This window comes from Acipenser ruthenus, chromosome 21, assembly GCF_902713425.1.
Source record: "Acipenser ruthenus chromosome 21, fAciRut3.2 maternal haplotype, whole genome shotgun sequence".
In the NCBI taxonomy this organism is placed as follows: Eukaryota; Metazoa; Chordata; class Actinopteri; order Acipenseriformes; family Acipenseridae; genus Acipenser; species Acipenser ruthenus.
The window spans coordinates 25,859,466-26,088,773 of record NC_081209.1 but is presented as its reverse complement, the minus strand read 5'-3'; the positions used below and the strand labels follow the sequence as shown (position 1 = coordinate 26,088,773).

General features: G+C 41.6%; 14 protein-coding genes and 2 long non-coding RNA genes across 34 annotated transcripts in view; 7 read left to right on the top strand and 9 right to left on the bottom strand.

Moving 5' to 3' along the window:
• Positions 1-1,639: 1,639 nt before the first annotated feature.
• On the top strand, positions 1,640-5,413 carry LOC117427847 (methionyl-tRNA formyltransferase, mitochondrial-like). 3 transcript variants are annotated; one of them, XM_034046196.3, is made up of 9 exons: positions 1,642-2,379; positions 2,729-2,941; positions 3,254-3,376; positions 3,544-3,646; positions 3,996-4,071; positions 4,227-4,318; positions 4,520-4,601; positions 4,683-4,762; positions 5,126-5,413. In XM_034046196.3, the coding sequence occupies exons 1-9, from the start codon at positions 2,081-2,083 to the stop codon at positions 5,309-5,311; spliced, it is 1,254 nt and encodes a 417-aa protein (XP_033902087.3). In that variant the 5' UTR covers positions 1,642-2,080; the 3' UTR covers positions 5,312-5,413. The 3 variants fall into 3 exon arrangements, with proteins under 3 accessions (XP_033902085.3, XP_033902087.3, XP_033902088.3); XM_034046197.3 differs by having other exon boundaries at positions 4,683-4,757; positions 5,126-5,206; XM_034046194.3 differs by lacking the exon at positions 4,683-4,762 and having other exon boundaries at positions 1,640-2,379.
• Positions 5,414-5,649: 236 nt separating this feature from the next.
• On the bottom strand, positions 5,650-10,540 carry LOC117427846 (uncharacterized protein HI_0077-like). The gene is made up of 12 exons (XM_034046193.3): positions 10,361-10,540; positions 9,961-10,049; positions 9,455-9,573; positions 9,078-9,180; positions 8,846-8,943; positions 8,261-8,410; positions 7,778-7,945; positions 7,528-7,597; positions 7,192-7,270; positions 6,767-6,920; positions 6,349-6,453; positions 5,650-6,263 (listed from the first exon to the last, which is right to left on the bottom strand). The coding sequence occupies exons 1-12, from the start codon at positions 10,465-10,467 to the stop codon at positions 6,234-6,236; spliced, it is 1,272 nt and encodes a 423-aa protein (XP_033902084.3). The 5' UTR covers positions 10,468-10,540; the 3' UTR covers positions 5,650-6,233.
• A 752-nt stretch (positions 10,541-11,292) lies between these two features.
• LOC117427940 (protein regulator of cytokinesis 1-like) lies at positions 11,293-20,670 on the bottom strand. 4 transcript variants are annotated; one of them, XM_034046340.3, is made up of 15 exons: positions 20,467-20,670; positions 18,712-18,844; positions 18,466-18,588; positions 17,880-18,113; positions 17,517-17,687; positions 17,215-17,364; positions 16,612-16,759; positions 16,317-16,453; positions 16,134-16,229; positions 15,838-15,984; positions 15,332-15,442; positions 14,743-14,853; positions 14,245-14,427; positions 13,894-13,934; positions 11,293-12,525 (listed from the first exon to the last, which is right to left on the bottom strand). In XM_034046340.3, exons 1-15 carry the CDS (start codon positions 20,475-20,477, stop codon positions 12,477-12,479), a joined length of 1,845 nt encoding a protein of 614 aa, XP_033902231.3. In that variant the 5' UTR covers positions 20,478-20,670; the 3' UTR covers positions 11,293-12,476. The 4 variants fall into 4 exon arrangements, with proteins under 4 accessions (XP_033902231.3, XP_058851295.1, XP_033902233.3 ...); XM_058995312.1 differs by having other exon boundaries at positions 14,322-14,427; XM_034046342.3 differs by lacking the exon at positions 13,894-13,934.
• Positions 20,671-21,203: 533 nt separating this feature from the next.
• LOC117428109 (vacuolar protein sorting-associated protein 33B-like) lies at positions 21,204-29,909 on the bottom strand. The gene is made up of 24 exons (XM_058995311.1): positions 29,733-29,909; positions 29,251-29,414; positions 28,972-29,052; positions 28,463-28,524; positions 28,106-28,155; positions 27,932-27,999; positions 27,701-27,746; positions 27,474-27,568; positions 27,157-27,261; positions 26,946-27,036; positions 26,499-26,580; positions 26,320-26,389; positions 26,156-26,242; positions 25,975-26,065; positions 25,642-25,716; positions 25,296-25,360; positions 25,009-25,063; positions 24,864-24,910; positions 24,508-24,640; positions 24,241-24,314; positions 24,063-24,164; positions 23,836-23,908; positions 23,464-23,586; positions 21,204-22,825 (listed from the first exon to the last, which is right to left on the bottom strand). The coding sequence occupies exons 2-24, from the start codon at positions 29,335-29,337 to the stop codon at positions 22,746-22,748; spliced, it is 1,842 nt and encodes a 613-aa protein (XP_058851294.1). The 5' UTR covers positions 29,338-29,414; positions 29,733-29,909; the 3' UTR covers positions 21,204-22,745.
• A 49-nt stretch (positions 29,910-29,958) lies between these two features.
• LOC117428111 (guanosine-3',5'-bis(diphosphate) 3'-pyrophosphohydrolase MESH1-like) lies at positions 29,959-32,947 on the top strand. 2 transcript variants are annotated; one of them, XM_034917251.2, is made up of 4 exons: positions 29,959-30,192; positions 31,092-31,147; positions 31,650-31,890; positions 32,613-32,947. In XM_034917251.2, exons 1-4 carry the CDS (start codon positions 30,081-30,083, stop codon positions 32,741-32,743), a joined length of 540 nt encoding a protein of 179 aa, XP_034773142.1. In that variant the 5' UTR covers positions 29,959-30,080; the 3' UTR covers positions 32,744-32,947. The 2 variants fall into 2 exon arrangements, with proteins under 2 accessions (XP_034773142.1, XP_058851293.1); XM_058995310.1 differs by having other exon boundaries at positions 31,650-31,920.
• Positions 32,948-35,346: 2,399 nt separating this feature from the next.
• LOC117428110 (microfibrillar-associated protein 1-like) lies at positions 35,347-40,080 on the top strand. The gene is made up of 8 exons (XM_034046727.3): positions 35,347-35,603; positions 36,521-36,734; positions 37,056-37,185; positions 37,342-37,529; positions 37,808-38,077; positions 38,258-38,417; positions 38,681-38,770; positions 39,102-40,080. Exons 1-8 carry the CDS (start codon positions 35,522-35,524, stop codon positions 39,276-39,278), a joined length of 1,311 nt encoding a protein of 436 aa, XP_033902618.1. The 5' UTR covers positions 35,347-35,521; the 3' UTR covers positions 39,279-40,080.
• A 444-nt stretch (positions 40,081-40,524) lies between these two features.
• Positions 40,525-42,200, bottom strand: LOC117428112 (huntingtin-interacting protein K-like). The gene is made up of 4 exons (XM_034046729.3): positions 41,988-42,200; positions 41,307-41,362; positions 41,034-41,085; positions 40,525-40,882 (listed from the first exon to the last, which is right to left on the bottom strand). Exons 1-4 carry the CDS (start codon positions 42,147-42,149, stop codon positions 40,787-40,789), a joined length of 366 nt encoding a protein of 121 aa, XP_033902620.1. The 5' UTR covers positions 42,150-42,200; the 3' UTR covers positions 40,525-40,786.
• A 2,793-nt stretch (positions 42,201-44,993) lies between these two features.
• On the top strand, positions 44,994-55,226 carry LOC117428003 (serine incorporator 4-like). Its single transcript, XM_058995308.1, has 12 exons — positions 44,994-45,940; positions 46,141-46,308; positions 46,889-47,067; positions 47,496-47,575; positions 48,292-48,385; positions 50,052-50,263; positions 50,812-50,907; positions 52,701-52,827; positions 53,014-53,086; positions 53,272-53,311; positions 53,554-53,704; positions 54,684-55,226. The coding sequence occupies exons 1-12, from the start codon at positions 45,872-45,874 to the stop codon at positions 54,919-54,921; spliced, it is 1,527 nt and encodes a 508-aa protein (XP_058851291.1). The 5' UTR covers positions 44,994-45,871; the 3' UTR covers positions 54,922-55,226.
• Positions 55,227-55,563: 337 nt separating this feature from the next.
• On the bottom strand, positions 55,564-71,174 carry LOC117427747 (ADAMTS-like protein 5). 2 transcript variants are annotated; one of them, XM_034917211.2, is made up of 13 exons: positions 69,617-71,174; positions 65,928-66,000; positions 63,559-63,716; positions 62,672-62,732; positions 61,966-62,071; positions 61,648-61,775; positions 61,240-61,363; positions 60,475-60,558; positions 59,410-59,573; positions 58,850-59,075; positions 58,507-58,611; positions 57,444-57,515; positions 55,564-57,031 (listed from the first exon to the last, which is right to left on the bottom strand). In XM_034917211.2, the coding sequence occupies exons 1-13, from the start codon at positions 69,664-69,666 to the stop codon at positions 56,709-56,711; spliced, it is 1,674 nt and encodes a 557-aa protein (XP_034773102.2). In that variant the 5' UTR covers positions 69,667-71,174; the 3' UTR covers positions 55,564-56,708. The 2 variants fall into 2 exon arrangements, with proteins under 2 accessions (XP_034773102.2, XP_058851290.1); XM_058995307.1 differs by lacking the exon at positions 69,617-71,174 and adding an exon at positions 67,518-68,264.
• A 12,737-nt stretch (positions 71,175-83,911) lies between these two features.
• Positions 83,912-109,706, bottom strand: LOC117428136 (CREB-regulated transcription coactivator 3-like). 8 transcript variants are annotated; one of them, XM_058995299.1, is made up of 15 exons: positions 108,323-109,706; positions 101,015-101,125; positions 100,233-100,361; positions 97,222-97,283; positions 93,731-93,793; positions 92,792-92,898; positions 91,558-91,596; positions 90,297-90,382; positions 89,821-89,870; positions 89,355-89,572; positions 88,873-89,138; positions 87,983-88,273; positions 87,764-87,847; positions 87,392-87,596; positions 83,912-87,216 (listed from the first exon to the last, which is right to left on the bottom strand). In XM_058995299.1, the coding sequence occupies exons 1-15, from the start codon at positions 108,452-108,454 to the stop codon at positions 87,014-87,016; spliced, it is 2,046 nt and encodes a 681-aa protein (XP_058851282.1). In that variant the 5' UTR covers positions 108,455-109,706; the 3' UTR covers positions 83,912-87,013. The 8 variants fall into 8 exon arrangements, with proteins under 8 accessions (XP_058851282.1, XP_058851281.1, XP_058851284.1 ...); XM_058995298.1 differs by having other exon boundaries at positions 87,392-87,599; positions 108,323-109,705; XM_058995301.1 differs by having other exon boundaries at positions 87,983-88,258; positions 108,323-109,705.
• Positions 109,707-113,000: 3,294 nt separating this feature from the next.
• Positions 113,001-155,630, bottom strand: LOC117427590 (ras GTPase-activating-like protein IQGAP1). 2 transcript variants are annotated; one of them, XM_058995296.1, is made up of 39 exons: positions 155,612-155,630; positions 152,741-152,820; positions 147,939-148,041; positions 139,674-139,830; positions 139,302-139,379; positions 138,939-139,015; positions 137,056-137,123; positions 136,184-136,297; positions 135,615-135,793; positions 135,339-135,429; positions 134,805-134,968; positions 134,598-134,682; positions 134,120-134,283; positions 133,499-133,659; positions 133,042-133,166; positions 132,491-132,654; positions 126,679-126,769; positions 126,384-126,551; positions 125,606-125,748; positions 125,331-125,501; positions 124,757-124,840; positions 124,384-124,455; positions 124,048-124,117; positions 123,650-123,858; positions 123,296-123,448; positions 122,884-123,047; positions 122,345-122,569; positions 121,424-121,564; positions 121,240-121,324; positions 119,936-120,168; positions 119,210-119,342; positions 118,661-118,763; positions 118,390-118,525; positions 118,174-118,261; positions 117,735-117,944; positions 117,130-117,296; positions 116,399-116,515; positions 116,057-116,165; positions 113,001-115,920 (listed from the first exon to the last, which is right to left on the bottom strand). In XM_058995296.1, exons 2-39 carry the CDS (start codon positions 152,784-152,786, stop codon positions 115,807-115,809), a joined length of 4,962 nt encoding a protein of 1,653 aa, XP_058851279.1. In that variant the 5' UTR covers positions 152,787-152,820; positions 155,612-155,630; the 3' UTR covers positions 113,001-115,806. The 2 variants fall into 2 exon arrangements, with proteins under 2 accessions (XP_058851279.1, XP_058851278.1); XM_058995295.1 differs by lacking the exon at positions 155,612-155,630 and adding an exon at positions 152,990-153,048.
• On the top strand, positions 136,708-143,599 carry LOC131699151 (uncharacterized). Its single transcript, XR_009308059.1, has 3 exons — positions 136,708-137,222; positions 140,837-140,983; positions 141,787-143,599. It is a non-coding gene; the product is annotated as an uncharacterized LOC131699151 (long non-coding RNA).
• Positions 155,631-156,191: 561 nt separating the features above from the next.
• Positions 156,192-162,562, top strand: LOC131699150 (F-box only protein 22-like). The gene is made up of 7 exons (XM_058995297.1): positions 156,192-156,436; positions 156,860-156,992; positions 157,463-157,550; positions 158,557-158,652; positions 158,835-158,987; positions 160,029-160,194; positions 160,559-162,562. Exons 1-7 carry the CDS (start codon positions 156,327-156,329, stop codon positions 160,944-160,946), a joined length of 1,134 nt encoding a protein of 377 aa, XP_058851280.1. The 5' UTR covers positions 156,192-156,326; the 3' UTR covers positions 160,947-162,562.
• Positions 162,563-166,206: 3,644 nt separating this feature from the next.
• On the bottom strand, positions 166,207-172,193 carry LOC131699149 (uncharacterized). 2 transcript variants are annotated; one of them, XR_009308058.1, is made up of 6 exons: positions 171,904-172,193; positions 168,991-169,071; positions 168,289-168,382; positions 167,968-168,044; positions 167,148-167,300; positions 166,207-166,983 (listed from the first exon to the last, which is right to left on the bottom strand). It is a non-coding gene; the product is annotated as an uncharacterized LOC131699149 (long non-coding RNA). The 2 variants fall into 2 exon arrangements; XR_009308057.1 differs by lacking the exon at positions 167,968-168,044 and having other exon boundaries at positions 171,904-172,182.
• Positions 172,194-174,732: 2,539 nt separating this feature from the next.
• LOC117429468 (transmembrane protein 266-like) lies at positions 174,733-222,365 on the top strand. Of its 3 annotated transcripts, XM_058995292.1 has the most exons (12): positions 174,733-174,849; positions 175,108-175,206; positions 178,443-178,545; positions 188,989-189,177; positions 204,740-204,894; positions 205,741-205,814; positions 208,400-208,456; positions 209,171-209,309; positions 213,779-213,894; positions 217,201-217,393; positions 220,568-220,630; positions 221,070-222,365. In XM_058995292.1, exons 3-12 carry the CDS (start codon positions 178,532-178,534, stop codon positions 221,699-221,701), a joined length of 1,632 nt encoding a protein of 543 aa, XP_058851275.1. In that variant the 5' UTR covers positions 174,733-174,849; positions 175,108-175,206; positions 178,443-178,531; the 3' UTR covers positions 221,702-222,365. The 3 variants fall into 3 exon arrangements, with proteins under 3 accessions (XP_058851275.1, XP_058851276.1, XP_034773112.1); XM_034917221.2 differs by lacking the exons at positions 174,733-174,849; positions 175,108-175,206 and adding an exon at positions 175,240-175,515; XM_058995293.1 differs by lacking the exons at positions 174,733-174,849; positions 208,400-208,456 and having other exon boundaries at positions 174,918-175,206.
• Positions 222,366-223,905: 1,540 nt separating this feature from the next.
• Positions 223,906-229,308, bottom strand: part of LOC117429471 (electron transfer flavoprotein subunit alpha, mitochondrial-like) — a 17,424-nt gene continuing 12,021 nt past the window's right edge. The window contains exons 10-12 of the mRNA XM_034901475.2: positions 229,125-229,190; positions 226,908-226,988; positions 223,906-224,134 (exon numbers count right to left, since the gene is read on the bottom strand). Coding sequence (XP_034757366.1) covers positions 224,096-224,134; positions 226,908-226,988; positions 229,125-229,190 — 186 coding nt within the window. The 3' untranslated portion in view covers positions 223,906-224,095. The remainder of the gene's footprint in view (positions 224,135-226,907; positions 226,989-229,124; positions 229,191-229,308) is intronic.

Here is a 229,308-nt window from a genome sequence, read left to right as displayed (position 1 = left end):
GCTCTCAATTTAACAGATTTCAATTTGAATTACTAATCATTTTTTGGAGGGGGGTGGGGTTACATTAAGAAATTGGGATGCTTTAAGAGTTTTACCTCTTGTTTTGCAATTACATGAATGAATTTGTTAATTAAATATTATTTTGCACTGTCAGCACTTGGTAAATATGAAATGTTAAAAACATTTAGGATAGACCATCTAGTTAGCTTGTCCTTGGCACAAACGCCAACACTAAAGCCATTTAATAATGCTGTAATTGTACACGTGATTCCACACATTGTAAATGTGCTTCTACAGGACTAGGTATGTACAAACGTGTTTGAAACATGTTACTACTGTGTTATAGCACATGCAACAACTGTCTGTGTAAATACAGTGGCATTAGAGCATGAAGCAGCTCAGTCCATTCACTAGTGTGGGTTAATGCAGGGTAACAGAATACCCAGTCAAAAGAAAGAATGGCCTCCATGTTAAAGTCTTGTACATCTCCTGTGGAACTGCATAGACTGGACCTGTGTTCATTCCAACAGCTGCCTGTCAATTCAGCTCACTTTCAACTGATAAGGAATGCGCCGTATCCCTTGAAAATCCTTTCCTTCTTGCTTTCATATATTAACTCTACCCTCCTTGCATGACAGCTCTCCTCCATCTCTGGACAACCTCCTTAATGTATTTTCTATTGTCATTGCTTTAAAATGATTTCTGCTGTTTCAGGCTAAACAACCCAGTTACTGTTTAACCAAGACACGATGAAAGACACATTTGAAGAGTTTAATGACAAAATGTAAATCTCTGAAAAAGAAACCCTTTTTTGTATTTTGTACACTCAAGCTGCTGTGGACATTAGCGTGGCCATGGTTATCATGTAATGATTCCATATAGGGGCAGTTCTACTGAAAAAAGGTTGTTCTGTTAAAAAAAAAAAAAACTGTCTGACATTGACAATACTAAAGCCAATTCTGATTACAGTAAATGAGGTGACACTTCGGTCAATTGCCTTACACACCTTGTGTGTGTGTTGAAATATTTGCACAGTGAATGGGAAAGTGGAGGGGCTTTATAATGAATGTTTTATATGTCATTATACAGTATCTTGGGGGAATGCCAGAACCTGTAAAGGTTAACGACCTAAATGTTAATCGTCCTCGAACAATAAGGGCAGAGAGCAGTGATCGCTAGGCTGTGACACCTCTGCTGTGCTGGGTGCATCATCGTCAGCCTCAGTAATGGCACTGTGGATCGCTCTATAAAGACAGCCCTTGTTCTTGATGCATTAACAAGGCTATTGAGTTTACTGGGACTGAGGGCAGGTGTGTTATCAGTTATTGCTTGCCTTATATGTATTGACAATTAACTCAATAGGTAACCATATGTTACTACATACATAATATTCCATTTGAGTAAAACTTTACAAATATTGGCTGGATTTTAAATAGAATTGTATAAGGTATTGATTGCAGTGCTTGACTTGTTTTCTTTTTAGTTCTTTTTACAAACACAGTGGCAATACTTTGATGTCACAAAACTACAAAAGTAAGCAATTATTAAATGTTCCTATTTGTAGCAACCTTCGCTTGTTTTGTTATTGTTGAAGTTTAGCCTCACTGTCTAGATTAACCAGCTCCACTGGAAATACAGGTATGCAAGAGTAACTGAGGAACGCAGAGCAGGGGGGCTCCTTTCTTCTGGGGACTCTGTTTCGCAGAGAACAGGAAATCGGGGATGCGCAGTGACAAAGATGGCTGCGCCCTGCAGAAGCAGCAGGGTAAACTTGTGATCGCGCAAAAGTGCATTTTGGAGCAACAATTTATTGCGTATATGAAATCCGACAAGTGGTGCTTGTTCCTGCAAGTCTGTACTAGTTAAATGATTTGAAATACGAGTTAAAACCAAACAAATGAGCATTCGGAATGTGGGTTAATACTAGAATGACCTGTGTGTGTTATTGCTCGCACTGTACTTTGGAGTGACTGATTTCAGTACTAAGTCAAGTATAAATGGACAATTGGGTAACAACAAACGTTTGCTTAGGTACAGTTTTATATCGGACGTGTCATTATTTCAGGAGGGATGACTGTCAATGTATGTGACAATGTGGATTCAATTAAAACACATAGGGTCACACTGTGTTATTACCCGTGTTTGGCACCAACGCAAACTCTTTAGAAACTATGCGTGTCTGTGGCGTGTTTCCAGTCGTTTACGGGAGTTACGGGTGTTTTCAAATGACTCCAAACGCACGCATGACAGTCCGTGCTCCTTCGCTAGCAACAGTGCTGTTAATGGAAACGGTTTGAGGGAAAGACCTCCATGGAGAATACTATTCTTTGGGACAGACGAATTTGCCGTGGAGTCTTTGAAAGCTCTTACCTTGTCAAGGTAAAGAAGCCCGTGTAAATATATATATATATAAAAAAGTATATTCCTTAATCCCATTTGTGTTTAAAATCCTTTTGGAGGCAAGCCTGATTATGAGTGTTAGGTCTAACAGTTTAACTTTTCCAGTGGTAAAAAATAGGTAACTAATCTTTTTAATAAACGCTACTTGTACTGTACAAAAAAGCACCTCTGTAGAAAGAGAAACGTTGAAAATATTCATGTTTTTAACCTCTGTGTTAATATTATGTCAATGCAGTTTCTTACAGTGGGCAATACCTGAAAAGTGTAGTGCTTGTTTTTAGTCCTTGCATATGCCTGAGCTGATCGACAGTGTTCCCCGTTTCAACAGAGATAGCAGCCCCAAAACAGCTGTGGATACTCTTGAAGTTGTAACTTTGCCAGCTTTCCTCTCTAAAGAACTGCCTGTGAGAAGATTCGCAAGCCAGAATGAGCTTCCCATCCATGACTGGCCACACATTGGCCCATGTGAACAGTTCGATGTGGGAGTGGTGGTGTCATTTGGATGTCTTCTACCAGAGGATCTCATCCTCAAATTTCCATAGTAAGAATTAAACTTGCAACTCTGAACTATAACCTAGAGGTATTAAATGATACAGTAACGTTATATGTAAAGTACACTGAGATGTGTGGCTGCTTTACATATCCCAAAGAATTTAGGTTTAGTAAAGCGAGGCTGGATGATGACCTTGAGAAGTTTGAGAAAGTTCTATCTGCTTAGATGAGTTAGTAAGAAGTCTTGAGTCGTAACTATTTAACTGCTGGTTCCACAAAATTACCTTTTGTAAGTTGCATTACAAAATGACCTTTTGTAAGTTGCATTTCTTGGGTGAGTAAATGTGTGAATTTCTTTCAGTGGCATATTGAACGTCCATCCCAGTCTTCTTCCGAGGTGGCGTGGACCTGCTCCAGTGTTCCACACTGTTCTAAATGGGGACACTGAGACTGGGGTCACCATCATGCAGATTAGACCGAAAAGGTGCCCATTTTTACTAATGCTTTATTATTAGCTTGTTCAACATTACTGTCAGTAACTGTTTGGAAGATACTAGGATAGTTAATTAAATAACTTCAGTATCTGCAATTATAACTATAATATTATATACTTTATTTTACTCATGTTTTCATTGTTCATATTCACTTTAGGTTTGATGTGGGTCCAATTCTGATTCAGGACAAGTGCCTGGTTCAGCCACATTGCACAGCCCAGGAGCTTGGGGCAACTCTTGCCAAAATGGGTGCAAAAATGGTAAGTTGGGGGAACTTCAAATATGGCTTTGTTATTCATTGTCATAAACTACCTTTACATCTCAGAATCAACTTCTGCAAATTTGAATCATTCAGCTCTAAAACATACTAATGTAAAGAGCTGTATGCCCCATATGAAAACCCATAGTAGCACTTTCTCGTTTTTGGGTTTATGCTGCCATCTGATGGCACTAAACTCTAACCAACTTTAAAGCTTTAAAATCAGCAGACAATATATAAGCAGACATATCACAGAAAAGTTTCTGTACAGTTTCATATTTAATTTTAACAATAATATTGTTAAACGGTTAGGCACACTGTTTTTAATCATTCATCTATTGCTTTTACAGCTAATTTCAACTCTGGAAAATTTACCAGAAAGAATACAGAATAAAAAGGAACAGTCAAAGCAAGGGGCGACTTTTGGTAAGTTCCCCATTAGTTTGGTTGAGTATTGTTTGCACGTTGATAATGCAGTGTTGTTGACTTTTCCTTTTGTCCAGACCTGCCTGTGCAATTTGTGTATCTGCTAGTTTACAATTAGGATTGTGATGTCCTCTCCCCTCTCGCCCTGTTTGTAGCTCCTAAGATCAGTGTGGATATGAGCTGGGTAAACTGGGAGGACCAATCCTGTGATCAGATTGGACGACTGTTCCAGGCAATCGGATCCAGGGTAAGAACAAGAAATACAGATGAACATGTGATCAACTGAAGATGCTATTGAAGTTAACAAGTTCTGTATCCAGATGTTTTACATTAACCCTAAATTGGTTAAAAGACTCATTTGAAACGTACCTATACTAGAGTATAAATGTCTTGTTAATCCGTTTCTTCATATTATAACTGGGCACTGATGTTTGTGTTTCTACAATAGATCTCATTGAGAACGCTGTGGATGGGAGACACAATAAAACTGCTGGATTTTGTAGGACAGAATGAAATTCCAGTTGTTTCAGGTACAGTTCCATTGTTGATGTTTTTGGGCACCAGAGTTGTGTTCCTTAAATAACCTAATACCACATTTTCTTCTTTGTCAGAATCTGAACAGCAAAGAAAACCAACCCCTGGGTCCTTATTGTATCACAAGGAGTCAAACACACTGCTGGTTTGCTGTAAGGTATAAAATCATAAACTGATATTACAATCAGCACCATTTACTTAATACGAATACATATGGTTGTATAGCAGATACGGCGTGGTTCAGCGTTTGGTGTAGAATAACAAAATATAAAGTGAGATCTTGGGTATATTGATTTGATCTAAATGGCTCCAGGAAAATCAAAAAATATCCAGCAGTGCCTGTTAAGCTATTTCTGTCTATAAAATGTGAAAAAAGTGACTATTTTAATGATTTAAATGACAGCAGTATTTAGATCTGCCGCAGATCAATTGACTAGACCCGTTTCTTTGTCTAGGGTTGTTCAGTACTGTGTTTCACTGGTGAATCTGGTACTACAGGAATGTTTCATTTATTTTTCAGGATGGCTGGGTGGGGTTCAGAGCAGTGAAATTGAAGAAGAGGCTTTCAGCAGCAGATTTCTACAATGGCTATCTCCATCGGTATTTTCTAAGAAAATCAGAAAGGCAGCAAAGAGAGTGTCTTTTCCAAACGTACAAACCAGAACCCAAAAGCGTGAAAAAAAGAAAGCTGCACCAGCAGGTCTAAAACATGCCACACACCAAGAGGAGGAGCCCTTTAGGAGTGTAGCGCGGGTAAATATGCGTAGTGTTAACTGCGCTGAAAATTAAATATTTTTTCTTACAAAAACACCATGTCTACTTGTTTGTAATATAGATATACAAATCTAAAACACTCGCATGTATTAATTATATAAAATTTATTTTTTTAATTAAATATTTAGTAGCAACAGACAAAACAAAGAACTTTAAAATGTTCTTGTGATGTAGTTACATTGTGTCAGCCTGTTTTTCTTGGTAACTGTGACAGGACAGCATCACGGGCAATGCTGTTTCGACCAGGAAGGGAGACTCAGACACAGAAGATGCAGTTTCAAGCGCTAATGCACACGTTTAATAATAAAACACAAACACTAAACAAAACACATTAACAAATAAAAAGGCACAAGGGTCAAAACAAAAGGTCTACACAAAAACTCACGGACCAGAACACAGAACACAGACCTTAGACCTTCACTACCAACGTTAATCCTGTCCTTTTTCTAACTAACACCTGTGGCTGGAACCTTAATCATTTAATCACTTATTCAATTCACAGCTCCAGCCACAGTCCCACGTGTTTTGACACAGAGAAATTTAATCCCCTCCCTGCCAACCCAGTATTCCCCACATGAACACATGCACCGGCAGGGAGTACAGTATTAAGAGGCTAATTCTCTTTTAAAACTTAAAACTGACGATTCCTTCTAAAATCCAGAATATACATAATGTCATCTACTTCCCTCTGAAATCCATTTTTCAGTCCTGGATTAACCCGCTGTAGCTAACAAACCACGGCTGCCTGCGGTGAAGAGGTGTCAGGGAAAGGAAGGGTCCTCTTGGCTTGTCTTTGGAAATTGCATATTGATGCTTTCATCCCTTCATGCGTTTCACCCAGAAATCCATTCATACTAAGAAGGCCTCACTAAAGGAAGGTACCACTGAAACGAGAACATCACTTATGAAGAAGCTTGTGTACAATGATTCAGTAACTGCTCTGTACAAAGACAGTATGGAAATGGTTACCTCTTCAGTCATCCCTGCGGTTTTTCTTCCCTCACTGTTAAACGGAGGCTTGAGGTAGCCTTTAAAGTGCTGTTTCACCAGATCATGAAATGTAGACACATGGTCCTGGAGACAGAAAACCGATACAGAAATGATAAGCCTTTTGATTTTTACTGATATTATTATCATAGACCATAGATGAGGTTAATATTGAACTTTGACTCATACTGTACAGTCATAAAGGACCAGTATTTCTTTGGGGTTTGTAAGACCGTATAGCAGTGTTGGCAACTCTGGTCCTGGAGGGACGACACTAGCTTGAACAGGTATAATGAGATAATGAATAGCTTTAGGACCTAGCTGGAGGTTCACTTGGTTCATCAAAGACCTGGTCTGGAAGACATCTGGTTTGTGTGCAGTTTTACTTCTGAAGACCTACCCGCTTCTCCTTAGCACAGATGTAGGTGAACCATCGCAGCCCTGCAGCCACGTGAGTGATTTCATCTCTGTAGATCACCTCCAGAATCTTCACAGAGCTCTCATCACTCTGAGCTGCAAAGCGGGCCAGCGTCTGAGGGTGGACATCAAGACCTCTGCAGGGAGAACATGTGGATCAAACATTCACGTACTGGCTTTGGAGCGTTATTAAAAACAGCACAGCATTCGAGACATAGGACATTGTGTTAGGGGTACTGAGCAAGATGCAGTAAGTACGACACACACAAATGGATGGTCATACTGACATTTGCAGTACAGGATGCTGAAAAACCTCTTGTAAAAACTACCTGCAAAGTAACAGTGTGTCTCCACAGCCTGTGAAAGTAACTGCAAACTGAACACTAGCTGATGGTTAGAGAGGCATACCTGGCTTCATGTACCATGTGCACTACTGCCAGCCGGGCCATGAGGTCGTGGGAGGTGTCTGCTGCTGACTGCCACAGCCCTGCAAGCACAGAAGAGGAGTATACAGTGAAACCTCTCTACATTCCTCAGAGATCCCTATATTTCACATGTTCTGGTAAAACTTTCATTTATATAGACACTTTGCTGACATACACAGACGGTCTTGAGACGTGTGGATGCTTTGTGGGATTTGGACGACTAGCGCGTCTGTTGCTTGTCTCAATACGAGGCTTGATCTGTTATGACTCGCATGTGAGATGGTATTTGCACACGTTGCAGACTACTGAAGCTACATACCATTGTGCACAGGTAGAGATCCGAAGAAGCTGCCTAGCTCTGTGATCCTCTTCTCCAATAACTGGTAATGCTGAACAATAAAACACAGAATCCAAATGAGACCCTGATATTATAAAGAAGGTATACATATATAATACTGTATGTATCCAAGGCTTTCCCTCCAAAGTAGACAGGCTAGTTTTATATTTGAAAAGTGGATGTACTAAGTTCCTTCTGAAAATCCCATATAAACTCAACCAGGAACACCAACCTTGGCCTCATCTCCAGCTACCTTTACAAAGTCATTGAAAAACTCCCGAGGCAGCTGTTCTCCGTTCTGTAACCTCACTGTGGCAAACCTCACAATGATGTCCCATGACAGGTCTATCGCCCACTGCTCGATGTTAGCTAGGGGATGCAGCAAGGCGATTCTACTGGCCTTTAGAAACAAAAACAGGAAAACCCCTTCAGAAAATACAGAAAAAACTTTCATTGCAATCTAACTAAGCAACAATCACCTGCTTGTACCAGCAAATAAACCCACGACATGCGTATTTAATTCTTCTCTGTAAGTGAATGACAGCCTTAAATAGACAGCCACCAATGTTCAGTGCCAGTGGTGACTGGGTAATCCAGGTCTCACTGTAAACATACGGTTCTCCTAAGTAGAACAAGTTCTGTTCTGTCAGAGAGCATTACGAAACACAAAGAGTTTCTAACTGTTCCGATGCTACTGTTTTCATGGCTCTCTTACCAGCGTGCCCCCTTTCCCTCGTTTGATCCTCCCTGGCTCCCGCACTGTCAGGCTCTCCTCTCTGCTCGGCTGCTCCGGTGCTTCTGCGTGCCCAATTTTGGAAATCTGCCCAGAATTCCACTGCTCCTGAACCTGGTGTGTCAGCGCCACCTTGAGGACAGAAAAGAAATGGCACCTGACACACCTGAAGACTACCAGCTATTACAGACCTGTTCGGAATCCTTGTAATTCAATCCTTGCTGCTCAAAGGTGTTTAATAACTTGAAATACAATTCCTTAAATCTACCCAATTGTGCACTTCCATTCCAGGTGTCACTATTGCAATTTGAGTGAAATGCTTTCCCTCATGACATGCTTTGCAGCCAGTCACATGTTCAGACCCTGCTAAAGTGAAATGAATAGAAATGAGCAGTAACAAACTACCAGAAAGTATGTCAAAAGAGATGTTTGCTTTAAATGTTCTTGAAAAGCTGGCTTTGTGTCAACAGGAATACCGTTTTTTTTGTTTGTTTGAAAGTGTATTTTACCTGTGTAGTATTGTAGGGTTTGTATCCACTGCCTGGAATGCAGTGATGATTGCGTTACCTTCTCTTTGGGCTCAGGTGTGCACAGGATTTTAGCTGCCCAGAAACAGAGTGTATCTTCAGAGCAAACAGGTACTGGAAGCCTAGGTGTCAAGCTGTCTAAACAAGATTTGGAAAAGTTAAATAAGGTATAAGAAAAACAAGGTGTGCTGGTGTGTAGGGTTTAGTGTTACACACTTTTTAAACCATGCAACTTGCCTTATTGAACACACAGAACACAAGATAGTTCTTACCAAAGGGCACAGCTGCCGTCTCGGTTTCAGGACTCAGCGACAACCTGCTTTGTGTTTCAATGTAAATCTTGCCATTGAACTCTCGGACCTCGTACACTTGGTTCTGTTAACAGGAACATGGTGTTAAATTGAAAAGTAATAAAATGGTTCAAGCCTTTTAGTCTTACATTTTATTTGGTTAAAGTCAATATGTTTTATTTTCTACTTCTGTGAATATCATTAAACAGGAAAGAGAGGCAGATTATTAGCAGGGAAGGAGTTCTAAAAAGATCTGCATTTAGAAGTTACTACAAAATGATTTCCAATGTGTAGCACAGTAACATGTTGCTATTTTCTTGGTCCATGACTAAGCCAGCTTCCATTGCTCCAAGTCTCACCTGAAGTCCGGTGGATGAGCTCCCAGTGTCCAAACAGAAATCAAAGTGATGCCAGGGGCAGATTAATGCCAGCTTTCCATTGCCTACATCTTCAATGTCCCCAAGCTCAAGTGGACCCCCTGCACACACAAACACACACTCATTCATTCAGTTCGTTTATAAGGTTAAAATCAGGGCTTTAATTAACTCCAATTCTTTTTAAAAAGGTAAAAGACCTGTTAATTTTTACATACTAGAACTACACAACTAAGTAACATAATCCCAAACTTCCTTAAGCATCCAGAAGTTGTTTGGTTGTCACAGGAGTTAATTAAAGACTGGAGGAAACGCTTTGAAAATATGTCCCAATCAAGTCAATACGTGATCTGTGGGAATAGCAATATGTTCTTTGGCTCAAAGAACATGTTATATAACATACAGGAAAGTTTTATTCACCCAGTGCAATAGAATACATTTGTTCGACGTTAACATTTTGGAAGTGTTATAAACAGATTTATATACAGCACCTTCGTGCGGACATGCAGAATCCATTGCCCAGAATCGGCCATCCTCTGTGTGCACAAGAACTACATGTTCACCATCTTCAGAATACAGTCTGTATGAACATAGGAAAACGAACAATGTATCTGTCTGTCCTTCTCCTCGCATAAACTATCTATATCATGCAAGGCTACCTTTCTCGCAAAATACCTGTATCCCATGGACACTAAAGGAAGTGCAGTAATGCAACAATAAATTAGGCACTGCTAAGAAAAACACAGATCTGGTTAATTCTCTCAAAAGGAGAACATTTGACTCTTGTTTTTTCCATTCTAATCGCAAGTTGCTGATCTGAATAGCCAGCACTAGTATGATTTCATCAGTGCCTGTCCGTGGCTGTGCTTACAATAAATATTACGAACTCACTTGGTGCAGGGTGAATTAAACATCTCTTTTACTCCCACGTATTGCCAGTTACTATCATTCACAACTTCTTTTAGAGCACAAACTAAATCCCTTTCAAAACCATCCATCGTTATTTGAAGGGATATTTCTCAGCACTGAGAACTACATGTGTCTAACCCGGAAGGTGTTCCATTAAATCGTTCTTGCTCTGAAACCTGGGCTCGGACCAAATCAAAACTTTGACAACCCGCTAATCGCACTTAACAAAACTGTATTTAATAGCGTTTACTTTATTTTTTTGTAAGTATCTTATTTCTTCTACTCATAAAAAAAAAACCGCTATTAAATACAGTTTTGTTAAGTGCGATAAGCGGGTTGTAATAGCGTTTTTTTTTTTTGTTGTAAGTGTCTTATTTCTTCTACTCACAAAAAGAAAACGTTAGAAATATAACTTTTATGTGGATGGTTATATTGAAAAATAGTCACAGTACTCAAAAACACTCAACTCAGTATGTTTGCCGTCAGATCCCATATGAAAAAGGATTGTGCGTATTAGTACAATTATATTTATGAAACACAACCAATATATTTGGCCCAAATAGAGCATGTGGATGTGTGTAAAATATGACAAGTATACTGTATATTTAAGATAATTGGCAATGGTCAAATCTATAACTGGCCTGCCAAAATGTAATCATACTTACTTTAACCCAATAATAATGGCCACATTATGTTTGTCGATTTCAAAAGGTATCGTTGCGTTCTTTTTGCGGCTATATGGAAAAATAAGCCTTTATCATATACAGACCAAGCACTCAATTAAAATATATTTTGTAATAAAAAACGTTATTATCAAAAAGGCTTTGGCAATGTCTTTTATGAAACTTACACATTGACAAAGACTTAAAACCATTAGTAACACCTGAAGACAGAAAAAAACCAAGCAAGTATAAACAAGTGATTATATTGATTTTATAGATAACAATTGTACAGTTTAAATCATACCTATATTCCACACCGCTCTAAAAACAGAAACTAATTTACAGTGTTTTCTTACAAGACATTGGAGTTTATTTTAGCATAAGGTTTTTTCTAACATTTACATTTAATAAACTTTTTCCTTTAACAAACACAAATAGCAACCACTTCAATTCAAACAAGACCTTCTTTAGTCAGTCGATCACAACAGTTTTGCTTTTCTAACATAATGTTTGCTATTTACTTTGTTCAGTTTATTTCTTGAAGAGCCCATTCATTTTCAGTGTAATCCTAGAGCTACAGAACCAGAAATGTATTTACAGAGATTCTCAGAAAGCAGAGCCTCTTACATAAATATGAATAGCACTCTACCAGGCAGAAATAGAAAGCTTTGTTCGTGATGGACAGTCCTCACTACACAGAGAACCCTAAACTATATGTAGCGTATCAAGACCCTCCTGAAATACAAGTTGAAAAGTACAGTATAACATTAGGAATAACTATGACAAGCAAAGCACTATTGTACAGATGTAGTGCCAAGAAATGTGCAAAACTTACATGATTATTAACTTTTAACAGTATATACATAATAAAACTAACAGGTTAAAATTAGTTTAGCAAAGTACATAAATGTAGCTACTATTCATTAGCTAAAACATATGAAGAAAAATAAAACTAAAAGCTAGACATAACCAGTACTGGACATTGAAAATAATAAATACATTAAAAAAACAATTATAATAATAAACAAGGTCAAACTTAACCTTGCATGTCACTTTCTTTAAAACAGTGTTAATTAGTATTAAGAAAAATAGTGTTGATTATAACAAAGCTTGCTGATTTTAAAACTAGCAGTTAAATATATTCTGGCTGGTTATGCTGCTGTTTGTATATTTTTCTTATAGGTTTACCTTCATTAAAATAAATGCACCCAAAAGCCCACATTTACAAAGTACTCCAAAGGTTTGAAGCCTGCCCTGCTACTTTCCATTTCCAAACGCTGCTGGCTGTCAGGTGCGATGGCTGGTAATAGTAGAGTTTAGGATTCCAGAATCAAACGCTGCTGGCAGTCAGGTGTGATGGCTGGTAATAGTAGAGTTTAGGATTCCAGAATCAAACGCTGCTGGCAGTCAGGTGCGATGGCTGGTAATAGTAGAGTTTAGGATTCCAGAATTGCAGTTAGATTTGGATGCTTTTGAAAGTTCTCGCTGTTGAAACAAAATAAATCATTTGTTAGTTTTAAATACATCTCGACACATTCAGTTATTTCTATGCTTTTAGATACTGTACCATTAGCTGCAGTTCTATAATTCTGAGGAAATAACCAAAACCTTTTAAAGCAGTGCCGATTTGATTTGTCCAACTAACTTTCTGCAAATAGTTTGACAAGCCAAAAAGATAAGAGGCGTAGTATGGTATTATGTGAAACAGAGCCGGTGCCTTTTTTTGTTAACTTGCAATGGCCAATATTTTTCACATCAATTTCAAATCAGATATTGTTTAATTGCACCAATTGTAATCATAGACATGCTGCTTTAAGAATCACAGAATCAATAGATACACGTTTATTTTAGCAGGAAGAAAAATAAATACATGATAATTATTTTCTTGAATTCAAAGTTAAAGGAAGACTAGCTGTTTGGTTACAAATGTTTGCTTGCCATTACCATTAAATAAGAGCATTACTTTAGAGATTGTATTACATCCGAGGAACAGTTATTCTCTGTTCTACTTATTGATGCATGTACATTGTGATGCAGCTTATGGAACCATCCCACCAGGATATTATGCATCTCAAGGGTTCTCATCCTGAAACTAAAAACATTACTCTAAAGGTGTTCTACTGGGATTCACTAAAGTACTAATAGTTGAAGATTTAATTTTAAATCAGTGGTTGAACTGGGACTTAAACCCAAGATCACCTCTGCAATAGACAGTAGAGAATACTCATCATGCATCACTTCTATATTAAAACTGCAGCTTCATTTAACAATGACGGTACAGTCAGCCACCATTCCGAATGCAAATTCATTTATTCTTTGATAGTCTAACCTTTGGTTTAAGTTCATATTACTTCTGTATTTCATCATTTGTTTTCCACAGGCAAACCATCTACCAATCCCTGGATAAAATGACTCTAGTTTGCTGATATATGTGGTGTTGTTCTACTTGGACATGCGAGAGGATACAGAGGGAAAGGGAATGAAATTAACTGAAGTTAGTAAATCAACCTAGTTGAAATCAAGCAATACAGAGAAGCAGCCAGAGCACTGAATGTATAACCCAAGATATATAGCAAACACAAACAGAAACATACAGTCAAGTTTTCCTATTTCCTATTCTTCAGGCAGAATGTTTTATACGGTTGACTTTGATCCAGTCGAATGACACTATCATCAGTTTTGGGAAGGGACAGTGGGGAGTGCAATAAAGTGGAGATTAATAAATGCAGGAATTCAAAAAAGTTTCACTAAAGACCTGTACCAATAGCTAAACATGCCAGTAGTAGAGGATGAAGGCTGCAGGGTACAGTAGGATTATGCAGACAAGGACATGGATTTACAGTTCATACAGACCTTGAACTGAGGGCGGTAGAGTCTGTATGGGCAAAATCCTTCTACAAATGCAGAATAGAAATTATACAAATTTACCATGAAACCTAGTCATAAAAGGGAATTGCAGGGGACAATGTTGCTTTCTGGGTCAAATCAAAATATGCATGGCACCTTCTCTATGCAATTACGTTCATAAACCCTTCACATTAATTCAAAGTGTTTAGAACGTGCAAAGTAACAGAATTAAAAGCTACATAGATGAAGGCAAAATCAATTTCCCTTTCTCCCTCCAGGTTAGCCTGCAATCCCTCAGCTATACCCGACTGTGTGTTACTGAAGAGATTGGTAGATGTTTTCAGAAAAGTGAATTACCGCAAACTCAGAATAGGTGCTGGCAACAGTGTTACTGCTGAAGTTACACTGTGGACTAGCTGTGCCCTTGAACGCACCACTCATGGCAGTTCCATTCAACTGGGACACATTCTCCTTGTTCCGCTCCAGCACCCCCATGCGGGGAGGCTTGCTGCGTCCTGGAGTTCGAACCGGCTGGACAGGCTACAAAAAAAAAAATATATAGAACTATTTAAAATTATACACATTTAGGTTACAGACAAAAAATCTATTAGATATATAATATAAATGAAATTCTAAATTATCGAGTAGGATGCCCTCTTTCGCTCCTTGCCCCTTTTCTTGCAAAGAAGTTTGAGTCAGGTATTGTTAGAAAGGGCACTACAGTTCAAAGACAGGGGTACACAGCAGGGTTTATACTTTGCAAGTCATGTTAGTCACAGAATATGCCGAGCGGCTCAGTAATATTAACAACAGAGATACCATTCTACTATATGTGTAAGCTATGCTGAAACTGACCTTGCTTCCCAAGAGTGGGGGACGGGACACAGGGGAGTGACAGAGAGTCCCACCGAAGGCAGAACGTACCGTGCTGTTGGGATTGGCACTAGAGACTGAGGTAGCATTGAGCTGGGGAGAAAAAAAGCAGGGAAAGTTAGTTGCAGGACTGCCTGAAGCCAACAGGTTAATATTTGCAGCACAAGCCAAGCCAATAGAAGGGTAGAATAACCTGACAGAACTTCGTGGTTTTTTTTTTTGTTGTTGTTTTAATTTAGTAGTTGCCAATTATTTTCTATTATTTTCTCCCAATTTAGAATATCCAATTATTATTTAAGCTCAGCTCACCGCTACCACTCCTGCGCTGACTCGGGAGCGGTGAAGACGAACACACGCTGTCCTCCGAACCGTGTGCCGTCAGCCGACCGCTTTCGGGAGATCCCGTCCACGGTCGGCAATGGAATAGCCTGGACTCAAACCGGCGACGTCCAGGCTATAAGGCGCATACTGCACTCCACACAGACAGAATTTCATTTTTATTGATTCACCTGCTTCTTTTCTTCTCTCAAAAGACAGGATAAGTCAGGACCTGTCACAAGCACACTCTTACCCTACGCACTTTTCCAGGAGTGTTTGCTCCCAGAAACCTTCGTTTGGATGGAGTTCTTGGAGCAGTGCCATACAGCATCTCCTCTTCTATCTGCTTGGTCTTTTTCATTTGCTGTAAAACGGAACAAAGGAGTTAATTGCAAATTAAAGTTATCTAAGCCCAATTTTATAAAGCTCTGTTCAGACAGTGTACAGATTTAGTTTATACCACTGCTAATAGGGTTTATGCCATTTAGATAATACAGAAAGTGGATACACGAGCCAATTAAAATACAGTGTCAAATAGAAATGAAAAGCAAAGACTGTGAGGTTACATGTGTCAAACTTATTTGGTGACAAGCTCATTTCTGTTGTGACCGATTAATACAGCATGTACAATTCAATAACATATTAGTTCACAGTGTGCCACAGCCAAGTGCCATCCTATTATTTAGGCAGAATTAGTTCAATATACTGTTAAATATCCAATATGCAGGTTGTACACTCTCCCCTTCTAAGATTCCTCACCCGTTCCTGCTTTTCCCTCTCCTTCTCCAGACGGTGAAGCTCCCACTGCTCTTCCACAAACTGCAGGAACTTCTGTCCGCTCACCAGGAACTCCCGGCCCTGCTCCTGCTCCCAGTCATCGATCTGCGCCTTCAACTTCTTTTCCAGCTGCCGGCACAGCAGGAAAGGGAAATGAATTACAATGTTAACTCCTCACCATGCCAATGTACCTGCTGCATTCCTTTCATCCGTATTCTGAGATTTCAGTCAGATTTCAAGCAGTTTTGAATAACTGTACCGTTCAGTAATTCTCTTACTTTAGGCAAGTTTTTGTGAAGATCTGCTCTCTGCTTCTCTTCCTTCAGAAGGTTCCCTCCTCTGTTTGTAAACCTTGACGGATCTGTTGCTTTTCTCTGTAATGAGAAGTCAGACAGAGAGGAGTGTTAGGGTCGGTGAGCCCAGTGCTGGTAATATACTTTCTCATCATGCCACACTCTTACGTCAAGCTCCAGGTATAGCGTCCAGCTCTCCTGCCATCTGTGTACCCCTTCAAAGAGCTCTCTGTGATCCTCATAGTGCTGCTTCAGATGCAGGATCTCAGCATCGTGCAGACTCAGCAGGTCCTCTGTGTAATCCTCTGTTAAAGGGAACAGACAGCACAATAAAATACACGGGCTCCAGCACAGCTCAATCTACTTATGCACACTACAATGTATTCACAGTAGGTAATAGGTAATCCAGATAAAACTAAGATCAATTATATATCTGTGGTCATGGTAAAGCTTGTAAACAAACCATCATAGTAGGGTGCGAAGGCCTGCCTCTGCTCAGGGCTGTAGAAGCATTTTTCCCAGTAGGCCACCACCTCTGCTCGGATGGCTTGGATTACATTCCGAATGTTCTGTAGCTTCAGCTCATGCAGACGCTCCGCCTCCTCTTGTAACTAGGCCAATCCAGAAAGGCACCAATAAGAAGAAAGAGTAACAGTAACTCATGAGAAATAAGCATGTGTTTGTGTTGAGGAGTTCATATTTTAAACGAACCACAGATAGTGCAGTGACTGAGAAGCTGAACAATACGTGTAGACTGGAGGCATACAAGAAATGTATTAATTAAATTAGCAATGTGCTCCCCCAGTGCTTTCTTCAACAGCAATATGTAAGAATCTAAACCATGCTATATTAAAAAACAATAAATCAATAGCTGTGTGAACAGCAACCACATTGATACATTGTCTCAAACGAAACGAACCAGACCGAGTCAGTTTGAAACAAACCCAGTGTGAATGCAGCCTAAAGTAACCCAGTTATCTTCTCTATGTATTGACAAACTCCATATACTGCACTTATACATTTTAGGACAAAATGAATGTCCAAAGTGTTTTTAAATGTCACTTACAGCCTGAATATTACTTGGTCTGGACCCAGCCATGTGAACAGAGAAGGCGTCCCTCTCCTCCTGTGGAACCTGCAGTCTCTCCCATAGCTCCACGATCCTGTCGCGGTAAGAACCGCAAAGGACCTCATTCTGGGACTTGCGCACCTCCAGCTAAAAGTAAGAAACAAAGTCTGAGCCAGCTTTTGAGAACAGCTTCATAGCCTAATTAAAGTAAATTACACCAGGTCCAATTTAAATAGTAAAAATATGTGACAACTTCCCAGTATAAAGATATGCATCATTTGAAATATTTCACCACCTACCTGATTCAGGAGCTGATTCAGCATAGCGATGTTCTCTGTGGACAGACAGAAAGCCTCCTCTTCCTCACACACCACATCTCTCTCAAAACTTGTATCTGGTGTGTGGTCTAGCTCCTCCATGCACAAAATAATCTGCCTTTTGATGCCCACAAACTCTCTTCTTCTTCGCTCCTAATCAACAAGCAGCAGAGTTAGAAACAACCTGCACTGTAAAGAACTCCCTATATTGACAGAGAAGCAGTGCTCCAGGAACAAGCTTATGAAAGAAAAATACATTCATTTGTGCCTTAGCCACCATTTATAACAGCCTGTTCATAACACAAAACTGCACTCCCATAGTCTCAGATAGGGATATAGTCTTACCTTTTCTGCGCAGAGACTTGCAATGTGGTGACGGAACTGGTTCAGTTCCTCCAGGCTGGGGACAGCGTCACTGTCAATGCAGTAAGGTTCGGTGCAGAGAATGTCACAGAGGTCCTGGTCTTGCTCTTTCAAGGTCTTCAAATCATGCATTCTCTCCTTCTTCTGTTTCATCATCACCTCCAGTCGTGTGCGGATGTCCTTCTCAAGCTGCAGGACTGTGTTTCCCTCCTCTTCCTGCCAATGCAACAAGACTCTTTAGAAATGATCAGGCAGATCATGCAGCCAGGGACTCAACCAGCTCAACATAAGGGATTCTGCTGCAGACTTACATTCACAGCACAGACATTCTTTTATATTTAGTACAACACAATGTAACAGTGTTGCCTCCTTTCCACCACTAGGGAGAGCTTTAAAAAGCCAGACTTTGGATCCCAATGTTTATCTTGGGGAGAAAACTTTTCCTGTTGCTTACATCACCAAAACCACAGGAAAGGACATTAATAGTCTGGGTTCTAGCCACTCTTAGAAACCTTGTCAGTTTCTAAACAGTTTTAATTTTGACATATTGTTTGTCAATCCCCCTCACCTCAAATGGAGGCAGGCGAAGCTCCATGCACAGAGTGTCCAGCTCCTTGCGACACAAAGCGATACTATTCAGCAGCCTCTCCCTGAGGCTCTCCTCCTCAGATATCATCATGTCCAGCAGGCCCTAAGGGGATACATCATCATTGCATCAACATAAGCACTTTTTACAGTCTTGAGGACATTTCTTTTTTCTTAAAGAATTGTATTTATTTTAGCATTGCCTGATTAAAATATTTTCAGTACTCACTTTAATGTGTTTCTTTACCACATCCGTTCTCTGCAGTCGTTGGTCCTCTGGGATCCCAATCTCCTCCCAGATATCCTTTAGGCGGGACAGGGCTTTGTTTAAACATGCCACAGACTCTGCAGCCAACACCTCACTGGCAAGGAAAAGGGATACACAGTTCACTCTCTGAAGAACAGATTCAACTTACATCTGAAGAGCTAAAAGTGTGATACAGTGCTGTTGTAGCAAGGACAAGTTATAGTGATTTACAATATGTGGACACAGAGGAATCTACAGTTGGATTGGATAAAAATGCAATTTTAGGATAAAGCGAGTTACATAAGTTCGGGAAATGGGCAGTCTGCCCTTTCAAACTTTGACAGCGGCTGCGAGACCTTTTTATCAGGTTAAACTACTGCACTGACTGGTTTCAAGCTACTTCAATGTATTGGAATGTTAATCATTTGCAACGGTTTTGTACTCAAGGCTCCTCTCTACTGAATGTGTTTCAGACACACCCAGACATTACTCAGCCCTTTGATTTAAACAGACACGTTTTAAATTGAAGACAGAAAAAAAAAAAACATTGCTTACAAGACTTAAGAAATGAGCAAATCAGAACCCTGTGTAATTTAGTATTTAGGTAAATACAGTAAGACTCAATTATCAAAAACTTTTTTTTTTTTTGATAAATCGGCATTCCAATATTGTATTGAATATATTGTACTGAGCAGAATTGTTTGGATAATCCAGTTTCACAAATCCAAGGTGAGCTGTACAGCAGACACAATTGTGAAAATGACAGTTCTATTCAAAGTCACTGGAACCTTTTCGGTTTCTAAACTAGTTTAAGCTTAACTCAGAGTTTAAGAGGAGTCTTTGAAGTTCTGAAAGAGAATGTATTGTACAAAATGTTTGGGCACTGGCAGTACTGTGCAAGCTCTTGGTAAATGGACACTTTGGATCTCTACAGAGTACTGCTGGACTTGCACTGATTCTTGCACCAGGGCTCAAACTAGCAAACAAACCAATAAGACATGACTCCGTTTTGCTCGCTGTACTGTCCATGTATGGACGAAACAGGTGTTTACTTTTAACTTTTCAATGACCTTGATTAATCTTTCCATAGAATTATATCGTATGTATTTTAAAAACAAACTGTTGGAAAACACTGCTGCTGCAAGGTTCACTTTATGCCTTGACTCGGGTGCTAGAAACTCAGGTTCAAGAGGTTCAGGGTTGACTGTGTAAATAGTTTATTCTGAAACAACTGTACTACCTTGCTGCAGTGCTGAAGTGGGCGAATAAACACGATGTATTGACTATTGTCTCTCTTTCGAAACTCACGGTTTCCAATCCCCAGCCCCCAATCAGTTGTATCACAAATAAATAAACGAAACCACAATCTATTAACGACAATACAATAGCAAAACGTCGCAAGTCTTCCACGCTTGTTAGATCGGTTTAGTTGCTCAGGGTTAAGACAAATATAATAAACACAACAGGAAAGCATGGCATTCTATAGATTTGACTATGCGAACTCTTCTGTACGATTAATGAATAAATTACTTAATAACAATCGATACTGTTTTTTTTTAATCAATTAATACAATATACTAAAATTAATATACTATGGTATACTTTGTGGTCATACACCAATATAAAATACAATCGCTTAAACGGTTTACGTGGAATCATGTGATGTACTGGGGCTGTTTCCAATCCACTCTTCAGCGACATATAAACGTTTAAATTATTTAAAGTTCTTATCCTCACCTTTTTCTCATGTTAACCGTACCCGGACTCTGATATGCTGGTAAAATCCCGTCGAATAATAGACTTTATTATTAGCGGTGTTATTTTTTTTTAATTTCTCTTCCACTCCCAGCTCGCACTGGCAGTTCTATCTCATTTAATTCAAATTTCCCGACTAACTGTACCTTACTCCTATTGGTTTCGAGAACGGGACGTCATGGAAACCATAGCAACTAAACAATTTTTGTTTCTCCATTCTTCATGCGCCTGCGCCTTGAGTCCAGACGAGGTCGTGCTGGAAACGATGAAGTCACCACGCCAAAGTAAAGACTGCTTCTGCGGGTTTTAAAGCGCATGTTGCTAATTTAACATTATAATAATAACCCCGTACTCACCATGACCTTGTAACACACATCCCTGATGCATTTCATATTTAGTGAAAGCTGTTCTGAAGAAAATAACCTAGCCGATCGGAAGCTAGAATCCTTGCAAAAGTAGTTGCGAAATGTTTTCACTGGAGCACAAACTTACGTGGCGACTCAAGTCTGTACAGTTTGGTTTTACATTGGAAGATACTACGAGCGCGGTTCCATTTTCTCAGTAACTCGGTCTCCATGTTCCAATGCAGGTGACAGTAAGGGGTTTTCCCAAGAACAATAAAACACAACATTTTACATAACATTAGTAACATTTAACCATAGACCTTTATAATAGAGTATTACATTTTATATATATATTTAAACAGCCCAGACAATGTATGAGGTTTCCTTTTGTTTTTATTGAAATAAAAAAAAATCAATACAATCTGGAAAATCGGAATGTCAACAATAATGCATGCTGAAAAATTATTTTTTATTACACTGGTATAAGTAATGGAACTGTCAAGAAACAAGTCTTTTCAGTAGACAATACCATTTTGACTGGAATGAAAAAATTCTGTAATCATTAACCACGTTTTCCTGCTGTGGTTGTTAAGAAAACAAATGTGCAGATAATGCCATAGCAAATGATTACTACATGTGTGATTACTACATGTGGCCCAATAATTCATAATGTAGAATCACTCCCTTTGTTGAGAATCACATTTCTCTCTTGCGTTCAATCCAGTATTTTACAGGGTTGAGGGTACGGTATTACTGTGAAGGACACTGATCCTAACACATTCAAAGGACTTGAGGCAGGTGACAAGGCCAGTGGCATCTGAATCTTATCCCCCCCCCCCCCACAAACTTAAAGGGGGCTGGTTAGGCAGGGTTAAAAAAAAAAAAAAAATCATTATCCCTGCATGAAAATTGGCTCGCCACACAAATAAGTGAATCTTTTGGGGTAACTAATGCTTCTAGACAGGTGAATATAAAAGAGCCTCAAGAGCAAAAAGTATTTTTGTGAATGTACAGTGCTGCTTGCTTGACCTTCAATTCTTATTTGCCGGTTGATTGCTCCTGCAGGAGTCACGACCACATGCAAAACAGTGTTAAACTCATAACGTTTTACAGGAACCACCTCCAGAGGTATTTCCAACATAGACTTACAAGATAACAACTAGAATAGCAGAATCTTTACATGTGTAAAAACCGGTTTTAAAACAGGATTTTAAAATGTAAGCACTTCTTTTTAAGGTTGCACTGGAGAGAACGGGTTCTCAATCTGTCTTCTGTACAATTCACTTACCCTCTGTGAAGATCCCAGTTAAGCGTAAGAGAATATTGGATCACCTCTTTAAGCAGAACTTTTCCTTCAGCTCAAGTGGGTTGATTCTTGTTTTTGATGGGAACAGTCCCAGGTGGATTCAGCACTAGCAAACCCGTCTGTTAACAGTATGTGGAAATCCAGTCGATTGGAGTTTTACAGTTTCCATTTATTTGCTGTAGTTTCAGTAATCCATTCCATAACATATATTGGACTACCCTACCTGATCTAATGAAAGGTAGACCAATATTAGTGTGGGTCTGTGAAACAAGCAGTTAGTTTAAATTACTGGGTTTTGTATAGTATGAAGGTCACGCACTGGCAAGTTCTGCACAAAAACAAGATTCTCTAACCCAGGTGAGCGGATAGTCTTTTACCACTGGCTGAGATATTTACAGTCACACATTTGGCTAACAATGAGCGAAGTCCGATTTTGGCAGAAAGGTCACAAAGCAGAGGAACACACATTGGCTATTTTCCTCCTTCTGTACAGTTCGGCACAATACAGACTGGTTTGCACGCCTGCAGCCAGCTTCACGGTGCCCCCTTTTCACATTCTGTAGGAAGGGTCCACACTCCATCAACCCTGTTCCAGGAAACGACTCCCAGGGTCACACCCGACTGCCCAGCACGGACTCCAGCAGCCTGGCACTGTTGGTGATGGCTGTCGTCACGATGATGAACTTGTAACCTTTATAGATGGAAAAAACAAAACAAAGTAAGGTCTTTATTTTTTTTTTTCCTGCAATTTGTCTCCAATCAAATACACACTGTACTGTATAACTGGTAATCCACAGTTCATTCTGGCCTTTAACACTGCAGGCTTTTGTTAACCTAATCCCAAATATTCATTTTATATCTGCAGTCCTTTAGATTGACTACAATCTAGTAAAACGAAGCCTGAAGAATAAGACTAGCACCTGTCATACTGACACAATGACTATGCTGTACTGTAGCTGCCCTATCAGTAACATTAACACCTGTACCTATTGCATCACTATGACATCTACATCACACGTTTTAAATATTATACTGTGTTGTATGTTCACTACAGTAAGCCTTTTGTGCACTCTTTGACCAGAATGCAGGCCTTGTTTCCATCCTAGTTTAGTTATATACCACAAAAGAAGTTTGAGCTGCAAGCGCACTGAAATCCGTTTGAAGCCAAAAAGCTGCACAGAGACAAACTAAAGAAATGTCTCAGCCTGGCTGACAAATGTGATTGAGTGTTTAAGGTAGGGGCAAACAGCCACAGTCCTGCAGCAGTAGAAGGCAGCTTTTCTAAAAACTTTTAACACCTGTCCGTCTCTCCGATTCAGCACTGCATACCTCTCTTTCTCCCCAGGAATCTCAGGGCTGAAATTTCAGAGAAGGTGCAGCCTCCCAGGAACATGACAAAGACGAGCCGCGGGGAATCGTCCTTGGTTTTCACTTCGCCACCACTGCCACCTGCTGGAGGGAGGAAGCACATGTTTAGCAAGGCAACTGGGACTAAAAGGGACAGACTACACACATTAACAGTATAGCAGTTCCATCGTTAAGGCAGGAACTTAATTCTGCATTTCTACATTAACGGCATTGTAAATATATGTATATGTATATTTGTTATATAAATTGGTTAACTTATGTTACCTACAGTATAAACGCAGTCAAAGTATATAGATGACCTCACTCACTCAAACCTCTGACTCACTCTCTTACCTGTGACTGCAAACTCATTCCCATTGAGCAGACGAGTCACCTCTTCAAGTCCAGTCCATCCGTGATCAAGAACCTGCAGAGACAAGCAGAGTCACACCAGGGCAGCACTCATCCCAAGTGCTTTCCTCTTGAATTGCTGAGGGGCCCCTTCACTCTCGGTCTCTTAATAAAGGGGTTTCCTCGGATTGTTATTTGATAACTCCAATCCCCTGTTTGGTGCCACCTACCTGCTCCACCAGCTTACAGCTCAGAGGCATGTAGGCACCACTGAAGATGTAGGCCATGTCTGGCGGGGTGCGCAGGTCGTACTCTCCATCCACCTTGGGGATCTGAGGACGAGGACACAGTTACACTGGGCAGCACGGCACTTGTTTAATGGAAATGAACCATCGCTGTGCTACTCACCAGAGCCAGCTTCTTGCTCAGTGCTCGGAAATTGCTTTTCTTTGCCAAAGAGTTAAAGGCATCTGTCAGCTTCCCTGAAAAATAGTTTGATTACAAACCAAGGTGAGTAGACAGTGTAGGCACTAGCTGAAACAAAGGATAAAAATTATGGGATGTCTGCTTACTGCTTTCGGTTGGTCAGAAAGATACTACGGTCTGGCTCAGCCACCGTTTCATATGAGTGGCTGTCTATCTGTCTGTATGACCTCTTCTGTCGGATTGTCTCACCTACAGCCTTGTCGGTGACGAGTTTGCCCACTTTGTTCTCCATGGCGATGATGGTGTCTCCAGGCTGCTGCTCCACCAACAGGCCCAATTTTCGCAGGTTTGCAAAGGTGAGGAGGTGCTCTGTGCCATAGCTCTGAGAGAGAGACACACACACCTCAGACAACCGCACTGCTCTGTGGCATAGCTCTGAGAGAGACACACACATCTTAGACAACCGCCCTTTGACAGGGAGATAAAACACATTCAACCCACACCACTGGATAGACACCCAGCAGCCTTCGCCGCGCCTTCTGTGCAGGAGTAAAGCGATACAGCCTGCTCTCTTAATCCCACAGACGCTCTCTCCAAAAACTCACCTGCAGGTACTGAGCTTTGAGGCTTCGATAATCTTTAGGAATTAAACCTAAAAAAAAAAAAACACACAAAAGGAAATGATGAAAAATAACTATCAAAAGGCTCAGCATACAGAGTGTAAACTGGCAAATCGCTGCACAGCCTCACCATTCTCAGTGAGGGACAGAAGGCACAGCAGCCGCAGGCTCTCGGTCAAAGAAACCTGTGAATGGAAGCAGGAACACGGTTCATTTACTGAACCGAAAAGGAACTCAAGGTGAGACAGTATCGTTGAAAATAGTCAAGCGTGCCCTACATAAAATAAGTCTCACATCCCAGTATTACAATCACATCTGCACTCTCAAGAAAATCTTTAATCCATGTTTCTAACTGCCTGGTACAGTCAGTTCCTTTCTTACGCTGCCCATTTTGGCCAGCGCGTTGCCCTCACTCACCTGTCGGTTGATGTGCTCCTCTATGTAGCTGATGCTCTCTCGTATATTGAACCCTTCCAGCAGACCTGTACGAGTGAACAGAATTAAAGGAGTCACTATTGGTCACCCCTTGCAAAAACCCCTTTTGATGAAGAAATATCCCAACGGTCTGTCATTCCGCATTGGATAAATTGATAGTGTTTGGCGTTGCTTACTAAAATCCTTCGCCTATTTCTTTTAAGAGGGGATGAATACGTATTCAATGATAAGGACTCTTAATATGGTTAATGGGCATTCAATGTCCCACCCATACAGAAGCACAGATTCACATGTAAACTCAGACACAGATAGACACACACACACTCACAATGTTCGGTTTTCAACAGCTCCTGAAAGTCCTGCTTGGTTTTTTTCTTCATGATGGACTCGCAGGCACTGATATCTGAAAAAGAGAACCTGCTAATATCAGAAGGGATACGGAAAAAAATAGCAAATTTTTCATTGCAAAAGAATGCATTTATAAACACAAAAAGGAAAGATTAGTACATTCTGACTTCAATTGAAAATAAGAGAAGAATACAGATCTCGATAAATGAATGCTTACAGAATAATCCACGACTCAGAAACACTGCAAAGAAAATGTATTGTGAATGCAAATACATGTGTTCAGATGCCTAGTGAAGAAAGGAAGGTCACGTACGCAGACTCAGCAGACGGTGCTCCTGTTTTAACCCTTTCAACTCCTGAGAGACAAACGTCTTCATCTGTTGGATATCCATTCCACGGCGCTTCTGTAGAGACAGGAGACAGTGTTAGAGAGATGCTAGACTGAATAAGGCGACCCAGTCAAAATGTTTCTTAAGGGATGGAGGTGCGCTCACATCGTAGGCGGTCTGCAGGCTTTTGGCTTTCTGGCTCAGGAACCCAAAGACGTTGGAGAAATGTTCATTCCGGATCTCATTGAAGACCTGAAATACAGACGCCCTCTCTATTTAGAACACAGGACCCACGCTGGAAACAGCAGCCACTCGATGCGTTCGCTCACCTTATCACTGGAGTTCAACATGACTTTCAAACTCTTGTCAGAGGAAGTGACCTCAGGACCAAACTCAACGCTTCCTGCAGAGATGAAAGCCAAAGCAGAGTTAGTTTTGTAGTAAAGAATACCAGCCTCGCTAGCCCAAGGGTTTGGATATTCTGTGGTGAAGGGGAATGTTAAAGTACTCGCCACATTTAATCCTGAAAATATCATCGACGAGTCCTTCATATACAACCTGGGAGCACAGCGAAGTCACAAAATCCACATCTGCAAGAGAGAGAAAACGAAATCTTTTATTCCACAGGCTCACCTCCCTTTCAAAAGCTAACAAAGTAATGTTTCAGTATTTAATTACAATAGCAATGCTGAGCCACAGTGCTTATATTGCACTTTTATAAGAAGTCCTTATAAACAATGAACTTTGATCTGTGAAAAGATTCTGCATTATAAACAGCTGGTGTAAATACTGAGAGCATATTCTTTATTTCATGCTAATGAATCACTGCACCAGAAAACATATTCAAAGTTTAATTTAAAGTTTGTAAGTCTTTACTAGAACTACAAAAGTCAACCATATTAAGGTTAAACTGACAAGGAACTCCCTGAACCCCTCCCTGGAAGGCACTCCTTACCTCTGTCAATGAGGAAGACATTCCCAACCTCTGGCTGCTGGGGTTTCTGTTCCCCATCCTCCACAAGCTCCCGCCACATCTCATAGGTCATCTAAACCAATCAGGAGAGACAGACAGACAGAGTCCTTGACACCTCTGAGCTGGCTTTGAGGCTGTGAGACTAATCACATGACCATAATCAAAGCGAAGTCCTAACATGCCGACAGCTTACCTTGGCACACCTGCCGATCCCATACACCTTTGAGAAGGACCCGTAAACTGAGTGCAGGAGGTGCAAGGCTTTGCCTGCTGTGGACACCCAGCGCTGGTCCCCCTCCTGCAGAGAGCAGAGTGGTTATAGAACCAGCAAACTGCTCCAGTGAATGTGAAACATCATCGCTTACCAATATTTAAAGACAGAGTTAAACAAAAATGAACACATTAACTCCTCAATGAGCAAAGCTAACAAAGTAAGATCATTGCTTTAGCACGTTAAATACAGCAAGCTGACAAGCAATGGGTTAGCTGTGGATGCCTGTGTTTCCTTACCAGAAAGTAATCACTGAAAAACTCGGGCAACTCTAGACTGATGATGTCATCATCCAGTGGCAAGAGATAGAACTCCCACTTGTCACAGCTCACATCTGAAAGAAGAACGATATCTGTAATTAGGTCCAAAACATCCTAATCCAGTAGACGAAATTCGGTTACAACGACTACTAGACTGATGAGTTGGACCAAGCGTTTAAAAGATATTTGAATTGCTGTGCATCTACCTCCATAGATCCCCTGCTCCTCCAGAATCGTCTCGCAGGCGTAGAACTGAAACAGATCAGACAGACTGGGTCAGTCAGAACCAGGCCACTGATTGTCGAGCATGTAACTAGTACACTGACAGATACTTGTCTACAGGAATACTGTAGGTTTACAAGTGCAGTGAGAGATGGGGACCGACACTGTGACAGCGAAGTAGAGTGAAGACAGACTGACAGCTCCTCAGAACTCACCTTCTGTGGGCTAAAGATGATCTTGTACCTTCTAAATCTCCCAGCTGCTTTGTCTGTATTTACAATATCTGGTAAACAAGAAATGGAACAGAATTACACCCCAGCCCTATTTACTAAGGCTACCACACGCACACGCACACACACACGCACACGCACACGTTGCCTCCCACTCACCGGCGATCAACTTCACACTGTGTATCCGGGGCCGGATCAGGAAGCACAGCCTGTGGAGACAACAGAGAGAATGTCAGGAATCTTATCTGTGATCAAACGTGGACTGAATTGTGAAGTGCGATGCTTGCAGGTCATTATGAGCTTTCCCAAATAAATGTACCACCGAACAAAATGTAGACTAATTCAGTACAATGTTAAATGAATATCCTGAATCTCCAGGGGCCCTAGCTATGAGAAGCCGATAATCCATTTTCTACAAACTGCAGGGGACACACAGAATGACAAATAATGTGTTACTGATGATGACTGCATGGCTGTCAAATAATCAGAAAGCAGTGCAGTGTGTTAGATACTCACTGGTCACAGGTGCTTACAATAGGCTTGTTCTCTAGTTTGTATAGTTTATCCACTTCATGTTGCTGGAAAGAAAAAAGACATGATTCTGCAGTATAACAGGGGTGAATGACAAGGTTATTGCATATTCCAATGCCAATAAGATGAACGACTCTGAAATACACCCTTCACTGTCATCCAACATCTAAATTGAGGAAGGCAGTTATTTTTGTGCGTTGTTGCTGCTTTTTTGTTATGCAACTCACATAATACAGTCACTGATACAGTACAATTGTACATTACTATTTATATTGCATACATAGTACACTCATGGCCGTAACTAGCTATGAGGACCCAGAGGTGGTGTCCTCGGTTGTTTTTTTGCATCATCAATGTAAAAATTCTGGTAAAGTACAAAAGACTCCTTCATTTTATCTGTTGGTTTGCTGTGTAACATAGATTTGGAGGTTGAATAGTAAATACCAAGCAGTCATCTAAATACTGCCAGCTATAGCTTGAAGAGGTCAATGTACCTTCAGTGTGGAGACATTGGCGATCCGATCCAGGGGGCTCATTAAATCTGCTTCAATAAACAGGTCCTTCTTCCCAGGTAACTGAGAAAAAAAGGGCATATTTACAGTTCTGTGTTTGACACCATCACTGTGAGAATGGGAAAGTATCTGCTTCTCTTGTGTGGGGAGCCCTGACATTAACCAAGGCACTAGATACCATCTCAAAGAGAAATAACACTCACTCTGCAGTACCAGTATACTATTCAATAAACCACTTTACTATCCCAGCCCTGTTCACACCTGTTCCAGCAGGTAAATTAGCTGATCCCGGGCCAGCCTCTTGAGGAGTGAGAAGTCAGGGGCGTCCCGTCTGCTGTTCAGAGCCATCGGGACCAGGCAGCTCCACCCCGCGAGGCACAAAACGAGGTCTCAAAGCAGAGGGAAGGGTTCGGAGGTAACTATCCCTGCAGAAACATGCACAACGTGCAGTTTGAATCACAGGTGACGCCCAGCATAGTTTTGCTTTATTTAGTCCATTCAAAATACCGACCTGCGGCTCGTGACAGTTTCAATGCGAAGTCGAGTTGTTTCTTGTCATTTCCATAATATTTTAACGTCAAAAAGGACGGGAAGCCTTTTAAAAAAAATCTTGGCGTGTAATTATTTTAACTATATGCAATAATTAATACAATCAATATTTTCTTTTGTAAAAAAAAAAAAAAACCACTAACAATTTCGGGACATAAACATCTGTGTCAGACCCAAATGTGAGAAAACCTTACCTTAAAACAAAACCCTCACATCAATCCATGACTCGGCGATACACAGTAGTATTTAACTCAAGTGGGTTTTCTGCCTTGAAAGGATGGGTGTACGTGACATATCATTTGAAGAATTCAGGAACATCGAGTTCATATCAGGTACAGTAATCTTACCTGCTACCGTTCCCTTCTTGCGGAAGCAACGTTCCTGTGCACTTTGGAGCACGGACACAAAACCAAGGGGTACAACCGCAACAAAGCCAAACGCATGCGCAGATGCTGGAGTACATTTCCATTGCACTTATTATTGAGACATTGTAAATTGTGGGTTTCTGTGATACTGGTCTGATCTTTTTACCGAAACAAGGGATGAACTTGGAAACTGTCCTGCTGCTCGAGACGGTCAACTTCGCCGCCGAGAAACACAAAACCCAGCGGCGCAAGGACCCCGAGGCCACCCCTTACATCAACCACCCCATCGGTATGGTGCCCAGGGAAATGGTGGTGGCAGCTGCACCCCATCGGTATGGTGTCCAGCGGAATGGTGGTGGCAGCTGCACCCCATCGGTATGGTGTCCCGCAGAATGGTGGTGGCAGCTGCACCCCATCGGTATGGTGTCCAGCGGAATGGTGGTGGCAGCTGCACCCCATCGGTATGGTGTCCCGCAGAATGGTGGTGGCAGCTGCACCCCATCGGTATGGTGTCCAGCGGAATGGTGGTGGCAGCTGCACCCCATCGGTATGGTGCCCAGGGAAATGAGGGTGGCAAGACTGAACTTAATTTGAATGCAACCGAAATAAGTTTGTGAAGGTGACGGGTTTTGTTCTCAGTGTGTGGGGAAATAAAAAAGGCAGTTGTCGCGGCAGAGGAAAGTTGGGGAAAGTTTTAAATTTACGATCTTTACAATTAATAAAGGTGTCACCTGAGATAATTTAACAACTATATCACTGATATTATCAGCCTAAACCTGTGACACATTGCCACTGAGTAGACATAAGATAATCGGTAATTACAATCGCCAAATACACACCTGCGTCACATGTCAGTGAGACCTTTCTGCAGAAATATGCAGTGCAAAAGGTCTGACGTTTCTAGTTAAGAAAACTTCCGGCTTTTTCTTTTTTTGTGGTCGTTTCTTGTCGTTCACCATTGTTAAGAGCGCGTGAAAAGCATGCTCAATTATCACAGTAGGGTAATTATTGTAAAAGTATTGGCTAAGAAAAATAACATGTTGTAAACATTTTGTATGGCAAAGGGAGTGGGGGAACAGTACATCATAATAAAGCCGGTGAGCTTGGCATTTTGTTAAAAAGCTGAGCTTGGTGGGTACATTATTAGAAAAACTTGAAAATGAACATAGCCTGCCTTGTTTATTTCAGGAGTCGCCAGAATTTTAAGTTATGAAGGTGGAATCACAGACATTACAGTCTTGCAGGTACTGTGAATTTACTTGATAAGATTCTTTCTGCAGTATCAGATCTAGTACTGATGTGAATAAGACTCCCATTGCATACAGTTTGAGACGTTCCGAGTTTGAATATGAGCTCAGTTAGGCTATCTGAGCTTGTTGCTAATTTAAGCCAAACTGGAGTGGATCAAACTGCAGCCTTGCCTAAATCCTCAAGAGCAGCATGTAATTGTTTGTAGCAAGTTGCTTGTTTAGCAGCTGTAGTCACTGTGCTCTGAAATCGATTTGCTCTGTTAAGTGCTTTGAAATACAGTACTGCAGTGTATGATAAAATGCAAACGAAACTTGATTACCTCCTCTGTGTTACTTAATGCTTAGTAAATGACAGTTATGTCTGCTTGAGATGTAACAATGTAAGGCAATTAACTGTGGGTGTATTTCCAAAAATTTGTGTTGATGACCTTTGTCAGCATAACTCGGCGGACATGAATAATAGTGAAGCGGTGTATGTGTTTTGCTCCCCTCGCAGGCGGCACTGCTCCACGACACAGTGGAGGACACAGACACCAGCCTCCCCGAGCTGGATGCTGTGTTCGGGGCCACAGTGGCACGGATCGTTCAGGAAGTGACGGATGACAAGGCGCTGTCCAAACAGGAGAGGAAGCAGCTGCAGGTCGAGCATGCTCCTCACTGCAGCCACCAGGCCAAGCTGGTCAAGCTGGCTGACAAGCTGTACAATCTCAGGGACCTGAACCGCTGCACCCCCTCCGGTGAGACTGCCCGCACGGGCACCCCCTCCGGTGAGACTGCCCGCACGGGCACTCCCTCCGGTGAGACTGCCCGCACGGGCACTCCCTCCGGTGAGACTGCCCGCACGGGCACCCCAGCCGTGCACACCACAGACTCTGCAAAAACCACTTTGTGATTTGTATTGTGTAACTTTCACAAAGTGAGTTAACAACTCCAATGCTGATATTTTATTGTTTTTTGAGAATGTATTCATATTAACCCTTTCATGCATGGTAACCTCATGTTGGGAACAGAAAAAAAGTCTTGATATTGGGAAATATGGAAGATGAAAATGCATGAAAGCCTCATATGAGGATGCACATTTTCCCACATATAAAGCAATGGGAAAAAATATTAACAAAAAATATATTTATTGTGTGTCCAAAACATTTTTTTTCTGCTATTTTCAGTATTTCGTGCAGGAAAGGGTCAAGAGGAGCCATTACCATTTAGTTGTTAATATTATTAGCATTCCGTTATCATGTGCTGAGCCAGTATTGCAAATATAATGCAGTTTTCCCCTAGACTGCCTCATGAGAAGGTAGAACAAAGTGAAGTTACTGTTTTTGGTAAGGAGACATACTACAGTAGACTTGTATTCCTATGGCAGGCATGTGTAAAATAGAGAGGCTTTGTTGCTCTGTATCACTGTGTGTGTGCTCCCAGCTCTGCCTGATGGAGGTGTTCCTGTGTTTGCTTGCAGGCTGGACTCCGCAGCGTGTTCAGGAGTATTTCACCTGGGCAGTGCAGGTAGTGAAGGGGCTCCGGGGGACAAACGCTGCCTTGGAAGAGAAGCTGTACCAGCTCTTTAAAGAGCGAGGCATTGAGACTTGACCAGCAGAGGGAGCCAGAGAAAATCTGTCAATCAGAACCATGAACAGAACACAACAGAACACACAGCTTTTCTTTCAGGTTGATCGGGGGGATAAAGACTTGGGTTTCGCTTTGGTTTATACATTTATGTGAATAAAAAAAAAAAAATGATGTGATTTTTGTCCTGATGCCTGGTTTAATTAAAGACTTGATCATCTAATTTCATTAAGTAGCTTCCTTGTAGTTTCTGTAAGGTAGAGCTATAAGACTAACAGCTGCTTTCACAGAGCCTGTTTACCATTAATGTTTCACACACCCTGATTAAATTCTTCATGTTTCCTTAGGTAAGGTAGTCTAAGATTAGTGCTAATTGGGGTTGTGAACCAGTCATAAGTCACGTTAATATTTAGATTTAATTTGTGGGGAGTGCTTCAAGGTTCTATAATAACAGACACAAAAGTCACAAGCTAGTGGCCTGAGGTATTAGAGTGAAGTGAAACTAGTACAAATTATCTATTTGTCTGTGCAATAAAATGACAATTCAAAGGCCATACAAAACAGAAATGCATGATCACTGGGGAAGCAGTTCACACATCTGAGGAACTGAAACCCACACCCTATAAGTTTGTATGTTGCTGGGTGGAGTTTAGTCTTGTGCAAAATTCAGTTGTGTTTCATTTATGCCAGCTGAACACAGGCTAGTACAGAGAGTACTGTAGTGTCAGTAATGAATGCCTTCTACATCTGTGTGATCCTCAGTTGCTGTGCTGGAGTGAAAGGTAAGGCTGCTAATTCAAATTATTGACTAAAAGAGGAAACTGGTTCTTGGATCAAAAAATAAATAATAGTGATCAGGAGCGGAGATATTCTGTATGGAATAGGCATTGCAGATTTAAAATGTTAGCCATGTTTAAAACAGGAATATTGACTGTAGAAGATCATCATGTGTCTTGAACAATAAAAGACTACACACGTTCTAGAGGGGATTACTGTGTTTTGTGATTTAATTGAACACTGGGTCTTGTTATGAAGCTCAGGAAGAATGAGATAATTGAAACAGTATAAAACCCCAAAAAACTAACCACAGCAATAATGTATTACTTGGTTTTGTTTGTTACAATCTTTAATCTGCTCTTGTCTTTAATCTACAATCTACACTGCTCTTGTTCACAAACAAGTAAAATAATGAATTATAAAATATATAGTAAAATTTCAGCAATTTCAATCCTAGCTTAATTTTGCACAAATCAATATATACTGTATATATATATATATATATATATATATATATATATATATATATATATATATATATATAAACAATTATGAAAATTATAATTTATTTTTCTATTCTGGAAGATATCGTTAACCCCAGAATGAATTTTCAAGAAGCGATTACATTCTTCTGCAATTTAACTGAAATGTTTGTTTGTTTTAGGTAAAGAGGACTATGGAGGTACTTTGTCGGTAGAAATCTATGGATTTAGTAAGTTTTTCTGCCTATTTAGAAACCTTTTTCTTATAGATGTGTAAATGATATCAATGAACATGTGTGTATAAAAGTACTATTTGGTAAGGGACAATGTAATGCTGTAGGGAGCAGGACACTTCTTATTCAATCCATGGTATACCTGCATAGATACAACGTGTCAAAGCTGAAATGATAAAAACTACTTGTTGAAAACAATGCCAGCCCTGCTTCTCTTTCTCTTGTGACAGGGATTCCTAGCCCTGTGTACTGGCTCGTGCTGCAGTATGTCTCACTCTTCAATGGGGTCTGTATAGTTCTGATAGTCATAATGTTATTGGAAATCAGGAGGGCCATGAAGAGACTGGAGATGGCCTGTCTGCCTCGGGCTGGACATCTTATTCCCACCCTGTGAATGGGTGCGCTGGAGAGAGGGAGAAGAGGGACCGACAGAGAGAGATTTGGTTCCAAGCTGCAGAACAGTTCTCCTTTGTGTGTCTTCACTGGAACCAAGCCCATCTATGTGCCCTTCTCCTGGTTCAGGACACTTACTAAATATACTGTACAGTAAATGCAATAGCTGCAACAGGAACAAAAAATACTCTACATGTTCTAGTTCCCCTATTTATTAAAAAATCAGTTTTTTGTAACCAGTACACCAAAGCAATATACTTTAAAGGATGCATGCGTTGTTCTTCTCTTGTGATAAGAATTGAAATGTATGATCTGCATTATAAAGAAATATACATACTATATATATACCGTATATGTACACATACACTGTACAATAGCTAGTTTTTGTTGTTTTTTTTTAATACTGTAGTAAAGATTACATGTAAATCAATTAATATTGATTGACTATTTCTTGTTTGTGTAGTTTCATTGGTTTTATTTAACTGCTAATATATATATATATATATATATATATATATATATATATATATATATATATATATATATGAAAAGAGGACTTTGTCAGTAGAAATCTATGGATTTAGTAAGTTTTTCTGCCTATTTAGAAAACCGTTTCTTATAGATGTGTAAATGATATTCAATAAACATTTCATGTGTATACAGATAAAACAATTAGCATTTGCAATAATAGGAAGATCTAAAATGCATGCTTGCATGTTAGCGTCCGACCGCAGAAAAATGTGTGAATTCACCCTCTGAGAGACCGCCCCTTTCTGACATCATCACCACTCTGTGTGTCCGGGGCAACAACATCCGCTGTTAGGCACTGCGGAGGAGTTGTGTGTATCGCAGCATTTTAAAAAAAGATAGTGATATTTGTTTTCATTTATATTTTTGGTTTTTCAATTCGGAGAGCCATGTCGGCCCAGAACTCTCTTAACATGAAGCAGCCGCCGATCCAGTCAACGGCCGGAGCCGTGCCGATCCGAAATGAGAAAGGTAAGCGAATCCAGCTCGGGTTAGGTTTAAATCGAGGGCCGGGGATCAGCCTTTGCTATACGGCGTGCACTTGCAGGTTGACAGGGTGGTAAAAAAAAGTAGCACCGTAGTTTTACACGCTTTTCCACATCAATGGCTGTTTCTGAGAGAGCTCGTGTGATGGAGAACCAAGCATATCAATATTCGGTGAGATATCGAGACCGGCGCTGCTTGACCAGGCCTCTTAGGTCGATAAGTATTACTCGCGGATGTAATGAACAGCTTAAAGATTGAAAAACAATGGCGTGCTACCTAGTATTATATCAAGTAATTAAATTTCAAATTAAAATGATGAAATACCCATTCACAAACCATAAAAGCTCAGTTTGTTACTTCCGTGTTTATTAGAACAACCCAGCGCATGCTTCGTAGTAACTCTATATACTTTGCTATATAACTAAACACTAAGTTAACGGTTTTCTTATTTACACTACTGTGTCAACACCTTTCAGGGTCATTATGTGAAAACAATTTTACATGTCAGACTAATACTAATAACAAACCAAGATTATTTTGTAGTGATGGGTCTATCCAAAGTAAACCATTTTGATCATGTCTTGGGTTTGCCAGTAGTCTGAAATGGGTCGAATGTAAACAAACGTTATATTTTCATGCAGTGGCCTGGCTGCTGTATGTGGTATTTGAAGTTTAGTGGACATACTTTGGTACTGTAATAAAATGAGGCAAATGTTATATCTTAAAAGCAGTTGTATAACTAAGCTTCTTTCGTGCTGTATCGTATGCTTTATTGTGTCAGTGTGAGTTGAAGCTATGTTAAGGTGTGTGTGTTGACTCTTAAATCCAAGTTGTAGGTTTTTGTGTGTCAGTAGGTTTATACCCCACAGTGTTTAATCTGTCTGTCGATGTTTCTCTTCCAGGTGAGATTTCTATGGAGAAAGTGAAGGTGAAGCGCTATGTGTCAGGAAAGCGTCCCGATTATGCCCCCATGGAGTCCTCGGATGAAGAAGAGGAGGATTTCCAGTTCATTAAGAAGGGGAAGGATGCTGAGCCAGAGGAGCTGGAAGAGGAGGTGGTCTCGGACCCTCGTCTTAAGCGTCTGCAGAATCGTGTCAGTGAGGATGTGGAGGAGAGGTACAGTACTAGAAAACATTAGTATGTTGCCTCACCATTAGAGATGCAGATTCGCTGCTTCCTTAAATCTCTGACGGGCCTCAAGCTGTATATGTACAGTTTGCATATAACCTGTAACTGGTAACTACAATAATAAAAAAAAATCTTTAGTAGAACATTAACTGAAAAAAAAGATCTATATTTATGCACACACATTTCCCAAAGCGTCACACTAGAGCTGCTCAATTCCAGATTTGTGAGTAATAACCACCTAATATGAAACATATCGGAGCAATTGATTTTTAAGTGACAGACTCTTATCCGTCCCCCCAACTTCCACAGACTGGCAAGGCACAGGCAGATTGCAGAGCCAGAGGTGGTAATGGAGAGTAGCTCAGAGTCAGAAGAGGAAGGCTGGCTCCCAGACCGAGAGGAAAGCAGTGAGGAGGAAGAGGAAGAAGTGGATGATGAGGTGAGTACTGGCTGGGATAGGCTGTGTTTTGCTGGGTGGTTGGGCAGTAACTGTGGAGGAGGAGATGCTGTAGGTTATGGTTTGCATATTGCCTCTAGTGGTGGTTCGGGGGTTTTGTGATACAGACTGCTCATTCTAATTGTCTACCCCCCCAAGGAAATCGAACGCCGGCGAGCAATGATGCGCCAGCGTGCTCAAGAACGAAAGAATGAGGACATGGAGATAATGGAGGTGGAGGAGGAAGGTAAATCCGGAGAGGAGTCTGAATCAGAATCAGAGTACGAGGAATACACAGACAGCGAGGATGAGGCTGAGCCCCGTCTCAAACCAGTCTTCATCAGAAAGTAAGAATAAAGTATTATAGTACAATAAGAGGTATAGAGTTAAACCTTCCTGATTGTCATTCCCGTCTTGCAGAGTTCAAATTAAATTTCCTATTATCATGAATATGTGTGGCAAAAGCTTCATTTATTGTGTTGTCTGAAGGGAAGAGATCAAGTTTGGTCAAACTTAGCCTTAGGTACAACCTGGTCCATGTTCTGTAGTAATGCCATCAGTGCTGGTTCTTTAGTTAGCGAGGGTTGTAATGATTAACTTGTATTAATGATGCTTCCCCCTGCAGGAAGGACCGTGCTACAGTAGCTGAGCGTGAGGCAGAGGAGCTGCGTCAGAAGGAGTTGGAGGCAGAGGCAAAGAAGCAGGTGGAAGAGCGAAGGCACTATACACTGAAGATAGTGGAGGAGGAGGCAAAGAAGGAGTTTGAGGAGAACCGACGCACAATCGCTGCACTTGAGGCGCTTGACACAGATGGAGAGAATGAGGAAGAGGAGTACGAGGCCTGGAAGGTCCGAGAGCTCAAACGCATCAAGCGGGACCGGGAAGCTCGTGAAGCGTGAGTATTAGGAGGGTTCTCACTTTTTGGTTTTAACTAAGGCTTGATGGTACCCGCCTGTTTCTACATGCTATCTCTGTCCTCCTAGTTTGTAACCTGTGTCCACTCAGTATAGAATTGGCTTTGCATAATGTTGCTGTATAGGTCTGACTGTTTGTTTTTTGTTCTTTGTGTCCACAGTATGGAGCGTGAGAAGGCAGAGATTGAAAGATTCCACAATCTCACCGAGGAGGAGCGCAGAGCTGAGCTTCGCTCCAACGGCAAGCTCATCACCAACAAAGCGTCAAAGGGCAAATACAAGTTCCTACAGAAGTACTACCACAGAGGAGCCTTCTTCATGGTGAGTACTGTGCACAGAGTAGGAAGAGCAGAACTGGGTGCAAACTGCAATCCAGAAAACTTCAAAACATGATTCAGAAATGTGCTTGACACATTTAACTTATTAGTTGCTCAAAAAGGGAGACTTGTATGTTTGAACTTGCTTATTGCACATTCGTTTTAGCTTTGTTTTTTTGTTTTTATTTCAAATGGTGCTTTACAAAATAGTACTGTGTTGTCCATCTTTTAAAATTGTTTTTTTTTTTATCTCTTGTGTGATTCCAGAATGAGGAACAGGATGTTTTCAAAAGGGATTTCAGTGCACCCACACTGGAGGACCACTTCAACAAAACCATCCTGCCCAAAGTCATGCAGGTGAGCTGGGTGCAACTGATCTCAGGCTTGACACACAGATAAGATCAGACTGAAGTTCTTCACAGAAAGCAAACCCTTTGAGTTTGCTTTTGTGAAGTATAAAGGGACGTTGTCTAATTTACTTGGAGAAGTAACGATAGGTTGGAAAGTGGAGCATGTTGACTGAACTCCATTTGAAAGATGCCATGGAAAGTTTGTCTAGACTTGGTACTCGGTGGGGAAACTGCAGATCGTTGTATGGACAGCTCTGTTTCTGACTTTCTTTTAATATTTCTAAAGAAAATACGAAGGCTTTATTACAAATTGTTAATATTTTTCTATTTATTTTTAGGTCAAGAATTTTGGCCGTTCCGGGCGCACTAAGTACACCCATCTGGTGGATCAGGACACAACTTCCTTTGACTCTGCCTGGGCTCAGGAGACCGCACAGAACAGCAAGTTCTTCAAGCAGAAGGCTGGGGGCGTGAGGGACGTGTTTGATAGACCTGCTGTCAAGAGGAAGACTTAAGCATCGGAGGAGTGTGTCGGGTTTAAGTTGAAGACTGTTGTGCTGTCAATAGAATCAGATTTCTTGCTGCAGGGCAGTGTGCGTCTCGGACACTCCAACTCAAAGATCTGTCCCTCTCCCTCACAAAAGACTCTGTAGACCAGGCAAGATATCGACTTGGAATACATTTCATTCATGGAAAATGACCTTAATGAAAAATAGGTTACTTTAAGGAACCCAGGAAAGTCCTTGCTCTGCTGTTTCTGTTTGCTTTGACACTGAGCTACAATGAAGCAGAGAGACTCTGACAAGATCATACTGCTTTTCCAATGGGACTGAAGTAGCTTTCTTTATCCCCTTATATGATACGTTGAATATTTTCATTGTACTTATGTAGTTTAATTAAAAAAATGACATCAAAATACATGTCTGTTTGCAGTGTGTACTGTAATCTATAGTGGCTGTAGCACAATATATACCCATTATCTGTTGTAAATTTCATGGCCAAGTTCATGTTCTTTGGTTTGGTTTCACAGACCTGAATAAGCATTAATCTTTGACTATCTAATATTGCCTTAGGTTAGGTAGTCCAAGGTCAGTGTAAATTGGAGGCTGTAAAATCACCCTTAAATGTTTTCCACTGGGTACCATCAATAAACCTTAGCTAACGTTAATATTTTTATTTTACACACTTTGTAAAGACCCTTTATTTCCTTACTTAATGATATTTCTTTTGTAAACTAATAATTGCAATGTTTTAAACACGAAGGTCTAAATCCTAAATAAATCAGACTTGCTAATTTTGTGGCAAGTGGAATATTCATTTAGTTTTATTGTGTATCCATTGAAAAGTGTTTAAAGCTCTGGGATACACATTCACGCAGAGGATGACTAGGGTGTATTATAAATATTGCTGGTAGACTAGTGAGTAATCTAGTTATTCAGGAAACTGGCATCCAGGTCGTATCTTAAATATGCACCGAGCCCCATACTTGCATGTAAAGATTGTGCAACATCCACTGCTTTAGATTACTTTACTTTACTGATTATTTGTAAACACCTTTGTCTTATGCATTTCTAGGTAAGGCATTTTTAAAACTAAATGCAGCCTTTTTTTTTAGGTTTAATTTAGGGCACCAAAAAAGTCTACTGAAAATGTGGTTCAACTTTGCTTAGGTGATTTAGACATGGTTGCCTAACAGAAGCAATTTTATTAATTGTATATTGGACCAGGTGCATCATTCTTAAAATCAAAGTCACAGCTAAATATGTATCAGATACATTTATTTTGTTTCTTGAAATACAAACATACTCCATTTTTGTCGATGAGCCAGTAAGATCTAATGGACTCATTAAAGTCAGTAAACGCCACGCTGGTAGGGGAAAAGCAGTCCAACAAACAGTTTCCTGTCTCCATCCTGCAGAAAAGCGAAACCACCTCAAGACATTTCCTGGTTCTGAATGCTGGGTCCATCTTTGAAAGCAGTTCTCCGGAACCTCAATTGTGTGTCTTGGTACGTGCAGGGGAATCAGTTTGTGAGCGCAATCAGTGCCTCCACCACATTGCCCATGTGTTCCCTCAGGCTGCGCTCTGCTACTCCTCGAGGAATCTCCATCTCTGTCATCTGAGAACAGAAGCAGGGTTATGCTTGTTTTCCAAACACTAGATACATAAGAAATACCATCAGTGAACAGGAATGAAGGCTTCCACAAACAATCATGATTATCCCTCCCAAGCACTATGCTTTTTGCTTTGCCTCCTAAACTCATACTTACAATGAGCTCCACATCATCTTTCTTGATGGTGACCTTGGCCAGCTCTCTCTCTCTGTCAACACAAGTGCAGTTCATTAAAACCTCTTACAGCTGTTAGCATTCACAAACAAAGAAACCCCCATACAGTGCCTGTTACAGTTAGCCTCCAAGTATAGGAGAGATATAACGAGGGCAGCACAGATCAAGATTAAGAAAGACTCCAGCTGTTACTGTAAGGTATTGTTTAGAGATTTAGGTAGAGCTGGGTATAGAGATGCAAACATTTGTACTCGCCTCTCTTGTTTAGCTTTCTGTTCCCTGGACCTTCTGTCTCCGATCACAGACATTGCCTGGAGAAAAGAAATCCAGGAATCTTCAGATAAAGAGCAACTGCTGAGCATATCATAAATGCAGAGAACAACAATACTTCTGTGCATATTTGTTAGTTGTATTTCTCATAAAAGGAGCCCAGCATTATTATTTTTGTTAATGTAGTATTACTGGAAACTCTTTATTTACACAGCTTCCCTTAAAGTACTATACAAAACACACAATACAACAACCAGTAGTCCCATGGTTTTTTGGGGGGAGGGGAGGGGGTTTACCGGTGAAATAAAGAGATTTGTGGTAAATTTGGGGGGTAGTTATAACTGTTACATGCTGGAAATGTTAAGAACTACAGTTGAAATGTACTATATATTTTTTTGTATTCTCGGCTCAACTCTGTCTCAGCTGTTTCTCTGTAGTGTCGCTGTAGCAGATTTTTGTTTCCATTCTGGCGTTATATCTATAACTCCCACCTTTTTTTCTCTCTAAATATTTATCTGACCGTTTAAAACTTTTTTTTTTCCTCCACTAGAAATGAGCGACACTTCCAGACTTTTGTTCTGGTGTCTATACGTGTTTTATACAGGCAGTAGGCCTCTTCCTCACTCGCCCCGCGTGTCTCCCTGTCTGGCTCATCGCCAGCCTTACCGTTTCCAGGTCAGAACTGGAGATCTCTTTCTCCTCTGCATAATCGGTGACACGCTCCAGATCGGCCGCGCCGCTGTCATGTTTGCGGGGTTTCTCAACCGGTTTTCCCGTGCAGTTCTCGTCGGCTTCCAGTTCTAAATCTACGTCTCCCTCTGCGGCCATGTTTGCAACTATGACTCCGGAACGGAAAAGTGGCGGAACTCAGTCTTATTGCATCTTCGGATGGTATTCCAGCGAACACTAGACGTCACGTGATACGAGCGCTGCCCCGGGAACAAACATTACATTGTGTAACATTTCAATTAATGCTTTTCATTGGATGCTCACTTTCTTGATCAACACACAATATTAATACTAATAAAAATGCATTTGAAAAACATCTCTAAGAATCTGGAATATTGTCCAGTGTGTACAAGAAACATCTGGACGAGTAATGGTTCCTGTGGTAGAATAGCACGTCTAGATATACAGGAGAACATTGCTTCTAGCAACAGGAAAAGCTGATATGTAAGACAAGAAATGTCAGGTTAATGATGTTGTATAGAGCTCAGCACATTATCGGTACTGTTTTTTTTCTGCAGTGGATGATTTAAGAGCAGTTTCTGCACTGCCTATTCCTGTCTCCTAATAGGCTTAAGTGGCTGGATTTTTTAAATCATGTTCAATTCCTAGAGTTTAGAGGCACACAGGGTACATCGTGCCCACCATCCTGATAATTGGCTTTGCAATTTGCAGAGACACTTAAATTATGTCAGCCTGCACCCCCGCCCCTACCCCAGATAATTGCTCCTTGGGAACACAGCTCCCACTGTGGCAGCTCCCAGAGGAATGGTGCTAGAGCTGGGGAGACACTTCTGTCCGAAAACCAAGCAGTTCATTTTGGTGTATGATTAACCCCCCTGCCTCTGCTGACCTCTGAACTTCACACCGAATCGTGTCTCAGTCTGGGCTGTGATGCTGTCTCGCTGCATCTGGGGCCAGGTAAGAAGCAGCGCCTCTGTAGACAGACAGGCAGGCAGGCAGCATGGGATTGTGTGAACTTTGTGTATTAGTGACATGTGCACACTGGTGAGGGTTATTTCATTGTAACTCTCTCGGGTCCTATTGGTAAGCTTACTATTGTAGCTAGATGTAGGTTTGTGGATTCTATTGGTGCTTTTTGTATGGTTTGCAATTTGGGTAAGTTTACAGTTTATGTTGTATAGTTTGACAGAAGCAGGTGATCTCTGCTTTGGACGAGAATGAAGTTGGCTTGAAGTCTTTTTTTATTTTATACATTTCATCTGTAAACCACAAGATAAATGGGGAGCGAAAAGTAAAGATGTTTAGTTGTAAAACAGTTTTAAACTTCTTTTTGTCCTGAGTTATGATTCCTGTTATAGTGAGCAGTGATTGTTTAATATGCACACCTGGTTGTTCATAGTTAGTCCCTACTCCTGCTAAACACTCCCCCCCAGCACTGTGTCCTTACTTAACGAGGGACTCGTGTTATAACGAAGGTGATGGTAATAGGATTTCATTTGTTTGGGAACCGGTTTGCCCAGTAAACTTCTAATTGACTATAACAGGTAAAGCTTAGATTGTGTGGCTCAGAGGAGATTAGGGATCTAAATCAAACAGGCCCACCCTGGATTGACTGGGATTGAACTGGCATCAATTGGATAGTGTGTTTGTGCGTACGCTGAGTGTGACGAGTAATGTGTGTAAGCGGTTACTTGCAAATCCCCTTTTCCATTGAGTCTTAGTATGCGCCCATCCCAGCTATTTTAGGGTTATTGTAGGGTTGGGTATTTTAAAGGTTAAATAAGTTCAAAGTTTCATTTTCTAACTTCTCCCTTATGATGATAAGAATTGTCGCCAGAGTTAATTCAATGTTGATTTTGTTCTGTATTATCGAAGCCTGTAGAATCCTATTTGCTGCCTCCTTTTTGATCACTTCCTGATTCCAAACAAATCACATGATCCTGTGAATAGTAACACAGTAACAGTAAAAGTAAGAAAAACATGAGGGCAGCAGAGTTCAAAAGTGGCATCATGTGATTTCAATAGAATCAGGAAGTACACAAAAGGGGCCGGCAACTAAGATTGTACAGGCTCAGATAACTGTTAGTGTTGTTAAAGTGAATGAGGAAACTTTCAAGCTGTATTCTGCTTTCATGCAAACTCATCTTCCCGAGTACCTGTCCTGCATATCTGTATTCTGAACACTGCTTGCACTTGTACTGGGAGCACTAAACTGTGTGGCCCCACTTTAACTACAATAACAGTGCTATTATAATGACCTGACTAAAACATTCCTACACCCATGATGTTAATGAGTTCTTATAATTATCACGCAATTCTATCTGAGGACTGTGCTGCCTGTTTACTTGACAACAGCAAGATGAGAGCCATTTGCCAGACAAGGGATTAATCATACCCCCAGTGGCGTAATCTATCCATGTTCTATTAAAGCTTCTTTGTTTGGTAACAGGTCGTGATGCTGTTGTTTTCTAACTGCTTGGCTTCACTGAATTCCACACAGTATTGTGTATATTATCTGTAATGTGGCTTATGGGCGGTAACCCAAGGAGACTGACCAGGGTTATGTGATTAAGACTGGGAGGCGGTGTAGTCTAGTGTTTAGAGCTGGGGACAAGGTGACAATGTGGTCTAGTGTTCAAGCTGAGGGACTAGGAAGCAGTGTGGTGTAATAGTTATAGGTGAGGCATGCAGTGTGCCCGAGTGCAACGGTAGGCATCCTTGGCCCATTCCATTCCAATGTTCTTCATTATTTAATTGATCTTCAGCAGGGTCTAAAGAAATACATGTGAGGAACTTGTTGAAAAGTTCTGCAATGGAATGGACCAGAAGATTCATGGTTGTCTTAGCTGAGGACTGACAGATCACTTCACCTCGAGTTATAGAAACAAGCAGACATCATCCACGGCTACATAAGAAGGGTTGGCTGCTGTCAAAGCTCATTGGCTGGAGGCATCTGCTGTGATAATTCTAGGTTGCAAATTCTTTCATAACATGCAACCCCCATTTACCACCTTTTCTTTTGATTCAATTTCATGTGTGTGGTTTTCATGTGTGATCTCTTGCACTGGTAGCTAAAGGTTGTTAAAAATGATGGAGCATTGCGAGTCGTAATATGCAAAATCACTACTTAGATTAATTCCTTTATTTTGCCCTAATCCGATTAAGTCTAAAAAGAAATCCTGCTGTGCGTCCTGGCCCCTGCGTTGCTGAACCCCTCTCTGATGTGGCTGCAGTGACAGATGGTCTGACACATGGTGCTGTAGTCTGACTAGCTAATCTCCCTGGTTTGAGCACAGGGGCTGGGGGAAGGGGATGGGCTGGTTAGCTGTCCTGTAGACTCGAATGGGTGCTTCACGAGGATCTGCAGCAGGTTCGATTCATGGACCGGTCTACATTCTCAAGGTCTGTTTTGCACACGGTTCTTCCAAGCGTCTCGCTCTCTTGGGTTACTCTCAGAAACTGCGTTTTTTCTTTGGATTTGAGAGCCAGCTGCAAAGGAGGCCCGCCAATCGAGCTGTGTCCTGTGGGAGGGGAAGTATCGCTGCATGAACTGGAGACTCCTGGGTGCTGGCAGTGTGTGGCACTCCTGCAGTCAGCTGTGGAATTGGAGGATGTTTTGCCTGCACCTGGGCTGGATTTCAGCAGAGTTTTTCAGTTTTCCCTTGTGAGCAAGGCGTTTGAAGAGTTGGAGGACTTTTTTTTCTGGAAACCTTTAATGATAATCTGAGGGATTCCGCAGTTGCGTGATCCTTGCAGCTTAACTCCGGGGATTCTCTTCTCTTCATTCACCTGACAAGCTGACAAGCGCTCTCCGACAGGATGTAGGGTTTTGGAGAGCTTTCTGAAAGTGAGGATCCAGGATGTCCACTGCCCAGGCGCTCCGACGCAGCGGGCTCTGCCGCTACTTCATTAACGCAGTGGCCTATCAGGTGAGAGAGGAAAACCCTGTTCCGTATTTAAATTGGTGCTGACATGCTGGGGAGTGTTAGGGTACGGTCAGGAGTGTGGGTTCAGTGTAGTAAGTAGAGTGGAAAAACGATCATACCTTGTCCTTATATGTTGCCATATATATATAACCATATATTCTAGTGTTTACATACAATGACACTGTGTTTCCATCCTTGTCCAGGTATGTTGCTGCTGTGGCCCTGCCCCATTCTCCCTGTGCTGTTCCTGCTGTCCGTCCATTAAAGCGTCCTCCGGAACACGGGTCATGTACACTCTGTTCCACATCTTGGCCTGTGCTGTCAGCTGCCTCATGCTGTCCAGGACTGTCTCAGAGGCAGTGCGAGAAAATGTGAGTAAAATCACCTCCTCCATTCCCTGTGTGTGGTTATGTATCTGTGGGAGTGCTTGTGTTTGAGATTGATGCGTTTGTAAGGAACAATGGAGAGTGCTCCGAGACAGCAGGTGACAAGAATGAGGAGCTCTGTTTGTAAGTGCACTGTGCATTATTATTAACGGTTGCATGATGAAAAGTATGAACATATTAAAATGAATGGCATCTCAGCAGTCTCTTACTCAGGTAAATCAGTAAGGAGAGATATCCAGACAGTGTTAGTGTGCTGGAGCCTGTGTCCTAGTGTTCTTGAAGTGTTAGTGTGCTGGAGCTTGTGTCATAGTGGTCTTGCAGTGTTAGTGTGCTGGAGCCTGTGTCATAGTGTTCTTGCAGTGTTAGTGTGCTGGAGCCTGTGTCATAGTGTTCTTGCAGTGTTAGTGTGCTGGAGCCTGTGTCATAGTGTTCTTGCAGTGTTAGTGTGCTGGAGCCTGTGTCATAGTGTTCTTGCAGTGTTAGTGTGCTGGAGCCTGTGTCATAGTGTTCTTGCAGTGTTAGTGTGCTGGAGCCTGTGTCATAGTGTTAGTCCTCTGTGTTCCAGGTGCCTTTCTACTCCCTGATCTGTGAGCACATGCAGGGCACTCAGGACTGTGACATTCTGGTTGGCTACTCGGCTGTGTACCGGGTCTGCTTCGGAACCGCCTGCTTCTATCTGCTGCTGGCCGTCTTCCTCATCAACGTCAAGTCCAGTCAGGACTACCGGGCCCTCATACAAAACGGGTCAGTGCCGGAACACGTCCTGCCGCTCATTAAACTGTGCTTAGACGCTGAAGTTACAGGGTAACTGCACAAGCACACATGTACTGATTTCTTCAGCAGTTACTACCCGATTACAAGAATAAGTCCTAATTCATTTGTGATTGGGTGTAATTAATTACGCAACAGCAGAAGTGCAATGCACTGCAGGTAAGACTCTTTCACGTTTCAGGATCTGCAGCACGTTACCTGATAACTGTAACCCACGCAAAAAACCTATTCTCTGTTTAAGAGCATTGAAAGAAATTCTGCCATGTAGAGGTTCTAGGGCGCGTCCCGTCTCTCCAGGAGGAGAGCTTCATGAGTCAGGGTCTCGCTGTGCTCTCAGAGCAGCATGTGTTGCGATGGTCAGTCTCCGCTCAGCATTCTCTCTGCCTGTCTCTGTGCTGCAGGTTCTGGTTTCTGAAGCTGCTCATGCTGATTGGGATGTGCGGTGCTGCCTTCTTCATCCCCACCGAATCCTTCCTCCACGGTGAGAATGCATTATCTAACAAACTACCCTTTTAAAAGATGAGCACTCAATTCAGTATAAAGTCATGTATTCACTCATAAAAATTGCTTCCGATTTTGGGACAGTTATTCTTACTAGCTTGAATTTTTACCACGTTTACCTGTGCCGGTGCTAAGCATTAGCATGCTTTTTCCCATGCTTGGCAAACACGGAAGGAAGAGAACTATAGTTTGAGTTGTTTGACTATTAAACAAAATCATTTTGTTTTTTAAATGTTCTTGTAATTAAGGAATTTTACGTGGTGCACAAGGTCCCCATGTGGCTACATACTGTAACTGCTCATTTATTAAGGAATTTTTAAAGTGAATGTAAAATTACTTTTTCACTGCAACAGTCAGATGCCAAATAACAGATTTATTGTGGTCAAGTGATTTTACACAGAAACCTACAATGAAATGAGATGGCTGCTTAAACTAGCACACTTCTTATACTCGAGCACCAGGGGGCAGCAGAGCTGTAACCTACACCTACAGTATGAGAGCTATAGTATTTATTTCTCTGCCTGATCCTCATACTCACCGTATCTGTCTGTTTCAATGTGTTTCTGCTCCCACATTTGAATACAGTGATACAAGCAAGGGGCAAACTCTGCCCTGAGTTTGTATAGTGCTCATACTGTTGGGACAGATTTGTAAACTCCATCCAAGTCATCAGTTTTTTTTTTTTCTATCCCCTAGCCTGGCACTATGTTGGAGTTGCTGGTGGATTTTCCTTCATCCTCATCCAGCTGGTCCTGATCACAGCGTTCGCTCACACCTGGAACAAGAACTGGTGAGGGGGCTTCTCTGAATTACGAGCGTGGACCCATCCTTTGGGTTTGCTTCATTTCACAGCATATTGGGGAGTGATCAGGGGTTCCTCTGTCACAGGAGTGCCGCTCAGTGAGATTGTACTTCGATTATATATGCATTATAACAGCAGACAACGAGAAAGCAGGGCCGGCGCCAAGTGGGGGCTTGAGGGGGTCCCCCAGTTTAGATCTAGTGCCCCCCCTCTCCCAGATTGAGATACAAATATATGACAAGTCATTCATAAAAGTGAAGTTAAACACAAAAATCTAACTGTAATGTGTGCTATTTTGTGGACAGTTTCTAAGGCTGTGTAGTTTTTGTAATTTTAGTACCATATACTTCCCATTAGCAACCCCCTCTGCAGCCGGGCCTGCGAGAAAGTGAACTGAAGTTTCATAGCTACTGATAGACATCCTCAGGCTATCTCACCCTGCCCTTTACAATGCAGTGTTTGCAGTTGGTTTTGATGAAGTGAGGAATGGCTGCTGTTGATTTACAAGGGAAGGGGAAAAAGAAAAATCACAGCATCGTAACCGAATCATTCATACCATTGTTTGTCAAGGCTGTCTGACGTCATCCATAAAATAAAATCTGCAAAGCCTTTGTTTGATTTAAATACTCTGTCAACGGCTCACAAACAACCAGCAATACATTACAGGTGTATAGCTGTTCTAAAAAGCCTTTGGAAGCGCTATGTGGTTGAATCTCCTTTCAACTGAGAGCCAAGAAGATGATTCTTTAATCTTGAAAGACAGCACAGTCAACAATCACAGGTGCAACAGAGGCCCTGTATCCACATAGGAGTGGAGATTCCATAGAAATAATAACTGTTGTTTCATTGTAAATACTATAGTATATTTTGGGATATTGTAGCACCAGGTTTAATAGATACAATCAATTGATTAGGTAGTATGTGATCATGGCTTTAATAGGCTGGTTCAATTTAGTAACAAAAACAAAGGGAATGGTGAACTGCAGCGTGCTAAACCGGTACTATAGCAAAATGGAGCCAGTCCATGTGATCCTTGAGCCTCATTGTGCATTAAGAACTCAGTGATCTTGGATGTTGCCCTGACGAATAACTCAGGCGTTCCACGTGTGAAAGAACACGCTAGACCTCACTTGGTAATGTGCTGTACAGAACCAGTACAGATCTTCTTTAAGTTCCATAAAGACGGCCATCTCATCCCACTCTCTGATCGCTACCCCTCCCGGCCAGGCACCTTGCAGCCAGATATTCCCCATAAACATCAGCACACTGCAGACCCTTTCCCACTGCACCTCAACGCTCAACAATCTCAGTTCATATTTTACAGCTCCTGGCAGCTTAAAATGTTCCAAGCGCAGCAGGCTTTCAATTTGATTTGGAGTGCTTCCAACTAAAACAAACTCTGTAAGGGATCCCTGTGCTGTACTGCTACCAGCCAGACACCAGCCTGAGAGAGACTGGCCTTTACTGCTACTGCGTGTCAGTTGCTTGGTGGTTAGGTGCTGGGCTGCAGTGTTGGAGATCGTGGGTTTGAGTAGCTCAGTGGTTAGAGAACTGGGCTGCAGCGTGGAAGGTAGTGGGTTTGAGTAGCTCATTAACTAGTGAAATGGGCTGCAGGTTGGAAGGTAGTCTAAACTGTTTTTCTCTTTCCCTGTAGGCTGACTGGCGCAGCAGAAGACAAGCGGTGGTACTTGGCGGTTCTTTGCGCCACCCTGATGTTTTACATCATCGCCTCGTCAGCCTTCTCCTTCATGTACAAATACTACACCCACCCTGCCGGCTGCCAGCTCAACAAAGCCCTGCTGATTACCAACCTGGGCCTGTGCGTGTTCATGTCCTTCATTGCGGTCACCCCCTGCGTGCAGCTCAGTGAGTCTCCCATACTGCAGCGAGGGATGGGGGCATGAGGGTGGGATCTGAACCTCAATAAAGGTTTTCTTTCAACCAGTTTCCACTTTTCAAAACACTACAATAAGTGTTGGAATTCAAATGTCATTTTGTTATATTTGAGCTCAGATATAAGTGGGGTCTAGAAATCAAGGGGCTGCCTGGAACAACAAGGTGCTGTAGCTTGGGCTGCTCCTCAGGCTAGTGGTCAGGAGTCACAGTGCTTTAATGGGAATGGAATAGTCAGGCTAGTAGTACCTTGGGGTAGTGTTTTCTTCCTGGGTAATGCTCCACCTTCCCACCATGAAATCTTAACTACAAGGGCGGTTATTGCTTGTGCAGAGACCTGTCACAGCTGACACTAAACTGATTTATTGCGGTAATTTCAAAAGAGAGTTTGCAAGACATTTCTTGTCTGAAACAGCAGGCTGGGAGGCGATGCCGTGCCTTTCAGGCCTCGACAGCAGAGCGATTGTTAATTGTCTTTGTATCAAAGCGCAGACACGGCGAAACCTGTTTTGTGATTTCAGAACAGCCACGGTCTGGACTACTGCAGGCGTCCATCATCAGCTGTTACGTCATGTACCTGACGTTCTCCGCACTGTCCAGCCGGCCTCCAGAGAGAGGTATGTAACTGAAACCTGTCAATGTCACCCCCCCCCCACCCCCACACCTTCAACACACCGGTACCTGTCAGTGTCTCACCTGGAATTTCAAACACAGCAATTGCTTTGAAATGTATTTCACGTAATGATGTTAATAATGGCAACCGTAACAGTTTGATGAGATCAGTTTGATAATGTGAAAAATGTGCCCCTCCCAAGCCCATGGGCAATAGAACTCATTTCCCAGCATTCTCGATTTATGATCCGTTGAAGAAATTCCTCCTGTTTTTTTTCTGTCAACATGTACTGCACTCATAAAAAGAGTTTGCAGGGTGATGAGCCCAGGTCCATTTTTATGAGACCTGTTATTCCTGCCACAGCACTGAGATGATAAAGCAATGCATTACCAGTGTGTAGTGTTAGTTAATACCATCGATACCAGTACATCAAAATATGAAACTATTCTTCCAATGGCAAATCTCATTTGTACAGGACCATCGGGTCAGGGGGCATTGGTGCAGAAAAACAGGCCATGCTTTTCAGTGACGGGCCAGTTTAGAGAAGTCTAATATTGAGCATAACACTTAAATACCCCCTAACCGTAATCTTAATTAAGGTCAGGGTTAGGGTTAGGGTTAGAGATAGGGCAATGGCTCAAAGAGAATGTTTCACATGTAGTACAGTTTTACACTGGCCTGTGTTTGTGCACCAGGTACAGAGTGTGGCTCGTCTTTCTGCACTTATTCCAGGATAGGAATTACTGCAGAGCAGGCAGAGTGCAGTGACCCTGTATCATGACCTGATTTACCCACCTCCGTGGGGACAGGGTCTCTTTTTCAGGGGAGTCTTTTCATCAGTAGGAGTCTCTTGCAGTCGGGAGATAGGGCTGTTCCTGACAGAGAAGACTGTAATTGTGTCTGCTGTCCTCGGGGAGTTTGGGTAGATGCACTGACTTGTTACAGAAACAAAATGTAAAGTTATTACTGCGGCTTACCAAGGTTCAGTCTTACCTGATTGCCATCTCTCCAGGTTATCTCTAAGGTGGCAGCCTTACCTCTTTTGCACTCCTTGCTATTGAGTGGAATGACTATTGTGGGGTGAAGGTGACAGGTTTATCCCGCTGTGCCATTGCAGTCCCTCGCTGTGCCATTGCAGTCCCTCGCTTTGCCATCGCAGTCCCTTGCTGTGCCATTGCAGTCCCTCGCTGTGCCATCGTAGTCCCTCGCTGTGCCATTGCAGTCCCTCGCTTTGCCATCGCAGTCCCTCGCTGTGCCATCGCAGTCCCGTGCTGTGCCATTGCAGTCCCTCGCTTTGCCATCGCAGTCCCTCGCTGTGCCATCGCAGTCCCTCGCTGTGCCATCGCAGTCCCTCGCTGTGCCATCGCAGTCCCTCGCTGTGCCATTGCAGTCCCTCGCTGTGCCATTGCAGTCCCTCGCTTTGCCATCGCAGTCCCTCGCTGTGCCATTGCAGTCCCTCGCTGTGCCATTGCAGTCCCTCGCTGTGCCATCGTAGTCCCTCGCTGTGCCATTGCAGTCCCTCGCTTTACCATCGCAGTCCCTCGCTGTGCCATCGCAGTCCCGTGCTGTGCCATTGCAGTCCCGTGCTGTGCCATCGCAGTCCCTCGCTGTGCCATTGCAGTCCCTCGCTGTGCCATTGCAGTCCCTCGCTGTGCCATCGCAGTCCCTCGCTGAGGATGTAGTAGCTCTGATGTTGTTTGGTACCCTAGCAGTAGTCTAAAAATGAAATAAGCTATGCATTGGCACATCCTAGAGCATTATTTGAAGCAGTAATATTGTTGGTGATTTGAATTGCAGTGGAGCACCAGGGCCGGAACATGAGTGTGTGTTTCCCGATCGTCAGTAAAGACGGGCAGCAGACTGAGGACAATGTAGTGGCCATCATAGGAGCCACCATCATGTACTGCTGCGTGCTCTTCGCATGGTAGGTAATGTAGTGGCCATCATAGGAGCCACCATCATGTACTACTGCGTGCTCTTCGCATGGTAGGTAATGCGGCCGATGGCTGGCTGATTTCTAGCATCATTTTGAATGGGGGCTGGTTGAAAGCAACAGACTTTTAGTTCTCTGCATTTATGCCCTTTTTTAATTCCTCGCCTCTCCCGGCAGCAATGAAGCCTCTTACTTGGCCGAGATGTTCGGACCCTTCTGGATGATTAAAGTTTATAGATACGAGTTCCAGGTAAGAGAGGGTCACGCTGCACTGTTTTTGTCCTAGCTGAGATTTGGCACAGTGCTTAGAGATGCTGAATGGCTACGTATTGCAGTTGCTGTATGTTGCTGGGAAAGTTAAAATTGAATGTGTTTGCACACCACTAATTCTGTTTAGATTTTGTAATCAATCTCTCTCTCTCTCTCTCTCTCCAGAAAGCCAGCTGCTGTTTCTGCTGCCCCGAGGAACATGAAGGTGAGTAGTTAGAGAGGAGAGTGTCAGTTTGAACGCTGTCTTTTCCCTGCTATAGAGCCCGGTGTAGGGCCCTAATCTAAGCCCATGCTGAAAATATCAGCTCAGTGGATGTTATTTGTAAAGTGTTTTTGAAAAATAAATATCTTTCATTTCTGCTTCCTATACATTTTTGGGGGTGCCACTTATACACACTGCTGTTAGACAGGGGGTCTGTGTGTGACGCTGTTTTTCTCTTGCCCCAGAGCAAGTGTTTGAGGTGGACGAAGACAACAAGGGCGGTCAGAAGGTGATCCACAACGAGACGGACCGCGTGGCCTACAGCTACTCCTTCTTCCACTTCGTCTTCTTCCTCGCCTCGCTCTACGTCATGATGACCCTCACCAACTGGTTCAGGTAAAAGGCACCCTGTAGGGATGCAGTCACTACAGGGATGGAAATAAGACTCCTACTGCAAAGCTGCATCACCCATTCCAGGTTTTACTGTAAGCAGGTAAGCTTGTGTGGTCTATTAAACTCACAGGGATCAGGAAGGGGTCAAACTGCAATGCAATGGGATTTTTACTTCCATCCCTGCACTCACTCTAATGATAGGGTAGGTCCTAAATGTTTAAACTGGTGTGTCAAAATACTGATTGAGCGAGAAGCATTCTTCTCAGAAGTGTTTGAAATGCGCACCGCCCCTTGTCTAAAGCACATGAAGTCATTTTTTATTCTGAGTGGAGGCAGGTTCGTTTGTTGCTGCTCTAGCCAGGGGTCATAACTACACAGAATACAAGTCCCGAGTCGGGTCAAAGGTTGAAAGCTGTTTGTCATCAAGGTGTCTGACCAGGGAAATGGTGTGACCTCCAGGGAGCAGTGGCCCTTTGATTCCAGTCCGCTCCTGTCCGAATCCCTTGCAAATGAAAAATTCCATATGAGTGATTACCAGTGAAACAGGGGTATTACATCCACTGTTTAGACCACCAGCTACCCCTCCCCATGTCTCTCTTATAGAACCAGGTTGAGATATTATACACATCTTTCATGTTTCTGTACATCTTTCTTAATATCTGTCTTGGTTTTCCTAATCCAGTCTTCCCGTCTTGTTTGGAATTACATCTGGGGTGTGTTTTCTCCCTTTCTCAGCTGCATGGCTAGGATTTAAGGAAGACACATTATTGGAAGACAGGAAAGTGTAACTAGAATCACGTTTAAAATGTGCAGATGTGTTTTAAATCTCCTCTGCATGTGTAGTTAGGCCATTTGAATTGTGGTTAATCAGAACCTCACTTCACCAGCAGTGAAGCAGGAGTTTGTCTCCCTCTCAGTAATCCCAATTTACAGTACAGTCCAATAAGCCAGCTGTGTCTTTGTCACTCCCCTCCGATTCCAGCTACGAGACGGCCGTGCTGGAGACCACGTTCACCCACGGCAGCTGGTCCACGTTCTGGGTGAAGATGTCATCGTGCTGGGCCTGCGTGGTGCTCTACCTGTGGATCCTGCTGGCCCCGCTGTGCCGCTCGGAGCCCGAGACTCGGCCCAAACGCACCCGGATCAAGGTCAGGCGCTCCACCAGCCCATCTCAAGGAACCAGGGAGGACTGCTCTGTCTTTACCAGCCACAGCCTGTGAAGCCAAAGAGAAGCAAATACACCACCAGGGACTGAAGCAAATTCCCATTTGAATTCCCATTTAAGATCCTTTACGAAAAGAAACCGCAGTTCCAGTCGGTCGTGCACACTTTAAAACAACAGTGCAATTACAAGACTCGGTTATCGTAAGCAGGATAATGAGGGGGGGATAATGAGAAGGGAATCGCTTTCATCAGCTCTTTCTTCAGGCTGTCCTCTCTTACGGTTGGATCTGGTTTTGTTTTGTTTTGGTTTTTTTAATGAATAAATTCATTTTTTAAATCACTCAACACACAATGTGTTTTGTTTTTTTTATTTAATTTGAACCAAAAACAAATGTGCATTTCAGAGTAGCCCCTGGTTTATCTATTAAAAGGAATGCAGGTACAGCAAAGGGTTTACATGAATGTTTGTTTGTACAGTTTTTAAAGTAAAGATACACCTGCCCAAGGGGGACTGGCTATTGAATGCATGACTATTGAGGGTTAGTGAACTATGTCAAATCTGTACAGTTATAGATTAGACCTTACTGTGTGTAAAATGCATTGTTATAGTGCAATACTTCTACAGAATGCACTTTTTTAAACATTTCAGATCTTTAGAAAATGTATTGTAATAGTTGTGACAGAATCTAAAGTTGTTGTTTTTTTTTTGTAAAATTTTAAATTCATTTTTATTTTAAATTACAAATAATGGCTTGTGTGGTGGAACCGATAATCCGATCCTGCCAGAATTTCATATCCTGTTTCAGCCACAGGTCTTTAGCCTGTTTTAATCCATGTTGCTTCAGCATAAACCTTTATTAAAAATAATATTCTGTCAAGAAGTAGAGTTTTACATCTTATATATATATATATATATATATATATATATATATATTTTAATAATAATAATAATAATAATAATAATAATAATAATAATAATAATACACTTTTGTTGATTAAGTGACAGTAATAAAGACACATAATAATACAGGTACATGATTATAAATGTATATAATGCAAAACAAAATGTTATACACAAGTGATCTTTGGTGTCGTGCTGAGGTCTTTATAAATTATAAAACATTACACAGGATCACACTCCAGTTCAGAAGGTCTGAATTGGGTGTGGGTGGGGGGGATAGAATATAGGGGTTAGACACACGCTCTCCCAAGGGTATTCTTTCACAAACCCCACCAGGGTAGGTTTGTACTCCAGACAACAGTTCACCGCTGAAGGGGTGTATTCAAACCCTGAATTACTGCTTCAGGAGCGGGTTGGCAGAGATTACAATGTGATGAGATTACATTGTCATTAAGGTCCCCGATGGGCTACATGTTGTGGGTGGGTTCTGTTTCTAGTGAACAAAAGTAATATTCACCTTTGGTCCTTTCTCTCCTGGTCAGTTAATTTTCAAGTGACTTTCCCAAACTCTGGGAACTGAGGAAAGAGAATTGAGACTGACTAAATGAAATGACCCCAAATGTGAACTAATATTGCAATTTTTCGGTCAAAAAAAAAAAAAAGACCTAGGCAGATTTTTACATTTCAGGTGTTCATCTGTAAATGAGATCTCTCTTTGTTCCATTTGCTGGCTCTCGGATCCCTAGTTCTGAGCTGTATAGAATTGTCTGGACCCTGGTGATCTCCAGTTCCCTGCTTCTGAACCATCCCCACCGTTCCTTACTCTTCTCATTTTCAATACAAGCGCACAAGCTTCCTTGGGCTGCAGGCAGAGCGATGTGAGCAGCGGTGTGAGATTGTGTCGGTGTTCTCTCCAGGGTGGGGTGTCTCCAGCTCCTCTGATCAGGCCGTGGGAGGATAGCTCTGCTTCAGGCACTCCGGCTCCAGGGAGCGCAGCAGCTCATCCTCCCGGGGGCGGTAATCCCGCACGTAGCTGTCGGTCTCCAGCAGGATGCGGTTCAGCGTGCGCTCGTAGTTGACGTGCCGCCGCGCCATCATCACGTACTGGCGGCCCTCCTCCAGCTGGGGGCAGTCACACACGTTGGGCACCCACATGAACTCGCGGCGCACCAGCGGGAAGCGGTTGCGGTAGGTGTGGATCACCTGCATGTCATAGCGCGTCTCCTGACCCCTGTACTGCTTCCCCAGCACCTTGCCACGGAACACTGCGGGATAGAGACGCATGCGGCCATCACTGGAGCTCTGAGGAACACTTTACCTTTCAATCTCCTGCTCTCTCTCTCGCTTCAGACAGCTTCTACCCCCAGACTGCACACATACAGACTCGTCCGCTCATTTATAAAAGCCTGAGACATGTTTTATTGGGTATTTTTGTCTCTCACTGCGAAATGTTTGTTAGCCCAATTTTTGTTTCATTGGTAACCAGGGTAAACAATTAAAAACATATGCTAGGTACCTCTCCAAATCTGAATGATGCATTAGAATAACTAATATGTTGCAGTTTTATTTATTCTTATCTGGAGTGGCAGACCATTGCATGCAAACTCGCACACACACACTCTCTCACTCTCACTCTCACACACACACTCACTCACACTCTCACTGTCACACACTCACCGAAGTCCTTCTGGCAGTACTGTCTGACGCGGTTTCCTTTCCCTCTAACCCTCCTGCACTTCCCACAGTGACCTGAAAAAGTGACAGACATTGAGGCAGGGAGCAGGCTTTCCAAATACCGATCAAGTCTTCGAAATACAGGCAGAATAGTTCACAGTGTGAAACCTGTTTGTGAAACCAGCTAATGAACCTATTTCAACATCCTCACAGCTTACTAAAACTTCAAACAATGCTTCCAATGATCCTGTAGCTAAAATGTGTTTTCTGAAGACATGCAGCTTGAATTTTAAAACAAAACCTCCATTTTACAGCTTATTTTGGTCAACCTTTGCCCCAGTGTGTGTGTGTGTGACGCAAATACATATTTGAAATATCTGATTGACCTTGATAGAATCAAGAACTCTCACTGAGATCCCCCCCCCCCCGAGATATGCTGTTTAGCAGCAACATGAGTTGCATTACCCTGATTTCATAGTAATGCATGGTCATTATCAGTCTTTACAATCTAATAATTCATAAAAGCTGGGCTCAGAAATGATTTTTTTATGCTGCATGACCATCTTGTTGCGTCGGAGGGAGAGCGAGAGAGAAGATTGTTTTCCACGGGATTCTAAAAGAACAAGATTTCCCAGAGCTCAAGCCTCTCTGAGAACAGCCAGTCAGTCAGTCAGTCAGTCAGTCAGCCAGTCAGCAGGTGAAGCTGCTTTGCTAAGGCTAAACAAGCCTTACTGTCCCTCTCCCTCCACACACACCCCCTGGATTAGAGGCTGGCACAGAGCCAGACTGGGACCCCCACATTCCAGAGCTAATCATAGATCAGGAGGGCACGCACTGCCACACACAGTGACCCACACTCTGTTCATAAAACAATTCAGGTAAATATTTTTTTAAGCATTTCAGTAAACAAAACAATATATAAACCACTCCAAGAAAGCTTTGAGAATGGGAAGATTTACAATGATTGGAAAAGCTTTATGAATTCATACACAGTGTGATACGCTTGCCTGTGTAAAAGACCCCACTGTACTGTCCTGTACAGCACTGGGAGCAGGGCAGTACTGACCGGGTCTGTGGTGCTGAGGGATCTGGTTGCTCCAGTTCTCGTCTCGCTCCAGGCGTGCCTGCGGCTGGTTGTTTTGATGCCGAGACGGATTGTGTCCTGCAGGAGCTAAGGGAGACAAGAAACCGTTCCACTCTACTGAGCTACATAGCAACCCGGCACTGAGATAACCCTACAAAAATATAAAACTCCACCATGACTATTATCATTTAAAAATGACCGTGACTCAGAGCTACTAAACTCATAAAACTCTTTGTGGCCATGAACTACAGATACTCATGGAGGGACATCTCAGGTAATAATTAATTGTATTTATATATAACTAAAACAAATGAGCTGCTCTCACCCCAGGCTGGGGTAGTGGTGGTGGTAGTAGTTGAGGGAGGCCTGGCTGTTGTTGTGCTAGTAGTTGCCAGTGTTGTTGTGGTGCTGGTTGGACGTTGCCATGGCGAGAAGGTTGCTGATTGATGTGGCTGGTGCAGCTGGCTCCTCCCCCCATGGTAGAGCGCGTAACGGTCGCGTGGCAGCCAGTACTCATACTCGATCCCAGAGTTCCTGTCAGTGGACAGCACCTGCATGAGGGTACGAGAGAGTGAGATCAGGGGACTGGGGAAGCTGGGTGAGCCAGCGAGACTCAGAGAGACAGCACCTGCACGAGGGTATGAGAGAGTTAGATCAGGGGACTGGGGAAGCTGTGTGAGCCAGCGAGACTCAGAGAGACAGCACTTGCATGAGGGTACGAGAGAGTGAGATCAGGGGACTGGGGAAGCTGTGTGAGCCAGTGAGACTCAGAGAGACAGAAAGATAAAGAATAGGGCAGAGAGAGAGAGAGAGATGTACTATGAAGGGAAGAAGGAGGTAAGTTTGGGGTCAGGGTGAGTGGGATGGGGGTGTGTGGGGCCTCACCATGATGTGCAGGTCCTCTTGGGTGGGTCCTGAAGCCTCAAAGCTCTCTCGGTTGTCTGCTGAGCGCTTGTACACCAGCTTGGTCCCAGCGACGCTGTACTCCCCCGGCCAGTCGATCTCCCAGTTACCATTGATGACATACTGGGAGCGCCCGTTCTGCAGTGCTGGGGACACAGGCAACGAAGGGTTAATAACAGACGTATCTTTCAACATTCCTGAAACGGAATGAGTTACAGTTTGCTCCCTCGTGAATTTCCATCATCACTTTCGGTCAATCCTGTGTCATTTCTGGGAACAATAAGTCTATCACAGTTAAAAAAAGAAACGGTCAAAATAACTTGGGCGCAGTGAAGATTGAATGCTTAATCTCTGTCCATACTCAGGAAGCCTCTGGTATTTTTGTTGTATTGTCAAAACATAGAATTGAATTGTTCTGCCAGCATTTTCCAAATGACTGCTGAATAGGATATTAAGAAGTGAGGTACAGAAGAGGCACTTTCACTAGTAACAGCAGGTAAACGGTCCAACTGTGTGGCCACGTGCCTTCCTTGGGTGTGCTAGCAGACTCTCTCCACTAGAGGGTGTCTAAAAGCAGCCCTGCAGTGAGAGGGGAGGAGAGAGGGAGTTGTTGTGGTGTGTGTTCATATCTCAAGATATTTCTGTCTCTAGCTGACAGCGGAACAATAGTTATAATTAATCTATTTTTAATGACGGATCCCACCCAACACAGCTGGGCCAGGCAAGTGAGCAAGGGGCACAACAGCTAAGAAGTGGTGATAATTATAATTTCACCAGCCGGGTCGGTATAACAGAGATTCCTCGCAGTGGTGTCACAGATTATATTTATCTATGATAGCTGCAGCAGGCTTGCTCTCAGTGAGTCTGGTCTTTGTCAGAACCTATAAAACCGCCAGCAGGTAAAGCTGAGTGACCGGGAGGGATTGTCTCCTATTGGATATGGCAGAGCAGGGGGACATGAGACATTGTGGCTTGTTAAGAGAGCGACCCCCTTCTGACTCGAGTCCTAGAAAGACCAGAGCAGAGCAGAGGGAATGGAGCCCTTACCCAGGTAGTTCTTGCTGTTGTCAGTCACCCGGATGTGCGTGGCTCCAGCAGGAATCATTGTGACTTCATTATATCCAAAGGGACCTGAGACAGAGTGAGAAGGCAGTGAATCGAGAGGGATTTGATTGTGCAACCTTGGCAGCGCTGTTGATCAAATTCTCTTGTTAATGTATAAAGTAAAAAAAAAAAAAAACTTTTATAAACAAGTGCTCCAGGATTGTCCATCTTTTTTGTGGCTCTGCCTTACCTGCTCTGGTCTAGTCACTGGAAACATGATCCTTTGCTACCGCTGCCTTTTTATTTATCAAGAAGTTTGGCTCCCTCCCTCCCTCCCTCCCTCCCTGCCTCCCTGCCTACCTCCCTGCCTGCCTGCCTGCCTGCCTCCCTGCTTGCCTCCCTGCCTGCCTCCCTGCCTGCCTGCCCTTCTCAGTTTTTGGACACTTGCAGCACGTTGCCTTTATTTAAAAAAAATAAATAAATAATGTCCCAGTAATAAAGACAACACATTTTCTGAAGCCAAAACAAAGCAAGTATTATGACTGCTTTTGTTTTTCCCACACATGCACTGAATTATGCAAAATATTCTCACTCTGCCTGCATCCCCATAATGGGGTTTCTGTTTAAACAGTGCTGATCCCATTCACTCATTTGTGTCCTGAGTGTTTTTGTTTTATATCCATAATCAGATCAATAGGCTTTCCTAGTTTCACAGCACAGAGTTTCAGGGACTGCCCCTCCGCTCTGTGTGCAATGCTGGGAGCTCACCGACAGCCTGGCTGGGGCTCCGGTATACACTGCGATGGAGCAGGCAGGTGGTGTTGCGCCCCCCACACACCATGCAGGCATCCTGCTGCTGCTCCGAGCCCAGGATCAGGTCACAGCCAGGCCGCTGCGGGGAGACACAAGAACACAGGCATCACCCTCACGCTCTCAAGCAACAAAACAAACACACATTACTGTGTTTAAAAAAAGGGGTGTCTAAGAGAGAGACAGAAAGAGTATCCCATGTCTGCTTTGTCTCCACTGCCACTGCTTTCTTGTAAAGGTAATGACCTTTGACCCAGGTTGAAAATTATATCATCATTACACTTAGTAAGGAGTATTTCTCCAACCCCTGGTCAGGACCTTCAAAGTGAAGCCCTAGTTTTCTGCACAGTCCAGGCACTCACTCACCAAACAGCGCCCGTTGATGCAGACCCCACCCAGTTCAGTCTGGCAGGGCGTCCCGTCCAGCACTCGTCCGAAGTTATAGTAGAAATTGTGCCCCAGTGCCAAGCAGCTGAGATCACAGGGGGTTGAACCTGCAGCCGACAGAAACAGGGAGTGGGTGTGGAGGGTATGCCAACAATTAGAAAAGAGACTGACTGTAAATATTGACACAAGCACAGACAGACAAGCACACACACACACAGACACACACAGAGACACTCGTTCTCACCTCCCTGGAAGCACAGACACACACACACACACACACACCACACTCACTCTCACCTCCCTGGAAGGTTGTCCACTTGTAACTCCCGCTGCCCACCAAAGGTTTATCATTATAGGCGGCACACTGCAGCTCCCGGAACCCGAGCGCCCCTGTTGGACAGTCCTGCACACAAAGGGTTAAGTGTGGTTACACCCCGTCAGTCCCAGCATGCACCGTGCCCCACTTACACAACAGCACAGCACTGAGGACTCTCTGCACACTCCCTGGCTCCATGACTGCTCACTTCTCAAACATGCCATGATCAAATACCAGCCCTTATTAACGCCTTCTGAGTCAGCAGCAGTTTGCAGATATTTACACACACACACATACGTGCCCTACGTTCTTTATGCAATCCACAACAATCATGTTCAATTTATGAGCTCCCCGTCACAGGGATGAATAACTAATTTGTCTTTTTTTGTGAGGTTGCTACTGTGGATTAAGCATGCATTGTAGCACGATAAGATAGGAAAGCCATCATGGGTTATAAAGGGAGGTCCTTTAGTAGACGCCTCTAGGTGCATTAACTGTTCAGCATGAACTCCTGCTTAATAGTCTTAGCTTTAGCATCGACAGCACATTATAGCTCCCTGGTACTGAAGCGGCTTAGCTGAACAGATCAGCTCTTCCAGGAGAACACTACTGAAGTTATCAGTTTGTTCCAGGGCTTTCTTTCGAGTAGAAATGTTTGAAGGAAGCTGGGCACCTGTGTGTTCTTACCTGGATGTTACAGATCTTATACTGCCTGGGCTCTCCGGTGCACGGCCCCCCCTGCAGGTTCCTAGCGGGAGAGCGCAATAAGTGAGGAGTGTAGAAAATTACAATTGGACTTTCCTTTAAACTTGTAACATAATAGATCAGTTATAAAATTCTGCATCAGAAAAAAAAAAAAAAAACAGTGAAATAAAATACTGGAGCGAGTTTCACTTGCAACCACAAAACAAACCCTGAGCATTTCCAGATTAGAACGCTTATCTTTTGTGTGAAAAGCTCTATAGATAAGCCAAGTTTCTTGGAAAATAAGGGGAAAACCTATGATAAAAACACACTCTTTATTTGGGTGTTAGAGCTCTGTAAATGAGACAGAGGTAAGCCAGAAATAGAGGATATGCGATGGTAGATAAAGACAAACCCAAACAAAAAAGCCAGGTTGACAAACACCTTGGTTTATGCCTTCATCGATGTAATGTTGGTGACTAAAGCATTAGCCAAAATATCTGTAAATATCTGAATAGCACAGCTGACTGCTTGGCCAAGGCCTACCCACTGGATGTACGTTTCATAATGTTTTCTTTTCTTATTGTTTACTTGTCGTTTGTTTGTTGATGTATTCATGTTTAACCAAGCGCGTAGAAGCACTACAGCTGGAAGTTTGGCAACAGACGGAAATAAAACATGGAACAGATAATCGGTTGCTTAGCACAGATTTGTCAAGGTCTATGCCAAAGTTCAATTTGCAACATCTTTTGGAAGGGAAATAAAACAGCTTCAGCTGTAAACTCTTGTATAGTTTATTGTTGATTGATACTAGTTTTGTTAAATGAACAGTTTTCTTTTCCTTGCACAAACACGATGCAAATTGATAACCAGAGCGGGACGGTACCTACCTGGTGATGCAGGTGCGACTTCGAACGGAGGCCCCTCCTCCGCAGGTGCGTGAACAGGCAGACCAGCCAATCCAGGAGCTCCACTCGTTACCGAATCGCAGCTGCCGGCGGGCGCGACTCAGGGGCGGGGCTTCACCCCACAGGGAGCCCCAAGGGGTCTGAGGGAGACAGACAATCCTCAGCTCTACAGGACCACAGAGGCTCCCTGATCACACTGCCACAACTGGGCCAAAAGCTAAAAAAATATTCAAAACCTCACTAATATCCACTTTTCTGCTCTATTCCAAATGTGGACAGTAACAATTGCCCTGGCTTATGAAAGCAGTCAGTTTACAAAAATCATATTTTTATAGTTCATCAACAAAATCTATAGGCCTAGCAGTATAAACGTTACTCACGTCAATGGAAAACAATGAAATAAAAGACCACAGTAACAAATACCACTTGCGCTCATACTTTTGGGCCCTTAAATGAAGCTTCCGACTTGTTTGTCAATTGTTAACAGTTTTAGAAACCAAAATATTTCAAATCCCATTAAATACCTTGATATCTGTCACCACGTGAAGAGATAACTTGAAAGCACTGTTATACATTAGAAACTGACCCAACAATGTAAGCACTGAGTTTTAAATGTATTCCTTCCACTTGCTCTAAAGGTGGATTTAACTGACAGAGCACCCACCCACCTTCCATAGAACAGAGCTGTCAGATTAAGGTAATGTTCAGAGGTATAAAAAGGACTGCAATGCATGTAAAAGCTCACTAATGCATCACTGTGCAGTGATGTCCGACATGAGATTGCCCTCATTAACGCAAAGAAGGAACTCTAATTCTCTCAAATGAGTGTTCATATCATCTGACGAGGGCAAGACATCTGATGCAGTGGTACACTAGCCTTTCACTTCTGGAGGCCTAGGCTATTATTAGCAAATTCTGGTCACAGCATGAACTTGAAATGGTAGCTTCTGGAAATGAAAATGTCAGCTGTGGACTTATAATGGGTAGTTTTGTTGAAACAGATGACGGGCGCACAGCTACAGTATAGAGGATAGTCAGGAATGGTGAGTCTGTAGTGTGAAAAGAAATGGTCGGCTGAAGGCACGCGCTCGGAGGACAACCTAAAAATAATTGGATATTTTAAATTGGGAGAAAATACAAAATATAATTGGCGACTGCTAAATTAAAAAAAAAACAAAAAAAAAACAGGCTTTTTGGCAAGCAGATTTCGACCCAATTGAGAATGACTTCGCTCTCCAGGAAAAATAAATCAAAGACAAAGAAGCCAAGCAAAGAGAAGGAACACATCGGGTCAACAGTCCTGGCCTTGGAACTGCGTTGCTAAGCTGGAAACGATTCAAACAATGAGTGATAGTGTACTGATGGATGCAGAAGGACACTGTTAAGAACAAAGGCAATCCTTCAGTCATCCATTTAGCTTTGAATCATCTTTGTTTTTAGTACTGCCATTCTTAACTCTTTGGCCACAGCTGTATAGGTAACCTGAGAGAGTGCCCCTGATGTTTCTGATTTGCTGTGGGAAACTATTTCAGCTGAATGGAATCTAAAGTGAAAGTGCGGCTAACATTAATGTCGCCTCTTTGTCTCGGGGCAGCTGACTATCTCTCTGGGGGGGTTGGTGCTGATGTCTGATGTTCCCCCTCTCCTCACCCCTGATGCTAACTTTATCCCCCTCCACACTAAGAGGAGCAAGCAGCGGACCCTCTCTGCTGACAGCCATGGGAGCAGTGATGAGAGACTGCACTCACTCATGATCACTGAGCCTCCAGTTTAAGGTGGGCTTGGTTGATGAGGGGAGTTATAGGGTGCCCACAGTCCCAAAATCTCTGACGCTCACCTGTTAACTACAGAAAGTCTGGTACATTTGCATGCATTGCGACCTATTTTTATTAAGACAAATGAAAAAAAAGAAAAGTATATGAATCTTGTACTTAATGGTATGCCATGATTCAGGACTGCAGTAATGATACTAAAACCATTCACACAGCAAGTTATAAACCCAAGCACTTCACCAAGTCAGTTCTAGTTAAAATGCCAGTAATGCTGTGCTACTGTAATGTGATTTGTTCTGATGTTTTACGACTATCAATGCACATTCCTGTATGTGTCATGTTACAGATAACAATGTCAGCTCATGACTGAGTGTTTATGACAGGAGTGTTTTAAGTTGTGACATTGCTGTTCTTCCATGACAGAATAAGCTAAGCCTGTGTAATTGTCATCTGTCCATGACCTCCACTTAGGAGATTTCTGAATTAAGCCGAAGAACAAACATTTCTGCCTTAAATGAACATGGCGAACTTGAATTCCATGGCAGGCGTCCATGAGGTCTAAAGGTTGTGTAAACTCACATGGGGGGAAGACAGACAGACTGGAGAGAGCAGCAGAGTGAGGAAGATCACAGCCACGCATTGAGACAGCCTCCTAGAAACAGCAAGGGGACAAAATAAACACTGTCATTCAATTATACATCAACCCCTGGGGGGCAGAGAGAGGCAGGCACTGACAGCTCACACAGCACAAGCAACCCTGGCCCTGGGGTCACAGGGCAGTCATTAATAACAACAAATAGCCCAGCCAGACTTGTCATGAACAGCGAGGCTCCCCGCAGACAGAATCCGTGGTCAGGTCTGAATTCCCCTGCATGTCTGTCTGTTCTGCAGGGGTTCAGAGAGCTAGGCTTTAGAGAAAACATGGGCCCAATCCATCTACCACAAAGCTAGGAGGCATTGATTGACCCAAGACTGACTGACCACCATCATCCTTCCAGCCATTTAGTGTTGACGTCTCCAGCACTAAAGGCCCCTCTTTAGTCAAATCAAATACATGTATTTATTTAACCAGGTTTAACATGCTCAGAACTGATTCTCCTCCATACTGGTAACCTGGACAGGAGGGAGGGTTAAAATAAATAAAGATATACAATAGTTAGGTTAGGGTGATATAGCAAGGGCAGAATTGTATTGACTTGTATTGGCATTTAGCCAGGACTGTTACTGTCAACAGAGTACTAGGCAGGACCTAGCTCTAAGGTCTCACCTGAAAGACTGCCCAGTACCACCCAACACTGTGCTGGAGCACTGGCTTAGAGGGAAGCCTGCCACCAGCACCCCTACCCCCAACCCCAATCCTAACTCCCACCCTTATTCGCAACCCCTAACCCCAAACCCCCACCCCCACCCCCACCCCCATCTCCAACCCCTAACCCCTAACCCTCACTCCCATCTCCAAACCCTAACCCCTAACCCCAATCCCTAACCCCAACCCTAACTCCCACCCCCATCCACATCCCCATCCCCATCCCCAACCCCAACCCCAACCCCTAACCCCAATGCAAAACCCCAAACAGCGAACTGACTGGATGAAATGAGGTTTGTTAGGGTGTGCACTTTCCTTTCTTAATACCCTATATATTTTTCAATCTGTGATTTGTCTCTATTTAAAGACGCTTCTGACGCTGTGTGTATTATAAATACTACAAGGCTACAGAGCTCTCCATTGGTCTGCCAGAATAGAAACAGGAGCTGGGCTGCAACTGCTTTGGTTTCCCCCAGAAAATCTTGAAGGAGAACTTACAAACAACTTTGTTTTTCTAATTCAGTTAAACTAATAAAAAAAGAAATGTCCCTGAAGTGCAGGCGCTTATTCAAATGCTGTAACCATTAATCACACAAGCAAAACATGTCAGGATCCCCCCAGGCACTCACTCCGAGGGAATCAGCGACTTCCTGGGAAAAAACACAACTTCAGGACAGGAGCAGCGAACACACTCCACTTAGGGGCCCGGGCGACTGACAGCAGGATAGATCCACGAACACGAAATGATTTCTGCAGGTCAGGTCTGCTGAGTAACAGTGCATTTCCAGGGAAGAGCTGACTGATTAGAAGGAAGGGGTGTTAAGCTATGGCCAGGCTGTTGTTAGCGAGGATGAAGTGATTACCTCTTAACAAAATCCACCAACATAATGTCCTTCAGCACAGTTTTTAGTGAGAACCTGAGCTTGGTTGTGGAATGGCTGCAGGTGATGGCTCTTTATATAACCTGCAGGTGAGAATGTGACCTTTCAACTCTGTTGCCTTCCATGCAGGTACATGAAATCACTTTCAACATCTGTCCAGAACCAAGTAAAAACAATAAAACGCTATCCTTCATCAAACTTTAAATAAGGGGTTTCGTTATTTACTGGTATCAGAATCCTGTATTTGTGTAGGAGTGTGGCAGTGGAAAGGAAAAAAAAGCACACAGGGAATAAAGATAATACGGGGGGGGGGGGGTGACAGATAAAAACAGCAACAAATAAAGAATGTGGCGTGGGAGAGAAAGAGCGAGGGAGCAAACAAGAGACTGATATCAGAGTGTCTCGTTTTTCACATACATTCTTTTGGCTTGAAAACTAGCACTGGCCACAGAGCTTTGATCTTTCAAGCTTTACACACATGGCCAGCCTTGCCTAGCTTTCAATACCTGCATGAGGTCCAAATACTATTAAGCGACCATTCCATTCAGAATACGTTCTTACTTTCTTCAAGCACAGATGATCTGTCTATTTAGGGGCATGCTTGGGCCTCCTCCCTAGAAAAGTATTTAACAAGCGATAATTGTGCATGCAGGGATAATTGAAGCAGGTGTTGTGATCACGATGTGTGCACTGTCTTGGCTGCCAGTTATCTTTTTTGGCCCTCATACAGTGCCCCCCCCCCCCCCCAAAAAAAAAAAAAAAAAACATTTGTGAAAACATTTCATTTTTGCCAATTTAAGCCCCCATCTCGTTGCTGAAAAATAACTTTTTGGGGGAGGTTAGACACCCTCCCGTTTCAACCACATAACCAAGATCAGTTTTCAGTACAAATCTGTTACAGCAAAGCAATACTATTGTACAAGCCCAGTGATAACCAGCAGCTGCTTTACAGTTCTCAGACTGAATAGTGAAGAGGCACTTCCCGAGATTCCTGCTGAAACATGTGCAAAAAGAACAGATCCACCTGGCACTTTAATTATGTATCTGTTCATTATCCCACAAAGTTTTCTTAATCATCATTGACTACAGCATTGGCTGAGGGAAAAGATCTTAGTTTGGTGCACACCTCTAGTGAAAGGAAAAATGAAATGCTCTGTAAATTCAAAGGGCTCCTGAGGGCAGAGGGTTGAGCTAATGAAGGTTATATGTTCAGAACAGCTCGCCCTGCTCAATCTTCATTCTGACAGGCAGGTGACATAGGATAAAGGAAGGATACAGAATGGGACGGCTTTCTGCTAGCTGTCACACCTTTTCAGTCTTGATCGTCTCATGAGGTCTGATTGCATGATTTATTTATAATACTCACAGTTGCCACTAGGTACAATATGGGTTATATTTACAAATCTTCTATTCTTCTCCAGTGTAAGGAACAAGGTTCCTGAGAGATAGACAGATGGATAGATAGACAGATGGATAGATAGATAGATAGATAGAGTCAGTGGTGCACACATTGAGGAAAAGGCTATGTACACCAGAACACTAACGTAACGGGTTAATCTAGATACTTGTGTACACTGTGAAAAGTACACCCTGTACAGCAGGGCTACTCAACCCTGGTCCTGGAGGGCCGCTGTCCTCCTGGTTTTTGTTCTAAATGTTGGACCAATTAAGCTTCTAATAAGCACTTAATTGGTCCAATAAGTAATTTAGAGTACAGTTAGAAGAAAAACCAGGCGGGACAGCGGCCCTCCAGGACCAGGGTTGAGTAGCCCTGCTGTACAGTGTACACCTGGGGTCTTCAACCCTGGTCCTGGAGAGCTACTGTGGCTGCTGGTTTTCATTTCAACCAGTCTCTCAGTTACTTAATTGAACCAATTACTGGCTTAATTAGTCCAGATTAACAGGTGTTCCAGATCTTTAGCCACTGATGATGTAAAGACACCTGTAAAACCTGCAGGAATGGGGCTAACCAGGACCAGGGTTGGAGACGCCTGGTGTACACCATACCAAAAAAAAAATGCTTTTAGAAAACATGACCGCATACTATGAAAAGCATGCGTTAATATGCTCCATTACCTTACCTGATTTCTGAAAGCGACATATTCTTTGGCGACGAAAGGGTTAAGAACATTTCCAAGTTTCAATATACATATTTAAGCTATCCCGTGAGGATGTGGCGGTTTAAAAAAAAAATCACAACAAAGTCAGACAGAGTTTCTGCTGCAACTTGACTGCAGTTCGCACCCATTGCTTCGGGATCCGTGGGGAGATGATCACCCCATTGGAACTACAAAGTCGAGGAAATTGTCCGTTTGAAAGTGATTGTTATTTTGTATATTAGATTTTCTACATACACTTACAAAAATCGCCCATTTAACGTATTAGCGCTGATCCAAGTGAATCCGCCTGGCGCCCGACAGACACCCCCTCGGGCTGGCTGGCACACAGGGATGGGACCCGAACCTAGCGCCTTCTCAGAGGTGCTTGTCTAAGATATAATTATACTTTAATCACTGTACTTTTTTGTTTTTGCTGTGAGTGTGCCACATCACTGTATCAGGAAACGAGCCCGGACAGATCTCTCATTAAACCTCTACCTGGTGGGAGATTATAAATACGGTGTGTGCAAACCTCAGAAACGATTTCACAGAAGACAACAATCTGGTCATATGTATATACAAATGATGTTAATTCCCTTTGTAGATTATCAGAATATACAAATGATGTTAATTCCCTTTTGTAGATAATCAGAAAGCAATCGGCAATCACGTTAGCCTCCGCTACAATAATCGAGTGCGTCCTTTCAGGTTCTAGCCAGTTACAATAAAACGCAGCTGTGCGCGGTCGGCTCGGTAGCTCTCAGGTGTTCATGTCATACAGCGCTTGCTTTGATTTCTTTCTCGGGAGCTGTGTAACGCGTGGTTCTCAGGAATGCGGTGTGACAGAATACGGGGGGGTTGACTTAAGAGGTGTTTAATGGAATTCTTCTTTTTGCCCACTGGTATTTAAATGAGTTCAGGCGTTCTTTTTTATGTCTATTTCTGATTTAATGAATGCACCCTCGGCCCCCACCATTTGAGTTTCGGTTAAGTCTCTTGAACCACTGACAGGGGATGCCAACAGGTGACTGTCAACCACTACAGCAGTTTGGCTAAAGGCGTTTTGAAATATACATAAGAGGAGATAGTTCTGAAATCGGAGCTTCCTCTTCCCAGACAGGCACACACAGCAATCTGGCTGCGCCCCCTGCTTTATACAGATCAACTCAGAGAACCGGGAGTTAATGTCACTGTCTCTCTGTCCTCCGGGTGGTAGTAGTAGTAGCGACGGGTAGGTATTTCTGCCACTCTCTGCTTTCAATAGTGGCAAACAGATATGCCCATTCCCTTCACTCCAAACACATTATCTCCACACCGCTGTTCCAGATAGCCCCATATTCCCTGGTTCCAGGTGCGTGCTCTCCCCTTTTTCCACACGTCTTTAAATGTTCTGGAGCGGTTAGCAGCGGACCCTGGTCAGTATATCCTAGCTGGTACGGCGAGGTGCTTGTTATTCCCGGTATAACACAACCACTTCAGTATAATCACCGAGTATAACCAGACACCGTTCTGCGCTTATCACTCCCTCGCATGTTTCAGACTTCGGGTCTCGCCGCAAGAAATGGGCACACCTGAACCCCGCCCCTACATCTCGACTGACCAACCAGCGATCAAAAACAACCTCCCTTTAGCGAATCAGCGAAGGGCTCCTCCCACACCGCTCACAGACCGATAACATTGAAATTGATGCGAGGAACGCATTGAGTTGAGTGCTTTCTCTGAATGTTTTAAATAATTTAGGGGTGCATGTGAAAGTTGAGTAAAGCTGCAGACCGCGCGGGAGACTGAAGCCGCCTGTCCTTGATGTCTGTCTTCCTGTTCTGTTACATTTCAAAGAACTTGATCAAATTTGATGTTAAAACTCCTTATTTAGTTTTTTTTTTCACCTTCCATCTGGACCAGTTCACTACAATTACTTTAGAGCAATGCCTTTTTTGAATGTGTGATTGGTTATTGTTATCACCAGTCTGCCCGTATTGCTGGGTGACAATGTGTGTCTCAGAATGAATGGCTGTGATCGCGGGGTCCACATTCTCCGCAATGGGATTCTTTGAGCCCGACCTTCCCTGGTTATGTTTTTATTTTTAAGTAGTTTAGAGTGTACGTTATATTTTGCTTTGTTTAAATATCCTAAACGTAGGTTTAGCTATCGTGTCGTAAACTTCGCCCTCTTTATTTGCTTGCCACAATATTACTTTGAGCATCAAATAAATTGTTCGGCAGCTACTTGCAGCAACAGGAGGTTATAGATGACACCTGGAAACTCTGCTATGGTTCAGAAAGCAAAGTGAACATGATAATATATTTTTTTTGTATAGGAAACACATACGTTAATATTTTGAACTTGTTTATGCACCTTTAAGTCTCAGTTGCTGTTTTCAGGAAAATATAATTCAACTATATTGAATAACAAAGTTTCCACTCAGCTGCAGACGCCTTTTTATTTAGACCTGGCCGTGCTGATAGCGGGAGCACAGTAAATAAAAACTCCGGATCTAGCATGAAAGGGAATTGTACAGTAACTGTACAGGACTCGCAGAGCATACCTGATGAAGTAATTAGATCTATTAAAGAAAACAGCAGTAATAGATCTTAATTAGTTTAATTTTCAAGGCATTATTTTACCTTTGGCGCGTGTGAACGTCCTGCAACAACATCGTTTTCATGTCCAAGTATTAAGACCCATCTGAGCTCCACACTCACTTGCAGCAAATTGATTCGACTATAATGCGTGATGCACATGACGTGAATCCAGAAAATTATGGTGTTGCGGTAGGTTAAATAGATTTCAACGAAAATAAAGACTTGTAAATGAAAGATGATCAACAGAAGTTGTCATGCTAAGAACGTGTTTTTCAAATATTTGGTTGTTAAACGATTAATACAGAATTACGTTATTATTTTGTAGAGTTAATTTGATAGCTAAACCTGGGCCTCCAGGGAAATCCCACTGCATTGAGCATCACACATGACAGAGCCTTTGTCTGCAGCCTCCACCCCGGTCAGCCCAAACTCATTATCTGGTAATCTGCGCTTTTAAACACAGTGTAGCACAAACAGCATGTTCAAACAGTAACACCGCTATTCCGCTAAATGCTGTGATTCATTCCATGTTGATATGACTCACACGAGGATGTCTAGATCAGGAGAAAGATTCGTAGAGCACACATAAAAAGGTGCTACTTGGTATTGAAAAAAACACTATCACAATAGTGCTGCTGTTTTACTAGAATGTAGTCATGGTCACAAAGGCGTATTAATGCCAAGTTTATTAAGTGGTAAGGCACTTCTAAATTCTACCGCATTTGCTATAGCAGAACACAAAAGAATTAGGGGGGAGACGATTGAAGCCTTTAACATAGTTAAGCGTAACCATTATTAAGTGCTGTACAGAAACCAGGACCAGAGAACACAGCTGGGAATTAGACAGAACTTAGGACAGAGGAAAGTAGAGACATCTTCACACATAGAGTGGTGAGGGGATGGAATGGGCTAGCTGGTCATGTTGATGAGGCAGAAACACTGGGATCCTTTAAGACCCGACCTGACAAAGTTTTGAGACCAATCAGCTACTAGAAACTAAACAAGCTCAGATGGGCCGAACAGCCTCCTTTCGTTTGTAAATGTTCTTATGTTCTAATAATCTGAAGCCAATAGTAAAGTATTTACTGCTGGTAGTTGTGTGGTATATCAGTGGCCATCCCAAGAGTGTTCTTTTAAATATATTTGGGTGGTTTTGAAGTTTTGCTTGAATACTAAAATTAAAGTAATCTTGAATTGATGCTTTTTGAAGAAGGGATTTTGACTTACGTAGAAATGACAGGTAAAAGTTCCTTATAGAACTAATACCCTGTTGTAGCACTTTGAGATACAATATACAGTGCCACACACTCTGTTGCTCTATACTGGTTCTGTAGTTTCCACTGTGCTGTAATGATGAGGCATGACTTGTTCAATTTAGCAAGAGTAAAAAAGTATGCTATAATCACTCTTTCTGTAATAATACTTGCCTATATCTTTCCAATGAGTGAGGGGTAGAAACACAGCATGCCGTTATTGTACACGCACTGCCTATACCTTTCCAGTGAGTGACGGGTAGAAAAACAGCATGCTTATTAGGTCATGCCTAGTAGGTATTTATTTATTTATATAAACATTATCTATATTCAAATGTCCTCCTCTCTCTATCACAATTATATATACAGAATATAATATATTTATTAAGCAGATTAACTTTAAATCGAGGTACTATTTGATAATATATTTACCAGCTAAGCATTGGAATCCTAAATCCTAAATCCAAGGACAGGCACTTGTAACTTATTTTACTCATTAACCCTTTAACCTCTAACCATTTATTAACTATCAATCAACTAAGCAGCAGAAACATTCGTTTTAGATTTTAAAATAACATTATACCTATACAGGTGAGTCAAGCAGCAGTTCTGCTAAGATAAGCTCTTTTCTGGACACTTTATCACACACTATAGAGCAGTAAGCCTGTCCTGCATTTGTAGCCTTTTTGTTTGAGAGTTATTCTTGAAAGAGGCAAAGTAACTTTTTCAACAAGCACAAAGCTGGTGATTCTCACCCCATGACCTGTCCAGTCCACACAGCCAAACATTGTGAACCTTGTTTGTTTGTGTGGAGCGAGCAAAGCTGTCTGTCTGGTTAATGTGATGAATGCTGAGGCTGCCTCTGGCTTGTGTCACTCTGATACAGAACAGTGCTTCAGGCACCACTACAGCTTCACAGAGGAACTGGGGAGGAAGAGTTTATTGCCTTTGAAAAGCGAGGGGGTCATTGCACTAGAGACTGTCGAAACCATATAGCTAACAATTCCAACAAGCAGAAACGAAAGACCTAAAAACACTTTGGATCCTTTTTTATTTCAGTCATCACTTCCTGGTGACTTTTTAAAACCCAGCAGTTTTAAGTTCCCCCTGTGGCCTCAATGGAGTTCTCCGAATGAAATCCCTCCAAGTACATCAGGAACACCAGAGGGTATCCATTTACCTTCCGTAAACAATACTTCTGTAAGAAATAGTACTTAAAATAAATGTGGTTATTGCATACATCCACTAGGGGTAGTTTGTTGCAGGGGGACAGGTTAATGGTTACACTCTAGTGTACCACATGCACTTGGAGAGGGCAGACATGATTCAGAGATTTATATGAAGCAGCAGCATGACTGTACTATCTCTGCAGCTACAGGGCGCTATAACAGAGATCTAAGATGTTCAGCGTTGCTCTAGTAAAGTGTAACTGCACTTTAAACTTCCGAGGAGCTCTTCTGAGCACAGTGTTATCAGCACAGAGCTCTCAAGAGTGTTATTCCTGAAGGAATGCCCTCCAAGAGTTGAAAGGTTAAGGCGGAGTAATTGCTCGACACTTGAACAGGTAGGACTGATAAGGAACTTATATAACCGATCCTGGAGCAAGAGGAAGGAAACAGGGAGAAGAAGAGGAGGGAAATAAAAAACACTTTGCATATGCAAGCTGTACAATTTCATCTCGAGGATACAGAACTACCTTCACCAGCTATTTTAAAACAGGCACAAAAAATGTGAATGATCTGCTACGTTATCACAGTTTACATTCACAGTGTTTTTCTGCCACTAATAACATTACTACTACAAACTAAATGATACAGCTACTACCACAGGGTTACAAGAAATATCAGCAAAAGGATTTTTTTTCCACCCATAGAGACAGTGTATTTTGTTGACCTTTCAGTTCCCAGCTTAACTCTCCCCAAACCTGCCTCCCTCAGACAGCTTCCTTCACTCTGACACTGGAAAGGGTGTGCGTGTGCGTGCGTGTGTGCACTTGTTTTTACCAATCAGACTGGGGCCTTGGAAACACCTCCAAAGGGAAAGCCTGTTTCAGCGTTTCACTTTGTTTTCACAGTAACACAGAATTGTCATTATTGAAAGAACACCGGGACACTAAAGTGTGCTAATGAATATGCAATAACAGCTTTCCATATTGATAGGAATACCTGAGGTAGGGGACTCCTACAGTATGGTATTTAGCAAGTACATGTGTGCTTACACATAATTCCACCCTAAACCCAACCCTAACCCTTTCTGATACAATTGTCTACTTACATGTATTGTGCAAAAAGATTTACACATGAAGCACTTTGTAACTATATGTAATAACATTGGAATTATGAGTAAGTAACTTCTATGTAAATACACAGTAATTAGAGACACTTAATGTAAAGTGTTACCATGATTTGAAAAGGTTTAATAAAAACTTAAATAATGTCTTTGCCTATGCTCTTGTTTCAGGACCCAATATCATTATACTCACCCTGTAAACTCCTCTTAAGGTTATCACAGGATCCACAGTTCTACACCCACCTTCTATAACACAGTCCTATAAAGGAGCATACAGGACTATAGAATGTAAAAGCATTGGCTTTGGTGTGTGTCTGGGCTTGTCTGACTCTCATACCGAGATCCTGTAGATCTGGAGCATGAAAACACATTTAGAGTTTCAGGAATCAAGGTGCATCTCTGGCAGAATCAGCACTGTAGAAACTCATTAGCAGCATTAGTTACCACTCCACCCATGGCTGCTGCAGAACAAAGAACACTGATTAATCCCAAGCAGTATCTGTGCTGCTGGACCCCCCAGCCTTATAACCTGTTACAAAACCCATATCTGTCTCTCCTAGATCGTGAACATCGCTGGATTGGCCAACTTGGAGCCAAAGTGTGTGCCTCTCCCATAAACATGCATGTTTTTATCTCTCTCTCTTATTCTTCGCTCAGCACTCCGAGATGCAAGCTGACCGCCTCCTGGTTTAAATCATGCAATCTGTCTTGATCTTTATCTCAGCGTGCAGTAACCTGCCACCCACTGGACTGCTCCTCTGGGCAGGTTCATCTCATTCCTGGAAACATTCAGGGCTTATCCCCCCTGCGCCAGTGAGGCGTGACACTGAAGGCAGGAAAGCGCAGCTCTTACCTCACACCAGTGTGGTGATTGAAGTCAGTAGAGCCATTGGGACCTGTTCACAAAGACTTACAAGGGTTTCAAACCTCCTCTTAGCACTGGCAATACTATCATCGGTCCCCTGTTACTTCTGGTGAAGATCCAATAATTATAATACCATGTAAGCTTAAGGCTGTAATTCCATTGAGGGCTTCTGCCGACATGATAAATTGTGAGTGTGAAGCTCAGAGTTGTACAGTAAATTTTTTCAGAGACCTGTGGGTTTGCTGTGTTATTACCTGCATGTTTCACATTGTTCAGGGCATGATGAGATGATGATAATAATAACTAATAAAACCACTGATCCATGCCACCCCTCCATGGAAACAGAACTTTTCTCTGTTCCAGCTGTGCAACATCTGGCTGGATAAACAGAGGCCAGGCAGCTCCTGTGCAGGATGATGACATGTGAAGAGATACATGTAAGTAAGCATCCAGGTATTATAACACCCATTAATTATTTGGGCATATCCAGGATGCAAGGCAGGTTGAAACCCAGCACTCCCTTAGGATAGTAGAAAGAAACGCTGTACTGAAATAGTACAATTAAATGAATGGCAGTCAGAAAGGAGATTTCCAGGAGCGGAATCCAATTCCAGGATATAGTTGGACATGAGATCTCAATGGGTTCCCATCCTGGTTACACAATAAAGAATTGAAAAGAACTGGAAGCACAGTTCTCTCTCCCAGAACCTCCCACAACATTACAGATAAGGACAAGTCATAATTCAGAGAGAAAGAAGAGTAACCATTCATACTGTAGGCTGTGGCTACCTGATTTGATCTAACACTTCTCTTTCCTCATATTGGCATGCATACCTATCAACCCGTTGTTAACCCTTTCATCATGCATTTCCATGAACCACTGGTTATTACTATTTACACTGTGAGTTTCTTGTGTTGTTACATGCAAACAAAATTGACATCCTCAATATAAGGCCATCACAGTGAATTACATCAGAAAGATTCAGGGGCAAAGTCAGTCTATACTGGCCGAAACATTTACTATCTGCTGTCCTCATATGAGGTTACCTTGCCTTTGAATGAAATAAATATTTAACCCTGAAGCAGGGTTAAAGAGCTGTGCCACTAGCATCACTATTAATTGCTAGTGTCAGGACCGCAACTGGCATACTGACCACTGCAGTGTGACATCCAGAGTGATCATATTGGACTCTGGGATCAGGTGAGGATTGCAGGGTACTGACAGGATAGACCATACACTGGGCTGGAACTGAACACTGGAGAGCTATGAATGGAGTTTATTAATGCTACAAGGTGACAGCACTGGAGAGCCCAGGAAAGAATGCCTTTCATACAGCTTTCAAAACATCCAGTGTTCATTAATAAGGTCCGGGGTAATCACAGTGCTGGAGGGTTGAGAATGGAGAATTGTACTTGTTAGTATTGGAATGCAGGGTAACAGCATGCTGCATTAGAAGTGATGAATAGATTGTTTTAGTTCAGCTTGACCCTCAGTAACAAACATCACTAACTCAGGACTCCCAGGTATCACTAACAAAGAGACAAGTAAAACAGCACTATTGGATTGATTTGACCTTTGGAGGTGGCATTTGCAGCAGTGAAGTTTGAAACCCTCAAGGTTCATGGATTAGTCGGAGTGCTGCATTCGAAGTGATTACTATTTCAGGTTCCTAAATTTAGGAAGGGAGTATGGGGAGGGCGGCAGCTTCTATAATCCCAGTCCCTCTGGGATACACAGGATTTAAATAGAGATGGGAGGTGGAAAGTTTTTGTTTTGTTTTAATTTTCCAGGAAGGTTTGCCAAAGGCCTTGTGTTTTCCGAAGTTAATTCAGGAGACGACAGGCAGGAGATAATGCAGGATTAGAGTGAAGGGGAGAGGCAGGCTGGCAGACTGAGCTCAGGTTTACTGGGAGAGCCGCTTCGTAACACACACACACACTGCTCTCTGTAAACAACAACACGCTCGTAAAACCAGCAAGTGGGCTTTCTGTTTTCATGTTCCAGCAGGACAAGTCGCTTTTTTTTTTTTTTTAAATCTATCAGATAACCGTGTCTGCTTTTTTTTAAAAAAACAGCCTGCGTTTAAAACAGAAACAAGCTCTGTATTTTGAGGACGGTTTTATTGTCTGCTTGTAAATGTAATTCTAGAACGTGTGGCTCAGATTGAATGTTAGTAGTGGGACTCGGGTTGGGGTTGTTATTGGTACCTTCTCAAATTCTAAGTTGGAACCTGTCTCTAAATATACGAGTGGACGATACTGCTTGTTTTTATTGGATTGAAGCACTTGTATAATGTTTAGATGATGTGATATTCCAGTTTATCCCAGACTGTTTGGATAATGGGACGTGAGTCCGGGAGCAGTATCTCAGATGATTAACGACCCAGGAATGTGGATTCAAATATGTCGAGAAAGAAATAGCAGCCATAATTTATGGAGCAGGAGACAGTCACAGTGTGTAGTGTGAGCATGTTGAAGTAATTCCACTATGGTTTACACTACAATGTCCTACCCAAGTACCTTCAGCTTCCTTTTCACTGCTCCCCTTATGTACAGAAGAACATAAAAAAGTTTACAAACGAGAGGAGGCCATTCGGCCCATCTTGCTAGTTTGGTTGGTAGTAGCTTATTGATCCCAGAATCTCATCAAGCAGCTGCTTGAAGGATCCCATGGTGTCAGCGTCAACAACATTACTGGGGAGTTGGTTCAAGACCCTCCCAATTCTCTGTGTAAAAAAGTGCCTCCTATTTACTGTTCTGAATGCCCCTTTATCTAATCTCCATTTGTGACCCCTAGTCCTTGTTTCTTTTTTCAGGTCGAAAAAGTCCCCCGGGTCGACATTGTCAATACCTTTTGGAATTTTGAATGCTTGAATCAGATTGCCACGTATTCTTCTTTGTTCAAGACTGAATAGATTCAATTCTTTTAGCCTGTCTGCATATGACATGCCTTTTAAACCCGGAATAATTCTGGTCGCTCTTCTTTGCACTCTTTCTAGAGCAGCAATATTCTTTTTGTAGCGAGGTGACCAGAAATGAACACAATATTCTAGGTGAGGTCTTACTAATGCATTGTAAACTTTTAACATTACTTCCCTTGATTTAAATTCAACACTTTTCACAATATATCCGAGCATCTTGTTGGCGTTTTTTATAGCTTCCCCACATTGTCTAGATGAAGACATTTCAAGTCAACATAAACTCCTAGGACTTTTTCATAGATTCCTTCTTCAATTTCAATATCTGCCATATGCTATTTATAATGCACATTTTTATTGCCTGCGTGTAGTACCTTACACTTTTCTCTATTAAATGTCATTTGTCATGTGTCTGCCCAGTTCTGAATGTTGTCTATATAATTTCGAATGACCTTTGCTGCTGCAACAGTGTTTTTTAGTTTTAGTTCAATACATTTTCTTAAGTGTATTAAGAAACTGCAAGGAGACAATTGTTTTTATAAGAAACTACCTTTCCAGAGGAACTCTCTGCTCCAATTATATTAAGTAGTACAGTTCTTATACTGCAGTTACGACTTATGGAAGGTGCCTTACTATCTGAAATTTAATAGCAGTAGTTAAGTAATACAGCAGTGTCTTTCCAGTAATATCCAACTCATTGAAAACTAAAGTCTGCTAATGCCACTGCTTATGTGCAAATGCATGGCTTAGGTTTATTACTTTTGAACTTCTGGGTGGCAGTCCTTAGTAAAACTTAAATAAGTTCTTAGTCTAGTGGAAAAGTGACTTGACAAGCGTCTTTCAACATCTGAAGATGCTGGTGGTACAAACGGGTAACAAAGCCGTAGTTCTAATAAGAAACGTATATCATGAAAGACATGTGACAAAGTCACAGACAATAAATAGTTGAATTTGTCTAACCTTTTTAGTTTACTGACTTACTCAAATAAGCCTGACAATTTGTGACACCAGCTCTGTCAGTCCGGAAAACCAAGGAGCTCAGAGTGACCCGAGTTCAATAGGCTAAGAATATACCTGCATCAGTGAGCTCCCTGCCTGTTTATACCACAGTCAACGCAGCAATCAGGAACATTGAAACTGCTAAACCAAGAATGTAAACAGTGCAGGGAGGGACAGAGGGAGGGTGAAACCAAGGGGGGAGAGATACTGAAGAGGCTTAGTTCTGTTTACTTTCCAAATACTATCTCAGAATTGGGAATCGTAAATGCAGTATTTAAAATTCCAGAGATACTCAGAATTGTGTAGATGGCATTCCTCAAATACATAAAGAAACAGCCGCATATACAAACACAGTATCCCCTTACAGAACACTTTGAAATAGAACACCAGTGTAGTATGCTGAAGGAACCCTGGTTAACAGAACACAAATATACTGATTTGGTACATGATAATACCACAGATTATCAGCGTGTTTGTGTTCATACAAATATAAAAATGTTTGGTATTCTAAATAACCGCATTCAGATAAAGTAGTATTGATGCTGGTCATTTTTGCACGGAAACACACTGCATGAGAAAGAGCAGTGAGAGAGAGAAGATGAAGATAAAGCGAGGGAGTGAAAGAGGCTCACGAAACGTTAATTCAATTAGCCCTCTGCTGGACCCCCTGCTGAATGAACGCCAGGGGTTTGAAGTGAGTTAACGAGCAGAGTGGGATTGAGGGAGCAGGCTGGAACTGCCAAAGCTGTTTGAGGATAAAGAGAGAGCTGCCAGCGCCGTGCAGGCAGGCTCCTTAGAGCATGCTATCTATCATTCTTTACCTGGGCAGTGATGTTCTGTGTGAGCCTCCACTGCTTTCAATGGTCACGGTTTTGAATTGCATAAGGCGCACGCATTTAGGGTAGTGTTCAGTGTCCATTGCATGCAACAGCAGCACTAAACTTATAATTAGATTCGATAACACTTTATTTTGAGTGTCATAAATATTTAATTAACCATTTGCTGTTCATTCCATGTTAATGAACAGTCAATGGATATACATGCATGTGTGTATCATTAGACATACAAAGACTGGTATGTGGCGTTACCGATATTATTCCATATGCTAGCCACACTAATAATGCACATTTAAACCACATCATTACCATTCACAATCTCATTTCAAACTGTGATGATCATGTGAATAGGGTATTAGTAGCTTTGCATACCAGTCTTTGCTGGAGCAGGAAACTACCTCAAAAATACATACTCAACATACATATGAAATATGAGTTCAAATAGCAGTCTAATGATAGACACATGCATGGCATATCTATTGACTGGTTATTAGCCTGTAGCAAAAGGTTAATCACATATTAACTAAATACTTATGCCACTCAGATTAAAGCGTGACCCTAAAATTAATTCAACAGTAGTGGATCAATTACTGACAAACACAGCTCTGTGCACAGTTGTGGAGCGATGGTGGACATGAGCTCTAAAACAAGCCGGGCTTGAGAAGCTTGGAAGTTTCTCTTCCCAGACTTGGACGTTTCTGTAGGGTTGGGATTTTTTGTTGCGCACTCTCAGGTGCGGTCACCCTGAACCTTAATAATGAGCACTGGAACTGTGGCCATGTGTGAAGATCACATGAAAAGCTTGAAGAGAGACTTTAAAATGAGGTTCCTGTAAGCTCTGGACTGTCAGACAGCGTTGTGATCAAATTTTTAACAATCTTAAAAAAAAAAAAAAAAAGTAATGCTTTTGAAATACCCAAAGAAGGGCATTGCCTGGGAACACTAATCCCCATTACTCCCTCCCTCTCCATCTGGGCCAAGTTTATTAATCTCGAGCACCTCTGCAAGTCTGAAACTTTTTTTTTTCTAAACTCTACGTTTTTACAGCTAACAAAATCCTTTTATAAATATTCCCTGTCATACACTTCCATATGTTTTGAAGAAGCACATATTATAGTATTAAAAGAGGTTGAAGGCATTTTACTCTCCAGGTAAAATTATCTAGGAAGTGCAAGCATCACAGACCACCTGAAAGAAAGACATACAAACTGCTAAGAGTGAATAGGTTTGTAAATTGTGGCTGCCTATCCTCTCTTGGTTGTAATGAAGGAGTTCTCAAGTCTCCAGAGGTGAAAGACTAGTGCATTGACCCCCCAAGTATCCTAGTTTTAAAAGATAAAGAGGTTTTGTAATCAGGGAGTCTTAGCTCTCATTAACGTTATATTCCTCAGGTCTCTTGTCTATTTTTCCTGTCGGTCGCTTAGTTTCCTGATCCTGCCTGAATTCTATGAGCAGTAAAGGGAGTGCCAAGCAGGGGGGCCCTAATACCTGCTGCACAGGAAGTACAACTACAGTGTGGCAGCAGGTTGGACAGACTTCACCAGAATCAAAAGTGACAATAAACTCTGTAGAACTATAGAATGAAAACTAACTTGCAAGAGGTTTTTTTTATGATAGAGAGGAAATGGACCTTCCTTTAAATCACATCACAGTTGCTGGAGTTACTAAATCTAATAAAGCTACTCGGAGGTACTCAAGTTAAGTAAGCTGTCAGAAAACAATCCTCATTTCTTTTTTTAAGTTAATTTTATCTTGACAGATGGTATTATTTAAAAAAAAAAATACAGAGCAGCCTACAATAGGGCAGTCAAGTTAAGAGCTGCTGGATGGAATTAAAGTATATCATTGTGACATAATCCCTCTGCTAATTGCGTAGCAAATACTACCCTCGATCACGCTCTCATTAAAACTGAGGGGGAAGAATAAAAGCAATACTTTTATTTTAATATATATACCGTGAAGGGTAGAGAAGTGGTTTAGAAATGGTGGGCACAGTTAATTAAGCATTAATACAATGGTGTGTTGCACAGCAGAGATAGAAGGTTGTCAGCCAGACTTTTCTCTTCAGGCAGCTGTGAGGCAACAATGCCCTCTTTGGTGACTTTGTAGTACTGCACAGAGAGAACTGCTGACTGTGACTTGGCTCCAGCTCTTCTTCATAATGGAGCAATAAACCTAGTATTTGAAACATTTCCAAATCTTGCTACGGCTTCCAGCATAGCAGTCACATTATGAGAGATTCAATTAAAAGGTGTGGCTTGTAGTCTGTAAAGGGATGTTCTCTCACAGAACTTTGTGCAAATCAGTAAGAGTAAAACTTTATGAACTTTTTTTTTTTTTTTGCATTTAGAAGAATCTACAAAGTATTTATTATTGAAGAACAAAATACTTGCCAGCATCTCTAACATTAAATCAAATATGAAAACACGCAGCACAGCAGTGCAAGATTAAAGTGTTTTAGTGTGTGCGTGTTCTCATCTACAATACCGGCTTTAAAAAACAAACACACGTGGCACACAGACCAAAAGCATTCCTGTGTAGTAAAATTTTAATATCCGAAAAGAAAGATTTAAAAATGCCATATTACAAATAAAAAATAAATGTTAACACTAGTGGACAAGAAACATCTCTCTTTAAATAGAACTGTACATTGTTTAAACAAAAACAAAAACCATAGATAGTAACAAGACTTTAAAAAAAGTTGAATTCCTTCTACGATAAATTGATAACATTAGTAATCATAATAAATCATAAAATAGAGATACACACAGAATTAAGTAGAAAAGAATTTGGGTGACACATCTTTGATTGTGAGGTGTGAGAGGGTTGTTAGAATAAGGCAATAGTTGAAAGGACCAAACCACTCCTAACAGGAGGGGTGTTAGCACCTCACAGTCAAGGCCAGATCAACAGTAGAAGGGGGGGTTACAATAACTTTTCAATTTACTGGTTACAAAAAACAGGTTACAAACAGTCAGACATTTCGAAGGAGTAATTGTTTAGCAGTTGTATTCCCCTCCTCTGAATTGTGGGTGCTTGGTAAGGAGGTTTGTAAGCAGACAAGAGGGTATCAACTTTAAATGAACTTTGAGCCCAAGCTTTTTTATTGTTATTATTATGATATAGCTGCAAAAATATCCTCCTAAAAAAATAAACTCTTGTTTTACAAACGCTCCGTAGAATAGAATCAATTTGTGCCAAAAACAAAACTAGGAGGTTGGCCAGTAAAACTAGAAAAATGAAAGTGAATCAGTAATAATTTTGACAGTTTTAATACCACTTTATAAACACTTTGTAAAGTGGTGATATTTGAGGTAATAATTCCTGAACTTTTACCCATCTTGCACTTCACTTCACAATCTGTTTTTAATCAACCAGCTGCTTCTCCCAGTCACTGGCATGCTTTACAAAGGCACTGCTGAGGTGCTGTGACCTCGGAAGAAAACTACCTAAATAACTTTAACCTAATATAGTACCAGAAATCATTTTGCTCTATTAGTTGACCTATATAGCGAAGGGAAGTATGTGACAGACGATTTACTGCAGTATTACAATCGCTTACAAAGGTACATTACAGAACTTACACAAACTTATGTATTTATTGTGTACTGTATGTGTAATTTATAAAAGATCCACTTTCACATTCCTAGTTCTTTCTTCTGGTCTCTGAATTGTTAGACAACATGTTTGTCAAACACCCTTTAGCTAGGCCCAGGCCTTCTACTGGGGGCAGAAATCTGCTGTAAATGTGTTTGTTCCAAAAAACAAACATAGATTCAGCAGCTCACAGCTCAGCTTAGCCCAGTTGGGTTTTCTTTTCCTTGAGACTGCTTGTTTACTATTCCACAGCACCCCCTGGTGGGATTCCGAGCTAGGACAAGTTCTACTGCTAGTAAACCACATTGGTATTCAAAATATACCAAACTACTCATTAACGATGACAACAAGAAACAAAAAGACTTTTGCAACATTATAGAGAAAGGATACTGAGATCTGTCTGAAATCTGACCCAGAAACAATTCTACTCCCGCCCCTCTCCTCCAACTAGACGGTTTACTGGAAACCAGCTCAAGATTAGTGACTGCATTGCTATTCATTTAAATATAAAACCATCATATGATGGTCACTGCTCCCTTTATCACTGTGCAATCGAGCTTTTACTGTCTGAGCCTCAGATTCACTTCTTCAGGTACATATTGGATTCTTGTTCCACAGGTATTAGTCTCTCCCCCCCCCCCCACAGTACAGTTAGTCAACACACAGAAACGGGAACCTCGCTTAAAAACAACATCTCTGCCTTAACTTACCAAAAGATTTCGTATTTAATTAAAAAAGAAATTCACATGGAAAAAAGTCTGATTTCTCATTCCCTTAAAAGAATTTTTTTTTTTTTTTTTTTTTTTTAAATAACACAATTACAATATGCACCAAGAGGTACTGTGCACTATGTAAAAATTCAGCTTAAATTAAAAGGTATATAAAAATAGCAATTTAAAAAAGGGGAAGTCATTTTGGCCACAATAACTTATTCAAAGCAATGTCCTTCCCTTTTTACTCCTCCTGGTGGCTGCATGTTGTAACTGTGAGATTTCACAGAACCGCATTGAATGCGTTGAAAATGTCCCACCAAACCTTGATTAGCTGTTCAATCTCTGCAGTGTTTGGGTGGGAAATGTCCATTTGACAAAAATACTTGCTTAGATGCACTTTTAGGGTTATTCCATCACAGATCTCCTCAGTTAAACTCTACATATATAAAATACAGTTTTCACAATACAGGTGTGTTACTCGAACAGTGCTGGTGGTGTCCGATTACAAGAACAGATGCATTTAGCATCTACAGAGAAAGAAACCAGTTTACAAAGAATGTGATTCTCCAAGCTCTGAAGACCCTCATTCTATTTCCTTTATTTTATTTCTTCTGTGTTTTGCCCTTTTGTTTTTAATGCATTAAAAAAAAAAAAAAAATCTGCGTCAAACGACTTTGTACAAAAAAAAAAAAAAAGCTAAATACATTTTTAAAATAAAAACACTGGATTTAAAAAAATCTCTCCCTCTTGTGTTTAATTCTGCCAGATTTTCAGGTTATCGTGGAGTTTGACTGAGGAGAAACTCCATTATAGATATGTTTTTAATTTACAGTACAGGTCGGGCACAGGCCTGCCTTGGAAGGGTTTGGTCAGGTTTTAATCCTGCAGATGACAGACAGCAGGTTTTCGGGGTACTATAGTGATGGTATGATGAAGGGTATTTTACAGATTTTAAACTGTGCTCTGGTGTTCCAGAACAGGACCAGGGGCCACACAATCTTTGCTGGCGGTATAGAAGATGGCTAACCCTTCCACATTGCAGGTTGTTTGTGTTTTAGAACAGACACAGCTATCGATATCACACTGTCTCTGCAGATATTGGGATAGGAAAAGAATAAAACCTAAATAAAAAAGTGGCTGGACAGTAGTCGGGTCTGCTCTGTGGCTCTACAGGATCCAAAGCCCCCATTCCCTGTGTGTGCATGCGTGTGTGTATGTGTGATGCATGTGTGTGTGTGTGTGTGTGTGATGCATGTGTGTATGTATGTGTATGTGTATGGGGTGGTATCCACATTACAAAGCATCCTCTTCCCCGACTCCATCTCCCTAGAGTCTGTCACTGCGGAAGCTGTCCTCCACAGAGGGGTCAGGCAGGACCATGTCGGGGTCACTCAGCATGCTCAGTCCGTCCAGGCTGAGGGGTTCGATTCGCAACTCGTTGCCCAGGAACTCCCCCTCCGAGTCAAAGCACTCTGGCACCCCTGCCAGCGCGCTGCTGATATCCTTGGACAGGCTCGGGTTCGACTCGTCTGAGAAGGAAGAAGAAATCACCTATTCAGTACAGTCACGCAGATCACAGGCAGAGGGTCACCATCCAAGTCCTGATCAGGCCAAGCCCTACCGAGCTTCAAAGATGTGACCCGATCACAATCCAAAGTGCATGGTTGACCTGGCACTACTGGGACACCATCACCTGTTGCTTACCTGTTAGAATGATGTTGGGGATGCCTCCCCCGCAGTTTGAGAAGAACATGTTCTGCCGCAACTGCAGTGACTCCTGCAGGTTCCCGTGGCTCCCACCCAACCCCATCAGTGACGCCTGGGAGTAGCAGAGGTTCGACCCCGGGTCAAAGCAGCTTCCCCCCGGCAGTGAACTCATGGAGTTCTCCAACATGTTGAACTGGTCGAGCTGCTAGAGAACACAGCATGGTTAGAAAAGGTGTGTATTCAAAAGGGAAGAATCAGCGCAGCACAATCAAGAATCCTCATTTCTTAACATCCAAGCTTCTCTCGCAGCTGAACAAAATGAAACAGGGTGTCAGAATAGTTAGTGCATCGTGAATGTCACTCTCTTACCTGGTAAGACAGGGACTTGGACTGCCTGCCCGAGAGCTGGGTGTCCATGAAGGGATCATAGAAGAACGCCCCCAATGAGTTGTGCTGCAGAAAAGGAAACGGGAGAGATGAGCACGTAAATATACATTCCGTAAGGTAACAGCATTACAACATGAATTTAGTATTAACACAAACTACAAATAATAACGGTTCCATTAGTATCTGCTGCCCGGTACTCACATTGGCATTGGAGTTCAGATCCATATGAAGGTTGTGGAGGGGAGACACTGGCTGCTGCTGATGCTGCTGTTGCTGCTGCTGCTGCTGCTGTTGTTGTTGCTGCTGTTGCCCCGAGGAACGCTGGGAGCTCTGCTGTATTGGCTGGTGGGACTGCTGCTGCTGCTGCTGCTGCTGTTGCTGCTGCTGCTGTTGTTGCAAAGACTGCTGGGACTGCTGGTACAGGTGGTAGGGAGGGGGCGGCTCCATTGGCAGACTGCTGGTGTCCAAGGAAACGCCCTGAAAACAGGCAAACTGAAAGTCGTTAATTACAGCACACCGTTTATTATTCTTCTCATCATCATCACAACAACAACAACAATGCAAATGTCATGTTAAGTCAAGGTAAATATGTCCAAGGGTAATAGTTATTAACACTAAATGTTTAGATCTTTATAACCTTAACAGGGCTGGCATTTGAGTGAGCGATCCCGAGAACCCAACAGCTTTTAAATGGATTTTCCTGTTGCATGAAGAGAAGTCACTGCCTCGGAGAAGAAATTTAAAATTTCCTAAAATGGAAAATCAAAGCACTTTCTCCAGTGCCTCGCCATGTCTCGACAGCACATTGCTATTTATGTATTTTCATAACTGAATGAGCATGAGGGGTGCGAACTGTACAAATTTGCTTCAAAATAAGCTTTACTAAATAGAAGGGAAAAAAAACAGTACTGAAGTCTTTATAATACCCAAGAGCAAAGAGCCAAGGAATGTTATGAGTCTATGATAAAAAACTGGAAAAATATTTGGACTGGAAAGAAACCATGTGCAGTGTGACAGGAAGAGGGACACGATCAACATAATAGCATACTGGGAGTCAACGTAAAGCATGCGTGTGTGTCCGTGGTGCTTACCTGTGTGATGGGGGACAGAGACGGGGACATGGTAGGGGAGAGCTGCATGCCGAGGCCCCTGCGCTGCTCGGCCCCGGGGGACAGGGTCAGGGGGCTGACGGGGGTGTGGCGCCGGCGTGGCGTGTTGCTGAGGGCCCCCTGCTGTGGGTTGGACAGAGAGGACAGCCGCAGAGACGAGTGGATGGAGGGGTTGCTGAGCGATGAGTGCAGCTGAGAGTTGTTGAGGGTAGCCTGGATGGACGGGTTACTCAGGGAGGAGGAGAGTCCTGTGGGAACGAGAGATGTTGGTATCAAGAACAGATCAACGGCAATATAAATAGAGGTTAATTAAAGCTGGGACTGACAAGTCCAGTTGGCAAGCGAACTAGATCATCATTTAATCTGTTTGGTTGTTTTTGGTATACAGGTCTTCTACTGCGAGAATATCTCCTATAAACCTCATACAGCAAAGTAACTAAGTGGCAGCTATCAGGCAACTGCACCTTGCGAGTTCCCAATGCCCAGGTGCATCATGGCAGCGGGCAGGTTTCCTGTGCTGCTCCCTCCACTCAGGCTGGGGTACCCTCCATCTTCAGGGTCCAGGGGGGTGGGCAGGGGAGAGGGGAAGTGCAGGTTGGTCAGGTCTGGCAGTGATCCGCCTGTGTTTAACGTCCCCTGGAAATGGGAGAGCCCAGCATTCTGTTCCGGGGATGGGAAAATACTGGCAGAGGAAACGTTACAAATGTTTTTAAATCATGTTGTTGTTTTTTATATCTTTTTAAAGCAGTCCAACCACATGTGCACTTACATACAAACAATGAAGACATGTACCAACGCACAGTAAAATAGCCACAGTAACACAAATAAACAGTCTGCCTCACACTCTTTTTGACAGATAACGCAATACCTTTGCAGACGGAGTAAAATTAAATGTAGTCTTGTTTCCTATACAATTGAGGTGCAACTCACTTGATTCCAGGCACTTCACATGATTTGGGGCGTGAGGACAGAGACTGCACCTGCATCAAGAGAAAGGAATGAAAGAACTTCAGCATTTTGTTCTTCCCCCCCCAAAAAAAAAAAAAAGACGCAGAGTCCCATGTTTCCTTAAGGCACACATTTTTGGGGGGTTGTGCTTTTCCTGTGAAATACACAATCTTCTCCCACCCTTCCTTTTGCCCTGCAATGTCTTAGCCACAATCTATTCCACAGGCTGCTGAAAACAGGCAGACATGCATTTCCTCAATGATATAGTGACCCCTGCTGGGATCTTAAGGAGCTTATCCAGGGTTGGAGATATAAATACATAAAGACACACCTTAATGCCAAATTCCTTCAACAGTTCTGACATCCTGTTGTGTAACTAACCTTCCTCATCTCACATTATGAGCTGTTTAAGAGGCTGAGTTGTATTACCCTCTTGACATGCCCTTTTCTCCACTCACCTTCTTGGCCTCCCACAGCTGTTTGGGGAGTGGCTTGCTGACACCCATCAGGCTCTCCTCGTTTGCCAAGGCTGGGAACGAGAACACTGGACAAGACAAACAAGAGTTACTTTCCAGAGCAGCATTACCAGGAAATACAGCACTGTGCATGCAAAGCACAGAGCGACCAGCAGCATGGACAGACATAACTCCAGTCTAAACACATCATTGGAACAAAACAGCAGAGCTAACTGGGAGAGAAAGGAAAAAAAAAAAAAAAAAATCAAATCAAGATAATAGCAAAGGTACAGTGTACCAACAGGATTTTCAGGATATGCAAATAAACCAGCGAAACGGCAGCAGAACACTACAGCAGCTCACTGGGATGGGCTGCTTTGTCAGAGCAGCAGTCCCCTGGTACGCATCTGACCAGCAGGTGTTTAAAGGATGTTTTGCACTTTGTTGTGTTTCCTTGGCAACAGGAAACCTGTTTGAGTTGAGATGCACGCTGGGGCTTTTCTCACCAAGGACGTAAAATGGAAATGAATAATTCTACCTAAATATGACGTAGAACAAACACTGTCAGGAGAAAAACGAACAGCTGCCAAACAGGAAATGATGAAACGATTAACATACTATTCATTCAAAAAACGTGGAATAGCAGATATGCATGAGGGCATCTGTTTAATGACAAGTGGTGAAATCATACAGAGTGCTGCAGTAACTCCCATGCAAGGACTGTAAGCATTTCATTCAGTCTTAGAAAGGAAGTAATAGTGTAAAACAAAAAGGAATCAAAGAAACAAATCTAAAAAAAGGGCCCCGGGGGAAGGCTGGCCTCCTTACAGGACAGCCTCCCTTTAATACTGGGAGAGCGTGGCACAGCATCATAGTGGATTAACCCACTGCAACACCCAGCAGGGATGCATGCTTAACACAGAGATCAAACCCAAGACAGCAAAGAAAAGGGGGAGTTACTGTGGGCATGTCGACACAAGGACAAGCCAAAAGGATGGAGGGACGCAATCAGGCAATCAGACAAGGAGGATGACAAACAAATATTAAGAAGAAAACATGTCGTTAAATACGACATAGAAAGTCTGGCACTGAAGACAGGCATACATGTCTTGCACGTTTAGATTTACTGACGCAATCAAAGGCTGATCTGGAAACGCCTGCTGCAGACGAATTCAAGTCTTTCATTATCAAGTCTGGCTGCATTTCACAGAGGTCACCCTCCTGTATATTGCAAAACCCTTTCTCTTGTTCAGTAACCACTCACCATCTCCCATCCCGTCGATCTCGGCTTCATTAACGCTGACTGTGGAAAAATGACAAAATGAAATGGTAGTCAGTAAAACTCCCAGGCTAGACCAGCTGCACTCATCCCTAGCTCCCTCACATGCTCTGCACTGGCAGTGTATCATCAGGTGGTGTTCAATTCAATCGGAATATGCAGAAGCTTTAGCAATTTAGAAACAGCAATTGGTCTCTAAACTTTGCTCTGTCGTGTCTCTTTTTTGGCTTTATATGAAAGTCGACTCTGTGGATGTACTGAAACTGGACTCTGCAGCTTTAAACCTCTTCTGCCTTTCCTCTGAATGAGGCATCAGGAATGAGTAAAAATAAACATTGAAACCAGGGCCCCAGGGGACTAGGAAATAAGAACAGCATTGTTTTAAACAAGAGTTCTTAACGTTCCATAAATAAGGGTCTTTAGTTTTAATCACCACATCTAATTGCAGCTGTTAGACAATGTATCATTAAATAATCTGGTGAAGAATTGTATGCCTTAAAACAGTGACGCCCAATTCAAGAGGGATTGCCGTGAATAACTGGCTAACATATCTAATTATTAATAAAGGAGGGCATGCCGCGGGGCCTCTCACAAGGACTTTGTCCCAAGAAAGATAAGGGGCCGACAAGCAGCAAGAATGTCTGCGTGTTTGTATCAGAGACAAGGTTTTCTTTTACCCCAGACTCTGATCCAGCTGCTTGCTCAAGACAATCCTTTCACTTCTTTAGCTCTGTCAGCCTCCACAAACATGTGTATTAAACCACCCTATTCACAGCATAGGAGAAAGGGAGGATGTTTTGCAAATCCCTCCCAGAGACTGAGCTTGTGACCTTATTTGTGTCCAGATGGCCATGTTCATGCCCTTTATTGTGGCACTGCCTCTCCTATCACAAGCCACTCCTCAGGTCACAGCTAATTATCCCGGGGCCAAAAACCTACAGGCATCAGTCAGCCTGGTCCACCCTCTCCCTGTCTCTCAAGACGCTCTCCAAAACGAGATCTGAGACTGGAGAAATTATTTTAATAAAACAAAATAGATAAAAAGGAAAGGAAAAAGGGAAGAAATTCTCTTTCTTCCCAAAATAAATAAATGAACAAATAAATCCCCCCTCCATGCCCCCTGTGTGCAGACCTTTCTCTGATCTTGAAATACATACAGATCGAAACCGATCATCCCTTTGAAAGTGACGATGAAAAAGGAAGGCTGCGACTGGCTCACCGTTGCGTTGAGGGGGCGCTCTCGACATCTGCTGGTTCATACCCACAAAGGGGTCCTGGGGATTGGGGTTCAAGGCACTCGTGTGCAGAGCAGAGTCGGAATTTGTCCTGTTCAAGGGAGAGGGGTGGGGGGTATATGAGTTAGAAACCACAGAGACACTGAAGGTCAAGCTGCACACTGCTCATTTACACTGCTGTCGCTGTGAACAGATATTTACACCAGGGTGATTCTTTCCCTGTGTTGGCTTGAAGATACACATTCACTCATTAATTATTTTTTTTTTACCAGGTGGTGGTCCCCTTGCTGGTGGTTTGGCAAATTGATACAGTAAGCCTGTTTACTGGCCAGTTAGAAGTTAGAAGAATAAAAGAACATGTTAGTAATTAGAAAATACCATTTGGCCAACATTAACAAAAAGTACAGTTATAATGACAAACTTCATTACTCGGAATCTGAAAGATAAATTTCTGTTGGATATGAAATAAATTAAATATATACATTTAATACATGTACGACGGTACAGAATATTTTTGATCTACAAGCGACCCCATAAGAGTCAAAAAATAAGTAAGACACACTTTGTGCAGCAGATTAATTGATTATGCAAACGGAAGACAAGACACATATTCTACAATACATAAAAGCTGCATCTCTCTGCTGAGTCACTTTCAGACCACTGATCAGACATACTTTGAAATAGGGGACAGACTGAAGGAGATTGGTTGGAAGACTGTGTTGTGGTCTGTGTTTCTGGTTTTTGTGTCCAACCCGGGTATGCACACCTTTCCGTTTGCAGAACCTTGGCTAAAACATTGTTTTGTTTTATTCCCAAGAGAACGACAGTGAGATTTAGATAAAGACGGACAGGAGGAGAAGAAAGTAAAGATGAAAACGAATCTAGGGCTGATTCCTCTGTGAGGAATCAGGGTCAGGGTTCACCTGTTGAGCTGGGATAATAATCTAAATCCGGGCCGTTTCTCTTCGCTCCAGGATGGCTGCTCCCTTTAGAGATGGAAACATTACAGTTTACAATCCTGAATCACACCTTGCTTGGCGCTCATCGTGGTTAGTAGGCGTGTAGCAGAGGGCGTCAATGTGTAAAGGAGCAGCAAGGAGGAGATAGATGGCAGGCTGCTGTTTAGTGATTAAGCAAAGATCAAGATTGAAGGTCTAAGAGTAAGCAAACCAGAAGCTAAAAAAAGTAGAAATAAGATGTTTATGTTGCATCTACTGGTGCCACCATTTACTTCACAAGATATCTTTCTATGTTGACTGTACAGAGGTACAGTATCACACCATTGTAGCAAACTGCAAACAAAATATACAGGACTAGATAATTCCATAACAGCACCCTAAAATACATCTAGGAGGCATGTCGCCAGTTTATTAGGAATAGAGTGTTACTAACACAACAGAGTAAAGAAACAAGGTTTCTCTATCCCCTCACCCCCCCCCCCCCCCCCCCCTCATACTCATGAACAAGACAGCATACTGTAAAATACAGGACTAGGTCATGTAACAATTTACAAACTGCCTGCCTAACAGAACAGGAAAAATCATAATTGTCTTCTTTTATCAGTACACAAGTGTTCCTTTCTTCACTAGAAAATATACCATAAGCTCAATAGCATGTTTTATCTAAAGCTTGCTGTTTCTTCATCTGCTTGCTGGGGGCGATGCCCTGCTGAAAATAGAGAGGACTGACAAAGCATGTGCAAGCTTTGAGAGACCCGAATCACATGCTGCTGCCCACAAATATCTAGAATTCAACAGATACATTCTGCGATTGATTTATGTGGAATCTGTTGTGGTTTCAAGTTTAAATCCCACCTTCCTCACAGCTCCTTTTATGAGGGACTTTATCTTTACAGTTAAATAACAGTACTATCTTTATTTAGGGAACATAACAAGGGGAGGATTATGAAGCAGCAATCTTCAGGAAAAGCCTTGCATTACACGGTTGCTTTACCCTTGCCTTGACTCACCTGCCACATAGAAGGGCAAACAAAACTCTCATTTGAAACGTATCTGAGCATCACAGCCTTTAAGAAACAAGGCTGTATATTAAACGGGGATTTACAAAAAAGGACTCCGCAGCAGTAAAAAGAAACTGCATTAGAAATTGAATATTTTATGATGAGAGTGTTCCGAGTTATGGATGAACGACCTACATATAAAATGTTGCATGCAATTGGGGTTCACAATGTTACAGGTTGACCAATTAAGATGGAGAGCCGGCAAGCCTCCAAACAGACTTAACTTGATTAAAAGCATGCAGAAAACCTCTGTTTCTCCAGTTCATCTCTGGACCATTTATCAGTATGTTTACCCACATGTTCATGTTGCACTGATCACTCATTAACACACTACAGACCCAGCCAGCAGGCAGTATAGTCTCTCAACTTTGGCTCCAGGCCACAAGCCTGGTGTTGTGAACACTGGAAACAAAAATGGGATCTTAAGGGTTAATGCCTCACTAGTCCAGCAGAGGGGGTTAGCTGGGAAAAGGTGAGTTTGTGTGTAGGGAGAGCGTGAGACTTGAGAGGCAGTGACCCCTACTGCTGACCCTGGGCCAGCTGGACTCTTGAAGAGCTCCGCAGGGACAGACGGACATCTCTACCCAAACACAGCAATACCCAATATCTCTGCTCAGCAAAAACCCACAGGGACCACTGCACTGCCCCAACACGGATCTGCAAACAAACAGTCTCCCGAGACCATAGCAGCACTGCCCAGAAACAGACTGTGCCACATCTGTACCGCTCTGCTGGGACATACAGCATTGCACAAACAAAAACAGACACTCGCATCTCCCGGTTAAGAACTCCCAGGCAAACCAAACTGTCTCTATAGTACTGCTTTCATGCTGTACTTTGTTCTTTGCTGTATTTATTGATTGGTGTCAGAAGAGCTTCCCCTCACACACTCAAATATACTAACTTGTATGGTTGTTTGTGATGCGGATTAATGTTCACTTGGAACTAAACAACCCATTGGCACTGTGCCCTGGGAGACAGGGAAGGACCCTGTATTTGAGACGTGTTCAGATTATGGTATGCCTACATCTGTGCGAGATACTCTGTTTAGAACAGTAAGTTATTTATGCTTCTGTCTTGTACTGTCCTTGTTGTGTTTCCATTAGCAGTAATCACTTTTATTAAAATGCAGTTAAACTGAATTGAAAGTGCACTAAACTGGTAAAAAACTACAGCAAGGATTGGCCATTTACCTGTCCTGTATTAAAATATTTTTAGGGTGATCTTAAACAGCACCTGCAGCTTAATACTGCCTGTAGCGCAGTGGAACATTTTCTCAGCATTTGTTTTTGATATAAGACAGTTAAATTGGGCTGCTACTTGAGGAATCCCTGTTGGGGTATATTCAGTAAATAATGTCTAAACCCGTTTCAGACAGGCAGAGCACTGCTTCTTGGCAGCCTGTGCATGGTTGAAAAGCTAACTGGCTGTTCTCCAAGCCAGCCTGCAGTAATGTGCTGCAGATGTGTGTGTGCTGTAAACATTCTCTGCAGAGCTTGCCTCGTCAGATTTCAAGCAGCATCTGTCTCACAGTCGGCCCAGACAGAGACTCCAAATCGTTAGCATGCACAGCACTAACGAGCCAGGCATGGGAGGTTGCCACAGATTACCTGCTGGTCACCTAGCTTCATCACACACTCTGTCCTGCCTGGCTCAGTAAAGTACAGACTACAGAGCGAAGGCCATACATCTGTTGCACTTTTACACACAAAACAGATGCTTTCAGGACACTACCAGGTTAGGATACCAGTTATCGGGTATTTACTTCCCATTATTATCTTATCTTGACCACTCGTTGTCTCTAGAAAGCCAGACAAACAGAGTGGAGAGAGCAACAAAAAACAGAACCAGAGGAGTTCCGAAAGGAAAAAAAATGATATGTGCCATTTTGAAAGCTGTTGTGGTTAGTATTGCACTGTATGTGTGTTCTGGAGTTCAAACCTGAATAAAAAAGGCAGGTTAGAACTAGAGAGAATATGATGCTCGTTAGTACTTGGAGAATCTGCAGGGTTTTAAGACAGCACTTCAAACATACAACATTTTAGAAGAAAAAAGGTATTCATTTTAAATATACAATTCAATAAGCCTTTAAATAAATCATGTTTATTTTTTTTAGACTATAGGATTTAGAGAAAAAACTTAAAGCATTTGAATAGCAAAACATATAATAAAATATTTTTACTTTTATTATATATATATATATATATATATATATATATATATATATATATATAAAAGTTGATTTTTATATTATATATATATATACACACACAACCCCCCCCCCCAATGTAAACAATGTGGTTTTTAAGGGTTAGCCTGCAAGGTTTACAGGTAAACGTGTTTATGTGGGACTTTATCTTTAGGTTATAACTGAAAACAAAAGCCGGTGCTCACCTTCTCCAGCTGTTATCCGGGGGCGGAGACAGATACACAGATCCATACGGAGAGCTCTCGACGTTCCCGAGTTAAGGAATACCACTCCCAACACAGTTCAACCCTGACACAGCTTATCAACGTAGAAATCCAACAAGATAAAAATGACATTACACGCAAACGTTGTGTAGAAATTCACACACAAAAGAAACACTAGAGCACTTTGCATGCACTTGTGGTTATGCAGTGTGGTTCAAACTGAAGGATTGGGAGGCAGTGTGGCCTAGTGGTTAGGGAGGTAAGGTAACATGTCAGGTTGACCCTCACGGTTTTATATAACAAATAATAAAAAAAGAAATCCCAGATTATATAAAATTCAAACCCAGGCCCAGCATGACCAAACAGAACAATAACGCTGCCTTGATCAAAGGTCAGTGAAACAATGGCAACATTATCAAACACTAGCAAACTGTCAACACTAAGTTCCTTGCATTGTCAAACAGTGCAATTATGGAGAGAAAAAAAAAATACCATTCCTGGCAGTTACACAGTCAAACATCTGTCTGTGTTCGAGCTTGGGATACACAATACGTTCTTATATCTTATATCAAGGAGTATCACCACTGAGATCCTTAAGCATCTTGATTACATTCATCACAAGGAAACAGAACACACAACTCCTATGGAAGAGAAAGCCTGGCACACATTTTTCAGGTATTCTTACTGTCAAGCCGGAAGAGATGGACTAAAAGAAAGAGCTTTCTTCAGTTTTAAATCAGCTTAGAGTTGTTAATGCCGTGGGATGGGCAGATAGCCAACAACTCCTCTGAGACCATCAAGCCACAAAGACAGGAGTACTACACTAATGGGGGCTTACACTGTATAAACAATCCACACTCACCCTAATACCATCAAATAGTCCGGAGGAACAGTTACTCAATCCCCTGGATTTTGACCTCTTGCACTTGTTTTGGCAGATGCTTTAAAACATTTGTGGAAAACAAGACTTTAAAACAGAAAGCAGTGCGTAATACACAATGAAATGATTACAAACAATAAATAAAATGTATGAAAGTAGAACATTTCCGAGAAAGCAAAAGTCAGACGTCTATACCGAAAACAAAGTTCAACCTCTGATCTACTGTAGTGTGTCACCAGCAATTTACCTCTAGTTTAAACTCTTGCATAACAGTTTGTGCCGTTTCTGGTTTTACAGAAAGCAATGTTTGCACCAAGACTATTGAGCTAAGTCTAAGCCATGTACTTGTATGCATTTTATTTTCTAGTTTAATTTTTTTTTTTTTAAATGCATCTTATTTTTCTTTCGGTTAAGGTAGAGCATGATGCTTAAACAAAATAATGTCTTACTACTCTAACTGTTCAGAATTTATTCAGGAGGTGATACTCAATAAAAGGTGTCAAGTTTTGAAATTCTGTCCACGAATTGTGTGCATTCTTTTTTAAAAGACGCATTAAGATTAAAGCAAGCCCTGGAACAACCCTTGATCCAAGTAGAGCACTGCGCTCGGATGTTTGCATTACCTCTATTTTACTGCAGGTGTCTAACATGGGAGGACGAGAGCTACTGTAGCAGGACAGTAGGACAGAGAGGATCTGTTTCAGGTAGAAGGAGAAGGAGCTGCCAGATCACGACTGCAGAATCCTGACAGAGGTAACTCACTGCCTGAGATTACAGAAAGCAAGCGTGTCACGTCAAGACATTGGACTGCTTACATAAACCTGCTGCCTCCCTGACAGCATTTCACATACATTGGCTGTTTAAGGGCTTAGTGATTAACCCTATAATAAAGACCATGCTTTTTTAATTCAACACTAATCAAGTCTTAAATATTTTTGTTTATGGTTTCCTGCTCAAAAAACCTTCCTTCAACCACAAACAACAAACTAATGTAGATACGTAAATACATACTCGTAGCGTGGTTTTGAAAGAGTCAATGAAAAGAGAGTGGGTAAAGAATGAATCAAAATACTGAATACTCAGCCTTGGCCTGCCCTCACTCCCTCTATCTCTCTCCCCTTGAAGGTGAAACCGGATCTGAACAGAACACTTTCCCTCCTCCTCACAGCCCCCAATCCTCTTGAGTTCAAAAAACAAACAATAAACCAGCTAGCGGACAGGTACCTCCCAAATGTATTCATTCTCTCTCTCAAAAGGACAGAAACACAAAGACACACAATCAGGGGCTCAGAAGTGCGCTAGTCTATTCAATCAAAGCAGGGGCCCTTTGTGTGCCATAGTTAAAACAACACCTAGATGCAGGGGTGTGCACTTTCATTTTGGTCTTTCAGGGTGGGCCTTCCTTCCACGATATGTATATACCATTTACAGACCCCACCTACAACCCATAAGTGTGCACAAAAACGTACTGTGTTTAACTAAATAAGAACACACACGCCCAGCATAAACACACACACACACATATATATAGTATATATTATATATACTGTATACATACACACACCCATACAAACATGCTCCCACAGTTGTGCTTAATTGCCCTCTATACGCTGGGTTGAGGGAATAAACATTAACCATGACATTATACTATGTAGCTGCTGTTTTTAAAAGGGCTGATGTCCTCGCTTGAGAAGACACAGGCCTTGCCTGCAGGCCTCCTATTAAACCAACATTAATCTCTCCTGTTGGTTAAGTGGAGCTGTTGGAAGGCTCTGGGTCTCAAAGAAAAAAAAAACAGGTTATCAATTAACAGCACAGGTGCAGAGCAGGCTCACTGGATCCCTAAACAGTACAGCATTACCACACTTCATGCAGTACTATTCTGATGGAGCAGATGCTGTTGGCTAGACTAGGAGTGCTCAGTACAAAGCTGCTGATCCCAGCCCTGCCTATTCAGGCTTCTTAATTGCAAATATCCTCTCGCTCTCTCTCTCTCTCCCTCACTTAGGGATGCTACAAGAACAGAGCCAAACATAAACAACCTGACACTCCTAATGTAAGCGACGGCTGCTACTCCGAGTCAGCAGAGCATCACCGGGTCAGTAAAGGATATCTGGCGTCCGAGCTTGTCTGCAAGTCGCCGGTGTGGAGAGTTGAGTCGGCTGCGGTCTCGACTGACACGCTCTACCAGCCCGTGGTGCCGAGTGCCGCGCATGCTGTCCAATCCTGGTGTAAACGAGCCCTGCATGGCAAAAGGATTGGAAATGGATATTCCATAGCCATACTGATCCACATTAGAAAATGCTAGTTAGCTGAAAATCGTATATTTGCACACAAATTTGGGGAGGTACAGTACAGTATATATTGTGTAATTTCTTTTGAGGCGCTACCAATAACTTTATCACATGGATCACTTTATCTCAAAAGGAACACATGGCTGAATTTGGAGATGAGACAAATTAAACTCTGGTGATCAGCCTCCTTGGATCGCCAGACATTTGCCTGACTAGGCTAGAAATCGACCTCAGCAATGGTTGAAGCAGCCTTTTTTACACACACTCAAACTATAAGGTTTCCTTTGAGTAAGGGGAAAATGTAAAGGGATCATCCTTCGGGAAAGCATGCTAACCATTTTCAACACCCTAATGATCCTTGGAAATAGAAGAATTTTGCCTAAAGCTAGAATGGCTCATGCAGTCTTTTGATTCAAGTTGAGGTTAAAGTTCAAAAATGCAAATACGTGCAAACATTGTGTTTCAACGGTTTTACAAACAACTACATGTAGATCAGGATAGATGTATTTTATTTTTAATCCCCAAAAATGCTGCAAACCGTCAATGCAGCTGTATGTCAGAGAAGAAAGTGGGAATTTCAGAACTGTGTCTTGCTGCTCACCTGAAAGTCTGCACTAGTGTTGCCGATCTGATTGACGTTTGGCAGAGAGCCGCCATAGTACTGCGCCCGGGTTTGTGTTAGCTGCAGCTGCTGAACCTTCTGGAACTGCACCTGCCAAGAAAGAAACACAGCAGTCAGCCCCTGCACTGAGACGGGGGCAGGCAGGGGAAACAACAAGGGCTGAGGAGCCAGGGATGCATTCAACTAAGAAAAGGATTTTGGACTTTCTTCTGTCATTTGTTCGTGGCTAGAGTTTGCTAACAGGCGAACGATCTGGAGAGGCTGCGCAGTGGAACAAAAAAGGCTACTGAGGAGATTAGTTGACTCTGGGTGATGGACATGTTTTTTATTTTTATTATTTATATGGACCCAGAGGAAGCTCAACAAATTATTTCAGGTATATTTTATATTTAACTGCAATTTATTGATTGCAAAAACAATAATAATAATAATAATAATAATAATAATAATAATAATAAAAGTATTATTATTATTAAAAAATATGTATAATACAAAATGTTCGTGGAGCACAGAAGTGTTCTACTAACGTTCTCTTAATTGAACGCACCCCAGCAGGCAGCAAAGCCCCTTGGCCTGAGGTAGGGACCGAGAAGCACAATGGCCTTATGGTTCGAGAAGAAGGATTCAAAGGCATTCTGTTCTGGTAGTTAGAGGCGAGTGAATGGAAGAAAGTGTCTATTCGCCAGGCATCAAAGAACCTTATCCATGTCTTCTTTGAAACAATAATGCATGCTCAAATGTCCCATACCAATGGTGAATGAGCAATTTTTTTTTCAAGAACTGCAGATTTATAAAACCCTTTATATACCGACTCCCAGACCCAACCTATTAAACTAAGCCAAGTTGAGTATTTTGCTCCCCTGCCTTATACAGTGTAGCTTTTCTCTGCAAGCACGAGGTAAACAACCAAATCTTCATTACGATCAGGAATAGGCAAATTCAGATGGTCGTTCTTACACACGCTAACCAAAGGGCAGAATTTGAATCTCAAAGCCCCACCTCATTCTCTGCCAACAACAGGCCAATGCTGTACTCCATTTCTACCGCTGGAGCCATACCTTACTCTCTGATCTATAGCTTCCACATTGCTGTCCAATACTTCAGCTAATTTTACACCATACCCCAGCCCTTTAATCGCTGAGCACAAAAAAAACAAAAACACACACACACACACTCAATACCAGTTACTATACTATTTGTAGGTTTCACTGCAGAATCACTGGAGTTTTGAAGATATCTAGAGTACCTCTTATCCATCTGTGATGAGACTTGCTAAGGACTCTCTTTGCACACGTTGAGAATATCATAGTCTGGGGCTGTATGGAAGCAGTCAGTCTGCCTGTCAGTTATTATGTAGATACAAGTCAAGAGGATCTACTTTCTCGTCTTACTTACGGCTCTAATGTGGGATTTACAGCAGTGACCCAGGACTAATGTCACCGATATGCTTGTTACTCTTAGCTTCACCCTTTTGCACAGGGTTCAGCACTGCAGGGGCAAACAAAACTCCTGCTCCTGAATCTAGTTACCATGGCATGGTTATTTTTAGCAAAGGTGTTCCTGGACTTTCCGGTTTTTGCTCCCAAATTAAACACAGCAGTCAAGACCCAGCCCTGGTACTTACAAGCACTGTTTTTGAGTGTTTTAAGTGCTGTGTGAATGGGGTCATGTTTTTTATTGTTGCCAGGTGACCACTGCAAGACATTGGAATCAGTGTGTTTGTATATCAATATATACACACACACACACACATATAAAGTATATCAAATACTGTATACCTTTACATTTTTTTAAGAAATGCTCTCTCCAATTAATATGACAAGCCAGCTGAGGCTGAAAGTGTATAAAATGCCTACAAAAGCACAGCTGGAGTGTACAAATGTCTCCAAACAAACATGACACTGTACTTCATAGTGTGCATGGTGCTGACCGTACTTCATAGTGTGCATGGTGCTGACCGTACTTCATAGTGTGCATGGTGCTGACCGTACTTCATAGTGTGCATGATGCTGACCGTACTTCAGTGTGCATGATGCTGACCGTACTTCATAGTGTGCACGGTGCTGACCGTACTTCATAGTGTGCACGGAGCTGACCGTACTTCATAGTGTGCACGGAGCTGACCGTACTTCATAGTGTGCACGGTGCTGACCGTACTTCATAGTGTGCACGGAGCTGACCGTACTTCATAGTGTGCACGGTGCTGACCGTACTTCATAGTGTGCACGGTGCTGACCGTACTTCATAGTGTGCACGGTGCTGACCGTACTTCATAGTGTGCACGGTGCTGACCGTACTTCATAGTGTGCACGGTGCTGACCGTACTTCATAGTGTGCACGGTGCTGACCGTACTTCATAGTGTGCACGGAGCTGACCGTACTTCATAGTGTGCACGGTGCTGACCGTACTTCATAGTGTGCACGGTGCTGACCGTACTTCATAGTGTGCACGGTGCTGACCGTACTTCATAGTGTGCACGGAGCTGACCGTACTTCATAGTGTGCACGGTGCTGACCGTACTTCATAGTGTGCACGGTGCTGACCGTACTTCATAGTGTGCACGGAGCTGACCGTACTTCATAGTGTGCACGGTGCTGACCGTATTTCATAGTGTGCACGGTGCTGACCGTATTTCATAGTGTGCACGGAGCTGACCGTACTTCATAGTGTGCACGGTGCTGACCGTACTTCATAGTGTGCACGGTGCTGACCGTACTTCATAGTGTGCACGGTGCTGACCGTACTTCATAGTGTGCACGGTGCTGACCGTACTTCATAGTGTGCACGGTGCTGACCGTACTTCATAGTGTGCACGGTGCTGACCGTACTTCATAGTGTGCACGGTGCTGACCGTACTTCATAGTGTGCACGGTGCTGACCGTACTTCATGGTGTGCATGGAGCTGACCGTACTTCATAGTGTGCACGGTGCTGACATACAATTGTCCCATATCCTGTTTTCTGTCAATCATAATCTTCAAACAAAATGGGAGAGAATTATTTTGAAATGCATTATCTGTAATACATGAAAAGTATTACCATTCTGACTATAATAAATGCAGCCAACGTAAACACATTGATTAATGGCATTTCACGCTGTGCCAACAGAAATCCAGAGCGGGCCAGATTTAATTCTTAGCACCAGGACACTTGCCTGCAATGTGTCTTTGTTGACAGAAAATATGACAATATGAAATCGTACAAAGATAAAGTAACACTGCAACTAAGCACTGGAAACTGAAACAACATTCACCCCTTCCTTCAAGGATCTTTAAGAATCTTCAAGAATCTACAGCTCAATATGAACTGCTGACAGATGTTATGAAAGTCACTGCTTATCCTCCCCACTGTCTGCTAGCTTTAGCTCTGTTTGTCACAGTCATTTTGAACAGAGGAGAAAAGGTTAAAGCCTGGGCACCAGCCCAGAGGTAGGACAGTCCTGCCCTTGACAGGGTACAGTGCAAGAAAACCAAGATGACACCAACTAGGCCTCAAGGACTTCTGTGCTTTGATACTGGATTAACCCCAGTAACATACAGAGCATTGTCACACAATGCCAACACACCATTATCACACAATACCTTCTCTATCAGACCTGATAATGCTTTATAGAGGATACCTTTCATTTTTTTTTTAAAGATTCCTCTGTTGACCTTCAGGGCTGTCCGGGGAACTGGCCCTAAATATTTATCGGACTTGCTGCATCCCTCCATGTCAGCTGCGCTCTTCAAGCTAACAGCTGCTGACTGTTCCCTTGACCAGGTCTCTCACCCTGGGAGGTCAGAGTTTCTCCACTAGTGCTCCTACATGTAAATCGTTTGTAATCATGTTTTTATTTGAGTTATTGTCATTGTACTTTGTATTTTTTTTTTGTACTTTTTCTGTAAACTGCTTTGGGATGGCATTGCCACGAAAGGCACTATATAAAAATACATTGATTGATTGTTTGATTGAAATATTGTAACCTGGCCAAAACAATAGAAAATACATTCCAACAATGTAGAATTGTTGCACTATTCAGATTATTTCATTAATGTTAATGTTATTATTTGTTAGAATTAAACAAATGTACAATATTTAGGTTGCTATTTGATGTGTTATTTTATTCTGAAAACAGCAAAATCACTGCTCAGAAGAACTGAAGGTTCAGTGGGCGTCCTCCGATCCCACGACCAAACCAGTTTCCTCTTCTACACCCAGGAACTCGACAACGGATGTCAGCGAGCTACTGGGCTCTGGAAGGAAAAGGCCAGCGCTGCAGGTGTCCTGTCTGAGCTCTACAGGCGCCTGGTCGGCAGGGTCCACTGTAGCGTGAAGAGGAGAAACAATCCCTTCCTTATTTGCCGTAATGCGACGCTCCCTCTGGAATCTCAAGCAAAGTCTGTTGACTTCGCACAGCCAGGACGTGAACCTGCGCTCCCATGACTGTAGGACTCGCCCTGTGGTCGTGCTTTCACCAGGTGAGCCACACGGGGACCCCTCCAATAAGGCTGCTTTAACATGCCCCTCAGCCCATAAAAACCAAACAATGACTTTCTCCTCAACCTTATGATCCTGTGTTTCAGCCCAATGGTGGGTTGGCTTTGAGTCACCATAAGTTCAGACTGAATGTCTTGAGCAACCTGAGACCTCACCCTTTGTCTCAGCTCATGTCTTTTCAAGTGGGGTAGGGGCAGCTCAAACGTGTCTATTAAAAAGCTCCCAATTTGACTCACAGGTAGCTACAGTATGAAGAAAGGTTAAGGAAGTGTGTAATATACTCCCTGGAACAATAAGATGTATTTAATAAACTCAAGCAATAGAAAAACATTATTAGGCACTGATTTCATTCTTTAAGAGACCTTGCGGCAGGTTTATCAAGGTTTGTATTACATACAGCAATCACAAAATAAATAAATACATGTATAAATGATAAAGAAGATCTGGAACAAACTGTACACATTGACAAGGGGTCTAGATACTGTGAGAAAGTTATGAGGCGTAAATTAGGAAGAGACTTTATTTAAAACAAAGTTAATCTTAAAGCTATAAAATAAATTCCATTGAAAGCATGGAGCAAAAGAGAACAAGATAAGTTTATTTTGAAAGGGAGAACTGTGTTGCAGCCAGCTAGTGCAACACAGCAAAGTTTTTATACCAATAATAATAATAAAAATAATCTAATCTGCTGTTGATGATCTACGCTGGAGATCTAAACACATTTTTCACTTTACAGTATTAGGAAGAATTCAGCACAGATTTTCAAACGGATTCAGAATTACCGGCCTTGAACAGAAATGACGTGCACTAGCATAAAACAGCTAGATAAAAGTCTCCTGCATGTTAAAACTAAGTAAACAGAGTTTTGGCTTGGTTAAAGCACAAGTTTTGACCTCTCTGTTATAACACGTTTCCATTGGTTTTATGGGGCACGGTGGTGTCCTTCAGACATTCAAACTGAGATCCTGTCTAGTCTTAACCATAAAGATCCCATTAGGGACAGGGCATCCTTGAAAACAGGATCTTCACATATCTAGCCAGGTGCAGACATATCTTCAAATAAATAACCATGGTCTTAAGAGAAAGCCTCTCGTTGACTAAAGCAGCTTTTGTCACATCCACACCTCCCACTATAGTAGTGCAGAATCTTAAGTGTTTTGAGCAGATCAATCACTAGACTGACACAGCTGAAAGCGACATACTGTACTACTTGTGCACTAAGCCAACTCTGACATGTGTGTGGGTACGGGGTGGGTGATACAATACTGGTCTTTACTAATTCCAGCCAATAACAATCCAGCAAAACAAAAGAAAACTCAAACAAACAACTTTGTTTCCAAGTCCAGGACACACAGTGCAAACACTGTACTGTCTAGCAGTAAAGCACTCCCCTAGAGAAACACAGAGAAGCAGTGTGGCACCCGACTACAACACTGAATCATAGCGAGATGCTATAAATCACAATGCATATCATGTTATACAGCACAGGTCATAATGTGAGACAATGCATATCTGGGAGCAGCACTTTTACTGTACAACCAGCAGTGTTGGGTCAAGTCTAATCCAATTCCATTTCCAATTACTTTTTAAAACCAATTCCCAATTGCAACATCAATTCCAAGTCCTTCACAGAAATGTCTTTAAATGAATGGGAATTGAGTTGGAAAAGGAACTAGAAGTGAAAAAAAGGAATTGACCCCAACCCTGACCTCCACTAATCCAGTCAGAATGGAACACCTCCACTCCAAAAACATGTCAAAAATGTACACATTAGAACAACATGACATCCATCTAGCATGGGTCATCTACCTATAAGAGAACAATACAGGCAGCAACATCAGGACCACAACAATGCAAACTAAATATTCTAATACAGATACTGGCACCCCAATCCAATAATTATAACAACATACTTATCAAAGTATCCATCTCTCTCTCTCACTCTCTCTGCTCCACAGGAAAAGATCTGCTGACAAAAAGTGCCACTCCCCTGAAAACGAAAACCCACTTCTATAAAATTTCTCTCAATGAACTCTGTGGAGCTCTGGATATCAGATGCCTCTTAATCTTCAGCAGCTGCATTCATTTAACTGCTGATCATGAAGAGTGTATGTCTCCTTATCAGCAGCATTACAGCTGGATACAATTTAAAATGTAACAATTCTGGCGTATTCTGTTGACAAATCATGCCCAAAGCACGCGTGCACAGTAATGCAGTAACATGCACGGCAAGTTAACGTTGCATATGTTTATTGAATAAGCAAATTGCTCTCCATGCTGTCCAAATCCATTTATATATCTATATACATAAATTTCTTCTTGGGGTCATTCATTTATCTTACCAACAACCTTATAGATTTTCATTTATAAACAGAATAAAGAATGACAGGTCAGCCAGTGTGTAAACTCGTGCATTTTAAAACATGATGTTAAATGGACACTACATGGGGGGCATTAAGTGCAAGTCTACTTTCTCCACTGCTGCAGAGAGAACCGGTATATGCTGTAAACCATTTTAGGGTCAGATTACAAGACTCATAACACTTACTTTACACCTTGCTCAATTGGGAGAACAACATTTTCAATGTGACAGGTGGTATCTAACAAGCCCTACCTTCCACTCAGAGTATGGAGTCCTACTCGTATACACTCATCTATACCACTCACTCTCTAGTGCACACGGCTGGAGTTCATATTCTGTTTGTTTGCGTTATCAAACAACAAAAATAATATTCGTCAGTCGCTGATAAGCCAACACATGATAAACTGACATCGGTTAAATCTCTATTATTAGATCAATTTGCTTACCCTGGAGAGAGTGATATCTGTCATAAGCTGCTCGAAGGCCCGAGTCTCCTCAGCCTGTTTCTGGTTGTGCAGCGCAATTTTTTCGCTGAATTTCCGTGGGTTGGTGCCACCTGAACCCGGAGATCCTGCCATGACGCAGGCCGCAAAGTTTCACTAGTTGAATATGAAATATTTTATGAAAATAGAAATCTACCAATAGAAATAGCATATAAGAAAATATATTAACTATTTCAATGCAAGTTTCTCAGTCCCATATTCGCTGCGCCATTGTTTGTTTTCCAATTGTTTTTTTGTTTTCTTGTTTGTAAACAGTGTCCATATACATTTATTAAATGTACATTTTCTTTTGTTGTAAGATTTAAAATATCCAGGAGCCCAAACCCCTCCACATTAGTGATGTTAACGAACATAAAAATTATTCCATTTTTTGGAAGCCAGCATTTTCTTTTTTGTAATTAAAAATAAAAAAATTAACAATTATAACCCCCTCAATATAGCAAAATACATGTTATTTAATTTGTTGAACCTTTCCAGCAATTGGGACTGCCATGCTGTAAAAAAACAAACAAATAAATTATACTGGTCTAGAAGTCTATAAAATAAAATTTAAAAGTTTGAAATGTCTTTGAACATGATTTGTTCGGTTAATAAATGAACAAAAATAAAGTATATATTTTTGTCAGTAGCTTGTCATTGGTCTTCCCATTTCTTTCCCAAACAACTTCAATGATCTTAAAAATATTTAATTTTTTTTTTTTTAAATCCAGAAATCCACAATAACAAAACAGCGAATACCCAGTTATAAAATCCTCTTCGTTGTGATTGTACGGACTCCGTATTACAAAATCACACACGGCAGTTGCAAATGCACGAAAAATATATAAGATTTGCTCAAATACTCCATAAGTTTAAAAACTGTTTTTCAAAAGTTTGTTCTAAAGAACGCAATTAATATGTGCGTATATATTTAAACAGCAACTCCAATTTCAACAAGTGTCCGATGATGTTCAACAACAACAAAAAATAGAAATTCCGTCTGTCTCTATCTCTCTCTGTTGGGAAAAACACGGCGTGTAAAATTCGGAACAGCGGATGATCTTGTCTGGAAACAAATCCACTACAGCCCTGATTGAAAAAAAAACTATTTCTTTATGTTTTACAATTCATTGCATGCTGTTCGCCGTCCTGTCAGATCGGTAGGGGGTGTGTAGACTCGCTTCAGCGGCTCCTTCAGCTCCTTCATTACTTCTTGTTATCTCGTAATCACCGTTTTCAGGCTCTGACCCTGCTTTCCTAGTCTCTTTATTTTTCTAAAAACCTTTAACCCCCCCCAAAGTGATCCTGAGAACACATGAAAAACACCAGGCAGCTTTCAACTGCGAAGCGACCTGCACCCCTTTGATGACCACAAGACGGAGACAGTGAGCTCTTAAAGGAGAAGGGTCGTGTTTAATCCAACGGTGCAGTACAAACCCTGTGTTCGCGTGGTCCCCTAAATTTATAAAATTCGACTCTCCTTGAACCACATTCTGTGGTCTATGGTGCCTGGTGCCAGATTACAAAACAAGTCTAATAAAATGCAAGCATACTAAGAACTGAAACAATTAAAATAGACCGGAAACAACATTCTAAAGAGGCGTGGGTTACTGTTACAAAATTTGTTAAATGCTTACTATTATTAGTACGGTAAACTTTATTTCAAGTAAGAACAAGAAATGGCGATGCGCAAGTATTGTGTTGCTTTATTTGAACATTGATAATCAAATCGACATGGAATGTCTACCTTTTTAGGTCAGTCTGGGGGGTGGCCTGAATTGAAGTGAATGCCTACATAAGACAAAAGCACAATTACTCCACTTTATTACTTGGTCGAATGATAAACTGTGATACGGTACTCCTCCTACTGCTTTTAAACAGAAAAGATGCTTCACGATGAAACTCTCTCTTCGCCCTGTGGTTCTTACTGCACTGTAGTTGTAGATGGCTGACTCGGGAGCCGTCAGTACTTTTAAACAGGTCCACTGTAGTTGATTTTGCAAAGCAAACACAGTTGCTATGGCACCTAATTTAAAACAAGAAAACAACTTCAATAAGTCCATCATAAAAAATAAAAAAAAATTCAAAAAGCCATAATACACAACAACGTGGTATTGCAACAGTATTCATTACACTGCACATGTCTGGTGGATCAATAATACCACTGTCGGCAACTATCTTCTGTTTTAAATGAACGCACTATTGCTGTATATAAACAGATGTTATCAATCACTCTAAATTTCTAAAGCAATGTTGATGCTGAAATTGTAATAGAAATGCCTTTCACTATGTGTGGGTCTGTTTTTACCCAATTACCTAAAATTCACATCAGAGTTGACAGAAAAAAAGCATTGGTAAAGCAATCCACCAGTTAGGTGCTGCTTGTGCATTGTTATACTGCTTTGTAGGATGACCACAAAATCCAATTAAATATTACATGTGGCGATGGTAATCAAGTAAACACCATTCATACTTCTGTGAACAAATATGACTGATGAATGTTTTCCAAAATGTGTAAAAAAAAACTTTTTTTTTTAGCAAAGTCACAGTTAGGGCTGGTGTATTCTCAGACTGAACTGAAGCAGTATCGGTTTCTATGGAAACAGGTTAGCCTGGCAGCAGCTTGCTCCAAGATGACATCAGCACAGGAGTCACAGCTTATAGAGCGGTCAAGACTAAATGTCAGAAGCACACAAACAGGGTTTGGAAAATATTACAAAGGCCTGCCATAACACTGTCAGTAAAAGGCAGGGTTCATGGCGCTGATTTATAGCAGCGGTGTCCAATCACGGTCCTGGAGGGCCATTCCACTCCAGGATTAATAGGTCAAATCAAACAATGAACTTCTTCAGGGTCTGGATGGAGGTTTACTTTGTTCAGTTAAACAATCTGGAACAGGGTTGGAACAAAGACCAGGAGTGGAAGGGCTCCCGATTTACAGTAACCAATCTCTGATGTGTTTCCTTTATTCAGGATGGATACATGACACAGTATTACCACCTCTTTAGTCCTGCAGTGGGACAGGAATCCTGCACTAGAGTATGTTCCCCTCCATTGCTTATTAGACTGAAACATCATTCAATTATAGAGCAGAGGCCTCTAATCCTTGTCGTTTCATCTGAGCTCTCAGTCACTTAATTGAACCAATTATTGGCTTAATTAGTCCAGATTAACATGTGTTCCAGATCTTTAGCCATTGATGATGTAAAGACACCTATAAATCCTGCAGGAATGGGGCTCTCCAGCACCAGGGGTGGCGACCCCTGATATAGAAGCTTGCACACGAAGGACCTGCACACCACCCTCTGTCAAACGTGCACATTGTGACTGAAACTGACTGGGAACAGGGGTGTGCAGCATTTTATAAATTACAGAGTACAATTCAGCAATGTCACGTGCATAATTAGTCATGGGGGTACGCCTGCCCAATTACACCTGAAACATTTTGCAAGTGTTTATAATATGTTGTCCAACTCCTGTACTGTATGTCAAACAGTGCTTAAGGATTGTGGGTTTTTCCTAGTCACTTGTGTATGAGACATACATTTGCACTCATGAATCACTGAATAATTCATATTAAAAGAGAATTACGTAACAGTACTGCATCTGTAAGAAGGAACTTAATGTAACATTTCCCTTTTTTGTGCCATACACACTGTATTAAACACATTTACAGGCAACATCCTCTTCTCTTTTTTATAATTGCTAAACGGTCCTTTTTAAATGCTATACTTTATGATTGCATGTCTGATTTGAGACACAAGCTATTGTGTACAGTACATTTCAGTTTGTACCAAAGTTAGGCACATTCTAAGAGGGCGTTTGTTTGAAAATGCTGTTTTGATTATATCAATTGAACTGACTGAGCAAACCACACAAGATAGGTAGAAAATATTTCAGGTTTTTCAGGTGCTGGTTTAGCTGTGCAAGGTCCTAGCTTTACATGGCATGTCAGTGCCTACTCTTTGTCTAAATATAAAAATCAAAGGAAAAAGAAAACATACAAGTCTTTACAAAGGGAATATTGGTAAATTGCATGTGGATTTAATTCTACATGACTGAGGTTGTGACATCATAGGAATCACGGAGATGAGAAAGCAAGGCAAGGCGGGTGTGTGTACTTCAGGCGCCACTTGGGGAAATCATTTGCATAACTCAAAAGTGATTGGCCATCTTTTACTGAGGGAGGGGCCAACCTCCACAGCAGGCGTGGCTAAGATTTGTTATGTCAACAAAGCAAACTCCAGGTAGTATTTCCATACATTGTCATTATTGATCAGGCTTTATTTTTTTTTCAAATCAGGAATTTATTTATGAGATTAAGCAACTTTAAAATCATATTTTATGTAATTAAAAAAAAAAAAAAAACTCCTCCCACTAACAGATGCCTAATGAAAGAATCTGGCTGAATAACTTGTACAAAAACTGTTCTACAAGTTTGTGAGCCACACTTGAAGCTTACACAGTGATTTTAGTGAAGTCTGTGATCATTGTGCCATGGCATGTCACAGCAAACCTTTTAAAGGAAACTCCCATTAATAGATGCACAAGTGTGTGTGTGTGTGTGTGTGTGCATGCGTGCGTGCGTGCGTGAGACAGAGAGAGAGAGAACATATGAAAAAAAGAATCCCTCAACACACCATCAATTCTCAGCAATTTATTTTGAGCTGTTAAATACAGAACTTACTTTTTGTATTTCAAGGCACTACACATAATAATATTTAAACGGAATGCCACAGGAAGAAAAGAAAAAAAAAACAATGCTGATTACATAACACTTCCGAATGTAAGTACAACTCAATGAGAGAGCAACACCAGGCCCGGTTTCATTTCGCTTTTGACAAGGGTAATGTGCAAGGTCTCGTTCTCGATACTACAATGAGTGACTAGCACTGTTCCTGACAGCCTGGATAGACACCACCATTATACAAATCAACATGCAGCAAGTCCCTTCCCAGGTTTTCAAAAGATCTTTTAGTTTCCCAGACTGTACATTCACTGAATCCCATTTGTCCTGCTTGCACAATAGAAGTTAAATCTGTCTCTTTCTGTTTCTTGCGCCTCACTTCCTGTGCAGCATGGGTGGGGGGGATATGCAGTAGAACAGTTATGTAATAATATCAGTGCGGAATATTATAATGTAACAAGAAGATCACCCCAGACGAGAATACACCCGGGTACATAATGACTAAAACAGGGTCCACTCAAACACCTTTCCCCTTTAGACTGCTTCCTTGAAGACCAGCTTGGCGATGGTAGGAGATATCAGACATATCTTAACTATTTTATCCTTTGCTCTTTATCGTATTGTTTTCTGTTTGAGTCATCACTTCCTGGTGCACCCCTGATTGTGCCTCTCAGAATCATGTCTGGACTCCAAGCCCTTCTGGTACATAGAGTGTAACCATTAAAACTTCCCCCTGAAACAGTCTGCTGTGGGTGTAAGCAATTCCTACATTTGCACTATGAGTAATACAACATAAAGCACTAGGGGCAGTGTTGCAGGGGGACAGTTTAACAGTTCATAAAGGCAATATAAAGAACACAAATATTTCAGTTAAAATAAATCTGATAGTATATACTCATACCAAATTGCCCCTTAAGCACACACTGTTTATACAAAACACATCTTTATACTTTTTAATGATAATTATTATTTTATTATTACTATTTCAAAAATACAAAAAAGGCACCAATCTTCCCAGTATTGGATCCCTAATCCTGGGTATCTCTCTAAAGCAACTGCAATGGAAGCAAGTAAAACATGATTTTCAGTTTCACCTGTAAACACGTGTGGATATTGTATGCAGCTGTAACAGGGCGAGCAGCCCTATATATTGTTTATTTATTTTTAGATCGGGGTCTCCCCCTCCGCCCCTGTGCAGATTGTTTTGTATTGTTTATTTATTTTTATTGTATTTAAATGTATGTCGGCGAGCGCCGTATGTGTTATTGTTTTGGTTAAATGACGGCGTAGCCGATTGTTTTGTTTAGTGTGGATGGGTAGCCCCATCCACAATCCAATTAATAAACCCGTGCAGATTGTGGCCGAGGGGTAATAGGATGATTTGCTGATAGGTGAAACCCCTCGGCCATGATATAAAAAGCCTGCAGCTCTCGGCACTCGAGGTGGGTGTTGTAGGTGCGGAGAGAGCGAGACGGAGATTGAAAACGAAAAACGAAACTAAAAGAAAATAACATAGGAACAGTGAAGGCAATCTGCCCAGCCTGACCTGTGTTTGATTTATTTTGTGTCCGTGATTTATTTTGTTTAAACCTTTTATTTTCGCTCTGTGAGCAAGTGTTTTTGTTTAAATATTTTATTTATTTTTTAATTAAAACGTCGCAAGCCTTTTGAACTGCAGTACTTCCCCGGTGTCAGTTTTTGTTCCTGCTTCTGCCTGACGTCAGACCACTCGTCATCCCTGTCACAGCAACTAACAGAAAGTTTACCGAAGCAACACTGTCAACTTTATATTATATTTGTACTCAATTGCAGTATTTTAAGGGGAAGTCAAATGTTCTGTACACCACCAATACATACATGCACATATTAAATAAATGAACCATATATTGTTTCAAATGTGATTGTCTCTTTTACATGATATATAGCTCCTCAAAATAATGTTTTCGTGCTTTAGCCACATATATATATATCATAAAAGGTATCTAAGAAAAGAAAAGTGTTTTTTTTTTTCTCTCTCTCAAACAAGATATAAAATTGCATAGAATGAGACATTTCAGTAAGGGTATACTGTATTTAAAAAACAAAATAAATGTCTCTGGCAAACAAAAGCAAATTTCAAGCACAGACAAACAAATGATGAACAGTTTTTTTCTTCCTTTACATAGAGTATTTTTTTAAACATTCTGTGGTGGAACGATTGGGTTGATAAACTAATATACAGTATTGGGGGGAAAGTGGAGTGATACCCTCCATGAGGGCCTACACACACCTGCTCTCTCATTGAACAGCTGGGGCAGGAACAACTAACCAAAGAAAAGCCTCAGAAATGGTTTTTGAGATTGTAAAATCAAGTCAGAAGTGGTCCTGGTATACTGTATTGGCAATACCCAACACTGTGTGCTTTGCCGCTTCCCATATTGCTTCAAAACTGCCCTAAATGACCATCCGTAAATGGCAATTTTATCATAGTCTAACATAAGCAAACTTTCTTATAGGATGATGAAATAAAAAAAGCTTTCTACTAAAGAAAGTGATGTGGATTTTGAGACAGGTCTGTGCTACTCAGAGAGGCCGTGGGGGAACAAACTGGAGAACTCGCAAATATCTAGGAAAAGCAAATAAAAGGCAAAGCGAGAGTTCTGATTGGAGAGGAAACTCCCCGGGGGCGTGGCCACGTGGCACGGTGCTGTGGTCTGTGTGGACGCGGCGTCTGGGGTACCAACGTGGCGCTTTGTAAAGTGTCTGTGATCTCTGAGCTCGCTCACTTCCCGTAGAACTTCTTGTTGAGGAGGAAGATGAGCAGGTTGACGTTGACGGTCGCTCGGTCGAAGAGCTTCATCACAGCCACGCCCTCATACTGCAGCTGCAGCAGGTCCTGGGGTAGGGCAGTGAAACACAGGCGAGAGTGTGACATCATTATAAACAGGTTCTGATGAAAGGCATGTATCTTCAGTATAAAAAGGAATGTTCACATGATCATGTATTAGGAATGTACACAAGGGGTGGCTTACCTGGTAATGCAGCATCAAAGTCTCAATCTGCACTCCCATGAACTTGGCCTTCACCTCAAAGTCACCGACCTCCTCCGCTGGTGAGATCTCAAAGATTACATTCTTAAACCTGTGGAGGAGAGAGAGCAGAGGAGACAGTCAGAGAGAGAGAGAGAGAGAGAGAGAGAGAGAGAGAGAGGGAGGGAGACACAGAGAGAGAGAGAGAGAGAGAGACACAGACAGACAGAGAGAGAACACAGGGTGAATGGGACAGAGAAATAAGAAAGAGGGGGGTGAGAGAGTGAGAAAGGGCGATAGATAGTGAGAGATGGGGAGAGGTGATAGTGAGTAGAAGAGTCTCACTGGTTGGTCTGCAGGTCCTCGATCTCCATTAGCACCCCCTTCTCATGGAGCCGTGCCGCTGTGTATTTCTGAGACACCTGCTTGCTCTTCTTCACCTGGCCCGGCTTCTTAGACACCCTAAGGGGAGACCACATGTACTGAGTTCCACACAGAGGACATAGAGCACCCAGTCTCTAAGAAACACAACGACCCCCTAAACACATAGTGATACTGCTGAGAAATCCCATTTCCTTCTGCAAGTAAAACATGTTGAAAACACCACCGGAGTCCTAGATGACTAACACGAACATCCATCCTGCTGGGAATATCGCTTCACAGAGCAGAAATAGGTCTACTGCTCCCTGAGTCTCTGCGCAGCAACACACTGAATTCCTCAGGAGATATGAGTTGATCCTCTAAACAAACATCAGTTTCTCAAGACTAGATGGACTAGATCTGTAGATTACTAAGAGAATAATTTTGCTTCTGTGAATATTCACTACTCGTATAAAAGTTTACCTTTGTATTTTTTCATTGTATTTTTTTTGCAGTTTGCCCATGCTTTCCCCATGGTTCTACTAAGCATGTACCATAGTTTACCCTGGTTAGCCATGTTTTTTTAATATGCTATTCTTTACAATGCTCACCTGTGCTTTATTATACCTTGCTTTTACATGGTTATTTATGTACTGGGGGTAGTTTCAACTCCCTTGCCCTCAGAGGAGGATTCTTATTTGCCCCAGGGTACTCACTTGCCCTTGCTGGCCAGGTTGTCCATGCAGGTCTTGATGTACTGGTTGTAATAGTCGATCTGCACTGCGTAGAAGCTGGACTTGGAGTTGAGCGCGCCGTTCGTCTGCTGCAGCTTCACAAGCTCCGCCTTCCTGCGCTGCCTGTACCGCCTCTGGTTGCGGATATCCTGGGGATTATTGAATGATGGAGGTACAGGTTACACCTACATGCAGTCCAATCAGTCTATCTCAATGTACAGGATCATTGATCTTACAGTTAGTGTGCATTACAGCAAAAAGGCTGCTAGCAGAGATTTTATTTAATGTTTGAAAATCAAGCAATGATTCCAGGTACAAATCCAGAAACATACTATATAAACTTATTTTTTCAAACAAATGGGGTCACTATAAGTGGTTGAAAATACGAGAATAATGATCGCTCAGTGTGAAACACAGCATGGAAATGCAACAGATTAAGCTTGGAAAGGTGTGTAATTGAAATGCACTTGATCAATTATGTGGTACCATTACAACTATAATTAAGCAGGTGTGCCAAGGTTCAACTACAGTGACATAGTAATTAGAATGGATTACAAATGACACAATTGCAGTTATCTATCTGTTACCTTGGCGATGTCGTTGATGAGGTCCTGGTAGCGGTTCTCAGGGTTCACCTTGCCCATCTCCCCCAGGCGCTGCAGGTTGGCATGGATCTTGTCCTTCTTGCCCTGCAGCGTCAGGCTGTCGTCCTTCGCGGTCTTCTTCTGCTTCATCTTCTCTGGCGTCTTGGCGTCCCGGATTGCTCGCCGCTGCATGGCTCGCTGGTACTCCGCTTCCTGTGAGAAAACACGCAATAAGTGTTTGATAAGTATAAGAAGTTCCATATCTTCTTGGACTCTACAACTTTGCAAAATGACATTCTGATCGGTGATGGTCCACTTGGGCCCACATCTATTGGGTTCTACACTGAGAACATACAGCACTACCCAGTCTCCACTCAGTACGCCGGAGTGAAGGATCGTACAGGGTATGCATGGTTAAGGCTCATGATGTAATCACACTCACCTGCTCACTGCTGGCAGGGGTCTCCAGGATCTCTGTCAGGGTCTCTCCGGGTTGGAAACGGATCACATCTACAATCAGCCGCTTGGAGCTGCACAGATAACACGGGGGGGAGGCAGGGAGTGACTCAGGAGGGTCTCCATACTCACTGACCACAGGTACATACTGACTGGACTGAGGAGTAAACCAGCTTCCTGGATAACAGTAACCATCACCTACTTCAGCATGAGTGTCCTGGCGTCCATCTCTTCATTCTCGCTGCCCGGCACGTCAAACTTGTTGGTCAATGTGAGAGACACCTCCGTCTTGGTCAGCATGTCCCAATTGGGGTCCCCGGGGGACAGCGTGCCTTCCCCTACAGCAGGAATGGAGACATACAGAACTTAGATGCAAAATACACAGAGTGAAATCGAGCCAGTGAGAGGTGGGTAAGGACCTCCTCTAGCAACTCTATTCAGTGATGAGAGACTATGGTGGCCACTCTACTCACCAACCATAGACTCTATGGTGGGGACCTCGCCCAGGTCCTCCAGGAGCTCGTGAATGGGGTCATTGTGATCGGAGGCGATGGCATCCTGGTGATTCAGCAGGAGCTGGGGAGAGACACACAGGCATAGGGATGACAAGAGGGCAGGTGGAATATCTTGTTTAAGGACTGTTCATTATATAACAACCACTCAATCAATCCTTTAATTTTACCAGGTAAGTCAACTGAGGCCAGATTGTCATTTACAATGACAACCTGGCCCATGGTGGTCTGCCGGGGGTTAATTTAGTCAGATTGATCTGTATTGGAGGTTATCTTAGGGTTTGAGTCCTGGAGAGACGTGCACTAACTCTTAGACATTTCCCATTCAGAAGTGGAAGCCAGCTTGAAGATGTGAGATGATGAGAATTGAAGATGGTATGGTTTCGGAGAGGTGAGGGAGATGGAACACAGACACACCATCGCAGTTCAATATGCTGACGCTTGAATGGTATGAGTTTCATCATCTGCACCCTGACCCGTGGGCTCCGTAGCGGTCTGTTTGTTACTCACCGTGTGGGTGTTGATGATCTCTGCAATAGTGATGTAGATGACGGGCTTGGTGAGGGTGACCAGGTCCGAGTACTCGTCCACGTTGAACTTGTCCTCCAGAGGGGGGACGTCACAGGCAGCCAGCAGGAACCGTCTGCGCCGGCACAGAGAGACACAGACACCAGACAGCATTTTGTTACTTAAAATGGTTTGTCAATAAAGGTTGTACTGCTAATGAGGGACTTTCTGTGATAACAGGGGGTACATTTCAAGCAATACGTATGGTCACTCTTGTGGAAATGTTCTGACGGAGAAGCTAATGTACATAGGAGAGAATCTATAGGATTATTCAAAAGTCTGGCATAACACTGCTCTGTGCATGAGTCTCTCACTTGTGACAAGCAAAGAATGCATTACGAGAAAGATCTTATCAGTGATTTCTCAGACAAGTTGTACATGTTATAGATTTAAAAGCAGTACTTTTTGAAAGGTATATATTTAACCCTGAAAATAGTAGCAAGCTCAAACCTTGGAAAAAACATAACACTGTTGAAGACACCAGCTGAAACGTCTGTATTCTTGACTTAGTTCTTTTAATCTTAGGTACTGCCTAGGCTTGAGTTGCTGATAAATTAGGATCATCAATTGCCTTGGAAGAAACTCTAAAGCATTTCGGGGCTTGAATTTTCTTGAGACAGATCTATAATTGCTGTATGTGGTGTGTATTCTTAGAGGGGTGTGCTGTACCTGAATTTCTGGTAGGAGTTGCTGAGGTACTCGTTGATATTTGCTAGGTGTGAGTTGTCTCCAATGAACATCTTGTTGGATGCAGCATGCTGCAGCATCTTGGCAATGGAGCCCAGGTTGCGCCGCTGGTCAGTGGTCAGCTGACCTCCCGCAGACATGTCGATGATGTCAAAGGCGTCAGGCGCTACAATGGCCGGGTTCATGTAGCGGTAATACAGCAGGTTACCAATAATCTGAAACAGACAGGGCAGTTCATCGAAAAACATAAAGCAAGTTACCAAGAATCGAGAGTGAGGATACTATCTAAAACTCACGAACAAGCATTTCTTATCACTGCAGGGTGTGAGGGGTGAGGCATCACTGATAACATCTGTGTGAACTGTATCAACATCTGCGACTTCCTGCTACAAACCAGGAAACTCTACACAGCAAAACCCTGGGTTAAGAGTACAGAAAACAAGCAGCTTTTGATCAGTATAATACAGAACTGCTTATTCAACTCATTTTGAAATGGTTCTCATGATTCACATTAACAGTAAGAAAGTTACAGTGAAATGGATGTTGTAACGCATTAGTGTTTTTTTTGAGCACCTGTGGCATCAAGAATTTCAGAGCATTTCAATTCCTTAATTTTATATATTTTTACTTAAAGACGACATATCTAAACCAGGACACATTGCACTAAATGATACAGTGTCAATTGAATAATCTGTCAAGACTATATATATCAAGACTATGTGGTTGCGTGAAAGCAGAAGAGTTTGGAAGCAATATGAATGAGTGACCTGATGGAGATGTGAAACCTGTCGCTCACCTTCTCTGACCTGGGAGTCTGGAGCGCACTTTCCAACAGGAGAGCAAAGCTGCAGCGCAGGAGAGAGCGAGAGCGAGAGCGAGAGCGAGAGAGACAGACAGACAGAGACAGAGGAGAAACAGCTTTGAATTAGAAACAAGAAGTCTCCCAGCAAGAAAACTGAAGGACTGCGAGAGAAGCGGAGACCAGCTGGGGGTGGGATATGTACCACCTGCCGTCTACAATAAAAACAGCCTGGGCCTGTGCCTGTCCCCAAATAACAAAAACATACCCGGTCTCAGAGAGCTAATAGAGAGGAGGAGGAGGAAGTGAATGTAGTGCTCAATGAAGATCAGGTACAAACAGAAGTTGCTATTCAGGCATGGTGGAGGGTGGCTGCTAGGCAAACCTCCCCATTACCAGAGCATTACCAATGAACCTCCTTTAATCAGCATGCCCCACACAGTAAGAGAATCTTCTCCCAGTGGTTTGGGAGGGCAGCAGGCGATACCTTTAAGAGCTCGTCCTCGGTGGCATCAGGGAACTTCTCATGCAGCGTGTCCTTCAGCACCTTGGCAATGAAGCGCATCCCGTACCTGAAACACAGCGGTGGGAGAGCCACGCGTTAACAGAGCCGACCCTCAGAGAGTTTGGTGAGCTCCCCTTCCCCTCCCCTCCCGAGCCCCCATACTCACGGGATCTTGTCCACAGAGACAGTGATGGCTGACAGGAACTTGTCCGTTACGGTGCGCATGTGCTTGATGGAGGCGTCGAGACGGGTCCGCACCTCCTCGTGACTCAGCGCCTGCTCTGGGGTCACGTCGTAGGGAAGCTTACTGAAAAACGCACAAGGGAACCCGTTACAGCACCTCCAGTCTTTAATTAACTTTCATTTGAGTTAAAAACACCTGTTAATTTTACAAAACTAGAACCAAAGGTATATTTCTCAAGTCCTCTTCAGCACTCTCAGTGTGCTTTGTTTCTCATTAACATGAGCCCATTAAAGATAGGAGTAAACTCTTTGAAAATACAGCATTTAGTTTCTTAGAAGTTCTATCTTTTAATCTTAGGTACCTAGGCATGAGTTGCTGATAAATCAGGATCATAAACTGCCTTGGAAGGGAATGGAAAATATTTCAGATCTTGAATTTTCTTGAGGTAAATCTTTTAATTAATGACCTATAGGGCCCTGCGTTTTTTACCACTTGTTTTTTTAACCTGTAATTTAGTCCTACAGCCACAAGATGTCGCTATAGCCTCCAGAGTAAGCCACGTAATGAGCAATCATTAAACAATCACCCCATTTCATTACTTTAACCATTTGAATTGATCATCCCATTAGCACAAAGCACGTATTAGCAGATTCATAAACAGAACACTGTAGGTGGATACTGACCTTTATTTAACCCTAACCTAACATCCCTGTGAATACAGGATTTTAAAAAGGAAGTTTTTTTCAATATTATTTCAGAGAACTCATAAGTCTAAATACATTATTTATAGGTTTTAATTTACCAGTACATTTTTACGCAAATCATTTGTTGAGAGAGAGAGAGAGACAGAGAGAGGAGAGAGAGAGAGACAGAGACAGAGAGAGGATAGAGAGAGCCCCCTACCTTGCCTCGCCAGTCTGAGACTCCATCTGGTTGACCCAGCTCTTGTAAATGTCCACGGGATCGGTCTTGATGCTCAGTGCCTTGTCATCCATGGTCTCCTTGACGACGGGCGCCAGGATCTGCCTCAGTGCATTCTGGCCCCGGGCCCCGCGGTTAAAGCTCACCACCATTTTTATAACGGTGGGGTTCCCCGTCACAATCTCCTGGATCTGGTCCACCTTCGACCTGACAAAGTCAACACAAATAAATGGTCAATAAGATTGAGTCGGATTCATGTACAGTTTCAAACTAAATGGGTTTAGTTCACAAAACATTTACCCCAGTGCTAAGTTTCCAACTGTTTCTTTCTAAACACCATGTTAGTGTGCCATGTTACAATGCTTCAAATAAACGTCATTTTGAGCTTCCACAGCACGTGGACCCAGCGGTGTTTTCTTAAACAATAATCATATACAAATTCACCTTTTCATTTTATAGTGAACTTCTAATAACACACATAAATAGGTAATGCATTTATCTAGTTTATCCGGGGCTCATACTTGATCTCCTCCTGCAGTGCGGTCTTGAAGAGCTTCAGCAGCAGGTACTCCTCGCGCTGGTTGGAGGCGTAGTTGTACAGCGTGAAGATCACAGAGTCCATGAACTTGGTGGACTTGTTCTGGGGCATCTGGAAGATCAGCTTGGCCAGGTAGGTGGGGTTTGTCTGCAGGGAGGGTTGGAGGAGTTGGAAAACTCAATTGCAAATACAGCGCTCCCGATCCTTTATAGTCCGGGTTTCTGTTCTAACCAGGGCTAGCACATCTCCAGATGTGTGTACAAACGTACTGCAAGCCATAATGAGTGGTATCATGGACTGGCTTGGCATACTCATGTTTTAAAGCTGCATTGCTTTCCAGTGCACATATTCCATGTCCGAATCTGATGGTGTATTAAGAGACAGTGCAGTGTTACCTGTAGCAGGTAGAAGAGGAACTGGTAGGCCTCAAGTTTTTCTCGCTTCGCCTTGCTCAGCGCCTTCAGTCCGCCTTGCTTGTTCATCATCATCATGTCGGAGAGCTGCCCCTTGTTCTTCTTGGTCAGCTTCTTACTGTGAGACACCACCTCCTGCACAGACAGAGAGAGACACACACAGTGGGCAGGGCTGCACTACTGACTATCACCACAAGAGGGGGGTCAGAGAGACTAGGAGTGCTCAGCAGTGTCATCTATCTCAATGCTGCAGTAAGTTCTCCCTAAGAACAAGGAAATAATGGTCAACAAACCACTGTATGGAGTGGCATCCACTCTCTGGTTGGACTGGGTTACCTGCAGGGTGATCTTGTTCTTGACCAGCAGGCCAATCTTGATGTCCATGAGGTTGAGGTCGTTCTCTAGCTGCTGATTGGAGCGGATTTGGGTCACGACCTCCTCGCGCAGGCGCATCAGCTCCAGCTCCTCCTGGAAGTCCTGGTCACTCTGGTCAAGCAGGTGGACGAACTTCCGCACCACCGCCATGGGGGGATCCGCAGCGTTTACTGAGGGGGAGCGGGCATGAGAAGAAGGGTTTACAACAAAGCAACGCTTCCCAACGTCACTGTCGAGAGATTGGAATGAACAGCGGGGACTCCTGGTGGTGTAGCCAGAAGCAGTTTAGAGGAGAACATAAATAAGACAGAGCGAGGAGAGAAAGATAACGAGGGAGGGAGACAGACAAAGATACTCACTCAGTGTCTTGTAATCATCTCTGGCCTTGTTGGCCCGGATAAACGCCTGGATTTTTACTATATCATCAATCTGCAAGACAGAACACACAGCAAAGGGAGTTTGTTTTTAATATGCTTTACCACACCCGTCTGTATCTTACCATCCTTGTCAAACCTTCTTTCCACTATGATTTACTACACTATTAAAAGGCAACACAATTACCATACATTTTTGTGAGAAAGCTGAGATTCTAAAAGCAGAGATTCTGCCCAGCTGGTACATTCCCTGCTAGTAGAATTTGTTTTGCACATCTGCAATGGTGTGTTGTGCTTATCAGTTTTGTAGTTCAGACTCACGTGGTCACGGAAGTACTTGAGCCGGTCCTGGTATCTCTTCCTGGCCTGGTGCATCCTCACCTTGGACTGGATCTGAGAGGCGAGAGCGAGAGCGAGAGAGAGAGAGAGAGCGAGAGAGAGAGCGAGAGAGAGAGACACACAGTGAGCACAGCACTGACTCAGCCAGAGGCACATACAGTGCACACCAGCTGCTTTTACCATAATCACCTTAGAACCGCATGCATGGGACTGACAGCACTCACAATAAAAACTGGATTGGCTTAAACTGCTAATATCCACCTCTGGAACGAAAACACACAAAAGACCATGCTGTACACCAAGCACACTGCAAAATCAGCAGACAACCCCCCCCCCCCTCCTGTGTGACAGTTACCTTGGTGACTTCCTCGGTGTGGTCTTTTAGGTATTGCTTCCTCTCCAGGTAATTCTTCCTCTGCTTGTAGCCTCTCCAATGAGACTGCAGGGGGCGACAGAGACACATCAGGGCATGAGCTGGGGTGTGTTTCGTATATTTACATGTGATAGAGGAATGTGTTACAGCTGTACAGGGGGTAGTTAAGCAGCGGGTATGTACTGTGGACCTTGCTTCTTGAGGTAGTGGAGGAGAAGATTAGCATTATAAAGTAAAGTAATGTGATACTTTAGTGGTGTGTGTACTTACATCCCTGTGCAGTAGTTTACCTGTACCCAGGTGACAGTATCCCTGTTCAGTAGTTTACCTGTACCCAGGTGACAGTGTCCCTGTGCAGTAGTTTACCTGTACCCAGGTGACAGTATCCATGTGCAGTAGTTTACCTGTACCCAGGTGACAGTGTCCCTGTGCAGTAGTTTACCTGTACCCAGGTGACAGTATCCCTGTGCAGTAGTTTACCTGTACCCAGGTGACAGTGTCCCTGTGCAGTAGTTTACCTGTACCCAGGTGACAGTATCCCTGTGCAGTAGTTTACCTGGATGCTGGTGATGGCCGGGCCCTGTCTCTTCAGGTAGTTGAGGCGTTCTGTCTGCCCGTTCCTCACCAGGTATCCTCGGCAGCGCGCCTGCAGCTCAGTGATCAGGTTCTCATTGGCCAGCCACAGCTGCTCCCGGTTGTAGGCAGACGTCACTCCAGAGATGGTTGCCTAGTGGAGGCGAGCAGGGGAGAGGTGAGCTCGATGAAGCCTCAGCAGTGTGAAGGGAAAGCTGGATTGAAACATTCAAACAGCCCCTCTCTGTGCAGTCTTACCTGGATGTCCTCCCGGCCCAGCTGCGTGTTGTTCTCGATGAAGTTGGCCGGCTCCTCCCAGCTCCCCTCCCTGGTCCGGATGTTGAAGTAGTAATCATACCCTCCCTTCACCCAGTGCTTCACCCAGTCACTGCCATTGTCACCTGGGGGGGAGATTTCTATTACTTATTATTACAGGCTTCATACTGGTCAGTAGCATGAGACTTGTTTAAGAAAGGGAAAACACACCCGATAGTTACCAAAGCACAAATAAACTAGTCAGTTTGTAGCTATTTGTTTTTACATTGTTTTTTGTTAGTCTAGCCCGTGAAGCTCATGGATGGTCCTAAAAATAAACCATCTAACAAAGCAATAGGAATGAAAGGGTTTATTCCTAGAAGATTTATTAAAAATCTCTGAAACCTAACAGACAAGCAAGTGTTCAAAAATCAAAGTAGTGTGTGTGTGTGTGTGTGTGTGCGTGTACGGGTGCAGGCTTGTTTATTATGCTTATGGGTCTAAAACCTGACAAAATGTTTAAACATATATTTCGAAACATACTGGTAAACCATTTTAACACAGGAGTACTGACTTTACAGAACTTTCATTATTGTGGTGATCCATGTCCTTCTGGAGTACAACAGTAAATCTACAATATATATCAATGCAAACACTATAAACAAACAAGTCTGTACATTTGTGTGTGTGTGTGTGTGTGCATGTGTATTTAGGGGTGTGTGTGTGTATTTAGCTGTGTGTGCATGCGTGTCTGTATTCTGAGCTCTCTCTGTCTGCTCACCCTCGTCCTGCTTGCTCTTCTTGAGTACGGCGAGGTCTGCCTGGTACGCCTGGTCACACTCGGGGGTCACTCCGTACAGCCCCACGTCGGGGGAGCGCAGGGCAGCGAGGGTCTGAGCCGTGTCACCGCGTTCCACCGCCTCATTGATCCCCAGGATCCCCAGAGAGACTAAGAGAGAGAGAGGGAGACACTCCGCTTCACTACAGCGCTCTGATTGAGAGTGAGGGGAGAGGGGCTGAACCTGTCAATGATTCGTTATGAGACAGGGTTAATGAAGGGCAGGGCTGGCTCTTACACTGCTGCGAGTCCTCCGTCTCCTTGTTAGAACTGCACACACCGTCCTGGATCTCATCCAGCCAGAGCACCGCAGAGTCGTCCTGTGTGTCCTGGGGAGGCATCATAGTTTACTTTATATCAGAATTGTATTGAGAGTCCAGTTGTCATTACCACACTGCTAGATGCCAGCTACGCCAAGCTAGAAATTCCCTTAGAGCAATCCAATACAAGAGTCATTCTCATGCACAAAGTTAGTATGTACATGTATACATTTTGATTTATAATGTATTTAAAATGAATTCATGAATACAAAACATCTAGAAAGAAACTTAGACAGATGTTCTGACGCGTGCTTTCACGAGGGAACATGTATTTATTTGTGAATTTCAGTACTATTCTATGCTGTTCACAGTAAACTTTATGAATGAATTCATTCTCTTAGAGGTTTGGAAAGAAGGTTAGAGAGCTCGACTCCAACACCTTTCTGCTCCACAGCTCTTTCACCTTTTCAGTGTCTCTACTTTGTATCTGCTTGGCAGTCGCTGTGACCCGTGACTTCACTGAGCTGTCCCAGCACTGCTCACCACCCTCCAGTGGTTCTGGTGACTCAGCCTGAGCGATGTGTTAATGGAGATGCATTGCTAGAGACAGGCCCTGCTGCTTCCTTCACGGGGGCTCTGTTCTTACACACATCACACAGCTGTCTAGCAGGACTGACTCAAACACACACAGATTTCTCATATTCTGAGCCATCACAACTGTTATGCAAATGAAATCTTTCACAGAGGAATACAATCCTTTTAGAAGCATTAAAGTAGCCAGAAACTACTCTGCTGCTTCCTCCCTGCACCCTACTTTTTTCTGCTTGTTTTATACCGTTTTAATTGTATTATTCCATTCACACTATTTGCATTTTCCCATTACAATATGGACAATTATGACCCTTACATAATATCAGCCACCAGATCCTTTCTAATGAATCATCATGTAATCAGATGACCCCCTGCGTTGGCTTCCTTTTTTGCCTGAAGTTGATTGTTCCGGAATGTCTAATTTTGCAGCGCTGGTTCAATTGGAGCCACATAAAAAAGGGATGGAACAATGAATCAGAATCTCAGGGACCAACACATTAGATTGAACAGGCTTTTGTTTGGATTACAGAGACATGTTTCTGTAGCAGAATTCAACAGCGGAGTCCAACAGCACTAGCAACCTATTATTATTATTATTATTATTTGTTTATTTAGCAGACGCCTTTATCCAGGGCGACTTACAGAGACTAGGGTGTGTGAACTATGCATCAGCTGCAGAGTCACTTACAATTACGTCTCACCTGAAAGACAGAGCACAAGGAGGTTAAGTGACTTGCTCAGGGTCACACAGTGAGTCAGTGGCTGAGGTGGGATTTGAACCGGGACCTCCTGGTTACAAGCCCTTTTCTTTAACCACTGGACCACACAGCCTCCTGCCTACCCAATCAACCCTAACAGAAAAAAGTCCTGTGGTACGAAGTGGATCAATTTGGAGAGATAGGTGTCTGGCCGATTCACTTTGAGAGTTCTGATCTTTCTGTGAGTGAATGCAAGAGCATGATGTGCTATTGATGTCTCTCTCTTTCCTTCAGTGTCTGCAAGGCATGACTAATCCCATTACAGAGAGACCCCCTAATCCCATTACAGAGAGACCCCCTAAACCTATTACAGAAAGACCCCTAAACCTATTAGAGAGACCCCCTAATCCCATTACAGAAAGACCCCCTAATCCCATTACAGAGACCCCTATACCTATTAGAGAGACCCCCTAATCCCATTACAGAAAGACCCCCTAATCCCATTACAGAGACCCCTAAACCTATTAGAGAGACCCCCTAATCCCATTACAGAAACCCCCCCTAATCCCATTACAGAGACCCCTAAACCTATTAGAGAGACCCTCCAATCCCATTACAGAGAGACCCCCTAATCCCATTACAGAGAGACCCCCTAATCCCATTACAGAGAGGCCCCCTAATCCCATTACAGAGACCCCCTATCCCACTGCAGAGAGACCCCCTAATCCCGTTAGTCCCTCCGTCCTCCACCTTCACTCAAAAGCACCAGTGTGTGTCAGTTTTGGAGCATGGAATTTAAGCAGCACAATAAAAGTTCCTGTATGGTGTATTGCCACATAAAGAACAATACCTGCAACAGTCTAGAAGCAGTTAAACAGCGAGTCCCATGCAGGGGCAAGTGCTTACACCAGATGGCTCCTCTGAGCTGTCAGTGCCAGAAAACAGTTGCCTCAGTTTCCGGAATGAGACACACTATCCTCTGATTGGACGAGGACACAGAGCTCTCTTTGTGCAGCCCCTACCCCGCCGAGAGAGAGAGAGAGAAAGAGAGAAAGAGAGAGAGAGAGAGAGAGAGAGAGACCGAGAGAGACAGACAGAAATACACAGGGCTGCAGACACACATATTTATTCAACGGGCGTGGAATTTATATGTATACATTGATTTACTGTATCTACACTGGTGACAGCTAACAGTCAGGGCAGCTTGCATTAGTTAGTCAGAGATGTATTTAAAGTTGGCTTCTACAAGAAAGATACTTGAAACTACTTTAAGTAAAAAAAAAATCATATGCTTACTTAAACTGATTCTAGGAATTCATAGTAACCACAGGTAATTAATAATTATCAGTAGTAATTCTAATCAATCTCTGGATAATTGTATTAAGCAATTCTTGGTGAACAAAGTGAATACTCTAAGTAAATGAAAACCAATCCCCAGTAATTGGTAATCATTGCTTATAATTGAGTGATTATTTTATTTAGCGTGTGTAAACATGCACTGAACTGTGCATTACTTAGCTTCCCTTTTCTAGGCACACGCACACACTCACTCACACACACACACACACACACACACACACACTCTAATAACTACTCAGTTCTGACTGTTCCAAGTGATACTACTTCATTAGTGGTCAACCTCAAGAATGCCCTTGGTTTTCTTGAATGTAGGCTGGTCTGTTTACAGTAAAGCGATCTGAACGGTTTCAGGAGTAACTAGTCAGCAGGGGGTAGCGGGGGGGGGGGATGAGCAGAAGAAACATCTCAAAAGTATAAGTAGATTTGAGTCTGATTTCTGATCTGAATTGAGGAAGTGAGCGAGTGGGTGTGGCGCCACAGAGTTCTACATTATATTTTATTTTTAGTTGATATGTGCATATTTTGAGCCGTTTCACAACTTCATTCTAATTAAGGGAATGGGCAGGGCAGAGAGGCAGAGAGAGAGAGACAGAGACAGAGAGACAGAGACAGAGAGAGGAGAAACAGCTTTGAATTAGAAACAATGAAGAGAGAAAATGAAGGCTGTGTCTCTCTACCCCTAAACTATAATTGCAACATACTACTTTCCTCTCAGAGTTGCGCAAAGTATTGATTAATAGTTGACTGCATATGAAAATATTATTCATTTGGAGATACTTTGTAAGCATTTCCCCTAATCCTGTGGGGTATTCCCCAGGCACTGAGACCCACAGAGGCTACATGGCTAGAAAACTGTGCAATTCTTTATGGACTTCCCTTTCATTTTTTAATGAAAGTCAGGGGAGGGGGGCATTATGCACTATCCTCCCTGAATATAACATGATTACGTGCCTTTTAAATACTATACAGAACTGGTTTTAGCTTAACTGTACAGTAGTTAAATTATAGCAAGAAGATCATTGAACCTATTCTTGTCCCTCTCTTATTTCCCTGTCTTCTTTCTTTCTTTCCCTGGCTCTCTCTCTCTCTCGCGCTCTCTCTCTCTCTCTCGCGCTCTCTCTCGCTCTCTCTCTCTCTCTCTCGCTCAGCTGCTTGCACTTCATTGCCATACTTTGTGTTCCAATCATTTCCTCGCTAACCCACTTCCTGTCTTGTAAAAAGAGAAGTCCATTCGTTTCTGTGCTTGCTCAGAGCTGCAGTCTACAGAGTCCCAGCAGCCTCCAGTGTAGCCTCTTCCTGTGTGCTAATGTGTTTATTCACAGGCCAGGTCAGCCCTCAGGAGCCGGGTCAGCAGTATCTGTGCTGTAAGAGGTAGTGGTGGTAGCTCAGTGAAGATCCAACACCCGGGCTGCTCCTGGGTACATGATAGGACATCCTACATCTGATTAACCAAGTCTCTCTTTGTGGTATTTAGTCCCAGTGCTGGTAGTTTCCAAGGTAAGTGAATGACGTTAGTCAAGCTAACCTAATATATACAAGGAAACACATTGCTAGCGCTGCTCATAATGCAGGTGCGCAGCCTTGTGGTTTGTGAAGTGCGAGTTTAAAAAAGTCTGACTTAAAACAAATAAGGTTATATATAAAACAAACTTCACCAGCATTGTCATTCCTAACTGAACTGAATTAAATACAGCAACCGTGCAAATGCACAAAATGGTCTTTTTCCAGTAGCCCACTCGCATGATCATTTGCCAGCGCACACTGGTGCGAGTCACCCTTCCAATTTCTACCTCTAATACAATCAGAGTTATCGTGGCGATTGTTTGTCAGGAGGGCATTTTTTGCCCCGTCATTGTGTTTAAACCCCTGGGGATGCCATGGCCAGCTGCAGTTTTGGAAGCTGGGAGCGTCTCCATATAAGGAAACGTTTAGGGAGCCAGACCTGTAAATCACTCCCCTCTCAGACCGGTCATGTGTCACCAGGGAGGCGGGACCGCTGGTTTTTAGGGAGCTCGTCATCGTGAGGAAATGCTCTTGGCACAGATCAGCCACCCAATTCCCAAATTACTGTTATTATGTTTGGACTTTGATAACGAAGAAACAGCAACACTCTGAATCAGCCCGAACATTCACAGCTTCCAGCACATGAAAAACCACTGCAGAGCTCAGCTGCAGTCAGAGCAGTGCACTGGGGCAGACATCAGGGGGCAGGTTAACTGCATGATCCCTGTGTATACAAGAACTAACGCTTATGCCGGGGAATTCTCCATTCTTTATCCATGTTTATAAATGCGCACGCACGACTTTGAGAATCTGAAGTTAGGAATATATTAATCAGTGGGGTCTTTTTAAATGCAGCATTTATCACAATCTGCTATCACGGGACAGACTAACACTACTCTGAAGGGAGGATTCAGTATTCATTAGGTTCAATTTGCTGTCACTTCAGCTATTTACTGTATTAGATTTCCTAAATCATATATATTTGTTCTTATGCTACAATAACACAGTTAATAGGAAGCATCATTGCTTTTGTTCCCCTTTTTGATTCCTTTAGCCCAGCACTACATTTAGAACACAGATATCAGGAACCGCTAAAAAGCCATTAGTCTCAACAAGCCAGTGTCCTTTCTCTCAAGAAAGCCCGCTATTCCTCTTCTGAACGAATCAATGCTCTTTGATTCCCTGTGCTTAGCATGAACCAGTTTTCACTTTTTTTTTTTTAGGAACATTGACCTCCTTTGTGTATTCACTAGCTTAGCGAAGCTGGGTTTCAGATCAACTAATTTGGAAAATATGAAATAAAAACAAAAAAGTCTCGAATTAAAAAAACTTGCCAATCAAAGAGATGCATTTTGTCCAGAAGAAAGTGTATCTGCTACTATATGGGTGAGGTTTTCCAAGGCCGTGCAAGTCTGGACAAATCTGGGACCCACTTACAACTCAATTTTCCTAAATTACAACCCTGAGGTGCCTAATGAAGAGGCCAGGACATGTCAAGACAGTATACCACCGGGACAGAGTCTGATAAAGGTTCAGCAATGAGTGAGTACAGCTGTTTGTGTGCCACCTGTAAAAGTGCAATTTGTTGTTACTACAGAAACCAAGCCACTGAAGCTAGGCAGTAATCTCGGGTCCGTACCTGTGCCTTCTCCCTGCGCGCCCGCACCAGCGTGTCGTGGTAGTGCTGTGCCACCGGAGGGCGCACCTCGGACAGCTTGGCGGCTGGGTGCTGCAGTGCTGCCAGAGTGGTCTGAGCATTGCCATGATCCAAAGCCTCGTTAATAAGTCCAATGGCAATGATCCCTGAGAGGAGGAGAGAGACAGGGAGAGAGAGTCAAATACTGCAACAGAAGTCCCACTCCTTCAGCAACAGGGTGATCCCCTGGCTCACAGGACCTCTCCTACAGCCCCCTCTCTTCCGAGCCTTCCTGTCAAATAGGATCAACAGGATCACATTCCCTATCCAATGGAATCATTCCCACCAGTTTCTGTGTTCCCTGCCCAGTAGGATCTCATCTCAGCCCCTGTTCAAGAGTATCCCAGTGTCTAATAAAATCTCCTGTACAATACGATCATTCCTCACAGTGGCCGTGTTCATAATCAGAGAGAATCCTCCCTGCCCCTGCCCCTGCCCCTGCCCCTGCCCCTGCCCCTGCCCCCTGCCCCCTGCCCCCTGCCCCCTGCACTCACTCTCATGCTCCTCCTGCACAGTGCCGTTCACCTGGTCCACACAGGCCTGGATGTCGTTCCAGGTGAGGAAGGGATTCCCCTCGGCCCGTGCCGCTGCCTTCAACCGGGTCAGATCATCGATGTACCTGCGGGCAACACAGGGTTAAAATAACACAGCGTCAGAGCAGAGAAGCGACAAGGAACAGACCTGATAAGCATCACGTCACAAATCCAAAAAACAATGTGCTTATTACTGCTGTCGTGAGGAGTCAGGGAATAGCATCCCTTAAGTTTGAGCAAAGCAATAAGCAATAGTCTCAAATTACGTGGGAAACCCAGTACTTTAAAAGTTCAAAATATATGATGACGGTGCAGGCAAAATCAAAAAAATGTGGGGATCAATATAGATCACACTGCATAATCCCCTAAAGCCACCCTTCTACCGCCAGCCCCAGTACTTGCCCCCGCGATCCCTCACCTCTGTGCGTTCTCGTCCTCCACGTTGCTCAGCCCAGTCACTGAGCTCTCCAGCTGCTTCCACACTGCCTGTCCGTCCCCAGTGTCCAGCGCCCGGTTAATTAGCGCCACTGAGGACAGCATCTCCACAGCAACCAGCAGCTCGGGGTGCGTCAGGGAGCCCTGCACAGCCAATCAGAAGCACAGTCACAAGCCTGTGGCCAAGAGGCAGGGCTTAAACACAAATTGTTGCAATTGTTTAGGTCTAAAGTGTAGATACTGCTCATCTGTGAATACAGAGGCATTTCATGCTCTTTCTGTTTGGTGATCAGCTGATACTCTGTGGTGTAGGTGTACAGATGATGTGTTGTGTATTTTGTGAGTTTGAATGAAGCTGATCATCCAAAACTTTAAACACTAGGGATGCAAATCACAGTACAGTCTGGACTTTCACAGCATAGTTTTGGTTTTAAGGAGGCACCATGAGGAATGATGAATTAATTTCTAAACACGTTTAAGAATCATAGGGAACATTACAACACATGTTCATGTTGTATCCAGTCTTGCCCTGTGTACTGCATCTCTGTAGCAGTGTGGGCAGTGTTTACAGAAGCGCTGGCGTCTGTGCTGTAAGGAAGCTGACCTCCGGGCTCTGCTGCTGCAGGGTGGAAAGCTCTCGCTGGTACAGGTCTGAAGCGGAGGGGTAGACCTGGGGGAGCTGAGCCTCAGGGTTCATCAGCTCTGACACTGTCTCCTCCGCAACCCCCCCGCGGATCGCAGTGTTGATCCGATCCACCGCCCGCAGCACTGAGGAGGGAGGGAGAGAGAGAGAGAGAGAGGGGCTGTGAGGGGCCAGCCATACATAACTGCTAAGCAGGGGGGGGGAGCAGACAGGGGAGTTCAAAGTGGAGGAAAAGTAAAATGTTTTGACAGTTGTTTGGAAAAGTCTTCCAATGCTTCATTTTTCTCTACTGCTCAATCTACTGTTTGTGGGCCTCTGGTTTTCCTGTTTCTTGAGAAATCCTGCAATGTTGTGACCTCCCAAGAGAGTTTAACAGAGACTGAGAGGGGTGTAGCTTCACAGAGGGATGGCAGGGATACTGAGATGAAATGGACGTTACTTTTCTGGTAGCGGTCGGCGTTGTCAGTGGCGAGATCCACCCCGTTCTGCAGCTCCTCCTTCTGCAGCAACTCCCCTGGGAAATTCTAGAGAGTGCGAGAGAGCGAGAGAGAGAGAGAGAGAGATGATTGTGCACAAAGCCCACCAATGAATGAAATGCAACCGCTGCCCAATCCACCCTCAGTGCTGTAGGATGAGTGCCCCCTACCTGCTCCTTGGCCTCGTGGTCGGTGCTCAGCTGCTTCAGGTACCAGTCCTTGTTGTCTGGCTGCAGCCTGCGGAGCCCCAGAGCCTGCGAGCGCAGAGCATCATAGAGAGCAGCCTCGTCACCTCCACGCAGGGCACGGTCCACCATCTCCAGAGAGTTCAGCACTGTGCGGAGGGAGAGGAGGGGAAGTGGGGAGGGGAGAGAGAGAGGAGTTATTGTAAACCGAATATTTTTCCATTTGTTTTTTATTTTGTAAACTTTATTATATTAAACAGCTTTCGTTATACTTATTTCGAGGTTATGCCAAAAAAAAAAAAAAAGTTAACTTGACAATCACTGAATAGTGAGAATAAGAGGAGGAAAGAAGGAGCAGAAAGAGGCTTGACGAAGTAGTTTACAGGGGTGAGGTGAAACACTAAGAGGTAGAAAACAGGAGTACAACTGATAACAAAAACACAAAGCAGAAGGGGAGAAGGAGAGCGAGGACAGGGAGTTCAGTGACTCTACACCCCCTAGAGCGGCTCGCTGACTCACAGTTCACTTTGTTGACATTGCCCTGGATCTCAGCCTGGGTCAGCAACTCCTCATAGACGTCTCGTTCCTCTTGGGAATTCTCTCCCGTTATCTGGAACACCAGAAAATCCCTTAAGTGCCCATTGCAAAGATCACCGAACTTGCACAGCATTTTCACAACATGTTTCATTGCAATACAGTGCATTTACCATAATTAAGAAACCCAGGCTACCCAGACAGACCCTCTGTTCATATTGTGTTCAGTGATTAAGGGCCGATGATCGGTAGAGTAGTTACCCGTTTCCTGGCGTTGGCCACCTTGTCCTGCTTGGCTTGCTGCAGGGTGTGCTGGTAGCGCTGGCTGGAGCCCTCGTCCAGGTTCACCAGCATGGCGTTGGGGTTGCGCATGGCTGCCATGGTGCCCCCCGGCTCCCCGTGATCGATGGCATCGTTAATCGCAATCACCGCGGCATGCACTGGGGGTGACAGAGAGCAGGAAGAAGAGTGAGCTGGAGGGAATGAACCACCTACCACAGAGACTCTCAAACAGAGCAGCTTTTACTAGGAGCTTCATTTAGACCATTTAAACTAAGGGTCAAAAATAAGGTGTTAATTCAAGTCTGGAGTACAAATTTGCTCTGTATTGTTTTGTTGGAATGTTGATTCTTTCCCTTTAAGAACAAACACATTAACGAATTGTAATAATCACCAATCAATGATACAGAATTTTTAAAATCTGGAATGCCTCAATGTACTAATGAATGGAAGCCCCCTGTCTCGCTCCCTGTTTTACAACTTATATTGACAGGAGAGTATATCGGGGGCTCCTCTGGTATTCACCGCTGTTAAAAAGACATCACACTCACATGCCGCTTCGTCCACTGAAAGCTCATTGGCCAGGATGCCGCCAATCTTGCTGAAGGCGGGCATCTGGATTCCGTACTTCTCTAATTCGCTCTTCATGTTGTTGATCTCCTCCTCTGTGACCGGGAGACAGGGGAGAGGGAGGAAGTCAATCAAATAATGAAGAACATTCAACTACTGTTTGTTAAATATTGAATTACTGGATGTTGTTAAAACGGCAGATGTATTCACTGGGTATTTAGTGAAATGACAGGTTCTTGCGACAATATACTTACATGATGTCTCCATGGTGGTTGTACATGGCCATGCAGCAATAGCCCCGAATTAAATGAAAGTTTATGGCTATACTTTAAAAGGGTAATGGCACCACCATAATTTGCTTTTAATCCAGACCACAGATGAGGACATCTCAAACTGGAGGCTGGGTCCTGCTGGGCAGGGTTAAGGCACACTAGCAGGTAGGCACTGCTGCTGCCAATGCACCTCTATTGGACGTTATGATCCTGCCATGTTGTTTTTGGCCAGACTGGAGGGTGGTTTTGCTTATTCCTGCCATGCCGTGATAAACTGCTCCCCTTCCCAGAGCTTGGCAAGCCGAGAGGGCAGGGAGTTAGTTTCAGAGCAGCACAAATTACAGGAAACGCTCACACAATCACTAATGCGTTTCACATAGCTGGGGCTGAGCTCATACTGCAGTTAACCCAGCCAGTGCTGCTGCAGAACAAATTCCAACCAGCAGGGACTTCAGACCCTGCAAACCCACATAGAAGTCTAAGAGGTATCCTATTGATATGCCCATGTGTATCGATGTTACTATTTGTTTTCTATAGAGCACACAGGCTGGAAAGCTGCCCTGCACTTTGAAAGGTCTCACCTGTGAAATCCACCTTCCCATACAGGTCCTGGATCTGAGGGGCCAATCCCAGCTTGAACAGGTACAAACTGGGAGGGGAGAGCGACAGACTGGGGTTAAACTGGGAGCACAAGAAAGCCACATCCACCTTTAACATACATACTACTACTTCTGGGTCATTGTGACAGGTAAAATCTGAGCATCGTGCACACCGACTCGAGACCGCAGCTAAAGAAACAGGGAGAACTTTGGATGGTTTGTGGCTCATCCTCTCCTGATCAAAAGAAGCTTGATTGTGCATGCAAGGCAGTCTTTAGTAGAAATGGCACTAACATAGCAGGTTTGAAATAACACATATTAGGGTTATACAAAGCAATGTGTAATGGGACTGCCCCTCAAACCACATGACTGATTACACTGACATCAATTTGGTATATGTAAAAAATGTCAGCGCCCTGGATGAGGGGAACATTATCTTCCAATCGGCTTTTAAAACACTCAATGCAGAACTGAACTGCCATCGATCAATACTCAATCGGAAACTGAGGGAAGGACCGTTCTTGCTTTGAAATCCACACGTTAATGAATCAATTTATTGAACACCTGCTGAAAAAAGAAATTCGGAGTCCGAGCAGCGAGTAACAGCACACCCCTACTCTGTATACATAAGGAAACTGGGGCACACACAGTTTCTCGTTTCCCTGAGTATACCCCTGAGTGGAAGAGTGCTGTCTCCTTAGTCATTTCCTCCCTGCTCTACCAAGCTCTTTATCCCACACAGCTGGGACCCTTCCACACCTGTTAAGTATTTCCTTTTCTCCGTCTTCAGCTCGCTGGTAAGCAACACTGGCCTGCCATAATGGAGCATACTGTCTGGCACAATGGAATACATCACGCGGATCGGTTTGATTCATGACACTTGATTTGCTGCCAGCATACAGCAGATGAGAAAACGTTTAGCTGTTTCTTAACTGTGGTTTACATTATCTGGATTACTGGAGAATATACTTTGAACTGCAGCTACTTTCCCTGCTGTGGAAGCACATTGACTGCAGTTAAAGCGTACAACTACAAGCATATCCTACAGCATAATCACAGTTTACTGCACCCCTTTAATCTACACTGGAACGGCAGTCCAGTCACGTTACTAATTAGCTACTTTATGGCATCACTATTTTCCTACATTGTAATTCTATTCAGTGCAGCTGGATAGAATTTACCATCTAATACTGCCACTGTTAATGTTAGGAGTAATTCCAACTTAGTTCTGTGTTGGGACTCACACATTTCCAATTAAGGAACCCAATATAAAGTAGATGGGAGTTTAACTGCCCCATTGAATTGGGATAAATAACTAATAGGGCAATGAATGATTCACGAGTGGCCAAATAGCTCCTGTCTACCCAACCCTGACTGTACTAGCTGGCTTCATTCAGTCAGGGCAAGATGAGAGCCCATTCTTTAGCTTACTTTTTTTCCACTTGACTTAAAGCGAGATTTAACACAGGATGTGAGGTCACTGGATGACTTCTTCCATGTTTGTTCAAGCTGCCCACACCAGTCTGTACACTTAAACAGGGTTGTATTGATTCATTATTTGAATCATTATACTTTCTATACCTGACATATCTATAATAGAGGCAAGGATCATAGTGCAAGACTAAAACGCACTGCACAGCAACTCATTTCACAGAGTGGCTCTTGGGTGATTTATAGCTGGTATGAATATATGATCGTTCTAGCTTTCTGTCTTATTCAAGTTTTTTCTTTTAACAAAAGATCATCCATTTTTAATTCACTTCAAAAAGTACCGTCCCATGTATTGAGGGGCATACCATCACGTGGCCTTGGGGCTACACCCCTGCTCCCCAATGGGGGGGGATCACTAAAGGGCAGGCAGGTACCTGAGCGCGTGGATGCAGTAGATGCTGCGAGGCATGTTCTTTCTGTCGTAGATATCTGTCGTCTCTGGATAGAAAATCTGCAGGAATAGAAAGGAGTCTGTTATGATGTGCCTCCAGGGTCAAATGCTTTCTGTTGCATGAGTCAGGTTTGGCGGATCAGCTTTCTGATGGGACAAGCACGTGACAGCAAGTCACACAACCCCAGCCCTGCTACTGGGGAACAGTACTGTGACCTCGGGACATGGCAGGTTCTACTTGACACCAAGTGAGATCAGCAGCGGCATTCAAGAATCAACCCAAAAAAGGATCAAATATAACCCGACCCCTCAGCCCTCCAGCCCTCCAGCCCCTGTGCACAGTCACCTTTGGCAGGCCGATATCGTTCATGGCGTTCAACCACTGGATCACGTTGTCTGTGTGTCTGAAATGGAGTCCTGTGGCCTGAAACACAAAACAAGGATATACTTATTAGTTTATATATATATACTTACTTTCACAATAATATCCATGAACACCTTCATTTGAGTTTATTTCTCTGCATCACATTCTTTAACATACTTACAGACAAACTATCCAGGTACCTCCTCTCCACTTTCCATCACTGTCTTCCAATCCTCTTTTCTCAAACCCCTACCGTACTCCAGCTAGGATAATCCCTCTCTTCCTTCCACACTCTTTTCCCTCACTGCTCTCAACGTGTACTGTATCTCCTCTCTCTATCCCGTTCCCCCTCACCTTGTATCGGGTCTGCTCGCGGTCGTAGATCTTCTTAAGGGACACGACGCGCGGAGAGAAGAAGTTGCCCAACTTGGCCAAGTAGACTCCGTTTCGCAGCCCCTCTTCCAGCTCTGTGGTGGGGGGCAACTCCTCATCCAGGCAGGCCTCCATCCACCTGCAGGGAGAGGGAGAGAGAGAGATTGCATAGCAGTTTTACCCATTCCAGGTTTTACTACCAGCTTGAGTGTATAGGTAACAATCTCAGGTGTGAAACCAGGAATGGATCCAACTGCTATGTAAAAGGGAGTCCTATTTCCAAACCCGATCACAGTTCAGGGTAGTTTGTTTAAAGTCAGTGTAGAGTTTAAAAGGGTTTTGCACGTTCACTCCAGTCTGTCATCCATCTGTAATAATGAATGGCTTTTTACATTGCAATTACATTCTCGATCGTTTTTTTAATGCGCACAAGATTGACTCTGTTGTTTCTACAAAACCAGCAAGACAGAACTTGTATGTTGGAGCCTTTTTACATGAAAACGTTAAACATTTGTTTCTCCTTTCGGAGCGCGCTTTGGACTGCAGCATAATCTTACAGGAGTGTCTGGAAATCAGAAGGTCTCTCTGCTTTCTGCAGTAGAGATATGTTTTCCACCTGAGCCAGGTGGAAATCCTGAAAAGCCAGTCTGACCAGAGCAGCGTGGTGAGTCACACATCCCCCGACAGCTCATTTACACACAGCTCCCAGCGTAGACTAATCACATCACTCCAACAATGGAGAGATAGCTTTCACTGTCTCCACCCCTACTGGAAAACACACGGCTGATAAACTGTATCAGGCAGCTACCAACCCCACCCCAGACTTACACAAATACTATACTGCAGTGCTTCCAGGAAGCTTTAGAGCTATACACAACTGAAGAAACTTCTTAGTCACATATAAAAATGCTTCAGTTAAGTTTGGTGAAGATCAAGTGTTATTTTACCACCCCCCCAGCTGGAACTAAAAAACAAAAGGAAACTATAGCTAATTCCCCCAAAACAGTTTTTGAGGAGTGTGCACGTGTTATTCACACACAACAGAGCACAGAGTTACAGCCACACAGTCACTGCAGTTTCACTGTCACAGTATGCGTCTAGTCCACTTCATGTTCTTAAGGGCTTCCTCCCTTTCTCTCTCACAGGATACAGGGTCTGGAGAGGAGAGGTGGAGGGTCACTCCAATAGGAAGGAGGCTGTCTGAGTGTATTGGGGAATCACTGTCTCTTCAGGAAGAAATAAAGAGACACTCAATTCCATTCTCAATTCAATAGGGAGTTCAAATACTGTTGGTAAGTATTGTACAGGGAAATTTGCATGTAGAAACATGCACCTGAATTAGAATGACCAATATCTACCAGTACCAATAGCCCCACTGACAAGCTTAAAACAAGTTCTGCCTGGAATCTTGACTGGAACCCTGGACTTTTCATCAGGGATGTTTCTTGTATTAATTATGCCATTTGAGCGAGAATTGATTTAGTCATTCATTCATTCATTCATTCTGAATTTGAACATCCTGGTACCAGACAAACTTGACAGTTTCACACCTCAGAGTTAAGATACCACAGCTTAAGTGTCTATTCTTTCACAATACAGACAGGCCAGGAGTTGAAGAACAAGAGTGCCTTGAGAACAGATTCAGTCAGTCGTGTTAATTCAAACCCCTTAATGTTCAGCTTGATTTAGATGAGGATTTACCTGTGCATCATTAACTGCAGGTACAGACATGTACTTAATTACACAGATGAAAGTGTTTTAGAATTGCAAGAGAACACAAAAGGAAGCTTAAATCAAGCTTCTAGATCAGGTCCATGTGCTCCACATCTGCTCTTTTCACTAGAATATTCTTTATTACTGGAATACCTCTTTGGCAGGGCTTGCTTTGAAATCCCATTGTAAAATATCTCATTCCAATGACTACAGTCTGTGTGTGTATAAGATAAACTCACAGAGCTTGTGAGCGTTCACATTTTTGTACCGGAAAGAAAGGTATTTTCATAATGAATATTGAGTTTCATAACAGCACTGCCATGGATCTTTAGGAATATCTTTGAGAACCACTCGACAAGTTTTTTTCGTTTTTTTTTTTTAGCTTCCCTCAGCAGATGTCTGTAGCCTCACAGAAAGAACCACTTCCTCTCTGATAACGACGTCACGTACTCTGCTTCCTGTGAACTGGCCCCTCCTCTCTGCGCCACAGCGTCTCCCTCACCGTGGAGACCCAGGCACAGTGTGGACGTGGTGCTGTTTGGTTTGTACACTAGCTTCTCAAACTGCTGCGTGGGAGGCAGCACCGCAGAATGGCATGTGGGGGCGCTGTGCTGAAGAGAGATCTTCAGATATTATACCTGAGGTCCTGTCTGCTTTGTAAACATGAACGATACCAGTACAGGGTAAAGGCCTTTTTGAAAACAAGCAGGTTTACCCAAATGCTGTTTAAATGGCTTCTTACAGCAATACATTGAGCTTATTGGCTTACTTTGAGAAGCTGGTAGCTTTTAATGCATTTGTTTGGTTCAGACTTTAGAGTGGCATATTTGCTGAATCACTTCACACAACTGTTTTCCATGGAAAATAAATTGCTGGCTCAGTAAAGTTACATTTCTAAATCCTAGCGTATACTTAAATTTCTCACATGACCATTACTGAGTTTTCAACTCACAAACCCCACCCAACCCTGAAAAGGGACAGACCCTGTGAAGAATAGGAACTTTAAAGAGAGCTCTACAGCAAGCTATGTGAGCAGGAATTTCTGAAATGTCTCCCAGTTCAAACAGAAATCTCATTCGCAGGCCCTGAGGGGAGAGATAAGGGATACTGTGAAGAGAGCAGACCTCCCTGATCAGGTGTGGAGAGAGATCAGAGTAGCAGCGCAGTCTAACTGTGGCTCATGAAAATCTATGGAAATCAATAGCCGATGCATCCAGCAGCCAGTTTGAACAGTCTAATCCAGGGAAATGAGCACATTCAAGACAGGTCGCCCTGGCTAAAGGAACGCAGGGAATGCACCCTCTCCCTCCTTCATAGACACAATACTCTGATAGCATTGCAGCCCTGCAAATTCAATTAAATTCCTGAAGCATTTTAGTAAAGCACAGATGACTGCTCTGAGATTCTACAGCCTGAGCGTATTGGTGTCTGCAGCTCTAGTTCAGTTCAAAGGAAACTGCTGCCTGGCACTACTTTGTTGGTAGTTCAGATCACTAATGTTTTAACTGCATTAATAGTGCAGGCAGACAGGCTCTTATCCCAAGGACTGTACCAAACACACCGCAGGCATGCCTAATTTAGAAGAATTCACATTTTCTTGTTTCCTTTCTGTTTCCGAATTGACTTTTGTTTTTCGCTCTGTGTGTTTAACAATTCCAAGTCAAACATCCAAAGCCCTACAGAAGGATTCTCCAGCAGTTGAATCTTGAGCCACTCTCTGCTGGGGTTCACAGAGCTCCTCAACACCGCTTTGTATGGCTCCTTTAGCTGCCTAGAAGTTTGCTGCATGTCATTTTGAGTTATTTTGGGGAAAATGATGTCTATAAAAAGCTCTGGTTACACTCTCCTGTGGTTAAAAAGTACCCTCCTATCAAACTTCCCATCTCCACTTTCCACTACTACAGCAACTGCGTCAGTATTAGCCCTGCCAAAATCTATCAAAGTAAACAAATGCAAAGCAGGTCCTCTATGGGGACAACTAAACAAACAAACGTGTTAGGCTCTAGAATAAATCTATTTCTGTATTGCAATTCAATACAATTGAGCTGTTGTCCTGCCTTCAACAGAATGGGCACTGCATCTGAAATAAAACACCTGAAACAAACTGGTTTCCCTGTGCAGCTTTATTAATCAACCGCTTCTCCGTGCTAACTTAAATAAAAGCACAAATACTGCTCTAGAACACCACTACAGTATTGGACATTAATCCAATCTTATGACTTGTGGTTTACAAATGTCATGTGAACTCCTTCCCTATTGCTATTGTCTTAGACTGTGCGCCAAGTCATCAATTAGCTTAGCTAATACATTTGCACAATAGCAGTGGTGTGTGATTAAGTTTAGCCTGTATTTTGCATGGTATTAGCATTGTTGACAGTATATTTAAGGTTAACATTCTTTCATGGGGTTTTCACAAAGAGGCATAAATATTGTAGCCACATAAGGAAACTCGTTTTAGTTCTAAATCTGAATTCCATTACAGACCAACTACAAAAAACACCCCCCACTAATCCTATCTCCTTTTTGCCCTCAACACAACTGGCATCATAGTGAAGATGTGTGACGCAGGCTTGTTATCCGAGTGATCTATGGGACGGGGGAGGGAGGTGGTTAGAGGAAACTAACTGTGTTATTAGTACAGTATTTGATAAGCGATCCTTCTCTTTAGCTGTAATCGTTCTCTCTCTTTCTCCACTCCAGCTCTGACCATGTTCAGTGCAAGACCACACAGAGAGGATTGTTAATGTAACACTCACCACTCTCTCTCATTATGGAGCCCTGGAATAAGCACACATTAAACATTTTGATACTACAGAGACTCCTGCAGCTCCTCTCTACTGACTGAGACATCTCTCATAATGCACTTCACAGAAACAGCTGCAGCAAAGTACAATACAGGGAGATGCCATGTTCACACCTGTGACGTCACACTCCAAACCATCAAGACTGATTAGGGTACTGTGACATCACAATACACTATGTTCACTAACGCAGAAGACGAACTATACCCAACTAACCAATGCAATACTACAGTATACCAAAGTGTTGAGAACTGAGAGGCAGTGTGGTCTAGTGGTTAGAGCTGGTGGAACAGGAGGCAGTGTGGTCTAGTGCTTAGAGCTGGGGGAACAGGAGGCAGTGTGGTCTAGTGGTTAGAGCTGAGAAACTTCAGGCCTTGCATGAGTCCACTTACTCCACTGGTGAGTTTGAGCCGTGCCCTGCAGGCTGGGCGGTCAGGACTCAGTGATAGTGGATGAAACATTCCTGGCTTGTCCTGCTGACACTTGACAGAGCAGGAAGGTCAGTGGTGAAAACAACTGAACTAACCCTGAAACCATGAGGTGGGTTAGAGAATCGGTCACACGTAAAATCAGTCCTAAAATGACGGGGCCACTTTAGCTTTTACCATTTTCCACAAGAGTGTGTGTAATGGTAAACCATAGAGCACCGAATGATCTACTTTTGAGCTGAAACAGATTCTTTGTCTATATTTGATATGACTGGCTACTACTGACCTGCATCACAGGCACTGTCAGCAGGAAACAGACAGGGGAGCTACAGTATGAAAGAAAAAGCAGCACAATTAATAAAACAAGCACATTCATGTTGCGTGTTCATGGAGATAGAACAGGAATGAGACTCGATGCACTGAAGGTGCAGCATTACATCACCACTCTACATCACAAGGGTGGCACACATACGTATCCTTTAAAGAGCTCACCCAATTGAAAACACTGCGTACAGGAGCAGGGTGCTTGAAGTGTACAGAAGGTCAGGGTCTGAAGGGTGCTTTGGAATAACAAACCTGCTGGCTGTATTCTGCACACAACACTGCCTTCTTGCTGCTGAGTAATGTTTCCATGTGTGGGAAGCTTGTTGTTTTGACTGAGGTGGGACTGAAGCACAAGGAGGTCAGCTGACTCTAGGTCACAGTACAGTGAGTCAGTGAAGCATGAGTGGGCATAAGGATGGATTCAAAGCCTACTGACCACATGAAAAGCTCTCCAGCCCAGGGCCGCTAGTGATTTCTCACACCGGTCCAGGTCAACTTTGTGAAACACGCAAATGACCCCAAATGCTTTTTTCTGTGGAATGAACTGTGGAAGCACCTTACAAAATGCAACCACCGGAGGCTTTCAATCCGAGATAGATCTACCTGGTGTCACTTTAAATCTGATAAAATGAGCAAATTCATCGGCGATGGTTCTGCACTCTCCAGTCACTTCAAAAGACCAAAATGCAATGCAGCAATGCTTAGAAATACAGTCAGAAATCAGCAGCTGAATTCAGACTACTACAGTGCCATGTAATTAATTCCACAAGAGGCCAGATTAAGACAAAATTGTAAGTGTTTAAACTTGTCTACCAGCAATGCAATTTATACAAGCAAGAAGGATGACTATATCATAATCCTCCTCCTGAAGGCTGGAAGAAAACAGGTGGGGCACCTTTTACAGTACTTCCAAATGTCATTTTTACATTAACGGATGCAGAATCTGATGTGCAAGAATAAAAAAACATTAGCTTTTACTTTCATTGCTACTGTAAAATAATCAAAAGCCAATCAGTGCTTTTAAACAAGATGCAGTAATTAAGGGATCATTCATTAAAGGAAATGAGGGTAAAACGAAAGTCCCAGACCTAAAACAAGAGACTAAACAAGCACTAATTTAACATTTTTGGCAGACATGGAATTTATGATTCATTGCTCATTAAATACACTTACTTGAGACACGGTCTTTTTTTAAAAGATTTTGAAATTGCTTTTATAATTGCTGTGAAGTTGTGCAAGTCGAAATGAAAATTCAAGAGCCGCGGAAAACAAAAGCAGTAACGTCTGTCAACCCCCCCCCCCCCCAATCACCAACGTGTCACACAGGAACCCATCTCCACGGCAACTAAAAGGTTTCTACAGTAACAGAGTGTGTTGCCGAGGACTGCAGGGACTGACTCACTTCCTGTTGCACTCTCTCCTTCCTCCAGTGTGTGTCTGAACCCACAAGAGCAGGAGAGAGAGAGAGAGAGAGAGAGAGAGAGAAAGAAAGAAAGAGAGAGAGAGAGAGAGAGAGAGAGAGAGAGAGAGAGAGAGAGAGAATTGTGCAAAAAGACCCTTCCTGCTATCTCTCACACATTGAGGTCCATATAACTGATCTAAACTGCAGCAGATCTAATACATACGGCCCTTGTTTGAAAAAAAGAAGGGCTCACTAAAACCAACATCTTAAATCAATGCCTGTGAGTATCTTTAGTATTATCCTCTTGAAATGTATTGCAAAGTGACACAGTCGGTCCTATTTTTGATGTTTAAATCATGACTCTTTAATTCCATTGACTCCACTCTTCCATTCCTGGGTTCCACTGCACTACATCAACTCTACTGTTCATCTTCGTACACACGGGCTCCCCGCAACCTGACCATAACTTAATCATCACGTCATTTAAAATGCATTCAATCGACTTCAACAAAGCAGACTGGTTACAGGTCTGCCATTACTTGGCTGTTGCCCAGGTGGATTCATCACAGATGGTTGTGAGTTTGGATCAAAAGCGACAGCAGCAGAAACTCCCAGAAGTACTTCAAGTTTACAGAAGATCAGAAAGTCTCTTGCAAGCTGTTGGGTAACTCTGCTTCAGATGGAAGTCAGTGTGAATCTGTGACTGGTTACACACAAGTTGCTCATCTGGAGCGTTAAAGGGCAAAGTGTTCCACTTGGCTGCTAAGTGTCACAGACTCGCTAAAGTTTTCAAGCTCCAACCATTACCAAGAATAAAAGATCTCCTAGCAAAGGGAAGGCAGAAAAAAACAATGTTGGAAAATGATAGGGCAATTATAATAACAGACCAGCATTCGTAATACAATCCTAGACAATAACTTCCCTTACAGGGAACTGCATTTCCATATTCAGGTTCCTTGCTCGATCAGGCTCTGCCATAGACCGGTATAAGTGAATGGCAATGAAATGGAATGAGGAAATCATATTCAAGTGGCCAGCAAGGCCTTTGAAGATTGCATCCAGCGGTTTCACCCTGCCCCTACACTGTGGAAACGTGTGGAGTTAAACTGAATCTGCTGGTCGGCTAGGCAACCCTGGAAACATTCCACAGGCTGCTTAACTTCAGCTGCTTACTATACTTGAAGAACACAAAGCAGTACAAATTGTATTTTAATGATGCTCAGACAATCTGAGGTTCGTGAGGTTTGTCAAGTTCTGCCAGTATTTTAGTCTTTTCCGCGAGTTACTTTCACTTTCCCATTGCAACCAGTCAGCCACATGATCTGGCTTACACAAACGACATCTGCAGCCTCTCTGTGTTTAGGCTTCCCTCAGCTGTAGTACTTCTGGTCCCATTTGTTTCATATGCTTTTTTTTTGTCACATTCGGACCTATTTGCAAAGATGGTATTGTTCTGTAGACTGTCCATTTCTTTTTTTCCCAAAGCTAATTTGAAACCCAGGGCTCCCGGTGTAAGACACTGTGACACCTCACCCGCCTCTTGGCCAGTGTTCCTCGGCCCTCCCCTGCCACTCCTTACCGCTTGGCCTCCTCCAGGTGGCACAGGTACTCGTACGCCATGTTCTGCTGCCGCCGCTCGTCCATCTCCTCTGCAGTGAGGCGCTCCACGCTGTCCAGAACAGCTGGAAAACAAAACCAGCGGCGCGGTTAACGTGTCACTAAGCAGACAGTGGGGACCAGCTAATCTGTGGCATCTTGGTTTCACAGTGTTTCTGCTTTACAAGTGTTGGTATATTTACTTAATATAAATGAACTACCAGTACGAGTGTGATGACACAATGAAGTTACAATATGAGATCTCAATACAATAATAATCACAATGAATGTGTTGGTCCTGACGGGTTATTTTGCATGTGTAATAAAATAAAATGATCATTACTGATGGACTCAAAACTTTAATGAGGGGGTGCGTGTATACAGAGTCTGTTAGGCTGAACACAAAGCCATTTGTGGCTTGGAACGGTTTCAAGAGACTAGGTTTCAGGCCACTGCATGGCACACCAGGGGAGACAGGGTTTTATACAGCTAAGCTTATCACCATATCATCCCTATGTCACATTTAATCACTGAATAACCATTTAGGAGACTACAAGCAGTTACTGTACTTTATAGCAAAAACAGTTATCTACTTGATTTAGAGCCATATTCAGTAAACATTAAGAACTGTTTGTTTTTTTTTTTTTTTTTTTTGGGGGGGTAGGACAATTTTATTACAAATATTCTATAAGAACAGTCCTTTCCTTTCAAGTAACCCTAGCAGTAGCCCTAACCTCACCTTCAACACTCAAGACAACTTGCAGACATGTTTTTAAGGGGTAGCTGAGCAAGAGAGAGTTACATTTTTTACAAACTTTTTTGGTCCTTTTAAAAAAAGTGATATATCTCAAATAAACAAAAGAGAAAATGCATTCAGAACAGGAGATAGGCTGGAGCCTGACATGTGTACCATATACTCGTGTGTTTACAGTGGGCTGCCCCTTTAGCATACTGTCCACACACAGACAAAGGACTAAACAGAGGCATCTTCAGCAGGGCTTCAGTATCCATGACTGTACTGGCTGTTCCAACGCCAGCACTAAACACTGAGGAATCCACAATGTTTTAAACAGAAGCCCCTTGCAATGCAGCCTTGTCATGGTGAGTTAGTCATCCCGACTGCTCACCTGCGCAGGTGTTTTCATTTGTTGTCCAACCCCTCGGTATACACTCCCTGTCCTTTGATCAACCTCACAGCAAACCAAGATCTGTATCCCACTCAAATCTGTTGTCACAAACGATTATTTAAACTGTAAAACAGAGAGCTCTGGACCTAGAATTAAACCTATTCCAAGATACCTGTACATAGGCCAAAATCTAGGCCTACTGATACCAAGGAACAGACCCTGACATGAACTGGGAGTGTAACCTGGGCTTGGTTTAATACTCCAAGAACAGAATCCCGCCCACCTATTAAAAGCTAATGATCTCATTTCTGTCAGAGCCAGAAACTTTCATTTTCAATGCCTTGAGTCGAGGTTTTATATATTATATATATATATATATATACACACACACACACACATATATATATTATATATACACAGTCGTCTCCGGCTAAGAGAACACATCTCGGGAAGCAAGCAAAGTGTTCTTATAGCCGAAGTGTTCTCTAAGACAGAGTTAGACACAATATGAATCAATAAATAAATAAATGTATTATGTGTCATGACGCATGTGCATCAACATATGAAATCAACTGAATAAGTAAAAGCAAAACAATAGGCAAGTGTATGTTAATAAACTATAATAATAAAGTAACAGACAAACTAACGTTAATAAAACTAAAGCAAAACAACATGGTCAAAAAGCTTAATCGCCATGTACTATGAAATTAGCTGACGGGTGTGTTTCAGTCTATCACAATGGCAGAGGAAATAATGGGTGTTACTTAGGGTTAACTTAACGTTAGTAAACTAACTGTCAAACTAAATAAACACAGCACCGCTACACACACGTTACAAAATGCAGCAGCAATATACAAGACATGCAGATTATTTAACAGAATGGTGAAGCAACTCACCAGAACGGGAAACACTAAACTGCTCGGCAACTTGTGTCTGATTCAGGTTTTTTTCAGGAGCTCGAGCAACTTCTAACTTTGTGTAGCAAGAGAAACAGCGGCGCATTTTGCTGTTTGTTTAGATGCCATTTTGTAGCGATGAGGATCAGAATACAAAACAATTCAATGACATGACGGCAGGAATGGAAAGACTCAATAAACCAATCAGTGTCCCTCAAGACACTCTCGCAATGACAGGTCACATTAAAAAAACAGTACTGTATACATGGTGAACGAATCGCTATCAGTGCCAAGAAGGTGTTCTTTTAAGCAAAGTTCCTGTTCCTTTAGGCGCAGCATTTACAATGGGAAAAACCTGTTTCATCACAAGGGTGTTCTCTTAGGTGAAATGTTCTCTTAGGAGGTGTTCCTATACGTACAGACTACTGTGTGTGTCTGTCTGTCTGTGTGTATATATATATATATATATATATATATATATATATATATATATATATATATATATATATATGTATATATATATATAACATACAGAATAGAGAGTACAGAATCACCTGTCAAACATCCTATAAAAGAACATTAAGACTTGCCCAATGTTGCCAAGCTCCAATGCATGCTGGACCCTGTGTTTATTGAGCATCATCCTTGTTGAGCCCAGCATTCAAACACAATTGCTGCTTTGAAGCAGAAATGAGGTGCTGACTCAGACATTAGGCAGTCTGTGAGATTGATGTGAAGACACAGTGTGCATATACTGTCTCCACTTGGCTCATTTTCCACTTAAAGCCCTTCGTGACTAATTAGATCTGAGGTCCTAACTAACTTAATTGTATGCTCATTAAGAAAGAGTTCAAGGACAAGATACTGAGAGAAAACATACTCCTAGCTCTCAAATGTGTACATCATTGTTAGTAATCAGGACCTAGATAGGTCACTACATTACAGCAAGTCTAAGAACTCAACAGGCCTCAAAATAAAACAGGAACTAAAAATAGCAACCAATTAGCTCCTCAGTGCTCTGCAGCCTGTGGGGTTGGTTTCTTGGACTATGTTTCCTAATGCAGAGTGGGCCTCAACGACAATATATGTGTTTTTAATATGTATAATAAGAAAAGGCTACAATAAAATACTAATGAAGAACAAATACGATTAAAATGCATCACAGCACTGTCCCCGAATTACCCTAAACCTCTGCTAAAGAGTTATCCTCGGGTCACACACCATTCTATCAGTGTACTGACTTTCACAGCCAGCAGGCATTTTGGAAACTTAAGCACACAATGATATATTTAAGAGTACCGTACAGTCACCACATGGCAGCAACAGGGAAGGCGGAGGGGAGGGGTGGAGTGGAGGGGGTTAACCCTGTTAAATCTCTCAATCTACCTTAAAGCAAGGACCTGGTGGGAGGCATGCACGTTTGTGTGATAATTGATTAATTCATTGAAGTGCGTGCGCAAAGACGCTGCATTACTGCTAATATTAGGGCGAATCCAGTAAACGGGGCCTGTTATTGATTTTCTAGCTGCACTGCAGTTGAATCCTGACCGAAAAAGCCTTAACGTAACCGGAAATAACTTCCCGCCTGCACAGAAACCCCAAAATAGAAAAGTTGAGCAACGCTACAGGGTGTTGCGCTGCCACGGAAAGATTAAGGGCCGCTGCTTGCAGAGGGGGCTTGTAGTTCATTCCTCTGCTAAGAGTACTCGCTGGAACATACGGCGCATCAGTTGCTGGTCCTAGAGATCCGAACGAGAGGAACGATACACTCTCCGTCCACATTCAGATTGGCTCAATTAAAATATGTACTCTTAAAGTGACAAAAAATGCAAAAGCAGATACATTTTTATACTGAAACCAAAAGCAAATAAATAAATAAAAAAAAACTCCACATAAAAGGCAAAACAAATCTGATGCAACACCATTTTTGTTAATTATTTAGCCTTTATCTGGATTTTTTGGAAATCATCTTGAACGTTATTGTACTGGTAACTCGTTTGTTTAGGATTAAATTACAGCATTAGAAAGAATTACAATCTGGAGCTATACAAAGTAAAAAGAGCCATCAAATTAGAAAATAAAGTAACAAAACATCGTTCTGTAGCACAAGTATATAGCTATAGTACCAGCCAGCTAGTGCGCGCACTGTTTAAACAGTTCATCTGCATCATTTCTCTGTATTATTGTGTTTTTGAAATTTGAAGTTTACCTGGTCTGTGACCAGTGATTGAACTGTTATGTGCTATAATTAAACTTTCTGTGGGCGGGATTCTGAGTTGTTGGAAGGAATGGGGGTCAGCAGTTAATGAGATCAGATATAAAGATTCTGTTGTTAAGCATCGAGTTTGTGCGCAGGTGAAACCCTTTGTCACGTTGAGGTGCGCTAAGGAGGGCACCAGTCTTTAATCTGCACGTACGATTTATTCAATCATTTTACAAAATCATAGAAACGGCAGGCTGCTTTACTTGTTCAATATGGGTTAGCTACTTACTAAAAAGACTACCCTGCACTTCTTGATATATATATATATATATATATATATATATATATATATATATATATATATATATATATATATATAATTATTCTACTTAATGTAGAATATAAACTGAAACTGTTGTTAAACTGTTTGGAACTGATCGCAAAGAGCTCCCAAACCGATCCCTTGTTTGCGTAGCATCAGCAAGGTGAAAACTCTTCTTAAACTCTGCTAAATACATTTTAAGGTCATTAAATACAAAGTTATCTGGAGTCTACTTACACCCATATCTCGGCCGCAGTGCATCTGTCTCGTCCGAAGCTGACATGTCTGCTTAAGATCCGGCTAGATCCCTTACTGTCCTGTAAATGAATACTTTATTTATTATTATTATTATTTTCTTTTTAACCAAAAAAAAGTTGTTTGAAATAAATTAAAAAAAGCAATGGTTAGGAAGGCGCCCCTGGCCCCCTGTGATCCTGCACAACAGCGTCTGTATGAGACTTTTTTCTTTTTTTCTTCAAAACTTACTGATGTTACTGGGTGTGTACCTTCCTAAAACAAATACTCTCTGGTAGTAGCGATTTAGGAAACACCCATGATCACCACAGCAGCCAAACAAGGCCAATAGCGCCCCCGTGGGCTTTGTTTTTTTCTGCAGGTAGCCATTCCAATACCCATTATGGGTGAACAACATAAAGAAACAAATACACTGTGTGCATAAATAAATCACATTATATCAATGGATATGAACACCCGAAACCGTGTTGTTTATCATTCTCTTTATTTACACTATTAGACCTGGTTAATACAAAGTAGCTGAAAGGGAAGCCACCCAGACCACGGAAAATGCATTGAAATGGGCTGAATGATAGCGACATAGCTGTTTGAGCAACACTGGAATAGACTAGACCACACAGTGCAAGGGCTCCAGCCACTCTACCACACCGCTCCTCGGTTATAAGCTCCAGCCTTCCCTTATAAAAGCTTAGCATTGTAAACATATGATTTTACACAGTGCAGTTACTTCCCTTTGCTTTACTCAAGGATGTTTTACAACCAGTGTATGGAGCACTGTCTCCAGGCAGGGAACACGCCAGATACTGTAAGTGAAAGCTACCAAGCAAACAGATCCCTGATTATATGCACATTACAGCCTGTCGTCCAGTAACCTCAAGCATGCAAATCCACCTGAACCATGTTGCATGATCTGCTCTGCTGGCAAATGTAATATTATATGCATAGCTAGAGATCTTATTTTAGAAAACCATCATCCAATCTATTAATGTGCATTCCCTCAGAACACGAGAGAGAGAGAGATGATGATGATTGTGCAAAAAAGTCCCTTCCTGCTATCTCTCACACATTGGGGTCCATATAACTGAGAGAGAGATGATTTCTGGAATCTCTCTCTCAGTTATATGGACCCCAATGTGTGAGAGATAGCAGGAAGGGACTTTTTTGCACAATCATCATCATCTCTCTCTCTCTCGTGTTCTGAGGGAATGCACATTAATAGATTGGATGATGGTTTTCTAAAATAAGATCTCTAGCTATGCATATAATAGTACATTTGCCAGCAGAGCAGATCATGCAACATGGTTCAGGTGGATTGCATGCTTGAGGTTACTGGACGACAGGCTGTAATGTGCATATAATCAGGGATCTGTTTGCTTGGTAGCTTTCATACCCAAAAGTGTGATCACCAGATGACTTATCCAATTGTAGTGTTAAAGTTTCCTGGACTGGTGGCCAAAAGTGGTATTACGTATTGCATGCCGAGATCTTTGACTTTAATAAAAGCTGGTGGATGTACCCAACATGTGGTATTTGTGTCATCTATACCATGTATCGAAGTTTGTTAGATCTGCTAGGCAAGGGCGTAGGTTTGGTTTGAACATTGGTGGGGACACAATTATTTAGGGGGGCGGAGTTGCGGTTGCTAGGGGGGTTCGGGGGCATGCCCACCCGGGAAATTTTTTTTTAGGAGACAGCTGTTAAATGGTCACTTGAAATGAATGCTGGACATAAATGGAGGACAATCTGATTGACTTGAAGTTGGCTGGTATACACTTAAAACACTGTGATAAAGTGTCCGTCCTGGAAGCTGGTTTGACATCCCTGCTATAGAATTACTAATAACCTGAATTATAACCTATCCCAGCCTTACTGTAAGCTACCAATACCCCTGGCGCTACAAGCATGAGCACATGCACGCTCACGTGCTCTGCCTGCCTCTCCTGTGTCTGTGCTGCTGCTCGAACCTGGGTGCATTGCTTCATTCACCTGATAAAATAATAAATTAATGCATGCCATATAGAGAGAAAATATATGGCTATGCTAACTTTATTTGCTGCGTATTACTATACAGCATTAGCCTACTATCATATCACAATGTGCCTCAAACAATAACATATCTCAAAACTGAGTCTAACACTTTCACTGTTAGAATCACTAAGTCATTACAGACCTCACCTGCGACCCTGTTGCTCCACCTGCCTCTGTACTGCTTTTACCAGGCTGCACTGCTTCACTCGCCTGATAAAATGATAAATTGATGCATGCTGTTTAGAGAGAAAGTATGACTCTGCTAACTTCATTAGTAAATTATTTTTACTTTTGCTATGAGAATCAGTATCAATTGTGCCGACATCTTCCTACTTACACTTTGACTTTTTGTAAAAAAAAAAACTAAAAAAAAAAAAAAAAACAACTTCCTTACGTCCATCTTTCTTTATTTGGCTGCCATTATGCTTTAGTCACCTAAAGCCAAATTGAAGTGAGTAGATAACCTTAGTTGGTTGACGATATCAAAACATGCTCTCCCTCTCCCTCTCCCTCTCCCTCTCCCTCTCCCTCTCCCTCTCCCTCTCCCTCTCCCTCTCCCTCTCCCTCTCCCTCTCTCTCTCTCTCTCTCTCTCCCTCTCTCTCTCTCTCTCTCTCTCACACACACACACACACACACACACACACAATGATTTAGCTGTGAAACAAGCTAGCTAGCCACCAAGGACGTGGGGTTAGCAGCTAGCAATGGGTCGCTAGGTAGGTAGGCTTAGTCTCTCAAACTATGTTGCTCACGACCTGACAATACCTTCAGCCCCGGCACCTGGCTTTCATTCAGTCAGTGGCTCACACTCATATCAGACTGACCGGCAAGCGGCAACTTCAGATCAGCGTCATTCCAGAGTCCAGCCTAAGCCAGCGATTCCCAACCTTGTTTTACTCACGCCCCACTGGAATTCCTTTTTATATCTATGTCAGCCGCGCACTGAGTCAGTGTTACAGTGATGCATTATGGAATTTGTAGTTTTCTTGTCTGCTAATTACACCCCAAAACCCCACCAAACACCTACACATCCCAGGGTGCCATTCTTTTTAAAGCTACCGGTATCTCTAGGGCCTAAGCCAATCAAATTAGCGTTGTTTTTTTTTTTTGGAGGAGGGAGGAGCAACGAGGGGATCTTGAGAGAGTTAACCCTTTGTGGAGCGGATAAAATGACTTGACAAAAGACGTTTCAGATTTATCAAAATTATTGGTAGGGACAATTCAACGGTCCCTTGACATCGGTAGGGACATGTCCCTACCGTCCCTAGCTAAATCTACGCCGGTGCTGCTAGGGTCTGACTGAAGCAGGGTAACAACAGTTTGTCCTATACACATAACAGCCCGGTCGTTTCCGAGATGTACATTTTGGAGGTTTCGAGGAAGATCCACCAGATGGCGCTATGTGGCTCAGTAGACGGCTGATTCTAGTTGAGTGTGTACTTGCTAGTTTGTGGTGGAAAGTTGAAAGGTCGTGAATAAACGGTTTGCCACTTCTGGCAGTGCATAGTACAGTTTTTATGTTGCTACAAAGCGGCAAAAATGGATTTAACGATAGAAAGTAAAGCTGGGTATGTGCTTTCTAACGTAGCCGAGGTTGTTGAGAAAATTCTGACATTCGTACCGACCAAGTCACTGTTTCACACCGCCAGGTAAGAAATGTAACAAACACATACCGTACCAGTATGAATTACCGTATGTCAGTGTACTTTATTTACTTGTGCAAAATGCACATTACAGTTGAGTTCTTACGGCAAAAGGTTGCATTTCATTCGATAGTTTGGATTAGTAAAGTCATACAAAAAAATGAGCTTCCGCATTGTTGCTGTTATCATACTTGTTTACTTGGTTGTACATAACACCGCACGTCAGGTTTACAACGCAATCGCCAATGAGCACTGTAGTTTGTCGGTATTGTTAGGAGCACCTCTTCTTCTGCAGGTATTGCTTGTTAGCTGGTAGTCAACACTTGTCTTCAATGCACATGCAGACAGTAACGTGCATTAATCCACGAGTTCACTTTCTACTTTGTACTGCAGTACAGCATCGCGATGTAATTGTGCTGTTCATTTTAGTGTGTGCGCATTATGGCGGGAGTGTGCCCGCAGAGTACTCAGAAAACAGCAGAATGTGGCCTGGATTTCTGCTTCAGGGTCCAGTGGCGGCAGTGGCCACGTCTTACCCCGGAAACTGGATGAAGAAGTGGAGGTAATCTTGATCACCACCAGTACTGGCGGTAGATGAAAACCATTACTGTATGATGTACAAGAGAATGGCTTAATAATATGACCTTATACCACTTGTACTATCACCGCCTACTATGCTGTTGATGTGTAGTATGCATATTTATAACCATCTTACCCAAGTTAGTATTGTTTGCATGAATATTGGGTAATGTTCCTGTTGGCGCCTGGGTCTGAACTTGGGTGTTGCAAATCATAATCACACAAATGAAGGCACAGTATATAAAAAACATGATTTCTGCCCATCCTTTATGCAACTCACAATTGGAGTCTGTCAGGGAGATCATTGTGACATGAAACGATTTTTGGAATTATAGCTAATTGTGGGCTAATCTGGTTTTTGACTTTCCCATGATTGGAGTAGAACCAGTGATCCAGTATAGATAAACCATTGCATGCATGTGTGTGTGTGTAAACCTGTTCTCTTCTGTGCAGAATGTGTATTTGCTTCCCAAGACGGTGCTGATTATGGCAGATGTTGATGCTTTTAACCAGCAAGATAATCACTTTCTTAAAAAAAAAGGTAGGAGACCTACTACAAAACACTGTAATAAGGATGGAAGTAAGATTTCCATTGCAAAACAGTTTGATCCATTCCTGATTTTACTATGAGTTTAATAAGACATACCTGAGATTGTTATCTGTACACAAGGGTGAATCAAGCTGGTAGTAAAACCTGGAGTGGGTGAAACTGCTATGCAGTCGGAGTCTTATTTCCATCCCTGCTGTGTATACTATTTATCGTACATCTCCTGTGAAGCAGTTTTGGCACCTCTCCTCTCACTACATCCACGACTGGGGTACCTGTTACACATGAAGTGTAAATCTAAATGATCTGCATTAAGATTACGTTTATGGTTGTTGACATTGGGGAAAATTGAATATAGGATGAATATTGATACAGTACTGTATGATGTTTGTATTCCCAACAAAAACAACCACATATTTTTAATCCTATCCTTACCAATGCTGTGATCACAGATTGAGATTGCTTCTTGGCCCTTGCATTTGGGTACGTTTGGCCTTCATCTGGTGGTTGTAATACACCCCTCTGTGCAGGCTTATAGAGACTTCCCACAGGGGTCTTACCAATGCATAAGTGCTGCGGGATGATCGGTTTGCACTGCCAGCAACTGGCTCATGAAGGACGTAAGAACTTGAATAAGCAGGCAGTTCAAACTATTTATTCATTACAAATACGCATTCATTGAATAACGTATAGCAAACAAGTGTAATCATACATAGTTTCCCCCCTTCTCTTTGCCTTTTGATTTAAAAGTTAGTAATAGATGATTTGTTGAATTCTTAACCCTTTTATTAATTCTATCCTCATCCTCCTGATTGATGATTTTGAACCACATGGGTATCAGTGTCTAGTCATGCATCTGGGCAACAATTGAAATGAAAGTCAAACTGAACTTAATTTTTCACATGCGTTGATGGTAAATCAACATTTGGTGAGAAAAACAGTGAGTGTTCTGATTTTAGGCTGCATCTGTAACTAACACTTTTTTTTTTTATTCCTACAGTGAAAAAATCATCTAGCTCAGGAAAAACAGACGAGCTTAGGAAACTGTTTCCCAAAGGATGTGACATCTTGGGCATTGCAGTACCTGGGATTGTCTGTAAGAGGCAACTTCTTTCTATTTTTAATGTCCTTTTCAATTGGTAATTATACTTTAAATCTGTCTCTAGGATAGTCCGCACCTCTCCAATCCCGGTTATTCTAATGTGTTTGTGTAAATGGAATAGAGCACTGGTGTTTAAGAGAGTGTTGGATGTTTACCAGCCCCTTTTGTTTCTCCAGTAACTCCGATGGGGTCACACAGTAACCCGCCTCAGGAATTTGAAGAGGGAGAAGCAGGCTTTGCCATCATGTTTCCCAATATTGATGGAATAAATATCCGCTCATTCCACTTCTGCAAAAGGAGTTTCTCCAGCACGTCTCTTGAAGAAGCAGGTTGGTATCGCTGGTAACACAATGGAGCATGAACGCATGTGCTTTTAAATGTACTCAAGTGGGTTGTCTTTTCATTTTATGCTTTTTCTTTTTTTTCCTTTATTATCCTTGGTATTTAATACAGAATTTGCCAAAATACTGGGTCAAAGTTTCTGCTTAATTAGCACCCTGACACTGTTACCAGTTGTTCAGTATCTTTGTTGTTCTATTTTATTGGCTGGTTCTCCTTATTCCAACAACAACAACTACATCCTCTTTCTGTATGATAGCACTGGAATCAAAGGAAGTGAAATTGTGTTGAAACTGACCTATGTTAAACTGTTTTAAAATGTAATTTTTCTAGAGTATTGAATGGTTCTCAATCAGGTGACAACTGTGATTGAATCATATTTTTTTGTAAAGAATGTTTATAAGAAAAAAAGCATTGCGTCAATGTGATACTTTTTGCATTACTAACAGCAGCACTGGTTGGTTAGAACTGCTGTAACTTTTCTAATGATGATCTCCTCTAGGGTTCAATTAATGTTAACTTGAATCGTCATTTCATCATTAAGCTATGTGTTAACATGAATTAATATTCCATTTGTATTATTTAGTACATTTGTGTGTGTTTGTCACTGTTGAGAGAGTGACCCTGCAACAAGTGTAGTATATGTGCCAACAGTGTCTTTGCTCCATGCTCCTGTGTATACCTGGCTAACACCCCTCCTCTTCTTTCAAATCATGACATATATACTGTCCATGGGTTAGATAATGATACAAGGACTCTTCTCTGAAGCACATGCCTCCATGCCTCCATGCCTCCTCCATTGTATCAAACACGTACTCCTGGAGTAATACCATTGATATACTTCTCTATAACTGTTACGGTAACGATCTATACTTTTACCAATTTATCCCATCTGGAATAATGAACCAACTACATTTCAAATCTGAATATCCAGCAAGTCTGCTGGTTCGATAGGGAGGGGTGCTTAAGGGCAGACTGGCCATTCATTCCCGTGACTGATGTTGTTTCAATATCTGTCTGTTCATTCGCAGGACTTGTGAACAATCCCAGTCTGCGGGTGGTTCTTTTGTTTGGATACGAGGCGTTTAAGTCGGGAGCTGCACGATTCCTTAACCAAGTTATTGAGCCGCTGTCCAAAGCTAACATCCTCCTTGCTGGTGGACATATTGAGAGCGTGACTTCCCCAGAGTCAGAATGGTAAGCTGAAAGTACAGTGTACACTAGAATTGATAACTTTAATTAATAATAATGGGCTTTGTATACAGTATATACTTTAATATATTCAGAAACTCTTGTAACAATTTACAATTAAATAATGTGTACTTTTTCCAGATCATTAAAATGTACAAACAAGTGAAGTCTTTTAGTTTGATTAATCCAGCTCACCAATGTATATCAAAAGATGATTACTAAAACAGTTGCCTCCTGCAGCTGTTTATAGACAATTGTGTAGCTTTTAATTACACAAATGGGCATTTGGATGCGAACAATTGAATTGACTTGCATCGGTTTCTTTCACGTTTTGACTGATTTCGCTGTGTGTCTTCTTTGCTTATGGAAGCTGTAACCCGGGTTCCTACGGGGTGGTGGGTCTGGCGTTGAGTGGCTCAAAGATCCAGGGCGCTTCGGTTCTCCTCGAGCAGGATGTGAACAGTGAGAAGACTGCAGAAGCAGCTGTGCAGCGCCTGATATCTGCCAACATCCCACAGCACAACACCCTGGGCTTCATGTTCGCCTGTGTGGGCCGTGGCAGACACCACTACAATTCGAAGAACAACGTGGAAGCAGACGCCTTTCGAAAGATCTTCCCAAACATTCCTTTGTTTGGCTTCTTCGGGAATGGGGAGATCGGATGTGACAAGAATGTCACTGGGGATTACACCCTGACTGACGCGGAAAACCTGCAGCACGGCTATTCCACAGTTATGGCACTTGTTCATTTAGGATGAAGAAGTATGGTAAGGAGGAGCAGGTTTTGTAGGGTTGTTTAGCGGACGGCAGAGCAGTATTAGGTGAAGGGGAGAGTTGAGTCACTCCTCCAGGTTTTTTTTTTTTTCTTTTCCATTTACTAAACAAGCATTACAAATTCCAGCAGTCTGCACTTTTTAACAACAAATCTGGTCTCGCATCATTTAGGAAGGCTGCACTATAGGTTTTCATAGGCTTGCTGGGGTGTTAAAGTTTGTGATGGAAAACACATAGACTGCTCCAGACAATTAAGGGACATTCAGCGATTTGTATATCAGGTGTCATAAACCCCACAAAATCCTGTGTTGAAATGAGGTGTCAGATGGTGGTAAAATAGATATATCCAACATTCCAATGTATACTATTGTCCACTCTCCATATGTAAATATCGCCACATATACCAATACAGACCTGGCATTGATTATGCTTACTGGAAATAATGTTTCCCAATCGTTTCGGGCAGTGTGTATACGACTGGACTGTAATTAAATGTATTGCAATTGATTGGATATGTACCATATCTGTCTGTGTGGTAAAATGTTATTTTCCTAGTGTAAGAATTCCATGTTTGTATGGATTGCTAACCCGTTTCTGCTTCAATGTATTATTATTATTATTATTATTATTATTATTTTTCTTTTTGTTTTCTGGAGTTTTTTCATATTAAACGGGGGGCCAGGCAGTACTCTCCTGGTAATGTGCAGCACACACGACACTGGCTGCCAACAGGTTCACACATTTAAGTGCTTGAATGCTGGCACAGTTTTTAGTAGGATAAAGTGTGTTCTGGCAGTGTCTATAACATTGTTATAGTGTCATCACATGCATGGTTTTTATGTGGAGGGACACAAGCCCAAGTGCTATTTCTAATTTTATTTACAAATAAAGGAAGCATTCTTTGGAGTCTTACATGCTTTGTATAACTTGATTCTATACAATTGGAACTTGTATTGTTACATTTGTTACACGAAAAGGTGGCATTTGCTTTGTATCTCTGTTAATTAATGTAATTGGTCAATGAAGTGTAAACCAAATATTACTCGTGGTGTGCGCAGTTAAAATTCTCAGCATTCAGGTCAGCACAGTTATATTAAAACACAATGTTCTATAATCCGTCATTGTGACCTCTGTCTTTTGTATATTGTGGATTATTCTTTGTGTTCTTAAAAGTTATTACAGCAATCATTTTTGCAATAAATGTGTTGAGCACAGTCCAGAACCATTTCTGTGTTTTGTAATGGTGTAGCGCTGTATCATTTGTTTTATGTCTGTCAGTTGCATAAAAATCATGGGCTAATGTTCTAAGCTTTGACCTGTACCATAACTTTGTAATTTAGTGCAACTTGGCAGCTGTGAGTCCTGTTTTAAAGTAACACGTTTCCACAAGGTGACTTTACACTTCGTTTTTTGTTTAAGAGGTAATTTATGGCTTTAAAAAATTTGGGGGCTTTAAGATTTGCATCCCGGTTGCATCGGTGTATATGGAAGTATGAATGCTGTGTACTGAACATATCTGTTATTAAGACAATTTAGCATTTAAAAGATATCTCTGTTTAAAAAAAATAATAAATATAATGTTAACTTTTTAAACATTTTAGAGAGAATGTAACGTCGTTTTTTCTTTTCTTGTCGCTTCTGATAACATTTATTAGATGCTAACATTTGGGTGCTGCTGCTTGTGCCTGGACAGCCTCATCCATCACTACCAAAGTGCTTCTCCCCAAGTGTCAGAGCAAGGCTTCACAACCTTTCCTAATCACGGGGGCAGCCCCAGTGACCCGAGAATTAAAGCAATTCCAAGACTTGTGTCTGAGACATTTAAACCAGGTGATGCAATACACATAGTCATCAATGTATATGTAAATCGAATTGCATCTGCAACTGATTTTTTTTCTTCAAAAATCAACCACTGAAATCTGTGTTCCTTCACCTCTCAAACCTCATCACTGCAGGGTGACAGAATCTCCCAGTACCCCCACTCCTGCCCCCTTTACAGTCTGCCTCTTCCTGACAGTGCCCCCACTGGTCTCGCCCATCACTAGGGCAAAATCATGACCACGTAATGGCCCAGATTAAACCGATTCTATGTTGTTCAGTCTTACAAAGTCAGGATTATTGGCCGTGTCGTCACTGCTGTCACTGCAATTCTTCATGCTCCTCACAGGATGAGCAAACTGGCTTCTGGCCTCTCAGCCATTCCAACAGGGGCAGGAACAGGACTGTGAACCTGCAATAGATCAGTCATGCCTAGTTAGCCTGACGACTTACCTGACATGCTGCGTGGACCTCAGGATAAGTAACTGCCTTCCTTGAAGAGGCTGGGCCGTTTATTGATCTCCCTGAATAATTCAGCATTGGCAGAAGCAACGCTAAACAAAACGTGATTCTAAACATGATGTTTTGTTACCATGAGATCTTATTATTTTCAGGTTTCATTTCACATTTCTTGAGCTGATTGTGTTGCTATATTAATAAAAAGAAGGTTTTCCTCTGAATCCCAGCGTATGACTTCATGGCCATATGGTTTGAGCTGTGGGCTCCGAGATGTGGTTTTAAATCCCAGCTCATGCAACGACTTGCTGTGTGACCATTTGTCAATTTTCCTACCTCCTCTGAAACGCAATAGAAGGTGGAAATATGTGTGTCATTCTCACCTGGGCAATTTGGGTGAAACAAGGTTGAAGAGAAGTAACTTGATCCACTGTTGTTGTTTCCTGCAACATAATACAAGCTTACTGGTGGATGAAAGGGACACATGTTAAAAGTACCAACCTCAGACCCCCAAACAGGTGGGAGTGTCCAAACTGGAATACAACTGGAAACACTTTCAATATACTACACTTGCTTAATGTGTATAAATTAGCTGTCCTTTGACAAGCATTCTACCTATTGTCAGAATAAAGGCTTACATTTTTAACCGTTATACATTGTAGGCTGAGCCCCTATATTAATATTTGCCCCCCATCCTAACTGATGTACTCTACTGGTTATTTTCCCAAGCAGCAATACCCACTCCACTGACTTGCACCTATTAAAGCATTGCTTATCACAGCCGCCACTCCGGAGATCAGAGCTGATGCTGACCTGTACACCAGGAGAGTGCTTCTCTGTGCTCTCTTGGACTTTATTGCCTCAAGATGACAATCTGTTCTGCACAGCTTTGCCATTGTCTGACACTACCTTGGAGTCTGTGTAACTACACCTTGCACAAGACTAGGTCTGAAAATCTATTGCCTAGCACACTCAAGAGGCTGAGATCATCCCTATGCGCTCGGCTCCATCCTTTTCCTCTGGACTTCATTCACCAATTTGCTCACCGTTATCGGACCAATTATGGATGTGTATGTACGTGTACGGTACACTCCAACAAGTATTAGGACTGATGGCTAACCGTATTAAAACATAGGTTGGGGCATTTGAAAATGTGTCTGGCTGTGTGAACGGTACCGTAGTGAGTGCCGTACTAGTCCTGGCAGCCTTCAATGCAGAAGCATCTTATATAATAACAGCATGGATTTACAAAGCTTCATCCCACGGGAGGGCTGAACCATAAATCAAAAACAAAGAAACTGCAAGTCAGCTGTAAGTGCCGTTCATCACACATCCCACAGCACTCATGAGAGAACTTGGCATACAAGCTCTCGCAGAAGTTGATTGTTTAAAAAATACATATTAACCCTTGGAGGGGAGGGGTTATAATTGATTTCAATGCATTAGGACAGGGATTATCAAGCTGGTTCTAGAGGGGACCCCCTTTAACGTGACTTCTGTACAGCGCAACCTCCTATTAAGACATTAAATAATAAATTATAGAAATATCTACATCTCCATTTTATGCCATAAGCAGGAAATCTATGAATAATAAAGTAAAAAGAGATATTGTATTATAGCTGTCTCTAATCTGAAATCAGACAGAACAAACCGTTATTCTGAATCTCTCAATTATCATGAAATACGTTCTTTTTTACACAAAGGTGAATTTGAACAGGGTGCACGTGGGGTGAAAACAACTTACACACTTAAACAGGTGAAGCAACGATGATAAACAAAGACTGTAAAGATAAGGAGGTAGAACACAAACCCTTTTTTTAAGCCAGTTAAATGTTTCTCAGCCTAGTCACAGTTGGTGACTCGGTTAATTCATCATTCATTTTAACCTCCATAAATCAATATTCTTGGAGCAACTGGGCTTCTGTGGAAAGATTGCTAGGGATTGATCTAACAATGAAATCGATGTGACAAAGTACATTCTGTCACGAGGAGCACTGGAAAGAACCGAATCGGAGGACAAGCGTGCTTGCAATCCAAAAATCAGAACATTGTTGATTTTGTGTCGGGTGCAATATCGGTGAATGGGGAGAACATCTTACTTGGTTGGCAAAGACAGTTGTGCCATAATAACCTAGAGGAACTAAATTATAAGGATGGGCCTGGATTCAATTCCCAAACTATCATACGTCTCTCACAACTACAACTTTGTTAAATGCCTTACATGCAATCTTTAACCTGATTCAACTCCAGCACATCTATTTGGGTGTGATGAGCCTTAGGTTAGGCTGCTTGTCTAATCAAAATCTAACAAAGTAATCCACTTTTTCTGGGCTCTTCTGTGCCCGTTACATAACTGTATGAACCTGACTCATCTTCAGCCAGACGACAACAATTTCTTGCTACATCTGTACAACTAAAGCTTGTTGAAATACACGTAACTGATACAAAGTAGAACATGAACATGCGCAATGACATTCATTTAACATGAACACAACATGGTAGCTTTCAACATCATTTCATTAAAGGGTGATTCACGTTGAGCAAGTGCAGCACAACACGAGGCTGTTGAGTTCTGAAAGTGATTACACCTAATGGAACACTCCAATTCTTCCTAAAGGACTGCTTTTCAGAGTCACCAAAGTCTTCACACTAAGTCATGCAATTACTTGCTGTGCAGTGACAGCAGCGCCCTGCCTAGCGGTGTGTTGCAGAGAGCCTTGTCTTCTGTGGGAGTGCTTTGCATGCTGTTGCTGGAGTGGCAACAAGTTCACTAGCCCCCTTCTGCTTAGATGGAAAATGAACCCAGATCATTGCAGATGTTGGAAATGAATACTCAACCCCATTCCACTGTTTTTCATAGAAAGTGTATGCAGACCCATGTCTGGGGATTAACCAGAAAGTAAATACAGTAGAATAAACTGATTCCACAGTCATCCAGCCCACACAGTAATCACTCAGCGGTACAGAATCCACCTCCTAATGCTTTTAATTCTAGTTCACATAATGGAAAAATACCACAAGTTTTATTTCTTTTATTGAATTTACTTTTACACAGTTGTCAGTAGCTTTAAAGTTACATGGCCACTTGGTGCTCATCCTCTGTTAGGAAACATGAGAAAGATGAGGAGCTACAGTGTAAGACTAACCACCATGGGTCTTAGAGGGACCTGCAGCTAGCCTCTAAAGTACTGCTACCCTTGAAATAACATTAAAACAACAATACGATTCGTCTTGCTGCCACTTGTCCAAAGCCTCAAACTGTTTAATTGCTTCCCAAGTGGCTTTATAACCTGGGTCCTGTTTGTTGGTTAAAGTGTGAGTGTATTTGAGTGTGATTTGTTACCTCTCTGTTATACTCTCGTCATAAATATAATCATTTGGTAAAAACCCTATATTTGAAACCCACTTTACAGGAATTGCCTGAAAGGACACAGTAATATGTCTATAAAAAAGCATTTAAAATGGATTTTAAAATCATAAACTATTCATAATGCAAACTTTAGCATCATACTGAATATCCATTAAAAAATAAAAAGCCCAGAGCCCAAACGGCACACTTCTATGTACAATAGATCTCTACAGCATGTTTGGGGAGCGTCAGTCTGTCATTTTATGTTTTAAGTGAATGTAAAATTCTCCTTGCTTTTCATATAAAGTAGTGCTTATCATATTTGATTGCTCTGGGGATAGATGTGGGAATACTGCTGCTTGCTGTTCTGTTGGTTCCTTTGCTTCTGCCTCCACATTCTGAAAGATATATATAAAAAAAACAACTAAGTTTACAATCCCAGCATAACAATCTTCAAATCAACAACGTGTATCTTTAAACCTGAGACAGAGATGATGATTTCTTACCACTAATGCTCTCTGGATTTGAAACAGGATGTTTTTTCCAAAGTAAATCTCTTTACCTGCAGATACAGTAGATCACTCCAGCTAGTACAAGAGCAATAAGAATTGACAGAATGACAGAACCGACAATCAGTCCCGCCTTGTTCCTGGAGTTTGCCTTGCTGAGGAGCTGGAACTCCTCACACCTGGCTCCTCTGTAGTTCTCAGTGCACCTGCAAAAGAGATTCATGATTCGGATATTCCGCTTCACGGTGGCTACTTACAGAAAAGTTTAGAAGAGAGATGTGAAAGAGAGAGATGCAGGTGCATCTTAGATTAGGACAGGACTCATTTGTTTGGGACAGGTTGTAAACCTAACTCTGGTTTCTGTAGCCTTTAAGCTGCATGACTGAAATGAGTGTGGGAGATGCTTTACAACAGAGCCTGCGGGTTTTGTAGCACAGGGGCTTTTGGCTTTGCAGACATTTATATTCCAATCAAAATGCTTTTGGAAAAGTTCAGATATTTTTTCTGTTTGATGAATAAAAGCTCAATATTTTGCATTTGTATTTTACAGTACCATGACCCCCATCCCTGGAATGATCTCAGATATGTGGTTGTTGCAATCCAGGACAATTCCCCAGTGCTGTGTAAAATACTCAGAAAAATCCAGCTGTGGCTTATCCCTGCAGCACATACAGCAGCAGCGTCAGATCAACCCTTAGGTCAAGCCACCTTTTCATTCAGCAATACAAAAGCGGTAACCACATAATGGCAGCACATTCATAATGAACGAGTGAATCCCACTGGAATAACACCTGAATATCTGAGGCACTTCCTCTGAGTTCTGAAGTCATTCATTTTGAATTCAGCCCTGTTAATGCATGTGGATTTAATTACCCGTATTCATTCCAAATGATGTTGATCACACGTGTAAGGCATGCATTCGTGCATGAATGAACACTTCTCACAATCCCCTGGTGGGCGAATAAGAGGGTATGAATTAGTAAAGAATAAACAGTGAATTCATTAGGCACCGGTTGAGGGGAAAGGGGGACCTAAATGTTTTGAACTCACAATGAATTACCAGGGCTGAATTCAAAATGAATTACTTCAGAAGGGCAGAAAGATATTGTTACTCCAGTGGCATTCAGCAGGAATTCATTATGAATTTGTGGTCATTATTTTAAAGTGCTACTACAAAAACAAAGTGCTACTCACACACAGGAAAGGGTGGACATAGAAGGTATCCTGTAGCACCGGCCTCCGTTGTAGCAATAGGATTGCTCCAATGCCTCACAGGGTTCTCCGTGTGCTAAAATAAATAAACACAGATATAAGGGAATATCATAGGCTGGAAAAGGGTTTGGATAATGAATAAGGAGTTGAAACTAGAACTGATTGTAGTGTAATTCAAACAAAGTGGTTTTAACTCAATGCTCTTGCATGTATTTTCAGTAATAATGGAGATCAAGCTGCACACCACCAGTGACGTGGTGTGAACAATTGTTCCATCTCTGAAAGCAGACGATCAAAAAACTATGAGAAACTAAATCAAGTAGACAAACATTACAGCTTTTCATTTTTCTTGGCACCAGGTTTACCCACACTACATATATTTTGAATCACACGCAAGGATGGAAATAAGACTCACATTGCTTAGCAGTTTGATCCACTCCTGGTTTCACTATGAGTTTAAGACGACACACCTGAGCTTCTTACCCATTCACTGTAAAAACTGGAATGGCTGAAACAGCTGTGCAATTGGAGTCTTATTTCCATCCTTGCTGTATATTTCAATCTGTTGCATTTGCAATATACAGTATATGTATTTTTTAATTTTACATCAAGAACACAGTGAATGCCACAGGTATAAGAATTCCTAAATCATTATTATTATTATTTGAAACGTATATTTTCCACCTGCCATCATCTTCTTTTAACTTGTAAAGGGAAGCTGACAAACTGAAGAAGTAGAATCCGGCCCTGAACAATATCTCTTTCCTGTAAAACAAACACAAAAACATATTACCAGGAAATTTCAAATCCAAGATAATTTAGAATGACATTAAAAGGTGTTATTCTGGGCCTCAGATTTGTGTCATTTGAGTTTTGAAAAAACAAAAACCTCGTAAGAAAGATTTTGATACCCTCAAGAACTTGAGCTCAAGGATGTCCACACTGAGTTATCAAGCTCGGTATATTATACTGATGGAAACTTTAACTAAATCAAGGCAGCTTGCTTGTGTATTATTTCGGATTGAACATTTAACACTTTTTAAAAATGTATTTTTCACTGGATAATTCAGATCCAAAACATTGCAGCAGCCTGATCAAAGTCCCAGTCAGAACTTTGAACAAATAAAACAGCGAAGTTCTTCGGAAAGCGCTTGGAGAACATGTGTATTAGGAAATACAGTTTATTAACATGCACTATAGAGACAAGGGTTCCTAGAATAGGCACATCTACCAGGGTGAGCCGTATCAATGCTGGCATTACACACAACAAGAGTTGGCTCAAAAACCAAAGCTTGAAAATCAATGGTGAACGCTGGAGAACCCTGCTAAAGAATCTGACAGCTTAAGTATCTCCTTAGAGTCTGTCCTCTCCTGAGCTTTCAACCCCTTACACTATATCACAGCACACTGTACGGTAGCTGCACACTCCTCTTGAACAGCAGCAACAGAAGATGGGTGGCAAACGAATCAATAATGAACACAAGCAGGTATATTAAACACATTGCTTATAAACAAGTGTTTGGACTAGTGTAATTGCATCATTTCTTCCCCAACTTTACGTAACACAGCGAGATACCAATCGTCTTCTCCTGTAACACACTTTCTAATAACCAGGCATAGCCTGGAAGTCTTAATTTCATCTGACATGCTTTGTTGTTAACATGCAGACACAGCTTCTTAGTGAAGACCTAAATCAGTATAAACTCAAAGGTGATCTAAAATAAGGTCGCAAGGAACATTTCTGTTTATTCTGTTTAGCTATATTTTTTGCAGCAGGGATGTAGAAACATTTGCTCTAATCAACATATGGGTCGACGGTTCAATCCAGAGAAGCTTAGATTGAAGCGTCTGTAACAAGCTGCTTCCAGGGCATTGATACGTGCATTGTGCACTTGCGTCTGTCACCCAGGTCAACCCTGCTTTATCAAAAGCACTGTGAAATCGTGTAGCCGACCGCATAACACCGGGTCCTGCCCCGAGTAAGTTCTGATCTAGGTAGAACATGCCAGTGTGAAAGGGACTCTTAACAATGATTGAAGTGCAGGCAGTTCAGGAATGCTAAACAGCAAGGCAGAGGTTATATTCTTCAGTTACTCCGGAGACAGAATCACTCCCTGGGGTAGAGGAAGTGGAGTTTTAGATAATCTGCCCGAGGCACACCAATACATACTGTGCTATACTACACCCCCCTCCCAGCAGACTTCACTGTTGGCTATGGTGTTTATTGCAGCACAGAACAACTTTGTTTTTCCTCTGTATTAAATAAAGTGGATGATGGAGGAATCCTCTTCAGCACTGTTACAACCTAAAATACGATTCCAATGTGGTCAATGTGGGGAGATAGTAAAATTCTGATGGGTTGCATTGTGGTGTCAGAAACTGCTGCCCTTGTTTATACAATGAAAAAGAATGGTAATAAATTCTGATGGGTCATATGTACTAACCAGTGGAAGCCTTACAGGAGGCAAGGGAGCAGGGCCTCCTCAATTTCAAAGTGATAAATAAATAAATAAATAAATAAATAAATAAATAAATAAATAGAATAGATAATGCCCAGAAGACATTGCACACCTGTATACCCATATTTTCCCCAGCGCAGGCAAACTCTTTCATTCTCTTTCCGTCTGTACGGTCGGTATATAATTATTTTGTTGGTCTTTTATTTAAGTTTAGCAAATTAAGTCGATAGAATGTGGTTGATTTTTTGTCTGTCTTTCTCCTGTCTTAACAGCTTTGTTTAGAAAATAGTGTGCAAAGTATGTTAATGACATGGTATTGAAATCTAAATGCTATATTACAGTGTATTTTTAAATATACGCTGGCAGTGTAGTTTATTATAATAAACTATGATGGTCTACTGTTTTCTTTTCTCTGTTGGCTAGTGGAGGAAATGTGTTTAACAGCCGAACTGGAGTAGAACCCGTTTAGACTGTAGATCTCTTGCTCTACCCCGACTACTGAATGCACTGGACTTGCCTAGACCTCAGCACCACGTTACTGGATCCTCACCTGATGCACTATACTAGTCTTTTAAACAGTTATATTACAAAAATGTAAGAGCAGAAGAAATGCCATCAACACATTACGTTTAGGAATACACATCGCCCATGTTTCAGAAACAGGGAAGATGAATTCCCCGTGTAATCTTCGGAAGGTAGCGGTACCCATGATGGAACAACAGTCAACTGTAATAATTGTATCCATTTATACTTAGTTAATAACAATTAATTAAAACGATTTAAGTAGGGAGATTTTTCTGACTGAGCGACGAAGAGACGTAACAGTGGCGAGCATGCGCAGTATAAGAATTTGGCAAAAAGAAGCAACAACTAATGAGAAACAAAAAAATGACAACACCGACGCAAGCGCAGTATAACAAAAAATAACAACACACCTGTAATTAGCGAACAATAGTATGCCTTAATGCCTTGATACATTAGCCTGTGGTGTAATTGTTCAATTTTATCATCAAAATAATAATTATATCGGAAACATTGAAAGCATATAGCTCACTATGCTTACAATTGTTCATTATGAATTAATGAATTGATACAAAAGCACAATTGCTCAGAAAGTAATGTGGTGTTGTCTACTCACTTGAGCGGTTGAGTTAGCACACAGTCCCTTGCACAGTACGTTGTTACAATAAAGTAAACGAGCCTGACAGCCTTTTAAAGTTCTGAGGAATTTGAGGTGACATCGTTTTGTTGCGTCACTAAAGGCGTGGCTGTTCCTTTGCCTTTGCACTTTGAAACTTTCGGATTGCAGTTGGTCCAGATTTAATACAATAACTAGCATACTTGTCGAGTTACGCTTCGTTTTGTTACAGTACCAATCATGTCGGGTCCTTAAGAGGCGATGCTATCACACTCGTTTAACTCGCCTGCTCTAGGTTAGTTGTGTAGTTCGCCGACTGTATGACTCACATGAAGTTTGCATTCAGTTATTTATGGCTTCAGCAGTTGGCATGATTTCCGTGGGAAGATGCAAAAATAAAAAGGAAATACTTTTGTCATGTAAATGCATACCAGATGCATAAAGTCGGCCCTATGGCACATTGCTTCTCCTAAACTTCACAAACTACTAGACGATCAACTTTTGATTTAGATTTGGATCCCTGTATGTATTTATTTTAATGAGACCATTTACAAACCAATTGCTTTTTCTGATTTCTTCAATTATTTCTTAGCAGACGCCCTTATCCAGGGCAACTTACAATTGTTACAAGATATCACATTATACATATATCACATTTTTTTTTTTTACATACAATTACCCATTTATACAGTTGGGTTTTTACTTGAGCAATCTAGGTAAAGTACCTTGCTCAAGGGTATAGCAGCAGTGTCCCCCACCTGGGATCGAACCCGCAACTCTCCGGTCAAGAGACCAGAGCCCTAACCACTACCCCACACTGCTGCTATCAAAAACGGCTGAGGTCTTTAAGATGCTTCATCTGTACACTGTAGGAAGAAAACGGCCGATCCTGTATTAAGGACATGGTGCTGAATCTTGCACTGGGCCTGGGAGATTATTATGGGAAACTAATTGTTACAGAAAAAATTTGGCAGACTTTCTCTCGTCATCCATAAATGTAGCAAAGTTATTTTTCTTCCTCGCTATAATGTGCGTAGATGATAATCAGCCCTCCTTGCCATATTGGAGCACAAGTAAAAGTTTACCTTGCATTGACAGTGTCAGAGAGCAACAGCATGTCAAAGTGTAATGTGCACCATTTTCACTAAAAAGACACACATGTCAGTGTTATATACTCTTCGGTCACTGCATGCATAATTGCACCATGTTAACTTTCCCATCTGTGAATCTATTTTATAATGTTTATTACATATTATTATATCGGGTTTATCTATTTTATAATGCAGATATGTCTTTTTTTTCAAACGTTTTGGCAAGGCAACTTCTCAACCCCCATAGAGTTAAAACAAACAGTTTTAAACATTTCTAAAATTAAATGACAACGTTGTGAAGGTGATAAGGACTGAAATGTAAAATCAACATTTGATTTGATTTTGGGTCAAACACCTTGATGAACAGAACAATTCCAATATTTTGTAGTTTGCAGTTCCATCCAGTGATGTTCCACATACAGTCTTTAAAACTCTTCAGCACATTTCTTATGATATATTCAAGCAAAGTAATTAAGCAGCGCATGCTTATACTATGCATGCACCAAGGTAACGTGTTTGCCTGTGCGTCACCATGCTTGAACAATGCGGTCACTATTAGGCATATGCGTTTATACAGGTTAGATGTTTTTTTTAATTAATCTTACATTTACAAATATGAAGGTAAAATCAACATACAAATTAACCAAGAAATATAAAAATACAATTCCACCAACAATCTTGCAGTAAAATTAGTTTTCAACTTTGTAACAACAACAAAAAAAGGTCCGCTTGTGTATATTAACCACGTACTGTATTAATCAACCTGATTTACATAAGCAATTTCCTTTTAGTGACAGTTAAGCTGTCCTGCCGATTTTGTGGAGATTCATAATTTGCACTTGAACTTATTGTGGAAGTGTGCTTATTTAATTATGCTCATTTACATGAGTAAATTAGATTCTTGTCACCCCAGTGCATCTCGGTGCGTTCCAGCGCACTCTGCTGTTGCTAATATATCACGCTCTCTGAATTTTACAATGATTGTATTTACAGTTGTTACGCTATTAAGACAAAAAAGTGTTTAGTAATTAAGTTAGCTCTAGTTTTACATTACGGATTCCAGTCGCCAATTAGTTACATTCATATGCAAATGAAAACTGAGCAATTGTGTATTTACTGGTCACTATGAGCTAAAATAGTTATTTGGATTTTGATGAAGGGGATTGTCGACTGTTGTTCTTGTGAAATCGTACACAATTGCTCCAAAACGCAATGTTGGTCGATGCTGATTACACGTAATCGAAATTTGACACAACTAAACAAGAATGTCATACCAAACTGCGGTTTGCAGTTGAACTTTTTTCATTTTGAAGAATCGTTGCATCCTGATATATATTGTTCGTGGTTAGGTGGTGCAAATCTGAAACCAAAAACTTAAAACAAAATTGTGAATCTTCTGAAAATGGTTTATTTTAGATTATTACTACTATTCTCAGAAAGAAGCAGCTGGGAGCGTTAAAAAGGAACTGTGAGTAAAGTTAATCTTCAATGTGGGCATCACATATATTTAAATATCCATTAGAGCAACAAATGGAAACAAACAGTACGTTTGTAACGCATTCTTCAATAGGAAAGCAGTAGTAGGTATACGCATGCAAGTGTGCTCTCTCCTTTAGCTGAGCAAGCACTGCCTTGCTAAATTATTCTACAGACTGTACATGCCATGGGATTGATTGACGTGTGATTTACCCATTGACAGGGTGATGCACATGAATGACAAACGCTTTGGTCAATCGCTGTAAAGATAACGAATCATTCCCAACAGTGTCTTTTATTTCAAGAAACCCTAGGATAAAAAAACACCCATATTAAGCGACCTAAATAAAGTATTAAGCGGATGCACTCCAAAAACAAGGTGAGTATAAAGTAGACCGTTCATAACGGGGTTAGCGGGACATAACACTGCAGTACAGAATCTCATCAGAGGGAGCGTGCTACGTTTATCGGGGCTAGCGTAATGCAATTTCTGGCTCTCAGAATATTTTCTCATAAGAAAACGCGTTACAATTGAGTGTGCTGCACCGAAATATGTTTAACTGTAACATACTTTGTTGATTTTGAAAGCAGTGTTTTGCGACGGAGAATTGGATTACGAGGCTAATCTCTCTTTCAGCACCTGGACAGTTCCTTGTCGTGGAAGACCCAGCTCTATATCCGACACAAGGAGTCCCTGTGATGGTAGGGGGAAGCCCTATCTAATCGAAACGAACGGGTAATGTCTTTTTCTTTCTTTTTGTTTAAGGATGTGGTTAACTAGCCAGTTGGTTAGCCGGGGATGGTTAATTACATCTTGGTAAATGATGATGCTTGTATTTCGTCGGATTGGGTTTCTTCGCTGTGCCTCGTATTCTAAGCAACAGCGAGGGTGCCTGTCCAATGCAAAACCGCTAAGGATAACAGCCTACATATTGCGAGCAAGGAGCTTCATATATACACTGATCATCAGCAAGGGAGACATTATCATCGTCACGGGGGCAACGGAGGGACGATTAGACAATGTCCACCATGTAATTCTGAAAAGGTAGGTTTACAGTTCGGACCGAATTATTCATTATTGATATTTTTAATTAATTAACGTTACGCTAAAGCTTTCTAATTAAAGAATGGACTGGTCCATTCTTGTATTATTTACACGTGTATTATCAAAGGCTTTGGTCTGATCGCAATACTGATGTATGCCTCGAATCAGTATGGGTACGGTTACCGAGAGCGGTTCGAGGCCTTGTTAATGAGTAGAATGAGAGTGATCATACAGATTTATGGAACGATCAGAAATCTGGACCGATTCCAAGAAACCCCACATAGGATTGGGTGCGTTGTGCTTACTCACAGAGACCGATTAGTTGTATTTGAGAGACTGTGAGGGTCTGATGACCAGCAGTGGATTATTGAGACCTGCTGGTGGTAAAACAGCAGACTCCTACATGGTAGCACACGTTCTAGTGACTTGCGTGATCTAACTCGGATTGCACTATGCAGATCTTGTTTTATTGCTGTCGTTTAGATCACTGAAGCATACAGTAAGGTTAGGGATCACTGGTAAATGTGTTTAGTAGAAGCTGACTCCTGTTGCATGGTAAATCAGTTCGAAGGGGGGGGGGGGGGGGGGGGGGGCAGACTAAGCTGCCGTACTTCTGTCTAGAGAAACATGGAGTAAGGTGTAAGACGCTTAATAATACGTAAACACATGTAAGAGATTTAATACTACGAAAAGAGAAGGACACCTCTCTCTCTTTTTCACTCTCTCTCTCTATTTTAATTATTTTAGACACACAAGAGTTAACATTACAGTGTATTGTATATAAATACAGATTAATGTCAAATGTGTCCACACTTAATTTACAATAGGCTGCTATCTGTTATATTTTCCACTGTGCTGTGATGATAAGTAGTTTTTTTTGTTTCTTGGATAACTATGATTCAGCAGCTAAATTGCCACCTCTGTTTGCTCTCTAATGCACTGAAGATCATACAGACACACTGAATGTTTTTGAACGCCTTTCAACAGGTGCCAGTTTTTTTTCTGTGTGTTCATTTTAAAATAATAAAAATGCAGCATTAAAATACATATTGGAGAATGATGAGAAAGAAAGTCAGGAGTCAGACAACAGTTTGTTTTAATAAAGTACATCCAAAGGGTTACCACTGCACCATTTACCTATGGAGAAAATACATTTCTGTTGGATATGATGATATAAAAAACACATCGCAAAAAATCTGTATACATGTCATGGATCATGCTATACAAACTGCAGACTATGCAAAATGACTCAAAACTGTGTGCAGTACCAGAGGACATATTAAATGCTGTAAAGCCAAAACAGAGAGCTTTGGAATGGATCTGCTCTTTAACATACGTGAATGTAAGCTTAATACAAGTGTAAAATGCTGTGTATTAAATGCTGTATATTGGTATATTGAGCACAAAACTGTACAGAATAAATGGGATTGAAACAGGGTAGGGACCTTGGAGTGATGGTGGACTCCACTCTAACAGTATTTCAACAATGCAGAGTGATTATTTAAAAAGGCAAATGTAATACCAGGGAACTTGACAAAGCAATTGTGTGTGTGGACTGTGAAGGTATGCTAAGATTATATAGTTAAATCCCACTTACTGTGTGCAGTTATGGACATATCGAAAACATTTTTTTGTACTTAAAAGGGACAGCTAAACTTTTGCAGTTTCTCACTTAAATACATTTGCTAAATCCAGGTAATATTCCCTGCTAAAAAGAACCATTTCATTTGGCCCATCAATAGAAGGGGAGAAAAAGCCAGTTCAGATGGGAAGCCTGTTGTAAATGATTAATGACCAGAGTACTTGTTTAGCAGCTAAGACTTTGGGGTCACTCAAGAAACAGTTAAATGCATGCTAACAGGGGAATAACCTTCAGGAGTTCAAATGGTCCATTCCCAACATTTCCCATAGTTCCCAACATTTCTCAGTATAATGTGAAAGCCTGGGCTCAATCACATCCTTCTTTTACTGCCAGTCTCTTTAAGCAATAACACAACAGCTATCAAATACTTTTTGGCTAACAGTGTTTAATTTTTTTCTTATCATTTGCCATTTTTTAAATTGCAGTAGTCAGACTTTGCAGGCATGCAGAGACTGCCTTGGCTTAAAGGCAAGTCCTGGGTGTAATGAGACCTGTGCTGTATAATTACCAATATATTCTACTGAAGCCTTCTTGCGACAGTTTTTGCTGTGTAAGAGATTCAATGATTTCTCAGGCAGAACCTTTGCATCTACCAGCAAAATCAAGAAAAGGCATGTTCAAGATACTCAATAGTATAATTTGAACACTGCAGTAACAGAATGAGCAATAAATAACCCCTTGAGATGCTGTTACTTTGTAGGCAGGACACTGTATGGCTCCTGTCCCACTGCTGATTTATATTTTGCCTCCACACCTGTTTCTTTTTCATGTCCACTTGATGTCTCCTAAATCTTTCTTTTCTACAAACATATTGGCTTTTCAACCCTTTTGAACACACCTGATTGAATAATTCTGAAGTGTTGATTCAGAGAGAAATCCTCCTGTTCATTATCAAACTGAAAAGGGCTCCAGAAATTGTAAAAATCAGAAAAAACGGTCCAAAAGAGAACTGAGGGACGGAAAACTGCAGATAACTCTCAAACACCTGTGTTGTTTGCTCATGCAAAATTGTTGCAAAGTGTAAGAAGCGTGTGATAATTGGTTGCAAGCTATTAATAGACTTATTTACATAGCCAAAAAGAGCTGACATCTAGCTAGTGCATCATGGGATTTTGCCACTTTTGTTTCATAACAGTAATAATATGTTAGCTGCTTTTTATAACAGCATTAACTGTCCAAGCATGTTGCACCCCCAGACTGCCATATACTTTGTATCAGCCAGCGCGATTGTTACACATTTAAATTCAGGTTACATTCATTTATCTTCTCTCCTTCTTCTTTTCAGGACCATTATGCGTGGAATCTGTGCTATACTCTGGAGTTAGAATTGGATCAGCGTTATTGGAATTACAGCTTCTTCCTACATCTCTCAACATGAGCAGCCCTCAGTGAGTATGATATTCATTCAGTCTGGCCTTGATCACTCCCGCGCAAGATTTTACAGCATGAATGCAAAGTAACTGTACGAAGGTCACTCAGTCGCTTTGAACAAGTGGCATGTTCCTAATTTCCCTCGAGTATTCACTTTTATTCCCAATATGCCTTTTGGGAATTGGGGCTGGTTGTTTGGAGTGCAGCTGATTTCACGTCACTGAACAATTTCACTTACCCTGCCATTTTGTGATCAAGAAAAGTCTATAGACGAATGAGTAATTGAGGAAAGAGATTTAGGCTCAGTGCAAACAATGGGACAGCATGAAATTGTAAGAGAGGTATTCATAATGTTCTTTTGCTCTATAGCATAGTTAAGGGTTTTTGGAACGTTATGAATTAACTTTGTTTCTGGTTTATTTTTCCTCAATATACTGTATACTTTAGCATCTAACAGATTGACAGATTAAAGTATTCATAACATTTTATAACATTAGAAATACTTGCGTGCTATTTGTGAAGAATTACACTTTTAGCAATGCAGTTTTTATTAAATTAAATTCTCCAAATATGAAATGGAATATTTACAGTAAACAAATGGAATCCAGTAAATGGAGCACATTTAGGGTTTATTGCTGGATTTCATCTGGCCCAGCAGACTGTGATGCAGGAACACCACAAAGCCACCCCATTTCTGACAGCCCTCGGGTGATACAGAGATGTGAATGGTTAGTTAAGACGAGGTAGTTAAAGCACACTCTTGGAATGGTTTGGATATTGGAAATGAGTTCTGGTGGTTTAGCTTTAAAAAAACAGTCAACAATATTAGTAGTGATGGGGGTCCCTAAGTGGCTCTCCTAGTAAAAGCACAGCTGGGGTCGCGTCCTGGCCGTGTGAAGTCGCTCTTCTTTACTGGGTATTCCAGACGGAGCATCGCATTGGCCTTGGTACTCCCATGGGTTAAGGAGGCAAAACTAGAAGGGACTGTTTCTCTTCATCGTGCTACAGCGGACCCTACCGACCAGGCGCCCAGTGAGCTCCGGCGGACATCTGCAAGGCTGCCCTTTGTTCTCCAGAGGCCGGTACCTTGCTGACATCCGCTCTCGAGTTCCTGGGTGTAGAAGAGGAAGCCGGCTTGGTCGTGGGATCGGAGGACACCCACGGAACCTTCAGTTTCCCTGAGCTATGTGGGGAATTGCTGCAGTGAGGGGAAAACATTATTTTACATTCTAAATTGGGGAGTAAATCGAGAGTAAAGTAATTGGGCACACTAAATAAAATTAAATAATAATAATAATAATACTGGTAAAACACCTACTTAGAGAGGAGGAATTAGTTAGACATCTTAATTTCAATCCCAGGCAAAGATGCATTTATGTATCCTCAGAGATCAATTGTTTTTATAAATGTATGCCCCAAAGAAGACCCCTTAGTTTTGAAATATTAGTAACTGAGGAAGCTGTTTTGCTTCTTAATTGCTGAGCATGTTATTGGCGCTCTCATTCAATGGTTGACAGGTGGTTTACACCAAATATGATGTGCAGTTTTCCTCTGTTAAACAGCTCTACTGGGTACAAAATGTACAACTCCTGATAAAGAGGATTTAAATAAATAATAAAGCCTCTCCAGACCAGGAGGCCGACGGCCACACAAATACTCCCCAGAATGTGAAGGGACTCCAAAGGAGTATTAGTATGCAGTGGCATGAAATGTACTATATAAATACAATCCGTCCTGTTCTCTGGGCACACCAACTGGGAGCATCTTTCTTTTCCACTCATTGCCTCGGACTCTCAGCTAGCATTTGTATTCTGAATCTAGGTTTCCTTCCCTGACAGTGCTGTTGAATGCTGAATGTATTCTGTGCGTGTTGCAGCCTTGTTCCCTCCAGGCCCACATTGTAAATGAAAAGCTGCATCTCAATGTGTTTACCCCGGATAAAGAGTATTTCAATAAATAAAACACACACTCCAGACCAGGAGGCCAGCGGCTACACAAATCCCACCCCGGAATGTGAAGGGACTCCAAAGGCTTATTCGTATGCAGTGCCGTTTTCCACTAGTTATTGCTGTTTATTAATAATTACTCTCTGTGACCCTGAGAGGAGAGTCACTTTTCATGTTGTAAATTTAGCGATTCTTTCAGTCTTGGGAAATAAACTTTGGGATTTCTTCTGAAACAATTCAATTGTCCATGACTAGTAAGGTCTACCAGAGAACTTGATCATTGAATATTCTTGATGCTTTTTATCTGTTTCAACAATGGCAGGCATATTTAGGTTTCCAAGATCAGATCGGTGCAAATCCCACACCGCTTCATAACAGTCCCCCAGCTTCTTTGATTAACTATGGGCTGCACAGCGTCAGAGGAGCGCACTCCCTGTTGCACTTAGCATTGGTGTGCTCTTATGTTTGCTCTTGCATTAACCCAGAAGGTGGCTTTTCAAACAGGGTGTTTTAGTCTTGCAGTGTATTAAAAATACTAAACCAAAGAGAAACAGAAGCTTAAATCTACACGTGGAAGTGTGTGTGTGTTTGCGGGTGTTGATTTTTTTGAAGGGGCTAGATTGTCTTTAAGCTGTTTGGAACACTCAGGCTGAGTGTAACTCCTTTAGTAAATTTCCTGTCGCAGTTTATTTTGCCATTAAGCTCCACCTTGTCACTCAGCAAGCTCTGTGTTCTCTGCACTGCTCAGCAATGAAAGGTCTCCTGATTAACAAACTTCGATAAATGACTATGTTCACTGATCTCCTCTTCTCGTCTACGAATGCTGCTTCTGAATACCCATTTAGAACTGTAGAGCTGTTGGTGTGCTATATATATATATATATATATATATATATATATATATATATATATATATATATAAATACATATATGTATATATAAATATATGGAGGCAAGGCATCATGTAGCCTTAGCCACTGTGGTAATACATGTAGTATAGTAAGGGATTAGGAGAGCTCTAGTTCTCTGCCTTCTGCTTACATGCCAATTATACCAATTTGGATTGACCTGCATGGAATTTGAAGTCAAATCCACAGATGAAAGCCAGGGCTCCAGGCAGCTGTAACATCCAATCACATGTCCTGTTTTTCTTTGGAATCTCACCATTTGTAGAATTTCTTTTTTGGCAGACCTAAGTTAAATTGACATCAACCTTTATTTCCCACAATCCGTGCACTGTTTAGAGTTTAAAAAATAAACCTTTAAATATCTTAAAAATTGGTGCTAAACTGTTTTGAAAGTTTTGCACCAGAGAGCCTACTGGTTCTAAATGATCAAGCCCAATGGTACAAACTGAGGCTGACACACTTTAACACTGTCACAGACAAGGATGCTGGATGTAAACAGACAAGCCCAGTTTCAGTCATCTCAGGAAAGCTGTTCCAGTTTCTCATGGTAAGAAGAAGCCTGCGTCTCATGCCGTTTGTTCTTGTTCAAAAAGATATTGCAGACTAGTAGTTAGCTTTTAAACTGGAAGCAGGTTGTTATGAATCTGGATGCAAAAACAGTGGCACATAAAAAAAAAAAAACTACATTAGTATTTCCTTTTTCAAAAATCCATTCAGCCAGACACACATGTCTAAAATAAATAAAATAGAATAAACCATCTAAATGTGCTAAGTGTAGCTACTTTTTTGTGGGGAAAAAAAACAGTGTACCAGTCTGATATGCCTATCATTGTATTGTGAATATAAGTTCTTGTGCCTCTACTCAAGGGTGTGCTTAGCTCAAGGGTCTAGGGAGTGTTAGCTCCCTATCATGAGGAGTTTAAGCCTATTTCCCAGTGAGTCCAGACAAGTTTAGTTTATGTAGATATACAGAAACCTACAAAAAACTGAAAACAGCAATCCTTTGTTTGGGGTTTAGCTGCTATGTGATTAAAATGTTAGCCACATTTTTTCATCCAACTGTAAAACTTAGTTCAGCCAAGATAACGCATCACCTGAAATTGAAACTATTAAAAATCATAAATGCTAATAATTAGCAAGGCACAAACAATTACTTACTTGGTTGCCCTTGCCTAAGAAAGCTATCTTTCCAGCATAATCACATCTTATAACCCTGAGTGTACATACAGCTACCTGAAGTGCATTAAGGATGTGAATCAGAAATAAACTCTTACCTTTGCTAGGGATTCTTTGCTGCCTTGAAGTGGTTTTGTTAGCTTGTGATGGCAACAAAACTATTGGTGTCGTCTAATTCTTATTGCTGTTATTAGTACGGTAAGTGGGCTATGTATCTGTAATAACAATGACAATGTTAGGCAGGTAATTAAATAACGCCAAGTTTAATTGCTTTGTGCTATGTGATTTCCCCAACAGAAGCGAAACTTCATTAAGTAATCTGAATGTATTTCCTTTATGTGTTTTCATCCAGCCATAGAGACCTTGTCTTTCTTATGAATGTTATTGATCATTAGATAAAGGCCCCAAAGAAACGCTGTGTGTGGTTTCATTACTTTAAGAAGTTTGCATTTCACAGCTTTCGAATCCAACACAGTCATGAGCTGTGCATGCAGCTTGCAGGGAAAAAGACAAAAGCCTGACACTGACAAGTTCACAGGAACGTATGAAAGCATTCCTTTGATATTTCTGTGATGCGAGATACTGTATGAGGAGCAAGTCAGCCCCTAACCAGATTATTCCTTCGCTGCAGTCCAAGATGGGATGGTTCCAAAATCTCATTTGGTGTGATGATCACTTATGCATGACCTCCAAACGCCAATTCATTTAGCATCTACTATAAAACAGTATATTTTAAATATTTTATAGCAAATAAGAGAAGCTCACATAATGTTATATTTATCCTGATCATTGATATATACCGCGATAAAAATGACACGAATCAAAGCATTCTACTGAAGTTGAAGTAATTGCTCACTTCTAATCATGACTCTTGGTAACCCTACTGATGTGCGGCACACTGTCCTATTATATTTGTTTCTGTGAATAGTCTCAGTGTCTTTGGTACGAATTCAAACAGATTTAATGCAGCAGTTTGACGGTATGGTTACTGATATTGGACTGCAGAATGTTCTGCACAAAGCAGTGTGCTTTTCAAATTATCTGCGCATCCCAGCATAGCCCCCAAAATAGCCTGCATGGATCCCTGGGGGATCGCATTCTCATTACACAGTGGTTGTGAAGCTGAGATAGATCGATATCCGAAAGCTGTTAGGCTTTTGGAGGACACTGGAGAAGTATGGGATCGTTGATGCTCTCAGACCCCGGTAGTGGGATTGAAGCTATTATCAATGTGACTTCTGTTTGTTTAGGACTCCCTCAGTGAAGATACTGTTGTTTAAGCATGAAATACGTAAGCTGTAAGGCTAGGCAGTGTCATTGGTCTGGCTGTTGGTGCAATTTAACCCATTTGGCAATATGGTAACATCATCGTATCATAGATTGTATTGCGTGACACAAACACTGCTTAAACCACGTTAGAAAGAATTGTAAATATTTGATGGTGAACAGCTCAAAATGATCAATACATGACAAGAGTTGTTACCCTGTGTGCACTAAAGAAGCTGAGGATTAAGTACTGTTTCACAAATTGAATTCTCTTTGTATTCATGTTTAGATAGGCAAGGGCCACTGAGATGCTACGTCATCTTTCTTGAGAGGTTCCTTTTTTTTTTAAATGAAATCGGTGTAAGGTGTATATTCTTTGAATGGCTCAGCAGCACCTGCAGAGTCACAGCGTCCCATTCTAACACTTTTTTTCTTAAAGATCCTCCAGCCAAGTTCAGTACTGACCAGACTCAGCCTTGCTTAGCTTCTTCAAACTGAATCCAAGATTTGGTACCATAAAGGCTGTTGTTATAAACCTGCTTTCTGTAGCATATTCCATTCATTGAGTTAACACTGTGTGGGTATCTGATTCAATGTTTTTTTTGTAATCTGTTGATGGTTAGAGATGTACATTTAATAACAAGATGTATACGAGTGAATTATCTTTTCACATCATTTTAACAGAGCATTTTGAAGAAGTAATAGATGGCTGACTCATCGCTTTGCCCTGTGACATTCGTGTTGGAAGCCAGGACCTTTCTTGCTTGGGTGTGATTTAAAACAATTGTATTACGCTGACGATGCGCTGATAACTGCGGTGATGGGAATGCATTTTATAAGATGTGCTTCACTCATCATGCACAATGTAATTCAGCTATTGAAAATGAAAATAAGTATGTACCCATTGCCTTCACGCTCATTAGAATTCGGCCGAAGTTCTTGTGTCGATTATGCTGATGTTCCTAGTATAATGCTCCATATCCCTTTTTATACAGAATTAACTCAAAACAAGATTTATATTATCATCCCTCTAGTTAAGTCTATGCCATTTGCATTATGATATGCAGGTCATGTTACAATATGTATTGATTTACATGCAATAGATCTGGTGCACTTCTTTGTGTTATGGGTATTAAGATACAATTAACCCCAATGGTGGACTATTTAGTTAACACACCCTCTGTATCACAATAACTAAGTCAGGAATTAGCAATGCACAATGAATAATGTCACGTCTACTCTAGTTAAGATTAAGTATTTTTCCCTACCTCCTGGAAGATAAAGGATGATTGAAAATATACCTGGAGAAACACTCAAGGTCATCTTTGCAGTCCTGTGTCACTAGAAAACTTAAGCATGTCTGTGTGTAAGGCTTCGCCAAGCCAAGCAGATGCAAAGAACTTCTGTCAGAGATTCCCGTAATAAAAAGACACACTGATCTGTTTATTTGTCAGTATAACCATTTGAAGATAGAAAAAACAAATGATCAGAGAGCAAAGAGCAATCTGTTACCCACTCTGCAGCATGTTGGATTGTGGTGCTGCATATCATTAAGTCAATAACTTAATTCAGTTTGTACCACACAGTAAACGAATTGCAACTTGCATCGCAGAATATGCTGATGGAATGTAATACAGTTGGCTCATCCAACGAGACGCTCTGAAAGGCCCATAAAGAGCTGGGCAGATGTGCTCTATAGTTAGAAGCACCGGACAGTGAATAATAAAGAATCTGGTGGGATTACAGAGTACAAGTGGCGCTTCTTAAAATGTAACGTTTGAAACCACTGGTACATAGTAGCCTGAAGCAAGTGGAATATTATACTGGCACTACACTACTATTAAGGACTGAATAACATCCTGACACCCACACAAAGCAGCCCAGACCCACGCTTGGAGGGCATGTTCATAAACTTCACTTCACAAAAAACTGATCTAGGAATACTGGAGAAAGCAGTCTGAAGCAACAGCAAAGCTATTGTGAGTCTGGCATAATGTGAGATTTTGGGAGATTTCATATGAGGAAACAAACACTTTTATAGACTACAGGTGTGACAAGCAACCCAAAATATGAAACAAAAAGTGAAACGTCCATAAAATAAAAATGCTATTTATTAAATGGAAAGCTTGCAGGTTCACTGGGCCAAGGTGGCAAATGCAATATCTGTGATCTGTGGGCAGGGCTGGGAGAAATGGTAAAAACCACAAAATGCCATCTCTTTAGGAGATTCAGGCTTGGGGTTTGTGTCCAGCTGCCTCTGCTATTTTAAAGCGGTGGGAAGTGCTGCCTTGAGGGTGTCTTTAAGGTTAACAGAAGAAACAAAGCAAACCCAGTCCCTCTGAAGTAGGGGGTTATCCGCACATTTGTTACAGAACAACAAGACCGCTTCCAAACCCTATTTCCCATGGGCAAGCAATGTTCCTTCCAGCAAACAAATCTTCTTTTATATTACAATTGTAAAAGTGACCCACTCTCACTTGCTGGCTTGGGGCCAGTTGTGATCATTTCCCTTGGCATGCTTTGTTCAGTGTTATTGCTGTTCAGTTACCATGTGTTTATATTATTTACTCTGTTTTGCTGTGAGCCAGTCCAGTGTACCCAGGCAGTTTATTTCAAGTAATTTATCTGCCTTTTCCAAGCAGCAGCTGTGTAAGACTGATTTTGTTTGTTGGAGAAATTAATAGTTTTAGGATTATGTTTGAATGTAAGTATTGCATTAATATAAGGGTTTGTTTGACGGTAGGTCAATATAAAGCATGCTTGGTTCTAAATGCTGTAGGCAGTGGTGTGTTCTTATCATCCTACTCAGAATGTAGAGGGTTTAACAGGATTCAGTTCAGGAATCGCAGGCTGTGGATGGGTCTATTGCTTTCACTGTGGCTCTCATTGCGAGTTCTTAGCAGTTTGTCTGCTGAGGGTAAACCAGACCTAGTTTGGAATGCAAGCAGTTTAAAAACCCGATAGTTTCCGAATCATTTTTTCTTTGCATTTGACATTTTGTTCTCTTGACGCCTCAAAATGCATTGTAAGTTCATCCTGTAAAAAAAAAAAAAAAAGCTGAAACTGCTGTATTAAAAATGTTTACGAAGGTGAGTGAGATTTTAAACTTCTGCCAGAAATGTCTTTATTAATTATTATTATTATTATTATTTATTTCTTAGCAGACGCCCTTATCCAGGGCGACTTACAATCGTAAGCAAATACATTTCAAGTGTTACAATACAAGTAATACAATAAGAGCAAGATAAATACAATAACTTTTGTTCAAGCAAAGTACAAGTGTGACAGAACACAATTCAATAATACAGCAGATAGTGATAGTTACATCAGGATATGATTAAATACAAACTACTACAGGTTAAACACTTGGCAGATTACAGTATTCTGAGGTACAGAATTAAATGCAGTAAGAATAGGGGGCAGATAAGAGCAAAATAAAGCGCATTTAAATGAAGGGTGATAGTGTCCCAGGATACAAACAGAGGAGTTCTACAGATGCTGTTTGAAGAGGTGAGTCTTAAGGAGGCACCGGAATGTGGTCAGGGACTGGGCAGTCCTGACATCTGTAGGAAGGTCATTCCACCACTGTGGAGCAAGGGTGGAGAAGGAGCGGGCTCTGGAGGCGGGGGAGCGTAACGGAGGTAGAGCCAGTCTTCAAATGCAGGCGGAGCGGAGAGGTCGAGTGGGGGTGTAGGGAGAGATGAGGGTCTGGAGGTAGCTGGGTGCAGTCTGATCAAGGCATCTGTAGGCTAGTACAAGAGTCTTGAACTGGATGCGAGCGGTGATCGGGAGCCAGTGGAGTGAGCGGAGTAGTGGAGTAGCGTGGGAGAAGCGAGGCAGAGAGAACACCAGGCGAGCAGCAGAGTTCTGGATGAGCTGGAGCGGACGGGTGGCGGACGCATGGAGGCCAGCCAGGAGGGAGTTGCAGTAGTCTAGGCAGTAGTCTATTAAAAAATAAGTTTGTAAGTAAATGAGATACGCAAGTTTTGCCACTCATCATTTCTGAAAAATCCACAGGACTGTCTTTGGCACAGCTGACTTTAGGAACCTGCTCCCTCTAGGAATTTTCCTTTCCTGTTCCGACCTCCCATTATCTTCTCTGCTGTCTGCTTGTACCCAGTGGACCCCCAGACTACAGCTATCAGTACCTGGCACTGTTACGTATATGCCTTTTATACATTATGTATATATTCAGATAATCATGTTGTGGTAAGATTTGCAAGTGACACCTAATCTTTTCCAAGATTTTCTTTGCAAGCTATTGCATTTACCCTACTATGCTTCGCAACACTTCACTAGCAATAGTTTTTTTTTATCACTATCCCTTTTGTTAATTCGACATGCATGGAAACGAAACAAAAAACATGCATTTTTATGTGTCTTCGGTCGCAGGAAAGTAGCTAATTGTAAAAACCACAAAAACATTCCTGGGATGGAATTGAGACTCATATTGCAAAGGCAGTTTCAACCATTCCAGGTTTTAATATGAGCTTGATTAGCCACAGTGAATTGGTAACAAGCTCAGAGGTGTCTTATTAAACTCGTAGTAAAACCAAGAATGGATCAAACTGCTATGCAATGGGAGTCTGATTTCCATCCCTGCACTTGGAGATGAAGCAGTATCGAGAGCACTCTCTTATCTCCTAACCCATTGTCCTCAGGTTCAGCAGCATTTTAACTGCACAAGTGGAAGCTTCAGGTGAGATTCTGTTGCATTCAAGCTGTACAGAGAACATGTTTAACTGCATCTGCATCCACATGAGCCTCATGCAATACTGTCTAGATCCCTCTCCCTTCATTTGTTGCATCCATGCAGCCAACGATAGCAAACCATATCCCAATGGATATAATACCAGCATCTGTTTGAGTCTAAAACTATGTTCCACAGGGCAGAAGTCTGCATTCAGGCTGGGGCTGATTGGTTTTCACTCCAGCTGCAGTCTGTACCCTCCTGAGATGTCACATCTTGTTTCCAGCTGGGTCCTGCTTGTACCGAGCCTTTATAGATACATTCACCTGGGCACGCACACACAGCAAGGCAGGGGTTAGCAAGAGTGGTTTTGAATTCCGCTTGTTTCATGTAATGTAACTCCTGAGCTGTTTTTATTCAGTGCAATCTGCTTGACTGTGTCTGACTGTGTTTGTTCCTCTCTTTGCCTGTCAGGTCTGCTCAGAAGGCTGAGGTGTCTGATCTTGAGATCATATCCCAGCAGGTGGAAGAGGAGAGCCAGTGTATCGCTCCAGTCCAGCTTGTGAACTTTGCTTACAGAGACCTGCCCCTCACGGCTCTTGACCTCTCCCTGGCTGGGTCCCAACTCCTGTCGAACCCGGATGAGGAGGATCAAAGAGAAAGGTAAGAGGACGAGGTTAAAAGACACCAGATTCTCACCACAGAAATATCCCTGCTACACTTCAAATACACTCCAAGTGACCAATCTGATCGCAAGACATTTAAATATAAAAGCCTAATTCCATTAAAAAAGAAAAGCATGGAAATGGATACTCCTCCAAAGTACACTTGGCAAAGTTTGCTGCGTTGCCGTTTCAACAGATTTGTCCCGTTTACAGAGACACAAAGGGTTACTTGACAGAGCTGTGGATAAGCAGTCCCCAGTGATGTACAGTAAATTTCACTTCCCATTAGCTGTGATTGCGGGTTAAGTCACTGCCTGCCTTGATAAGACAAGAACTTTCATCATTAACATAATTGACATGCAAAAGACAGACCACTTAATCCATTGTGACAGGAAACATTGCAGCCTTCGCTTTCTTAAGCGGTTGTGTTATGGTACTAAATTATTGTTGACATGATATTAAATTATAGAAATTCTGATTTAATTGTCTACTATTAGCGAGAAGGTATTGTTGGGAAGATCAGTTGACAATGAGGAGATTGCCATTTAAAGGTGTAATGGCATGCTGCTGATTTGAAGTGCTGTAGCATTTGCTTGTTTTTATTTTGCCTGGGTCTTCTGACTACAGGCTCCTTGCATGACCTAGAAATTTAGGATTGAGGCATAATTTTTTTAAAAAAATACTGTGAACATAATTTAGATCTTTCATTTAACATCATGTAATCAAAGAAACTACAAAATGATATCGCAAAAGTCTACCGGAAGCTGTAATTGTAGTACAGTAGTATGTTAGATTTCAAAATGTCACATTTTTTCATTTTTGTCAGTTTTTTTTTACTAAGTATATGGAAAACGACAAAGCGGTATGTAATTCAGTATGTTAACGTAACATTATTCAGCAGGTTTCATTCAACCTTTATGAAGCAAAATGAGTTCATTCTACAGGGTGATGCAAAACGTTTGGCCTTAGCTGTGGTTTGAGTGTTCTATGAGTACCTGTGCTAGCCAACTAGAGATTAGCAAACCTGGTTACTTTAATTTAGATAGGAAATGATTAACACACATGTTATTAAAAACATATGTGTGAAAAGTAGCAGCTTTGCATTTGTGGCTTGGCACCATGCTCAAATATTTTAGGAACTTTTCAAAGTCGATCAAGTCAAGTCATGGGAAATTAGCACAAAGATGTCAAAGTAACAAGATGGGTTCTTGCTTTCATTTCAGTGTCAGTTCTGAAGAATCAAAGGAACAGAAACTAATATTTTCTGAAAGGAGGTTGGTTTGTGCCTGGACACTTGATCTATGACTTGGTTAATATGCTTATAGCCTCTAATTTAGAAAACAAAGTGCATTCTCAGAGTTTGAGAGCAGTGTGATGGATTGTTTTACGTATCCATTCCCCAACATCATTACAGCTACATATTAATACAGCATCATGAGCAATGTGCAAAAGCAATAGTCTGAGACTGGTTTGTGTAATCATTTGTCAAGCTATCTCCTTACCTTGATTGCTTTCCATTAATCCCCTTTTGTAGATGAAAAAAATAATTCTAATAATAAAAAACACATTGTTTAATGGAAAGATCTCTTGGTTGAAATAAAGAATAATATTGTTGTCTGAAAAAGGGTGCATTTCATCTTGACAAATTCTCTTCTATAATGTACCGTGACTTTTGTCGTCTTCTCCTTCTCCTGAAGGCTAATAAAGCCGCAATCACATGGCTACGGTTCGCGTATGCACCCACTGTATTGGTCCCATTGAAACCTGATCACTACCTCCTATGTTAAGGATGTCATGGCTACTCATGTATGGTAGACAGACAGACAGTTGTTACATCTCCATTGGTTCCCGTATAAGTCAGACTCAAGTATTACATTTTTCATTAGTTTTTCACATCATGGTCATGTTCTTAATGATAAATCTCTAAGAGATACTTCATCTGATTGTGGTGCCATGAACTGAGCTTTGAGAAAATCCATGTGCTTTAGATTCACCTGTCAGGCTTTTGAACAAAGGCAAGGGAAGACCCACCTAAGCCACAACTGCAATTAGCGGTATAAAATAATGATTTTCCAACTACAATTCGTATTGTACATTTTTGACAGGGTGTATACTCTTTAATGAAATTGCTTCTAGAAAAGCAGGGATAGGCAGTGCTATAAACTAGCCAAAAATACACAGAGGAGCTAGACACAAATATACCAAATACACAAAGGAGCTAGACACAAATATACCAAATACACAGAGGAGCCAGACAACAATATACCAAATACACAGAGGAGCTAGACACAAATATACCAAATACACAGAGGAGCTAGACACAAATATACCAAATACACAGAGGAGCTAGACACAAATATACCAAATACACAGAGGAGCTAGACAACAATATAACAAATACACAGAGGAGCTAGACACAAATATACCAAATACACAAAGGAGCTAGACACAAATATACCAAATACACAGAGGAGCCAGACAACAATATACCAAATACACAGAGGAGCTAGACACAAATATACCAAATACACAGAGGAGCTAGACACAAATATACCAAATACACAGAGGAGCCAGACAACAAATATACCAAATACACAGAGGAGCTAGACAACAATATACCAAATACACAGAGGAGCTAGACACAAATATACCAAATACACAGAGGAACCAGACACAAATATAACAAATACACAGAGGAGCCAGACAACAATATACCAAATACACAGAGGAGCCAGACAACAAATATACCAAATACACAGAGGAGCCAGACAACAATATAACAAATACACAGAGGAGCTAGACAACAATATAACAAATACACAGAGGAGCCAGACAACAATATACCAAAAGAACATTCTTTCTACAGCAATATCTGGATCTTTGTTTGTTTGTTTGTTTGTTTGTTTGTTTGTTTGTTTCTTTCTTTCTTTCTTTCTTTCTTTCTTTCTTTCTTTTTCTCAAAGCAAACATAATAAACCTTAACACAGTGCAGCAGAACCCAGTTTGATTAATAGGGTAAAAAAAAAAAAAAAAAAAAAAAAATCATTCGCTAACTTGCAATGTTAAAAATGCCTGTTAGGGAAGAGGGTTGTGTTTGTTCAAGCTTTGAATCTTGAGATCCCCTGAATGCCTGAAGCTTAGCTAAGGGCTCTAGACTACTGTGGTTCACAGAAGCACAGCTCTCTCCTTTCTCCTTCAGAATCACATGAGCAATGCTCAGCCTTTCTGAGCAATGAACCAATTTGACCCCTCCAGTACCGACTATATGAACAACCAATTGCACAGACCCATGGAGTAATGAGCACAACCAAAGAGTGCCTTACTATGACTTCTGTCCGAAAGATGGATCCATGGATGGTCTGTTTTGTAGTTGTTTGAACTGCTTTATAAATTACTTTATTTCCTGTTGACATTTCTTGTATGTTTCAAAGTTCTCATGATGATTACTTATAAACAACCTTGTGTAATTTTTATACTGTGACCAAACCTTGTTTTCATATTTTCACTGCCTGATTACTCTGCACGATAGGATTCTTCATTCTGCTTTCTCAAACAGTTTAATTACAGTATATGAATTACTAGAGAGCAGGAAAGGTAAACACAAACACTACTTTATTAATATATATTTTTTAAATTGAAGTATTTTTTTAATATTGTAAAGCATGGAATAATTCTGGCATTTTTCCCAGAGGTGTTAATGTACAGCATGCTGGTTTTGTCTGCCCCCAATTTGCTTCTGTTGTGTCTTCACAAGATAAAGATGAACCCGCTCTCTTTCTTAATCAGAGCAGTGCTGAATGGGAAATTGCTTTGAATGTAAATGTTATACATTTAAACAAAGACCTGTTTCCAATAGCCTGTGGTGTTTCAGTAGGTTTTTTCAAGCAACATGCTTTTGATATCGCACCCCTGAAAGAGTATGCAGTTCCATACATTGATATACACACCCCATTACCAAATACTGATCTGCAGCAGCATTTTTTTGCAGCTTCTTCTCTATATAGGAACTCCTGTTTATATCCAGGTTAACCATAAAACAACTGCACAGAATTCATACGGGTGCTCCCAAGTGCATTATAATTCTGACAAGTAGGGGTGTGCAGAAACTCATACTCTTACTCAGAATTGCCTTTAAAAAGTATTTTATCAGCAGGTCTTCAATAAATAAGTAGCAGGGATCTGAAAAATTTAGCGTTACACGTCCCCACGTGTTGCTACAATTGTTTAAATAACGTACCTGTAATTTTTCTTTTCAGTGTTAACATCCTGACAACCTTTTACACTAACTTTTAAAGTCTGTTTCAAAGCTGTTTTCAAAATGTCCAATCTAGTGCACTGATAGTGTAAGGATTATTGCCCACATTGTCAAACAGTTAACACAGCAATAACTATCCATGATGTGGAACTGAACAAAAAAGCCAGAGCACTTCTTGTTGTTGTGTTTTACATATAAATGAACAACAAGTGCTCTGGCTTTTGTGTTCCGTACCACATCATGGATCGTTAGTGCTGTGTTACCTTGGAAACAGACTTTAAAGTTATAAGTATAAAAAGTTAACTATGAAAAGAAGAATGACAAGTACGCTATTTAAACAGTTGTAGCAACATGCGAGGTCGCGTAACGCTGTATGTTTTGGAACCCAGCTACTTACTGTTTTAATGTGTTTATTTCAAAACAAGAACAGCTGTTCTTCTCTCATGTTTACAATTGACAATCCATGGCAATTAATTTCCGCACTGAGAGTTTTCAAAGTTTTGGAAGAATATTTTCCACTCATCCGGGGTGCTGACATTTTTCTTGCTGCGCTGGCGTACCAAGGTCGTAAACTTAATTCAGACTGCAGGTGGCTTGCATTTCAATGTAGACCTCGGCTACAACCTTTCTTATGTGACCCAGCAAAACAAATGGGAAGTTCAACCTGAAAAGTAATTATCTAAACAACATTCCTAGTTAGCATGCATGTACTGTGCCTTGCTAGGGTGTATCATGCGTGGCCTGTTGCTCATAATATTTTTCCCAGGCTGGGCAGTGCCTCGGGCAGAGCTTGGAATTGAATTTAATAGAGCGAGGGAATCATTCCTGCGGTATTGCGCTGGGGAGGAACTCTCTTTCTTTGTTACCCAGCCAGGTATCTCATTTGGCAAGGCAAGCAGTGTGACAAGAAACTTGGCGATCCTGACTGATACCAGAAGTTTAAGCCCTTTCGGTGCTTGCTGTTTTTCCCACACTTAAGGGCGTTAAGGAAATCTAGTAGACACTTAACTTTCAAACAACACAGTTTTGAACTGATTAAAGCCAGCCTTCAAGGTGTTACTGGAATCTTACTTGCAGATTATATCAATACACTTATATCAGTCATGCTACAGTATGAAAAGTATACGGGGGGGAAAAAAGAAAGAATAAAATGCAAATTAGAAATGTCCAATCTACCTCCGTTTCAGTGCTTGCTAGCTCTATGTGGATGAATGTAATATGCTACTGTAGGTGCCACACAGGTCAAGTTTAAATCGTGCATTCCCACCACCACAAAGCAGTGGCCCCTCCCCTTATTCTTCAATCAGGTAAGTGCTCAGTAACTCTTTGCAAGGTGAGTTTCCCTGGGCTTGTACTGTAATGGTGACATTATCCTCTCTGAGTGGATTAATCACACTGAGCCGCTTACACTGGTCCCCACAGACGTTTATTCATGGCAAGTGTTGACTTGTCTTGCCTGCCCCCACAACAGTAATTTTAGACCTGCATCCAAGTCAGACCATGGGATTACTGTAGCTCTGCTTCCCAATTTCTCATCGCTTGCAGTGCCCAAGCACAGCTAGAGTCACATTGCTTGCAACAGCTGAAATGTATTAATGAGATCTAGAATTATAACATAGGTCACTATGAAGGCCGTGTGCTTCCTTTCCAGGCCCATCCATAGCGTAGCGACCTGTCATCCTGGATCTTTGGAACTGGAACATGAACTGAATGTCAAAGTGCTACCTAATGACCCACCTCTACCCTGAACTCAGACAAGAGCATTCAAGCTCTCTTTGTACCTCAGTCGATGCATAGTGAAGATGGCTCTGTATGTCTTTGGAGACAACCCTAATCTGTTTCCCTGCAGCAGCAGAGGCACGCTGAATCTTAAAGCACTTTGCAGAATTCTGCATTCTCTGGAGGCCAGCGCTGTTGATGGCAATGTGGGCTTATTTAATTAAAAGTGCAGAAGAAGTTGCCTGAAAGCAACCTGGGGATCGGCGGGTATCTTGTTATCTGCTGGGTCGCACAACCTATCTACTTTGAGAATCACTTAAGGGAGCCGGTGGGTGAGAAGCTGTGCTTTAATTCCACTAATGATTCCTTCCTTGTTTTAGTTTAATATTTCCCGATTTGATTGGGGATTGCTAGATTTACACTATAGGAATCAAATCAGAAGATTATCTTTTTTTAATAATAAAATAACCACCCTCTTCTTTCTTTCTAACAAAGGGAGGCTACCGAGTTTACTGGGTTCTACTAAAGACACCAAGGGGCTATCGTGATGATTATGTGCAAGCAACACTACAAATGACAGAAACTGTTATTTTTGTCATTATTACTGTTGAGATTTATTATTTCTATGCCACAGATCATTCTGGATGATCCTTTGTTAGTTATTTCCAGGCAGCAGCTGCAGCAGGCTCTGGAATATGATGACCTGCAAGTCCAACACTGTTCACCAAGCCCCTTTGCATACTTGATTTATGATGGGGAGTTGCAATGTTGACCCTACAGCACTGGGGTTTACATTTAGCAATGCAATGAATAATGTTTATTTTACTACAGTAGTCATTTTATTCTATCAAATTTAAAGTCAAGAATCCAGATAAAAGATTCCCAACAGGCTGCCCAGTTTGAATATGCGACTATAATTTCTATGCAGTGTATTAGGAATAAAATTGCTGCAGCAGTCCACAGCTCCACCAGGCTCTTGCGCTCACAGTCAACTCAATCCAATGTTTTGTTTTCCCCTGTTCAGGTATGCGGTTTAAGTAATTCTGTAATTCTGTACAAAATGTGATTTGCTTTCTTTTTTTTTTATTTCCAGAGCTTTATTAACAGAGATGTACTCGATATGAGTTCCCAGGATTTGAAAGAACCCTCTATTTACTTGTGAGCAACACACAGAAGAGCAGCTAGTACCAAATGTGCTGAATCGCATGCTTGCTATGCAGCAAAGAATATGATAAAAAATGATCATTATTAAGAATGTACATAAAATGCCCCATATAGACAGAGATGTGCTCCTTGACTGAAGGTAGGGCAGTGAGATTCGTTGTTATTTAAAATTCGAGATTGCTTTTCAGGCTATAGAGCAGAGCGCCATGGCCAAGGTAAAGACCAGGTTGTCAAGCTCTCTGCAGAGGCAGGCAGATTTATCTCAATCTGTCTGAATTAAAAGGCATGGTTTTTAGGAATGGGTGAAGAACAATCATTTTTAAAGTACCTTTTTTACGATTCAGTCAATGCACAGCGACGCACAATGAGATGATAAATAGCAGAGTCATTTAAAAAAAAGAAAAACGATAAACCAAGCGGATAGATTTGTCAGACAAGACTTAAAAGAGTGAACTGCTTGGAAAATGTATTCTTACTGTTACTGCCTTGTTCGTAATGCATAACCAGCTTGTGGGCTGGTTTAAAACTGTGTAATGATATTAACGTCTGATATTGATCTTTTAAGACACTTTCCTTAGCAATTTACCGCTCAGAGAGGAAGAATGCCTCCTTTTCTTACCACCAAATAATGTTTTTATTGACCTTGTGAACATTACCTGCAGACACAGAACAGCCTCCAAAGGTTCACTTTGAAATCTGCAAGAGCATTCATTTGTACAGTCTCCCGTCCCCATACTGAGGTTCGCACTAGCTGTAGATTAATGACTTAATGGCAACTTTCGAGTCCTGAGGACGCCAGGGGACTGCAAGGCGTTGTTGTTTCCCTGGCATCTTCCTGAGTTTATTACAGCAGAGGCAAATCCCAGCCAGATTTATCATCCTGCATTCAAGGTTAGGCTGGTTGACTTTGCATTACCAGAGACATGTTCCCTGGTTAATGTTTGTCTCAGATTGTTTTAATGACTAAGTATGCCGCTCTCTATCTACGTTCATCATTTACTTGTCCTCTCTAGCATCTCCCTCTGGAAGTGGAATGTACTAATAGTTTTAAAACATCTAGGCCTTCCTGCCCTTTGTTATCTCCCATGACTTTTTGTCATTTACCTGGGCGATAAAACTGTTAGATAAGGGGCAGGATTATGTAAGAAATCTAAAACAGATAAATAATATTATTGATGTCAAATATATGTTTATTCAGTAGTTCGGGACAAAACACCAATCACACAAATTTATTTGATTTAAACTATTTATTTAAAAGAAATGCGATGTATGCGATAGCTGTAAACAAAAACATTTCCGTAGAAAACATTAATTTGGCATCAAACCTAACTTGGATTGAGGACTCACGCCTGGCCATGAGGACGAGGCAGAGACCCCCCCAATGGGAAAATTGAACTAATTTTAAGAGGTGGAGATGGGGAAGGTGGTGGGTTACAAATGAATCAAAACGCATACAAGGGGTAAGTGGAAAGGGTATTTATAATGCTAGCAGGAGTTAATTGCTGACGTGTAAATTGAATGATTCAATTTGGTGATGTGGAGATTGGTGCATGCCCCTCCTCCTGAACTTTAATTATAAATTTAATTTGGTATAGCTCAGAACATTTTTTATACAGAGCAATTGTCTTTTTTTTGTTAAAGTAATGTTTTGTGTATATATATATATATATATATATATACACACATAAAATACTCAAATGAATTAATACTGGGATGCGATTGGATACGATTCATTCATGTCTTTTTCAAACAAATCTAGCTCCTCCACTTATCAAACTTGCTCATCAAAACAAAATATCTTGTGTGCAGATCGGATAAACAGTGAACGTGGATGTGCATTGGAATAAGTTTGAGTGAACTAGAATGGCTTTTTAATGTATTTATTATTTTTTTCAGTTACTGCTAGCATTTATTTTAACAGATGAATAACAATTCTGTGATTAATGATGTAGGGACAGATACAACAAGGGAGCTTTCAAATGTAAAATTAATTACCGTACGCATCACACCACCAGCGACATAGCACATATATTTTGTGCTTGCTCAGTAGTCCCCTTTCCCTGCCTGATAAACTGAAGCCCTGTCTCAAACCACTCCCCTTACTTTTTTAGTTTGGTTCTGTTTGTTTTTTTTTTCTTCTTAGGTGACTGGGTGGTCCTTCAAAGACGCATTCAATGAGATTTGTGTTGTACTAAAAAGAAAATGTGTAATTTAGTAAAGACTCATCATTGCCACATTGATCTAGCATTTGTTTCTTTAAAAAAGTCGCTCTACGGACAACGTGCAGCTCAGAACAACCCCAATTCTAAAGAAGTTACGAAAGGGGAGTCTGATCTTCAAGGGTTACCAGACGTGGCTCTTTATACAGGACCTCACTTAATGGGAAGTCTAGAGTATTGCCATTATAAGTTTCTGGGTCTGTGTAAGATATTAATGAGGCTAATATCCAGGTTCAACTCCAGTGATACTTATGCATAAAGTCTTGGCTGCGTTTGCCTAGGTTGGTGCCCCCCACAGTCACATCATTTATTTTTAATTAAGCTCAAAATTGTACAGTAAGCAGAGTTTGTAGTTAATGAAACCATAGGTCATGGGCGCATTCAAGATAGGCACCAAGACCTTTGAATTGCCTGGCTCCATTTCAGAGGAGCAAATATTCCCATGTTTAATTCAAAGGGCCTGTATTTCATAGATGCTAAAGTGAACCTTGATAAAGGTTTATCCCTTGATAGTCATCTGCATTTGTGCCTGAATATAAACTGACAACATAACTAAAAACAAGGGCTGTGAAATTCATTTTTTAAAGGGTTACGCACAGATTGATTTTTTTTAATCAACAATAATGGCCCTGCCAAAGCTCTGATAGCTAATATATTTAACTTTCTTGAAAATCAAATACTTTGTGATTTAAATGTATAATGAAGACATTCATCAGAACCTCCAATCAATTATTTAAATAGCTGGCCCTGCAAGGGATACAGTATCGAATGATTTGACTTATTCTTCATATACAGTATACAGTTCTATTAGTACTGCAGCCTTTATTTGCTACTGTGCTGCTAAGAAATACAGCAAGTGTGTTTTGCTGCACAAATCATTCATTAATACATAGGTCAGGGCACTGAATTTATATATTAGGTTATACAAATGAACAACACCATTATTTATACTGTACTTCTCTAGTAAGATAAATGAATGAATCTATTGGTCAAATCACTTTTCACTACTATGGATATTTGGAGACCCAAATAGAGGTTAGATGGATGACCAGTGTTTTTTTAATACGTTTTAATTTTCCATAGCAGGCAGAAATACCTGATACCCGTAGACTGCAGTTGATTTTGACGTCTCTTTCTTCCCCTTGACTTCACTGAGTGTATTGATTTAATTCTGGAAGTGAATCTAGCTCCTCTGTTCAGCGGTACAGTTCTCCTTCTATCGCAGTTTTCCTGGGGAAAGCGGTTTTGTTTTGCTGCTGCAGCAGGGTTGGTGCTGTTTCTGTTTTTTGATTGGTTATGCTAATGATGGTTCCATCTTGAGAACTGCCCACCTGAATGTTCTCAAAGTTCTCAAGGTTGTTTTGAGCGAAGTTACTGAGCATGCTGTCCATGCTTCTCACACCACAGGGGACAGGCATTCAGGGGCATTCATTTTTATAATTGCAGGGGATATGTCTGCAGTAAGCACAATAAAACCCTTCTGATCCATCTACATGCTGTATCGCAGTGCAAGCTTGGGTAGAGTGGATGTCTGCTTTAAATATAGGCTGAAATCAGACCAATATTAATCCTTGATTGTACGCACAATAAAAAAAATAAAAAAAACGGTTAAAATGATTTATCTTCACATCATTCATTTTTATTTTATTTTATTCAGATAAAACCTGAGCATCTCTGCCAGGCTGTATCGATAGAACCCAGTTTTATTAAGTAGCTGTAAGAATTCTACCCATTCTAGTCCAATGTTTTTTGTTTTATATAATGTGCTACAGTTAGCTTCCACGATATAGTTTTAACTTACAGTATACAGTTTAGGAGACCCACTATATAATAGACCCACACATATGAAACCTCAATGGACTGCATGCTTTAATAATAATAATAATAATAATAATAATAATAATAATAATAATAATAATAATAATAATAATAATAATAATAATACTGGTAACTTATCTGATGCCAATAAAGGGGACCCTTTGTTTTAAAATTAGTCTCTGCAAAAGGAGTACAGCATCAGAAGCACTTCTATTTCTCTTGTTATAAATACTTAAATGTTACAGCTGGAGGCTGGGGAGGTTCCTTGAAATTAGTTTTCTCAGTTCAAAGTAATCCATCCAGACAATTTCAGTAACCAATACTGGCATTCCTGTAGGTCTCATTAAATTAACACATTTCCACACAGCACAAAATACTTTATGAAGCCTCGCTGTGTGTTTAAGGGCTTTGTGCAGAATGTGAGTAAGCAAAGCTGTCTGACTCTATCCACTTGGTATCTTATTACATTGAGGTCCTGGGTTTTCTCACATGGCAGTTTGTCCTCTTTTTTATTGTTGACATAGCTTTTTAATCTCTGTAATCACCTTATTTTAATTTTATTTAAAACCGAGGTCCTATTCCAAGTGACTCGGTAGCAGCAGCAGTTGTTGATGCATAGTTCAACCCCTAGTCTCTGTACGTCGCTTTGGATAAAAGCATCTGCTAAATGACTAAATAATAATAATAATAATAATAATAATAATAATAATAATAATAATAATAGCACAAAATCAGGGATTCAACCCTTAAGTGTCTCTTAAGTAGTGTGCTGTAATAACACAGATATAGTTATAATGCAACTACATGTTTAATTCATTGCAGTATAACAATGTCAGGGAATTACTCATGTTTTTCATTACACTGTAATTCCACAGGTGTACTGTGTTTGCAGTGTAATTATCATGTTACCATGTGTGCAAACACATTGTAATCACAGTGCAAGTTGAGACACTGTAAAGTGTTACTGTCCACATTTTCCTCAGACACAGCATGTTTAAATCAAAACAGCAGGTCCAAAAAGTGTTTTGTAGAATCCCATAGTTTATGCACATCATTTTTATTTATATTTTTTGCAAGGAAGTGGACAGCTCGTGTTTAGGCTTTTACTTCAACTTCCTAATCTAAGAAATGAATGCAAGACTGAACGCCATCTGGATGATACAGAATTGCTTATCTTCCCTAGCCAAACAGTTGATTGCTAACAGCGTGATTATGCTTTTATTTGATTATTCTGACAATGTTTACATGCCACTCCAGATCATCCCTGCCAAGTGGATGAGAGGGCTGTCTGCACAAGGGCATCTGAATTAGCTCTGGGTGTTTTCACTAGAACTTGATGCAATCTTTGCAGATCTTAAATGGGTTCCCTGTAACTGACTACTAGCATTTCTTTCAAGTGTTTGGTTGCTGCGATTGCCTTTGTTCTCTCAGAGTATGACCTGTGTTTGTATTAAGATTATTATTTGTTTCATATCATGTGACGCATTATGGCTTCAGTGCTTTTATTAGCTGGCCCTTAAGTTTTATATAGTAAATTTCTCCGTAATTTGACCTCCGTACTGTAGCTGTTTTCATGCAGTCAGTCACACACACACACACACACACACACACACATACATACATACATATATATATATATATATATATATATATATATATATATATATATATATATATATATATATATATATATAATATGTGTGTGTAATATTTGCATTTTTTCACCAGAGATGACTTTACTTTTACAATAACAAAGGCAAGTGCTCCACTGAATACAGACTCTACACCACCGCACAGAAATCTAGGCTATGTACATGCACACACAGCAGAATACACAATGCTCTTGCACAGATACTATCACCAATCAAAACAATCATTTTCGTGTCTTCTGTTTCTTCCACTTTTTAAAAGGTTTTTTTTTTTTTTTTTTTTTTAGAAAAGTCTGAAAAACTAACCAGGAACCAGATTATTATTATTTTGTTTATTTAGTCATGGAAATAAGACTCCCATTGCATAGCAGATTGGTCTATTGTGTGTTTTTCCTGGGATTAAAATGGCCCACCACAGTAGTATGGCTTTTGCTTAATCACTCTGAAAGATGTTTTCAAAAATAGACCTTGAACGTATACTCCTTGTGTTGTAGTCAGCTAGTCAGCTTGATTCCCTGCAGTGCCATATGGTTTGGCTCAGGAAAGCGCACTGAGTCAGAGTGCAGGGTGGCCAGAAACACTCCGACTGGGCGTCAGTAATCTACTCTCAGTTCCGGTACTTTCAGTAGACCCCTCATGAGGTAAAGAGAAAGAGCAGAGGGTCAAGAAATCAACTTGGAAAAAGCAATCCAAGCCAAAACAACAAGAGAATGATGAAAACCCACGGAATAGGATTCAAAACAAATGTACTGTTGAACCTCAGAGTTATAAACACCATAGGAATGGAGGTTGTTCGTCAATCTGAAATGCTCGTAACTTTGAAAATGAGCTTTCAGTGGTTTTAATAAGTATCTACAGCCTTAATCTGGTGCAGGGGTATCCAACCCTGGTCCTGTGGGGTGAGGCGGGGTGGGGTGGGGTGGGAAGGGGTGGGGTGGAGAGGGGCGGGGTGGGGTGGAGAGGGGCGGGGTGGGGTGGGGCGGGGCGGGGCGGGGCGGGGCGGGGCGGGGCGAGCATTGCTGGTACAGTAATTTTGTCTTCATGATCAGCACGGTGCTTAAGGAGGGCTTTATCAAAATCATCAATCTGGTTGCTTTATAGGCATGGCTGAGGGAGTCGGTTCATAAGTTTGGTGTTTCTAACTGTGAGGTTGTGCTTTATGTAAACCATCCCATAAAAGAGAAGCATCTGAGATTAGTTTAAAAAAAAGGGAAAACAACTATAACGTCTCTAAACAATGTCCAAATATATTCCTCTTTGTTGTCAGATGGGTGTGTGTTTTTTTTAACAGATGAGATTGTAATGCCAGCTATTTGGATGTTACCACATCACTGCAATTGCACTGATGGTGTGCCTCCCTTTGTATCAGATGTGGAGGACAGCAATTTCATTAACTTCGCTGCCAAATCAAATTTAATATGTATAACAGCTGGGGATTTATTTTCATTTATTTGAATGAATGTCACAATTAGTACATCCTGCAGCTTGTTCTTTATACGTAACTGTCTTTGACTACAAAAGTACTTAACCTTGGAGTTCCCAATCCTTTCACTTAGTGCCCATGCAGCTGGCACAGCATCCAGGAATATGGGAGACACAGCAATTGGCAGGGAAGCTAATTAAGAGCTGGGAGTTCACAGTTTTGTTGGCAAGAAGCATTCTAACTCTAACTCTGTGAGGAGCGGCTGTCTAGCTCTGGGTTGTGCTATGAGTGTAAACTCTCCAGTTTCACCAGCAGACACAGTAAAATGAACTGCAGAGTGAAAAAGATGTGCAGTTAGACTGGAGCCGTTAATACGGTTGTGATTTTTTACTCTCCCATTCAGTTCTGCATCGAATGCTCTGTGCAGTGCAATAATGTGTCCTCTGTCTTAATTTGAATATCTAACAAGCAGACACCAATACACATTGTTCTAATTAAAAAAGAAAGGCTTTGCTTGAATTACTGAGACAAGCGCCCATTTAGAATATGTAAATTGGATATTTTAAATTGCTATTGTCACCGCAGACAGCTGACCTTTATACATCTGGGTTATTATTGGTTCTTTTTACAGTTTGATCTTTTTCATAATGTGTGTGTGTGTGTATTGAGTCTGGGTAGGGGTGGAGTTCTATAATTGATAACTGTGATTTGCAGTCAAATGCTATCAAACTCATTTCAGTGGAAGTGGCCTTGTTATCCCTCAATAAGCCGCAGTGTCGACCTCTGCTGGAGAGCTGAATTTATTTATTTTCCTTTACAAATTCAGTAATAATAAACGAGAGCCACTTCCATTCAAAGAGAGATTAATTGAGGGCTACTTTAGCACAAATAAGGACTTGCAATTGTTAACAGCATGTTAAATGTACAATATTACTTTCAACAAAGTACCAGTAATCAAATTGTTCGTCCGCTGACATCCCTTTTCATAGAGAACTGAGACGTTCCGCATGAGTCTAGTATATTAACATATATTTTCAAAGTGTTATGAATCCACCACAAGAAATACTTTAACACCAAGAAAACAAACTAGCAGGGATTACAGACTGTAACCCCCGTGACTGAAAGGATTGAACATGCAGCTGGTGTCCTGTGTCCCTGCGCACCCGAAAGGGCCCTTTGATTCAACCACAGCAGTTTTTTCTCAGTTGTCGTTCACTCTTTCTAACTCTTGTTTTGCTTGCTTCCTTCCTTCCTTCCTTCCTTCTTTGTTCCCACTCTTCCTCCTCCTCCTCTCCCTCTCCCTGTCCCTCCAGCTCTAACTGGTTGAAGCCGTGCTGTGGGAGGCGAGCCGCGATCTGGCAGGTGTTTCTGCTCAGTGCTGCACTCAACTGTTTCTTGGTGGCTTGTGTGGTGCTGGTGGTGGTTCTCCTGGCTCTGGAGCTTCTCATAGACACCAAGCTGCTGCAGTGTGAGTGCAGGCTCCCTGGGGGAGCGTCGCTGGATGTAGGGATTTGCCTCTGTAGTGTCTTATACAGTTTGAGATACTGGGCCCTGTTCCCAAAGCGTTAACGCGTGGGCCAATTAAAGAATAAAATGCAGTTTGATATTCAATAAGTTAAAGGTTTCTTGATAGGGCAAATCATAACCAATGGTAGAAATAAACTGAAAAAAAGAACTTAGATATCATGGAAATCTAATCAGTCAAGACACTGCAAACAGAAACAAAGAGGAAGACCCTCTCCTTAGCATTCTCCTTCCCGGCAAATAACACTGTTTAAAACTGCAAGTGAGCTGCGGCTACTACACTTCTTCAGTCCCGTGTGGTTGTTCAAATGTAGTTGATTTTATTTCTGGACGCTCACAAGGCAGAGGACGGGGGCAAAGACAAATGTATAGAGAGACTGGGAGATTATGGGTTGAATCAATGGAGAGACACGGACTGAATTTGTAGATAATGACTAGATGGAGACAGCTAGAGATCAGTGAACTGATAGACAGATGAGTGGATAGGAAACCAAAGATAGAGAGGGCATTGATTCAGTACTCTGTACATAGAGAATCATATCATAGTGGAGAGAAATTACTTAGGTAGATGGGTGGGGGGAAAAAAACCACAGAACATTAATTATATAAAAAGAAAATGCAACATAAAGTTGATTTAAGTAAAAATAACAGTCTGTAATACATGCTGGGCACTAACAGCTCCAGAGGTGTTGTTAGGCGTGGGTAGGATCACTGCTCAGACACTGAAACATTTGAATATTTACTGTATCTGATAGATTTTTATTTCCCTTTTCTGTTTCCCACTCTGCAGTTACCAATGCATTCCAGTTTGCCAGTATCATCCACTGGATCAGCCTTGTGATTCTGTCTGTGTTCTTCACAGAGGTAAGCACACGACTCCGATCCCAGCAGCTTACTGTATCTGCAGCAGGGTCATGCAGGTTACTGCTGCCCTCTCACTACAAATATAGCAACATCAAGTATGCTTGCTGGCTCTTTTTAAAGCATTTTACCGACTTTCAATCCTCTTTGTTTAACAAAAGGTTTTCTTTGTAACTATTCAGGACAGCCACATAGCATTCCGATTAAAATTCATTCCATTCACATCCAGTGGTGTTGAGTAATCCTTATGTTTCCATGAAGACTTAAGTTCATGAGCCACTTGATTCCATGTCATTCAGTCAAAGCAGCCTCGGCTATCTGAAACCCATAATTCTCAGAACAACATGCATGCAGCCGGAGGGGTTTGGATAATTGAGTGCTGTGTATTCTGAATACTTGTCCTGGGGAAAAGGTTGCTGAAGCCAGACGAAAGTCTTGCACATACACAAAGCAAAAATGAGTTGCTGAGAATGTGCTAAAGCAAAAATGAGTTGCTAAATTGCTGATTCTGCAGCAATAAGAAATCAAAACCAGCAGCACAGTTCGACGTAGGTAGAACTGCTGCGGAACAAGTGGTGAATATCTCCTAAACGGTGGCATTGCATCTCTTCAGGTATTGCTACAGTACAAGTACAGGTCCTTATTTTCCATTTGACCTTTAAGCTCTGCTCCTGTTCTGCTGTTGCTGCAGTTCTCTGCGAGGAGAGGAAAGGGGGGGAGGGGAGGGGGGGCAGACATGAGCTGTATTTATTTACATCGTGAGCTCCTGCAGATTTCTAAATGACTGAGATGAAATCGTAGGTAACTCCGGACGCAGGCTACAACGTGCAAATCTGATAACCCCCTCAGAGCTGCTGAAGTGTGTGTACTCATGCAAGACGCGAATCTGATGTCAGTAGTCTAGATTTTCACATCATAGAAGAGGTAAGAAGGAATTAGTGTACAGAAACTTTGAATCTATGCAAAAACAACAGCGGCTGTACTGGAAAATGCTTAGCTGTAGCTTTTGTCTCATGGTGTTGTGCATTCCCCCCCACGGGCTCTTAACAGTCTGAATCGATTCCAGGTTCTGACCCATAGTGACTAACCCCTGAACAGGAACAATACGTTCCACATTGTTTTCTGCAAGCCCTGGGCATGCTGTGATTCAAGATGTTCATGTGGTTATAAAAAACAAAACAGAGAGAACGGGCTTTTCTTTTCTTTAAAGCAGCATTTGAGTTTAACATTGATCTTTTCTTCATATCTTTGCTTCACCGAATACTGTTACATACACTATTTGCTTTCAGTAAAGCACAGCTATAGAGAAAACATAACAGGCACTTCATACAACTGCTGTTTTAAACGGCATAAATAAAATTGGTTGAATAATACAGATTATAAGGCTTGCGATGAATGTATGCAATTCTATACAATTCTTTCATTTATGCATTTTGCATACTTGTTTATGCTTGATTGTGCTTAAAGTACACATTAATATGTCATTGTATTCTTAAGATAATGCTACATATCCACCTGACACTGGGACTGAGTTCAAAGTGATTTTGAAATCAGTCCTGTTCATTTTTAACAGCAGCAGACCAAGCTTAGCCCGGTTTGAATTAGGACTACCAGTTGTCAGTAATCAGGCCCTCCTACTCACTCTGAAGGAGGAATTATGAGCACCCATTTCCAAGGACAGAGGAGGTAGATGTTAGACCTCAAACTGGACTGTAATACAAGAACTTCCTCCACCCAAACAGAAAGCAGCATATTCGATGCTCCTTGTGACACGGCGGCTCTCTGTCCCAAAGTAACCAAATACTGGGATGACTTGCGAAAAGGGAAATCGATGTGGATGGGAGGGAGGTGGAAATGTGTGACCAAACCAGCAGGTCACTTCCTCTCTCCAGCAGGGTTGAGTCAGCTGCTACTGCACATGACCTTATTGCTGATAATTGATTGGATTGTGGCCTGTCACTCAGTATTTTATAACTTTTGAATTGGGTTCCTTTCCTGATTTAGAGAAGGCTTTTACAGGAAGAACAACAAAAAAATGCTATTATAGGTATTACTGGTTAGCGATGGTCAAGACATCAGAAGGTATAGAATTCCCCGCTGTGTGGGTTTCTATTTTTCTACTATGTGTATGTGGAGCTCAAATTTAATTTAGCCGTGTCGCTGTCAAATCCCCTTCAGAACAATGTGATAATGACAGGCACTCGGCACAGCACAGGGGTAGGTAAACATACATCAGCTGGCTGGTTTGAAGGTTTCTAAAAAGCCTTAGTAAGTGTTTCAGATTGAAATCAAATTGGCCTTGTGGGATATGCGGAAGTCCAGGTCTTTACTGTGGACATTTTGAAAAGAGCTTTGAAACAGACTTTAAAGTTATAAGTGTAAAAAATTGTCAGGACAATAACAATGAAAAGAAAAATTACAGATACGTTATTTAAACAGTTAGCAACACATGGGGATGTATAATGCTATATTTTCAGAACCCAGCTACTTACTCTTTAACTTTATCATAAAATAGACACACTAAAGATATTATATATAAAAAAATGATCATGTTTTTCTTTTCTTTTTGCCTTTTTTTTCTGCCGCAGACTGTCTTTAGGATTGTGGTCCTGGGTGTATGGGATTACATAGAGAACAAAGTTGAGGTAGGCTTATTGAACATTTCATTTGTCATTCCATTAGATGGCTTGATAACAGCTGAACAGGAGGGGAACCGATCGTGTAAACTGAGGTGGATAATGAGAATCTTCTTGCTAGGTCATTGAATTTCACAGCAGCACAGGCATTCGTGTCTTTGCTCTCCACGTCTCAGGTTCAATTTGTGTACCGGAGCTTGAAATTAACTTTGTGTGTCTGAAGCAGAGTTTGACATCGCCTAGGTGCATGCTTGTTTTACTACCCCCCCCCCCCCTCCTCCTCCTCCTCCTCCTCCTCCTCCTCCTCCCCCCCCTCCCCCCTGCAACTCCAGAGGTGCCTCAGTAATTTTTCTTAGTCACATTTAAACCACTACGCTCCAAACCACAGTAGTTTAGAACATAAGAACATAAGAAAGTTTACAAGCGAGAGGAGGCCATTCGGCCCATCTTGCTCGTGTGGTTGTTAGTAGCTTATTGATCCCAGAATCTCATCAAGCAGCTTCTTGAAGGATCCCAGGGTGTCATCTTCAGCAACATACACAGCTTTGGAGACTTCTGATGTAGCAGGTCATGGTTCCACAATGTCATCCGCAGCGACGTCTCCAGCCAGCTCTTTGATGTCATCTTATCAGTGTTTCGAGAGGGGAGCCTCTAAATCGCAGAAGTTGCTGAATTAAATAAATGTATTCTCTGAAGTTAGTGCCTGCTGTTTTCCTTCCACAGGTGTTCGACGGTGCTGTAATTGTCCTCTCCTTGGCCCCAATGGTGGCCTCCACCGTAGCAAATGGACCCAGCAGCCCCTGGGACGCCATCAGCCTCATCATCACGCTGCGCATTTGGAGGGTGAAGAGGATCATTGACGGTAGGCGATGTGGGGTTCTGGTTTTAACGATCTAAACAGCATCGTCCCTGAACTGTATTAACCCCGCAGGTGTTTTCTAGAGATGAAATGACCAATCAATAGATTATTGATCCTCATGGCTGTTCATTTTGTGAGCCTCAATTAAACATTAATAGATGAATCACCCTGGTGCCCCCACGTGTTTATGTTACCAGCACATATTTTTTTTTTTTAAATACAGTTTATTGCTGATATTGCACTGCTAGTGTTTTCCTCTTTAATTTAACAGAACTAAAATATAGAGAGAATGAGGTCTGCGAAAGAGCAGGTTTAGTGGCGGTATTAACCCTTAACTGCTGTCCACCAAAAAAAATGTTTCAGTTAAGAAGTGTGCAGAAACCCAGCCCAGCCCAGCAGAACACCACCATACAACTGCGGTGGGCATTTAACAAGTGGTCTGGGTCCAGAAGACCCGTGAATAGTAGTTACGGGTTAAGATCTGCCATTGTTTAGAGATCATTAAAATAGATCAATGTATTTACTGCCAGGTGCTGATGTATGACTTGTAATAGTAGTTTGATCTCATTTTTATAAAAACAGTTGTGTCAGCTTCTCATTTTGATGCGTGTGTGGTTACTGGTGTGTGGCTTATGTTTTTATTGGATCCCAGTGAAACTGCAGCCTTTTTCAGCTGAGGGGTTATCATTATCTACCAAGGTGTCAGTTGTTGTGTTGCATTTATTTATCCTCTTAACGTGGAACGCTTTATAGTGCTGGAGCCAGCAAGCTGACTCCAATCTCATAATCACTGTCAATTGATGTGAAGTGTTCTCTCTGATACAAAAAGGCTTTTATTTTTCTAATGAATGCAGCACGGCGAGATTCAGTGGAACCACACTACTACACTGCATTGGTATCTGAGATTCAGTGGATCCACACTACTACACTGCATTGGTATCTGAGATTCAGTGGATCCACACTACTACACTGCATTGGTATCCGAGATTCAGTGGATCCACACTACTACACTGCATTGGTATCTGTATGCTACACATCACACATACAAGTACAATATAATACAAGTTCTAAAAACCCCATTCCTTAGCTTAGCATGCCTGGTATTACACTGCCTGGTCACTTTACTGGGGCATGTCTACATGATTGGATTTGGCATCTTCCTGGTTCAGGAGGCAAGTTCTCCTGGTATACCCTGGGTACCTTGATTGCTTTGGAAGGCTTGAGGAATGCTGTAATTTTCATGTTCCACCAACACTAATGCTCTGATGGGGTTGGGTGCTTTCTTGACCACAAAGCACCCATCCACCGTACTGGAATTGTGTACACATGGTTTGAGGTGCAGGATAACGACAGCGGTTCCTTGACCACCACAATCCAATTGACCATGTTTGGGATGAACTTGAATAATGTATTTATCATCGTGATCTTCTGTTTACTGTACCTCTCTGCACCAATTGCTTGAATAATAGGGGGATGGATTGGAGACACCTTCCAGCACCTTGTGGAGTCTGTTCTACATTGTGTCTAGGCTGTGCTCGGGGTTACAGTGGTCTAATGTGATGTTTGGTACAGGTCCTGATGAAGTGGCCAGACAGTATGGGCTTTTCCACATGTGGTTTGCTTCTAAATGAATCAAACATGAGTTCACTTGGAAACTAACTCTAGAAAAAAGGGACTCCGTTCCCTTGTTTTCACATGTGCACCTCCGTGCAAAAGAACTGGGTTCACTTCAGGAGGACTCGTTCTTTTTGCTGGTTCACTTCAGTGCTTTTCTGAACTGACTGTGCTTTCACAATGCGCTGACACAAACAACCCAAACTCGGTCCTTTTACCCAAATGGGCTGAGACCACCTCTTGAGAAGGACTCGTTGTATTGACAAATGAGTCTTTAAATGACATCCTGATACCAATTTTCCAGTTATAACAAGATGTATTTATTTCTCATTATGATTTCAGTATTGACTTACACTCGTGATAAATTGCCACATTTAATAAGGGACAGCTATAAATGCATATTGATTTCCCTAAACCCATGAGCAATGTCCTCTGTCTAATTAATAAACTCAAAGCGCTCTTAACTATGCTGAACAAATACGTTATTGATTTCTAGTGGATCATTTAACCGATACAATACTGCGCATACAATCAAGGTAGCTTCTACTGGGTCACACTAGCCAAGGTACAGTCCTGGGTTTGATACTGCTGAAAATAACTTTTAAAGCTTTTAGTACTGCTGCATCCTTTAAACATGTACCTAGCTTTACCAGTTTGCCCGTGCCTTTCTCATTGTTATGCTCCACCTTTACCATAGTTTACCATGGGTTGCCATGTTTTCTAAATATATGCTTTACCATACCTCTCTGGGCTTTACATTGCTTACCTATGCTTTCACTTTGCTTTGTTACACCTTGCTATGCTTTTGGAGAAGCGACATGCTGTTGTCATGGCCAGTGATCTGCCTGGGTGTCAAACTAACCTAGCAGTGCCCTCTGTTCTGTTCCTGTTGGTTTAAATGCATTTGAGTAACTGGAAGTCCAGAAACAATGAAATGTGTTGGAAATTATGCCTGGCAAGACTGCATGTCCAGCCAATGCAATCAGAGGCTGTTGCAGTTTCAATTACAAAGCCGTCATCAAACTTATTTTGTTTTGAGGGGTGCTTTCTGCTGATTTAAGTTGTTCATCTTACAATTCTTTATAGAATGAAAGAAATATGTGCATACTTTTCGTATGCTATTTTGCAGAAGAATGTGTTACAGCTACCACAATCATCTTCTTGTGTAGATTTACATGCTGGATACACAACAACTATCTTGTCATTATGAAAAGCTTTTTTCTACATATTTCATTTTCCGATTTATAATTTTTTTAATAAAGTATTCTCAATTCCAATTCATATTCCATTTTAATACATGAATCCAATTGGAATTGGAATAGGAAATTGATTATGGGGAAGAGGGAGAAGATTGACCTTAACCCTGTTTTTCAACATTACCCGCTATGACAGCCACATGCTCCCCCTCAGTGTATCCAGAGTGCTCATATGCGTACATGAACCACGCTTTTGATTACTGATGGATCTCATTGTAGGAAAGAATAAAAACAGTGTACATTAAATAACACAGCCTTGGAGGGAACTGGCACTAAAGGTGTGAATCCGATATGCTCTGCACTGAAGCGTAAGAAGACTGAGAAAGGTAGGGTCTGCTGTTCAGAAACCTTTAGATGTACTGCTAGTCTCTGCTGTCGAGGGAAAATGAAGTGTTGCTACTCATCTAGATGAAAGCATCTGAAATCAGCCATGGTGTGAATTGCAAGTCTGGCTGAGCCCTGCCAGCAGCTGTCAACACTGCTGAAGTGTGTATAAAAATGCATCCCACAGCTACTTAACTTGACATTGACAAATGCAGTTGCCATTCTCATAATTAGGATGCGCAGATTGTGCCTAAAACTATCCTCAGCTGTGCCCCCTTGTGGCGTGATTATTCTGCAGTATCCCCCCTTTTTACTGACAGGCTCTATAAATAAAAGTTGCGAGATACTGTGGTACAAATATCTCAAAGCAAGCCTGCAGTCACTTGGCTTTGCTCTGTGTGTGTCTGTGTGATATTATATGTATATTTCTTTTTTTTTCTTCTTCTTGTGATAAAGGTCGCGTGTGAGCTGAAATCTAAATGAGCATGTGATCTTCTTTGGAAACAGAGTTTCTGTTCTTGAGATTCATGTTTTGATAGCATTCATATTTGGAATGCTTTTTTTTTTTTAATGGAAAAGGGATCCACAGAACATTGTGCCCCATATGACTGCACACTGAGATTAGATGCTATTCTAGTTTATCTCGAATACACCTTGTGCATGGAATTTGTATATTAACTGCAAAAGGAGATAAGATGGAATGCGGGTGTAATAATGCATAGCAGTATTTTTCAATTCACTGACTAGAGGTTGTACTGAATGCAAAATACACTGAAGGGTAGGGATAAAGACCTAATATAAAGTAAGTTAGAGTAAATTCTACAAAATATGTCAGACATTGCAATGGGAATCCCATTTAAATGAAATTCTTCCTATGTTACTGCATAGAAGAGGATACAGTTCAAAAGTCACCGCAGCTACAGCAGGGGTGTCCAATCCCGGTCTTGGAGGGCCGTTCCACTCCAGGCTTAACAGGTACAATGAGATCATGAACTACTTCAAGGTCTTAATGGAGGTTTAATTGGTTCATTTAAACCGTTGGAACAAAGACCAGGAGTGGAAGAGCCAACTTTGGCCACTCCTGTGTTACAGGGATCTGAAAATGCTTTATTTGTTTATATTTTTATGCAGATTTTTTGTTTATTTTTTCCCCCTAATAGCAGATAATTTTTCTCAATATGTGTTTAAATTGGTTAACCTCAAAAAACTATATATATATATATATAGTATTGGGCAGAGTAGGCACATGAGGTGATTGGTGTGTGTGGTTTCTTGCAGCCTACGTAGTGCCAGTGAAGGTGGAGATGGAGATGGTTATCGAGCAGTATGAGAAAGCCAAGGCAGTCCGGGAGGAGCAGCTGGAGAGGCTCACTCAGATCTGCCAGGAGCAAGCGGTGAGGCGCCCCTCCTTACACACGATTCTGACAGAGCTCAAATCGGGTGGGAGATCACACTGGAGTCAGGGGCCACTTGGAAAGGTTATGCTTCCTGCGTAAACACAGCTTTTCATCTATCCACTAAATATGCAACGCAAACATAAGTAGACTGTGCAGAGTCTACAACCTGGTCTTTCTGATGTATATTGGTTGTTTTGTTAAACAGGTTTTTAATATCGTAGGAGGGTAGCACCCACTCTTCTATACATTGCTGGAGAGTCTCTGTGTGCTGTGTGAAGGCTGTGTGCACGCATCTCTTTGTTATAGTATTGCTATACAAAAAGGTGTATATTTATTATTATATTAATTTCATGCCATGCTATGGTAATATTTCAGGACACCACAGTGAATGACTGAAACACTCATGGTATTATTACACAGACATGAAGTATTGAAGGATGGCATATGGTGAAACCCCTGGTGTCCTGGGTTTGACATCTCAATCTGAACGGTAGGACTTCCTAATGAAGACTGACAGTTTGCTAATAAGCTGTCTCTGCCGATGCTCTGTTCTTGATAAGCACCTAAGCAGACTGCATGGGGAAACTCAGCTGGGCAAATATGCTCTGTCTCATTGCCTTACGATGCTGTAGCGACAAACCGTTGCACTTGGAGAGACTGCGGTGTGTATAGTGAGCAAAACTGTAAGTACGATGGTAGACTGCACTGCTATTGTACAGTCGCATTGTATGTGCAGTTTGGCAGTAGTCGAAGTACACTGTGATTGCAATTTGAGATCACTATAGTAAAATGAAATCTGTACTCATTTACTATTACTGCAGTTGCTATGTACGGAGCTTGTGGCATGGATGCAGGTGTGCTCTGTTGGAACTCTTGAAGTGCGGAATGTTATTATTATTATTATTATTATTTATTTCTTAGCAGACGCCCTTATCCAGGGCGACTTACAATTGTTACAAGATATCACATTATACATTATTTCACATTATACAGATATCACATTATTTTTACATACAATTACCCATTTATACAGTTGGGTTTTTACTGGAGCAATCTAGGTAAAGTACCTTGCTCAAGGGTACAGCAGCAGTGTCCCCCACTGGGGACCGAACCCACAACCCTCCGGTCAAGAGTCCAGAGCCCTAACCATTACTCCACATGTTCCTGTTCTATAGCATTGTGTTCCACACCAGTGGCAGGAGAACAGGAACAGACATATCCGCGATCTGCTGGAGAAGGAGACTGCCAAACGCATTCATGAGGCAGAATGGCTTCCTCCATCAGCCAGAGCTAAGATCTTCAAGGTTTCTAGGAAGCCTCATGTGCAGTACCATCATCCAGTGTAGGGTGGAGCAGCTGCCATAGTTAAACCACAGGACTTTCCCATCACCTCGATGAACATTACATCATTTCACTTTCCCATCGCTGCACTGTGTCATTTCTGTGCGTCTTTTATAAGGTCCTCTCTGGCCGGTCATCCTCAGTGGATTACACCCCCACTCCTTCCCACCCTCCCTTGACCTCCCCTGGCTGCATGTCTGCTGCCTCAGCCAGACACACTCTCTCCACGTCCCCTCGTTGCCTGACCCCTGATCCCCCATGTTTAAAACCTCCTGATCTTCAACACGTCTCTCAGTCAGCGCCTCATCACCTGCTTTGTTTGTTTTTTTTATCCAAGCTTCTCACTCATCATCTCCTACGGGTTCTGTCCAGTGCAACTGTAGCTGCTAACATTTTTTTTAAAAAAGAAAATAAGAAAAAAGAAAGAGCAACATGAATTATTAGTTATAAACGCTTCAAAATGATTTAACATTAGACAGTATACATTATAAAGACCCCTGTTCCAACAGCTATCTATTTATTTTCAAAATATGTAGTACACTGTGAAAAAAGGGGCATTTCCCAGAAAACAGAGATTGGAACAGCTGCAATGTCCTACTGTGCTCCACCAGAGGGCAGCAGAACTTCACACAATTGTTTTTGTCAGACAAGGTGGTGCTTTGTTTTGCTGCTGTGGAACGTGGGGTCAGCAGAACAAAACAAATTCAATTCTTATATGACAATCCTGACACTACAAGACTAGAATCATACAATCATTCTCTATGACAATAAAATCAATGCATTTCATTTTAATATTACACTTTATTATTCTGGTGCAGTACAGCCTGTTGAATATAATCTGTCTTACCAGTGCAGGCACAGCTGGTACAATCCTACCACTTACCCCATTACTGCTTCATTGTTTAATTATTAAGTTAATGAAATTATTAAAACCTGGTCCTCTGAAATCAAGTGGAGGGCTAATGCTACTCAGTGTTACCAGTTCAGTCATTATTCCCAATAAAGAACAAGACTTTGTAAGTTGTTAATAAAAGGCTCGTAAACTTGTCATGCAAATTGTTGTATCGGTAAATAGGGTGGGGGAAATGTTTATTGACATTCTCCAGGTTATTGGCTTGGGAGCATAATGTTAAGTTCAGCAGTAATTTGATAATGTGCGGTCAGTATGAATTGATGGGACAAAGGAAACTAAAAATGAATGCTGTTGTCACCTTTTGAGTGAATGCCCTCCATACTAAACACCTTCCGCGCAAGGACAGTTGGACTGTAATTACAGAGGCTCCCAGAGATAACGAATCTCCTAGATCCACATTCAGAAACTGGAGTGTTAGTGCTCACTTAGATGTGCTCTCTCAGTGGGACATTGACTTGGCACACTTAAGTCAAGTGAGCACTCAAGTGTTTCTGAATATAGCCGTCAGATTTTGTAACATGTTGTACACCATCTTTGATTTGGGATGCATCAGAGAGAAGATGTCTCCTCATGCGTCTATGAAGTTACAAGTTCAGACTACGCGTATCAGGTAACAGGGTTAGTAGATCTGAAGGTGATCAGCAGACATTCTGCCATTTGAAAAAGATCCCGTTAAATGAACATACATACAGAAGAGTACGCTGAGTCTCAAGCTATTTCTAAAGCTTGTATAAATCCAGTTGTTTCTTTGTTGCTGTGCCTGTCAGACAATAATTATTGTCTGATTTGACACAAACCTTTTGTGGATAACAAAGATTGAACAGTGTAGGATAAGGACAACGATTTGACAGGAAGTCCTGTTTTCTCCCAGTAAAATGGTGTAAGGGAAGGATTCCTCTCATTTTCTTTATTCCTGATTTAACAAACCACAAAGGACAATGGAATTGTGGGGTTTTGAACCAGGTGCTTTAGAGACTTTGTTTTAAAAATGACACAGTGCCTATAACCTAACCGGCTTCAGAGTGATTCTTGTATTTGTGTGTTTCCAGTTTGAAATCAGGCAGCTCTGGGCACACTTGGGCCAGCAGGACCTGGACCTGGCGGTGGAGCGGGAGGCCGCGATGCAGATCCACCGTGTCTGGAACAAGCAGAGCAGCCAGTTCAAGGTGCTGGACGGGCTGGCCACGGGGGAGTCGGACGACGAGGGGGCGAGGAATATCCGAGAGTCTCGGCAGCCGCAAGGTACATCAAAGATATTCTTTTAAAATGGCTTTGGTACGGTTTAGAAACCTGTCCGAGGAGCTTTAGTAGGTTGCCTGGCGTGTTTGAAGTGGTATTGGGGCACTTTTTCTGACTACAGACATTAATTCTATTCAAGGGGAGAGGGGAGAGGGGAGAGGAGGGAGGAGGGAGGAGGGAGGAGGGAGGAGGGAGAGGGGAGGGCTGAAAAATTGACACTTCCTAATAAGTTGTATCCCAGTAAAAGGGAAGGCTGTCTGCATACTGAAATATCTTTTACAGTACATTACCTTTACATTTAAACTGATTTTCGATGTAAAAGATCCAAACTGCCTGCAACACTAGCAATATTTCAACTGTTGTCTGAATATAGTTGACTGTTAAAACTTATCACGAATGTCTTTAAACATAGAGGTTAAATAAAAATAATAAAAATACTGCAAAAGAAATGTCAACTGAGAGTCTTGGGTGGCATGTATACAGTAAATTATAAGTGACTGAAATGCACAGCATTTTAGCATGAGATATTTGAAATGCCAGTGCAATGTATTCCTAATGTGGCAGAGTTGCCCTGAGCGGCATCAACGTCTCTTCTTAAAACCCAGGCATTAGCACACAACACACCTCTGACTGCAGGCATTTAAAGATCAATAGCAGACAAAAAGCTTTTAAGAAGCAATGAAACCAGGAAAACAAGCATGTTCCCTTTACCACGTCAGCTTAGATTGCCATCTCAGCAGTGCAGCTATTTCAGGTACAGAGTGCTTGGTGGTTTGGGTCTTGTTGCGTGGAGAAAGTGGTCTGCACAAAACATCTGTTCCTTTCACCTGCAAACCACAGTGTGCTGTGAAAAGGCAGGACTGAAGCCACAGAGCCCCCGTGGGGATTGTGGGAAATCTGGCTCACAGGGACAAGCGTAGCTTTTTCAAACAGGGTATAAAAAAGAGCAAATAGAGGCGAGTCTGCAAAGTGAATGATACACGGCAGGCACTCAGGATGCACTGTTAGAGCACTGGGATTTAGATGGGGGCTAGTTCGGTTTGCGGTCTGGGGGGAGGGTCACCTTTGTGTCATTCACCCTATATAATTATAATTACACCTACACAGGGCTTAAATGACTCTATTTGAACACTGTGAGGATTGCTCCATGTCAAGTAGTCATGAGTTTCAGCTAATACCTTCTTCATTGTCTCCAAGATTTCAGCGGTACGAGTTGTGCCATACAAAATTCCTTCCTGACTATGAAATGCATGCATCATTTATATTTTACCCTGACTTTTTTGAAGTGACCGAGGCAAGATATGCTGTTTCCTGTGATTAAAAAAGGGAGCGAGAACGTGCTTACATTGGAATCACAGTAAAATAAAAATGGCTTACTTTAAACATCAACGTTTTTATTTAAATGGATTATAGTATAATTCAATAAATTGTACCAGTTCTGTACAATAGGTCTGAAAAGTGCAGTTGAAAATACATTTAAAATGAAATGCTGGCTGTAAAATGTGCATCTTTCAAAACTACATGCGAGACATACATAAACTACGACCCCTTTTAAAAAGGGGTTACTTTAAAGCGAATCAAGCTGCATGCAGTATAAGTACATCATTCAAAATCACATAAAAACCGTGCGATTACTGGATTAACCAAACTGACCTACTGTAGAGAAGCCTTTCAGACCTCAACATGTGTTTTTTTTTACCTCATAAGTTATTCATGATCGTCTGATCATCTTGTTTGCTTGTTTTATTGTAACCTTGGCCCCGTGGCTGCAGACTCTTAAACAAGATCGGACCTCTATGAATATTTTAAACAAAGACGTAAACTAACTATCATGTCTTTTTCTGATCCTGTGAGAATTAACATGTGCATTCTGGATTCTGGATTCTAAAACCTGCACTTACTTTCTCCTCTATGCATCTGAACTTCATGGTATTGCTTTGAGGAGCTGAACAGCATACAGTTCCTGTGTAAAAGCAGATACTTTACAAGCATTTTCTTGTGACCAGGTTAAGGTGATCAGGTGTCCCGGTTGGACCAAGACTGTCCTGGTGTCCAGACATCTTTCCCAAAAACTTAAAGTCCCGGTTTGCAAGATTGCACTCCCGGCGCTTGATAGCACTCCTTTAGTTAATTAGGTAAATAATCACCAATCATAATTAAGTATGGTTCCAGAGTAATACATATGGTTATCACATGTAGTTAAAAGCTGCCTCGAATTGGAAAGGGTGCACTCAGAGGTTGTTGTTTCTTGTTAGTTTAATGTAAAAAAGTGATACAAGCAAGATATTCAAATAAGAAGTATTAAAAAACATTGTATCGCTCACCCTAGACCAACTTCTATAGCTAAGTATGTGACTTACAGTGCATGCACTTGTACTCAGAAATGCTGGATAACACATATGGGTTTGTAGATGGTGAAGGTAGTATTTCAACAGTTTTATTTGAAGTACAGAGTATTGTTTTCAGTATATTCATACTGCTAACTGTAATCACAGCGGTGTTTTCTGTCACTTGAATTGAAAGTGAACCAAACACTGCTTTAAGCATCTGCAAGCTGTGCTGAGCCATTTCATGGCCCTGTCTCATGCAGGTAAAATAGGACTATCTTTCTGCATTCATGATGCTCAGGGGCTGTGGCATACAGTATGCAAAGAGAGGCACAAGCTATCAAGATCAAAGTCAAGTATGTCAATATCGTCTTCATGCACAGGGGGTTGTGGAAATGAGCACAAACTACTGCCTGAGGGCATAGCTACCGCAAATGAGTTCATATATCTGATGCAAAAATAAGGATGCGTGCAAACATTTTATTGTACATCTGTAGGAGAAAAACATCAGTAAGTAACTTTCATTTATACTATAGGAACATTATATAGGCAGATTTAATGTTACAGGGACAAAAGTACAACAAAATCTGTAAAAATGGGAAGGAGACACATTGGTGTAGAATACTCTTTTTTGCATTTTATGAATAGAAAATAAAGTGTTCCCAGTCCTTTCCCTTGTGAAAAGAGGGACACAGATGCATAGTTTGCAGTACAGTCAGTTGGAGTGTCGTTTCAGCTACAGTCTAGCTTCTCTCTCCCGGAGCTGTTTTAACAATTATTTAGCAGATAATATTGAAGTGTCCGCTGTAATTCACTTACCTAACACACACGTGTGTGTGCTTTATTTCAGAGCCTGTTGTCCGAGATGACATGAACAACTATATCAGCCAGTATTACAGTGAACCGAGCAGTGGTAGGTGTGCAGAAACAGAAATTGAAAAAATGAAATAATAAATGTAATTATGTATTAAACCATTATCCAAGTTTTTACAGTAATGTGGGCCCTATTTACAAAGTCATTTAAATATTTTAATCAAATACAGTTTGATATTAATTGAACTTGTATAGGCTTCTTTAACAAGAGTCTAAGGTGGTTTTATGAACTTCAAACCTTATATTATGCATAAAATCACAAGTTCAGGCATGGTGAATAGGGCCCTGAAGTTCATGAGTGCTTTTCAAGTGAATAGTAGATCTGGCTTGATCAGCATGTTGTGTAATTAGCAAAAACAAGACCAATGTTAGGGCTTAGAGCGCTCGCCATCAGAATTATATTTTCATTCTTTTCTTTGGATTTCTTATTTCAGCATTTTGATGTGTTTTTTGTTTTTTTCCCCCATCTTGCACACCAGATGTGGGAGTTCCGGAAGCTGGCACGCGTGTCATCACCACGACAGCCATCGACGTGCACCTTCCCAGCAACCCCCACTACATCTCCTCGGATCTGCTGACGGTGGAGGCCCCCGGGAAGCTGCAGCGCATGGGGAGCTCCGTCAGCGACACCTCGGGGACTGTCTCCCGCTCCACAGACAGCTCCACCACCAGGAACCAGAGCGGCAGCAGCCAGACACTCGGCTCCTCTACGGACTGCAGCACAACGCGGGAGGGCTCCTCCGACTACTGCCCAGTGGCGCGGTCAGGGGGCCACCACCACCACCACCAGGAGGACCTGGGCCCGGCCGGACAGCGGGACGCCAGCGCCGTGGTCCAGGAGTTGCTGTCCTCCCTCACGGAGGACTCCTGCCTGGCGCAGAAGAGGCTGGACCCCGTTAACCTTAAGCTACCTAGCCCCGCGGGGTCGAACAAAACAAGCCCAGAGCTGGAGCACAGAATGAATATTTACAACAAGAAGAACCAGGAGAGCCTCAATGTATGCCAGACTAAACCACTCATTCACTTCCACGGGAACGAGCCCACCCTGGAGGAGAAGTACAGGTTTCTGGAGCCGGCTGGTGGGTCTCTGAGCCGGCCGCCGGACACATAGTGAGCGGGTAGCGTTGCCAACGGCAGCACTAGCAGCAGCCTTTTTGAGCCAGCAATGACAAATTCCTCATGCCTCCAAGAAAGCTTCCTGTGGCCTCGCTCTTGTTGAGCTCCCTCCCTATCGAAGCACTTTGGAAGTGTGGTCAAGACTAACCCACAGATGCATTAGGAGAGCATTGCAAGGGGGAGAGGTTAAGATCCAGCGTTGAACAATCATCAGGAATTTTCACTGAAAAGGTCCCATAAAAAAAATATAAAACCAGCAAGGGACCGTGCTCAAGCTTTTATGAAACAACCTAATACAACAGTATTGTTTTTTAAAACAAAAACATCTGTAAAACAATCTCTGATCAGGCTACACCAGGGTACATTTGATTGGACGAGTTGTATGGACAGTAGATTTCTTACCTTAAACTTTCTACATTACATATGTTGAAATTTGTATTTAAATTAAAGAGGGCAAAACAATGTTCGCTGCAGTATTTTTAAATCAATCCAGGACTTGTTTTTGGGGGTACCTGGGTGTGTTGGGAAATTGATTGGTTGGAGAATGCGATAGAATTGAAAGGAACTATGTTCTAAAATGAAATGTTTGTAGCATGAACCTAAAAAAAAAAAAACAACAGCTTTCTGAATATGTGAAAATAATCCAGTGCACTAATGTTTACAGCAGTATTTTATAACAATGACCATGGCAAATGAGATGCAGACTGCTAACAGCGCTGAATTAAAATGAAGTTTGTAAAATGATGGGACATGGGAATGGCTTTATCTTGTTTGTTTATTACATTTAGCTGCACTTTTGATCTTTTAATGCCACTGTGCCTTTGGACCATCTTAAAACATCCAGGCTCCCCAGAATCTGCATTGATTAAGTGTTGCAACCACCCAGTTAAACAATGACAGGGTTCTCAATACATAATGTTGTTGTGTTGCTTAGATCAGTGGTTTCCAATTCCGGTCCTGAGGACCCCCCGTGTCTGCTGGTTTTCATTCCAACCGAGCTCTCAATTACTTAACTAGACCCTTAATTGAACTGATCATTTGCTTAATTAGACCTTTTTAATTGTTTTCAGCTCTTAAACAGTTGCAGACTTCAAGTTACTTATAAAATGGTATAGCTAGCTTGAAATATGTAACTGTTAAGCACCCCCCACCCCACCCCACCCCACCCCACCCCACCCACATTTTATATTTAAAACCTATTTTAAGAATTGTTTACAAATGTAAATGATAAAGATTTACTATGCCATTTATAGACTCCAAATAAGGAAATGAGTGGAGTCATTACCTTAAATCTACATATTCATGTTCTTCATGAGCCACCAAAACTGTATATTTGGTAACAAACGCAAATTCAGTATACATCTGGGCATTCTGTGTACATATTGCTGTTAATTATCTTAATTGATGCAATATTAACATTTTAAAAGTGTCACTACTGAAACCAGTTGCAAGATAATTGTACAATTTAATTGTAAACCTAATGCATGCTAATTGGTATGTATTAATAATTAACATATCCTAAATTAACAATCACTACTAATTGTATGCTAATTAAATATGTAGCAACACTATTACTTAAAATAACTTAATTTTTAATAAATAACAATTAAATCTTCATAAGAATCTAATAGAAAATGTACACAACCACCCAGGCTATTACATGGTTTATTTATTTTTTATTACGTTCTATTAAGAATTAATGGGCCATTATCTACAGGATTTTTTCATGGTATTTTTTATGCTACATTATAATGGATTCTCTGCACGAAGTTAAATCAGAAAGTCTAGAACCACACTATAGTTCTGCCGCTGGGGTTCCTCGCGACTGACTGCCCCTGCCGCAGACCACTGCGCACTGGGATTACTATTAAACTGGTCAACCTGACCTTCCCTACTGTTCAGGGGGACACGTTTTAAGGGTATATATGCCACAATTTGATCTAACCTCAGCAACACCTATTAGCTAATAAACGTCTTACAAAACCGCTCGGTTTAATATCAAACACTGGGGTCTGGACCGGTGTTTCCTTGATTTATCGAGTTGTAGATCCCCACCTGTTTCTAACTCGAGATTACCAGCTGACCGCTCAAAAAACTGCCACCCATGAATGGCAGCTCATAAACACTGGTTTAACCAATTGCATGCTACTGTTGTTGAAGACCAGTTACATCTGTGAATGCATATTATTCAACACCTACTAATAATTGAAATGATTTTAATTACAGATCACACAAATGACAGACCGTGGGCAGAGAACAACAAATAAGGCAACATGTGCAAACACATTCTGAGCCTTGTTTTAAGGCTGCTATTTCCCTCCCAGGTGTACATTTGGAGAACAAACAAGTATTCCTGTTAAGTGTGGCATGAGGTTGTTTGGTTCCTAGATTACTTCTTCTTCAGCAGCTCCGTCATTTCAGGAACAGCCTTAAAAAATAAAAATAAAAGTTTGAAAAATGTTCAGGGTGTTGCCATAATAACATATAATAAGTAAGTATTTTAAACACATAAATCCACATTTTGATTCCCTCTTAATGTATCACGGAACCACAAAAAATGACGCTGATCAACACACATACTTTGCGATATAATTATTCTGTAAAGAATGCAAAGTAATCAAATCTTTTTTTTTTCCTTACTCAGGTTTAGTTTAGTTCTAACACTTCATATTTTAAGCTGTTACTTGAGAAATGATCCCAGGTAAAGCGATAGCCATTGGGTCACAGCTCCGCTAGGTATTATTACCCATCACTTTTACAGTTTTACTAAAACACTAGGGCCAGTCACGCGCCACAGATCTCCTAAATAAGTAATTAGGGACAGGCAAATGAAGAAAAACATAACACAGCACCCTTTCATTTACAGTAAACAAGGAACTGTGCCAAAGCCCTGGCACCCTGTCCTGTTGCACCACATCTATCAGAGATCTAAGCCAGCCCTAATTTATCCAGCACTGTAACTTAGAACAGCACTACAAAAATCAACTATGCATGTAAACAGTAGGTAGAAGGCAATAGAAAATAAACCTGAAAACCTACACCAGTCACTTGTGTTAACTATCAATTACCCTTCCTGTTGAAGAAGCCTGCTGGTCGCTCCAGCACAGAAGGATCCCCAGCTGAACTCGCCAGTCATGAATTCAGGCTCTCAATTATTTAAGAGACCTGTATTTCCATTAGGTGGAATAATGCATCGTACAAAATTTATTAGGGAAACTGTGTACTTGTTGCTTCTTCCGAATGTCGCTTTGTCTCTGGGTTATTGAAATGCTTGTGTTTACTGACTAAACAGAAGACTTCAGTTCAGGATTGGTTTTAAATGTTGGCAGCTCTCTGACTGTTTACCCAAAGATAGATTTACCGCTACCCTTTGCCAATACGTCTCAGGTATAAGCAAACGGCTACAAGGCAGTAGATGCATAACTACTGTACCTACATCTGCTTTCCAGTATTTAAATAGGAAGGTTCTGCAGGTCATACAAGATACAGAAAAAAGGATGTTTGCTGAATTCTGTTTTTAAATTTTGACACAAGATCTGTTTTTGTATTTCACTTCTGTAAATGTCTACTGCTTAATTCAAGACACAAACATAAAGGGGTCTTTTCAAATATCACAGTTCACAGTTAAATAAGCTATTTGTAGACTGTTTCAAAGGCTCAGATGGTTTAATCAACAACCAATATTTAAACATGCTTACAGTATAATCATATTCATTAGCCAGATATTGATTCTTAATTAGGCTTCTGTAAACTTTTGAAAGGCTTTGTAGTGGAGAGATTTACCAGTATTGTTTCATTTTGTGCCCCCTAAATTCTGCCTAACCAACTGGCAAAGGCTTATGAAGTTTATCCCTCAGAATCAATGGGAAGTAATGGGATATCATATGTTTATTAAAGAGCCCTCATTTTATAAGCAAAAAAAATATTCAAACCTGAACATTGTTTTTTTCTATATCGACTTTCAAAGATATTCTTAAATTGTCCCTTTTATATTATTAGATTAAATCCCTGCCAATATATAGTTCATGTTTTTGTAAAAGGTTTTTAAGACATTGAATCTGCAGATAAAGTGATATTTAGGTGAACCGGAACTGTATAACATTGTTAATGTTTCTGATTGTCACAGTCAGACAGAATCGGCTGAATTAGAAATGTCCATTAGGCATGAGATTTAATATTTCATATTTAATGACTTGCATCTTTACAAGGGTTTTTACTTTCTAGTCAGGCATACAAGCAGCCTTGGAATACGCTAGTGCATTTAAGAACTTGTATATCTTTAAACATTTTAGGGGCATTTATACAAAAAAACAATTAGGAGAGAAAATGGTAGCGCTATACATTTCTTAAAATGTAATAATATTTACAGATGAATAGAAGCAAATCATTGAAATATTACAATTACAAATTAATACAAATACATTTTTATATGCAGAGAATCTAAAATTAATAAATAATGGTCTTTTAAAAGGACTGTACAAATATTAGTAATTTAGATGCATCCGAAGACACTCTGAGAAATCAAGCTTTTGAAAAGAAGTGTAGTGAGCACATTAAAAGCTGGCAGTGCCGGGATAGTCTCCATAGTACCTGCAGAATGCAGAACTCCAATAACATTTCTGAAGAATTTATAAATGTTAAGAAGCCCACGATCTACAGTTACTTCCCCCAATTTACCTGTCACAACTGCCTACATCACATGGAGGAAACAAATACTGAAATTTGAAATGCCATCATGAATTAGAGATACAAAGCGATTTGAATGCAGGCTGCACCCATTTCCCCACTGTGAGTGATCATTTGGGTAATATGAACCACAAACTGCTACCAGGAGCTGCTTAACATTAACACGGCATGCTGAAGTGTAGCGTTTATTCAAAGGCTGGAATTGAATTAGTCAGTTTACAGCATTTCTGAAATACATTGAAAGTGTGCGCGGTCTCTAAGCGTAACAAATACCAAACGCACCCCCAACGTTACAACTACAGAATAAAACGTTTGCCTTTTAAATAAATTGTTCAGCATAAACAAGTTTCAGTCCTCTTGCTTTCTTTACAGATGAGTTAAAGAAATACATTTGCTTGCTTGTTGATTTTTATAAATACTGGATTTTAAAACGTATGTTTTGTCACCCGCACATTAGTATATTTTTCTTTTTGGAAATAGAGACTTTACAATACCGCACATGAACCAATGCTTACCTTAAAAAGGTCAGCCACCAAACCATAGTCAGCGACTTGGAAAATGGGGGCTTCTGGGTCCTTGTTTATTGCAACAATTGTCTGAAGTAAATAAATAAATAAATGTTAAAAATGTGAATCCTTGCTCTCAAAAACTTGATTCAGAGCTGTTCTGAAAATAAAAGTAAAACCAGAGAACAATACATTTAAAAAAGGGCTACAGAACGTCTGAGAAATATTTTGGAAGTTTAAAAAGCAAACAGAACTTGGCTGGTAAAAACAGAACAGAGTACGGAACACAGCAAGTTATATTAAGAGATACAATAGAATACCTGACATTTGCGTGACTTATGAAAAAAATCTCTATGAAATTATTTTCATATGTTCATGTAACAACCTAGTCTGATAATTACACATCCACTCTACCCAGAAAATTACTTCAAGTCTCTGAAGCACGGTATGGGAAAAAAAAATAAAATACAAATAAATTATACATCGTTCTTTAAAAAGCTTCTCAGGTTCCCCTTTAAAAACACAGCCTTTAAGTGCATGGGATCCCGAAGCAGATAATTCACATGGTAGAAGAAAACCACTTAGGAGACGGTTGTCATGGCTACACAAGAATTGTTACATTTCACATTTACATAAAACAGTTTTCTTCTAGGCAGTATGGAAGTAGTTACCCTTTCTTTACTTGTTTTTATATTTTTAAACTGGGTCACTACATGACTGCCAAGTTCAAGGGAAAAGCAGCAAGTTTTTGAACACTGGGAAAGATATTTTAAGACTAAAGCAACTAACTGCTGCTCAATTTAAGGGCAATTTATTCTATTTATAATTAAGGTATCTATTAAAATGAGCACTACATGTAAAGTACTCTGTTCCTTCTCTTCTAGATATCAACAGTGTAAGAAGTGCCACATTCTTTATCCTAAATAGCTTTACCTCCCGATGGCTTAACAGACTTTGTATAAAAATCACTTGAGCAGTTCAGATATGGCTGGGGGAAAGTACGCAGTAGAGAAATAAAAGTACAGTTAGCACCTGGCAGCACAAACAGCTCTGTCCCAGCATCTCATGTGTGGGACCACAACAGCACCCCTAAAAACGCACTGGCGCAGGCATGAGGCAAAAACTGTGTATACTGTAATAGATTTATCTTCTTAGTGTTACCAAGTACTGCAATATCTCTCTTGCTACCTGCACATACTATACCATACAATATCTTAAAGTATGACATGCATACTAAATATAACAATTACGAAGAGTATTTGCTTTTAAAGTCGATAGTATAAACCTCTGATAACAAACCAACAGAAAGCACATAGTTCACAGTTTACCCTGGCTGTGACACTTACATTATAACAGTCTTAAGTATCTATGTTCTTCGCATTTTAGGTTTAAAACATTTGAGCATCCCTAAAACACAACTGGCTAAACAGTTGCATGAAAATAACAGTACAAGCCAGAAATAAAGCATTTCGATTTCTAAACGTGTGCTACAAGAGACTCAGCTGAGATTTGCCTGCCGAGCACAAAGAGATTTCATTTGCTGCTCAAAGCGCCAAAGAATGAAACAAAGTTTGCAATCAGACGTAATCAGACGCACAGGCACTAGGCACTCTGGAGTTAACAACCCTGTTTAAAGTTTCATTACCTTTTTTATTGCATTTTCATATAACTGAAGCCACTGTACGCAGGGATGTCAGAAGCATCTTTAATTCCATGGAATGCAAGACCCGTAATTGAAATACGGCACGGTTATGCATGAATTAACGTGTTGGACAGGGGAATTAGAAAATATTTGATGGGGTTGAAGACTCCAGAAAGCATTTTCTTTTAAAATGTTACAAATCTATTCTTGTGAAATTACATTTGATGTTAACTCTGTAGACTGACTGACCATGGCTAGTAAATGTATGTACTGTCCATGAAATTCTACAGGTTTAACGTGAATCCACAGCATTTCTTAATATATTTCATGGCTTTAAATATGTCAGATATTATTTTTGCATCTTCATATAATCGAGATGTTGTTAATGATCCCCAAACTAAATCTGAGCAGATAACTGATTTTCAAATCAACTGGTTTTGTTTGTTTTTTTGCATGGAAAAATATAAGCCCTGCTTTACGGAGAGACCTCAGACAATCAACTTGAAATACATCATTGCTTATATTCACCAATAAAGCCTTAAAATGTTTGTCTGTCGTAACATTACAAATTCTCCATGATGTACCTTGCTGTCTTTCATGCCAGCCAGATGCTGAATAGCTCCAGAAATGCCGACAGCAATATAAAGTTCCTGCAAAATGAAAAACATCATTAGTGTGCTAAACATTCTTAGGGGAAATCAAAGAATGCATTTATCAATTGACAGAACAGGAAGAAAAAAAGAATCAATAATTTGTAAACAATCTGAA

Excerpts from the sequence above, each read along its gene's own strand:
- LOC117427847 (XM_034046194.3), top strand. The coding sequence starts at position 2,081 with ATGTATGTGACAATGTGGATTCAATTAAAACACATAGGGTCACACTGT. Across the intron at positions 3,377-3,543 it reads ATGCAGATTAGACCGAAAAG|GTTTGATGTGGGTCCAATTC; the intron begins GTGCCCATTTTT and ends TATTCACTTTAG. Across the intron at positions 4,072-4,226 it reads AAAGCAAGGGGCGACTTTTG|CTCCTAAGATCAGTGTGGAT; the intron begins GTAAGTTCCCCA and ends CCCTGTTTGTAG.
- LOC117427846 (XM_034046193.3), bottom strand. The coding sequence starts at position 10,467 with ATGGATGGTTTTGAAAGGGATTTAGTTTGTGCTCTAAAAGAAGTTGTG. Across the intron at positions 8,944-9,077 it reads GACGGCAGCTGTGCCCTTTG|ACAGCTTGACACCTAGGCTT; the intron begins GTAAGAACTATC and ends AATCTTGTTTAG. Across the intron at positions 7,271-7,527 it reads ATCTCTACCTGTGCACAATG|GGCTGTGGCAGTCAGCAGCA; the intron begins GTATGTAGCTTC and ends CTGTGCTTGCAG.
- LOC117427940 (XM_034046340.3), bottom strand. Across the intron at positions 18,114-18,465 it reads TTCGCCTGCCTCCATTTGAG|GAAGAGGAGGGAAACACAGT; the intron begins GTGAGGGGGATT and ends TTGCATTGGCAG. Across the intron at positions 14,428-14,742 it reads CCCCACTCTTGGGAAGCAAG|CCTGTCCAGCCGGTTCGAAC; the intron begins GTCAGTTTCAGC and ends TTTTTTTTGTAG.
- LOC117428109 (XM_058995311.1), bottom strand. The coding sequence starts at position 29,337 with ATGGCTCTGAACAGCAGACGGGACGCCCCTGACTTCTCACTCCTCAAG. Across the intron at positions 27,747-27,931 it reads TCATCTTTAGCCCACAGAAG|TTCTACGCCTGCGAGACGAT; the intron begins GTGAGTTCTGAG and ends GATCTGTTTCAG. Across the intron at positions 25,361-25,641 it reads GCTGTTGAAAACCGAACATT|GTCTGCTGGAAGGGTTCAAT; the intron begins GTGAGTGTGTGT and ends TCACTCGTACAG.
- LOC117428111 (XM_058995310.1), top strand. The coding sequence starts at position 30,081 with ATGAACTTGGAAACTGTCCTGCTGCTCGAGACGGTCAACTTCGCCGCC. Across the intron at positions 30,193-31,091 it reads TTACATCAACCACCCCATCG|GAGTCGCCAGAATTTTAAGT; the intron begins GTATGGTGCCCA and ends TGTTTATTTCAG. Across the intron at positions 31,921-32,612 it reads CCGCACGGGCACCCCCTCCG|GCTGGACTCCGCAGCGTGTT; the intron begins GTGAGACTGCCC and ends GTTTGCTTGCAG.
- LOC117428110 (XM_034046727.3), top strand. The coding sequence starts at position 35,522 with ATGTCGGCCCAGAACTCTCTTAACATGAAGCAGCCGCCGATCCAGTCA. Across the intron at positions 36,735-37,055 it reads AGTGAGGATGTGGAGGAGAG|ACTGGCAAGGCACAGGCAGA; the intron begins GTACAGTACTAG and ends CAACTTCCACAG. Across the intron at positions 38,418-38,680 it reads ACAGAGGAGCCTTCTTCATG|AATGAGGAACAGGATGTTTT; the intron begins GTGAGTACTGTG and ends GTGTGATTCCAG.
- LOC117428112 (XM_034046729.3), bottom strand. The coding sequence starts at position 42,149 with ATGGCCGCAGAGGGAGACGTAGATTTAGAACTGGAAGCCGACGAGAAC. Across the intron at positions 41,363-41,987 it reads CCAGTTCTGACCTGGAAACG|GCAATGTCTGTGATCGGAGA; the intron begins GTAAGGCTGGCG and ends TCTTTTCTCCAG. Across the intron at positions 41,086-41,306 it reads CAGAAAGCTAAACAAGAGAG|AGAGAGAGAGCTGGCCAAGG; the intron begins GCGAGTACAAAT and ends TTGTGTTGACAG.
- LOC117428003 (XM_058995308.1), top strand. The coding sequence starts at position 45,872 with ATGTCCACTGCCCAGGCGCTCCGACGCAGCGGGCTCTGCCGCTACTTC. Across the intron at positions 47,576-48,291 it reads CACCGAATCCTTCCTCCACG|CCTGGCACTATGTTGGAGTT; the intron begins GTGAGAATGCAT and ends TCTATCCCCTAG. Across the intron at positions 53,087-53,271 it reads TTTATAGATACGAGTTCCAG|AAAGCCAGCTGCTGTTTCTG; the intron begins GTAAGAGAGGGT and ends CTCTCTCTCCAG.
- LOC117427747 (XM_034917211.2), bottom strand. The coding sequence starts at position 69,666 with ATGTTCTTAACCCTTTCGTCGCCAAAGAATATGTCGCTTTCAGAAATC. Across the intron at positions 59,574-60,474 it reads CAACAGCAAGAACTACCTGG|CACTGCAGAACGGGCGCTCC; the intron begins GTAAGGGCTCCA and ends CTGTGTCCCCAG. Across the intron at positions 58,612-58,849 it reads CACCACTACCCCAGCCTGGG|CTCCTGCAGGACACAATCCG; the intron begins GTGAGAGCAGCT and ends TGTCTCCCTTAG.
- LOC117428136 (XM_058995298.1), bottom strand. The coding sequence starts at position 108,454 with ATGGCAGGATCTCCGGGTTCAGGTGGCACCAACCCACGGAAATTCAGC. Across the intron at positions 97,284-100,232 it reads CAGACAAGCTCGGACGCCAG|GTCGAGAGCTCTCCGTATGG; the intron begins ATATCCTTTACT and ends TAACTCGGGAAC. Across the intron at positions 90,383-91,557 it reads GATCGACGGGATGGGAGATG|TGTTCTCGTTCCCAGCCTTG; the intron begins GTGAGTGGTTAC and ends TGTCTTGTCCAG.
- LOC117427590 (XM_058995296.1), bottom strand. The coding sequence starts at position 152,786 with ATGTCAGCTTCGGACGAGACAGATGCACTGCGGCCGAGATATGGGT. Across the intron at positions 148,042-152,740 it reads ACTGCGGCCGAGATATGGGT|CTGTTCTGGACAGCGTGGAG; the intron begins GTAAGTAGACTC and ends TTTGTTTTCCAG. Across the intron at positions 133,660-134,119 it reads TGCAGCAGCAGAGCCCGGAG|GGCTCCCTGACGCACCCCGA; the intron begins GTCAGCTTCCTT and ends TTGGCTGTGCAG.
- LOC131699150 (XM_058995297.1), top strand. The coding sequence starts at position 156,327 with ATGGATTTAACGATAGAAAGTAAAGCTGGGTATGTGCTTTCTAACGTA. Across the intron at positions 156,437-156,859 it reads TCACTGTTTCACACCGCCAG|TGTGTGCGCATTATGGCGGG; the intron begins GTAAGAAATGTA and ends TGTTCATTTTAG. Across the intron at positions 156,993-157,462 it reads AACTGGATGAAGAAGTGGAG|AATGTGTATTTGCTTCCCAA; the intron begins GTAATCTTGATC and ends TCTTCTGTGCAG.
- LOC117429468 (XM_058995292.1), top strand. Across the intron at positions 209,310-213,778 it reads GGTGAAGAGGATCATTGACG|CCTACGTAGTGCCAGTGAAG; the intron begins GTAGGCGATGTG and ends GGTTTCTTGCAG. Across the intron at positions 213,895-217,200 it reads AGATCTGCCAGGAGCAAGCG|TTTGAAATCAGGCAGCTCTG; the intron begins GTGAGGCGCCCC and ends GTGTGTTTCCAG.